The sequence below is a fragment of the Medicago truncatula genome, chromosome 5, assembly GCF_003473485.1.
Source record: "Medicago truncatula cultivar Jemalong A17 chromosome 5, MtrunA17r5.0-ANR, whole genome shotgun sequence".
Lineage (NCBI taxonomy): Eukaryota > Viridiplantae > Streptophyta > Magnoliopsida > Fabales > Fabaceae > Medicago > Medicago truncatula.
The window spans coordinates 40978176-41266533 of NC_053046.1; the positions used below are offsets into that span (position 1 = coordinate 40978176).

Genomic DNA, 288358 nt, shown 5'->3' on the forward strand with positions numbered 1-288358 from the left:
AACCGGTTACCTGTCCCAAAACATTGTTTTAAGGCCCTCTATAAAGAGTGTAACCGGTTACCATGTATATACAACCGGTTGCATAAGCTAAAAATTCAATTTCTCAGCGAAAACAAATTAAGGCAATTACATACATTATATGCTACTCTTCACCAATGTATAGGACCACAATAGCATGTAACGTTATTGGGAAATTAGTTGCATTGTTGGACTCAGTCTAGAGCTTAAAATAATGGCAGTAAGAGCATCAATGATATAATCGCAGTAAGAACTTGAAAGTTAAAATCCAATTACATATATAAATAATATGAAAAGCAATTGATTACAAAATTTACAAGCTTTGTGTAACCACATGTACAATGTTATTTATTTACGAGAAACCCACAAAAACAAGTTAAACTTGTCAAGAAATAATGAATTAATGAAATATTCAAATACATGCATGTGACATTACTTATCATTCAGAAATGGCAGCCACAACAAAGATAGAAGAAGCAAACAGTGGAGACAAGAACAACAGCTTCAGCAACAGAGAGTATCCTAAAAACAACGGTATCCATGAATGTCGTTTGAAGATGATCAAGTCGTTTCCACCTAAACGCAGAGAATCTCCATGGCCAAATTTCTTTCTTCACTTTCTTCAACCATAACATGCTACTCTTCTTTCCCATCAAACGCTTTCTCAAACTACTCTTTCTAATATCTTTTGTTTGGTCTTCCATGGAATATTTGGATATATGAAATTGTTATGTGAGGTAGATACTCTTTTATAGGATTAGATTAGATTAAGAATATCAATAATGAGGTGGCTTTGGATGCTTCAGAGACAAGGATGTTATTGCTGTCTACCACTGGCTGGTCCCACCAATATGTTCCGTTGATCAACCGTCAAAAAAATACAATAAAAAATATATACTAATAACACTTTTACTTTTCTTATATGATCATTTTTTATTGTTGAATGTGTGAGTAGTTGTTATTATAGTTTCTAAATATGTTTAAATTGTAAACACATTTTTAAATGTCTTTTTAATTATCAAATATAATGTGTTTTTTTCTTAATCGTTTTAATGTTTATAGTGTTTTTCGTCAATCAGTTTAGTTTATAAATCTACAGACAAAGAGACACTTTGAAAATTTATCTACAATTATAGTGATAAAATCTCAAACAATTTCGAACTAAAATGGTGTTTCACTGCTTTTACTTTTATTAATGGAGCTTCCTTTTGTCATGTTTCTTAGCTGGTCCTTCCTTCCTACACTTAAACTTTGGTCCCCAATCATATATACAATTTTAAACGAATCTTATTTCCAATTTGAAAAGTATGTTTCTGTCTTTAGAAAACCGTGTTAAATATCTTTGAAATTTGTCTCCTAAAAAATATCTTCGAAATTTTATTTATTGAAAAACCTGAAATAGAATACCGAAAAGGGAAATATTAACTTGTACCCTTAGACACATCTTAAAAATTTCACTAATACAAATTATGTATCGAAAATTGCGTTAATTTATTGCTAAAAAAATTTAATATTAATTTTGTTCAATTAATACTTACAAGAATTTAATGTTTAACATGTGCCCTAAGACACAAGTTAATACGACCCTACTGAAAATAGTACTAACATTTGTTATTTTATTTTTTAAAAAATCCTTATAAATAAAAGTGAATTTTTTAGCTTGGAGCATTTTGAAAAAATAAATTTAGAATGTCTTCCTAATAATTAGACAACTAAAACCATGATACAATAATTTCATCATCGCTTAAGAAAGCTATCAACGATGATATAGTGTGTGTACGAACATGATTAAACTGTTTAAAACACTATGAAATATATATTAAACTGTTTAATAAAATAGAAAAGATCATTACCCGGCCAAGTGGTTTATGTTGTTTGAAAGCATAGAGGGGGTGCAACAATGAAGCCCGAATATACAAGATACGATACCGATACGGAAAAATTTCAAAAATCAAGATACGATACGGTCGGGATACGTTAATAAAAAAAATTATATGATTAAATGTACAATATAATTATAATAATTTTTTTAATATGCAAATATATTAACAAACACAAGAAACCACTCATATGTGCGTATCATATCAACATAAATATAAGTAATATTGACGATTAAGAGAGTGATGATTAGTCAATTACATATACAATATATCCCAAAAAGAGCACCATCAATGTTATACTATATCTAAAAGGAACATTGTTAGTTCTATAGTAATATAATGTTTTTTTTCATACTTTTTAAAGAAAAAACAGAAATCAAAATAATATAAAAAAATAAAATTTATATTATCCGATATGTATCGGGCAGGATACACAGGGGATACGATACATCTCTCATTTTGAATAAGCTATGTAAAAATACAAGAGAAATATGTAAAAAGAACAGGTGCAGGTCTCGAACTCACAACCTATGGGAGATTTTTAGACCACATTTCCACTGCGACAATGGAAAACTAATTGATATAGGATGCCTAATATAGTATATATTGAAAAACCAGGGGATGCCATGGCTCCAATGGATCTATATTAAGATCCGCCACTGGCTGAGAGGTGCTTCATCTGCATTACCAGCAAATTAATGTATATTGACGTACTTTTTGTAGGGGTGAGAACAAAACCAAAAAATCGAATCAAACTGTTGAACTGAACTGGACCAAAAAAAATAAAAAATAGAACCATTATTAACAGTTATGGAATTGAACTAAAATAGTTCGATTTAGTTCAAAACAGTTCGGTTCGGTTCGAAACAGTCACCTTGTTCAGAACAGTTTGACTTGGTATTACCTTCTAAAATTCGATTTTGTTTGGTATTTTTATATTTTTTCAATGGTACCAATAATAACAGTTCGGTTCGGTTTGAAACAGTTCAGTCAAGTTCGAAATGCAAACAGTTCGATTCGTTGAACAATTCAGTTCGGTTCAGTTTTCATCCTGAACAGATCCGAGCCATGCCAACCCCTACTCCTATGGGTTGGATTGAATGTTGCTCTCTTCGTCCAAAATTATAAGTTGTTTTGTCCATTTCACATGCATTAAGAAATATAATTAATTTTGTTGTGAAAAAAAGAAAGTATGAGTTGTTTTACAAAAGGAAAATGCTAACCGGCACTCTTGGGTCACTAGTTAAGAAAACAAGTATGGTAAGAATTTCTTGGAACTTAAGTACAAATATTTAAAAGTGCAAAAAAATATTGTTTTCAATGCAAAACATATCTTTTTTGTTTCTTTAACTAGTGTTCCGACTCCCAAGTGCACTAGTTAACATAACTGTGAGAGTTAACTTAAAATCAGGTTTCTGCATAATCGTGGCACGATGGCTGGGCAACGTGGCATGATGGAGGTTTCAGTTTTTGAGGCAAGGCACCGGAAAAATCATGGCACGATGGTGCGCTGGCAGCGAATAACAGAAACATATTTTTGGGTGCAGATTTGTTCCAAATTTTAAGCAAAACTTTTACTATAAATATAGACCTTGTATTAGAGTAAACTTGAAGATAAGGGGGGGGGGGGGGGGGGGGGGGGCGGTGAAACAAGGGTTTGTGTGGGTTGATTCACCTTGGGAAACACTATTAGGATTGAGTCTCTTGGTTACGGGAAGAGATTGTGGCTTTGGGTAGAATTAGGCGGGAGACTTATTCTTGTAACCCATTGATTTCTCTTTTATAATGATACTCATCGTATAGTGGATCGGAGGGCTGCTCTCTCCCCCAGACTAAGTCAATTTGGATCGAACTGGGTCAACAAATTCTTTTGTGTTCTTCTCGCCGTTGTTTTCTACTTTTGGCTTGTATTTATAACTTTCATACACTTTGTTTTGGTTGCTTGATTATCCCTTGCTCCACACATCAAATTGTTATTGGTGTGATTTTTCATCGAATTCGCAACAATAACCCATTATAAATTTATTCAATAAATGTTATTCAAAAGATAAATTAAAGAATTGAAAGAAGATAATGTAATAATTAGGTAAGGGGATAAAAGAAAAAACAACATTAATATTGTTGGAACAAAATGTATTTAACATTACCACCTTAATTTTTGATGATAACAAGGTATTAAAATGTCAATTGGATATACTAATAGTTGCAGGACCATAGACCCAAACTTATAAGTATGATATCCAAGTATTGGTTATGAAAGAACACAAGAGAGAAATAAAATTAGCAATGGAAGCTTATGTTGTAAGACAGAGTTTGAAGACCTTCAGAAGCTGACTGCCAGAGTCTGACGTCATCAAGAGTATGAAGACCATCAGAGTCTGAAGCCAAGAACAATTAGTTAAAGTTTGTTATTCTGAAGACACATAATTGCAGAAGGAATAAAAGGCTGGAGCAACGACTATTTCAGAGAAATTAGAAAGCATTGGATGCTTATTCACTTAAGAGCGCAGAAAAGGGACATAGTGCAATTGTACAACCACTACTCCACTCTTCATGTCTACAACAGTACAAGCTACAACTGTGTCTACGCTGGTTGTTCTCCAAACAAGGAATGAATTTCAAATTGTTCCCTCCTAAGACAATAACCAAATTAAGCAACAGATCATTGGTGATGATCAAGCTTCAACAACGACTCTTTTTGATGTGTTGGCAATCCTCAACGTATCTTTCACACCTCTATATAAAGGAGTGAAGACTTGAAGATTGTAAAAGAGACTCACCAACAATTTACAAGCACCAAAACTGTGCTGTAATTGTTGCACATCAAGTTTACTTAAATTTTTTTAACAACTTTCATATTTTAGAAATTATAGAGTCTTAAGAGTTTGTATTTGATTTGTATTGTGAACATCACTGATTGTATATCAAGTGTTCAACCTCAAATATTTTTTTGTGTAATTTTGTTATCTAAAAGTCTCTTGCTTTTGTGCTTGAGCATAGGAAATCTCTTGTTTGTGTGCTTGAGTATTTGGAAGTCTCTTGCTTGTGTGCTTGAACATTTGTAATCATATATTGATTTTAGTGAACTCTCCTTGGAAGTGCAAGGGGGACATGGCTACTTCTGAATTGTGGAAGGAACATGTATAATTGCTTTGTGTCTTTCTTCTCTCTCTCTACTTTATCTGCTACATTAGACTCTGAACTCTATCAGACTCTGAATATTGGACTTAGTTTAAAAAGAAGAAAAAACTAACACAATTCAACTCCCTTCTTGTGTTTTTCTCACCTTCAAATATTTCATTGATATTATAAAATGATATATAATTTGAGACATTTTTTTTTCTTCTTCAAAGCAACTTATAATTTGGGAAATAGGAATTTTTTTGGATGATTCTATAATAGCATAATTGTTTGTGAACGTGTGCTTCGTGATAATAATAGTGGCCAATGGTATATTGGTTTTGTCCATAACTTGGAAACATCTTGTGTCCTAACTCTTTTTTTTTTTTTTTTGTCAAATAGTCTAGTGGCTGAAGCTCACACATTTTAAATGTGGAGAAGTGGGGTGTCAGGGGTTCGAGCCCCTGCCCCTGCATAAATTATGCATTGTCCCTACCAACTGAGCTAAGCTCACGGGTAGGGATGGCAAAAAAATCCGCATCCGTGGATATCCGCGGATAAAATCCGCCACGGACACGGAGCGGATACCTTAATGGATATCCACGGATAAAATAAATGGATATTTTAACTACCCGCTAATTAATGGATACGGATGCGGATTTAATGGTATCTGCACCCGCGGATATCCGCACCCGCTATTAAACTGAGTGAATTACGTAAATATCCTTAATGCCTTTCAACTTCCTATAAAAAAAAAAGACAACTTCAGGAGCTAGGAAGTGAAAGTGATTGACATTGCTGAAGCTATAAGCTGTTTTTGTTGATGATGAATTTTATTTTATGTTTTGTTTAATCAAAGAATTTTATTTCTATTAAATGTAGTGAACTTTATTTATGTTTTTATTGAGTCAAGGATCTTTGTTGTTGTTATAATCTATCGATATTATGTTTTGCTAAAAAAAAAATGCATGTTATGAATTTTTGGTTTTAAATTTACCTTAAAAAATAAACAAATTTTTTTCTTATGAATGTTATCCATGGATATCCGTATAAATCCGTGGATACCTCAAAATCCATGGATTATCCGCTAAATGGATATCTGCATGGATATGGATAGGGTACGGATTTTATATTTATCTAACGGAGTGGACACGGATATCACACTATCCGCATCCATGGATATCCATTTACATCCCTACTCACGGGGACTGTGTCCTAACTCTTAATATCGCCTTATTTCTACTTTGGAAATAGCTTGAAACCGACGCATTCAACTATTTCTGGTTCAGTGTGACTCAAAAAAGTTGGTGTGGAAACGTTGTAACATCATATACAAATTTTAAGTATTGTTGACTGATTCTACAAAGCAACACTAATCTTTTTAGCATATTTTGTTCTCATTTATACGTTTTTCAAAATTTTTTATAGGATCACTTATTTTAAAATTTCTCCAAGTTAAGTACGTTTAACTATGAAGTTCTTATGAAATGGGATAACATAAATAAGAAGCATTTTGATATAGGTAGTATCAAGCAATTATTATCAGTCATCTTCCAACCATGTAGTCTTAAACATACACGATCTAAGGATTCCTTTCATTCCAATGTGAATTTGATTCGTTCATGTATCCTCTTTTTTTCTACGAGTGTCCAGGAGCCGCTGATTACCTTGCCTTGTGCAACAATGATCATTCCTCGCCCTCGTCACTGTTAGACATCACATGCCCACCCGCTTTCGTCTGTTCTTCCCTAAACCACATCGTAATGGGAGAGGTCTAAGGTCTACTATGATACCACTTGTATTATCCCAATGTTTTGTCCTCTCTCACACACTTTAAGGGGAACTTCACATAAGGTAATTCATCCCAAAACTGCTCCAAGTCAAGCACACTTAACTAAATGGGATATCAAATACAAGATGCATCTTGTTGATATAGGTAGTACCAAACGATTTTTAGAAAGTCTTCTTTTAACCATATAGTCTCATACTTGCACAAGACATGGCAAGTGGTGGGACCCCTTCCCAGACCCTACGTATGCGGGAGCTTTAGTGCACCGGGTTGCCATTTTAGTCTCATACTTACACACACTCAAGATCCTTCTCATTCTGATAAGAAATCGGTTCATTCATGTGTCTTCTTTTTGCCTATAAGTTGTCATGAGTTGTTCATTGCCATGTCTTGTGCATCAGTGATCATTCCCCACCGTCGTCATCGTTTGGCCTCACATAAATAGTTGTATATAGTAAAATAATGTTATTTTATTATTAAACCATTTTGAATCAAAAGAAGAAAAAAATATTTTTTGTAGTCTAGTCACGTTAGAACAATAATAAAGATTTTAATGATTCATGACCGATTACAGGATTTGGATGTTGATTGCATTTATTTTAAAATTGATTTGTTGTGTATGCCTTGCTTGGATTGAGAAAACATCACATGATTGAAAACTGCAATTTTGACCCTAAATTTTTGTCATGTTTAGGGAAATAATTTCCTCTCTAAATTTTTTGTCACTTTTGGTCCCTTATCTTTGAAAAAAATTACGATTATGATCATTTTTATAGGATACAAGACGGCTTCTCAACATAATTGGGAAAATTGGGGGTCAAAATTGCATTTTTTTGTTAAAAGGTCAAAATTAATACGATGACAATATAGAAGGCCAAAAGTGTGTTTAAGCCTTTGTTTTTCAATTCATACCCTTCAACTAAATTTGTTGGCTCAAAAAGAAAACCTGATTACGAACAAAAACAAATTGAGAAACTTCGTCTCTATCTTAATCTTAATAAAAATGATTTTTTTCCCCACAAAAGAAAAGTTTTTGCTTATGAATATGTACTAACATTTTATTCCATTATGCGAGTCTACGATCATCATATTGTATACATCTAATTTTTTGTAAAATGCTAAAATAAGTTTAATATTTTTAGATTAGATTTTTTTTTAAAGGTGGTAATATATCTTCAATTAAAAAAACTATTTTATAAAAAAAGCATGCTGATTAATATATGATGCATTCACACATTATGAACTCGTGATTTTCTAGACCAAGCTATTAAAAACACTAGTCTATAGTCGAACATGAATCATCTTTACTCGTTTGTCAACTATGTTACCCCATTTCAAATATATCGGCAATTTCCTCTCTAAAACAAAGTAAAATAGTTGATATGGATTTCCAAGGAAGTAATATTATATTTTATATATAGATCCATAATCCATTATGAAATACAAAACATAAAATTTTATTTCTCTGTGATCTTATAAAAAACAAAATGTAATGATTTAAGCATGTTGAACAGGTGCAAAGGCAGTGAGTTTCCTGAAATGCTTATATGCCTTCTCCAACACAATGGCTCCATACTTGTTAGAAGTTGAACCATTGTTAGCAGAAAGTGTGAGGCGGAAATTGATCCCATCATTCAAAGTATCAATTACACCATTGAGGAGTTTCTCGAACACCAGTTTTGCCTTAGTATTTTGCTTGTTGTACTCGATAACAGCAAAAGTTGTGATATTAATCACGTATGGATCATTGATGTTGACAGGGCTCGATTGGATTGGTCGTTTGGCTTGATTTGAGGCCAATGAGACAAACAAAACAACAAGGATAAGAAAAATGAATTGAAATCTCATGATGTTTGTGTTGTAATTGTTATATTCTTAACCTTCGCAGACAGATTATGTGGGATTGAGTAAGCCTTAGTCAGTTAGGTTGTTATATATATAGCACACAAAGTTATATCAAGTGTGCAGTTTTTTTTGTTAATAGTATAAATAAATATAATTAAATCAAATCTATTTTTTTACTCAACCTAAGTCAAACTATGATATACGGTATTAAATAAGATTACACTTAAATTTTTGACCAAAAAGTTTTTGACCAAAAAGAATACATATAAGTTGAATATTATTCATTAAATTATCAAAATGTATTATCTATTACTCTTTTTTTATCTATATTTGACTAAAATTGTTTTAAGTTGGTGATATTGTTGTTACTAGTGGAAATAATTACTCATTCCATTTCAAAATAAATGTTGTTTAAAGTTGTTACACACATATTAAGAAATTTAATAATGTTGTCTATAAACATGATCCTTTTACTAAAATAGCTTTGTTAACTATTGATGCATTTTCCATCATTATAAATTAATAATGTAAAGTACTTTGAAAGTAATGTATATAGGTACCTTTCGGTCATACTTTTTTTCGGTCTAAAAGCTACTTTAAAACAAAGCTAAAGCTGTTTGGTTTCTTTATTTTTTAGTTCTAAAGTTATTTTTAAGTTAAACGTTGTTTGGCAAAATATTGTACAAAACTTTGAATTTATTATTTTTTGGTTGTGTCCGGAGTTCGAACCCGCGACCTTGCATATATTTATACATTGCCTATATCAACTGAGCTAAGCTTCTGCATTCTAAAAAAAATACTTTTTTTTTCGAAGGTACTTTATTGATATTGTATTTGGTATAGCTTCTCCTTAAAATTGCAGAAAAGCTGAAAAGAAAAAAAAAAAATCGGTCCAAACGGTACCATAATAATAATTAAGGGGTACTATTGGGAAAAAGTAACTAATAGTGCATTGGAAACTGAAAGTGATATTCATTTTGAAACAATTTTTTTTTGACTAAAACGACACTTATTTTAAAACGGAGGGAGTATAATCGAGTCAAATCTATATTTTGACTCAATTAAGTCAAATATAATTTATTCTTTTGAATAAAAGTCAAATATATTATATCATATAAAATAAAATTACATATAATTTTTTTTTCTCAAGTAAACTAGCCGCTGTAATTCACACATTTTTTTTTTTTAGGTTTGTTAATTCACACATTTTAAATGTAGAGAAGTGGAGTGTCTGAAGTTCGAACTCTGGCCCCTGCCTACATATATTATGCAATGTCCATACCAATTGAGCTAAGCTCACGGGGACATTAATTTGAAGATTATCTATTCTTTTATATAGTTTTTTTGAGTAGATTTTTTTTTTGTTTGAAGTAGAATATTATATATTCTAAAAGTTAGTATTCTTATATTAATAAAAAATTATTAATTTTAAATTCAAATTCTTGAAATAATCACTTAAACAAAAAACTGAAAAACCATTTGAATATAATGTTTGGAATTAAGTTGGTGCTTAAAAAAAAATTGAGCAATGATAAATATAAATTGAAATATTTTATTTTTATTTCAAATATAAACATGCTGTTCTATATTTAGTTATATGAAATGTACTTTTTTTTTGTTTGTAAAATGCCAAAATGAGAATATATTTTTTAGATGAAACTGGTAGAGATGATGATAAATCTTCAATAAAAAAAATGTTTTATAAAAAAAAAGGCTAAATACCTCCTCAGATCCTTTAAGTTTCATGTTTGTTTCAGATAGATCCTTTAAGTTTCTAAGGTTTCAGATGGGTCCTTTAAGTTTGAAGTTTGTTTCGGATAGGTCCTTTAAGTTTCTAAGGTTTCAGATAGGTCCTTTAAGTTTCGAGTTTGTTTCAGATAGGTCCTTTCTATCAACTTCAGTTAAGCCAAAGTTGATTTGATAGAAAGGACCTATCTGAAAGAAACTCGAAACTTAAATGACCTATCTAAAACCTTAGAAACTTAAAGGACCTATCCGAAACAAACTCGAAACTTAAAGGACTTATCTGAAACAAACGTGAAACTTAAAGGACCTAGGGAGGTATTTGGCCTAAAAAAAATCATGATGATCACACACTGTGAACTCATGATCACATTACAACCATAATAAAGACCTTAGTGATTCATGACTGGTTACATGATTTGGATGTTGCTTAGATTTATTTTACAATTGATTTGTTGTGTATCCATTGCTTGGATTGAGAAAACATCACATGTTTGAGTGTATATAAACTTCCTAGAACGGGGCTATGTAATAAAGGTTCACAATTATGGGCAATATAGATTGGAAATTGCTCTTCTCCTATCCAAAATTGCTCACCGTGATGAAAATACTTTTCACAAGTCATGTAGACATTATACCCAATGTAACTTAAGTCATATTGATTTATAGTCGAATGATTCTTCTTTTTTACTGCAAATACATGAAGGCTTAATTTAATTCTCCAAGTGGCTCTCCCTTGTAATTAGAATGTTTCCGGTATAAGTCTGCCATCGAAATTAAGAATATAGGTAAAAATGTAATATAATTTGCAACAACCGTGAAATAGACAAAATAGTAGTACATGTAATATAGTTCAGATGTAAATTTTGGCTTCAGAAGTTAATGAAACACTCTTCACTTTTACGAGTCAGCAATACAAAGCATGAGAAAGAACTACTACTACACCAAGCAATGGAGAAGAATCGTACGACTATAGTAATAAATAAATCACATGAGTAAACCAACGTGAGTTAACTTAAGAAATTCTAAATTCAATGAATATTTTTTCCTTTTCAATTCATACCCTTCCAGTAAGTTTGTTGTTGCCTCACAAAATAAAACTTGATTACGAACAAAAACAAATTGAGAAACTTCGTCTCTATCTCAATCTTGATAAAAATGATTTTTTTTTTCCCCACAAAAGAAAAGTTTTTGCTTATGAATCCCAAACCCAATAAAGTACAAGTTTTAGGTCAATTTGAATTATACAATTCGAACAATTATGTGAGTCTACGATCATCATAATGTGTACATCTAATTTTTTATTCCATTATATGAGTCTCAAACTCTATAAAATACAAGTTTTAACATAGTCTAGGGTCAATTTGAATTATACAATTCGAACAATTCTGATATCTTTCAAATCATATGGTCCGAACCAGTTCAGATTATGGACGGTTGCTTGGTCAGTAAGACTGCCTCATTGAACATGTGTTTTTTGGGCTGGTCACTTTTACCCTCATTGATGGATTGTTACACTCTATGAACTCATTTGTCACAAATTTCCCCTACAAAATACTCACCCATCCTTCACAAATTCCCATTCCATCTCACATTCTCTTCTTCTCTTTTATAATTTTCTTCTACAATGTTCCACCGTTGGCCTTTCATACAAAAAGTCATCTAATCTTGTAGGGTTAGTATGAATGGTCAAATGGCAATGTCCCACTTTACAAATTGGCACCATCTGTCTAGATTTAAGTTGCTCATCGGAGTTTCCTTCTCGCACCAGATTAAGTTTTACCCTTCCTCTCCTTTCTTAGGATTCGAGAGGAAACAAACCTTACTCTACCCTCCTTTCCCCTCCATCTTCTTCCACTACATATTTAACTTTAGGTATCTAATAATTTATTGTATAAGACATTATGTTAATGTAAATGTACTATGAAATTATTGATCAATTAGTCAAATGTGTTAAATAACTGAGAATTAGTATTTTGTTTCTTTACATATATTGTATTTTTTTCATTTTCAATGTCATCTTAATAATATATGTCACAACTATTTTGAAAATTTGATTAATAATCTGGTCAAAACACGTTTGCATATGCAAATAAAATCTATAATAAAGATAGTGTAAATATTTTTACATATGATGTTTTTAATAAAAACATTATGTTAATGTTGATAATTTTAATTTATTATTTTTAAACATTTTACAATATTAACAATGTAATTCCTTCTTACATTGCACAAGTCTTTTATTAGTTGCTATTATTATCTTAACTCAATTATTATTTGGAATAGGAATTAGGGAATTATTTTGTATAACAAACAAGTGACACAAGCATTAGTGATGAATCTGTTTGGTATCGCCAACTATCCCTCAAATAGCAATGTACTTTGTTTGATTGCTGAGCACAGCATGTGTGGGATGAAATAACTTGAAACTAAAAATTGGTACAATTGATTACTATTTAGTATATCTAAAGGGAATATTGGTGTAAAAGGCTTGAAAACAATGAAGGCAAAGAGATAAAGTTTGGTTGAATGTGGTTACCACTTGGTGGGATGATGGCTCATTTGCCACAAACTTTTGCATCAAACACGGACGATGGAGGGTTGCCTTTATGTATAACCAACATCATAGGCCTGCCTGTGAGTGCTGATTGACAATACAACACGGTTGTAATATTTTTAAAGAGTTATGTTAATTTTACAAAGGAAATGAGGTACTGACACAAAAACCGAAATAATAAAGAGAGAAAATAAAAAGATAATTTGAGTATGAGAGAGTAAAGTTGTCATAAAAATTGTAAAAAATGGTTGTTCAAATATCATTTCTCATTTTTAAAGATCATTGCTATGAAAAAAATATCTTTCTAACGTTATCTCAAACAATTACTCTTTTATTAGATGTAATTTACGTGAGTAGATTATCAATAATTTCTAGTATTATATATACATGATAAAAACATTTGAATTTATAAAAAGAAATTAAAAAACAGCACAAAGACTAAGGATATAAAAAATGAACATGTAGGGTTATATAGGAAGGAAACAAGCTGCATGATCATATTGGGAAGCGGAAAACAGAGGAAAAGTACGTATCATAACAACTCTTCCTAAATTCAAAATAAAATAAAGGCTAAAATATGGTTTTGGTTTCCGTAAATATGTCTCTTTTTGATCTTAGTTCCTGTAAAAAAAATTTTATTGTTTTTGGTTCGTGCAAAATATTTTTTTTATCCCTAATGACAAGTGTGATTCGATTCTAGAATGAAAGAGACATAGATCATATGTTAAATGAAGGAGATGAAAAAGTTTGATGGTCTTAAGGTGAAAATGATAACTTGTTTTAAGAATAAATATGAATAAAAGAGAATTTTTCTTTGATAAAGATAAATTAGCCCCAATTTATCAAAGGATAATGTAGGAAAAATCCTCAAACAAAACGACTATTCTCAATTTTCACATTAAACAAAAAAGCATTCATATTTAGTTGTTTAAATATAATTAAATTTAACTATTTTATTTTACATCATTTTATGATATAATTTTGATATTTAATATATGGTTTCAAATATAATAAAATTTAACTATTTTATGTGATGGTATCATTTTTAGAAAACTCTTATAATTTAGACTTTATTTCTTAACTCTTTTATCATGTAACAAGTTTACATGAAGGATACGCGAAGGATAATTTAAAAGATACTATTACATTTTTTTATATTCATGTCCTTTTATTCATTTTTATTACAATATTAAAAATTAATTGTAATTAACAAAAAAAAAAAAAATTGTGTAAAGTTTAAAAAAAAAAATGCTTACAAACGAAATGAGAAGAATAAGGAATAATGTTAATTATATTCGGTGCCTAACTAACTAACACAAAAGACAACACAATACACAACACACAAATTTGAACCAAAAATGAGCAATATACATCGTTCATTGCATGTGGTTCTCTAACACTGCACACAAAACATTACATAAAGATAAGCCATGTTGATCATGTAACATTCAAGAAACATACTTCATATTAGAATGAGTACTTGAGTTTAAGAATATTGTAAACTGTATAGTAGTTTTACATTACATATATAATACAAAGAAAGGTTGAGATTAATGGCTGGTAATGAGTGGATTAATGGCTACCTTGAGGCTATACTATCCACCGGTGGTGGTGCTTCTACCACCGTTGAAGAGCAGCAAAGGGTGGCGGCTGCAGCGAGAGAAAGTGGTGATCATTTCAATCCAACAAAGTACTTTGTTGAAGAAGTAGTGAGTGCTGTTGATGAGTCTGATCTTCATCGTACATGGCTTAAGGTTGTTGCCACTCGTAATACAAGGGAACGTAGCTCAAGACTTGAGAACATGTGTTGGCGTATTTGGCATCTTGCTCGCAAGAAGAAGAAGGTTTTTATCATTCAATTATTATCAAACTTGATTGCCAATTTTCATTCATCAATATACATATATTAGTTGTTAGTATGTTATATTATTATTAACCAAAGTTTGAACTCTTAATTAGTCTTCTACATTTTTTGAGTGTTTCAGCTCAAACACTTGATTTGTTTGGTGAAACTAGTAGAGTACTAATGAGGCATACTTTGTAGGTGGAAGGAGAGGAACTTCAAAGGTTAGCATACAGAAGATGGGAAAGAGAGCAAGGACGAAGGGATGCAACAGAGGATTTGTCTGAAGAGTTGTCAGAGGGAGAAAAGGGAGATGGCATTGGGGAGATAATACAAATTGAGACTCAACAGAAAAAACTTCAGAGGCATGCTTCTAGCCTGGAAATATGGTCTGATGACAAAAAGGAAAAGAAACTTTATATTATCCTCTTAAGGTATACTTTATTCTTAGACTCGGATAAACAATTTAATTAAATGCTTAAAGTTATATCATAAGTGTTTATTGTACAAGCCCTTATGTATAAAATAAAGTCAAATTGTTTTCGTATAAGTTATATGCTATTTGCGATTGTTATCATGGCGAGCTTATGAAAATAAGCTGAAAACGATTTATGAACATGTTATAGGTCTGCTTTCATAAACTCCTTCAAAGAGTTTCGCGAGTGTTTATGTTAGTAGATAAGCTAGCTAGCTCAAATAAGTTAATCTATTCATACCTTATTATTATTAATTGATATCTTTCCTAATATTACTATTGTGAAAGCTATGATCATATGTATGTAAATGCAATGTTTGATCATGGCCTTGGCTTTTATACAGTTTGCATGGATTGGTACGAGGAGAAAACATGGAGCTTGGTAGAGATTCTGATACTGGTGGACAGGTACTTGATATTCATACATATGAACAAATTCTTTTGTCCCTCTCATTTAGTTAATAATAATCAATGTATTCTCACAGATTAAATATGTGGTAGAACTTGCTCGTGCACTTGCGAAAACGGCAGGGGTATATAGAGTAGATCTCTTCACGCGCCAAATATCATCTCCTGATATTGATTGGAGCTATGGAGAACCTACAGAAATGCTATCTGCAGGTCAAGAGGATAATGACGATGATGGTAGCACTGGAGAGAGCAGCGGTGCATATATCATAAGAATACCCTTTGGTCCACGCGATAAATATCTCGAGAAAGAACTTCTCTGGCCTCACATTCAAGAATTTGTAGATGGAGCCTTAGCTCACATTCTCAACATGTCAAAAGTATTGGGTGAACAAGTTGGCGGTGGACAACCTGTGTGGCCTTATGTGATTCATGGACACTATGCTGATGCTGGTGACAGTGCTGCTCTTCTTTCAGGTGCTTTGAATGTGCCAATGGTTCTCACTGGTCATTCACTTGGAAGAAACAAACTAGAACAACTTCTTAAGCAAGGGCGCCAATCTTGGGAGGATATCAATTCAACGTATAAGATAATGAGAAGGATAGAAGCAGAAGAGCTTTCCCTGGATGCTGCAGAACTTGTCATCACTAGTACAAGACAAGAAATTGATGAACAATGGGGACTTTATGATGGGTTTGATGTCAAGCTTGAAAAAGTTTTGCGTGCCCGTGATAGGCGTGGTGTCAATTGTCATGGTCGTTACATGCCCAGAATGGCGGTAAGAATGCAGTTTTTAGCATACTGAAGTTGAAGATCATTTAGTATTTGAGATTAATTTTGATTCACTATCAGTGTATAATTTTTTACACAGTCAACCATTCATAACATATCAATTAATTCAGAGTATTTTAGGTCTTCAAACTTAATATTGGAAAAAAGTAAAAATTGCATAGCATATATCAGTTATCTCTTTGATGGTTTTATGTGAACAATACCATGTCTTAAATGGAATTTCTGCAGGTTATCCCTCCTGGTATGGACTTTAGCAATGTGGTGATACAAGAAGATGGCCCTGAAGTTGATGGGGATCTCTCACAGCTTACTGGTGGTGCTGATGGATCTTCTTCACCAAAAGCTTTACCTTCAATTTGGTTAGAAGTGAGTAACTTATACAGTGATAATATTCGTTTAGTCATACATCTCTTAAAGGAAGGATATATAAGAATGTGATTATATATGCCTCAAGGTTTTGAGTGTAGATCAATATTTCTTAGGGGTCATCCTGGTCATTAGCTCGTTGTAGCCGATAACCAAAGAATTACTATGTCACGCAATAACCAAATATATTAAAAAAACTGAAATACTAATAGTACAAAGTTTGGAGGCATTACTTATATTTGCTCTTATTACACCTTAGTTAGTACTGTTATTAACTTGAAACTAATAACATTATGCAGGTGATGCGTTTCTTCACAAATCCTCACAAGCCTATGATATTAGCCTTATCAAGGCCAGATCCAAAGAAGAACATAACAACTCTATTAAAGGCTTTTGGAGAAAATCGTTCCTTAAGAAAACTAGCTAATCTTGTAAGTAACAACTTAACATAATTCAATTGCCACACTTGGTGGAAAATATGAGCAATTGTGAAATGACAAATATGTTTCTAAACAGACCCTTATAATGGGAAACAGAGATGACATAGAAGATATGTCTTCTGGGAGTGGCAATGTTCTCACAACTGTGTTGAAACTGATTGACAAGTATGACCTATATGGACATGTCGCATACCCTAAACATCATAGACAATCTGATGTACCTGAGATATATAGATTTGCTGCTAAAACAAAGGTATGTAGAATATATGTACAAAACACACTTCTTCTGCAGTCGTAATGATATAGCTAGCCAACTAACTAGTTTGATATTTTTCTCAGGGAGTTTTCATAAATCCTGCTTTAGTGGAACCTTTTGGTCTTACTTTAATTGAGGTAAGTCTTAACTAACTTACCACTTTGGTGACATATTCACATTTTAATGTTATAGTGTTATTAAATATGTGTTTAAACTCACTCAGGCAGCTGCACATGGACTGCCAATGGTGGCCACTAAAAATGGTGGACCGGTTGACATTAATCGGGTAATTGAAAAATTAACTTTATATATATCATACTGAGTTAAAATATGCATACTAGGAAGTTCCTATATTTTACAACATGTACTATTTTCTTAGTTGTAATCAAGACATTGGAAAAATAAATGACGTTGTGATTCTTTGTTATAATGTTAGGCCCTCAACAATGGTTTGCTTGTGGATCCTCATGATCATCAAGCAATTGCTGATGCATTACTCAAGCTTTTATCAGAGAAAAACCTATGGCATGAGTGCAGAAACAATGGTTGGAAGAATATACACCTTTTCTCGTGGCCGGAACATTGCCGAACTTATTTGACACGCGTGGATGCGTGTAGAATGAGGCATCCACAATGGCAAACTACTACTACTGAAGATGATGTAGATGTTGAAGAGTCTTTCAATGATTCACTTAAGGATGTTCAGGACATGTCACTTAGGCTTTCAATTGATGGTGAATTTGCTGCATCAAGCGGTGGCAGTAACGAAGACCAAGTGAAACGTGTCTTAAGCAAGATAAGGAAGCAAGATTCTGGTTCAAATCATGAGAACATGTTGCTTGATAATGTATCAAACAAATACCCTCTATTAAGGCGAAGGCGCAGGTTGATTGTTATAGCACTTGATTCCTATGACAGTAATGGAGATCCTGATAAGAAGTTGATTGAGATAGTTCAAAGGATAATTAAAGCTGTTCAATTAGACCCTCAAACTGCAAGAGTTTCGGGATTCGCTTTGCTGACCGCTATGACAATGCAAGAAACAACGGAATTTCTAGCCTCAGGAAATGTTCAAGTGACTGAATTTGATGCTATAGTTTGTAGCAGTGGGAGTGAAGTTTATTACCCTGGTGTTCACACAGAAGATGGGAAGCTTTTGCCTGATCAAGATTATGCAGTACATATAGATTATCGTTGGGGCGTTGAAGGTCTAAAGAATACAATTTGTAAACTTATGAATGCCTCTAATGGTGAAGAGACTAATGGAATAGCAACTAGTCCTCTTGAGGAAGATTTGAAGTCTAGTAACGCACATTGCATTTCATACAAAATAAATGATCCTAGCAAGGTAAGTGAAATTTACTAATACCTTCTCATACCGACACAGATTAAGTGCATGGTTGGTATTACGGTCCATTTGCCAAATCAAGGTGGCTCACCGTGATTCTGATAAACTCACCGTGAATCAAAACATGCTGTAACACTTAGAAATTGATTGAAATTGTTCTATAAATTGTTCGTTTTAGGCAAGGAAGGTTGATGACTTGAGGCAAAAGCTTCGGATGAGAGGTCTACGTTGCCATCCTATGTACTGCAGGGGGTCTTCTAGAATGCATGTTATTCCTCTTCTTGCATCTAGAGCTCAGGCACTCAGGTAATATTTAGTAATAAGCTATAATCATGTTTTATAAGAATCAAGTGCAAATATACTCTAAAGACCATAAAATTTCCATAGTATTCAGAATTTGACTGTTTATTATTTAAATGTGTTAGGTATTTTTTCGTCCGTTGGAGATTAAATGTTGCAAACATGTATGTCATCCTTGGAGAAACCGGGGACACCGATTACGAGGAAATGATTTCTGGGACTCACAAGACTATAATCATGAAGGGAGTGGTTTCAAAGGGTTCAGAAGAATTGCTTAGAGGTCCAGGAAGCTACCAAAGAGATGATGTTGTACCAAATGAGAGTCCTCTTGTTGCATGCATTAGTGAAACAACAGAGGAAAATATAGCCAATGCTTTGAAGCAACTTTCAAAATCTGGAGGAATATGAAATGCTTGTGTATAGTTATGTTAACTATCTGTTCTAAAAAAAAGTTATACATTTACTTTTCCAAGTATTGAATGTAATTAACTCATACAATTATGCATAAATTGAATTCAGTCAAAATGTTGATAGATACTGTTGTTTTCTTTGTTGCAGAATATTTATTTGTTAGAACATGAACAAAAGTTGGGTAGAATAGTAAGGAAGGTCATGTCAGAAACCCTTTCTTAAATGGATAATTTTTTGGGTGAAATATGTCAACTATTCGTTTTAGTCTCTCTAAAATTTTCCTTTAACTTTTAGTCTTTATAAAATTTTCAATCACTACTTTTGATCTCTATTTTTAAATCAATTTTTGTACTTTTTTTTAATGAAATTATGTAGAATTGTGTAGAATATTGTTAAAATCACTCCAAAAAAATTAGAATTTTTTAACAAAACATAAATTAAATATGAATTTTTAATGGTTAAGTGATGTTACCATCATATTTTGCAATGCTAATATGTTGCATCCCATGAGCCATAAAATTCAAAGAATTGCAATGAAATTAAGTGAGCTATTTGAGATGAAGTGGAAACCCTTGGAGGAAAAATGGGCAGCTGAGAGACAAAACAACAAAGAAGAAAAACCAATGGCAAAAGCAAATGAAAATGTCACAAAAGTTTGTAGATCAGTGTCATGTGGTGCAAGAAATAAAAGGAAGTTTGAATTCGATGTTATTAAAGAGAAGAAGTGTCCAAATCCTGCGGAAAATGCACATTTTGATGCAAAATTATCAACTAAGAAGGTTAATTTGTTTGGTTGCGATAATGTTAGCTTGAAAAGGAAGAAACAAAGGGAAGCTGCTAAATTGATGATACAAAGCATAAAACGAATGGTGTTGTTTATTGAAGAAATCTGTGGCGTTGGTTCTAAAGGATGAGATTATGGGAGTGACATTTTGAATGAGGATAAATATGAAGAAGGAGAAGTTATCATTCTCGATTAATTAGCTTTTTATTTTGCACTCTCCTTATCTTTAGGAATGACTGCAGCTAATTGTAATGCATGTATTTGTAATAAATTAATCGTCAAGATCGAATTATTATATGAAATTAGAATGCACTTACATGAAAATTATGATTATCGGATTCATCGAGATAATCAATCATCAAGATTGAATTATTATATGAAATTAGAACGCACTTACTTGAAAACCATGATTATCGGATTCGCCGAGATTTCGGACAAGAGTCTTCCTTTGCCTTTCACATACTCCGGAACTTACGGTTTTCGATGGGGCAAACCACTAATGAGCAGATAGTTAGAGTTATGTCAAAGTGGACCCAACCTCTATTTAATAAATTTGCTTCTAATGCAATCAACACAAGTACCTAGATCATCAAACTTTAAGAAAGATAGAATATTTACTTTGATTAATTTCTCAGGCATCATTTTCCAATAAATATGATCCAAGTGTTTATGCCATAAAGTAAAGAATATCTTTCTCAACATTAGACTTTATAGCAACAAAAATTTTGACAACGAAAGACGAAGCAAGGTTATGTGAAATCAAAGACAACTTATACAAACCATCAATAAAAGATCCAGGAAGTCATGAATCATCTACTAGAGACAATTTATATAGATGAACAAAGGATGAAGTAAGGTTATGTGAGTGCAACTCAAACTTAGTTTCATACCTCCAAGAGTAAAACTAAAACAAGGTTCATCCAACAAAGAAACACAAATAAGATTCATCCCAAATGAAGGTTACATGAAAGATATTTGGGTTAATGGTGTTTTACCACCTCTGTAATATATGTCATTTCTGGATTTACTCCTTGCAAAAAAATTTGATTTACCCCTTGTAAAAAAAAATTGTTTTGATTTACCCTTTAATAGGCCATTCAAAAACGAAAATTTCTGCAAAAAAATGAAAAAGGTTTTTGAATGCCCTATTAGGGGGTAAATCAAAACAATTTTTTTTACAGGGATAAATTAATTTTTTTACAGGGGATAAACCTGGAAATGACCTATATTACATGGGATAAAGCATTATTAACACAAGATATTTTTCAAAACAAGTTCAAAACTAAAATCTTAAATTATGTTTCATCTCCCACCGACTTAACGGTTACTCCTAGATTACAACATTGTCATATCGCACTTGCTAAAAGGTTATTTCAGTTCAGGCATGTTCTCTTAGAGACTACTTCAAATCTTCCTTCCACGTTTTTTTTTAATGTATCTAGACAACGGTAATGCTTGACTTGAAGGAAAAAAAAACGGTAAGTACTTGTTATCGTCAAAAATTTAATCATGTATTAAATTTAAAAATGTATTGTGTTTTTCTTGAGAGGAAAAAAAAAAAAGGAACTTCTACGGTACACTCACAAAGTGAGGTGTACCGGTACTCTTGCTTCATAATTTTATAAATTAACGATCATTTTTGTTAAATAAATAACTATTTATCAACATTTATATTTTATAGAATATCATTTCATAAGAAAAAATATCATTTCATTGTTTATAAGAATTTTAGTAATATTTTTACATATTATCGTAAAAAAATAATCAATGTTCTCAATTATGGGTGATAAAAATTCAAAAAATATTAATTTTAATTCGCTGACACTTTTGATGAATAAGATTTAGTTATTTAACTATTTAGTTATTTAATTCATAGAATTTTCCAAAATGTATTGTGTTGTGTTGTTATTGTAGGAAAGTCTCGATTTTTCCATCTAACCATCCATTTTTTCCGCTAAATGAGAATCCTACGGTGGGGATGCTTCGTGTTATTTTTCGCTAGAAAGTAGAAATAGTGGTGCTCATATAGAAAGTTGTAAGAGAGATTAAGTTGAGAGAAAAAAAAAAAAAAACAATGGGTTGTTATAATTAGGGATGGAGGGATAAAACCGTTTCTTTGGTATTTACGTTTTTTTTGAGGGAGTTATAATGAGTACAACACTAAATTTTTAGATCAAATTATTCGAGTTGATAGTAATTCTTCACTAAAAAATATTTACAAAAAATTATGATGATTAAAATTTGACGCATACACACAATGGAAACTCATGATTTGTCAGACAATTTGACAAACACTAGTTTATAATCGTGTATGATTAAAAAAAATCATGTATGATCGTCTTTTTCCATTTGCGCATTATATCTTACCTCATATAAAAAATATTAACAATCTCCTCTCTAAAATGCTCCAACACTAAAAACAAAAACAAAAATGCTCCAACACTCAAAAGTAAATAAATCCATATGAATAATTTAGAAAATCATAACCACAAAGAAGTTTAAACATAATTAAACTATGATATCATTTAGTTAGATCCAAAATCCATTATGATATATAAAACATTAACTTTTATTTATATATGGTCACATAATAAGCGGTAAATAGTAATTTAGGCATGAATAAGCACAAAGGATTTGAGGCTAAGTTCAAAGATTGGACTATAGAACACAACGGCTTCATAATTGTTAATAGTTGAACCATTTTTAGCGGAAATAGTGAGATGGTAGTCAGTCTCAAGACCAACTTTTTGGATATAACCATCGACTAATTTCTCGAATCTCAGTTTTGCCCCAGTAATTTGATTGTTGTGCTCGATAATAGCAAACCCAGCCATTTCGATCACACGTGGATCATTGATGTTGATGCGTCTCAAATTGTTTGGCGGTATAGCTTGATTCGTGGCAAATGAGGCAAAAAGAACAGCGAGAATAAGAACAAGGGATTGAAATCTCATGATGCTTGTATTGTAATTGTTATCTTTTCAAACTTCACAAATTGTGGTGGTGTGAGTAACCATAGCCACTTCGGTTGTAATATATAGCACACAAGATATATCAAGTTGGTGTTTCCTTTTGTATAAAAGAGGGTCAAAGACTTTAATATTTATAAATTATATTTATAAACATTTTGACTTCTCTATTATCTATTAAATAAATATTCCCCTAAAAAATCGTTAATAAATTTTGTTTGACTTCTTTATCATTTTTTATTTTATACAAAAGAGGATCAAAGACTTTAATATTTATAAATTATATTTATTAACATTTTGACTTCTCTGTTCTCTATTTAATAAATATTCCCCTAAAAAATCTTTAATAAATTTTGTTTGACTTCTTTATCATTTATTTTTTATTTATTTATGAAAATTATTCTTTTTGTGTAAATTGGTAAATATTTTCAACGAAAATAGTAATGATAAATATGTATATATCAATTTAATAGAAAGAGACCATATAAAATTATAAAATTCAAATCTAGAACAAAAATTCAAATCTAGAAAGCAAATAAGGCAGTTGTCGAAAAAAAGGGTGTGCTTGATAAAATGAAGCTATAAGCTAGCTTATAGCTGGTAATTGAAAAACTAGCTTATAGTTTATATGGATGATAGCTTAAAGCTTATGTTGAAAAGACTAATTGATTGGAATTAAAAATTTTGGTAAAATTAACTTTTATAATGATTGATAAATATAAAATGACATGAAAGTACACATATGTTTAATATTTTATAAATTATATTGATAAACATTTTGAACTAATATATTTATTTAATAATTTTAATTTAATTTAATTCGGATTATATTTAATAAATATTCCCCTAAAACTTTAGTAAATTTTGTTTGACTTCTTTATCATTTATTTTTTATTTGTTTATGGATAATTATTTCTTTTTGTGTAAATTGGTAAATATGTTCAAAGGAAAAAACAATAATGATAAATATGTATATATCAATTGGTAAATTGTTAATACTTTGGTTTACTATTAGAAAAACTCATTAATTATCCATTATACAATACAATATTTGAAAAAAAAAAATAGATAGACGAAATGATAATCACCACTTGAGAACTCACATATGCGGAGGAGTCACTATTTAAACCCCCGAATACAATATTCGGCCTAACAATTTAGGCCGCTTCAATACTTTAATTTTAAGCTTAATTGAATCTTTGGTCTATTATGCTTATTTTAAGGTTTCAAAGCTGCCTTTATGTTTCGAAAGTTTTAAGTTAATCCCTTATTTATTTTTTTTAAATATTGAAGTTGGTACAACACATTACTCATGTTGAAATAAGTAAGTTAGTCTCTTTCACCGCGTAATATCGAGTTTATTTAAAAAAAAATTACAAAAGTGTTTTAAATTGATTTTGTGAACAAGTTAAATTCAAGAATCAATGTTCTCAACCCACGTCTCTAAATGACCAAGTGACTAGCTAATTCCAATGTGATTACGTTTTGTACCAACTTAGGCTTTTAATAGATAAGGAACCAATTTAAAACTTTTAAAACATAAGAGACTATTGAAACCGAAAATAAACATGGACCAAACATACAATTAAATCTTAATTTATTATATTTAAAGGTTAATTGAGTAAATGGTCCACATTCCTTAAAAAAAGTAAATAATTGATATTTTTAATCATTACAAAAATATCACACTTTTTAATCTTTGTAAAATTTTTGGTCAACATTTTTACTTCCTGTAAAAGTTTCGATCAACATTTTTAATTGTTGTAAAAAATTTCCGTCAACATATTTTATTCTTAAAAATATCAAAAGAAAATGAGGTCACAGAGACTAAAATATACAATTTTTATTATAAGAACTAAAAACGAAATTCTGCATATTATAAACCATTTTCTTAATTAACTCTATATTTTAATTAAGATTTCAATTTGTTATTGATCATTTAAAAAAATAGGGTCAATGAGGAAAGTCTTTGATAAATATAACGTTGTTAATGGTCCCAAACTAAACTGTTGCCAGTTGCCAAAAAGTCAAGAAAGAGAATCAGACAGCATCTTCCTTGTACATAGTCCTATACCAACTAACAAAACCTGTCTATCTGTCTTTTCTTTTTTTGTTGTTATTGTGTTTTTCTTCTTCTGAAATTCTTTCTCCATCCAAAACTTGGTAAGGTGAAAAGGATCGTTGTAATCTATGACTGAGGATTGGAATTGCTTCACTGTTGACTTGATCATTCTCAATGTAGCTCTGGCTTGTGTTGATGGATTTATTGCCTTCATTGCATTTGCTCAGGTTTCAATCTTCATTTCTTTCACTTATCCTTTTTACCATTCAAGCATATTCATCAGTAAATTGCCAATTTTAATCCTGAAATTGCACTATCATATGGCAGGTCCTCAGGATTCACATGCGAAGTCGACAAATTGGTTGGACTCGCCAAAAAGTTAGTAGTATCGGATTTTTGTCTTTATTGATGCGAGTGTTTGAAGTACATTCTAACTTTCTGTGCTTTGGTCCTCAGAAATTTCTTTAATCTCTCCAATAAATAATGTTCCTTACTTTCATGAAACAGGGTCTCTGACTATAATAGCTACTACTATTTTTCAGGTACTTCATATCATGGTTGCTACTTCCAACTTAGGTAAGACTAAGATTCTCTTTTATATCACATTTGATGACAATTCAACTCATATTTCTGACTAATTTCTTTGCCAAAAGTTGAAATTTAGTTTTGTAAGCACTTCAATATGCTGTGTTTGCTAGCTTGCATTGCAATTCAATGTGTTATTCTGTTCGTTTAACTCTCCATATTTTTTAACATATTTTCCCCCTTGTATTCACAGGGTACTGTGTATATTTTGCAAGTACTGTTTTTGCTACTTGTAATGGGTGGTATTGCTGGTATGGTGTTTGCGGTTTTATTCTTATGGGTATGATTTATTCAATCATGAATGTATGTACATTCAAAATTCGTGTTTTCAAAGTCTCTTCGTTGAAACTTGTTTGTTTATTATGCACTCTGACTAATGGAATTTTGCTGCAGCCTCTCCCAAAGTCATGTTTTTAGCCGCATTTCTACTCCTGCTATCGTTCTGGTATGCCATAGCATCGATGAATTAAAACAAAATATCGTAATGCACATATCAGTTGTTAAATCTTGGTCACTGTACATGATTTAAGGCTCTCTTTCTAAAGTGAAACGATTATTCATATAGTGTATGTAAGCTTCTGCGGACAATAATTTTGTAGGGTCGACCATTGCCATCAGGAAAATGAAGAAGAATTGGACGACGAGGATAATGTCGAAAATAGGACCCAGCAGGCCTTGTTGGAAGGTATGAGGGAGCAACATGGTTTAGGTCCCATCAAAAGCAGCCGGAGATGTTGCTCAATCCAAGGCGTTCACATTGGTAGCCGACAAAAATATGTCGTAATGGTAGAGGGAATAGATCAACGAAATTTTGCCTTGTTAAGAATGAGTCTAATCACAAAATTCTTTGTATCCAAAAAATAAAAATATCTAAATTATTTATGTAAAGTGGATTTGATGCTTTTCTTCTTCCAGATTGTGGTTCTGATCTTTGCCGTGATGATGGCATTTGCTATACTGATCTGCGTTGGAAATGACACGAATCCAATAGATCCGTCAATTGTTGCTCGGGTATTGAATACTAATCCAAGCATTACCTAGATTTTTATCAGCGTTATCAATCACGAATTGTGAAAAATAGCGGCTTATTCAAATTCTGCTACACAACAATGCTATAGTGCTGTAATAGCCGTTATTAGACAATATTTTATACTTAACAATGTATTGTGGAATAATAGTGATCTGTTCAAATTCCGCTAAGCTATAGCTCTATAACCACTATTTAACAACACCGTTTTTTTTTTTTTTTTATCTCGTTGGAGATAAAAGGGTACTATTGGCACGTTAACATGTTCAAGTTGCAACTTATGTAGGTATATGAATCATTTCTTGCAGTAATGATAATTATATTGGCTGGAGCATTAGGCTGCTATGGTAAGCTACTATGTATTCTTTTTCTCCCGTTTATGACTAAGTATCTCTTAGTTTATAATCCTTTAAGTCAGTTATTTTCTTCTCCGTCAATCATTTTCCTCTTCAGGTCTCTTTCTATTCTTCAAATTAAGGAAAGTACGATCCGAGAATGCTTCATCGGAAATGTGGAAGGTTTCTTGCAAAACTCTAGATTGTTAACTGCATTTATGCTTACAAAAACAAATCATGAAATAAATGGAATTAAAGAAATCAATATTAATTGTTGAGAGATAAATCAAAAGACTCTAAATTACTCTATGATGCAATCAAGATATTTTTCATATATTCTAAAATGTTTGATGTATATATGTACTCCACTCCTATTGATAATAAAATTACTTAGAGTGTAGGTGTATAGTTTCCTTTTTGACCTTATTATGACGGATTTTCTGCGCATGCAGGTTATCAGTTTAGCAATTATTTCTATCGTATCTTTTTCATCAAGTGCATTAGTAGCTCTGAACACAGATATCCCTGTAAGTTTAGTTGCCTTTCAGTTTATTTTTTTCTGGTTTCACTAATAGTAAGTTTTTTTGTACTTATGCTGTTTTCATTTTGTGTCTATTGACAGCTTTTCTACCATTGGCATTTAAAGTTCATATATGGAGTTAAAGCTTTTGTGTACTTGATCATTTATTATTTTATAGGTAATTACTACTTAATTATTGAGAGTTCATTCTTTACATCTCTTCTGCTAATTTCCTTCATCAAAATGTGTTCCTTTTGAGATTTTGATTACCGATCATGGCAATTGGAAAATGACTTTTTTTGTTAAATTGTTAGGTTCTTCTCTGCCGTCAGCTTATTTGTTATGGATAATTAGAGAAATGCCGCCTCCAGGCATTGATAGTATACAGGAAGAACCAGGAGGAACATATACTTTCATCAGCCACGCCGACGAGGCATCTGGTTCAATTCATCCTTGGTCATGGACTGCTGATACAAGTTCAAAGAATCAGGTTCACTTTATTATTCACATTGCTTTGTTTAATATACTCATATAAATTTAAGTTCAAAATACACAGCTTTTTTTTAGGACTGCATGCTCAATCAATGCAATCTGTTATAACATGACCTCCAATCAATAAGTTAGTGTCTGTTTTTATTGGCTTATTTGAGCTTACCTACTATCTCAAGTATTTATGAGACTCATCGGGGAGCTTACGGAAACAGCATGACGTGTCATCAGCTGTTTTCAGCTTATGAAAACAACTTGTAGCTTATATGAAAGTAGTTTGACTTTATTTTATCTTTTGTTATATAAATAATCTGATACATAAGCCCTTCTATAACAAGCGCTTATGCTGTAAGCGCTTGATTAAGTTGTTTATCCAAACAGGGTTGGAGTAATGAACCTCTAGAATAATAAGTTGCCTATCATAATCATAATAATACATTGCAAATGTTGCAGATTACACGCAGCCATGTTGAAGATATCACATGACCTTTCTTTCATTGCAGATATCAAGAGCAAGTCCAATATGAGTGAACTCTGTGACTGTTTGAGCTTCTTATACTCCAGCTGATGAACAAATGTTCTAACGACGTGTCCCGAGTATATGATGAATTGTGATTCCGACAAGTGACAAGGCAATTGAAGTGTTTATTAGTTGGCTTCCTATAATCATTCAAGTGGAAATGTATGGATTAGATTTCTCCTGATATGTTTCAACATGCCATGGTATATATGTCAATATATATAGTATAGCTGCAATTTGTGCTCATTTAGTAAAAGCTCCTATGATGCTATGCATGACTACTACATTGTACATATATGAATGTAATCAAAGGTAATATGGTTGTAAATTGATAGTGATGAATTTGGGAGCACACTCAAGAGGTTTTTAGTTTGTTAGTGAAATGATACTTTCTTCATGTCCATGACTTAGCAACCATGCATCAAATATTATGTTTTGTGAATTCCCTGCATTAATTTAAAAAATTACCGGTTTCTCATCATCCTTTATTTGAGATTTAGGATTTTTTATTTTTAGTGATGATACAAAGTGGCATTTAATTTTTAATTAAAAGATACTATAATAATTGAAATTTGACATTATCAGTGAGATAGTTTTTTGAAGTTGTAGTAGAGTCTCACATTGTTAATGTTATCAGACTGTTGGGCGTATATACGTGGTTAGACACCTTCATATTTGAATTAGCTTTTCACATGAGATTAAATTCATTTAACATGGTATTAGAGTTGAGTTAAAGATGACAAAGCGTGTGAGGATGGCTAGCTTTTAGGATGAAATCCAAAAACATTTGAGTAAAAAAGAAGAGTTAATATTTTAGCTTTCAAAATACAAAAGAAACATTATATACTTGAGAATTAATAATAGATAATTTATAAAGTAGGTTTTAATCAAGTGATGTTTAATAGTTAGTATTTTGATTAAAGGTCAAATGTATCTAAAGGTCCTTTAAGTTTTGCGTTTTTTCTAAAATGGTCCTTTAAGTTTCAAAAGTCCCAAACAAGTCATTTAAGTTTCAAAAGTCCCAAACAAGTCCTTTTAGTTTTTGAATCGTTTCAAACAAGTACTTTTAGAGGATGATGGTGATGATTCAGATGATAGCAACAAAGAGCATTATCCACCATTTGTCATGCCTAAAAAGATGACTAATTTTAAGTGGGTGTTAGGAGGCAGATTTGGTACCAAAGATAAGTTCAAGGAAGCAATTACCAACTATGTCATCTACAATAGGACTTGTTTGAAACGATTCAAAAACTAAAAGAACTTGTTTGAGACTTTTGAAACTTAAATGACCACTTTGGGAAAAACGAAAAACTTAAAGACATTTAGATGCATTTGACCATGATTAAATAATACACACGTTTAGATAGGAAGTAATACATACATACATGATATTTTTGATTAAATATTTAATAAGTATACTTTTATGAAATGACATTGAATTTTGTTTTATAGAAATTAACATAGAATTTTGTTTATCTTAAGTTGTAGTGTATGTGTTTTTTTTTTTGAGAGAAAGCTGTAGTGTGTGTGTTTTTTTTTTGAAGGAAATGTTGTAGGGTATGTTATTATTTATATTTTTCATCAAGTGTATTTTTTACTCATGTAAAAGAAAATCAGGTGAATTTTATTTTCACCGTCACAAATACATCTCTTTTTAGGAAAGAACCTGAGTATAGGAAAGAATCTGAGTATTTCCAAAATAGAGGATATAAAATGCAATGTAAGCATGTTCTAATAAGGATATTTAGCTCTAAATCAACATCGAAATATCTGACTTTTCATATACAATGTTGGGTTACCTTTTAAATGGATGTCAAGGAAACACCAACTCTTCAAAAGACGTGCTGGTTTTTCTCTAAAAATAAAAAAGTCGTGCTGGTTTAAAAGGTAATTTACTCTAAATTAATGCATTATCCATTATGAAGAAAATATCAAAACATATATTTTAGAATAGGAAACATATATATAAACTAAGGGAGATGATAAAGGAAATTTTTTTTGAGAGAAGAGATGACAATGGAAATATATAATAGTATATAACGTATTTAAAAAAGTATGTATTAATATCTTATATATTCATTTCACCAAAAAAAAAGAATCTTATATATTCACTGATCGATCTTTCAAGGAATCTGTTAGGTAATAATGTGAGTTATTCCAAATATTGAGTCAACGTCAAATAGAGTCCTTAATTGTTCAATTTTTAAATTAATTACTCATTTTTTATTTGGTAGAAAGAGAGATTATAATAAGGTGAATCAAAAAATTATATAAAAAAAAATTAAAAACTAATACATTTTTTTTTTAAAGAAACCAATACAACTTATAGCTAGCAAAATTGCACACACTAAAAAAACCTTAAATTATACTTATGTTTGATAAGTAATGTTAAGGTCAATATTTTTACACATAATAATCTTATTAAATCAAAACTTAGTAAATTTAACCGCTAAAAGAAATGAAATTGTATCGCCAAACATAATAAATGCTAAATAGTTCACATATAAATATTAAATAATAAATCAACACGTAGTAAACTTAATCCCTAAAATTAATAACAAAAGATACACTTGTGAATCTTTGCAATTTTGATACATTCCAAGACTATGGTAAGACCACTCAAATATTAACAAACCAAAATGATTTTTTATTTTTTTTAAGATGTGAAACCATTTTGTGTTGAAATATTGAGTGTGGTGTGGATAGTAACCTCCTCAAATTTTCTTCAACCCTTAAATTTTGGTGTTATGTCCAAAAACTAAAGCCCAAATTGAATAAAAAAATAGCGAATGTAAAAAGTAAAGAAAAAAGTACCAAAGAGGGACAAGAATGAAGTAGTGTTTAGAGATTTACATGTGAATTTTCCTTTTCACAAACAAATAGGACAGTTTGGTCAGCAGACATGACATAAGCGGCAGCTAGATTTGGGGCTTACAGACACCTTCTCTTCTCTTCTCCTGTCTCTCTCTCTTGGATTAAGGTTCATCCTCTCTCTCTCTCTCTCTACTTTCTTCTTTTACATTGCATTCTTTTTTCTTCTTATTTTCAACTTTCTCATATTAACTTCATCACTGTTCATTCTTTATTTCATAGTTGCATTCCCCTTTACTCTCTCTCTCTCTCTCTCTCTCTCTCTCTCCCCGCCTTATTCTCCTCATGTCTTGTTCCTCTTCAAGACTTCAACTACAATACCCATCAACCATTTTACCATTTTGTCCTTTTCTCTTTTCCAAAACCTACTTTTTCAATAAAAATCAGGTTTTTATCTGGCATTTACTTTAAAGTTTTGTTTTTTAATATCTAACCCTGTGAGTTTTTTGTTTTTATGGCTCACTTTTTGTTAAGTGGGGTGTTACTGAAAATCTGGATTTTGTTGTAGGGTTTGTGTGTTGATGTGCCTGCTATGCACATTGAGTTTGTCAGGTCAAAAGGAAGTGTGAAACTTGTTGCTTCTTTGTTTGTTCGAGGTAGAAGATCAAGGAGGATAGCTACCTTGAATCAACACAAAGGTATATGCTTTGTCTTTTTGGATAATGGATAATAATGATTTCACTTTAATTTTTTCTTTGCTTGGATCATAAGTGATGCTTTTCCAGTTCCTTTTTCTTTTGGGTCAGAATTGTTGTGATGATTAATATTTACTTTTACTTTTGCAATGAATTGTGAATTTCCTATGTGTGCCTTTTTTATTGTTAAGTATTTCAAGTATTACATTTTTTTTTTTATATTTAAGATCAGATGAATGCTCCTTCTGATAATTTGATTGTTTATTGTATGTCATTGCCAATTAAGCTTGAAAATTGTCCCCGAAGGATTAGCTCAGTGGTTTGAGTTGGGAGATTGAGTGGATATCATGTATGAAGTCAAGGGTTTGATCCTTACTGCTAACATTTCCCTCTCCCTCTAACAAACTAACCGGTAACTACTAATATTTTCCCATCCAGAGACTAAAATTTCAAGCTTGAAATCTAAATCTTCAAATTTAGCTTTTAGAAAATTTTGTAGTTTGGAATTGTCTTGAATTATAGTAATGCAGCAATTAGTTATTGGTTCTCTTGCTGATTTTGGCTTATGTTATTGGGTTTGTTGCAAGAACTATTTTGTCGGATGTATATTAGAATGTTCAATCATGTGTGCCTCAAAGCCTTGAAAAAGGGGTGTGCTTAACTAGATTCTTGTACTCAGATAGGAATGCCTTGATTCTATCAGCTGAAGAACTTTGGAGGACGCAATTGTTTGACTTCTAGCAACGATTATGTCATCTAAGAATTCTTTGGATGTGGAATTGTCAAAGAAGACGTCATTTTTGGGTTTGAAAAGATGGGTTTTGATTGGGATAGGGGTTGGTGCATTTATAGTGCTGATTCTTGGTATATTGTCTATATGGGTGATGTTTCGGAGGAAGTCTAGGAGTAGGAGATCTCTGGATAAGTCCCAAATACCAGATGTGTCGAAAGATATCAATGTTGATAAGGTTGCGGTGCAGAGTTCTCATGTTCAACCTGGAAATGTGTTTGCTCCTAATGTTGATAATTCAGATAAGATATCGATTCACATGAGGACGGGCAAATTCAGCGATCCTGATAGCATTAGTCAGTGCAGCTCAGTTTATCATCACGAGAGAGGATTGAGTTCTCTGTCATGGGAAGACGGGAGCTCTGGAAATTTTAAGAAGCAGTCCACATTGTCATATGGAGGAGGGCCAACGACTGCCTCTCCTTTGATTGGATTGCCAGAATTTTCTCATCTTGGGTGGGGCCACTGGTTTACACTTAGAGATCTGGAACAAGCGACTAATCGTTTCTCAACTGAGAACATTCTCGGCGAGGGTGGATATGGAGTTGTTTACAAGGGCAGACTGATCAATGGAACTGAGGTTGCGGTGAAGAAACTTCTTAACAACTTGTAAGGATATTTCATATTATCATCGAAGTACCCTTTTAATGTTTTCCCATGTCATGTTTTGACACCTATGAAGCACATACAGTGACACTAACACATGTGTAGGTGTCAGACACTTGTAATAATTTGAGAATATGAAATAATTGAATGTAACCACATGTGTTGGTGCCAGACACATCGTAAATCAGAAGTGTCAGTGCTACATAGTGACATTAATCATAAACATTGGCTTCTTTTGAATCTTGTGTTTTTATTGTTATTTTCCATATTAAATTCATAGGGGACAAGCAGAGAGAGAGTTCAGGGTTGAAGTGGAGGCTATAGGCCATGTAAGACATAAACATCTTGTGCGCCTACTTGGATACTGCGTAGAAGGAGTTCACAGGTATTCCTTCGCCCATTTTATGTTATGGTTGTGCTGTTACAAGCTTTTGGGGTTTCTGAGTGTCATATTAATTATACTTTTCCAAATTTAAACTAAACCTTTTCTCTATGTCTTATTTCTACCTAATGAATGTACTTTCCAATTATTATTCAGGCTGCTGGTGTATGAATACGTGAACAATGGTAACTTAGAACAATGGTTGCATGGGGACAAGTACCAACTTGGGACACTTACCTGGGAGGCCCGAATGAAAGTTATACTTGGCACAGCCAAAGCGTAAGTTCTAATTTTTATTATTGCAAAACTTTTTCATGTTCCTTTATTGATTTAATTACTTTTAGTAATTTGTGCATATCAAAATGAATGGCAAGTTATTTTCTGTTTATGTTTCTTGATAATCTTATTTTACTGTTGTTGGTTGAAGGCTTGCTTACTTACATGAAGCGATAGAACCAAAAGTTATTCACCGAGATATAAAGTCGAGCAACATATTGATCGATACTGAGTTCAATGCAAAGGTTTCTGATTTCGGTTTAGCCAAACTTTTGGAATCAGGAGAAAGTTACATAACTACTAGAGTAATGGGAACATTCGGGTATGAACACTTAATTATCTCTTTCGTTATATCCTATTTATATTTAGGATATATACAATTAGGAACTTACTTCTGGTTTGGATTTCAGCTATGTAGCACCAGAATATGCCAACAGTGGTTTGTTAAATGAGAAGAGTGACATTTACAGCTTTGGTGTCCTCCTGCTGGAAGCGGTTACCGGAAGAGACCCTGTAGACTATGCGCGTCCTTCTAATGAGGTGTGTAATCCTTAGAACCTTGTCAGCTTGTTTATTCTTCACATGTCTGAACTCTGATGAGATTTTGTTGATCATAATGGCAGGTTAATCTTGTTGAATGGCTCAAGATGATGGTGGGGGCAAGGAGGGCCGAGGAAGTTGTGGACTCGAGGCTTGAAGTTAAACCATCTGCACGTGCTTTAAAGCGTTCTCTTCTGGTTGCACTCAGGTGTATTGATCCTGATGCAGAAAAGAGGCCCAAAATGAGTCAAGTTGTTAGGATGCTTGAAGCTGATGAATATCCATTTCGAGAGGTTTGCTTCGATACCTCGTGACTAGTTATTATCTCATAAATAATAAGTTTTGTTCACTTCACGACTTGATTGTTTAGTTTATCATATTTTCCAACCTGTTCACCTTGTCTGCATTTGGTAAATTTACCAAAAGCAAATAATGGCAAGTTGGTCCCCTTTTGTATGCATTTTGTGTGTGTGCTTAGATACGAAGCATTGAAGTATATGTAGTGACATAGAAAATGAGTCCTCATTGTTGTCAAAATACGAAAACATAAGCAAGATAACTGACTAATATAATCATTTTCAGGATCGAAGGAATAGAAAGAGCTCAACTACCAGCTTGGAAATTGAAACAGTCAAGGATATTTCTGGTCCATCGGATGCTGCAAAGGCGGAGCATTCTAAGAGCAATGTGCCGGAAACAACTCTAAGGATAGATTGACAACCACATACTTCGCCTGCATGTACAATTCTTGTTGTACTTATACCCATTCCAGTAACTAATTTATACCTTATATCTCCAAGTCTATGTATCCTTGAGAAATTTTGCTGCAACTGACAAGAGAATCAGACCAGAAAACCCATCTGGATAATGAATCATTTTTTTTTTTTTTTATTCAAAGTGACCAGACAGTGATAGTGTTGTACAGATTTCTGCTGAGTCTATCTTCTGCTTGCATGATTGTTCATTTTTTTTTTTTTTCATTTTTATATTGTGTTTATTTCAAAAAGAACTGGATCAAAAGATACCTTAATTAACATGAGATTATTCATGACAGATGCTCTGAACTCAATTTAGGAATGAAGGTATATATGTATATTTGTTTTATTGGCAAAATGAACTTTTATTAATAGAAATGAGAGAAGTACAAATAGTACTTGACTCACATAATTGAGATAAGTACATGCTGTACTCACCCCACCAAAGGGAAACAAATCGAAGTCTGAATCAGATCTGGATTTGGTGCTGTACAAAAGCACAAAGTTTCACGCAGTAATTAATCACACCCATTGATATCAGATCGGACGATCTAGATTATAACACTGTTTAATGATCTGGACTATTGATTAAGATCGGACGGTCCTTAACTGTTACAGCGTCCTGCTGTAACAGCAGAAAATCGAAGTCCGAATCAAAGTCACCTAATAGTCAAGGCAAAGTAAATGATTCAAATACCATTCATAATACAAACACGGTCCCCCTTTATTCCTAGCAAGGATCCTCGTCCAAGATGCGACTTTAATATTTTCTACTAAATCCTCTACCATGTGATTCTTGGAAGAGAAAGTTACACCATTCCTCATCTCACAAATCTTCCATAAAGTAGTATACCAAATGAGCATAAGACCTTTTCGATACTTTGTATTCCAAGAGGAGGTTGAAAAGCAATCTAGAAGACACATTATGTTACCGGACAAAATGACACCCGATCCAACCCAACGAAAGATATCATATCAAACCACCCCGCGAAATCACACCTACACGCTTGAAATTACTACCTGTGTGTGACACTTGCATTGCATTTGCATTCTTAGAAGTTAGAACTTTGTCAATTAGTGAATGGTCACTTACAAATTAAACACACTACGTTACATTTTCTAGTTAATGTTTATTGTTTGATAAAAATAGTGAAGATTTTGGTGCAAAACAGTATTTCTAATTTAAGATCACATCAAGCCTGAAAGTTAGGTAAGGATATATATGTATCCAAAAATCCAACCATAACTATATGGTCACACACGTATATGAATTGAAGTCCCCTGCTATTTTAGTTGATGCTGTCCCTTTTCAGTTTCATATTCTTGCAAGTTGTAGATCAGATCATATGCCACCTTATTTTAACCAAAATATTGATGCATGAAATGAAACCATAGCCATCAAGTCCTATCAGCATCTTTCAACGCAAAAGATCAATTTTATAGTCTTTTCAAACCATCATTCCTCTACACAAAGAAGATATTTATATTGGAGAATTTGAATTATCCTCTTTTTTTCTTTATAAGCATTTGAATTACCCTCTAAACTACATTACAGTCATAAAATTACTTCATCTGAACACAATATTGAATTATCTTCATAAAATTTGAGTGTTAATTCGAACTTGCAATACTCATCTTCTCTTCATTGGTGCATGTGAATATGGCTGCCATTCTCTTTGACCCAAAAAAATGAAAAAGAAAAACAATATTAATGTAAACTAAGATCACATCAAGCATGAAAAGTTAGGTGTAAATGCCCATCCACAAATCAAACTAAGAGTATGTATTGCACAAATTGTACACGCAAACACATACTACAAACTAAAGTGCCCAAAAATATACTTGTTGTCATTCTAAACAAAATATTCAATCAACCTTTCATCTACATATAGCAATATAGGTTCTTAAAAACTTTACCTTGATATGGATAAGTTGGTACAAGCTTACCATATCTAAGATAAATCACTAAATTAGAAAAATACTGAGGTATTATTATTAACCGATTAAATGTTCCATAAAATTAATGGTTCACAACGGCTTAAACAATAAGATGAGATATTATCACATTAGATTAGGGATCACCATAAAAGTGACTTGAAAATCGCATATTTACCTAATAATTTAGTGTATTCGAAAGAGATTTTTTTTTGAGGTAATGTAGCTTTATAGGGTAATTAAATTCTTCAATATAAATTTAACTTTTTGAAGAACAAATTTAAAGAATTGTGAACATAAATGAATTTTATGTAGTATTTTGTCAAAATTTAATTTATTTTTTTTGACATACCACATAAAAACTAAGAAGTTAAAACTCTATACAATGTGAATTTCAAAATAATCCTTATATTTTATTTTCGAAATCATACAAATTAGTTTCTATATGTTTCAGAAAATTATACATTAGTCTAGTCCCTAAGTAGTTTTTGAAAGTTTGCAAACTGGTCTTGATTTTTTTTAATTTTGTAAATTGGTCCCTATTTTCACATTTCAAAATTGGTTCCTATTATCATTTTGGTTCACTTTATATTACACATTTATACATTTCCACGAAACTAAAAAAATTATAAAAATAGCCCAACAAAGTGTACAGAATTTGAATTGCCTAAAATTTTATTTCATATAGAATTTCCGGCTAAGACATCGAAGTGCACCGACGCATTACTTAGAACTTAATTTAATTTCTTTAGAATTTTTTACCGTTGTTTAAGATTAAGTAATCTCCATCAGAGAATCTGTTGGACATACAAAGTGAATTCTCCCTTTTCGATCGAGTTTTCTCCATACACAAAAGCCAAATGATCAAACCTCCACAATCACCTGCTTAAGTGACCTTAATTAACCATACAGTTGAATTAATCCGTCGTTAATATATCATAACTCTCACTCACACTCCAGTTGAAAAAGCAATGATAGGTGGACACCTGGGATAGCCACACCGTACCATTGGTGTTGATTGATGGTGGTTGGCCAGTGATGGATAGCTTTGTCAGACCCCTTGTAGTTGGTGGTAGAGCTCCGAATGTCCTACGATGGTCGACGACAGAGCTTCGACTGTTCACGGTGGTTGATCACTCTTCCACCACCATTGGTATTATCAATTTATAAATAAATAAATTTTATTTTTATAAAAAGAATAAAATTATTGTTATATAAAAGAAAAAGATGGCGTGACAAATAGATGTCACCGTATATGGAGTGTGCACCAAAATTACCCTATGAAAGGTTTTGAATTATAACCACTCATAATAGAGGCTATGTACAAATGGATATGAATTGAAGTCCCTACAATATTAGTTGATTTCGTCCCTTTTTAGTTTCATACTCTTGCAAAGTTGCACCTCATATATACATACCACCTTCTAAACTAGTAAAATAATGATTCATGAAATGAAACCAGCAAGTCCTATCAATATATTTCCCTGCAAAATATCAACATAGTATGCTAATTCTCCCCTCACATTTACAACTTTGAAACTAAATATAGACTGATCAAATGGAAAAACATTGAAATTTTTCACCAAATTCACCAAGCTATATATATGGTTGAGAAATTAAGATCCAAGTGCATCATGCATACAAATCTAGGTATACAGACCAAGTTAAGGGAAGCTACTACTTACTATATAGAAACTTAATTTATGGATATACTACAGATTAAAATGGGAAACTTTATTACTTTAGTATATAAGTTCAAGGCTCTTGTTTTCCAGGAAATGATGATGGTAGTAAGTCTTGCAACAAACCATAGTCACGACGAAGTTGAAACTGCTGCTGGTGTTGTTGTTGTTGCTGTTGCTGATGAGGTTGTGGAAGATTTTGGTGGAAAATTTGTTGATCACTTTGGCTATAAGTTGGAAGAAACTGAGAAAAGAAATCTTGGTGTAATCTTTGCTCCAATCCCATTGAAGTACTGGAAGCAAAAAGAGATGGTGATGATGACAACAACATGGAGGAAGCATTACCCCTAAGTGTTGCTGGACAGTGATGGTTGTGTTGTCCTTCATATGTTGTCATCACAATTGATGGATCTTGGTATGATCTCTCCACCCTTTTCTTCACAATGCACTTCTGACTTGTGCATCTATAATAGCTCCTGCATCGTATACATATACATAAATAACATTAGTACTTTTAGACTTATGCGCATGAAATATGCAATAGTTTAGAGGTATATATCTTGTGAAATTAATGCCTGTCTCCCGAGAAGTCATTTGGTTGCAAGGTCTTTCCTACGTCCTGGAAGAACTCGGTTCGAGACTTGGGTGAGAGAGAAGAAGAGAGAAAGAAATCAAAATATCCTGTGACACTAATTTATGAATTAGTTATATTGTTGAATTTTTTTGTCGTGATCGTCGTATTTTCAACAGAAGGAGGAAACCTAGATGAAAGGTAATAAGTAAAGCATGACCAAAGATTTTTTAGTACTCGAACTTAAGTACCTTAAATGAGTAGTCATTTACTTAAAACTCATTAATCATTTGACTTCGTTATACTGTTGAATATATGTACATTTGTGTAATATGATCATATACATTGTCATTATTAAATATTTGAAAACAAAAACAAGTCTCAGAAATAGTGATTTGTATTTACAAAGGGTTGTAGAACTGTTTCAAAGTCTTAATTAGGCGAGGACGATCATACGAGTAGTTACATCAAATATGAGAAAAAATAAATATATAGAAAAATAATTTAAAGAATGTGTATGTTAGTATTAATGATTTTGACACTTAAGTTCCACAACCCTTCATCCTTTTATTTTAAAGGTTAAGTTCCACAACCCTTAATTTTGACAAAAAAATAAATAAATTTGAAAATTGGAAATAATTTAACCTTGGGTACGGACTATTCTTGACTGCTTTCTGTCCATATTTTCTCCATCTATATCCATCTTCAAGGTGATCAATCTCACTTTTAGTCAAGAATGCAAACCTTGGCTCTTTTACCTTTTTCTCTTTCTTTTTAGCCTTGTTCCTAAAATACACCAAACCATTAGACAAATTCACAACAATAGATACATAAATCTTGCATATAATAAAACTTGCCAAACTCATCATAAGAAATGTATGTACATTAGGGTTAAGTTCCTTTTCCACCATTTTAGTCATATATACACAAAAGTAACAAAACCTACATTCACACTACTGTCCTTAATATAGACAAGATTGACTAGATTCATTTCATAAGAGACACACTGAAAATGTCATAATTAGCTCTTGAAAATTAAATATAATTCCATTATAGTAATTCAATGAAAAATCAAAATTCTACCACAAAGTAAACAACAAAAAATCATGATTCCTAGCTACTCATGAATTAAAGGAAGAGAAAAAAAACTATATATATTTTGATGAAAAACCTTCTTACCCTCCATTGATCTATCAAAAAATCATGAAAAAAGAGGGACAAGAAAAACCTACTCTTTCTTAGACTTTTCATCATCTCCATCTTCACACCCTAATTTTGGCTGCTTATCTTTCTTGTTGGTTGAGTCTTCTTCTATCACAGCTTCATTAGATGAGGATGATTCTGAAGATTTTGGTGTCTCACTAATCCCTACTAGTGATGATAAATCTCCTGCACTAGATTTCTTTGTGTTGTTGTCATCAATGGAAGAAATCACTTCAGATGAAGAACAAGACAAGTCAAAGGCTTTTGATAGGGTGTTATAGTCCATGGAACCATGTAAGTAGTCACTGAAACTTGTACTATGAGAAGAAGGATCAAATCCTTGAAAGTTTTGAGAAAATGAAAAGTTAGAGTGATTGAGTTCATCATGATGGAAAGGATCATGATTCTCATTAGCCATGGAAGAGAGAAGAAAAGGTGAGTGAGGAGAGAAGGTTGAATTATGGACCAGAAATAAAGCTAACTTTTTTATGAGAATGAAATTTCAGCTATAAGACTTAATTTGATGGTTGCTTGTTATGAGAAAGAGAGCTTTTTTTAGTTTAGAACTTTGTTTTTCTTCTTGATTTTATATTCCTCCTACTTTTACACACTCCTCCTTTAATGTTTGTAGGTAATTCACCAGGGTTCTCCAACTTCCTATGGACAGTGTCTTTTTGATGTTTTTAGATTTTTAAAAATAATAATTTGTATGCGACTCTAGAGACTAATTTCTTTAAAATATATCTACTTTATATTAAAATGATGAATTGTATTGTTTGTGAAAACTTTTTATTAATCACATGTTTAAGAGACTTTGAATATTCACAACGCGTACATATTATAAAGGAAATAAAACTTTGTTTTGGTAAAAACTATTTTATTTTTCTTTAAAAAGTAAAAAAGAATAATTTGCTATATTGTGGCGTGATTTGTGATCTATTCTTAATTAAGCCAATTGGTTGAAAGACTTAATTAGCTGTTTAACTGATAGTGACTTCTCGTACAACTAATTAAAGTGTGCTCCTCGATATTAATTATTAATTTGACGATTTTGAATCTAATCAAAAAGAAAGAAAAATGACAAGTTGAGTGTAATGCATGCATAAAATGTTTTTGTTTGTTTGTTATTAATGCATGATGATAATTTTTTGATAAATTATTGATGCATGATAATTGATGTTAGGAAAGTAACCATTTTATAATTTTATTTTAAATAAGGCTATGTTTCTAGTTAAGAAAAATTGATTGAAAACCTCAAACTTGCATTATGTGATCATTTGAGCTCCACGTAATGGTTCGGTAGAATTTTAGGGTATGGTAGAGTTTATATATGGGGGTCCTTGAATATATAGACGTGACATACACAACATATATAATATTATACTAGATTATTAGATATAATTAATTAGATGATATTTTTTTATCATAATAAAAGGATAAAATACATTCATGTATGCATAAATAACTCATACTAAGATATTATTTTTTAGGAGAGAGAGAGCGTAGAGGGGTCGTAATCACGTTGTTAACAAGGGAGTGGGGTAAGTCAAGAATTTCGACTATACACACTTTGTTTTTATATATTTGGGAGGATTAGGCTTACACGTGTTAGACGAATGGCACCGGCATTTGACCAGTTGCATGGCACGTGCGAAGTATTTGTATGTATGCTTCTGTTCTACCACTCAATCAAAAGAAAAAAGTTCATGATATTATTTGTACCATTTATTAAAAATAGGTTATAGCCCTTACTTATAGGTTTTTTTCGACATACTTGGTTATAGGTTAAAACAGTCACGACTTCTTTTGCTTTGTGACATTGGTGCCATTGTATTTAGACCGTTAACACTATTTGCGTTCTCTTTAGACACTCTTTGTGTTAAATATAATGTCTTTTGCTTGTCCAAAAAAAGATAGAATGTCTTTTTAATAATATATATATATATGTATGTATATATATATATATATATATATATTCTATTTTGCTTTGTTAAAAAAACTTTAGTGGGGGAATATAACAAATTTGATGAACAATTTGACCTAAGTTTTATGTTTTTTCTTTCTTTCCGTAAACCGAAGTTTTATCTATTATATATTACTATTACTTAATGATTATTGGATATATGCATCTATTTTGTCACAAAAGAGAAAAAAAAAATGCATAATGCATCTACTTTTTTTAATAAATGGGTGTCATAAATATATCGGATATTGCTACAAAAGATATTATAGCTATAGTATTGTTTTGATCTGGGCAGCGTCCAACCAAATTGGAAAGTAGTGTTTCAAACTCGGCTCTACGGATAAAACATTACTCAATGACTTGTTGATTTTGCATCACCGTAAAATCCACATGGCCGGTAACGTCTACACCAGACTTTTCATACATTTTCCTATTAGTGATACGATTATGAGTGTGTGTATGCGCGCGCGTGTGAAGAGTTTTCTTTGTCCACATTAACCTCCTACTGACTTGAGCATTGAAGCATTTGTATATGTGTTAGCCTGTATTTTTAAAGTGGTTTTTTCGACAGGAAAAATGGTGGTCAAAGAAGAAACGTTGCAATCCCAAGTTAAAGGGTGATTCACTTTGAAAAGAATTTAATAAGGGATTCGACCAACATTTAAAGCTTAAAGGTTTCCAAGTCTGGTGGATCGACTAGAGGAATTCAAATCCTCATTGAAGAGGCAAGATCAAAGGTCCAGACACGTGGAAAATGAGTCAGGACCGTTGATTTGTTAGTTATTTTTCTTCTTATGTGTGTGTGTGTCTATATATATATATTGGTTTTTCATAGGAAAAAAGAGTCGCAAATCATTTATCAAAAGTTCTACAAACTCAAAGTACATGTATAGATAAACGAGTGCAGAATGTATGTAATAGTGATTTGCTGAACCACTTATTTATCAAAGCAATGCAATTTACTTTCTTTTAAAGTTTCGTTATCTTTTGTTTTTGAAATCTTTTTATACTTAGATTCTAAAACAACTTGTTGATTTCTGTCGAAAGACGGTTATCATCATCATTTTCATATCAAAATTCATCAACAATATGAACATTCATACATTTTCTTGAAAATACTTTGCACAACATGTCCAAAGATTTCTAATTTGATCCTACAAATAACTTTTAAAATTAATCTTCTTGTTTATAAAAACACCAATGCACAATATGTCAGCCCATCAAATACTTTAGGTCGTTATTCTACACTGCATTTTTTAATTAAGATGGTAAAAAACTTGACGTAGTAGTAATTAGTACAAAATTGATGATACCAAACAATTGAAAAAATTTATGTACTTGAAAGTTAGGTTGAGTATCGATAAATTAGCCAGGTATGGTTGCACTGAAGGGCGGTTGGGGTTGGGGGGCGCCATGCTTCTTTGTGGTGGCGTGACATGGAGGTGTTGAGGAGGGAGGAGTGGTTTCAGGATAGTGTCCAACGAGTGGTTGGTAATGGGAAAAATACTTTGTTTTGGACAGATGTCTGGGTTGGAGAAGTGTCGTTTCGAGTCAGGTACCCTAGATTATTTGACTTGTCTATGTATAAGGAGGACTCGGTGTTTGGGATGTGTCAGTTAGGTTGGGGGGAGGAGGGTCAGGCATGAAGTTGGAGGAGGGGGTTGTTTGCATGGGAAGAGGAGTTGGTGAGGGAGTTTATGTTATTACTTCATGGTGTGACTTTGCAGGTTGATAGAATTGACAGGTGGCTATGGACTTTGGAAACATCTCATGTCTTTTCCGTCCGTAGTGCTTATAATTTACTTACTTTTCAATCTTCGACTGTTTCTTGGGTGGCGGTGTCTTCACTTTGGAACAAAGATATCCCGTTGAAGGTCGTTTTGTTTGCTTGGCGTCTGTTTCGTGATAGGTTACCAACAAATGACAACCTTCTTCGTTGTGGAGTGATTCATAATGATGTTAGATTATGTGTTTCTGGTTGTGGTATTGAGGAGAACTTGGATCACTTATTTTTACATTGTAATAGTTTTGGTTCGATTTGGTTTTATATTTACAGGTGGATGGGTATGTCAACGGTAATCCCATTCTCTATTGGGGACCATTTCAATCAGTTCACTTCTGATGGTGGTGTTACAAAGGCTCGTCGATCAATTTTACAGGTTCTTTGGTATGCTACTACGTGGGAAATATGAAAAGAAAAAAATAATAGGTTGTTCAATGACAAAGAGTGCCCTATCCTACAGGTGGTTGATAAAATTAAGTCGACGTCGTTCATGTGGTTGAAGACGAAGTTTCCATCTCTTCCCTTTAACTATCATGGTTGGTGGCTTAGTCCCTTCACCATGTTGTGTATAGGTTAATTGTTAGTGGTTTTCTTAAGTTACTGTTTTTTGTTTTCCCTTGTAAATAATTGCTTCTGTGACTCTGGTGTCTTTCTCTGGCATACATTGTGCTAGGGAGGACCTTTTGATGTGGTAATATAATTCGTTTTAGCCTCTTAAAAAAAAAACTTCTAGATGAAATTTAAATTTATTTGAAAATAAATTAATATAAAATATAACATGGATAATGATAAATATATACTGAACTTGTAATAAAAAAAATATAGACTGAAACTCAACTAAAATCCATTGTTATGGGAGTGTCCATCGTAATTTTTTTTTTCCCTCCTACGACACCTATATGAAAGAATTTATGCTGTTTCTGATCACGCCTGTATACATGGCTATGTGTTGCTGAGTGGGATTTCACGTCACCTTCTTTTATTTTAGTTTTTTCCTTTCTTTGCTGCCCGAAGTTTGTGGCACGCATCTAGTTCCCTTTAGTGTGCCTTCACATTTTCACATCAAATCAAATTGGGGAAAAAAGAGACAGTCAACATTGCTTTGAAATTTTGAAGTATGTTCATTCTCATCCTTCATCTAAAAAAAAGTAGTGATATATGTACAACTATTTGTGATAACTTTGATGACAACTTTTATTTTCCCTCTTCTCATTGGTCCAAAACAATAGAGAGAGAGAGAGAAAAAGGAAGAAAGAGAATAAGAATATAATGTGAGTATGAGAGAGAAATTTGTCAAAAAGTTGTAATAAAGTGGTTGTACAAATATTATTTCTCTCTAAAAATACGTATGTTGCATTCCTTCCAAATAATCCAAACATCTAAAAGCCAAATAACATTTAGGAAACTTTGAACCTTATGCGAAAACCCCCCAAACTACTAAACTGATAAATATGTTCAAGAACCCCGTCATTATAAACGGCAGAAAAACCAACTGAAAATAAAATACCAAAGTCTGCCAGAAAAATCACAATTAACGAAAAGATGGTCGATATCCTCATTGACACCACAATTCGTCGTGCAACCTTGCTCAATAAATTATCCCCTGCCAGCAATCTAGTTGGGGGTTTATTTTGCCCTAATAAGCAAGGGGGACTAACTCGGCCCTAAATAAGTATAAAATATTATTCTTGGTTGTGGCCCCCAATAAGTATAAACTAAAAATGTGGAAGGGACTAATTTGGCCTAAATAAAAAATTTATGTCATATTTCTTTTCTTCTTACTTGACAATTGTACCCAACACATTATTGCTTTAACGCATATTTAATATTTTAAAATTTTGAGTGAAAATACAGTTTATCCATCTTTTATGATCATGAAGCATTGATCTCACAATACTCCTTGAAACTTTTCACGAAGTGATATATCAAGATACGAGTAATTAAGTGTCCCATTTTGGATAAATAATTGATGTTGAATGTTATATACATGAGAGATTTTATAAACCTAATGAATTGCTTCCTCCATCCCTATATGTAAGCATCATTTGTCTATAATAAAAAGTTGTTTAGATATAAGGACGGATGGAGTATAACATATTCAGTTAAAACGTTGTCCCCAATTCCAATTACGAGATAACCGACCAAAATCCAATATGATGATTCCTCGAGCCCCCCACATCCCAACAGAAGATTCTATCTGAACTTAATCAACAATTTATAACATAAGTGTTTCTCATATATATATATATATATATATAAATGTTTATTATAAGTTATTTTTATAACCAAAGATAAAATGAATTCAATCTGATAAATAAGATGTTTTCCTATACAAGTTTTTTAAAATTTTTATAACAAGCATTTTCGCTTAAGCTATATGATGTTTTCATGAAAAACTTCTTAAAATATGCCAAAAACAATTTACAAACACGTTGTAAGTCGTTTGTATAAGTTGTCATAAATAATAATTATGTCGATAAACTAAAATGTTGTACATAATAATCTGTCATAGATAGTCATATATCACAATTTTGAGAAGTTGGTAAACCAAAGACTTTTTGTATGGTGGGTACGAGCCGATCAGTGACTACCACCGATTAAACTATCATAACACATTCAAAAATGACCCTACAAAGCACAGAACTGAAAGATACGTTAATAAAAGGACAGTTTAATTTGATGGAAAGAAAAAGAAAAGATTTCATTTCATGAACCCGTACATACTCCATAATATTCGATCCTTTTCGCTATTCTTGGATGAGACAATCAATACAAATGAACGAAAATGTGACATAGAAAATTTGAAGAAAAAGCACCAATTTATTTTTTCTAGGGTTTGTAGTTTTTGAAAGTTCTGTTTCTCTTTTGGTCTATAAAAAAAGGTTTGAAATGATTTTTTGTTTAATTTCTCTCATTTCTTATAAAGTGATGCAACGTTGAATCATTGAAAAAGACCATTATAAAGGTGCCTAATTATTTTTTAAAAAACTTGTCTGTGAGTGTTTTTCTTGGGTGGTTAACATGAATAAGCCTTTTATATTATTTTTTTTAAAATATTTGTATTATTTCTCATCACCTTTTAGAGATTTTTTTTGTAGATTAAAAAGCATAAATGCTATTTTAAAAGATAAAATTGTTGATACATTTTTTATTTACGTATAGCACATATAGTCTAGTAGAGTATGGAGAGAGTATTTAAATGGCAAATAGGAAGGGCTAAGTGCTTATACCTTATGAAAATTAATAATTAATAAATATAAAATTGGTAAGAAAATTGGTGATATGATATGTTTTTGAATAACTTGTATATGATATGATGATGAAGAAAAATCAGCATAATTTTTTTCTATAAGAAGTTCTCTTAAAAACTTTATATGATCGTATTTTAGATCAAATATTACGTACAAGGACAAATATCATCAAATTGTAAAATAAGGAATCATTTTCAAAAATGGTGAAATTAGGGGATGAAAATGCAATTAAGGCATCAAAATTATATTATTCTACGGTGATATGTCTTCTTCAAAAAAAAAAAACTTTATATGTTTCTATGATCGAATACTCATTATTTATAATCAGATTCCAATTTCAAAGGTCTTTTACATTAGCCTCTATAGAAATGTTAGACAACAATGAAGCACATTCATTCACTAACTACTCTACCCCTAAAATAACCCTAAACTCCAATTCCAATCACACACATCTCTTTTCTCACCCAAACTAAACATTTTTTCCACCGAAATATATTTGTCAACCGTCAACCCATGCAAAACAAACTACTAAACCTATTGTTTTATTAAGCTCAAAAAAGGATTCATTCATTATATAGTATCAATATCATGTTGCTTCATTTACTTCAAAATAAATAAATTCTAATTGAAAAATGTGTTTCTTTTCCTACGATCAGTTGGAAAATGTTTGATACGTTGATATGCCATTTTTTTTTTTATAAATAGACGGAAACCATTTCTTTTAGTTATGGCTTATTAAAATATATAGTCTTGCATTATAATAATTTCTTTTACAAACTTGATCTCGTGTTGACGGAAAATATGAAAAGAAATGGAACGTAATTAAGCAAGATTACATGGGTTCATCATTACGACAAGCATGAAATTGTTGACGTGTTGTGTCCTTTGTGTTTGACTTTTGACTTGGTAAGAGTACCTCCAACTGAGTTTTCTTTCCATATCCTCCTTAATTACAAGAATTTAGGGCACCTCTAATATACAGCATAGTCCATCATGATTCATGAATAGCTTAAAGCAGATTTCAAAGTATTTTTAAAGAATCATACCTCAGTAAAGTGCAAAATGCAGCCTAGAATGACCAGTCTATTTAAATCAAGCATCATTATCATCCATGTTTAATTAAGTGGTAGAAAATTTTAAATTTTATTACAACAGAGGGTATAAAACAAAACCATCAAATCAAACATACTAAATAATTAAAATAATGAAATTTAAAAGTATTGTGACGTTAAATGATTGTATGATGAATATTTAATCAATCAAACAACTTTTTTTAACAAGACCAAATTAATGAATAATACAGTGTTCACTTTAAATATATCAGTAGTAAATAAGTTTTCAAAATATGGCATGTTATATATATGATTTATGAACCTATTTAACTACTCAATATTAATGTATTTTTACAAATATATTTATATTTAGTTCCCTTCAACGTTTAGTCGGTTCGAGCCTGTTATTTTTGGAGGAGGTATATTGTTCTATTACGAGAACAAACTTTTGGGGTTATACATATAATTCTTTTGAGTATTTATTAATAATTGTCAATAAATAATTTTTTTAAAATTTTGATAAGTAATATAGTTGATTGGTTAACAGTTTTTTAGATACAAGTTAATATTGGATAGGACAGAGGGAAACATGTCTTTCAAAAGGGGAAGCAGACTCCTATCTGTTTTAATTTGGTCATGTTAGGCAAATGACTTTTCTACAAACACTTTACATCATAAATAATGCAGTTCACCTACTCTACACAAAGTAGTACAATGAAATACGAATAATACCTTCAAATTTGTGTCAACAATAGTAGTAATTCGTGTGATATAATTTTTTGGTACAAAAATAGCTAGTTTTTCAGACCTTAACTAATAATTTTTCGTGTTCATTTTGGTTTGTGCATAACTATCACTTGATATATCGATCTAAGTTTAGATGAATTTACCATGAAAATTATATATTGGTTTTAGTTGGTTAAATATTTAGAGAAAATTGTTATTATTACTAATATTGATATTATTATTATTAGTCCTTTTTCAAGATTTTGTTGTCATATGAGATTCCTTTTTGACTCATTTGTTGGTAGATATTATTGGTAAGGCATAGGCTATACCTCCAAAAATTATGGACAATTTATCCAACAATCAATGAAAATTAACCACATGAATAAAAATTAGTTTGCGGATACTATTTTTAAATTAACTTATAAGACTAATTTTCATTGATTATTGGATAAATTACTCTTAATTCTTCAATGGTAGCATGAGCTTCATCAACAGTCACAATCAAATCAACTAGAAAACGTGAGAAAATCTTCAAAAAAAAGTGATCAACTTTGAAGATCGCAATGGATAAATGTACAAATCCCTATGTGGATCATAAATAACTTCTCTCATACCATATTATGAAACTAAGAAATGAATAGAAATGATTCTCATTATTTGATCATAGAGTACATTACAGCTTGTATATAATTCATGAAGGTGTAGGATAGTTATGATACATGTTCTATATTCTATACTAACTCTAAAACAGTTAGTTACAACTAACAGGTTATCTCTATAGAAGCAACTGTCTGTATTTGTTTCCAAGCCCCTTTGATATTTGGAATACTTTTTCCACATCTGAGAGTGGTTTTCCAAATCTGCAAGTTGGTCACACGTATCTTTGAATTTTCTAATTTACTACTAAGTACAATCTCCCCTTTGATAAGCCATAGAGGTTGTTTTTGAGTTAAGCCTCACCGTCTTCACTATTTGGCAACAGCTGATCGTTGAGTGCACTTCAAATTGAATTTTCTATTTAACACTCGTTGATCTTTGTTTGGATTGTTTGATTTGTTTCCGTTTGAATCAGTGACTTCATCAACCGATTTTTCAGAGCTCTAATCAATGATAGGAGTTGTGATTTTCACTACAAGAAATTTGCGGTGGATAGTTTGATTGAAACTAGGTTTGACCATTGGTGAAATGACAAAATGGAAAGTTTAGGTTCTGCTGATATCATAATGAAAATGAAATTGTGTTCAAAATAAAACAATGATGGTATACTGCAGACACCAAAAGAAAAAAATTAAATCGGGACAGAATTTTCGGTCGCAAAATAGTTCAAAATTCTGTCACAATTAATTCAAGCCTATTGTTGAAACTACAACAAATGCAATTATATTAAAAACAGAAAAGATCAAAGGAAAGGAATTCAAAATGGGGTTTACGTCCGAAATAGATTCATGATTATTAATATTAAATCAAAATACTCCATGTTTGATTAGGCCCTAGTTTCGAATCAAATCAAAATACTACTTGCATATACTGTAAGGTAACGATAATCATGATTGATAATATTAAAATGGAATGATGGTAAGCTAAAGTGGCATCGAAGTAAAATGTTTGTGAGCCAAAACGGCCAAGCAAATACATGAATCAAAATGGAGGGATTGCCCTCAAGGTTTTGTAGACCTTCTCATGACCTTCCAATTCAGTTTCGGCCTCCGGAATTTGATCAGCAATTTTCAACTTGACTTGATCAATAGCGAGGCGATGGAAAATTGATTTAACTTCTTTGTTAAGAGACGTGATCTTAGCTTTCTCTTGAGCTTCAATCTCAACAATTTTGGCTCTTTCCCCTTGTAGTTTTTCAAGCATGGCTTTAAGATCAGCAATCTGAGTATCAAGAGAGTTGAGTTCTGTTTGGTGGATGTCGAGGGAAGTCTTTGACAACAATATTTTTTGTCTTGTCGCCTTCAATTCCTCATTATCCTGGTCGGTGCTCTTCTTAATTGCGTATCGCTCTTTTTCCAATTTTTCGAGTTTCTCAAACATCCACTCAATTTTGTTGAGAAAGTTAACAACAACATGAACTTGTTTTAATTCGCGAGAATATAACATGTCAGCATTAGCTTCGATTTTATCCTTGACTACATTGAAGTTTACTTCACGAGCAAGACCTAGTTTAAATTTTACAACCAAGTCTTTTTTAAAGGCGATATCCCTCAATTCCTGAAGAAGTTGATCAGGGAGGTCAAGTTGCAGATATCTAAAGTCAATAATGGAAAGCCCTTCTGATATAACTTTGTCGATTGCACCAATAACATCCACATCTACCATATCATCAAGATCTAACAACTCATCCTCGTCTATCATATCATTAATTTCTTCGTCTATCATATCATTCATTTCTTCATCTGTAATGTTTTCGTTTTGTTCTTCCAATGATGCTTCATCTTCGGATTCTATATCTGAGGGACAAAAAGGAACCTAAACAAGGAAACAACATTCAGTTCAAGATAAGCCTAGAAACAGGATAAGAATAAATGGGTAGCTTTCATTTCGTATCGCATTTATTAAATCTCAAAAAGAAAATACCTGGCGATTGTACACATATTCCATGTATGAAAGAACATTAGGATAGCGGATATGTTTCTTAGTATCTATAGCAGAAGCTTTTTGAAAGCATATAATATCACCATTGTCTAACTGCATTCATAGAAAAAAATAAATCGATAAGAAAACCAATTAAAATGTTAATTTCTTAGTATGTGCCAACTGGGTATTTACTATACCTCGTTATCTTCAAATGTTAATTTCTTCTCAATAGGAAAACACTTGACTTTTGGTTCAAATCTAATTTCCTGCACAACAATAGGCACAATTTACTCAGTAAAGCTACATAATTAAAGTCACCTTTACATATCATTAGATTCAAAAACTGAAGATGCTGTTAGAAAAGGCCCTTTCTGTTCTGACAAGTCATATACGAATGATAAATTTTCATAGAACAAGATGCAAGGATGCACTACAAATTTAAATTTTTATGAAATTTGGCAGCAGGTAAATAATATTAGTAAGTCAGACAGACAAAGCAAACCAACCTCATAAAGTTCGATATCTTCATCAGGATCATAACCAGCCAATTTATTTAACTTTGTTAAGATTTCTGATGGTTTACCAGTACAGTCGACAAAGAGCCTTCCAGCATAACTGCCATAGAAGGGAAATACATTTGATGTCAACTAAAGTCCACCTTTTACCGCAACATATGTTAAAATCACAAAAGAAATTATTCAGTACCGTAGCTCCTCTCTTTCAGGATCATATAACTTGAAGAAAAGTAATATATCATCCTCTCCGATATAGGGTGGTGCAATGGGACATAAATCCTATATAATAATGAAGTTTGTCAAAAGGACTGTTTGAATGATGTTTCATGCTATCAAAATAGTATACAACTTCATAATATAAATGTTACCAGCCCACGCTCCACTTCCAGAAACAGTTTTAATTCGTCAACCTTGTGAAGCTCTCTCAATTGTCCAACTCCAACCTACAATTTGAATCAGAATGAGAAAAAAAATGAACAACTACAGATCATAGAGAAATTGGTATGCTGTGCAGACATGAATCGCAAAAAACTAAGCACCCTCGCAAGCATTTAGAGGAGAAAAAAACTGCGGGATCCAAAACAATCTGTATAAAAACCACTTGCAACTTGCATATACATTATAAAATTTAAAGAAATAAAAAGAAGGAAGTCAAAGATGGCCAAAAAACAGGTACCACAGATTGAACTAAGTATCAGCTTGATATAAATGACATGAGCAGATTCAACATGTAACATAAATGAGGGGTAAAAGTCATAAATTATGAAGCTTAAAGCAGATATATAAGCAACAATCAGAGATGAAAAAGTCATAAATTATGATGCTTAAAGCGGCTATATGAGCAAAACAATATTGAAAAGTTTCAAGCAATTTTGTGAATTTACAGATTGTGCTTCATCGATGTGTGTCAAAAGCCGAGATGGTCGACATGTATGGTTTTCACGCTTTTCCCATAACCAAAAGCGCTGGAATTGAGCTGGTATGCCAAACTCTTTAGCAACATTTTCCTACATATCACATAAAATCAATCAAACGTAAAAATCCAACTTACAAAAATAACAGATGGGTGCAATAATCATCACATAATTCATAAGTTATAATATAAATTACAAAACAAATGCATAAAAACCACAAGATTCGTGTGACGTATGTTGTTCTTCTTCCAACTAAAGCATTGTGATTTTTATATTTTAGTATTGTATTTAAAATAATTGTTTCCTATGACGATGCATCTAAAATAATGATTTTTTCTCTTAATCGGTTCACAAACTAAACTTTCCCAACTTGCATGCTTGTATGACGATATAAAATTCGTAACACTTGTGTTGGGCCTAATTCAACCCTACAAAACCAGTTTGTAAGGTGAGAGATGCATACCAACATATTTTTAAGCTATATCTAATGTGAGACTCTACACATACCCTTGCACTCAAGACTGGATTTTTGAGGCATGACCTACGTCGCCAGATACCAAATGACTCACCAGATCTTGGATTGACTATGATACCATCTTAGATTTTTATATTCGGTCTAAATCGTCTTTATAAAACTGAATTATAAGGTGGAGGATGTTTCCTACTTATAAACATATTTTTAGGCCATATCCCATCCAATATGAGACTCTCAACAAAAAGGTGGCACCACAAGTTAATGCACTTCAATCCTTACTATTTATTAGGCGTGCTCTATATAATCACATTAGGGTTTGTACTTCAATTCTCAATTAAAAAGATTAAGTCTTTCTCAAATTTCCAATGTAAGAGAGTAACCGATGATACGATACCTTGAAAACGTTAAACGACGCCTGCTTTTGAACACGGAAACTCCTCACTTTATCAAGGTCTACAAGATCAAAATATAAATCATTTCCAATTTGTTCTGCAAAGTCCTCATCTCGTACCACCTAGGAAGTATTATAATATCTTATCAAGTTATCAGTATAAATAAATATAAATATATAAATATAAATACAATCTGATTGAGCAATTAAGAGCATGTTTTTAAAGACACAAACAAAACAACATATCTAGGGAAGCAAGCATAGAACACCTTTATAATAGTGTACAAGTTATTTTCTGCCATTTCTGTAGTTTTGTGCGTTTTTCTCTGTTTCCTTCCTTCAACCTTTCCTTCCTTCAAACTCTCCTGCACAAGATCAGCCCAAGACATTTGTAGGCCTGAAGCGAATTTGAATTTAGGCCTTTTAAATATGTTGACAAAGAAACATAAAAATTAAAAATTTCAAACACTAAATATGAGTATCACTCACGGTCGACGTTTGAATATTGAACCGGAATATTAACACAAAAAAATTGCTACCTTTGAGATCAAATTGCAACATAAACTATAACTTGCAACAAAAAAATTGCTACCTTTGAGGGCCTAATGTGAGGAACTAACATATATAGTACAATAGAGATTTAAAATTAAGGGTCTTGTGAATTCGATTAAAACTCACACCAATATTTTGATGTCAGGAGCAAAATTAACAACGACCAATAACCAAAGTGATCAAACAAACACAAACAATAAAATAAGATAAAGGAGAAGAAGAATAATACCAAGATTAACATGGGAATTAATTTACTAGAAATATCTATTTGAAAACGGAAAACAAAGAGAAACAATGCATGCATGAATTAGTTTCCTTAATTACTCCGATAGAGTGATACCTTTGTTCTCAACCAGCTCTTGTTCCCAATGAGTGATTTCGGTTTTGAAAGACTCTCCTCTCTATTTATAGGCGTGCGTTTTTTGTTTTCAAAACTATATGAGCCTCAATCCAATATTTAATGAAACAGAAAGATATAATATGATTTTTTTAAACAAATTTGTCTATAATAATGTTATATTGTTAAAGTTATTAAAAATGATAAGAATTTATATTATATTTATTATATTATTGGTTAAAAATAAACCTAGTTTGTTACAATTTTTTTGAAGAACTCATTTGTTACAATATATATATATATATATATATATATATATATATATATATATATATTTAAATAGTTTGTTACAATTTAAAAGTCACAAAAACATCTATGTATTTAACTTTCATTAAAAAAATAATTTCTATATACTATATATAAAGAAAACTACCCCTTTCAACATTTTTGGGTTGGACTTTTCTTTCAAAAAATACTCTCAATTTTCAATAGAAATAACATATGTAACAAAAATGATATGAATATATATATATATTCCATTATCATTTAAAAAGTGTAACAAACTTATACTTACTTTTTTACTATCTCAATTATACCCTTAAACAAATTTTTCTATAATAAAGATTGTTGTTGGTGTCATTAAAAAAAAAGAGTTTATATTATATTTTTTTTGTTATATTTGTTGGAGTCATTGCAATAAATAATCATGATTAGTTTTATTTTGTTATAACTTGAAAGAAACAAACATTTATATTTTTTGTTTTAATCCAAATTAAAATTTCATAAAAAAAATACCATTAATAATTTTCAAACGTTAGCGTAATAAAAAAAATTAAAAGACAGACACATGAGTGTCCGTCTTTTCGCTAGTTAGTAATAATCAAAATTTCATATAAAATACACACTTTTTGAAATAAAATTTAACTGTTTATCCTCTCCCTCAATGTTCGCTAGTTAGTAATAATCAAGATTTTATATAAAATTTTGAAATAAAATTCAACTGTTTATCCTCTCCCTCAATGTCCGTCTTTTTGCTAATTAGTAATAATCAAGATTTTATATAAAATACACACATTTTAAAATAAAATCACTGTTAATCCTCTCCCTAAAAAAACAATGATTTATCCCCTAACACGTACTCCAGACTTTTCTTTTTTGAGGAAAACTATTTTCTTTTTTGGAAGGATCAAATTCCAAACTATATTAATCGTTTTTTTTTTTTTTTTTTTTATAAATAAACTATATTAATCGTTATCTTTCTAAAATATGTATCCAATCCAAATATGCTGGAGGGTCGCTCTTTTTTTTTTTGTTGGCGGAAACGATATGATTCTAAATAAAAGGCATTTAAACAAAAACAATGTTTTTCATTGTTTTGTTTTAGGAAAAAAATTGAACAAAAAACAACAAAAATCTCAACCAAATGATTGAACATTAACGAGGTTCACTAAAGCAAGGTAGACAAAATCGAGATCTTAGACAAGATCGGGGCAGGGTGACAGTATCGTGTGAATCGCAGAATCGTAACACGGATCGGAAGATCCTATCAAATTTATAGTATAGTGCTTATAGATTTAAGTTAGTAAGAAAACAACTTCAAATGATAAAAATTACTTAATAACAAAACATATTGGGAAGGTTTCACAAATTATTGCTTAGTGGTGTATCGGGAAGGTTTCCAATATAGTTATTAATCAATAAATATATGGTATAATAGGGAAAAAAAGATCTGTTTCATTCATGTGGCAGGTCAATAAAAAAAAAACGCATTTTTTGGGAAGATTTTCAAATACAATTAAATTAATAATTAATTGGTTTAATGGGCTAAGAAACAAACCTTTCATGTGACAGCTAAAAAAAAGCGTTTTTTTGGGTTTCTGAAGCTTTTATAACGTTTTTCGATGGGTCACGGATCCGACCCGCGTACCCAGAATTTCAAGAAGACGATCGGAAATGGCCGAAACGCACGAGACAGTCGTTTCCTCGCGTTTTCACGGCGATTCTGGCCGCGCCCACCAATTTCCGATTCCATACCCAATCAAGCACGCAGGTGGTACTCAAGATCGTAGACTCTTACGAGTCAGATCGCGATTTTGTCTACCATGCACTAAAGAACTAATCATTCGAGAAAGTCTTGAGGTATTCAATCAAGACTTCTCATCATTTAAAAAAAGTCTTGTGGTATTCAAAATCATTCAAATTTCGAAGGATTGTTTACTAAATTGGATTTTGATGGATTTTATGGGATTTTGTAGTGTAATTTTAACAAGAAAAAGTCTTTCATGAAAAGATGAGATTTCTTGAGATTGTTTTTGTTTTAAAAGTTACTATCTCTTTCTCCTCCCTTCTCTCTCTCTCTCTCTCTCTCTCTCTCTCTCTCCCTCCCTATTCTCTCCTTTCTTTCTTCGTTTCTCTATCTCTCCATTCTCTCTCTCTCTCTCTCTCTAATCTCTCATCCCCCCTCTCTCCCTCTCTCTATCTCATAAAAAAATAAAAAATTGTATTGAGAATATTATGATAGAGAGTATGTCGTAATCAATGTTCCGCAAATCGAGTGTTAACTCTCCGAGATTATCGAGTTTACATTTTTAGGTACAAAAATCGTGTTAACTCTGAGGTAAAATCGATTTTTGGTAAAATTGGAAGGTTTAACGAGTTTGACGGAGTTAACACTCGGTAAACTCGTGTAACTCGACCGATTTGTAATGGCTGACACAATATTTTTTTTTGAAAGATTTGTAAGTGCTGGCATAATTTTAAATATGTACAATTGAATTTTGTGGCAATAACATTTTTAACAAATAAAAAGTGTGTATTGAGAATAATGTGTTAGAGTGTTTTTTAGTCCTTTAAAATCTTATTAAATTCATAAAATTTGAAAATCAATAGTAAAAGAATTTTTTATTGGTTTTATTTTTCTTTATTCAAACGCTAGAATTTATTTGTTCATTATTTTTATCATTCACGCTTGTAAGTTTGTTCTTTTTCCCCTAAAATTCATTGAATCCTTTGAAATTTTAAAATCACATAAAATCCTTAAAAGTCTGTGTGATAAATCCTTTAAAATCTTGAGTGTATAAAGTCTTTTACATAAAAAGTCTTTTAAAATCTCACAGAATCAATACAATCTCACAGAGTCTTTTAAAATCTAAAAGACTTTTTATATTAAAATAGTCTTTTAAAATTCTAATCCAATACACCCCCCTTAGATAAAACAATTCATAGTCATAGCAAGACCATTTTCCTTTTAGGAAAGCAAGACCATTTCCTTAAAAATTGAAGAATTAACACAGAAAAATAAATAAATTTTAGGCCAAATATCTCCTCAGGTCCTTTAAATTTTACATTTGTATCGGATATGTCCTTTAAATTTCTAAAATTTTAGATTGATTCTTTAAATTATTAAAAGTTTACGCCGTTACCCTTTCAATCAACCTCATTGCAAATAAATTCTGCTTCAATGTCTATTCTCATTTTTTCTCAATTAAACTGCACACAAGTCACTATGTATGATATCAGTACTGAGAAAAACGCAATGTTTTATGTCACATTACGTACTTAACGGACATATCAGCTTTATTGTAACGGAGGTTGATCGAAAGGATAACAATGTAAGCTTTTAATAACTTAAAGGATCAATCTGAAACTTTAAAAACTTAAAGAATTTATCTGATACAAACTTAAAACTTAAAGGACCTAGGGAGGTACTTAGCCTAAATTTTAACTATGGTTTATCCTCTAACACGTACTCCAGACCTTTCTTTCCTGAGGAGAACTACGGTATTTTTTTAATCTCCTCTAAAAGTTAGTGAACAGTATTACTCAAAAACTCCACCCAATATATTTCTTTTATCAAGCAACAAAAACGCCACATGTATCTCAATTCTCACACATATTACCTAGGGATTAGATATGTAAGTAGCATATACTCTTCAATAAGTATCTCTTGACTCTTTAGGTTATGTCCATCAATTAGAGGATCTGAGAGTTAACTTAAAATTAGAATTCTGGAGAATCGTGTCATGATAGAGAAGTTTCGTGCCACGATTGTTGAAGCAAAATTCTGGAGCAATCACTGGAAAAATCGTGTCACGGTTGAATCGCATCGTGGCACGATGGTGCGATTGAAGATAAAAATAAAACGTATTTTTATTGAAGATTTGTTTCAGTTTTTTAAGGGATTACTTTCACTATAAATATAGACCTTGTATCAGAGCAAACTTTGAGATAGAGGGGCTGAAACAAGGGTTTAGAAAGGCAACAACAAAACTAGGGTTTGTATAGAGTTTGTCTCTTTGGAACAAACACTAGGTTTTGAGGGTTGATTCACCTTGGGAAACACTATTAGGATTGAGTCTCATGGTTACGGGAAGAGACTGGAACTTTGGGTAGAATTAGGCGGGAGACTTATTCTTGTAACCCATTGATATCTCTTTTGTAACGCTACTCATCATATAGTGGATCGGAGGGCTGCTCTCTCCCCCAGACTAGATCAATTTGGACCGAACTAGGTCAACAAATTCTTTTGTGTTCTCTCTTCCTTTTTCTCTCGCTGTTGTTTTTTACTTTTGGCTTGTGTTTATAATTGTTCCATACACTTTATTTTTGGTTGCTTAACTATCCCTTGCTCCACATATCAAGTTTATTATTGGTGTGATTTTTCATCGAATTCGCAACAGAGAGGACATTATTTAGGTGACATATTCTCTTCTTTTTATAATTTCAATATTTGAATATTCTTGTATTCTATGTAAAAGTGTACTATATTTTTTTTTAAGAAGTCAACATAAATATATTAACCAAACCGTCAAATCTTCTTTAACATAAGAAGTGTCCGAAAGATATCGATTAAGGGAAACTGCTCCCAAGCATGTAAAAGATTGAAGCTTAATCTTGGTAAGTAAATGTTGCAGATTTTCCTCCTTATAAGAGAAAATACGTTTGTTTCTTTCTTTCCAAATAATCCACACACATAAAAAGCCAAATGAGATACAAAATTGAACTAATATTCTTTGGGAATCCTCCTAAATGTCCAAATTAAATTAATATATAAGAAGTTAATTTCATAAAGATATCTGTAACTATTTCATAAGGGGTAATATTGTCATTTAAATAAAATATATATTTTATAAATCATAGTTAAAATTGAAATTGTTACCTAGTTAAACATAAAAAAGAGTAAATAACGATGTCTCTTTACATCAAATACATGAAAGAATAAGTGTTTATCAACAGCTCAAACAAAAATAATGATAAGTATTTATCATATCATTATCTTATCTTATTCTTTTCCAACTTCTTATCATAATGTGACCATATTATTTTATTCTTATCATATCTTATCTCTATCTTATAATGCACACAATAGAAATACAATGGGATTTACTTCCAAAATATATTTGACAATATTAAATAAAAATACTTCATATTTGATTAGGGCCCAGTTTTGTATCAAATCAAAATACTACTTGCATATACTATAAGGTACCAATAATCATGATTGATAGTATTAAAATGGAATGAAGGTAGGCTAAAATGGCATCGAAGTGAAACGTTTGTGACCAAAAAGGCCAAGTAAGTACATTAATCAAAATGGAGGCATTACCCTCATTATTTGGTAGACCTTCTCATGCCTTTCCAATTCAGTTTGTGCCTCCAGGATTTTATCTTCAACGCTCTTCAACTTGATTTGATCATCAGCGAGGCGATGGAAAATTGATTTAACTTCATTGTTAAAAGATGTGATCTTATCTTTCTCTTGATCTTGAATCTCAGCCATTTTAGCCCGGTCGCCTTGTAGTTTTTCAAGCTTGGCTTTGATATCAGCAATCCGAATGTCAAGAGACTTGAGTTGTGTTTGGTGGTCTGTGAGGCACGCCTTTGAGATCAAAAAATTTTGTCTTGCCTCCTTCAATGCTTCATTATTTTGGTCAGTGCTGTTCTTAGTCAAGTCTTGCAATTTTTTCAAATTTTTAAGTTGCTCAAACATCCTCGCAATGTTCTTGACAAGGTTAACAACAACACCGACTTGTTCTAGTTGGTGAGAAGAGAACATGTCAACATTAGCTTCAATTTTTTCCATGACTGTGTTGAAACTAACTTTAGGAGTGAGACCTTGTTTAAATTTTTCAACCAAGTCTTCTTTAAAAGCGATATCCCTCAATTCCATAAGAAGTTGCTCTTGGAAGTTGGGATCCAGCTTCGAGACTTCTTGTTTTTGAACAGAATGGTGAGATTTTAAGGAAAGAGTAATCCCTTCTGATAACACTCTGTCGATCGCACCAATGACATCCTCATCTATCATAGCATCAATTTCTTTCAAGTCTTTGCTGACAAATTTTAAAGTGTTGGCTTTGTTGGTACCTTCATCATAAGTGGTCTCTATATCCACTTTTGACTGTTGAGCTTCAGTATTTTTGACAACATTCCTTTCTTCAGCTATAATAATTTTGTTTTTCTCTTCCAATGATTCTTCATCTTTGGATTCTATGTCTGAGGATCGAAAAGGAGAAACCTGAACAAGGAAACAACATTCGTTCAAGATAAGCCTAGAAACATGATTAGAATAACTGGGTAGCTTTCATTTTGTATCGCATTTATTAAACCTCAAAAAGAAAATATATACCTGGCAATCAATAGCTTTCATTTTCAAGAATGAAGGCACGTCAGAAAGGTGGAAATATTTCCTAGTATCAATAGCATAAGCTTTCTGAAAGCATATAATATCACCATTTTCTAACTGCATTCATGGAAAAACAAATCAATAAGAAAACCAATGAAACAGTAACTTGGTGTGCATCAACTGGGTGTGTAATTACCTCACTTTCTTGAAATGTTGATTCCTTCTTAATAGGCAAACACATGACATTTGGTTTAAACTTTATTTCCTGCACAACAATAGGAAGAATTTACTCAGAAACGCTAAATAATTGAAGTCAACCGAAGATGCCATTAGAAAAGGCCCTTTTTGTTCTTGTTGGTCACATGCCAGAATGATAAATTTTCATAGAACACGATTCACTTTATTCGCCATTCATCATCACTCATCAGCAAGCATATGGTTTCTAAATATGCAAGGATACCTTGCAAATTTAAACTTTTATGAAGTTTTTCAGCAGAAAAATATAAAGTCAGACAACAAAAACCAACCTCATAAAGTTCAATCTCTTCATTAGGATCATAACCAGCCAATTTATTTAACCTTGCCAAGATATCTGATGGCTTATCCTTACAGTTCACAATAAGCCTTCCAACATAACTGCCAGCCACCAAAGGGAAATACATATGATGTCAACTATGGTCCACCTTTTACCTCAACATATGTTAAAATCAAACAAGAAATGATCCAGTACCTTAGCTTCTTCCTTTCAGGATTGTGTAACTTGAAGAAAAGTAATATATCATCCTCTCCGTTATAGAGTGGTGCAATGGGGCATAAATCCTATATAATAATGAAGTTTGTCAAAAAGGACTGTTTGAATGATGTTTCATGCTATCAAAATAGTATACAACTTCATAATATAAACGTCACCAGCTCATGCTCCACTTCCAGAAACAATTTTAATTTGTCATCCTCGTAAAGCTCTTTCAATTGGCCAACCTGCAATTGGAATCAGAATGAGAAAAAAATGAACTTCACATCATAGTGAAATTGGTATGCGACACAGACATGAATCACAAAAAATTAAGCACCCTCACAAGCATTAAGGGAAAAAAAACTATGGGATCCAAAAACAATCAATATAGAGAAAGGGCAGCCCGGTTTGATAAAGCTCCCGCATATGCAGGCAGGGTCCGAGAGGGGGGTCCCACAATTAAGTATCAGCTTGATATAGATGTCATGAGCAGATTCAACATTAAACATAAAACCCAACAACCAGAGATGAAAAAGTCATAAAATATGAAGCTTGAAGGGGATATATGAGCAAAACAATATTGAAAAACTTCAAGCAATCTCATGAACTTACAGATTTTGCTTCCTCGATGTATGTCAAAGGCCGATATGGTCGATATGTACCGTTTACACGCTTTTTCCAAATCCAAAAGCGCTGGAATTGAGCTAGTATGCCAAACTCTCTAGCAACCATGTTCTATATATCACATCACAAAATTCTTAAGTTATAATATAAATTACAAAACCAAAAGCATAAAAACCACAAGATTCATATGACGTATGTTTTTCTTCTTCCTACTAAAGCATTGTGATTTTTATATTTCAGAACTGTATTTAAAATAATTGTTTCCTATATGAGGATTCATCTAAAATAATGATTTTCTCTTAAGCAGTTCACAAACTAATTAACCAGCATGTCTTAAAGGCCATTGAATTCCCTTGCAAGAACATGAAATTAGAGTATGTAATTGGGGAGTGTTGTCATATGTATTTGGCACTAATTTGGATACAGTATTCTCAGTACATTAGTACTTGTATTTCAATCCTCAATTAACAAGATACGGTTTTTGTCTAATTTTCCAATGTAAGAGTGTAACTGATGATATGATACCTTGAAAACGTTAAATGACGTCTGCTTTTTAACACGGAAACTCCTCACTTTGTCAAGGTCTACGAGATCAAAATATATGTCATTTCCAATTTGTTCTGCAAGGTCTTCATCTCGTACCACCTTAGAAGTATTATATGTTATCAGTATAAATAAATAAAAATACAATCTGATTGAGCAATTAACAGCATGTTTCTAAAGACACAAACAAAACAAAATTCTAGGAAAGCAAGCTTGGAACACCTTTATCATAGTGTACAAGTGAGTCTCTGCCATTTCTTTAATTTGTGCTTTTTCTGTGTTCTTTTTTAACCTCTCCTGCATAAAAAACTCAACGTTAGAATTATTGTCTAAACTAAAATATATCTTAATCTCAACGTTAGAATATCAACACAAAAAACTCAATAAGTTTTGTTTAATGCTAACTAATTAAGCCTCTTCTCTCCCATCATCATCCGTGTATATCTCACACATGTATCTTTATAGATACATAAATATTCTAGATACGTATCAATGAATATCCTTAAAGTATTTGATATGCATGTATCCAATAAAATATATTTTAAAAAATAAAATATATAAATTCCATTACTTTTAGGATGCACATATCCGCTAGTATTCACAAGGTATTAGCATCTCCAATTTTGGAGTATTGGGCTTCATAGGTGGAAAACCTAATATGAGGGTTGAGTTGAAGCTCTTCGGACGAAGGAATAACAACTGACCACTAGCATTTGTCATTAAAAAAAGAAAAAACTAATAATATGCCTATATCAGTCTATCACATAGTGTGGCAATGCAACAAAACAATGAACAATTTGATTAGAGAGAAAAAGGAGAAGTGATACCGTTGTTCTCTGCCTCGCAACAGCTCTCGTTTTGAATGAGTGATCTTTGCGTTTTTTCAATTTTGAAAGTCTCTATATATAGTCGTATATTGTTGGGTTTAAAAACTATATGAGCCTCTCAATCCAACATTTAATGAAACAGAAAGATATATGTAGAGTAAGGGTGTTCTATAACAAACTATAAGGAGAGTAAGAAATATTTGGCTGAATTTTTCATTATATTAAACAAACATTTAAACAAATTTGTCTATAAAAATGTTATATCGAAGTTCTTAAAAAATATACAGCAACAATTTAAAAGTAAGGTTTGTTACAATTTAAAAGTCACAATCATCTATACATATAACTTTAATCATAATCAAAATCAATCAATAGTAAATATATAAGGTAAAGTATTTTAAGTCACTTCCACTTCGATATTTTTATTATTTTACTAACGTTCAGACGGTCACTCCGTGTTCGTCTGTCCATTTATTTTTATTTTGCTAACACATGTTAATTATAAACATAATTAACATGTGTTAGCACAATAAGATTTTTTATGAGTTTTGATTAAAAATATATGTATAGATATTTCCGAATTTTAAATAGCACTATAATTCAAAAAATTATCCTTAAAAAAATAGTAACAAACTATTTTTATCTTTTACTAATAATATAAAAAATATAATAAACATTCTTATCTTTTTCAAAAACACCAACAAATAACAATATAAATTTCTTAAAAGCAAATTTGTTTAAGGGTAAAATTGAAATAATTAAAAAACTATGCTCAAAACAATATGTACACCCTTTATATATTGTTATAGACACGTAATATTATAAATATAGATTATAGATATATTGTTATGGATGTAATTCATTATCTTTTTCTGCTTTGTTTCTTCCTTTTTTAAGAAAATCAGTTACACTGTTTTATTAAATCAGTTTGTTATTTTAATATTTTAAGAATGCTCAAACCATTCATCATCTTACTCCTTGAAATTCAATTACTCAGAGCGGTCTGAAGTAGCTTAAACCAAGTCTTGGTAGGTTTAAATGTAATGTAGATGATTCCTTTTCTTATGCTCTGAATCAAGTCGGCATTGGTATGTATATTCGCGATGATGAAGGTCATTATGTGCTAGCTAAAACCGAATGGATGACTCCGCTTCTTGATGTGGATTTGGGCAAGGCTTTAGGTTTATTATCAGCAATGTATTGGGTGCGTGATCTGCAGCTGGGTATTATGGATTTTGAGCTTGATTCCAATACTGTGGTAGATAGTCTTTGTGTAGTAAAAGTATCGTCTTTAATTATTATGCAGTGATCAATGACTAGTCGCTCATAGTTTAGGTTTATTCGGAGACAAGCCAAGGAAGTCGCTCATAATTTTGCTAGGGTGGCTTCGCGTCATGCTAGTTTCCATATTCATATTATGATTCAATCTTGTATCTCTACTATTATTATGAAAGAAATGCAATAAGTTTTTTCTTGTAAAAAAAAAAACTAATTTCTAATATTTTATGTAGCATAAATATCTCAACAAACTACTCATCATATTTTAAGATTTTATTTTAACATATTTTTTCAATAAACTTAATTATTAAATCATAATTCAAATTTAAATAATATTATATACTTATTTTGTTTTTCATATAAATGTTTCACTTCCATGATAACAATTTGATTTTAATTTTTTTCTATTTTGTTAAAAATTATTTTCTATTTAGCATTAATATCTCACCAAAATACGTATATTTTCTATTGATGAAGGAATAATACTTAAGTTGTGAACCGAGTATGCAGGGGTCGTACGTGGTCGAGATTATTGTACAAGACTTGTTTGTTAAAATTGTTTACGTACGGTACAACAGAGTTTATCGTTGTATCCGTGTAATACTAGAACGACTTAATTTTGACATGTTTATTTTATTGGTAATCTATTATGACCTGAGCATGTTATTGTAGTCGTCGCTTTGATATTTTGTAGTATCACAACAGGCACGGTTATGGGGCATAAGGAAATCCTTATGCACCCTGCATAAATCCAGAAATGGTTTCGGTGAGTTGTATTTCAAAACCATTAGATGTACTTAATGGTTTCCAGCATCCTGCATAAGGATTTTCAGCACCTTGCATAAAATTATGTCAAAACCATTTTGCTGTGGAAATGATTTATGTGAGTTGTACTCCAAAACCATTTCTGGATTTATGCAGGGTGCATAAGGATTTCCTTATGCACCATAACCGCACCCGTATCACAACAATCGCCGAATTGTGTGTTACATTAGCACTTTTGTGGTTGATTTGATGTGTTGACTTGTTTATTGGCATATGGCAAAACTAGGTATAAAGTGAAATATTTTGCGGATTTGTGGTTATGTTTTGCGGATTTGTGGTTATATATATATATATATATATAAATAGCGTCAATCAAATCGACTCTAATTAAAAGTTTGACAAGTTATGTTTTGAGATATTGATACTATGATAGATGAGGATGTTATTAGCGTCGGTCAAATAGCGTCGGATTTGTATTTATCTAGTTGACTTTTTGATAGTGGACTTATTAGCCTCAGCTGAATGAAGAGTCGGTTTTAACTCGGCCTATCTGACGTTAAATTAGCCTCGGATGTTAGAGGGTTGACGCTACCCAGTAGCTTCAACTTTTTTAGCCTACCTGCGCCGACGCTAAATCGGTTTTTGGCATGTTAGACTGGATTTTTGCGGACGCTAAAATGCTATTTTTTGGTAGTGGAAGCTGAGTGGTGGAAAAGTTTTATGGAACAGAAACTCCACATTTGCAACTATTGGCCGTTAAGATGTTGAGTATGACTGGCAATGCTTCAAGATGTTGGTGCCAGGGGCGGTTCTAAGGCCCGGCGACCCCGGGCACTCGCCCGAGCTCCGGGCCAATTTTTTTGCAATTTCTTGTGTAAATTCCTATGAATTTCTTATATAAACCCCTATAAATTGGGCAATTTCTTTAGATTTTTTATTATTTGCTTGCAATTTCTTATATACGCCCTAAAAATGTGTTGCAAATTTTTTTTTGCCCAGGCTTTACAATATTCCTGGCTCCGCCGCTGGTTGGTGCAAACACAACTCATTTAATTATTGGGTAATAAAAATAATTCTATATATATCACATAAGCCCCACAACAATTCAATATTCAAGTTATAAATCAATTGAAGTAAAATGTGGCAAACTACACTAATTGTAGATAGTGTTTCAATAGAACAAATCGATTTTCATCATAACAAATAGGAATTCAAAATGGGAATTACGTCCAAAATACTCCATGTTTGATAGGGCCTAGTATTGTATTAAATCAAAATACTACTTGCATATACTGTCAGGTATCGATAATTATACTTTTTTTTGACATAAATAATTATACTTGATAATATTAAATTGGAAAGATTAGTCAAACAAGGCCAAGCAAATACACAAATCAAAATGGAGGGATTGCCCTGAAGATTCTGTAGACCTTCTCATGACTTTCCAATTCAGTTTGCGCCTCCGGGATTTTATCTTCAACACTTTTCAATTTGATTTGATCATTAGCAAGGCGATGGAAAATTGATTTAACTTCTTTGTTAAAAGATGTGATCTTATCTTTCTCTTGATCTTCAATCTCATCAATTTTGGCTCTGTCACCTTGTAGTTTTTCAAGCTTGGCTTTAAGATCAGCAATTTGAGCATCAAGAGAGTTGCGTTGTGTTTGATGGTTTGTGAGGGAAGTCTTCGAGGTCAATATTTTTTGTCTTGTCTCCTTCAATGCTTCATTATCTTGGTCAGTGCTTTCCTTGGTTAAGGCTCGCTCTTTTTTCAAATTTTCGAGTTTCTCAAACACCTTCACAATGGTGTTGAGAAGGTTAACAACAACACCAACTTGTTCTAATTGACGAGACGTGAAAGCGTCAGCATTAGCATCAATTTTTTCCTTGACTGTATTGAAGTTAACTTTAGGAGAGATACCTTCTTTTAATTTTTCAACCAAGTCTTCTTTAAAGGCAATATCCCTCAATTCCTGAAGAAGTTGCTTAGGGAGGCTGGGATCCAGTTTTGCGACCTCTTCTTGTCCTTGAACAGAATGCTGAAATTGTAATGAAATGGTATTCCCTTCGGATAAAACTTTGTCGATTGCAGCAATAACATCCTCACCTATCATAGCATCAATATCTTTCAAGTCTAGGCTGATTTTTTGTGAAGAGCTGGCTTTGCTGGAACCTTCATTGTGAGTGGTCTCTATGTCCACTTTTTCCGGTTGACCTTTAGCGCTTTTGTCAACATTGGTTTGTTGCAGCAATGATATTCTCAACTCCTCAAGTATCATATCATTAATTTTTTCAAAGTCTATGCCGACGAATTTTGAATTGTTGGCTTTGCTGGTACCTTCATCATTAGTGGTCTCTAAGTCCACTTTTGACTGTTGAGCTTCATTTTTATCAACATTTGTTTCTTCGGCTAAACTGTTTTTGTTTTGCTCCTCCAATGATTCTTCATCTTTGGTTTCTTCAGCCGATGGAGAAAAAGGAAACTGAACAGGGAAAAATCTTTCAGTTCAAGTTAAGCCTAGAAAAAGGATAAGAATAAATGGGTACCTTTCATTTTTGCATCACATCGACTAAACTAATTGCCTTTAATTAAACATCAAAAAGGAAATACCTGGAGATTGTGCACATATTCCAAGTATGAACGCACATCAGGATAGCGGAAATGTTTCTCTTTATTCATTTTAGAAGCTTTCTGAAAGCATATAATATCACCATTTTCTAACTGCACTCACGGAAAATAAATCAATAAGAAAACCAATGATGCAGTAACTTAGTGTACAACTGGGTATGTGTTATACCTCACTTTCTTGAAATGTTAATTTCTTGTCGACAGGCTCACACATGACAGTTGGTTCAAACGTAATCTCCTGCACAACAATAGGCATGACTAACTCGTAACTCGACAAATTTGCTGTACAACAGATAAATAATAAATCAGACAAAACAAACCAACCTCATAAAGTTCAATCTCTTCATCAGGATCATAACCAGCCAATTTATTTAAGCTAGTTAAGATTTCTGATGGCTTATCAGTACAGTTCACAAAGAACCTTCCAGCATAACTGCCATAAAGGGAAATACATTTCGAATCAACTAAGGTCCACCGTTTACCAGAACATATGTTAAATCACACAATAAATTATTCAGTACCGTAGCTCCTCTTTTTCAGGATCATATAACTTGAAAAAAAGTAACATATCATCCTTTACCTTATGGAGAGGTTCAATGGGACACAAATCCTATATAATAATGCAGTTTGTCAATCATATATAGGATTTTACTTGAATGGTGTTTCGTGCTATCAAAATATAGTATACAACTTCATAATATAAATGTTACCGGTCCATGCTCCACTTCCAAAAACAATTTTAATTCTGCTTTGTGAACTTTGTTTACCACTTTCAGTTCTCCAACCTGCAATTTGAATCAGAATGAGAGAAAAAAATAAACAACTTCAGATCATAGATAAATTGGTGTGCTGCGTTACAAAGAAAAAACTATAGGATCCAAAACAATCAATATGAAAACCTCTTGCTAGTGCTACATATATATTATAAAGATATAAAAGAAGGTAGTCGAAATAGCGGGAAACAAAAAAAGAAAAGAAAAAATAAACAAAGCTAACATAGATGGAATTAACTGTTGTCTTGGCCCAAAAAATGAAATCTAAAGCAACCAGCCATGGAAATCATTATAATAGTAGATTGATATAACATCTCGTGAACAAATTCAACACAACATAAATGAGAGGGAAAGAAGCTGAGTTTTTTTTATACAAAACCAAAATTTGCCTAAAAGCCAACAATCCGAAATGAAAACGTCATCATCATATGAGAACTTTGAAGGGGTATATCAGCAAAATAATATTGATAAGCTTCAAGAGATCTTATGAATTTACAGGTCCTGCTTCCTCAATGCGTGTCAACGGACGAAATGGACGACATGTATCGTTTTCACGCTTTGCAAATACCCAAAAGCGCTGGAATTGAGCTGGTATGCAAAACTCTTTAGCAACCTCTTCCTACATATCACATATATTAGCAATAAAACAGAAAAATCAAACATACAAAAATAATACATCCGTTGAAAAATCATCACGAACCTCATAAATTATATTACAAATCATAAAATCAAGAGAATAAACACCGCAATTATTCATATGGCTATTGTTTCCACTTCCAACTAAAGCATCATGATTTTATATTTAAGTATTGATTTTAAAATAATTGTTTTCTATAAGGATGCATCTAAAATAATGATTTTCTCTATAGCAGTTCACAAACTAAACTTTCCCAACTTCAATGGTTCTTGTATCTGGATATAAAAATTCAAGATAGTACGAAAATTTTATGCACTTATTCAAAAGGTAATTGCCTAACTCTCCATCTAAAGTTTAAACCCAGTTTTTTTGTAGGGAACATGGTTTATTGGGCCTAACTATCGGTTACCTATCATATGACTAACCATAATCATCACTCAATGGATAATTGAAGTTGCAAAGATGTTATCAATTTAGGATAGAATATTCTCGGTGCGTATTTAGTCGTATCTGTCATTATTGCACATATCTGCTCCCGGTTTTTCTTTATTAAGATTTTTCTTAGGGGTGATTTATTAAGTTTTATTAGGCTTATTCTATATAATCACATTAGTGCTTGTACATCAATCCTCAATTGATAAGATTCAGATTTCCTCTTATTTTACAACGTAAGACTGTAACTGATGATGATACCTTGAAAATGTTAAATGACATCTGCTTTTGAACATGGAAAATCCTCACTTTGTCATAGTCTACGAGATCAAAATATATATACTTTCCAACCTGTTTTGCAAGGTCTTCATCTCGTACAACCTGAGAAGTATTTTTTATTATCAGTATAAATATAAATACAATCTGATTGAGCCGTTAACAGCATGTTTCTAAAGATACAAACAAAACAAATATCTAGGGAAGCAAGCTTAGATCACCTTTATAATAGTGTGGAGGTGAGTCTCTTCCTTTTCTTTATTTTTGTGCTTTTTTCCACTGAGTTCTTTCTTCAACCTCTCCTGCATAAACGCGTTGTATAAATCCAGTGCAAATATTTCAGAAGAAACCAACAGAAATAGTACAATAGTGATTGAATGTTACGGGCAAATGAAGCTTGGTTTGACTTTGGCTTGAAATACTCATAAGGTACTCATGAGAAACATATAAAAAATTACACTGTTTCGGACAAGAACAGTCATCGAGTTGATTGCAATAGCTGAGTATACATTTCCATAGATATATCAGGAAATAAATTAGTCCGCTGACTAAACATAGGAATATCTACTTACCATTATATGCTCAGCCGTGTCTTTCTCATCCACATTGCATGTTACTTCAACTTCAACTACAAGAGTATCATTCATAAGATACCCTCTACGAGGATCATGCAATTTACCGAGACGTATGAGGGAAGTGAAACCCCAATCCCTTTCTTGCTCATTGAATTGGTGCTGCGTGTCTACAAAGTCACAAAAATAATGCAGCTATGCCCAAAAATTATGTGCATTTTCAGTTTCTATTTTCTCTTTCATTTTGTTTGATGGTAAATGCTAAGGGTTGCCTTGAAAAGAGTTCAAAAAACGAAGTTAAAATTTCTAAGTTCTCAATGCATTAAATTGCATGCATTAGATACTTTTTGTTTATTTTAACCTTAACAAGATGCCGATACTTTTTGTTTATTTTAACCTTAACAAGATGCCGAAGGGTACTTATGGATCCTCTGCTTTTAGGGTGCAAAAGTCACCGTGACTCTCTCTCTCTCTCTCTCTATATATATATATATATATATATATATATTCAAACTGTAGGTGCTACCCCAACTCTCCCTCTAATGCTAACATTCCTTATCCTATCTCCTCTAGTATTAAAAGGGAAAGAATACATATACAAGTGGTAGCTTCAAGTTCAGTAGAAAAGTTTAATGGCGTAAAATTTGAATGAGCAAGGCGCATGGAAAGAAACTAGTTTAGCAAGGTTCTAAAGTTTATATCAACAACAGCAAAAGAATTTTCCCACAAGGTAAACAAATTATTGGTTAATCAGAAAACAACCCACCACAATCATGCAGGCTTCTCAGAGGAAGTTGTGGTGCAACTTGAATTTTTCAAGAATAAAATTTCTCTTTCAGTAAATGCAACAAACATCTTACAACATTCTTTGCTTTTAATTCCAGACTAAATAGGGTACCTCTTCTCACAGAGTACTTATTATTGATTTGATTAACTACTGTCAAGCTAAACTGTGCATAACTACTCCAACCATTGGGCAAATTAGCTGAATCTTGAACATCCAAATACATGGACAAATGGTCCGACACATTGTTCCCTTTTGGGAAAAGAAGTACACGCCTGCTCCGAGTAAGAAAAAAAAAAGAATTAGAAGTGAACACTTAAGATAAATACACATAGGAACTAATATAACAGCTACAACAAAATGACTTCCGCCACTAGATAGATAGAATCGACTATGTAGGTCAAGCAAAACCATTCACTTGTACTGAAATAGAAAGATGAACATTATGAATATATCGAGGGAATGTGTAAGCAGTAAGCACAATAATACCATTTGTAACCCCCAACTTCAAATACATCTGAATAGAGCTTTATTGTATTTATCGAAGAAAATCCCCCAATTCTCCATGTGAATCGAAACGGTGAAGGATGACTATCCACGGTGTTGGGAGTTTCAGGTTGAACAGCAACTAATGTTGGTCAATATATATAAATTAAAAGAGAAATTAAGTATCATTAACTGAAAAACTTGGAAAGGTAAAACAGATAAGCGTTGTCCTACAGATAAGGTATCATGCCTTGATTACCTCTATGTGTTATCTTTCTTTCATCTTTGCTACCGGCTTCCATCAATCAATCAATCCTGTAAGCAGTTATTAAAGTTTCAAATCAAACATCCGAATATATTTATCTCTATCTCTCTTGGCTTTTTATCTTCTATAACTTATTTTTTGACATCGTTTCCTTAAAAACTTCTATAGCAATTTGAGAACAGTGAAAAAAAAAGAAGAAGTGAGTGGTACCTTTGTTTGTTCCAAAGCAGCTCTTGTTCTGACTTCTGACTGTCTCGTCGCAGTCTCAGAGTTTTCCAATTTTCACAAACGAGTTTCTAATACACGAGTCAACAAAATCAATTACTTAGTAAAAAAAAAATTATTTTGTTAATGAAAAATAAATAAAAGGTAGAAATCAAATAGTTTAATTTAGTATATGTTTACATGCTATTTTTTCATAAATCAAGTTAAGGATGCGTTTGTTTTAACTTTAAAAAAATATAAAGATTTTCTTTATTGAAAAATCTATTTTTGTTTGTGATATCATTTATAAAATTATTTTTTAACTAGTTTACATATTACTTCGTTGTTATTGAAAAATCAATTTTTGTTTGTTAATTTGAAGGACTTTGTACTACTACTTTCTGTTTTTCAACATAGAAACTCCCCACTTTTCCAAGGTCTACGAGATCAAAACATATATCCTTTCCAATCTGTTCTGCCAGGTCTTCATCTCGTACTACCTAAGAAGTATTATATGTTATCAGTATTAACATAGATATAATCTGATTGGGAAGTTAACAGCATGTCTCTAAAGACAAACAAAATAAATTTCTCGGAAAGCCAGCTTACAACACCTTTATAAAAATGTAGAGGTGAGTCTCTGCCATTTCTTTATTTTTGTGCTTGAGTTCTTTCTTCAACCTGTCCTGCATAAATCAGTCGTTGTACAAATTCCAGTACTGATTTTCCGGAATAAAACAACAAAAATAGTACAGTAAAACTTAGGGGAAAATGAAACTTGGTTCGATTTTGGCATGAAATACTCATAAACAACTTTTCTTGAGAAACAAATCAAAAAAATTATTGGCCTGTTACTTAAAAAAACATAGTTTAGATCGCTAACATGCACATGTCTTTCTCGACCACGTTGCATGTTACATAAAAGGCCTGTCTGTTTACTTTCAAATATTAACATGGGAATTTTCTCTACTACAAATCTTTGAAAACAAAGTGAATAAAGGAAAAAAGGGGAAACCTGCACTGGAATTAGGAGAAAGTTGTGTTGTGTGCAGCAAAGGCAATGAATTTTAAAAAAAAAAAATCTAAGCACCCTTTAGGAGAAAAAACCATGAGGTCAAAAAAATTCCAAGTGAATAGGCAATTTGAAAAACTTTAAAAATCTCCCGAAATTGTCAGATGTTGGTCAATTTGCCCCTCTGTCAATTTCAATAGAGTCTGGTTTTTTGTTTCTTCGAAAAAACCACATGAGAAGTTGTTTCGAAAAGTTTTGAACTATGAAGCATGAACACCAAACACGAACACTAACACGCCAACACAGCCGATAATATGATAAAATCACATAATTCAATGTAAGTGTTGTGACCGTGTCGGACACGACACATGTCCAACACCGGAGCATGTATAGTCCGAGGAGTGTCGGTGTTTCATAGGTTTTGAAGGGTTTTGGATTAGGGCATCATCTTCTTACCCTAAATATCGTATTTCGAACAAAAAAACAAGGCATGCAGTTGTTTCCTTACCCTAAATATCACATATACAAATGACGATAGAGAAAGCAATAAGCAAGCAGTAGTAGTCGTACCTTCACAAGCGTCTCTCCGTTTTCCAATTTTGAATAACAAACTCGTGTGATGATGAGGTTGAATATATGGATTTTTTTTTTGGTCAATGAATATATGGGTTTAAATAGACCTATATCATGCTTAACTACACGCATATATTATATAAATCTAATATAAACTCATCTAAATCACATATATATCATATAAATATAATATATCTCATCTAAATAACTTCTAGACTCAATTAAATAATTAAATAATTCGAAACAGACGTTACAAGAGTTGATAAATCTATGTGGAGGCTAATAATACAAGTTAGAAAAGCTAATATTTTTAATTCTTGGCAAAAGTATTTTCTACTTTTTCTTTCTTTTCTGGAGAGAAGGGTGTTTGTGGAAATTGAGGGATTTTTATAGTGATGGTTTTGTGAGTTATGGTGTTTCATTAATTGATTTTTCTGGGGTTATAAATTTATGGTGATTAGATGAGTTTGAAATTTTGGTTACTAATGACAAACCGGAAAGGGATTTTGATTGTGTCTAAGTGCCCAAGCAGTAACTTGAGGAAGAAGAACAACACAAACTAAAGTAGAAAACAAAATTCGAACGGAAGATTTGACAAGACTACCACATCCTACAATTTACAAGTATATGGTCCACCATAAACTATGTTGGGCCATCATCACCCTTGCTTTCACCTATAAAAATAGTAACTTGCTATAGGAAGTCAAATATAGAGGTCCACCGATGGACCTTTAAATATGAGGACCATACTAGGGGCTCCCCTTAGAAACTAGTATCTAAAGATAATATTTTAAAATGAGTAGGTGATTTAAATTTTATGAAGTTGTTGAGATATTTTTGTTGTTAGATAAAAATATTTAATTTTATAAATGCATATTTTTGAAGGAATAAAATAAAATATTTTTAATTTAGATTAAGATTAAATAATTAAATTTATTATAAAATGTATGTTACAAAAATAGTATTTTGGACTGGACTTTGTTGGTCAATTTTACTCTCCACTCACTATTAAAATAACAAACTGATTTTAGAATCTAAAAATCTTTATATATAAAAGTTAACCCGTAAGCCAATTTTTAACCTAATTTTAACCTAGATTTTATGATGGCTTTTACGTTATTACCCTCGTGTTCAATTAAACCTGTTTAATCTTTATCTTTATTATATATTAACCCGTAAACTAATTTTTAACCTAATTATAACCTAGATTTCCGTGTTCAATTAAACCTGTTAATCTTTATATATAAAAGTTAACCCGTCAGCCAATTTTTAACCTAATTTTAACCTAGATTTTATGATGACTTTTACGTCATTACCCCCGTATTCAATTAAACCTGTTTAATTAAGAGATAAACTATAAAAATCGTTCCTCCTACTCCTATAACAATTTCCTCCTATTTTATTTCCAGCACAACAATAAACAGATAAACATAAAAAAAAAAAATCAATTTCCTCCTATTTTGTTTCCAACACAACAATTAACCCGTAAGCCAATTTTTAACCTAATTTTAACCTAGATTTTATGACGACTTTTACGTTATTACCCCCGTGTTCAATTAATCCTGTTTAATATTTATATATAAAAGTTAACCCATAAGCCAATTTTTAACCTAATTTTAACCTATGTTTTATGATGACTTTTACGTCATTACCCCCGTGTTCAATTAAACCTGTTTAATTAAGAGTTAAATTATAAAAATCGTTCCTCCTATTCCTATAACAATTTTCTCCTATTTTGTTTCCAACACAACAATAAATAGATAAACATAAAAACAAATCACTCTTATTAACAAATTCTTCCTATTATTTCCATATAATCAAAAATGTTATTTTCAAATGCTTCTTAAATCAAAAACAACATCTCACTGCTAAATCCAATCCAATCCTATTTTCGCTCCTAACAAATTCCTTTTTTCAAAAAAAAAAAAAAACCTCACAAATTCCTCTAAGTTTGTTGCACCTTTTCCAATTCGTGTGCATTAATTAAATGTTAGTGTTCCCATAAATGAAACAAATAAACAATTTATTGAGGGATTTAAGTGTCTTCTTTTATTTTGTTTCTTTATTTATGTGTGCACAACTCAAATATTACTTATCTTGAAGTAAAAATTATGTGCAGTTGCAGGTCCTCACAATGCAACAATTGCTAATGTTATTGGTGGGTGAGTAAGAGTTTAGTCTCTTCATTTGGTAAGGAGATTTTTTAAATATAACTTTCATTTGCAATATTTAAGATTATAACTCAGAAAATATACATTGATTTGATTTTCACTTTGTGAAAACTTCTAGCAGGTGGTGAAAAGTGATCATGCTATATTTTATAGAAATTATATAGACTTAACTGCAAGGAATTTGTTCCTGTCTTTTAGTTGGTTAACAATGTTTTTGTCCCGCATTTTGTTCTCTTAGATGTTACACTTTTTAGTTGTTAACATTTAATGTATTCTTTATACCTGTAAGTTCTTATCAATTGATGGAAATGTGACAACATAATATATTTAGTATATAAAACGTAGGACATGCTTCGACAGAGGGTATGAATATGAACCAGGCATTTAGCTGCATGTGTGAATGTTAACTATAACATAATATTTCATTGTTTTATATTCAGATAATATTTTTGAGATTTATTTCTCTTCATAATCCTCTTTAAGTAAAAATTATTGTCTACGCTCTTTTCTAAACTGCTTTGCTGATTTGTTGTTTTGTAGTCATAATAATATTTTTTATTAGAGGCTTTATGAATGGCAATACCAATTCTATATATAACACTTATCCGTAGAGCTGGTCTTCATGGACACACATGAGTTCTCATCATAGCCATACAAATAGAATGATCCCTTTGAAAAATTCTTGATATTGTGGAGGATATAATGCAAATTTAATTTTTTGTTGATTAGTTTAAAGAATTGTAAGCTAAATAAAACAATCCAAATATTGTTGTTAATTCTTCTTCTTTGCTCATTGTGTTTAGCATTTCATTGCAGGAAAACAATTTACATAGAATTCCTTAAGGTGCCTAAAGCAAATATAAAGGTCTTCTATTTTGTTTGTGGATTGAGATAATACAAAAGTTTCAGTTGTTTCTAAGCGTTATTGAAAGTTAAGGATATTTGATTTATTTTTTCAACTTATAAAAAACTGGTGTTTTTGTCTTATGAGGAAAGTCATGTGCATGGGCCTACTATTCAACTTATGGTGCTTTTGACACAAAAACAATACAACAAGAAGAATTGTGATTTTGAAGGCTAAAAATCTTTCTTTTGGGTCCTTTGAGAATAGTTGATTTTTGTTTTGAAGGTTTATTATTGTTATTTAGGTATGAGTGGTTTTCATGTAACATAGATTTTTGGAATCAAGTAGTGACCAATTTGTATAATGTCGATTCTATTTGCACTTGCAAATTTTTTAATTAAGTTTAGATGATTACAATGAAGAGAACCAATTGTAATTTTGATATGTGAAGGATTGGAAATAGAATTTTAGATCCCTGTCGTTGTCTAATTTTTATTTTTTAATATTCGTTCGTTTCAACTAAACGATTTCATGTCATCTCCTACTTTATTTTTTGAACTTGCGTAAGTAAAATATATAATACTCTTAATCTTTTATTTATTTTAGGATTTTTTTACCATTACTTATTCTTATATATTAATCGAAATGACCCGTGCGACGCACGGGTCTAAAGTCTAGTAGGACATAAAAGAAGGTTGGAGGGTGCAATAAGAAATGCTTAATATGATATTATGAGTGGCCCATTAAGTGGGCCAAACCCGCGATTAGAACTGAAAATTCTGGCCCTAAACAACAAATAAATCTTCTTATATATCTCTTATTCCTAAACAAAGCTTGGTTGCCCTAATTTTAACCTAATATTTTAACCTAATATTTTAGCAACTTTTCCCTCCTTCAAAACCTAACCATATTTCCTAATTCCCCTCCTCGAAACCCTAACCATGATTTCCTAACTTCACTCCCCCTAAAACCTATCTAATTGATTTCCATAAACCATATCTCCTAACTCCCCTCCTCCAAACCCTCACCAATATATTTAAATCCTTTCTCCTAAACCGAAATCTATTTCTAAAACCATACCTTTCTCTTAAACCGAAATTTCTTAATCAACATGGCTTCCAGAAACATTCAAACTTTGTTGTCATACCACTACCTCACTGGTAACCATATCTTCATTCCACTCTGGTTTAAACTAAATATATAGATTTTTGCTCTTATTCCTCGCTGTTTGAAAGTATAAATCATTCTTTCAATCCCTTTCAATCTTTTGTAGGTCCGTTGGTGAAAAACTCTTTTTCCGATCTTGACAAAGCAATCAACAAGCTCAGACTGAAATACAGATCATATATCGTTGAATATGACATTGATGTTGTATGTGTTTTTTGCGAAATATACCTATTCTTAATTATTTGCATTCTATTTTATCAATGTTTGTGATGTTTTTGTTTGTTATTTTTTTAGGGTGCAGTATGCTTGCCAAACATGTTTGGCGGTGATTTCGGAGATCAAATTGGGCGCTATGCAATATTGACTGATCCTAAGTCCAACAAGGTGTGAAGATCAGAGGGGATGCTCCGATGGTTGGGTCACATGATACCATCTACCTTGATGTTATTTACAATTAGTCCATGTTTAGATAAATTGTGCAAGACCTTTTCAATTTGAATTTTAAGTTTTAGTTTCTTAAAGTTTTGGAAGCATCTATTTTTTTTGTCTTTGAATTTAGCAAATGTCCCTTGAATTTCATAAATAATTTAGCCTTGCTTGCTTTGCTTTTTGATTTATATATTTGTGTTTGTTTTTGTGTTGCTGAATCAATTTAGTAGCATGGTTGTGTTACTGAAGCATTTTAGTAACATGGCTTTTAGTAACATTATTAGTAACAATTACTAGAATCAATTTAGTAGCATAGTTGTGTAACGTCTCCTCTTAACATTATTACTAACAATTACTAATCCAAATCTATAAAATATGTTTTGGATGGAAACAAACTAAAATCCTAATCCTAATTTCTCTCAATCAAGTAACTAAGAGATTTCATCCACATCTCTAAACTAACTTTTTGGTGGAAAGAAACTAAAATCCTTATTTCTCTCATTCAAATAATTAGGGAATTTCATCCACATCTCTAAAATATGTTTTGGGTGGAAACAAACTAAAATCCTAATCCTAATTTCTCTCATTCAAGTAACTAAGAGATTTCATCCACATCTCTAAACTAACTTTTTGGTGGAAAGAAACTAAAATCCTTATTTCTCTCATTCAAATAATTAGGGAATTTCATCCACATCTCTAAAATATGTTTTGGGTGGAAACAAACTAAAATCCTAATCCTAATTTCTCTCATTCAAGTAACTAAGAGATTTCATCCACATCTCTAAACTAAGTTTTTGGTAGAAACAAACTAAAATCCTTATTTCTCTCATTTAAATAATTAGGGGATTTCATCCACATCTTTAAAATATGTTTTGGGTGGAAACAAACTAAAAATCATAATTCCTCTCATTCAAGTAACTACTAAAGATTTCATCCACATCTCTAAAATATGTTTTGGATGGAAACAAACTAAAAATCCTAATTCCTCTCATTCAAGTAACTACTAAAGATTTCATCCACATCTCTAAAATATGTTTTGGGTGGAAACAAACTTAAATCCTAATCCTAATTTCTCTCATTCAAGTAACTAAGAGATTTCATCTACATCTCTAATCTAACTTTTTGGTGGAAACAAACTAAAATCCTTATTTCTCTCATTCAAATAAGTAGGGGATTTCATCCACATCTCTAAAATATGTTTTCGGTGGAAACAAACTAAAAATCCTAATTCTTCTCATTCAAGTAACTAAGAGATTTCATCCACATCTCTAAAGTAACTTTTTGGTGGAAACAAACGAAAATCCTTATTTCTCTCATTCAAATAAGTAGGGGATTTCATCCACATATCTAAAATATGTTTTGGGTGGAAACAAACTAAAAATCATAATTCATCTCATTCAAGTAACTATTACACATTTCATCCACATCTCTAAAATATGTTTTGGCGAATCAACTATGGTAATTCTTAAGTAAAAAAAAAATGTAAATTCTTAATTAAAACAAAGTGCCCCATCAACAATATTAATTTCATTTTATTCATATTAATCTTTATCCTAAAATGTTGGCCACTTCCTAATTTTGTTCCACTATTTTGTGCTTATCCTGATAACTAATACTCTTTATTGCTCAACCGACATATCCTACTCACACATATTCCACCTTTTTCCTATAAATATATCATAACCTATTAGCCAAACCATCTCAATCTAAATAAGCATCCTCTTTCTTGGAAAGGAAAAAACAAGCCAATGATGTCTGCCAAATACACTCCAATCTCAGCTGTTTCTGGAGGAAGAAAGAATCTCAAGATGTGTGTGCGAGTTGCTCACATTTGGTTGATTCGAGAGAAGAAGGTCCCCACTAGCATCATTTTCATGAACATGTTACTGGTCGATGAAAAGGTTTCTGCATGTTTGCACTCTTAACTTTAAAATTAAAGTAATGTCATTTTTGTTTTGTAGTTATGTAATTTAACCAGCTGTTTAATGTTGTTGTTGTCGTCAACAGGGTGGACGTATTCACGCCACAGCTAGAAAAGATTTGGTGGCAAAGTTCAGGTCCATGGTTCAAGAAGGGGGTACATATCAGCTTGAAAATGCAATTGTAGATTTTAATGAAAGTCCTTATAAGGTAACTTCACACAAACATAAGCTTAGTATGATGCACAATTCAACTTTTACCAAAGTACACTTGCCTGCTATCCCTATGAACGTTTTTGAGTTCAAGCCATTCAATGAAATTCTCTCTTCAACTGTCGAGGAAGTATCTACGGGTAGGACTTGAATTCTGAATGTGTGTTGTACATTATTTCTACCTATAAGCATTCGTTTAGGAATTTCATACATTTGTTTTTGCTTTTGTATACGTAATTTCAGATGTTATTGGTCATGTAATTGAAAGAGGTGATATAAGGGAAACTGAAAAGGACAGAAGGAAAAGCAGGGTTATTGATCTCACTTTAGAAGATCTTGAGTAAGATTTGTCTCTTTCTTTGTACCTGGTTGTAATATAATTTTAATATACCTTATGTTTCTGAATTGATATTTTGGTAATATTTTATTACAGAAACAACCGCTTGCATTGCTCTCTTTGGGGTGAACATGGCGACAAAATTGTGACCTTTTTTGGCAACCATGACAACGACACACCTACTATATTGATATTGCAGTTTTGCAAGACACGCGTGTATTTAGGTATGTCGTGTTTTAAGTTTTTGCTTTCTGCTGATATCAACAATGAAATGGGAAATTATGTTCACTTGCTGTTGATTTTTAAAAAAATTAGGTGCTATGGGAGTTGTTAATGCCTTTAATGGGACTAAGCTGATACTTAATGGCGATTTGCCTGATGTCGCTGCGTACATGACACGGTAACCATTTATATTTTCATATGCTTTAGAATAAAGACAAGTTTTTTTGGTCATAATTAAGTTGTCTGGAGGTCTCACCACTCTTCTATTAACATTGGTGCCATTTTATTAGAATGAAAAATGCATCAATACAGTTCACCCGAAGTGTCAGCCAAATTTCAACGAACAGCTCCGCGTCTTTATCAGATGACTTGCTCAACACTAACCGAATGACAATTGAAAGCATGATTGAGTCAACTGAGGTAGCTATCTATTTATTGAAATTTTTAGATGTCGTTTTGGATTCATCTTTGTTATTTTTCACATGGACAGTTGTACATTGCAATATCACAGGTTACTTCGAGGGGTGGTTTAAAGATATTGATTAATGACGACGACGGCGATGATACCGATGTTGCATCAAGTGTGGTCTACAGAGAAGTTTTCCGTAATGTGTAGGACTTTTTTGGGTACTATTCATTTTCTTACTTATTGAAAGTATTTGCATGTCAACGAACTTCAGTTATAGGAACTACGTACTAGAATTATGGAACAATAACAAAGTCTATGGTAATTGTCATTTTGCTTTGATTCACGACAATTTTTACATTCAAGCGAACTACAGTGTCTTATTTTTTCAGTGAGTATTAATTTTTTTAAATGACACGTGCGTTAGCACGGGTCAATGGTCTAGTTAAAGTTAATACTGAAGCATATTTTAGCCCTAATTTTAACCTAAACCTATTGCATAAATTTACTATTTTAACCCTGATGCTAAATTCTTTTGTTTAACCTTATTGAATTTTCCCCCTTCTCAATTTTCCGACACATCTTCTTATATATTTTCTTATATATCTTCTTATATAATAAACTTAACACTGAAGCATATTTTAGCCCTAATTTTAACCTAAATCTATTGCATAAATTTACTATTTTAACCCTGATGCTAAATTCTTTTGTTTAACCTTATTGAATTTTCCCCCTTCTCAATTTCTCGATACATCTTCTTATATATTAAAGTAGCCCTAATTTTAACCTAAACCTATTGCATAAATTTACTATTACTAGACTTTCCACCCGTGCTGCCGCACGGGTCATATACATTGTAGATGTAGTAGACAAAAACAAATCTCAATGCATATCAAAGAGAATAAAACATGTGGTCCCAAATATATACAGATGTTGGAATTCGAACCTCAGACACCACACTTATTCATCTTAAAAATATTAATTTTTATCAATCGTGTCTTACTTCATTCTTTTGTTAAAATTATATGTCAATGTTATATTATTGGTATGTTACTTCATCTTTTTTTTTTTTTTTTTTGACAAAATGTTACTTCATTATTTTGTAAAAATTATATGTTAATGTTATATTATGTACCTAAAAATAGCTCATTCTTAACCTCAACATGTAAAATGTTTTATTTAAATAATTTTCCTTTTATCGAATATTTGACATTTAGCGTAAATGATATCATTTAACTGTTTGTTGAAATGTTTCTTCCACCTGTTTGTAATATTAACAAAAAAAAATGTTGCTATAATCTTTCAAAACCCTTTTATTCCAATATGGCGATTTGTTTTGTTGAAGAAATAGGGCGATTTGTTTTGAAGAAATAGGGGAAATAAAGCGATGCCGAATTGCTTTGTTCATGAAAATAGGAGATTAGGTGTGAGCATTAGGGTTGTTCATGAAAATAGGAGATTAGGTGTGAGCATTAGGGTTAAAACAGTAAAATTATCCAATAGGGTTTAGGTTAAAATTAGGGCTTACGGGTTAACTTTAATATATAAGAAGATATATAAGAAGATAAGAAGATATATATATAAGAAGGGAATTTAGCATCAGGGTTAAAATAGTAAATTTATGCAATAGGTTTAGATTAAAATTAGGGCTAAAATATGCTTATGTGTTAACTTTAATATATAAGAAGATTTATGCAATAGGTTTAGATTAAGATTAGGGCTAAAATATGCTTCTGTGTTAACTTTAATATATAAGAAGATGTATCGAGAAATTGAGAAGGGGGAAAATTCAATAAGGTTAAACAAAGGAATTTAGCATCAGGGTTAAAATAGTAAATTTATGCAATAGGTTTAGATTAAAATTAGGTCTAAAATATGCTTCTGTGTTAACTTTAATATATAAGAAGATGTATCGAGAAATTGAGAAGGGGGAAAATTCAATAAGGTTAAACAAAGGAATTTAGCATGAGGGTTAAAATAGTAAATTTCTGCAATAGGTTTAGGTTAAAATTAGGGCTAAAATATGCTTCTGTGTTAACTTTAATATATAAGAAGATGTATCAAGAAATTGAGAAGGGGGAAAATTCATTAAGGTTAAACAAAGGAATTTAGCATCAGGGTTAAAATAGTAAATTTATGCAATAGATTTAGGTTAAAATTAGGGCTAAAATATGCTTCAGTATTAACTTTAATATATAAGAAGATATATAAGAAGATGTATCGGGAAATTGAGAAGGGGGAAAATTCAATAAGGTTAAACAAAGGAATTTAGCATCAGGGTTAAAATAGTAAATTTATGCAATAGGTTTAGGTTAAAATTAGGGCTAAAATATGCTTCAGTGTTAACTTTAATATATAAGAAGATATATAAGAAGATGTATCGGGAAATTGAGAAGGGGGAAAATTCAATAAGGTTAAACAAAGGAATTTAGCATCAGGGTTAAAATAGTAAATTTATGCAATAGGTTTAAGTTAAAATTAGGGCTAAAATATGCTTCAGTGTTAACTTTATATATTTTCCCCCTTCTCAATTTCCCGATACATCTTCTTATATATCTTCTTATATATTAAAGTTAACACTGAAGCATATTTTAACCCTAATTTCAACCTAAACCTATTGCATAAATTTACTATTTGAACCCTGATGCTGAATTCCTTTGTTTAACCTTATTTGAAACTCAAGAAATGAATTGATAGAAGTAGTCAAGGATTGTGTGTAGTGCTGCTAAATTTGAGAGTTTGTATGGCTAAAATATGTAGTTTATACCTTGAGAGTAAGAAACAGAAAAATTGTACTTGATATAAATAAATTTAGTGAGGCTCAATCATTTTTCTTTATCTTATGATCAATAATAGTCTTTTTTCTTAAATATCTTAGTATGTATTTTGTTTGGTTGTAACTAAAGTATTTGTTTTGATTCAAATTATTATTATCATGTCATTGAATTTGAGTGTATTTGTTTTGATTCAAATTATTATTATCATGTCATTGAACATGAGTTTTTATTATGTTGTTTATTGTTTATTCTTTACGTAATTTTCGCCTATAAATAATAATATTTGGTTTTTCGACTTCTTTTGTCATTTCATCATCTTATTCTATTCACGGGAGATCTATAATAATGAGAGACAATATTATATAATGTAATGTTCATTTTTTTGAAATCGTTAACAAATGTTTTTCATCTCATAAAACCCGTGCGGCGCACGGGTTAGTAATCTAGTAGATAGAAAAGTGAGTGACTTCGGCTGGCGTATTGCAATTGCAAAGAAATTAGGTCAAAGAGTGGAGAAGATGGAGGAAGGGTGGTGGCGTTCTGTTGTTGTGAATGTTCGTCAACAACATGTTTGTCAGCTGCGTACTTTCTTTCATTTGGAGCAGATCAGCGTTTTGAACAATTTTGGTACCGTTCGTAAAGCTAAGAGAATCAAATACGACATTGATGAAGGTTTTTCTTTCTGTTTCCGTTTAACATCTTATGCTTGGGATTTTGTGGAACTTATTGAGAAAATACTTCCTGTGTCAAGTTTGATTGGGATATGATTCTTCCTGAAAGTGAAATATACCTTTTTCGTGTTAAAATCGTCCCCATTTGCTGCGGGGATTTGATCTTTCTGCCTCCTAACGTTGTTGCTTCTTTGGGTCCAAATATTGTCATATGCACTAGGGTTGCCAAAACATTTACTTTGCTTGATCCATTTACCTTGACCCACTGTTTCTTAGATGCTCATCAGTACTGGAAAGCACCATTCACACATTCATTCAATAGGACTCAGTTAGTCGAATATGTTGTTCTCGATATTGTCCTCCTCCAGGACAATCAAGATGAAGAAGAAGAAGAAGAGGTGGTGGAGGAGAACAAGAAGGAGAAGGATGCTGCTGCTGCTGCTGCCGCCAAAAAATATCGTTTAGCTGATGCTGTGGTTGCTCGTGTGAAAGATACTGGAAATAATGACACAACTTTTCAAATCAGGACTCATCTTGGTCGTATTTTAAAACCCGGTGACCATGCTCTTGGTTATGACCTGTCTGGAGGAGTAGGAGAAGGAGGAGCTGACACCAACACCAATAACAACCTTCCTGCTGCCATTTTGATCAGCAAGATTAGTTATGCCGAAGTGAATGGTAGAGTTGTTGCTGTCAAGGATAAGTGGGAATCTGATTATCAACTCTTCTTCAATGATCTACAACAAAACACTAAACTCATCTTCAGCGTAAGAGCAGCCTACCGAGATCAAACCAAAAGCTACACATATGATGGGCCCTTCAGAATCCCCCCTACCAGACCTTTTTTTCCATTGGAGGACTTGCTTGACGGATGATCTAGTTACTAGCTTAAACAAAAATCACTTTTGTTGATGTTTTTTTGTTCCAATAATAACAACAACAATCAAGGAAGATGCTTTTCATTTATTAGGTTCTTTCTATTTCTATTTGCAATTTCTGTTTAATGTTTATGTTTATTCCAATGACAAGAACAAGTGCTTTTCACTTAGGTTGCTGCAGTTTGCAATTTCTGTTTGATATTTATGTTTATTCCGATCACAAGAATATGTTCCGTGTGTTGATCTTGCTTCCCAAAACATGTCTGTCAATATATTCGGCATAAAAAGTTACTTTCACCATTTCACCTCACCCTACCATTTACTTTCCTGTCTTCCATATGTTGCACTAGAAATCTTACAGCAACTTACAACATGAGCTTGAAAATTATTGTCTTAAACCCCTTCACAATCTCAGGTTTAAATCTCAAAGCCTTAGGGATGTAGATTTTGCAGCAAAACTGGTTTATACAACTCTTGCATTCAAACATGGCTAGTTTCGCTTCTCTTCACTTGGAATTAGTAGACTAGAGTGGCACCCAAGCTATATTAAAGTGTGATATTTGCATCTTCACCATGCTTCTGTAAAAGTCTATGCAGAAAACTCTTCCCTAGGCAGCTTGGCGCCAATGTGATCGTATATCTCTCCAATACTGGTTTTTGACCTTCATTATGCGGTTAACAATTACGCAACTAATGTGCATTCATTGGTTTGATTTTCTTGTATGTAAGTCTCAGTTTTATAAACCTAAAACAGTTGGTATGGTATTATATTTTTTTCTGCGTTCATCTGGGTGTTTGACTCAAATATTTTGTGGATTTGTTATATGATTGTAGATATAGTTTATTCAGAGCAAGCCATCTATTGGACATTTGGACTCTGGTTCTGATTAATCCATTATGTTAGTAATAAGAAAAACTAGCAACCCATTTATTAGGAGATTTCCAACTACATAAATAGTTGAAAATATATTGTGGCTGGTTGGTATTTGGGGCTTATTCTTACTGGAAACTTTGCTCAAGGCTAAGTTATCGAAAAAACAAGATCCCTTCCTTTATATTTAGAATGTAGTTTTGGTTAACAATGCTTATCAAGGCTGGGTTCATACACGTCATAGTATGTCCACAAAATCCAGTCAGTGGAGCTCAGGGTAACAAATCGGGTTCCATGCCATGGTTTCGTTACATTAACACCCTTACGTGAGTCATATCTGATTTAAGGTGTTGTTTAAACATGCTGGGAAATTTTTGTTGTGTGAAAAAATATTTTACTGAAAAGTACTATGAAATTAAATCCCATTTATGAGAAAACAAAAATGTGACACCTCTAGTTTGAGATAGGGATAGGGAAAGGGAAGTACAAACATGCCAAGTTTGAGAGGCATTTTTAATTTTATTGATTGTGTAATGAGAAAACAAAATTCTTTTAAAGATAAGGTACCAAATCGAAAACAACAAATAAGTTAGGGGACTAATTATGTAATTAAGCCTACAAGATACTATAATAAAAGTAAAATCAATATTAAACAGTCAATTTACTCATTGATTTAATCCCAAAGCTATTAAAAACCTCCGAACTATTCTCACATCTAACTATTTAGTCCCTCAGCTAACAGAATATTGTTGTTTTTCATAATAGTTAAGGCATTAAATTGACGTATCTTCCATAGGTTAAGAACTTTTTAGTTGATTAGAAAAGTTCGGAAAATAAATTGATGAAAGAAAGATAGTTTGAAGACTAGCAAAGTGACTGTATTCATAAAAGAAATACCATGAGATAAAAAGAGACTTGGTTTAAATTAATCGGTAACTAGTATAGTGACCCGTGCCAGCACGGGAAAATAAAAAAAAATTTTGATCATATATATAGATTTTATATTATTCTAAACATTGCATATAACGATAAAAATATATGGATTATTATACTTGTACTAATTATTTGTAGTATAAGATGCACTCATTGTTAAAATTAGCATATGTAATTTTTTTGCAAAAATACGTCGACGTACTGTGTAATAATATTTGTTGACAAAATGTATTTTATTAATCATAAAAACTAAAAAATATGTATTTTTTTATATAATAGTTATTGTCACATGCATACACGTAGTCGGTAAATGCAAACGTTTAATTTTTTACGGGTGTGTATAAATATAGTTTGGGCTACAGAAACGCCGATTGTTATTTGTTTTTAATTTTTACAAAACAAATGGTCTAATGTAAATATTGTATTTTAGGGTAACAACGATGTAAAAAAAAAACAGGTTCCGCGGATTGTTAAACCTGAAAAGTGCATGAATTAATAGTCAATGTCAGGAGGATCTGCTTATAAAGAAATTGCATGTCTATAATGACCAGTACGCCTTACAAAGAAATTAAAAATAAAACGACTTCCAAACAATAGGCAACTTTAGTTTTCTAAATTATAGCAACAACAATTCTAAAACATAACCAATGATCATACTTTTTGAAAAACTTCACGATACACAACATTTGTGGTCTCCTTACAAACATTATTATTTTCATCCAGGATGAGCAACTTCAGACCTTTTCTTGAAGTTACTCGAGAGATAGCGACATAAAGTTGTCCATGCGTGAACACAGGCTTATGAAGATAAACCCCCACTCGAGATAAAGATTGACCCTGGCTTTTATTTATTGTCATTGCAAAACAAAGCGTCAATGGAAATTGTCTGCGCCTGAATTTGAAGGGTAGTTCTTGATCACTCGGAATAAGATTCATCCTGGGAATGAATACCCTGGTACCTGCCCTTTTTCCTGTAATTACGGTAGCAGCTATCGTGCTCTTCCCTAGATGTGTAACTGTCAGCCTAGTACCATTACACAGTCCATTGGCCTGATCGATGTTTCTCATCAGCATAACTGGACATCCCACCTTTAATTTCAACATGTGATTTGGAATTCCAGAGCTCTTAATACCATTAAGAAATTCCGATGTGAACCACTCGCTTTGGACATCATAATTGTCACCCGATCTACAAACAGAATCAGAGCTTAAATACTCTTTCTCTTCACTTGGAATCAACGACATCATAAATTCGTTAACATGCTCAACTGAATCAAGCGTTGGTGCGAGTATTCCCCTTTCTTGGCAAAATAGCTGGGCACCAAGGTTATCATTCAGATCGGGATACACAAAGTCTATAAGTGACATCAACGGATTTGTTGTGTCCGATATCAGCAAATCTTTAGGAATATCTACCTTCATTTCACCATTCTCATCCGAAGCGTCGTTGCCGTCTCCAATTGAGAGTATCCACTTGCCAAAATTAGCAATTTCTTCATGCTCTGCATGTACCGAAGCTGCACCCAATCTCATATTAACAGTAAGCCTCAACATATTACAATAAGCCAATATCTTTGACGAATTGACTGAGGCATCAACAATATCCGGCCTCGTTCCTCCTAGGACAACAGGCAATATCTGCCTGAAATCACCACGTAAAACTACTGTCATTCCACCAAAAGGTTTAAGCGCGTTTAGGGGATCATTCTTGGACATGCAATGATCGGTCAGCTGCCTCAAAACACCATCGGTGCATCATTGGAGCCTCATCCCAAATTATCAGCTTTGCAGCACGCACCAGGTCTGCCTTAGGACTATCCTTTTCCATCGTAAGCGATGATGCCTCATTAATCTCAATAAGGACTATCAGCGTCGAGTGCGCGGTTCTTCCACCTGGTAATAGAAGAGCCGCTATACCGCTGGATGCAGTATTCAATACAATTAACTCATTCGATCTAACAGCAGCCGACAATGTTTTCCATATAAAGGTTTTTCAAGTACCACCGTAACCATATAAGAAAAAGAAACCACCGTCGTCAGAACCAACGAACTCCATGATCTTGTCAAGCACACATCTTTGTTCATCAGTCAGCATCAGTAACATATCAGCGTGTGTCTTTTCCAGTTCATCTTAGTTGTAACTTAGCTCATCAACGATAAGCTTATTTGTGAAAGTTGGCATGTCAGCTGCGTTTGACCTGGGCATAGAGAACATCACACAAAAAAATATATTATGCATCAACCAGATACTATAATAAAAGTAAAATCAATATTAAACGGTCAATTTACTCATTGATTTAATCCCAAGGCTATTAAAAACCTCCGAACTATTCTCACATCTAACTATTTAGTCCCTCAGCTAACAGAATATTGTTGTTTTTCATAATAGTTAAGGCATTAAATTGACGTATCTTCCATAGGTTAAGAACTTTTTAGTTGATTAGAAAAGTTCGGAAAATAAATTGATGAAAGAAAGATAGTTTGAAGACTAGCAAAGTGACTGTATTCATAAAAGAAATACCATGAGATAAAAAGAGACTTGGTTTAAATTAAGGGAGTTTCTACGGAGAAGTCAGAAAAATGACTTTTTCGGTGAAGTCGTTTGAATGGACCAATCAGATTTCAAGTGATGACACGTCAGATACCATGCATTATGTTACAGTGCAGGCGGTTTACAGTACCGTAAGTAGAATGAAAACTTTATTTCATGATCTTAATGGTTAGATTTACTTAGTCTCTATGTTATTGTGGTATACTGTCTACACATAATTAGTATCAATTCTCTCTCCTCTTTATTTCCCTTTATTTATTTATTCATATTCTCTTTTTCAGATTTTTATTAAATTAACATCTTCATCTTTCCTTCACCATATTCATCTTTCATTTATCATCTTCATCAATCATCTTCATAAAAGAAAGAAAAAAACTAGAAAAAAAATGAAATTATATTTCGATAAAAACACTTCTAATTTCAATTTCTCATTATTTACATCACAAATCATCATAAAAGATTCAATTTCTCAAACCTTCAAAAAAAAAAACTACATGAAATAAATCTAAACTGTCTAAGTGAAAGTAACTACATAAGATTAATTTCTTCAGTATATCTTCCTCTTTCATCTTCTTCCATTGAAGATGAACAAATTCTTCCATTCAAGAAGAACAAAGCCAGCAATCGAAAAAAGAGAACCGTCACAATTAACTAGAAAAATTAACCAATTACTAGCATCATATTTGAAAAGATTCCAATCCATCAAATAAATGTAGCAAAAACAAAATTCATGGAAGGTGCAAATAAATCAAAGTCCATAACATTAATCAAAACATCAAAACAAAATAAAAACCCAGCAAATATGATGCAAACGTAAAAAAAAAAATTGATTCAACTTCATTTCAGTATATAGTGTAAACGTAAAAAAGAATATGAATAAATTGATTGCGGTTCATTGGTAATAACGTTGTACTTGTACCATAAGGCCCCCTGTTCGTTCCATATATTGATATTGATTAAACTCACTTTTTAACTTTTTTAATCTGCGTTTTTCTTTTTAAGCAAAACAAAAATAAAAGCAACAATGGTGGACGTTCATGAAAGAATAATCAAAATTAATTAGTTAGGATCTAAAACAATAAATAAATAAATAAATTGGAATAAATGTGTTGTTGAAATAGAAGGAAGAAAAAGTCAAAAAGAGAAAGGAAATAATAAATATAGTGTGAAAATCAACACAATAATACTAGTGAGGTGTTTAATCTGATAGTTCAAAAAATCTAATAAAACTAGTCTACGGTGGAACATATCGAGCAGATGCACATCACATACTATGCAACAATCAGCACACATGACATGTGGCACATTATTATTGAATTTAGGGTAACTTCACCGAAAAAGTCAATTGAACAACTTCACCATAGAATTTCCCTTAAATTAATCGGTAATAAATCTGATCTCTGATTCCATTTAAAAAGGATTCACGCTTTTAATGATCAAATAATATGTTCATTGGAAGAAAAAATAATTGAACTTACACAAGAAGATAATTGAACTTTAAACTTTTATCAGTATCAAAAAATGCCACCTTTCCTTTAAATGACCATAATATGTTCATTGGTCTACACGATAAATTTCCGATATGATTACACAATTCTTTTTTTTTTTTTGGTCAAGTAGTCTAGTGGCTAGAGCTCACACAATTTAATTGTGGAGAAGTGGAGTGTCCGGGGTTCGAACCCCAGCTCCTACATATAATATGCAATATCCCTACCAACTGAGCTATGCTCACGGGGATAAAATTCTAGCTCAACGAATCTAACATCATAGGATTGGAACACACTTCATACTATCTAAGATTCTCACAATACAATGTGAGACATAAGAAAATTATTACAACATCAAGCCTTTATTTAAAACCTTTATTTAGATGTAAGTGGTGCACTTATGCTTGATGTATTGAAGTACATAGCCTCATATATTTGAATAGGGAGTTGATATCTTGACTCAACAAAATATAAAAGTGGGTTAATAGTGTTTTTCATCCCTGTAATATATGTCATTTCCGATTTTCGCCCCTATAAAATTTTCGGTTTGATTTGCACCCTCGTAAAATTTTTATTTTCCGGAAAACACCCTTAATAGGCCATTCAAAAACCAAAATTTCTTGAAAAAAAATTCTGAAAATGGCCTATTAGTGGTGTTTTCTGGAAAATAAAATTTTTACGAGGGTGCAAATCAAACCGAAAATTTTATAGGGGCCAAAACCGAAAATGACATATATTGCAGGGGTGAAAAACACTATTAACCCTATAAATGTAGATTCATAGACTCAACAAAAACATAAATAAAGTTCATTACGTTTAATAAAAATAAAATTCGTGTAATAACTAATAACACCCACAATATCAAAGCTTATGGCTTAGAAAGATAAAAAGTATTAATGTTGTTTGTGTAATTTACTCTATATAATAGCGGGTACGGATACCCGCGGGTGTAGATACCATGAAATCTGCATCTGTATCCATTAATTAGCAGGTAGTTGAAATATTCGTTTATTTTATCCATGTATATCCATTAAGATATCCATTCTGTGTTCGTGGCGGATTTTATCCACAAATATTCACGGATGCAAAATTCCATCCATATACGGAACATGTAACGAGGATATACATATCCGCCTAAAACCCACACTCAAACCCGTCCTAAACGTAGAAAATCAATTTATTCTCTCTTTTATATAAATAGAAACTCGAAATCTAAATCATTTCAATCATATAGTCAGAATCTTCGTCTTCATCTCAATACTGGATAATGTATTACAAAATTGTGCTTAAGATTTAAAATACTTTTTTTTTTATTAAAAAAAATTATACATTACGAGGATGGAGATAAGGCGGATATACCCGACGTCAAAGAGATGATGAAATTCGATTTCTCATCATCCTTAAATTGGATAGAATAAGACATAAATATATAAATACCAAGGTAAATCTCATTCCCATCTCATTGTCATGCACAATCATTTTGGAATGGCTTAGAGCAACTTTGATCGAAAGTTGAAAGATCAATTTTCCACTACAAGCAGCCCATCATTTGAGCAAAACGCCAGCTCAGCGTCCAAACATGTCCCTCTGGGCGCATATCCATCACCGCCCAAAACTCTGTCCTCCAACTCCACCACTTCTACACACCCAGCCTTTTGATCCGCGCCACGTGTTAGCTGTTAATTGGCCCATTAACACCTCATTCTCCTTTTGTTAGAGAGGTGACAAAAGGTTACTCTTCCCCTTCCCTTTTTTTCCTTCTGGTTTCAACGGTTGACCTAGTACTATGCCCTGGAATCTATCGCATAGCCTGTACGGAGTATTCTGTGCCATCACTGTCAAACTTCTTCATTCATCGGATTAAGCTTAGGCCCTCTCATACATCGCATAATCCATTTCCATCAATAAGTGCTTTTATTTTTTATTTTTTAGTAGAAGTTTGATTGGTTGTTTGATATAAGAGAAAGTAGAAAGAAATATAAGAGAAAAATATACTACTATTTTTTTAAAAGACAAAAATATCCTTGACTAACAACAACATATAATTTATCATTAATTAATTTATTAGTCAATGTAATTTAATCTATCATCTAACTGTAATTTTTCCTCAAAAATACTAATATTTTTATATTAGCTCAACATAGATATCTATATAAAAAAACATTGTATTTTTGTTAGAGAATAAACAAAAAGCACAATATTAAAGATGAAAATTTGGTGCAGTATTCTCTTCATGTGTGTCTTTACACTAACATGAGTCATATTTATAGGACACAAATGATCAAGTGAATGAACAAAGCAATTAAGGATCACCAACATTATTGAGGGTTATATGAAAATTTTGTGTTTTTATTCAACTGTTGTTTTTATAATTTAAAAATATAACTTATCAATTATCTTAATTTTCGCTCTTACTTATTCTTTTTTGATACAACTGAAAAATTGATTTTTTTTAAACAAACTTTGTTTTTTATTGTCTGCAAATTTAAACTTTCATGAAACAAATTTAAACTTCCATGATTAGAAAAATAAAATTAAATAAAACTTTCACGAGACAAAATTTTGTTACCTATAATAATGATTTCATAGAGTGAAAATTTATTTTAAAAAAAATATACGAATTTATTTGTTGATTAAAATGAGTGTATGATAGGAGAAAAAGCTTAAAATATTAACTAACTTTCTTAAATTAAGTGTATTATTTTAAAACGATACTTAAAAAGAAATGAAAATGAAAAGAAGATTATTAAAGAACGTTGGATTTATGTTTGGAAATAAAAAGGTTGGATTTAAAATCCATCCAAATAAAGTGTTACAACACAATAAAATAGTAAAAGATACTCCATTGCAATATAGTCAAAGTTTCAATTTGTGTTGGTATATTATGTTAGTAGCTCATAATTTTAATTCTAATTTCATATTTAAGCATAAATCACATAAGTTATTATAACTTTTTAGTTAAAATCAAAATATATTTCAAATGCTATGAATTACGGGTACTTCTTGAATTAGACGTATTTTGATATTTGACATACATTAACGACCTATGTTTTTTTACATTAATATTGTAATAACAAAAAAAGATTAATACTGACAATTCTTTATTCAATAAGTAAATACTCATTTTAGAAAGTTTGGTCGTATAAACTTTTAAAAATTATATTTGTTGATGTTGTCAAAAAAAAAAATTATATTAGTTGATAAAAGAAAAAAGAAAACATATGAGCTCACTTAAAATAAAAGTAGAAGGGTAAAATGGACATTATCCCTACCCTAACAGAAATATTGCCAGGTGATCATGCAGGGCAAAATTGTGAATACAGAATATAAAACCATGCATCAAAGCATTCAGTATCGCTTGCTAGCAGCCGCTACAACATAAATGGAAGATAAAGAAAAAGCCATTGCTAGGTATTTTTCTATTTTATTTTATTTCTTTTATTCAATGCATTTGTTTGTTGTTCTTGTTTTAGTTTGAAAAAATTTAATTTTTTTTTATATTTCTTATGTTCAATGCATTTTTTTGTTGTTCTTGTTTTAGTTTGAAAAAGATTTAATTTTTTTTTTATTTCTTATGTTCAATGCATTTGTTTGTTGTTCTTGTTTTAGTTTGAAAAAGATTTAATTTTTTTTATTTCTTATGTTCAATGCATTTTTTTGTTATTCTTGTTTTAGTTTGAAAAAGATTTAATTTTTTACAAACTTGAAAGGCTTAGTGTATTTCAAAAAGTTGTTTTTTTGTAAGTTTGAGAAAGAGCTTAGCTTTTGTTCTTGCTACTACTACGTTTTTTATCAATCTGAGAAATAATAGCTTAGATTGTGTTATTGCTTTGATTGTAAGTTTAAAAAAGAGTTTATTAACTTTTGTGTTTTGCTACTACGTACTACCTTTTTTTATAAATCTGAGAAAAATAATAGGTTAGATTGTGTTATTGCTTTGATTATAAGTTGAGAAATAGATTAGCTTGTGTTCTTGCTTGCTACTACTATTCTTTTTGCTTTAATTATACTACTAAGTTCTTTCTTGCTTTAATTTTTTGCAGTTGTTTTTTTATTTATTTTTAAAACCTCTATTTTTGGGTTTTTGGATGGAATGGGTCAATTTGACCCTGATTTGGCACAAACCCGGAATCCGACTCAGTGTCTTCAAGAAGTCGCATTAAAACATAAGTCCGACCTTGATGTTCACTTTGTAGACGAAACATTCTTATTAAGTGAACATCAAGGTCGGACTTATGTTTTAATGCGATTTCTTCCAAATATCTTGTTGATGAAGGAGGTCATGGGGCTCCATGAAAATACTATCATCCACATATATAATGTTCTTTGAATTAAAAATTGCAGTATAATATTTATTAATAAAACTAAGCAATGAATATATTGTATTTGTATGTAGATGTACTTTTGGAACTGTTGAGCGAGTGATGTTGTCGGAAAACTAATATGAAAGGGAGCATTACAGGTATCTCTAGAACTAGTTAAATAAACAATATTTTAGTGAGATTTTATGTTGTTGATTTTTTTTTACTGAAGTGTGATTTTATGTTGTTGATGATTCAATGAATGTTCCGGTGTCGGATATAAGAACTAATGAAAAAGAATTATGTAATATGATTGATAATTTCTCATTAGGTACTCTTGTACAAAATAACAAAACCCAATTGAAGTGAGTTAGACTAACAACTTTTCTATAATCCACTAATTAGGTGAGAGTAAATAATGTATGACACGTAAATACAACAACAACAAAGGGGGTGAGAATATATATCATAATATTGGAATACATGAGTAATATATAAATAGGCATAACATCATTGGTCATCATTTACAACATATTCACAATCCTTTGTTAAATTATACATTTTTATTCGCACATCATCATTATCATAACTCATCAATTTCAAAACATTAAAGAAATCCACGTAACCTTCGTAATACAACAACATTAATACATCGACATGTATATTAGGAAATTCAATTCATTCCTAAGACCTATATGCACGCTGGTACCGTTTTCTAATCAACATTTGTATGTAAGAGTTGTGTTACCGAACATACATACATCATAATCAACATTTGTATCTATGTTTAGTAACATGTATCTATGTTTAGTAACACAACTCTGACATACAAATGTTGATTATGATGTATGTATGTTAGATGAGTCATTCTTACCGACGTTAGATGAGTCTTCTATACATGTTTGTACACACAAATTGTTAATTTACCGTTTGTCATTCTTGTTATGTACACACAAACTTTATTAATTTACCGACGACGTTAGATGAGTCTTTTATACATGTTTGTACAATCTTTTTATTGCACTAACCCATGTAAATTAAGGATAATAATTTTTTTGGATATTGATTAAAATTATATATAGATGTTTGTGACATTCAAACTCTTATTGTTTTCAACAATACCAACAATAGTACCGTGCAACACTTATAAAAAAATATCTTACAATAATATTGTACAATACTTTACGATAAGATTATACGTCTTATAAACTTATAACATTGTTTCATGTGTCAATTATTACTCATTAGATAAGTAATAATTAATTTTACAATAAGATTGTACAATATTATTTCATAAAAAAAAAAAAAAAAAAAAAAAAAAAACATCATTGACATTAAAGTAAGAAGAATCATCATTGACATTAAATTATTATAATTTCATTTTAAAATGATAAATAAGCTTCAATTTCATAAAACACAAAAACATAAATTAGTTTCAAGCTCATAAATTAGAAGTTATTATAGGCATGTTTTTCTTCTTTGTTTTTATTTACAAACTAACCTATATTATGGTTTTTCTGGATTGTTTAATGTCTATAACATATTTATAAAATATAATGAGGGTAAATTAATAAATTTTGTGTGTACATAACAAGAAAACACAAAATAGAAATGTACATAACAAAAGATCAACTTGATTTTTCTTTTCTCTTTCATTTGTTTTTATTTTTTAATATAGCATTATTACAATACATAGAGGAGGCAACAGTTGCACGGAAGGTTGTTTGCTGGTGATGCATGGTTATATTTTGAAATCCCAATTTGTGTTAGGTTAAGTCTAATGTCTAATTTACCTTTTCATTTTTATTTTATGTGTTCTTGTTTTATTTTTTCTTTTATCAATGAATATTTTGTTTATTTTCTTTTTTAAAAGTTTTTATGACTAAACTTTCTAAAATAGGTATTTACGTATTAAATAAAGGACCGTCAATATTATCATTTTTTGTTATTACAATATTAATGTAAAAAACATAGGTCATTGATGCGTGTCTGATATTAAAATACACCTAATTCAAAGAGCACACATAAAATATTTAAATTTATTTTTCTCATTCTATCTAAGAGACAAGAAATTTTTTTTGGACATTCTTTGAAAAAAAGGACATGAGATATCTCTAAATTTATTTTTTGTCATGCACAAGCACATAATAGATAATAATACGAGAATGTTTTTGATAAAACTAACCTAGTTGTGAGATGCTTCGACCACTATTGTATATTGAATAAACCAAAGTTTGTTATTCAAAATGGCAAGTATGGCAAACTCAGGATCCTACAAAGAATCGACCAAAAATTGAAAGTTCAGAAATTTTTCTTTAATTACTTTTTGAGTTTGACCATTGGAATGGGGTGAATAGGTCCCTGCCTAGCACATGAGTTTTTTGATGTTTTACCGATTTATATGTAGCGCTTGTGTGTTTTCTCATGGACATAATGTGTGTTCCAATCTAAATCAATCATCAAAGATCAATACATTCCTAAACTTCTTGTAATTCAACAGCGGAAACGATGAGTGGTTCAAGGCAAATCGAAGAACATGCTCTAAATACCATGTTAACAATATAGATAATTAGGAAGAATAACACACAAAAACAACAACTTAACATTTTAAAAGATTACCACAAAATATATATAAAATCTAATGACTTTAAACAAGATTACCATAAAATATATATAAAATCTAATGACTTTAAACTAACATGTCCAATAGCATAGCTCAATAACTTTATTATTTAACAAATGCAATCAACATGACCACCATGTGCGACGACAACACTCATGTGGTGTATTATTTTTTATTTTTTAACAATCTAAAACCTTAAATTAATTATATATTTATTTTTTGAAATTATTTGGTTTCGGTACACGTCATTTCCGCATAAGTTTTTACTGCAGGGATCAACATGTGCTTGGTATGCCCTCCACTGACTGGCACATGTCAACTCAATTCCACGTCAATCCTTAAAAGCCAACATCATGTCGTTTCAATTCAATTTTATAATGTATATACACTCTCATGTCACTATTATAAATAAACAATCACTTTTTAAGTTCATTGAATAATTGATGTATCTATCAGTAAATCTGTAGTAATTTTTTGCTTATAATAATGACCGAAATGTGTATATACAACACATATGCAAGTGTTTTCCTATGGATTGTTTGGACCCCATATTTTCTTTTTCTCCTAATACTTGCAAGGGTGCTTAGATTTTTTATTTATTTATTTATTTAAGGTTCATTATCTTTGGTGCACACCAGACCACTTTCTATATGATCCGAAGTTCCTTTTTTTCTTCACATTATTCTGATATAAATTGTAGGTTGGAATTTAGTGATAGAAATTTCAAGGCCGCCATGGCACAATTCAAATTGTTTTTGGATTTTGAGGGTTGATTTTTGGGGAAAAGAAATTGTTATCGGATGGTTGAAGTGAATGCATTAAGTGGTAATTACTACATCCGTTCCTTTTTAATTGTCACTTTTTAACATTTTACACAAACCAAAATAATCAATAAGTGTTACTACTTTTGATACAATTGTTTTTACTTTTACTATAATGACCTTATTAATTTAATATTTCATTTCATATGTTTCTCTCTCCGCAATAAATATTTAAGGGTAATATTGGTAAAACAATATTTAATGTTGCATTGAACTTTAAAAGTGACAGTTAAATAGGAACAAAGTTGAAGAAGACTGAGTTGGAATTTTTTGGTTACAAAGTTGGAATTGAAAAAGAAAGAAAACTCGAGTCTATTTTAATAAATATTGTTTTTGGAAATACGAAGAGAAGAAAAATGAGAGTTTTTTTATTATTGAAAAAACCGAAAGATTTTATGATTTGGGCGGCGGTGTTGTATTATATAACAACTTCACTGACTAAGGTTTACTCAATCCAACAAACTCTGTGAAGCTTAAAAAGATATTAATCACAATACAAGTACCATGAGATTTCAATCCATTATTCTTATTCTCTTTATTTTATTTTCCTCATTGGCCACAAATCAAGCACTAGGTATTTCTACCCGCGTCAACATCAATGATCCACATGTGATCGATACTGGTAATTTTGCTGTTACCGAGCACAACAAGTAAAATAATGAGACAAAATTGATTTTTGAGAAAGTTATCAATGGTGTAATTGATATTATGAACAATGAGACGAAATACCGTCTCACCCTTTCCGCTAACAATGGTTCAACTTCTAACAATTATGGAGCCATTGTGTTGGAGAAACCATTGGAGCACTTGAGGAACCTCACTGCTTTTTTGCACTTATTTCTCATGTTTAAATTATCAAATGTTGTTTTTTATATAATCATATAGAAATAAAACTAATTATGTTTTGTATTTCATAAAAGGATTGTGGATCTAAAATATAAGATATGATTGTTTAATTATGTTTAAACTTTTCCGTGTGGCTATAACTTTTGGATAGTTAATACTCCCTCCGTCCCTAAATAAGTGATCTAGTTGACTCTGACATACATACCAATGCATATGTTTTATCTTTGATATCTTCAATTCTCTACTAAAAAAAATTATAAAAATTTAATATTTTAAAAATACTCATCGAGACGAATCCAACAACATCTTATATGATATTATTTATCTTTGTGAATTAGTAGAAAAGTATGGTCAAAGTATGTCAAGTCAATAATGTATATTGTCAACTGGGTCATTTATTAAGGGACGGAGGGAGTAGTAGTTATTTTGGCTCCACTTTCATGAACGTCGAAACCTAATCTCATAAGTTGCATGATTAAGAATAAGTGTCATACACATTGTCTTGTTGCACTGTAAGACTACTCTTAATTATTTGTTTACCTATCCATGTTTTTAGATGAACATCAATCTAATTCATGCATGATACTTAATTTCTCTTTATTTTTATAATGATGAACATCAATTGTTGCTCCACCTTCATTCAAGGATCCTTCTGCACTTCGATTGAAAAGAATCTAATTTTATAATATTTGTCACCATGTTAATTTTCTCAAGAATCTAATCATACCTAAAACATACCCTCATTTCATGAAAAGAGAACAATTGTACGAACTACGTACGTAGTATCATCAGCAGCAGTCCAACAACATTTTGAGTATCAATTCAAACATTGTACGTTTTATGCAGTATATGCAACTGACATGATTTACCACTCAAGCTCCGGAAAAATGATTTTAGTTCAAATGAGTTGAATGTGAAATTGTTTATATTTTGGTTCATTTAGGTAAAAGTAGGTAGAACAATAAATATTTGTATAAAAATCATATTTGGAGTCAAATACCATAAATCCTTGTTTTAAATTAGAATGAATTTTTGAGGCAAAATCAATTTTACTCAACACATATAAACACGTAACAAAAAAAAAAAAACACATATAAATATGTCAAAATAAAATTCTACACACCTCAGAATTAATTTAGGCTCCCCCAATAATGAAACCAAACATACATTATACTCCCTCCGTCCCAAATTGTATGATGTTTTGGACATTTCACACATATTAAGAAATGTAATTAATATTGTGTGGGAAAGAGATATTATGAGTTGTTTTACAAAATTATCCTTAATAAATGATATGAGAAAGATAAATGAAAGAATTGAAAAAAGAAAGAGTAATAAATAGTTAAGGATATAATAGAAAAAATAACAGTAATGTTTCATTGATATTCTAAAGTGACATACAATTTGGGACAAATATTTTTTCTAAAGTAAATTGTAATTTGGGACGGAGGGAGTATAAGTTAGGATCCTTTTGATTTAAAGGACAATTTTATTGGTAGAGAAATAAATACATACTCCCATGTCCTTAATTATAGCTTCATTTATTTGTCCTTAAATATGAAACTATTTTAAAAAATTTAAATAAATTTGTCTTTTTTTTTTTCTTTTCTTTCTTTCTTCAAATATATGCATTACCATGAGCATATCAAATGGAAACCTCTTATCTAGTTTTTAAGTAAGTATTATATGTATACATCACTCATTTATAATCTTTATATATCAATACCTAATAAGCATGTAACCCCTTCAATGGGAAGCACTTGTAAATATTTACAAAATGGATCCCATCAATAAGTTATATTTTTCCCTAAAAAAAGTTATATTTTTGTCTACCAATAACTAAGCTTTAGTAGTCTTAATATTTTTATATTCATTCCACAATTAATTTGTTATTCATATCTGTTCCATAATTGATCTATTTAATTTATAATATAGATCAAATACATACGCATTTTCTATATGCTCATTCACATGATTCTATTTTACGTGGCAATCAATATAGGAATAAAAATGTTTGACATCACTACAATGACAATAAAACTTCGAACAGTTGCAAACAGTCAAATAAAACAGTTCAAAAATGATCCCAGACCCAGACATCACTAGGCACTAACTTCATGAACTGAGTCGGGGATAGCTGCCCCTAGGAAGGCAGCAACAATAGTAAAACAAATTTTCACATGTTTTCCACATTTCATACACTCTTAAACCATTTTCCAAAAATATATCATATATACATTCATAAAAAGGAAAGGGTGTTACAATCGTAAAACCAAGAAGAAAACTTTTTGAGGCGGTGACTTAATTTGAATATGAGTTTTCAGGAAAGAACATTCAAAGTAGAAAATGTGTTTTCTAGAATAAATGTGTTTATCAAATTAAGTGTGTTTTGTAGAAAACTTCTTCTCCTTGTACAGAATTACGGGACTCTAAGGAAAGAGTAATCCCTTCTGATAAAACTCTGTCGATTGCAGCAATGACATCCTCATCTATCATAGCATCAATTTCTTCCAAGTCTATGCTGAATAATTGTCACAAATAATGGCTTGATGCCTTTCTCATTGTTATTCCTTGTGTATATATAGAGGTTACAAGGCTATACATATAATTACACTAAATAATTACAATTATTGGAAACAAATCAATTTCTGATTTATCTAATAAATATAATAAGGAGAACAAGTCAACTCCTTATTCACAGTAATAATAAAGTGTTGAATTTGCTGGTATCTTCAACATGAGCGGTCTATATTCACTTTTAACTGCTTAGCTTCGGTGTTTTTGTCGACATTCGTTTCTTTGGCCATAATGTTTTCGTTTTGCTCTTCAAATGATTCTTCATCTTTGGATTCTGTGTTTGATGGAAACAAAGGAACCTGAACAAGGAATCAAGTTCTATTCAAGATAAGCCTAAAATAAGGATAAGAATAAATGGGTAGCTTTCGTTTTTGAATCACATTAGACTAAACAAATTGACTTCAATTAAACCGCAAAAGGAAAATACCAGGGTATTGTGCACATATTCCAAGTATGAAGGCACATCAGGATAGAGGATATGTTTCACAATATCAATAGCAGAAGCTTTTTGATGGCATATAATATCACCATTTTCTAACTGCATTCATGGAAAAATGAATCAATAAGAAACTCAATGATATAGACTTAGTGACCATCAACTGGATATGTACTATACCTCACTTTCTTGAAATGTTAATTTCTGGTAAACAGGCTCACACATGACATTTGGTTCAAACTTAATTTCCTGCACAACAATAGGCACGATTAACTCACCAATGCTACATAATTAAAGGGACCAGTAGAGATCAGAAGGTTCAAAATCTTAAGATGCCATTAGAAAATGCCCTTTCTCTTATTGTAAGTCATATACAAGAATGCTTAGTTACTGAACAACTGAAACCATGACTACTTGACCCGTGCTTAATAACGAAGCATATGGCTTATGAACTTGCAAGGACACACTACAAATTTAAATTTTTATGAAGTTGCACAACAGATAAATAAAAAATCAGGCAAGAAATACCAACCTCATAAAGTTCAATCTCTTCATCAGGATCAAAACCAGCCAAATTATTTAAACTTGTTAAGATTTCTGATGGTTTACCGGTACAGTTCACAAAGAGCCTTCCAACATAACTGCCATCAAATGGAAATACATTTGATATCAACTAAGGTCCATCTTGTCCACCTTTACCCCAAAATATGTTAAAATCACACAAGAAATTACTAAGTACCATAGCTCCTCTTTTTCAGGATCATATAACTTAAAAAAAAAAGTAATATATCATCACTTGTCTTCTTCAGTAGTGCAATGGGACGTAAATCCTAAATAATAATGTACTTTGTCAATATGACTACGCTTGATTGATGTTTTATATGCTATTGAAATAGTATACAACTTCATAATGCAAATGTTACCAGCCCACACTCCACTTCCAAAAACAATTCCAATTCTACCATGTCATCATAGTCAACGTCTCTAAATTTTCCAACCTACGGTTTGATTCAAAATGAAAAAATACGAAAAACTTCAGATAATGTACTGCGCAGACAATGAATCTTCAAAACAGTAAGCAGTTGCAAGCATTACAAGAAAAAAACTATGAGATCCAAAACACTCCATACGAAAACCATGTGAATATGTTGCATATGCATCATAAAATTTAAAGAAACAAAAGGAAGGTAGTCAAAGATGGAAAAAGAAAAAAAAATATAAAAAAGCCGACACAGATAAAGAATTAAGTGTTGATATAAAATTTCATGAACAGATCAACATAAAACATAAATGAGGGGAAAAAGAAACTTTAAAAAAAAAAAAAAACTAATATTGCCTAAAAGCCAAAAACCAAAAACGAAAAAGTCATAAAATAAGAAGCTTGAAGGGAGTATGTGAGCAAATAAATATTGAAAGGCTTCATAGATCTGATGAATTTACAGGTCCTGCTTCCTCAATGTTTGTCAAAGGCCGAGAAGGTCGACATGTATGGTTTTGACGCTTTTCCCATAACCAAAAGCGCTGGAATTGAGCTGGTATGCCAAACGCAACAGCAACCTCTTCCTACGTCACATTAGAAATCAAACTTACAAAAATAACACATCTGTAGAAAAATTATTACGAACTTCATAAAATATTATATTATAAATGACAAAATCAAAAGCATAAAAACCACATATTATTCATATGACGAATACTTTTTTTCTTCTTTCAACTAAAGCATCATGCTTTTAATATTTAGCAGCACACAAACTAAACTTTCCCAACTTCCATCACTCGTGTATTTCTTCTTCCAGGATATTGCAAGCTGGGAATGATTGGCACCCAGTGACCTGCTTGAGTGGAGTGTTGTAAATATGTAATTGGTACCAATTTAGGATTTAGTATTCTCAGTGCTTATTTAGTTGAATCTGTGATTATTATGACAGATCTGGTTCTTGTTTTTCTTGATTATGATTTATTAGGCTTAGTCAATATAATCACATTAGTGCTTGTACTTCAATTATCAATTAACAAGATTCCGTTTTCTCTAATTTTCGGTAGTCATAGTGTAATTGATGATGATACCTTTAAATCGTTAAATGATTTCTGCCTTTGAACATAGAAAATCCCCACTTTGTCATGGTCTACAAGATCAAAATATATATCCTTTCCAATCTGTTTTGCAAGGTCTTCGTCTCGTACCACCTAAGAAGTATCGAACAATTAATAGCATGTTTCTAACGAGCAATACTAATTTCTAGGGAAGGAATCTTAGAACACCTTTATAAAAGCATAGAGGTTAGCCACCGTTGTTTCTTTATTTTTGTGCTCTTTTACTTCCCGGTCTTTCTTCAACCTCTCCTGCATAATCCCGTTGTCCGAATTCAGTGCAGATTTTCCAGAATAAACCAACAGAAAAAGTACAATAGAAATGGCAAGTTAGTGGCAAACGGAGCTTGGTTTAATATTGGCTTGAAATACTAATAAGTTATCATGAGAATCAAATAAAAAAAAAGTATTGGTTTAGGCAGAGTTCAAATTTGGTGAAGAAAAAATATGACATAGTTTCGGTCAAGAACAGCCATCCAGTTGATTAGCTGAATATGGTGTACTATCTTCATTCTATCATAAAATAAGTCAGCCTTATGAATTTGTTTGGATGTTAAACTTAAAATAGGTTTCTACCTGGCTTGATTTATTTTGGGCCCTAAAGTACATAAGAATATCTACTTACCCATAAATGTTCAGCAGTGTCTTTCTCATCCACATTGCATAGTACTTCAACTTCAACTACAAGAGTATCATTCAGAAGATACCCTCTTGAAGGATCAAACAATACACCATGAGGTATGAACTTTACGAAACCCTGATCCCTTTGTAGTTTATTGAATTGGAGTTGCGTGACTACATAGTGCAAACAAAGTTACCAAAATAACACAGCTATGCCCAAAAATTATGTGCATTTCCACATTCCTTTTCCTCTTTCATTTTGTTCTCGGAGAAAAAAGCAACGCAACATAGCTTTATCAAGTGTAAAATTCTATTTCACAATGAAGGATTTCAGAGAATAGGAGTATTGCATTCTCATGGATTGAAAAGACGGTTACAAGGATTAAATATAGGAAGTAGCCTCTCAGCCACTGTTACCCTAGGAACTAGAAAAGGAAACTAATCAATGAGAAAAGTGGTAACATAACTATTAACTACCAAAACTGGACTGCACTTGTGTGACATAATGGCGTGACATTGGCCAATTCAATTGTGACACGTTGCAATACAATTTTTTTAAACATAAAAAGATGTGAGAGATAGAGAGAGAATAGTTGAATTGGCTTATGTGTCACAAATGGATTGGCCAAAGTCATGTGACATTCCCGCCTTAATGGTACAGAAGTGGTGTCCACCAAATCCCTTTTATTTTATGAAAAAATAATACTAAACAAACCATATTAATACGCCAGATTCCAATAGAGTAAATAAAGCAAACATATGTCATGTAAGCACAACTCAGTTGGTAGCTGCAACGATAATAATATGCAGGGGTCGGGGTTCGAGTCTCGGATTCCCAACTTCTCCACACTTAAAGTGTGTTTGTCCGGCCAGTAGGCTACTTGAGAAAAAAAAAAAAAAACTTACAAATTACAATACTCTTGTCTTAAGACATTGTCCTTTTCAACATACATGCATGGTAGTTCGTTTGTAACAACTGCAAGTAACAAACTGAATAAGGTACCTTTTGTCAAATTGTACTCATCCTTGATTTGATTAACTACTCTAAAACTAAACTGTACACATCTGCTCCAACCATCGGGCAAACTAGCCGAATCTGCAGTGCACAGAGACATGTGCAAATAATCCATCACGTTGTTCCCTTCTTGGAAAAAAAGTACACGCCTGCTCAGAGTGAAAATAAAAAACATCATAAGGAATTGACAAAGATAAATACACAGGAACTAAAATAACAACTACAACAAAATCACTTCCTACAATAGATAGAGCCGGTTATTACATAATATATCATGTCTACAAAAATAGAAAGATGAACATCATGAGTTGATTCGGGGAATGTGTAAGCAAAATACCATTTATAGCCACCAACTTCAAATACATCTGAATAGATCTCTCTCGCATTTTTCTGAGAAAATCTGTCAATTGTCCATTTGAATCGTTTTGGCAAAGAATCCACAGTGTTGGCAGTTTCAGGTTGAGCAGCATCTAATGTTTATCAGTTTAAATTAAAAGAGAAATTAAGTATCCTGCCATGAATTAGCTGAAAACTTGGAGAGGTAAAAACAATTAAGAGTCGTCCTACAGTGCAGCAAGACAATGTGCATGATATTAATGCTTAGTCATGCAGTTTAGGAGAATATATTTCGAAGTTCAAGAACCTAATCGGAGTATCTGTCACTGTAATGAGTTTGTGAACCTGATTCGTATACCAAAATAAACCTATATAATTGTATTCTCAATCGTTCACTATATTCGTGTATTGTAAGCCTTTGAGTTACATATTACCAGTATAAAATAATATAATGCACATTGTCTCGCTGCACTGTAGAACGACTCTTAATTGACACTACCAGTATCAACATATTGTCTCAAGGAACATTGACAATAATTATATGAAAATTTGAAAATGGACTATCTAGTTCAAATAGGTTGACATAGTTATAAAAAGAATTTGATTTTTAAGCACTTCCGTTAAGTTGCGGATTAAGATCCTCTCCATTTATGTGTTTCTCCATTTCTTCAATTTGGAGAGATAAAGACACATAAAATCTTAAAAAAAGTAAAATATAATTAATGATGGTGGAATCCATTTAGTGGTAGGACCCACCATCTATTTCTTGTGTTTATCTCTCTCCAACTTGTAAAACTCCATTTATTTTGTCAAATGGAGAGGAACTTCACCCACTTGTTGCCGTTTGAAAACAAACCCACTTTGTTTACTACTTTCAAAGATTAACAAAGGAATTTTCTCTATTGCACTACAAATCTTTGAAATTGATAACAAAGTAGCATTTTTTTTAAAAATAAATAAAAAGGAAATCAGAAAATGAAAAAAAATGGGAAATGTTCATAAACTATCTCAAAGAAACTATAAAAATAAGCTGAGATGAGCTTATGAACATGTAATAAGCTATCTTCATAAGTTAAAATAAGCCAATCTTAAATCAGTTGATTAGATTAACGGAAACAGCAAAGGAGAGAGTAAGTACCTTTGTCCTCTGCTTCTGACTCTGTTTGGGTTCAACGATCATATGCTCCAGCTCCTCCCTGTTTTATAAGTTTTTTTTTTTTTTCCTTCCCTGTGAACCTTTATTTAAATAAGTTTCATCTATAATTTTCATTTTCACATTTATTTTTGTTTTGAGTAAGGTAGTTTTTACCTGCAGTGTGAGTTTCATACTTTAAAAATGAATCTTGCATAAAGTAATAATACAAATATGAGTTGCATTCAATAAATAAATGTTAGAGAAAATAGTAGAAAAAAGTATTGTGTTCTGGACACTCCTCATATTTTTTTAGTAAAAATAAAAAGTTTCATAAATATTTTAAAAAATATAAGTATGAGTGAGTTGTGGCTAGGTGTTCGTGTTACGATTTAAATCAATTTTGATAAAAAAAAAAAAATTATTTAAAAGTGAAATTACATATAGATTAGTTTGGTTTAGATAACTCAATTAAAAAGATTAAAAGTGAATAACTATAGTTCCTAAGAAGATTCGTGAGGGAAAATAAAAACAATTTTTTTTTTACAAGATAAAAACAATTATTATTCCATGAGAAAAATAAACGAGGACAAGTTACTATTGTCTTTGCCCTCTTCACTCTAATATTGACGCTTTCAATGACGGGGAAGCTATGTTTGGAGTTCATGATAGCAGTTTACAATCCTACATGCTTAGCAGACAGTTTGATTCAAACTGATTTTCAGTCTGTTGATGATAATTGTCTTTCTTAGGAGCAGCTTGCTTAGTAATAACTGTTATATATCTTGTTTGTTGGAAAGAGGCTGCTGCACTTGAAACCCGAAATGTTTAATGATCATGCATGTAAAACTCAAAGCGTATGGGGTTGCCACACTAACCTTTAGGTTCGATTCGCCCCCACCAATAAATGTATATTGGATGCAATAGGAATGACCGGCGAATCCCCTTCAGGATACTATGAGTTCCTTGACGTGTATTGCACAACCACACCAAGCGTATCTCCTAACAGTATTTTACAGATTTATGGTTCCAGCAATTCACTCATGCATTAGAGAATTGATGGATGATTTAGAATAATAGAATGGTGAAGAATTATGTTGTTAATGTAACAAAATTCTGTCCAAATTGTGTGTAGTTGTGTGGTTTTTGTTTTTTCAACTAATGCCAAAATGTCAAGCATTTATAGTGCATTATATGACTCTTCACATGAGAGAAAGCACCTATTTAACTTGAATCAATGCCATGATTCATTAAGCACTATTTTGCCAAAGGTTATAACCATATATACTTGAATCAATGTCATGGTTCATTATTAATAATAAATAATAATGTTCCAATGTATATGAATGGTTCCCATGAAGAGTTACAACTTTTGGTTCTAAAGTGATTCAATTATTTTGGAAATCACCAACAATCCCCCACCATTTTCAAAATACTAAATCACATAAATCCGGAAATTCCATGCCTTCAAATAATGGTATCTCGCGATTTGAACCATTACTTAGTAAGTTAAGTTTTCGCTCATTCCCAAATAGTATGGTAGGCAAGCTTTGAACCAACTATCCATTAGAACAAGTGTGCATAACTTACACATAGAATCTCGGTACCATTGATAAAGAGACTTGTAAGATGACACATTAAGAAGGCCTTGTGTCATATATCCCTTTTCATGAGAATTTAAGAGTCAATCCCTTGAACTCCGTGAAGCGGCCAAACTTCATTCTCACATAGGTAGACTATATCGGGAATGCCCCATAAGTATGCATTCCAGCAAATATATGCTATATGTCCATTAAGAGGAAAACTTCATCATACCTTTTTTCTTCTTATGGTCCAAGTACTTTTACCTTTGGGATCTATCTATTGTCAAGTACTACAATTACTCTAATAGTGTGCTTTCACCATTGAACCCAAGACTTGATGCTACTCAAGTGTGGGTTGAGTTTCCACTATTGGTAATCAATTAGATATGGGCTTGAGTCCCATCCCCAATGATGTCTTCAACACCATATCCTTTGTCAGACCTTTCGTCAAAGGATCTGCAAGATTCTTCTCTGTTCTTACGAACATGATGGAAATTATTCCATTAGAAATCAAGTCTCTTACATAGCTATGTCTTAAACCAATATGCCTTGATTTCCCATTATAAACTTGGCTATAAGCTTTTGATAGTGTGGATTGATTATCACAATGTATGGATACTGGCGCCATTGGCTTTTGCCAAACTGGTATGTCATACAATAAATTTCTTAGCCATTCTGCCTCTTTACTCCCTGCAGCCAATGCAATAAATTCTGCAGCCATGGTGGAGTCGACAATGCATGTTTGTTTCTTTGAACCCCAAGAAACTGCACCTCCACCAAGGTTAAAGATCCATCCACTTGTGGAAGCATGATCTTCAACATACGTTACCCAACTAGCATCTGTGTATCCTTCCAAAACAGAAGGGTCTCCACTATATGTTAAACAATAATTCATTGTTCCCTTTAAGTATTTTAATACTCTTTTCACAGCGTGCCAGTGTTCTTTACTTGGATTGCTAGTATACCGACTTAACCTTCCAACAGCATATGCTATGTCAGGTCTAGTACAAGTCATAGCATACATCAAGCATCCGATTACTTTAGAATATTCAAGTTGTGCCACAGGACAACCTTTGTTTGGTTGCAAACTGACAGTTTGGTCAAATGGGGTAGAGATCGGTTTACAATCTAAATGATTGAATTTCTGAAGCACCTTTTCTATGTAATGAGATTGGGATAAACCAATATGGTTACCATCTCTTATGATTTTAATTCCTAAAATCACATCAGCTTCTCCTAAATCTTTCATATCAAAATTGTTGGATAAGAAAGCTTTAGTTTCTTCAACCTCATTTATACTTGTACCAAAGATCAACATGTCATCTACATATAAGCAAATCATGACACCTTTTCCATTTTGGAATTTACTGTAAATACACTTGTCAGATTCATTTATGATGTATCCGTTGGCTAACACAACTTGGTCAAACTTTTGGTGCCATTGTTTGGGTGCTTGTTTCAACCCATATAAAGACTTAGTTAATTTACACACTTTATCTTCTTGACCTTTGATCACAAACCCTTCCGGTTGTTTCATATATATCTCTTCATCCAACTCTCCATTTAGGAAAGAAGTTTTAACATCCATTTGATGGATTACAAACTTATGGATGGATGCCAGTGCAATTAGCATTCTGATTGATGCAATTCTTGCAACAGGTGCATATGTATCAAAATAATCAATGCCTTCTTTTTGCGTAAACCCTTTAGCAACTAGTCTAGCCTTGAATTTATCAATGGTACCATCCACTTTCATTTTCCTTTTAAAGATCCATTTACAGCCTATCGGTTTGGATCTGGGTGGGAGATCTACCACTTTCCAAGTTTTATTACCCATAATTGAATCCATTTCTTCTTGAATAGCTTCTTTCCAAAAAGCTGAATCTTGAGATTTTATAGCCTCTTCATATGTTATCGGATCACTCTCAAGGTTAAAGCAAATTGGTCCATAACTATTTATGGATTTACCTGTTCCTTCTACAAGAAACATGAAGAAATCAGATCCAAAATCTTTCTCTTTCCGGATCCTCTTACTTCTTCTAAGTTCTGAACCATCCAATGTATCTATATCAGATTCATTGTTTTCTAAATTTTGAACATTAGAATGAACAATATCCTTGGGATAAGAAATTGAGTTAAATCTATCTTCTTGAAAAATTGCATCTCTTGACTCAATTACTGTATTAACAGAATATGAGTCATTCGATTCAATAGTCAAGAATCTGTATGCTTTGCTATTTTTTGCATAGCCTAAAAATACACATTCAATTCCTCTTTCACCCAATTTCTTTCTTTTTGGTTCAGGCACTTTCACAATTGCTCTACAACCCCAAACTTTCAAATAATTAAGAGTAAGCTTTCTTTGTTTTCAAAGTTCATATGGGGTTATTTTGTTCCTTTTGTTTGGAACCCTATTGAGGATGTAACATGCTGTTAGCATTGCTTCACCCCAATATCCTTTAGATAATCCAGAATAGGACAACATGGCATTAACCATTTCTACCAAAGTTCTATTCTTCCTTTCTGCTATTCCATTTTGTTGTGGGGTGTATGGTGCAGTTACTTGATGCACAATACCAGTGGATTCAAAATAACTCGGATGATAGAACTCTCCTCCCCTATCACTTCTAAAGCATTTAATGAAAGTTTCATGTTGAAGTTCTACTTGTGCTTTAAATATTTTGAATTTATCTAAAACTTCATCTTTTGAATGCATTAAATAAACATAACAAAATCGAGTGCAATCATCAATGAAAGTAACAAAATACTTTTTACCACCAATGGTGGGCCAACCATGTAAATCACATGCATCTGAATGAATTAAATCTAGCACCCTAGAACTTCTTTTAACATTTTTAAAAGGTTGTCTTGTAATTTTAGTCAACATGCAAGTAGTACATGAATCAAATTTTTTATCAAAATTAGGAATTAGATTTGATTTCATCATATCCTCCAATTTTCTAAAATTAACATGTCCCAATCGCATATGCCATAAATCACAAGACTCAACAATATAAGCAGAAATCATATTATTATTATTATTAATATTTGCAACATTACATTTGAACATATTCTCACACAAATATCCCTTTCCTACAAACACACCCCCCTTTGAGAGGATAAATTTATCTCCCTCAAATACAGATTTGAACCCATTCTTATTAAGTAATGGTACAGAAATCAAGTTCTTCCTAACTTCAGGAACATAAAATACATCTTTAAGAGTAAGTGTTTTTCCAGAAGTGAATTCAATCTCTATGGTCCCTTTTCCTTGGACTTGCACAGTTGAATCATTTCCCATGTACAAAACACTCACATCTTTATTGATGGTCTTGAACATTTTCTTGTTTTTGCACACATGGCGAGTAGCACCAGAGTCTATCCACCATGAATCAACATCTTCAATCATGTTGATTTCAGAAATGACCGCAACAAAATCATCATTTGTTGCCCTTGAATTCTTTTCTTTGTTCTTCTTTTTAAAGAATCTGCATTCATTCTTGAAGTGTCCTTCTTTCCCACAAAAGTAACATTCACCTTTCCTTTTCTTTTTGTTGTTATTACCATTGTGGTTATGATGAAACTTATCATTTTCATGATTTCTCTTTTTGGAAGATTTGCTTGAATTTCCTTCTTCCATAACATGAACCTTCTCTTGAGTAACATGATTCTTAATACCTTCTTGTTTTCGGTATTCTTCTTCTAAACGAAGGTGATTGCCAAGTTGCTCAAGAGAAATGTCTTCCTTCTTATGTTTCATGGTTCGTTTGAAATCTTTTCAAGAAGGAGGAAGTTTGTCAATTATGGATGATACAATAATTGTTTCATCCATATTCATGTTATGTTGTTTGTAGTTGTTAAGAATATGTTCAATCTCATATAATTGTTCCATAACAGACTTATTATCTACCATTTTGTAATTATTAAAATGAGAGACAAGGAATTTCTTACTTGTTGCATCTTCACGCATGTATCTGGTTTCCAATTTGTCCCATAAGTCTTTTGCAGAAGGGCTGCTCTGGTAGATATCGAACAAAGAGTCAGACATACCATTCAAGATGAGTCCTAAGCAGATGTAATCATCGTTGTTCCATTTCTGTCTGTCTCTTGTCTCAGCAACGGTTTCATCATCCTTCTCCTCAGGCCTTGCCATGTTCAGAACGTATGCCACTTTCAATGTTGTAAGAAGAAACTTCATCTTCTTTTGCCAGCGGATGAAATTTCCCCCATCAAACTTTTCCAACTTAACAAAGTCAGAAGTCATTTCTTTCAATGAAGCAGCCATAGAAATCGAACCTAAAGATTGTTATATATCTTGTTTGTTGGGAAGAGGCTGCTGCACTTGAAACCTGAAATGTTTAATGATCATGCATGTAAAACTCAAAGCGTATGGGGTTGCCACACTAACCTTTAGGTTCGATTCGCCCCCACCAATAAATGTATATTGGATGCAATAGGAATGACCGGCGAATCCCCTTCAGGATACTATGAGTTCCTTGACGTGTATTGCACAACCACACCAAGCGTATCTCCTAACAGTATTTTACAGATTTATGGTTCCAGCAATTCACTCATGCATTAGAGAATTGATGGATGATTTAGAATAATAGAATGGTGAAGAATTATGTTGTTAATGTAACAAAATTCTGTCCAAATTGTGTGTAGTTGTGTGATTTTTGTTTTTTCAACTAATGCCCAAATGTCAAGCATTTATAGTGCATTATATGACTCTTCACATGAGAGAAAGCACCTATTTAACTTGAATCAATGCCATGATTCATTAAGCACCCTTTTGCCAAAGGTTATAACCATATATACTTGAATCAATGTCATGGTTCATTATTAATAATAAATAATAATGTTCCAATGTATATGAATGGTTTACACGAAGAGTTACAACTTTTGGTTCTAAAGTGATTCCATTATTTTGGAAATCACCAACAATAACAACCTGACAAATGTGCAAAGTCTTATGGCTATGGCATTAACAAACTATCTCATTCTTCTCTAACCAGTGACAAAAAGTCTATATGCATGCATAGTTTTAGAGTCAATCTCTACTGAAGTGGCACTTAAGAGTGTCTCTCTCTATCCTCCAGAAGTTTTAGGTGACGAGTTTGATGATGAACCTGATGACGGTCACGAGGCTGGTGAGGATACGGAATATCCCATGTTGTATTGCTCTACTGACAACTTTCCTACTTTACTGAAAGAGGATTATCCCTTATATGATTAAATTATAATGTGATATATTTATTACTCGCATTCCCATTTAAGTAAAGATTAACCAACATTTTAATTGCCCGGTACACATACGAACATTGTCATGAATGAAAGCAAAGTGATATACCTCCAACCCTTTTTTAGTGAACTGAAAATTGGTGCCAAGTGTTCATAATATTAAAGTAGAAAGCTATAAGGCTAAATTGGCGTCGAAGTAAAATGTTATGGCCAAAAAGGCAAAGCAACAACATAAATCAAAATGCGATCCTATCTTTCTCTTGAATTTGATCTTCAACACTTTCCAATTTGATTTGATCATCAGAGAGGCGATGGAAAATTGATTTAACTTCTTTGTTCAAAGATGCGATCCTATCTTTCTCTTGATCTTGAATCTTAACGATGATTGTCACCTTGTAGTTTTTCAAGCTTGGCATTAAGATCAGCAATCTGAGCATCAAGAAAGTTTAGTTGGTTTTGAAGCGTTGGCTTTGCTGGTACCTTCGTAATGCGAGGCCTCAGCTGTTATGTTTTCGTTTTGCTCTTCCGATGAATCTTCATCTTCAGAATCCTCTTCCGATGAATCTTCATCTTCAAATTCTATGCCTGGGTGACAAAAAGGAACCTGAACAAGGAAAAAACATTCAGATCAAGATACGCCTAGAAACATGATAAGAATCAATGGGTAGCTTTCATTTTTGTATCACATTTGACGAAACAAATTGTTTTTAACTAAACCACAAACAGAAAATACCTGGCGATTGTGCACATATTCGAAGGATGAAGCCACATAAGGATAACGCTTGTGCACATATTCCAAGTATGAACACACATCACGAAAGGGGATTTGTTTCACAATATCCATAGATGAGTCTTTCTGAAAGCATATAATATCACCATTTTCTAACTGCATTCATGGAAATACAAATCAATAAGATAACCTGTTGTACAGTAACTTAGTGGGTGCCAACTGGATGTCTACTATACCTCGCTTTCTTGAAATGTTAATTTCATGTCAACAGGCAGACACTTGACATTTGGTTCAAACACTTCCTGCAATACAATGGGCACAATTAACTCAGTAACGCCATTAGAAAATGTCCTTTCCCTTCTGGTATGTCATGAAAGAATGATAAATTTTAATAGAACTTAATAATGAGCAAATTTCGTTACTAAACAACTGAAATCATGACTGCTTGACCCGAACTTAATAACAAAGCTTATCGCTTCTGAACATAATTTTTTTACTAAGCATATGCCTTCTGAACTTCAATAATAAATCAGACAACACAAACCAACCTCGTATAGTTCAATCTCTTCATCAGGATCATAACCAGCCAATTTATTTAACTTTGTTAAGATTTGTGATGGCTTATCAGTACAGTTTACAAGGAGCCTTCCAACATAACTGCCATCAAAGGGAAATACATTTGATGTCAACTAAGGTCCATCTTTTACCCCAACATATGTTAAAAATCACACAAGAAAATTACTCAGTACCGTAGCTCCATTCTTTCAGGATCATATAACTTGAAAAAAAGTAATATATCATCCTTTCTCTTCTTGAGTGGTGCAATGGGGCGTAAATCCTAAATAATAATGTAGTTTGTCAACAGGACTATGCTTGAATGATGTTTCATGCTATCAAAATAGTATACAAATTCATAATATAAACGTTACCGGCCCACGCTCCACTTCCAAAAACAATTCTAATTCTGCTATGTGAATACCAAATACGTCTCTAAATTGCCCGACCTGCAATTTGATTCAAAATGTAGAAGAGAAAGAGAAAAAAAAAAAAACAAAAAACTTCAGATGGTGTGCTGAGAAGACAATGAATCTCCAATTCGAAAAGAAAAAAAAACTATAAGATCCAAAATAGTCCATACGAAAAATCACTCGCATATGTTGCATATTAAAAGAAATAAAAGGAAGGTAGACAAAGATGGAAAATGAAGATAAACAAAGCTAACACATGTAGAATTAACTGTTAGTCTGGCCCAAAAACTAAAATCCAATGCAAGGTTGTTAAAATTGTGAGTTAAATGTAAGTCTAGGTATCAATTTCGAGTACACTCGGCTGTAAACTTGTACCTGCAGTGAACTTGATAAACTCGCAGGAAATTTTGAGGAGGTAAACTTGTACGAGTTTACAAGTTGAGTTTAAGAGTCCATTTCATATAGGCAAAACAAGTTTGCCTAAATTCTCAATTTTGACAACCTTATGAAAATGCAATCATCAGTCATGGCAAACATTATATTAGCAGTTTGATATAAAATGTCATGAATAGATTCAACATAAAACAGAAATGTGGGGGAAAAGAAGCTCCAAGTTTTTTTTATTTTTTATTTTAAAAACTAACATTTTCCTAAAAGCAAACAATCAGAAATGAAAAGGTCACAGAATAAGAAGCTTGAAGGGGGTATATGAGCAAAATAATATTCAAAAAAGCTTCATAGATCTCATAAATTTACAGGTGCTGCTTCCTCAATGTATGTCAATGGCCGAAATGGACGATATGTATGGTTTAGACGCTTTGCCCATAGCCAAAAGCGCTGGAATCGAGCCGGTATGCCGAACTCTTTGGCAACCTCTTCCTACATATCACATATTAGCAATCAGACAGAAAAATCAAACTTACAAAAATAACACATCTGTTGAATAATCATCAGAAACTTCATAAACAATTATTACATTATAAATTACAACATCAAAAGCATAAAAACCACAGATTATTCATATGACGACTTTTTTCTCCTTCCAACTAAAGCATCATGTTTTAATATTTTAGTACTTTGGAGAGTGCTCCTCTAATGGTCTCAGGTTCGATTGGTGCCAATTATTAGGAAAGATCTGATTCTTGTTTTTCTTGATTACGAGTTATTCAGCTTAGTCAATATAATCACATTAGTGCTTGTACTTCAATCATCAATTAACAAGATTCCGTTTTCTCTAATTTTCCCGTTGTAATAGTGTAATTGATGATGATACCTTGAAAACGTTAAATGATGTCTGCTTTTGAACACAGAAACTCCTCACTTTCCCATGGTCTACAAGATTAAAATATATATCCTTTCCAATCTGTTCTGCAAGGTCTTCATCTCGTATCACCTAAGAAGTATTATGTGTTATCAGTATATATAAATATAAATACAATATGATTGAGCAATTAACAGCATGTTTCTAAAGACAAACAATACTAATTTATAGTGAAGCAAGCTTAGAACACCTTTATAATAGTGTAGAGTTGAGCATCTTCCTTTTCTTTATTTTTGAGTTTTTTTACTTCCCAGTCTTTCTTCAACCTCTCCTGCATAATTCCGTTCTACAAATTCAGTGCAATTAGAGCTTGGTTTAATTTAGGCCCTAAATTACATAAGAATATCTACTTACCCTTAAATGCGCAGCAGTGTCTTTCTCATCCTCACTGTATGTTACTTCAATTTCAACTACAAGAGTATCATTCACTAGATACCCTCTTGAAGGATCAAACAATATACCAAGAGGTATGACGTTCTTGTGACCCCAATCACTTATTAGTTTAGTGAATTTGTGCTTCGCAACTACATAGTGCAAACAAAGTTACCAAAATAACACAGCTATGCCCAAAAATTATGTGCATTTCCACATTTGGTCTGAATTTCAACATACATGCATGGTAGTTCGTTTGTAACAACTGTAAAGAACAAATTGAATATGGCACCTTTTGTCACAGAGTACTTATACTCGATTTGATTAACTACTTTCAAAGTAAACTCTACATATGAGCTCCAACCGTCGGGCAGACTAGCTGAATCTGCAGTACACAGATAGATGGACAAATAGTCCGTATTGTTCCCTCTTGGGTGAATTATTGCACGCCTGCTCAGAGTGAAAATAAAAAACATGAGAAGGAACTAAAATAACAAGTACAACAAAATCACTTCCCGGAATAGATAGAGCCGACTATTACATGATATAGCATGTCTACTAAAATAGAAAGACGAACAACATGAATTGATTCAGGGAATGTGTAAGCACAATACCATTTATAGCCCCCAGCTTCAAATACATCTGAATAGAGTACTGTCGCTCTCACACGAGAAAATCTTTCAGTTCTCCATGTATAAGATTGAATACCTGGAGCTGTAAGAGAAGTTCTCCTCTCATATTTGCTACCTCCCATCTAGCCTGTGAATAGAACCCAATAACACCGTTTATTAAGCACTTACCACTTACAGTTTGAAATCAGATTGTTTCAAGAACAATGACATTATTTATATCAAATAGATAGGTTGACATAGTTATAAAAATTTACTCAAGATTCACATTCAATAACTAGTAAAAAATCATAAATCATCAGTTCATAACTATGTTACTTGTTCTGTAAACAATGAGGGAGGGAGTACCTTTGTCCTCTACTTGTTAGCTAGCACCACTTGTTCTCACTAACTTATGCTTGAATCATCATATACCCAAGCTGTTACCTTTATATAACTTTTTCATGTTCACATAGTAAAAGTATCAATTTGAATATGTTTTAATTTTAAAAAAATAAACAGTGAATATAACTTAGTTGGCAAGTGTTTTTAAAAGCCAGACTTTAAACCTCGGATCCCTCATTTATTTATCTTTAAAGAGTGAATTTTTAATTAATAAATTACTCCTTCCGTCTCAAATTATATGACGTTTTGGCACTTTACACGTATTAAGAAATGTAATTAATTTTGTGTGGAAAAGAGATATTACGAGTTGTTTAGGTTAAGTATAGCGAGACGGATTAACATCTATAAGTAACGTAACATAATAGGTTAAGTATAGCGAGATGGGTTAACATTTATAAGTAAGAGATTATGTTAAGTATAGCGAGACGGGTTAACGGTTATTCCTTTCCAAAAAAAACAGCTTATAATTAGGATCATAATTTTATTTTACTTTAGATAAACATTAAATGCAAAAGCGTGGAGAGAAAAATTAGGTTAAAATTAGAGATGACATTTTGCATAAATTAAATCTAGGGTTAATATAGTAAAGTCATGCGAAAAAATTAGGTTAAATCTAGGGATAATATTGCGTCACGGATTAACATTTAAAAATAAGAGACCATAAATTAAATCTACGGTTAATATAGTAAAGTCACGCGAAAAATTTAGGTTAAATTGGGTTAATATTGCGTCACAGGTTAACTTTTAGAAATAAGAGATAGGGGACGACTTCCTTTTGTTTGTAATACAAAACATTTTTTTTTTTGTTTTTCATAAAAAATAGGGTAATTAGTCCGCGTGAGCTTAACTCAATTGGTAAGGACAATGCATAATATATGCAAGGTCCGGGTTCGAACCCCGACCACCAAAAATAAATTTAAAAAAATAGGGTAATTAGTTTAGTTTAGGTTTCATAAAAAAATAGGGGCCGGTTTTCTTTTGTTTTTAATAAAAAAATAGGTCTGTTTTGTTTTTCATAAAAAATAGGGTAATTAGTTTAGTTTAGGTTTCATAAAAAAATAGGGGTTGATTTTCTTTTGTTTTTAATAAAAAAATAGATTTATTTTGTTTTTCATAAAAAAGGGGATCAATTTTCTTTTGTTTTTAATAAAAAATATGTTTGTTTTGTTTTTCATAAAAAGGGGATGATTTTATTTTGTTTTTAATAAAAAATAGGTTCGTTTTGTTTTTAATAAAAGGAAATAATATGAGTGATCTGCTGTTTTTCTGTGATGGATAAGAATAGGAGGATTTGTTTATTTGGTTAGTAAAATTAAGAAAAAAAATTAGGAGCGATTTGTTCATTTTGATTTCCCTACCAATTAACATTAGCATTTTGATTAAATTAAATAGGGTTAATATAGTAAATTTAAGCAAATAAGTTATGTTAAATCTAGGGCAAGTTCGGATTAACTTAAGGAATAAGAGATTTATCGAAGATTTATAGGGGTCAATTTTGCCCTAAATCAGCCCTCCTAATTGTTTTTCCTTCTTTCTACTTGAATAAGTGATTTCCACATATTTTCAGTCTTTGTGCGGTATGTTTTTTATTTCCTGTCATAGTGCGGTGTTTATTTTATTCAGGTTGAAAGATTAGCTTTGAGCAAGTGCATATCCAATCAATAACTTTGACGTCGTCAACGTTGAAGATTCGGAGACATGTGTATTCTAGAGACTTGAATATATGTACTTTGTCGTTTTATGCTATTAACATGGATGTTGTCAGTTTGTTTGCGTGACTTTAGATTTGTATTGTATCGATGTACTCTCTATCAATTTGATTGAATGAATGTCATTTGTTTTTTTTAAAAAGAAATTGAATGTATTTATCATTTCTTCAATAAAAGAATATTTTATCATTTAAAACGCTATAAAAACATGATAAAATAATAGATACAAATTTAACATAACATATAATAAAAGGAAATGTTAACATATAGCATTAGGGTATATTAAAAATAGAAATTAAGTATTGAAATTGTGCCATTTTATTTCTTGTAATCGTGAAATGACAATTAGTTTAACATGTGTTTTTACGACACATGTTAATGATTTTAGGTATTGTAAATATTTATTGAGAGAAAACAATTTTCAAAGTTTTAGAAATAAAATAGCACAACTATTGATACATTATTTCTATCTTTGATATACTAGCATGTGCAATAAGGATAAATGTTACTTCCCTCCGTTTCTAAATATAAGTAAATTTTACTTTTTAGATTCATTTAATTATTGATGTATGTAATCCATATTATAAACCACATACATTATTAATTGAATGAACCTAAAAAGTAAAATTTGCTTATATTTAGAAACGGATGGAGTAACATTTTGCTTGATAAAAGTAAGGTTAGTTGTGTTCACAAGTTCTAGCTCGACTGGTAAAATACCGAAATTATTAGGCCAGACGTTTTGATCGGGGTTCGAACGTCGACGCCTCCACTTGTGTGTGTGAGTTTATAATGACTTTATCATTTCGTCTATATACCAACAAACAAAAAAAGTAAGGTTAGTTGTCTATATGAGATCAGCTCAATCATTAGAGATAATGCATGTGATATGTATGAGCCGAAGTTTAAACTTCAAACACTTCACTTATTTACATTTAAGAGATAAACTTATAGCCATTACATATTTAAATATTAGTTTATCTTGTAATCATAATTCAATTAGCAAAATGTTATAGCATGCAATGATTAAAGTTTGAACTTCAAATTATGTAATTATTTATTTTAAGATGTGGATTAGTGGTCAATAAAGTTATACTTAAAAAAAAAGTTAGTTTTGTGGCAAGTTTAACATTTGTCCCTTTAGTAATTTTTGGCTGATTATTTTAATATTTCAATCAATAGTAACATTTCTGTTTTTCTTAAAGAAAAAAATAAATAGATTATTTTTTATTTTGTCAAGTAGTTTAATAATTAGAATTCACTTTTTAAAATAAATAAGTGGGGTGTACGTGATTCGAATATCAGTCCCTACATATGATAATGCATTGTCCATGTCAACCGAGATATGCTCGCCGGACAAAGAAATCAATTTATTTCTTTATTTTTTGGAAGTTGCGCTCCTGTGAATTCAATGTCCAGTGTATTGAAAGGGCAAAACAAAACAAAGAAACCACGCCACTTCAAGAATCGAAGCAACTATTCGATTTTGCGGGCACAGATTCGTTCAATCACACGCCCACATATAAACATTTTTAGAGGACCCCCCACGTATATAATACTAGGCATCTCTAAAAATAAAAAAAAAAGCTAGGCATTGACATCATGAAATGACAATTTACATATTATAAGCTTAATCCCCCTGTTTTCACAATTTTATAAAATTGGTTCCTTTATTTTCAAACTCGACACTTTTTGTCCCTCGATCAAATATTTTATCTAAAATACGGTTATATAACATGTTTTAAATAAAGTATTTTTTTTGCATCTTTAAATCATATACCGCGACATTTAAAACATATTACATCATTTTTTTTTAGTTAAAAAATATTATGGATGAACCAAAATTGTCAAATTTGAAAATAGGGCATCAATTTTGCATAGTAATGAAAGCAAGGAACCAAAACTGCAATTAATTCAACATTATAAGAGCGCAAATTTAGTTTGACCATGTGAGTATAGTTCAACTGACATATAGTATAATGCAAAATACAGATGTTAAAATTCAAAATCCGAATTTTATATTTATCCACTTTATAAATTTTTTAAATAAATCATTTTTGTCATTTTTAAGTGTTTGTTTATGATTTTCTAAAAAAGAATGTTATTAACAATATAATTTGTTGACTTTAAGCATATATTATGCATTGTTCTTACCAACTGAGTTAAACTCACGTGGACAAAAATAAAGAGGTAGCACATGAATAAGTCAATTTTTTTATAATAAATCATTTTTATGTTAGTAGACAAACTAAAATAATTTCAGATCTGTTATCTCTAAAATCTCTAGATTTTTTAACACAAATGATGCATTTGTTTTAGCTTAGAAAAAGATTCTATAATAAAAAAAAAATCTAGAAGTTTTTTAAAAAAAATATGAAGTTTTTTTGAAGGAAAGAAAAATGATTTTAACTAATTCATGGGTTATCTCTCTCTCTCTCTCTTTTTTTTGATAAAAAAGATAAGATTTTGGAAAAAGTTAACCTTAATAGCTTTTTATTTTAGAGTAAACAATAACTTTTTTTATAAAACATTTTTTTTAAAGAATCATAAACAAGAGAAATGACGGGGACACTCTATTGTTAACATTTATTGGATGAAATTCTATGGGTGTGTTTGGTTTGCAATCAGTAAGTACTGGACAGAACAGTACAAGATAGAACAGTACAACACAAGGTAGAACAACACAGGACAAATATTTTATAGTATTGAGTAATTTTATGTTTTATACGATTTTTGGGGGACAAAATGTTATTTTGGTATTTTAGACAACTTGTACGTGAGACAAAAAGTTGTGCTGTGGTTTGGTGAGGGACAAAAATATGAGTTTTTGTCCTGTCCCTTGCCTCCAGTTTGTCTTGTATCTGAAACAGTTTTACAAATCAAACACTGGACAACTAGAGTTGTCTTGTCCTGTCCTTCATTTTTTAGCAAATCAAACGCACCCCATGAATTTTAGTGGAGTTTTATGACATCATCTACTAAAAAAAACAATATTTATGATTTATTTAATACATATATTGTCTTGGATGAAAATAAAAAGGTAACACATCCCACATCATCCAAGTTTGAGCTCCAAAGTTGTCGAAAATGATTAACATTTTGAAATTTTAGATACCAAAATAACATAATTTCTTTAAAAATAAATATATTTGTGAGTCAAAAATACAATTGAACATTTTTTATTATCTACATCGAACATTGTAAGTTAGCATTCATGACTAAAAATGACTTTGATTTATTCAAATAATTTGATTTTTCTATCAATTTTTTTTTTGTCAAGTAGCCTAGTGGCTAGAGCTCACACAATTTAATTGTGGAGTGTCCGGGGTTCGAACCCCGGCTCCTGCATATAATATGCAATATCCCTACCAACTAAGCTAAGCTCACGGGGATATTTTTCTATCAAATTTATTCGAACATAAATCATTTTTATTTTAACTTAATTTTAATTAAAATCAATTCTATATAATCAATTTATTCAAAATATTTTTTTACAGAACCAAACTAAGAAAAAACAAGGTAAAACTATTTTGATTGTCTTTCAATTTAATTTCAAATAAAATTTTTATTTTTTTTGATATATTTTTTGCATCATGTTTTATTTATTTGACTCATGTTTTAAAATCTACACAAATATATTAAGAAAAAGATAAATAACAAAATTGTTATTTTTAATGTAAAAGAAGATGTGAGTTATCTATCTATCTTCCCAAGGAAGAGAAGTTGTGAAGTGAGGGGATGATACCGAACTGTGTTAGAGTAACAACAGCCACAACCATGGCTGTTCCTTCATTCATGGCAATACGAAGAAGACCCATATGCTTCTTATGTTGCGCTTCTTCTTCAACCATCATCAATACAGAGCAATTACGTTCTCAACTTGATCATCTTCATGCTGAAGCAGATACCACCAGAACCAAGGGTAGGTACCTATTATTCATTCACATATACGAATACAATTTATTTTTATTTAATCTTTTGTTATAGAATTAGCTTATACATAAGCACTTATCGTTTAGAGTCTTAAAATTACTTGTCACTTTCCATGTTAATTTCAATTTATAAAGGTTCATAAGGAGAAATGAATTCAAGAAACAATCAAAATTAAATATTGAATAGATTCTAAAAGCTGCATTCTTTTCTCCAGCTATAAAAAGCAAAACATGACGTTTAATTATTTAGTATCAGGAATAGTATAAATTTGCCTACAAATAAGCACTAGTCAGATTGTGAGAGTTTATGGAAACAAGCTTATGACATGTCCATAAGCTCTCCAGTTTAAGTTATGAACAACTTATAACTTATACGAGAAATAAATTATACAATGTTTTGCATTGTATATCCAAACAGGGCCTAGTCTCTTCAATAGGTTAACAAACATTAGCTACATGAAACATGAATTGCGTGGCACTGTTTACTCTTTTGCTTTATGAACCTACATCTATGGTTTTAAATTTATTTGACCTTTGATAGAGACCACCTTAGTGAAGAAATGCTATGTTGTTGTTTTTGACCTTTGCTAGAGGCTGACATGTCCAAACTTAAGATAAAATGTTTATTTAAAAGATATTAAAACTCATGTGCGGTGGTTAAATACAGCAAATAATGCTAGATTGAGGCTCCTAAGATTATCAGAATCGGCAGAGAAGCTTAAAAAACAAGCAGCTATAAGCATGCAAAAGGGGGATGAAAATTATGCAAGGGATATGCTTGTACAAAGGAAAAAGGTGTTGCAGGCTTTGGAGAAGTCTAAAAACCGCATTGAATTGCTTGACGAGCTTTCCACAAAGCTAAGTGAGGTAAAGTGAAATTATCAATAAGTACTATCAGAGTATCATGTTTACTGTTATATTTTTCATTACCATCATTGTGACAATGATATCATCATGATAATAAATTTTAGTATGTTGAGGAAGAACAACAGTGTTAGTTAGTGTGAGTTAGTTCAAAGAAACCTATTTTGTTTTCAGGTAATATCTTTGAAAGAAAGTCAGCTAGTTGGAAATGTCACTATGAACATGGAAGACACAACAGAAGATGCTTCAAGTCCCGTTCGAATCGTTGCTCCAAAGGAGGAAGTTCTAAAAGATTCTCCCAAGGATGATTCTGACCTTAATATGATGAAATTCGGCGATATTCAAGATATGCAAATTTCTTCGGAAAGTCAAGAGAATCCACCGGATGATACGGAGACAGAGAATCTTCTGAGATCCCTTAAGACCGCCACTGGAAATGAAAACAACATACCCAACAGCTTGTCGGAAATATCCTCGTACAAGGATTTCATGGAACATATAGATCAAAAGCTCCATGAGATTGAAACTGAACTAGTTGCTTTTTTGAATTTCTCAGTTTTAGTATTGGATAGTGAGGAGAGACCAAAGAATTCCAGGTGGCAACAAACAATGGAACTCCTTGAGAGCATCCATGGCATTAGACAGAGGTACAACATTTCAGTTCTACCAAACAATAAATCAGACCGTTTCATTTGAAGATTTAAATATGAAAACTAATTTTGATTAGGTGTTTCTTAGTTGTTTTGATTTTAGATAATTTTTAAGAGTATTCATATAAGAGGCGGAAAGTAACGCATGACTTTTCTCAAATTTTCTAACTCGCAGAATCAGAAGTGCCAAGGAAGCTAAAGTGACGATCTGATCAATTTTGCTTTGCTCAACTAAGCTTCTGCTGCCAGGTGAAAACTAACTTGAGTCATAAAATAATCTGCCACATTTTTCTTGTACCCCACAATTACTTTATGTGGGAACAGGAAAAACACATATGAGATGCTTATTGTTAGTTGAGTACAATGCAAACAAGTGTATATGTATTGATTTACTCCTAGTGGCCCAGTCCTTCAAATAGCGTGGCTTTATTAGAGTTTGTAAATATGGCTTCCGAGTTTCACATATGTTTGCTTCTTGCAATGCCATAAATTCCAATCACGTTTTTGAATTGACATAATCAATTTATACTTGATACAAAGATTTGGCATACTCGATACCTTACGTTGTCATGAGCTTCTGCAACTAGGGATGAAATTCCTTTTTTTTTCCAGGCTATTGTGAATTGTGTCAACACCAGCCATAATAATTGTTAAGAGTTGACTCATTTATTCTTGTTGACTGACTAAATAACTTGTTTCGGTGTGATTGCCATCAATTTAGCTGTTGAATTTGTAATTCCATTATGGGGATGCATCCTAAAATCCTAAATTTGTCTACTTTAATTGTTATGAAAACTGGAAAAGGTGCAAATGTCACTGCAATAGCTCTAGACTGGTTACCAAAATATTGCCTTCATAGAATGAGATGAATGTATTCATATTGTCAATAGACTACATAAATATATCATTATCACGAAACGGTAACAATATTGTGAACTAAGGTACTTATTCTGACAGCACATGTTAGTGTGGAAACAAGGTATGTTAACTCGGGTCCCTTATGAATAAAATGATTGAATTGTTATAAGCTCAGTAACCTAATAAGTTCTAAAACAATAGAAATATTATGTATCCGGAAAAACTATCAAATTTTGACCATCTGGATGTGTGCTGTTCAGATGTGCATTTGTATGGGGGGGTTTTAAGTAGCAAGGGCGGAGGAAAAGTACCGCTTAAAGTATTAGATGTAGCATTTGTTAGAACCTAGTTTATGGGCTATACTACTCTCACTAATTCACTTTTTGACAGACCCACAATGTCCAAGATATGGCTTTGCGACCTTCACAAGGGAAGGAATAGATGAAATAAACCATTAAGTAGATTTTTGATTCATGTTGATAGGAATTTTCTCCCTTTCTTGTTAGTCTTTGAGATAACTTAATATATGTAAGACAGTTTAATTCAAAATTTATTCAGAAAAGTACTACAAGGATCTAAATTTGGTGTATACTTATTACATTTAGGTATGACATCACATCAGCACACCAATAGAATCAGCATTACAAATAAAATGACACCTTTTCAGTTTTCAAGTACCGGTGGAAGTGAAGGCTGGTGTTTCTATTCACTGAACATCCATGTTTATGTGCATAGGAAGATGACAGTAAATGAGTGGTTCTTCCAGACACGGCACTAATAACATCCAAGAGGCTGTTACCAATACAAGATCATGAAAATAAGCATACAATATCTGATTAAGAGATTAATTGAAGAGGCCTGGCTTTAGTGGTATGTCACATATCCTCATAAAAATATGGGAGGAGTTTGATTCAACATAGGATACTTCCCTTTGACTTAAAAAAGAATAGAAGATGATCCATATTAAGGTTGACTTTATGACTTCATGATAGGATCACAGGTTTTAGTTGCTGGCCATAGTCCTGAATAGTGGTGGTTTTTGCAGTACTAGTCTACACTTTTAGAAGAGGTAGTTGAATTAGACAGTTTCCATGAGGTCAGCTAGAGCTATCTTGCCATACATGCCATGGTCCAAGGAATCAAATTGCTTGCTAATCTGCATAATGTCCATCTCAGTAATCTTTCCCATTTGCTTAAGCTTGTATATGACAAAGTCAGACTTACTGCACAAAAGTAAAAGGTGAACAAAAATGAAACTGATATTTGTGATAAAACTTGGAAAAATTACGAACAAGTATTAGCTGCTTAAAATGTGTTTTCTGTCTTTGTTGGAAAAATTGGCATAATGCTCTTCAAGAATTTCTTAAAAGGTAATCAGGATCGATGTTCTTGTACTAGAGTGAAACTATCTTCTCTTTCAATGGTTTATTCAAGGCTAAGAAGTGAATGAATATTACAACTCGGTATTCTCCATTGATTATAAATTTCTGCATCAGCTTTGCATGCGATTTAGGCTAGCTGTTAATAATCTCTTCCTCTTTTGAATCTGTTTTGCAACATTTGCATTGTCATTTTCTCAAATCAGAACTTCAATTTTTATGATGCAAAATATATAGTCGAATACATTGTAAAAAAGACATTAGAATAATGATGATATGCTTCCTGAGATTCATGTTTTAGCTGTAGATGGTTCAAAGTTTCTAAGGTTATTTATTGTTTTGGTTAATGCTGACAGAAATTCAGATCTCAATTTTGATACCCTGTAATTCATTCATATATACAAGTGAAAAAGTACAAGGATAGATTTTATATAATGTTACCAACATTGAGGCATACCTGATAGATCCATCATTATCAAGATCTGCAGCTGCTAAATCTGATAAGGTTATCTTCTTCTGAAGAACCATTTTTGCCATTTTGCGGCTTCTCTTTTGCATGCTGTAATCGGTGAGGTATATAAACGCCCTTGAAACTGAAAATGTGCTAACTAAAAGCCACAAAATTGCGAAACATCTTCCAGTTAAAGTTCTGAATGAATAATCTCCATAACCAACCGTTGTAACAGAAGTAATGGAGAGATAAAAACTGTCAGCCCAATTCAGATTCTCTACAAAGTGTGCTGTAACTGTTCCAATAGCAATGCAGACAATAACAACAACCAAAGCAACACAAACTTTGGTTCTTATCCTCATTCTTCCTTTCTTTTCATCAACCATGTAAGTCCTCAAAATTTTCTTATATTTATCCCCACCCATCATGCTCAATAAGAATGCCTCATGTGTATCACAAATATGTACAACTAACTCATTAAGCATAAAACCGATTAATCCAAAACCAACCAAAATGAAACCACATGTAAACATCTTTGTAAATATAGTATCAGGAACAATATCTCCATATCCAATAGTGCATAGAGTTACCACTGTAAAGTACACAGCATCAACAGGCCTGAATGTGGTAGTACCCTTGAAACTTCCACTAATCATATACACTGTAACCCCAATAGCCACATACAAGAAAACAATAATGAAACATAGCCTAACTATTATTGAGTTCTGTGCAGGTCCATGATCAGATGGCTCATGAAAATCTACTCCCATGTTGGTGAATAATACTGATGGAGCAGAGCGAGAGCGATGAATAATCTTCGCTTTCTTGATGCTCAAGTTGGCTATGAGGTTAATAAAAGAAGGTTTCCTCGCTTCATTGATGATAAGAGGTGAATTTGATTGAGACAGTGATGGAGGAGCAAGATCAAGGACATATTGATCCTTGAGTAATGGTTTACTTATTGAATGTGTTTCTCCATTACTGGAGAGAAGGCTGAGGAGAGGCTCCTGCATTGTGCATGGATTAGATGTGAGTGGGAGATTAATGGTATCAAACTATAGTACCATATATTCATTCAACTACAAGTCAAACTTGGGGAAAGGTGGTTAACTGTGTGTAGTATGGCTCTGAAGAAAAAGACTTCAAGCATAACTGTTGCTAATTTCCTTGCTGCCAACTGCTTTAATTATTAGGTTTATTTAATAAATCATAATATAGTATATACTAATATAAGATATTTTAACAAAATTTCATTTCTAATGCATAGGTTTATTCAATGCCTCAACTATAATTTATACTCCCTCCGTCCCGCAATAGATGATCCATTTGAAAATTTGTAATTTTGACCAAATTTACTTTGACCATATTATTTTACCTAATATACAAAGATAAATAATATCATATAAGATGTCGTTAGATTCGTCTCGATATGTATTTTTAAAATATCAAATTTTTATAATTTTTTCCAACATATTATTCAAGATATTTAAACTCAAAATTATGCATTGACATACGTAATAGGGTTAACTTTGTCATGTATTATTGGACGAGGGAGCAACGTCTAACTTTCATATGGCTACCGTTTATATATTGCTTTTTCCCCAACTACGTGGAACGAGAACCCCTTTATGCTATAAGTCAAAGTAGCTAAAATTGTCAGATAAGAGAAATACTAGAGCTTGCATGGTCTTTTGTACATAGTACACACTCTTCAATTCACTTTTTATAATTGGTCAATTTTAAAATAATAAAAAAAACCTCAAATTTGCCTCGTAAATTATTACCACTTTTAAATAGTGTGCCGACTCAATATAATAAGAGGCATAAAGGTATTTTTTTAATGAGGCCTTTAAAAAAAAGTTAACACAATAATAGTAAAAATAAAACATTAAAAAAAGATTCTTGAGTCCAAAATTTAAACCCCTGACCAAGAGTATTTTAGGTCTTTTCAATAACCAAATAAGTTGTGCAAATCTATATGATATATTGTCATATTATATATTTATAATGAAACTAATTTTTTTAGGCCTTTTTTTTATAAAAAATAAAAAAGAAAAATAAATTGAGGTCAAAAACCTTACTTGACATTGCTTTTTAAATGTCCACTTTGATAAACGATCTATGGTGGATCGACGCTTAAAAATTATTTGAATTATCAACTATGATCATTGTCCCCTCTTAAAAGTAGAAGTTCTCGATCTTTATTCTCGTGGATGAAATGATGATTCAATCCGTGTTTGCTCAACAAAAATAAAGAGACATAAATGAGTTGAATTTTGAGTCATCAATCTTCATTTTCTCTCTCTCTTTTAAACTGATACATCATATCAGTGTGAGTCTCTACTTTCAGCTGATACGATAAGGCATTGTTTTAGGTAAGGCAGTGTGAGTCTCTACTTTCACTGTAAGTTTTATGTAATTTTTCACGATTGTAAGTTTTGGGTAATTTTTCACTGTTGAAAGTTTTAGGTAACTTTTCGTGGTCCGCTACTCCGCGGGAGAAATTGTCCTTTTAAAAACAAGTATTGAGTTGTTAAAAAATAGGCCACGCATGAAGAGTGTTAAAAAAATGAATTGTAAACTTTTCTCATCTTAAAAAACATGGATGTGGTGTACACTAAGACCCTGAGCCATGGGAAGCTGAAGTTGTACCATAAAGACAGTTACATTGCATCAGTACTTCTATGCTGATGTTGTAATGCAATTTATGGGCTGAGTAAGACTTCCAAAGGAAAAGGTAAGATTTCTCATTAATTTCATCTAAATTATCTACCCTCTTTTCAAAAATATCAATAAAGGTTAATAGAATTTTACATCTTAAGGCTACCATGCTGTCATTTCTTTTCCAATTTTTTCGAGTTGGACAAGATAGTCCCTTCAATGACAAACTCGTTAATTGACATAAAAAGAAAAAAAGGCATAGTAGATTCATTCATGATCATTTTCATATAACCAAAGCGAAAATTTATTTCTCAAACAAAAATTTCATGAGATAATAAACCACTTTCTCGAATCGTCTTTAGAATAATCAATTTTACATCTCAACAGTAACTGGCGTTACCTAATAACCAGTAAAGATAGCCAAACATCGTATGTATAAGCCGTAAAATTTAGAGGCCGAGGAAGAACCATACAACTGCACTACAAACATCTATCGATTGAACAATTTTGAAAACATGAAGCGACGACTTGCACCATTTGGTGGCCTAACTGATGCAGCTTGTGGAACATCTTTATGAGGCACCGTTTTCCGTACTTGCGCATGAGTTTCTGCTTCGTGTTGGAACATCTTAACCAACTCTTGAAGCTCTAGTTTTCTCCCTGCAACATTTTCTTCAATGATTGGTTTTTTTAGCCCAAGATAAAGCAATCCAATTCCAATTAGCACTGCTCCTAACACAACTAAGACAACAGAGAAAAGAACAAACGCATAAGGAGTTGCTTCAGATCCAGGTATTCCATCCACATTTATGCCAAATAGTCCGGTAACGATGGAAAGGACAAGACCGCAGCCCCCAAACACTCCCAAGTTATGTGTAACTGTGAGGCTTCTGTCCTAAAATAAGAAGCAGCTTACAGTCAAATTTTGGTTTAATTTCTTTTCCTAGTTGGAAGCAAAAAAGCAGATACCGGCCCGAGTGTGACTGCGAAATAAATCTTTTGCACTTATACTGGTAAGTAAAGTAACTGTATTCAGCTAACGAAAATCAGATAAATGAATTCAATAAAACATTTGTAGCTAACTATTGAAAAGATTAAATTTCAGTGGTTGGAAGAGATTACAAAACCTGCAACCATGCACGGACCGCGCTTTGCATTACATCTTGGATTGTGAACAGGCGACCTCGAACTGCTTCTTGCTCGTCAATCATTTGCCTTGTACCCTTCATTACTCCAGACAGCAATGATCTTGTTACATTTCCTCTCAACTGTTGAAGAAGTTCAAACACAATTTCCTCTCGTGCATGGAGTGACCATTTCACTCTTATAACCTACTAGGTCATACGAGAGAGAAAGGAACAAGTGAAAAATTCCAATGTACACAATTAACATAATTACTATGGACCAAAAATAATCGAAAATTCAGATATATAATGAACACTTTGAAGTTACTTACTACAGCAGTGCAATCAGTTAATTAATGTGATATGTAAAGTTCTACTCTATACAATATTCTTATATATTTAACAAGATACTTATTATGGTGACAAGAGAAGTACCAACCAACTAAATGAAAAGAAATAAGACATTGAAAAGACTAAACCAACCACATTCAAAATAGCTGAGAAATTCATGATATAGCCCCTTGGCTTCCAATTATGTTTTGATTTTATTTTTGTTATATTATTCATAACAATCCTTTTCTTTTCTTTCATAATTTTTGCAGCATATTATGCCAACAAAAATTTATTATTAAAGAAAAAAAAATTAGCAAAATAAATAGATCGAGAAGATGCACGAGGCAGGAAGTTGAATAATTTCTTAAATTTCAATACAACAGTATGAACCAAGGACTCGCAAGCATGCTGTTAGCCAAAACAAAAACAAAGAACATATTGCTACGACCAAATAAATTTTTTGTCCAGCATTAATAACACCAATACAATTTGTAAAACTAAATTAGAAGTTTATGGAAGATGCTCAACCAGTACAGTATTGGTCATTCTGCGGTCTGAAAACTTACCTGGGTTGATAATCTTCTTATTTCCTGGTTCAATATTATAGTGAGCAGATGCAAATCCTCATGATTCCTCCTAAGAAGAAGGAAAAGAACATTGTATATCCAAATTATTAAAAAAATGGATAAAATGACCACCTATGCTACACAGAAGTTTTTATGTTTAATGGTCCAAAGCACATGCAATCACCTGTTCATAAACATCAATTCAATTTCATCAGCAGCCCCAAAGATGTGTTTACGAAACAACCTGTGATATCATATGCATTAATAACAAATAGAAAGATGGCAGTGCATATTAAAAAGTGATCCAAACTAAGTATGATTTAAGAACACAATAGAATGTTACAAATTAATTATTTACAAAGATTGAAACTTCAATCACATCAAAAAAACTGATTAATATAGCCAATTAAATATCAGCATCAAAAATTTTAAGAAAACGAAATCAATAAGTCCGGTAAAATATTTTATAAATATAGAGAAAAAAAGGAAAAGCTAGAATGATTTCAGTCTAAAATCTAAATACTACAAATTGAGATAAGTTCAACAAGTCCACAAACTACTACTGGAGCTAAAGCCACACTGCCTATTACCCAGTCTGATACCCAAATACACAGCATTAATGAGGAAAATTATAACTTTATGGAGTTCGTTCCAAGAACGAAAATACAGCCTTGTGAAGGAAGAATAAAAGAGGGGGAGGGATTCTAAATATCTACATTTAATTTCCTTCTTTCACAGATCAACATGTCATGGGGGTCAAAGACAAACATGTTTAATTCACATAACTGACTTCACCTGGTGGTAAAAGACTTATGTTGTTTTCGTAGTTGAAGTAAAAATAATTAAGAATGGACGAGATTATTTTTGAGGTTGCTTGCAGTATTCGTAGTCTATGTTTGGGTGAGTGTTTGATAAACGTGATGTTGAATCAACTTGATTTTATAAAATTGAGTTTGAAGTGATTTATGCTACATGGTTGATATCATATGCTACATAACAATGTTTCTTTTAAGAATGTCTACTCTGAACTGTCAACTAGGAATAGGAATAGTCAACTGCAAACCTCAGGTCGTAACACTCTCAGAATCAAAGTTGACCTAAAGGCTAAAGCATATTCTGAATTTCACTTCTTCATTTGATCACAACGTTATCCACCAAACCAGATTCCTATAACCTCTTCCTTAAACAACGCTGAACCGGTAGATACTGCAATTCCATATATTCTTTCAAATTTGACAATATTCTTATGTTAGAATATCATTAAGAAAAATAAACTTTTCATTCCTTCATTCTGTGTATACTACAAATCTATAATCACATCCAGCTATCAATTGACCCTAGAAATAGTATATCTGCATATAGAAGATTTAATATAAAAAATTGCAACCCTTCACCTTAATAAAATGTCTTGTCAAAAAGCAACACTCTCAATAATGTAGTTGAGGTGCAATTTTAATTACTCCATTTAAGACTATATTTATCTTTCATATGAAAATCATACCAATGTAAAATACCAGTAGAAAAGGTAAAGGTAATTACGTAAGTACTTAACTAAAAGCAAAGATTAATCATACAAATTGCAAAAACCAACAAAAGATTTTCTAAGTTGGTAACCAGATGTAAAGAATATCAACCTATCATCCCATCGTGCAAGACGACAAGCTAGGTGTGCTACAACCTCATGAATGCTGCGTGGAATGTTAGCTCCTCCACCAGCCAGAAGTTCCTGTAAAACACAGTTGAAGGTAACTAAGGATAAAAATAAAAATAAAAAATAATGTTTTTGGCAAAATTATTGTCCGAGTAACTTGAACCTGAACTTCTAAAATGCCTAACACATTGATATTTGATGCAGATCCCTTAACATGCAACACTGTCACCATAAAGTTCTGTGCCTGCCATGCTCGTAATACAATGGGAATGTCATCTTCCTCGATAAATGGATCACCTGCAGACTGCCCTAGAAGTTCAAACAGTAATCCACCAGCAACTCGAACAGGAACCTGTCAATCAAAAACTTATTTTCAAACTTGAATCCCATCGCAACTGTACACTGAATCATTGATTTTACTGAAAGAAACATAGCAACCAAGAAGGTGTCAAAAAGGGCCCAAGAAACCAAGAGATGCATCTAAGGACACATTGACAAATATGCCTGCTACCGTGGTGGAATGGGCTCAAACGTGCGACCAGAGTGAAGCTCCAAAATTTAGCTTCATAATATCACGACGACAAAATTGACTTTGTGACATGAGAATATTAGCATTGACGCGGAACCAAACGAATGTAAAATGGTAATAGCAAATTGGAATTCTTTTAAAATAAAAATTTGTGAATTTCAATCTCATGTATAACTACTAACTAGTTTATTTACCTCATAAAAAAGGTGTTTCATTCGATCGCTTATTAACCTGCTTTCATCATGCAAAGCAATGCTAATAGCAGGATGTAACCACTGAGAACTAGCAAGCCATGTAGTAACATATGGATGAGAAGCATCCAAATGACACCACCAGATTGGACCCACTGGCCTTTCCCAGTAAGGAGTTGCTACATCTGCAACCGGAAGATCGCTTTCATCATCAGCGAAATCATGTGGGTGTGATGCCCAGCTAGCATCACTATGCACAGCTTGGACAAGTTCAGAAACTCTGGCCCAACCAATTGGTTTCCAGTAACTTCTTGGAAGACCCTCTTTACCAAAACAGTTATTGCTATCGAAATCATCGAGATCTAACCCTCCAGATGATTCGTCGACCGGCAAAGGTAATTCATGAAAGCCACTTCTACTAGGACTTCTTTTCAAATGATTAATTTGATTGCCTTGAAAACCCTTCTTCTGGGCAACTTCTTTAACTGCTGCTGAGGGATGAGTCTTCCGTGACCCGCGGATGAACTCAAAAGCACAAATAAGCCCATCAGTCCAAAATTCCCTAGTCTGCAAGTTATCCTTGGTGGAGCAATGGACTTTATGATTCCCTTGCTCCTTGGCTTCATTGCCAAATGAAGCTGAATAATCTTCATTGGTACCTTGCCGATCATACTCAAGCAGAGGAACCAAAGCCTCGACTACCATTGATGCAACAATCAGAAATCGTTGAAAAATATGTCTGAATTCTGATCACTTTTAAATGGGACTACTTAAAATGCCACAAAATCACTGAAACATCACAAACAATAAATGCATAGCTATAGTAAGTATTCATTACACACGACACAACAGAACAAGCCTAATCAAGTAGAAAAATAGAAAATGAGAAATAATTTTTTAACAACCAATTTCAGACAACTTTCGCTTTTGCAAGAACTATTTTATGTGGTTAAAAAGTTTAAATATATGGCTAATTACATTTAGGTGGTGTTAAAACTCATTAACAATCAATGTAACTTCGTTAGGCACGAAATTACTGAAGTTATATCGATGGTTAATGAGTTTCAACACCACCTGATATATCTGATTATAATTAACAATATATTTCAACTGAAAGACACAACATAACAAAATATTCCAATCCAAATAAAACACATTATTTTGATCTCAGTCACTCATTATTGAATTTGAGTAAATAATAATGAAGAATGTAATGATAGCATTGATTAAATAAATAAGAAACCGAAATGATTTGTTTAGAGAGAATGAATGAATGATAATAAGTCATAAGATTGAAGGTTTACCTTTGAAATTGGATTGGAAACTGGAAGAGACATGAACAAGAAATGAGAAAACGGAGAATTCATAGCTTGGATAATGAGGAGCGAAAAAGACGAAGAGAACCGCAACGGAATAACGGTGCCGCGCACTCTAAATCCTTCCTATCAAATCTACGTGATGTCAAACTAATATAGTAGTAATACTAATATGTTCTGCCGCTTAATAAACCACACTGTGCCAAAATTCGTGGGATCACGTGAATTTTAACCATTTAAAAGGATGTAATAAATAAAACATGTGTTGTTAGCATTTTTATAGTTAATAATAATAATATGGTTTTTTTTAGATTACCTTTGAAGAATGGTGGGTAATTTACCCACCAACCAATGAAAATGAGCAATTTGTTGGTGGGGTCAAGATAGTTCATGGATACCACTTAAAAATGTGCTTATGTGGCTAATGTGTATTGGTTGAGGTAAATTACCAACCATTCTTCCATGGGTACTCTAGTTGTCACCTAATAATATTGATGAAAATATATTCAGATGATTTTTTTTTTAATTCTAATACTCCCTCCGTCCCAAATTGTATGTCGCTTTGGAAAAAAAATTGTCCCAAATTATATGTCGCTTTACAATACCAATGAAATATTAATGTTATTTTTCCTATTATATCCTTGACTATTAATTACTCTCTCTTCTTTCAATTATTTCATTTATCTTTCTCATACCATTTATTAAGGATAATTTTGTAAAATAACTCATAATTTCTCTTCCCCACACAATATTAATTATATTTCTTAATACGTGTGAAATGATCAAAACGTCATACATTTTACGACGGAGGGAGTATATTGCAAACGCAACTATAAAGATTAATATCTTAATCTTGTAGACATAAATAGATAGCGAACTCTCCATAGAGTTTTAACGATATTACATGTTCAAGTTTGATTCAAATCCAGATTAAGTTTATCCAATAGCACGTAGTTAGATGAGGAGAAAGTGGTTGCAAGATTTGGACAAAACATTTAGGCACGCACGAAAAAACTAGACAAAAGTAAATAAGTAAATAATTAAATCAAGTACTTCTTTCGATCTTAAATATAAACAACGTTTCAATTTTTAATTTCATTGAATAAATAATGTATATGGTCTATAATAACCACATATATCATTCATTCAATGGGGATGTATCAAGTGAGAGGACATCTTATTGTGAGAGATGAGAGGGTTAAATCATAACCCTTTGATCAATCTTTATTCTTCTCCTTTCATCCTCTAATTCAATCATTAAAAGTTAGAAGGGTTATGATTGATCCAAGGGTTATGATTTAACCCTCTTATCTCTCACAATAAAAACACTCTCATTTAATATGCCCTCTATTCAATGAACCCAAAAAGGAAAAGGTTGTTTATAATTAAGGATCGGATGAAGTATAACTTTACTTGTGTGTTAACAAAGAGGATAAAATACTTAGAATTTTGAGGACCGAGTGTGCCTCCTAAAGAAGTAAGAGAAGAACAATAGAGTTTGTTAATTCATTGATAAAATCTCATAAATGAAGTGCAATGCTTGAAAAGAAAAAGAAGATCTTCTAGGTGACATAACTGCCTAACAGCTAAGATCAATGACTCAACCTTAGCCTTATAGAACTAATTCCCTAGTAACTTATAAACCATGTGATCATTCAGTACAGCAGGGAGCTTGATAGTGCGATTGGGCATGTTGTAGATTGGACTTGCCTCAATAACTTGTTCTTTCTAGGTGTCTTATGTAGTAGTAGGGTGCACGTAACAATACATTCCCCATAAAGAACAACCTTGTCCTTAAGGTTATGGGTAGAGGAAAAGGTTCTCCAATCTTCCTAAGATGTATCATCCGAAGACAATTTGTGCCATTCAACCAACACTTGAGAACGAGTGACTCTATTAGCAACTACTTTCCTTGAGTCTAAGTTGGTCAAAGGTGGTACGAGAGGGTGATTTTCCAATGACTCAGGTGGTAAGATATCATGCGTAATTGGTGAGTTCCCATGGTGAGGTTCGAGGAGAGAACAATGAAACACATCGTTGATTTTTGAATATGAAGGGAGCTCCAATTTGTAAGCCACGAGACCAATTTGTATGTGCGAGACTAAGTCTTAGCCAAATTTTTATAAAGCAATGATAAAATTTCTTTCCGTGAACCGAACATATCGTCACAAGCATTGACAAGAGAAGATCCCTCGATGTAGGAAGGAATGGTAGGTGATGGTTTATCAAACAATACCTGAAAATGGGGTGATTCTCGCATAAGTGTGATGAGAGGTGTTCTAACGTAGTTCTACCCTATGTAGAAAATGAAACCAATGAGAAGGACATTCGTGGGCAAAAGATCTCAAGTATTGTTTGACGATTCTATTAGTAACCTTTATTTGTCTATCAGTTTGGGGATAATACGAAGAACTGATACCAACATTGTTCCGCTCAATTTGAGCAACGCGACCAAAAACGACAAATGAATATCGTGTCACGATACAATGCTATGCTCTTGGGAAGACCATGTATCGTGCACACAATGTTAACAAAGAATGCCACAACCTTGTAAGTTGTGAAGTGTGATGGTAGAGTGTATATGCTTTTGGAAAAGCGATCGACTACCACCACTAAGATGATTGTGTACGCATTGGAAGATGGCAGTCCCGTGATGAAATCTAATGAAATATCCTCCCAAACATTGGCTGGAATGGAATAGGAAGGGGCTATAGAAGACCAACGGGGCTTGGTGTCGTACTTGGTATGTTGACAAATCACACAATTCTTGATAAAACTTTGAATGTCTCTGTGCATGTATTCCTTAAAAAAAATCACAATTCATTAGGATATTGTAAAAATAATGATCCAAACCCAGAGATTAACATTTTAGAAAAAACAAAATAGTAAAAAAGTATTGGTGGCATGAAGTTTTCTTATTCACGTTAAAATATTTAAATATAAAAATGGCATGTCGTTAAGTAATTAAGTTTTTAAAATAAAAAATAATTAACTTTTTAGGGGAAAAATACATGTTGAATATCATGCTGAACAAAATTATACGATACTGCCACTAAATGTTTTATTTATTACGCTAACGCGTGTAAATTATAGAAAATATTTTTTTTATGAAATTTTAATTTTGGTTAAAATTATATGTATTGCTACGAAGCTCGGATACTTCAAAACAGAGACGTACTTGTATCGGATATCGATATTCCACGGATACTCGCGGATACGTATTCACGAAGTATCATAATTAATTATTTTAATTTAAAAAAAAATATTTTATCGGATACATATAAAATACTCTACATATACACAAAGATACTTATAAGATACTTATAGATATGTATGCTAGAAAAGATGAAAGATAAAAAAGTGAGACAATGTTGTAAAAATTCATTAGAGATATGGTTCAATTTTAGATATACATCATTAGAGTTGTTTCTCGATAAACCACTTAAATTTATACTTTTAGTGGATGAAGGTAATCTGAGAGATGTGATCCAATTAATCAACATCAGATAAAATTTGTGTTGTGTTCTTTTAATGATGTTTCTCTCAATATTCCAACATATGAAAATATAATATGGTTTATAAGAATACTTTACGTTTTTTTATTTTATTTTGATCGCAAGTGTTATTTTTAAGAAATTGTGACTTTTATAATAATATAATAATAGGGAGTAATCAATGTTTATTTCCTTCAAGTTTTTTCACTCATATGAGTTTTAGTATAAAAAGTTTGTCAACGTATCTTAGCTGTATCGTATCCTAAATTTTAAAAAAATTCACGTATCCGCGTACTCGTATCATATCGTACCCGCACCCGTATTCGTACCCGGGCTTCATAGATGTATTGATATTTGTGACATCTATACACAATATATAAAGAAAATAGGCCATAATAGGCAGATTTTTTTCTTTTTTCGATTATACTCTTAAGCAAATTTGACTATAAAAATGTTTATATTATATGTGTAATATTTTTTTAGGTGGATTCTAAGGTGAGGGTTCAATTAAGTCCCTCACCATGGAGCACTAGAAAAACACCATTAAATTTAATGAATGGTTAAGATTTGTTAAACATAAAAATGAGAATATCTATATCTTCCCACACATAATCCTACCGTTCTATCTTTTCCATTTCCATCCTTTCCAATTCACCATGCATATTTAGAAGATGTTTGCTGAAAATCAAATGTAATCCGTGATGATAATTAGGGTCAAATATATAGACATTGGCCACACCATGGTGAAATTGAATGAAAACGATGGTGCTTTTTTATTGTGTTTAGAGGTTTAAATTTTCATTTCCGTTAGACCGTTGTCATATGATTAGTGACCATTTTCCACGTTGTTAACGAGTTCAGATCTGCTCCAGTACCTTTATGCTCCAGTTTCCTAGTTCGCTGCCTAGATGTTTGACACGTGCCAAAACAAAATCCAACGGCTGAGAATAAACTTTGAAAAACAGTAATTGTTAAAAAGAAAAACATGAAACACGCTCACGTTTCCTCTGCTCTCTTCTCCATCCCAACCGATTCTTAAATTTTTTTCCAACTCTTGACTATTCTCAATGTTATGATACAGTGTTGAAAGAATTGAATCCAATCACATTTCATTCTCTTCCCAAATTGCCATTCCATTGTCCTCCTTTGGTTTGAATGCTGAAATTGGTGTTTTTAAAATCTATTGCTGAAATTTGTGCTCTTTTGATAACCTGAGCAATAGCTGAAATTTGTGCTCTTTTGATAACCTGAGCAATAAGGTGGGAGGAGTGGAGAGCACTAACGGCAGTGCGACGGAGATGTTACAGAGTAGCGTTTGGGCTGTTGTATAAAATATAGTCCTTTGTTTTTCCTTCTCTCAGTTAAATGGTTTGGGCAAATTGAAAACCTTGTTTGGTTCTGATTTCCAAGGAGGACGATGTTGTAAGACAGAGAGACGGCGCGGCGAAGTGAAGGTTCTTCTAGTGCTGGGTTTGACGGATGTGGAAGGTGCAGACGATGATAAACGCGTAAGGGAGAAGATGTTCAAAGCATAGAGGGAAGAACGTGGGGGAGTAATGATATTGATTTTAATCTGAACCGTTTAAATGTTTTTTGCCATCTGTCACACATCAGTTAAGCTAACTGGGAAACTGGACAAAATGCTAACTGGAGCAGATCCGAACTCGTTGTTGACGGTTGATAATTGCGAGTTAATTGATTGATTCGATGAAAATTAATGGATATTTATTTGGTCTCACCCAGAAAACAAAACCAAACACTATGCATATTCTCAAGTTGGAGAAGATAGACATGGACATGATTATGTGTGGAAAGCTGTGTATGTTCTTGTCCATAATTATGTTCTAGCAAATTCTAACAAAAATTGGTGTATTCAAGGAAAATCCATCAACAAAAGCACATGATTGTATAAATAATCATATGATCGACAATTGAATTTCTTCTCACTATACTTTCTTTTTATTATATTCCTAATTTCCACAAAATCCTTTTTGTTGAGATTACGAATTTAAAGATTGAAGGAATAGAATAAAGGGAAGAAAGGGAGGAAAAAGATAAGTGTGATCCGGTGTGTATACTGTATAATAAGATATATGAATTTAGTTAATCTAATGGCTCTTATTGTTATTCATGGTGGTCCACCGGTGAGGGACTTAACTGAACCCTCACCCTAGAATCCACCATATTTTTAAAGATATTATATTTATTATATTGGTGGTATCATTGATAAATATAAGTATAGTTTGTTAATTACGATATGAAAGTGCAATATATATTATCTATACATATAATTTTAATCAAAATCAAAATTTCATAAAAACCAGCATTTATAATTTATAAGCATTAAGAAGATTGGGCAAACGGACATGTAGTGCTTATGTTAACACTAGTTTAAATAGTAACAATCGTTTTTCAAAAAACAATATAGTTACAATCGTTTTCTAGCAATATAATAAATGTAATACAAATTCTTATCTTTTTCAATAACATAGCATTCTTAAAACCATATTTATTTAATGATATAGCTGGAATAATGAAAAATCCAATAAAAAAAATCATGTATTTTTTTTTTTGAAGAAGCTAAAATAAAATTTATTAAAAACGTAAAGAATTCCATCTAGCACAAGGAATGCTAAGCTAGGATATACAGATAAAAAGTGTGTCGTATATACACGAAACACTATAACAGACATCCATACATCAAATGCAAATTTCTAAAAACAAACCAAAAACAACCTCCATTGAGGGCCCTCGAAACCAATAAAAACTAAAACCACAAAACCACAAGTCTAACCGCCCTCCAAAATAACCATCAAACCTACAAAAACCTGTGCAACCGCACCTTGCTTCTCTTATGCAGCTCAATGCATTTAAGCCCAGGTAAAATCACCACCTAGAAAACACATAGCTCAATTCTTGAAACTACCTAAAAAAAAATCATATATTCTCTTTATATATTGTTCCAAATATCGATATAGTAATCTTCGTGAGTTTAACTCAGCTGATAGGACAATACATAATATATGCAAGGTCCGAAGTTTAAACCCCGATTACAAAAAAAAAAAATATCGATCCTGTAATGACTAATTTTTTACATTAAATCAAAAATATTTGAGCACACATAGATAAATAAAAAATTAAACCAAAAAATAGTTTAATCAAATCATTTAATATCATTTCTCTTTTTTTGACATGCCATTTTTTATATTTAATTATTTGAATGTGAATAACAAAACTTCATTTTTATATATTTATTATAAGGGAACTTCTACGGTACACCTCACAAATTGAGGTGTACCGGTACTCCTGCTTCAAATATTTACAATTTAACGATTATTTTATGAAATAAAGAGTTATTTATCAATATTTATGTTTTATAAGACATCATTTTATAAGAATAAACATCATTTCATTATTTATTCCTTCAAAAAAAAAATCATTTCATTATTTATAAGAATCATATTAAATTTTTAACATTTTTTCATAAAAAATAATATATATTCTTTGTTATATGTAACAAAAATTCAAAAAATGTAAAATTTTATTTCGTCGACACTTTCGGTAACTAAGATCTAATTATTGTAATTGTTAATGATAGAAAACAATTCTTTTTCTTCAAAAGAACAACTCGTTTCAATATAAATTTGATAATTTGGTGTACCGGTACACTCAAATTTTTGAATGCACCATAAAATTTGCCTTATTATAATCTGTTAGAAATCATTGAATAGATTAGATATAAATTGATGTTTGTCACTTCAAATTGTAACAACAATATTTATTATATTTATTTAGTATATATGAAATAATAATAAAAAATCAGCTCAAAATTTTTTATTTCTTTTTATATATTGTTATAGATAAAGATTGCGACATAACTTGTTTTGAACTCCTTTCATATTGATTAAACATTTATTTCTATCTCATATTTATTAAGTTTATTTGGACTTTACTTATTTTTAAGCCAAACTCGTAAACAAAATCAAATGAAATCAAATAATTGAGTTTAAATAGTTAATGAACTTTACAAGAATGAATTGTTGAGATTGATTTGATTCATAGATGAAATAATTCTTTACCATAAAATTTTTACCTCACGATTGAACTTCGGATTACCAAATCCTTTTTTTCATGAAAACCGAAAGGTTAACGCCAAAACAACAAAAACCAAATGAAGTATTTATGCAAGAAAATTGTTTTTTTGACATTGAATACTTCCTATTGACACAAGTAAATGACCAAATTACCTCCACGGTAGTTAACTGCCTCTGGCATATGCGCCGGCAGTTAACTGCCGCTGACTCCTCCAGAGGCAGTATTATGATTTTACGTGTTTCGGTCAAAAAATCAAAATAAATCGAAAATTATTCAGAGTTCTACGAAACTTTACAAACATTTTTGTACATTTTCTTCCTATTATACCCTCATTTTAATCCACCAATAAATTCCTATTTTTTTCACACACTTGATCTTTCCAATAAATTTAATATTTTATTTTTCTCTCATAACAAACTATTGTCCGTTATTAACTTTTTCTCCAACAAAATTTAGTTATCCAAATAGATAGCATTAATTAGTTTTATTAAAAAAATATAAGAGTTATTGACAAAAGGTATAATTGATAAATTGTACTTTTAAAATATTAAAAAGACAGTTAAATAGAAATGAAACTATAAAACGTTAAACAGGAACGGAGAGAGAGTATTTAAGAAACAAACTACCAAATCCTAAAATCAAAAAAAAAAAAAAAAAAAAAAAAAAAAATCAATTCAACAAAAAAACTAATGAATCCTATAGTCTATAGATATTCTAGTTAAGATATTTTATTTTGAATTATGTAACAAACTCGGCATAATATTCTGAATCAAAAAGATAAATACAACTTTAAACAAACCTAAGCTGTTACACACTCTGCTATATTCCAGCAAATCCTTCTCCATAAACCACTCTAAACTCTCTATAAAATACAAAGAGCAAGTCAACCTAGGATTACGAAAGCGACTTCATTAACAATCGCAAAATCAAAACCAAACACTCTGATACAACCACACTCTTCACTCATCTTCATCGTAACATGGCTCCAGAACCTCATCGACGTGACGTCGAAACCTCCGATGAACAACTTGATGAGATTTCCATTGAAAAAGGGTTTGAAGGAAAATCTGTTCCTTCGTGGCAGAAACAGGTTACTGTTAGGGCAATAGTCGTGAGTATCATGCTATCAGTGATGTTCACTTTCATTGTGATGAAGCTGAATCTCACTACTGGGATTATTCCCTCTTTGAATGTTTCGGCTGGGTTGTTAGGGTTCTTCTTTGTCAAGACATGGACCAAGTTGCTTGAGAAAGCGGGTTGGCTTAATCAACCTTTTACCAGGCAGGAGAATACTGTTATTCAAACTTGTGTTGTTGCTGCTAGTGGAATTGCATTCAGTGGTAATTATTTTAATCTACTTGCCCCTTTATGTGTTAAAGTTTTGATTTTTTGTAAAAAGATTTGATTTTTATGTTTGATTTGTGAATTGAATTGAATTGGGGTTACTGGATTGATATGGGTTTCTGGTTTTTTCGATTTGTTGCATTGCTTTGCATGTGTTTTATTGTTTAGTGTTTCATGGGTGGGTGGGTGGGTCCCACTGTCAATAAGATAGTGACCATAACAAAATCTTCTGTTTGTGTTGGTGGTCCCCTTCACCCTTCTTGTTGCTGCTAGTTGAAAAGTATATATTTTTTAATTTAATTTAATTTAATTAGTACTAGTTAATATATTTTTAATGGTATCTATGTTTCTTTGATTCCATCAAGTTTTTTTATAATTTTAAAGCCTGATTGGATACACAACTTAATTAAGTGTTAAAGCATGGTAAGTGATTATGTATAAGTTATTTTTAAAGATAAAGCTATAAGCTGTTTCGATAAGAAAATTTAAAATAAAGTCAAACTATTTTCAATTAAGCTATAAGTTGTCAAAAATAATTTCACATAGTGCTTATATCAATTACAGATTAAGCTTTAAGCTGTTTCTATAAGAAAATTTAAAATAAAGTCAAACTATTTTCAATTAAGCTATAAGCTGTCATAAATAATCTCACAGCTGATATAGTGCTTATATCAATAGATAAGAGTCAAATAAGTCTATCTAAACAGATCTTAACTGAAGGAATGCTGACTGCAAAAAGTCCTTTTCTTAAGTTATCCTAATCATAATTGCTTAAGAATTAGTAATTTAAACATGACATCTAATACTATATAAACATATATGTTAGTAATACCATAGAGTTTGAATATTTTGAAGTTTTTTGTCATGCCAACTTGCTCTTTTACCCTTGAGAAATGTTTTGTTAACTAAAACTTACGATCTAGTAGTACTACCTCAGTGGACTTTCATAATTTTTAAGTTGCAATTACTTCAATTCGATTCAATGTGGATTTTCATTGGAATGAGTGGAACCTCAATTTCTATTTCGACTCTGAGTTGGATAAATGTTTTATGCTCTAATAGTTAATTGCAGTTCTGATACAATGACCTCATTTGTTGTTGACAAATCTTTTACTTATTTGCTTGTGTAGGTGGGTTTGGTAGCTACTTGTTTGGAATGAGTCCAACTATTGCAAAACAAATTCCAGAAGCTGGCACTGCCAATGATGTTAAGAGTCTTGGTTTAGGATGGATGATTGCATTTCTATTTGTTGTCAGCTTTCTTGGTCTCTTTTCAGTGGTTCCACTCCGAAAGGTACACTAACTCGTTGCATCAACTAATCAAACAATGTATTGTATCTTTTCTATGAATAACAGTATTTTAAAAATCGAATCAGATGGTTCAACTAGTTGAACCCTGAACCAGCAACATCTACAGTTTGATTGCGGTTTCGTCCTGGTTCAATCAATTAAAAACAATTGAACATGACTTGGAAACCTCCCTGCTGTGATGTTTGAATCAATTTTTAAAACATGGGATGACTCCAAGTTCTTTGGTTATTGCATGTTGAATTGACATTTAGTTTTAATGTTCCTTGTTGCAGATTATGATTGTTGACTTCAAATTGACATATCCAAGTGGTACCGCAACAGCTCATCTTATCAACAGTTTCCATACATCAGAAGGTGCCAAACTAGCAAAGAAGCAAGTAAAAGCACTGGGAAAGTTCTTCTCCTTCAGCTTCTTGTGGGGTTTCTTCCAATGGTTTTTCGCTGCTGGTGATTCTTGTGGATTTACAAACTTTCCCACATTTGGTCTAGAAGCCTATCAAAGGAAGTAAGTGACCCGCCTTTATTTTATTAATGATAGAATTAAAAAAGGAATTAACAAAGGATGCATTTGGATTATAAACTATACAGTATAAAAGCAACCGAAACCTCTATGTTCTCAATTATGGTGATAGGATGATGAGTTAGCAACTTTTTAGAAAATATTGCTGTTATAAAATAGATTAATATGTGTTTTAGTTCCTTTTCTTTTATTTAACATTTATTATTTATTTATGTACATAACAGGTTCTACTTTGATTTTTCTGCTACCTATGTGGGGGTTGGGATGATATGTCCATATATAATCAATATTTCGCTGTTGATTGGTGGAGTTCTTTCTTGGGGTGTCATGTGGCCTCTCATTGGTGCTAAAAAAGGAGATTGGTTCCCTGCCGATCTCAAAGAAAGCAGCTTACATGGTCTTCAAGGTTACAGGGTATGTTGTCTTTCTACATTTCAATTTTTTATTTATTTAAATTGTAGGCGAAAATCTACTATTTTGACAAATACTCCACTTTTGTAAGTATAATTTGAAATTGATATGGAAAAATAGTAGTTTCTCATTGGATATCATCGTAAAACATAGTTAATTAGATTGAAACAAGTACAAAACTGGAATTTGGACATTTTCTGATGCAATAGATTTTTTCGATGTGACTGGTTGGTAATGTATTCTTTTGGTATTTTTCTAATTGTATTCTCTTTAAACTACAGGTTTTCATAGGCATAGCAATGATTCTTGGTGATGGTCTATACAACTTTGTGAAAGTTCTTGGCACAACTCTTATAGGTTTGTATAAACAATTGAAGAAAAAAGACAAAGGAGCACAGTCTGAGGATCCAAATGCTCCTCTCCCACCTACACTTTCATTCGATGACAAGCGCAGAACGGAGATGTTCCTCAAAGATCAAATCCCCTCCTGGTTTGCTATCGCAGGCTATGTCATAATTGCAATAATCTCAATCATTACCATCCCCCACATTTTCCACCAGCTAAAGTGGTATCACATCATTTGTATTTACATCATTGCACCCGCACTAGCCTTTTGCAATGCCTATGGTTGTGGACTAACAGATTGGTCCCTTGCATCGACCTATGGAAAATTAGCCATCTTCATTATCGGTGCTTGGGCGGGTCCAGCCAACGGCGGTATCCTAGCCAGTTTAGCAGCATGTGGTGTCATGATGAACATTGTTTCAACAGCTTCTGATCTGATGCAAGACTTCAAAACAGGTTACATGACACTGGCTTCGCCGAAATCCATGTTTGTGAGCCAAGTTATTGGAACTGCTATCGGCTGTGTTGTATCGCCTTGTGTTTTCTGGCTATTCTACCATGCTTTTGGTACTCTTGGTCAACCTGGTTCAGCATACCCTGCGCCTTATGCACTTGTTTATCGAAACATAGCAATACTAGGTGTGGATGGATTCTCAGCTCTGCCGAAAAACTGCCTCGTACTTTGCATCATATTTTTCACCGGTGCCATAATTATTAATTTTGTTCGTGACTTGGTTGGAAAGAAATACGCCAAGTATATTCCTGTTCCTATGGCTATGGCGATACCATTTTACATTGGAAGCTACTTTGCTATTGATATGTGTGTTGGAAGCTTGATATTGTTTATTTGGCAGAAGCTTGATAGGGCCAAGGCTGATGCATTCGCATCAGCTGTTGCTTCTGGTCTGATTTGCGGAGATGGAATTTGGTCACTTCCTAGCTCTTTTCTTGCTCTTGCTGGAGTGCAGCCACCTATTTGTATGAAATTCTTGTCTAGAGCAGCAAATGCTAAGGTTGATGGCTTCTTAGAATCTTAAAGTTGACCTGTTGGATCTCAGACACAACAATGGAAAACAATTCACAACCTACTGTACATACAACAGCTCAAAGGCAACCAGTTAACGCCATTTCACAACCATCTGCTGCACAGAAAAAACAAGCTTCAACCAACTCCAAATCACAAACAATTGTAAGGTGCAACCAAGTCACAAGCATATGCATCTGCTCAACCATCAGTGGACACAGACAAAAGTCAGAAACTTGAAGACCTTTATGGAGTTTTAAGGCTATTGTTATTTTGATTATTTGAAATGATGTAATTTGATGATTTGGTGTCATTTTGATGAATGTTTATGCAATTGAAAACCTATTCTTTTATACCTTTTTATGAATGCTTATGTTAATGAGAACCTATGGTTATATATACCTTTTGAATTGATCTTAACCTTTTGAGTAATGATTACTTCCTTCGTCTTAAATTATAAATCGTTTTTGCTCATTTTGCACGTATTAAAAAATGTAATTTATTTTGAATGAGAAAAATATATTGAGTTGTGTTACAAAGTCTTTCTTATGAGAAAGAGAAAAATAAATTAAAGAATTGAAAGGAAAGAGTAATAAGTAAGAGTAAAGTAGAAAAAATATATTGAGTTGTTTTACAAAGTTGTTTTTAATTGACATTGTAAAGTGGCTTACTCCCTCCGCCTCAATTATAAAATTTATATAAAAAAAAAAAAAAAAAAACATTTTTCCCTAAATTTTAAGCAAAGAACTTAGTTTGACCAATTTAATTGTTCCAAAAATACCCTTATTTTGTTTAGTTATGTTTTCCAAAACACCTCATTTACCATAAAATTGTTTACCACTATGATTCTTAATATGATATTGAGAATCGAACTTGGTTTTGGCAAGATCATGGCACTATTTCTTTGCCACCAAAGCAAGAGCCAAAAACATGTCATAAATTGGTAGAATATACAGTAGTATATATTCTAGAAGCTTTTAACGCTTTAGAGTATATATTGCATGCTTTTATTTTTTATTTTTTATTTTTTGGGGTGAGGGACCAATTAAGTCCCTCATCGGTGTACCACTTTATTCCACCGTCAGATTAAACAAGCCTACGTGATCTAATTTTTTACCACCATATTTGATCCAAATTATTTCTCCCTCTACCAGTTGATCTCGCTATCCAGTTTCCATTGCCCGCACTTTTTCTTCTCTCACTGTTATGTTTATGAATGCTTGCACACAATAACCCTTCAAATAATCAGTTTACACCCTTGTTTTATATGTTTTCAAAGCTTGTCAATATCATTCATTACTGCTCCCTGAGTTGTAAGACGAATTTACAGTCATAAGTCCAAAGAGGATATCAATAACACAAAGCCCTCAATAAATTTGACCATTGAAGCACCTTGTGAATAAAATCGATGTCAAGAGAGAAATGGAAAAGGAATCATATGCGGATATTATGTAGTATTTAAATTGTAAACAAACTGTAATTAAATTGGGATATAGTTTTGATAAAAATGGTAGCTTTACCCCTCAAAATTGCTAAACACCCTAAGCTGAAGAAACTTCAATATCAAACCTGCACAATATTAAATCAAAGTACGAGTTAAAATTTATTGTGAAGTTAAGGATTGTGCAATTATGGGTTTGTTAATTTTTTTTTGTTTTGAGTTGTTAATGATTTTGGTTTTCATCAGGGCATGAAAGGGAACGTGAACACAGAGAAGAGAAGACATGACATGGAGCAAAGATCCAGTGTGGTAATAAGTAATGAAATCTTGTAGACGTATTTAATCTAACGGTGAAATTAAGTGGTTCACTGGTGAGTCCCTCACCCTAAAATCCACCATTTTTTGCTGTTGAATGTATTTCCCTTTTTTTTTAACGGAAAAGTTGAATAATTTTATAGATGATAGATATGAGTACAAATGATACTATACCCACCGGATATGAAATAAAACAAACTAAACAATTGCCCTATATATTCGTATAATCAAAAAAATTGACAAACCACCCGTAAAAAAGATATTGAAATCCCTTTTTTTATGTATGAACCATTGTTAAGAGTTATTTTTACTTGAATCTATCACCTGCTCAACTTTGGGAAATACATAGCAGGAATTAAGGTCATTATACGCCCTCCAAATGCTCCACACTGTAGCGTGTCAAATTAGAAGCATCCCCCTTAGCTTTTTTCTTTTGACTAAGATAGAAGCAACAACTTTCTAGCAAGAAAAAAGGTCCCTCGACAAGACCATATACACTCATAATTATGAAGAATCAATGTTTTATGCGCTTATAAAAATAGCTATTTGTTTTGGTAACAAGTGGCAATATTATAATTTCATACTTGAAATATATGGTAACATACTAAGAAAAAAGTACTACACTAAAACTTTTGTCTTCTATAAGTATTATTAATGTTTTTATTTTTTATTTATATATTATAATAATTTTTTACACCCCCTAACCTAGGGTCCTGGATCCGCCACTGGTTCCATCTTCCAAGGATTAGTCATACGAATACTCCTCTGCACTAAGTTACTAACGTTCATTGGACATCGGTTTATTAATTATTTTGTTTTGATTTTCAATATGTGCTATACAAGAGTTGCTCCCTTCTTAAAAAAAAAAAAAACTGAGAGAGAGAGTTGCTACGTAACATAAATCAAGTATAGTGATATTTTTTAAGAAGCAAAATTATAGTGATATTTTTTAAGAAGCAAAACTAGTCTATCAAAATTGACACCGAAGAATCAAATCATGTATAGTGATTAATCGCTTGAATCCAAATATCCATAAGAATTTAACATATAGTCTTTTCCGTCTCCTCATACCCCTTCCTCATATCGCTTATCAACTAAATATTTTATTTAAATTTTTAATTTACTTTTAAGATTTATCTAGCATAAATATCTCAACAAACTACTCTTTATATTTTAAATTTTTTCTGATCATCAATAATATCAATCGAGTCTATTTCCTTTTCTTTATTTTTGAAAAATCGATAGTCTATCTTTTGTTTTGTAATTATTCTCAACAAACAATTCATTATATTTTAAAATTTTCTATCATCAATAGTATCAGTCAATAATATATTAACCGGATCCCGTCAATAATATATTCTTATTCTGTATTTATGAAAGTTAGTGACTATAGAAAAAAAACAATTTTATCTCATCTTTATCATTTGACGCATCAGCCTACTTTTACTCTTTTGTAACAAAAGTTCCAATCTAGAGGAGATATAGCAAATAAATATCAGAAGATTGAAGTGTTTTTGTAACCAATTTTTTTTATATAATTTTATCAAATCCCTAACCTTTTTAATTTTCCAAATACAAATTTTGAAAAAATCCATCAATCTGAACAAGAAACTCAATCTGGGCAAGAGAAATTCGAATATGGACAAGAAACTCAAAATCGTGTCTGATTCGAATCTTACAATAGAAATTCGAATTAAAATCGTTCCCCTCAACACCTTTCTTTGATTTTGATACGTAAATTTAATAAATTTAGGGATTTAAAAAATTGGGAGTCTTTGAATAATTCTTTTCCATCTGATTTTGTATTTCTGGTTTAGAATTGGGTTTGAAGAAAGAAGAAAATGTCATTGTTATTGTTGTGAGAGAAGATGGATAACAACGTTTGATTGAGAGAAATGGAGAAAAAAGAAGAACAGAGAAAGAAGGGAGAATAGGGACGAGAGAGAGAGAGAGAGAGAGAAGAGAGGAAGGAGGAAATGTTGTTGTTATTGTTGTGGTATTGTTCTTGTTGAACAATCTGATTGCGTTGTTGTTGAACAAAGTTTGGTTGTTTATTTTGAAATTTTGTTCTTGTTAATTCTCTAAAATGGATTAATGATGATGATTAAGAATAAAAATAGGTTGATTTTTCCATAATTTTTTCTTCTTCCATGTTTATGTTTGGGATGATGAAAATGAGAGGAGAAAGAGATAAAGATTATATAATCTGAAAATTCCAATTAAAATATGAAAATTATATAATATGGAAATTCTATTTCATTTTATTTGGCAAAATCTTAATTTCAGAATTTTTCAAAAAAATTTAATATAGAAAAAATTCAAAAAAATTTATAAAATATTTTTTGAAATTAACAAAATTAGAAAAAAAAATTCGGATATGGATCCTCTGCAGCGGCAGGACGTGCTGCTGTTGTGATTTTGTGTGTAAGGAGAGAGAAATCATAAATAAAAAGGGAAGAAGTAATGATGAGAGAGAGAGAAATCATGTGAGAGATAGGAACATAAAAGGGCAGCAGGGAGTGCAGGAGAGAAAGTGCTGCAGGTGATCCAATTTCCAAAAATTCATATATTTTTATAAAAGAATAAATTCTGAAATTTAATTTTCAAAAAAAAAAAATAGATAACATTATTTTTTCGATTTTTTTTTATTTCCAAAAAAAATCTGGAAAATTTTCTTATTTTTTTAAGCATTAAGGTAGTTTAGGTATTTCACATCTTTAGTATTATTTTTTATAAAAAAATTATTACGTGTGCCACATGACACATCATCTCATTTATACAGTCAGATGACCTTAGAGGGTAAACCAAAGAATCTTTATTTTATAAGGGGAATTTCCAAAAAAAAATTCATAGGAGGCAAACCAAAAGACCCCCAAATAGCAGGAGTAAAAGTCTATCAACCCTTGTTTCTAGGTGGCATTTAGGGTGGGTGAGGGAAAGAGTTTTCCACTATGGAAAAGTTTTTTTATACCATTAGATTAGAGAGGAGTACTGATTTTATCATGGGTTGTGCACACTATATCATTTTCCTCTTTCATGTTTTTTGAACAAAATTTTCCTCTTTCATGTTGTCTTCAACCTCATCAATATTTACATTTTTAATCTGGAAATTTACATTCATAAGTGGAGAAATTTACAATCAACTTATATTGAATGTTCAATCGAGTCTCTCTTGAACCTTTCATTAAGAATTCATTCTTAGATCAACAATTCTTAGATCCTTTTCTATTTATATTGTTCTGGATTTTTTTTTAAAATAAAACCTCAAAAAATTGATAGTTTACTCAACACATTGTTCGTGGGTTTTGTTTCTCTGCAATGTTATGAATATACTTCAAATTAACCAAGTTTATTTTTAATAAAAAAAAAACCCAGAAATTTATAACCCTTCTTCTTCTCTCTTATTTTTTCTATCTTTGAAACCCATACCTAGTTGATGCGGCTAAGGAGCACGTAATAAGAAGATTCAGAGCACGGAATTGAAAAGTCATCGATGAACCATAAAGAATTTGAAAACAGAAAAGCACATGTTGAGAAAAAAAATTGCAGTAGAGACATAAGATGTTTTGGGCTTTTGACAAATTTCGTTTAAAATCACCGTCGACTGAGCTTTTGCATCTAAAATTCCAGATCTCTGAAAAAAATCAATACCATGGAGGTTGAAGGACAATGTGAGAGAGAAAGAGAAAAAAATATTGTATAGATAGACCATGATAAAATTAACACACCTCTTTAATCTAATGGCTAAAAATAACTTTCCCATGTTGGGAAACTCTTTCCCCCGCCCACCCTAAATGCCACCTTGTTTCTAATATCTAAGACATGGTGCCATTTAATTTGGGAAAGGAGAGTTCTTTCCCACCATGGGAAAGTTGATCATGTCCATTAGATTAAATGAGGAACATATTCATATCATACTCTCTCAACCACTAGATTATTTTTTTATACTATCTTTCACACTCTCTCTTTCATCTCCCCACACACCCATGTGAAAGATAATATAAAAAAATAATCTAGTGGTTGAGAGAGTATGATAGGAATATGTTCCTCATTTAATCTAATGGACATGATCAATTTTCCCATGGTGGGACATAACTCTCCTTTCCCAAATTAAATGGCACCAGCTTGGTTTATACTTTATATCTAACTAAGCTGAACTAAAAGGGCAATCTTCCTGTTCAACCAAAGAGAAATCCGCGGGCTGTTTTTTGAAATTGATAAGTTATGATTGTTTTTTCAATTGATATTCACTTACCAATTTTTTTTTTGTTTATTTGCAATGTAGTCGACCTGACCGAATTGTCGCCATAGCTGAGAGGTTTGGAATGGATCCATGGGCTGTACTGGACAATGTAATTTTCCTTTGTTTCATAACCTGATTGTGAATATTTTGGTGCTGACTGCTTACCAGTTTCTGTATGTGAATGCACAAGATTTATCTATGCTCGTGCCTACACTTATGAACATCAGCATAACCTTCTTCTTGGTTTGGCTGCTAAAATGGCTGAAGAACCATTCAGACTTCTGGTGAGATGTTACTCATAGAGTAGTATAGAGTTGCCTTCCGTTGCAATATCGTGTGATGTGGGGAGTTGATTGAATATATTTTTTGCAGATTGTGGATTCTGTGATTGCTCTGTTTCAGGAAGAGATGAGAGCTTGCTGAGTGCCAGGTCTGTGAATTAGTCATGAACATGCACTAACAGATTTTTAATCCCTTTATGTTAGCTTTTACTGAAATGAAAAGTTTCTTTGCAGCAAAAATTGGCACAGATGCTTTCTCGATTGATCAAGATAGCTGAGGAATTTAACGTTGCTGTTTATATGACAAATCAGGGTAAACTCACTCCTAACTCCAACCTGATTATTGATTTTGTTCATAGCTTTTGTTTTTAGCTGTGGCTTTTACAGTAAGACTTGATGCGCATTTCTTATCTGACGATACTGAGTTTTGGTTGCAGTCATAGCTGATCCTGGAGGTGGTATCTTCATTACTGATCGAAGAAACCAGCAGGGGGGCATGTGCTAGCTCATGCGGCCACCATAAGGCTAATGTTCAGGAAGGGGAAAGGTGAACAGCGCGTTTACAAATTGTTTGATGCCCCAAACCTGCCAGAGGCTGAAGCAATATCCTTTATCAGACTTTCCCCCCTTAAAATAATCTATTCACTGAATGATTTGGAGAATTCTAAGGTATCATAATTCATGAGATTGTAACCAGTTGCATGAAGTTCAACTAATTAAGCTATTTTTCTAGGCTACTAACTGTCCTACTTCTTTGGTATATTGGTGTGGGAAATGCATATACATATAACACTGTTGACTACTTTGATTTTATTCTCTTCTGTATTTAGAATATCATTTACTGAAGTTTATATTTCTGGCATGTATCTGATGTATTTTCACATGACACAAGCTCAAATGCATGCACAACTGCAAACATTTACTTCGTATGAAGAATTCATGTATTTTTCATTATGCTGTTCTAGGTATTTTTGGGATTACGTAGAAAGGAAACAACTTGAATGGTCTGTGTCAAGTGAATGGTCTCCAAATGGGTGCTATTTCATGACAGCAACCACAACACCGAGGCTTCAAGTTGATAATGGGTATGATCTACTCATTGCCTGAAAATATTCAATCGTTTATCTTTATCCATGGGCACTCTGATTTTGTTGTTAAAATATGTATTAGATTTAAATTATGTTGAGCAAATATCTCTTGATTATGTTTGTTGATTTTTCTCCCTGTAACCAAGGGATTTAGCTTTAGATTTGATTGCAATTACTTGGTTATATATAACTTGGCTGAGAGTAATTTCGCTGAAGCAATTCAAATCATCTCATTCAACAATTATGAAAAGTGATTAATTTGATGACATTTATGAGGTGATAGATGAATCAGAAAACATGCTATGGGAGAATATTTTGCTGATGGTCATATAATTTCATCCACTAAGAAAGCATTTTTCGTTTTATTTTGCTCTTTTTCCATTGAAGGATCAAGATGTTTCACTATAACGGGTCATTGTACTTCAAGCAGATGTTTGACAAGTTATACCAGGTCAGTAGTATCTCGAACTCTTGCTGATTATTGTTTTTGTATATCCTTTCCGCAGATGTCAATGGATATGGTGTGAGTAGATTGAACTCTGGTTTTGTTGGTGCTTTAATTTCGCTAATCACTTCATTTTTGGCAGCATCTATATTTATGCTGCAGTACATTATGTATGTAATGACAATAATTGTTATGCTATCTTTTATGCCATGCTTTAGACCATGCATCACAAATATTCGGATTATGCGACCTTCGTTCTCAAATTTATGAAAAATGGCAATGTTCTGTAATTTGAACATCTCTCCGTTAGAGCAAATTTTTAAAAAGTACGTAATTCAAATGAGAATAAATCATCGATTGTATAAACTTTGTTGTGATGGTTAACATCAGAAACCATAGCTTGCAACATATTTGGGAAAGACTAAAAGTTTGGATATATCTGATAATGTGACATGGATGTGTCTATTATTTTAGTGATATATTGATGTGAAAGCTAGCATCTAACTTAACTATTTTTTTTTTTCATTCGCAGAGTTATTCTTTTTCATTTGTGGTGATCCTTATTCATTCGTTGGTGATGGCCATTGTTCTCAACTTCACCATGTTCTTGTGCACTATTGTTAATTCTGCTTTAACTACAATGATTGTGGGTGTTCTTAAAGGAGTCGGTTCTAAGGTAAGCTAGGAGTGATCCTGTGTTTGCCATAGAATTTTCTGTCACTAGAACCTAATATTGATACATAGGCATAATCCTTCCATCTTTTGTTTGTATTTTATGTGACTTATTACATTAAACAATAAATACAAACACTAATCCACCACCTTAAATCTCCAAAACAAGTACAAATTGGTCCCCTACACCACACACTTTGTTATTATATTGTCTCAATGAATAGCTTAATCAGCATTAATAATAAACTATTAGTATATACAATGCAGAAAAAAAAAAAACATGATAACATTGGTGATGCATGATTACACTCTCAACTGAGATAGTATTAGAAATTTTAAATTCTGTGACTAAATTGGTTTTTATAATCAATTAAATATATTCTCATGCTTCCTTGCTTTATAATTATTTACCATAAACATTTTAGTTAGTGTTGTTTAGTTAGAGTCCACAGAGATACTCTTAGTTTTGATGAGTATTCATGATTATAATGTCTTTTTCTATGTTCTAATTAGTGTCTAACACGTGTTCATTATTCCAATTTATTGGAGAGCTTCCCCTTTTTAGTAATTAAACTTCGTAATACGTAGAACTGATTTTTCCTTATTGAAATTAACTACTTAATTATCCATTGGATTTGAATTTTTAGATATAAAAAAGAACTGTGGATGGAACTATACTGGAAGAAGCATATGAATTGAGAAGAAAGTTTGCACTCACTCATCACAGGTGAATTGTTTCTATAACATCCTTTTTCTTTTTTTCTTTTTTTTTTTTTTTTGAGCAACATCACATCCTTTTTCTTATTTTAATTTGTGATTCTTATGAGTTATTAACTTCTGACATTATAGTGAAAAATTTGCATGAAAGCATTGCCTATCTATTTGGTTATAATTATCAAAACTTTAATGGAATTATGTTTGACTTGAAAAGTTGACTGATGTTGATTTTGCTTCTTTATAAAGGCAGTGCATGATTATTGAGGTTTAGATAATTGATGACACAAAACTTTCTACCTGTAGCATCAGGGAAAATTTACATAAAAGCATAGCAAGTATTTTAACTTTTGCATTATAGTGGAAAATTTACAGAAAAGCATTGCAAGTATTCTATCTATTTTGTTATAATCATCAAAACTTGAATGGAAGGTTAATGAGATTTTATAGCTGGTCTGCTCCGTTGTTTTTTTTTGTGTCAGTCTTTGGTTGTCCTGCTTATATGCACTGGTGTTTTTGCAGTGGTTAGGATGGTTTATGCGTCTCGGAAATTGGAATTGGATCAAACTGCTTGAGTGTTGTCCGATACACAACAGTTAGTGAAATACTTCTCTGCAATCGCGGTGTAGTAGAATCTACATATATTAAGACTTTTGCTGGTATCTTGAGATGTTTAGGGTCTAATTATTCAAGTATATGATGTAATGTTAATTGGCTTGAATAATTTTAGTTGTTGTTGAATTTATAGAATTAAATGATGGTCCTTATTTAGTGCTGTAACATTTTAGGATTGACTTAGTACACTTAGATTTTATATTGGTAAATTGGTTTCATTTGTCTTATTCAAACATGTATTAATGATTTTCAAAAAAATGTATTCAACCCGTGCTTCGCACGGGTTTATAACTAGTTTGTGAAAAAAAAAATTGTTTTGATCTCCTTTCATATCGATTAAATGTTTATTTGTATTTCATATATAATATAAATTGAATAATTTTATCGGACTTTACTTTTTTTTCTTTTCAGAACTCCAAATTACCAGAGCTCACTTCTCCTTAAAATCAAAACGTTAATTTGGTTTAGATTCTTTCATAAATAAAGATATTTGGTTGAGTTCACTTCATTGGAGGATTCTCTCCTCAACCTTGTTGTCTTTGGTTCAAGGCTTTTTTATAATTTTTTAATAATAGTATCTAATAGATACTCTCAGTTGGTAGGGACATGCATTGTTATACGCAGGGGTCAGGGTTCAAACTCTGGATACCCCACTTATTCACCTTGAAAAAGGTGAATTCAATGGCTACCTGACAAAAAAAAAAAAAAAAAAAAAAAGATATTCAACCACTCCAACAAAGATCTCCTAACAAAATGTTTAAATGGGTCTCACCAATAACTATTTACCATTTACATTTCAACAAAAACAACTTACCAATAATTATTTTATTAAAAATTGGTGTGGGGTCTACTTAAGAATGAAATCTTAAGTGCAACCTAGAGTCTTAAGAGACCCAAAAAAAAAAAAAAATCCTCAATAGGGGTACCTAAACCTCACCATTGGGGATGATCTAAGTAGACGAGATTTTGTTGAGATTATCTGTGCTAGTCGCCACATAAGACAACTACGTTGGTGATTTGTTTTTTGTGTTTATCTATACCATATGTAAAAAAATAATAATATCTTTCAGTTTTTTTGGGATGATTTTTTCTCTTTTAAAAAATATCTTCAATTTTCAATACAAATAACATAGGTAACAAATAGATAAGAATAATTTTAAATATTAAAATAAAAGTGTAACAAACATAAATGTCCAGTTTTTTCTTTGTCATTAAAAATGTAACAAACTAGATGAATGTATTTATACTTATTTTTTCATAATTCAAATTATACCCTTAAACATCCATAAGTCTTAGCTCAAATGAAAAATGCCGAAATTGTTAAGCCATGACTGGGGTGCGAACCCCGGTACTTCCACTTGTGTGTGTGAGTTTATAATGACTTTGCCACTTCGTCTATCTACCAAAAAAAATATTATACCCTTAAACAATTTTTTTTATAATAAAATTGTTGCTGGTGTCATTAAAAATGGAATTTAGATTTTTTTTTTGACAAGTTATATATATATTTTTTGTTATATTGTATTATTGTCGTTGAAATAGATAATCATGGTTAGTTTGATCAAAATCAAAATTTGTTAAAGAAACACCGTTCATAATTTTCAAATGTTAGCGCAATAAAAAGAGCGGAAAGACAGACACGTGAATTCCCATATTTTCGCCGGTTCACATAAAAAAACTAATGAATCCTACAAATAACCTAATAAGTATTCAAATTTAAATCCTAAGATATAATTGTTTTTTTAAAATTATGTAAGAAACTTCGTATAATATTCTCAATCAGATCTTTTATTGTAAATTATGTAACAAACTTGGCATAATATCCTAAATCAAAAAGATAAGAGCCTTTATACATAAGTAAATTCTTAGGCGTAACACACTCTAAACTCTTAGTACACAAATTAAAACAAACTTAAGCGTAACAGACTCTGCTATATTCCAGTAAATTCTTCTCCGTAAACCAAACCACTCTAAACTCTCGAAACCCCTTTACTATAAATAGACACAGCATGTCAACCTAGTAGTCACGAAAGCGACTTCATTAACAATCGCAAAACAAAAACCAAACACTCAACACAACCACACTTTTCACTCATCATCTTCATCGTAACATGGCTTCAGAACCTCATCGACGTGACGTCGAAACCTCCGATGAACAACTTGATGAGATTTCCATTGAAAAAGGGTTTGAAGGAAAATCTGTTCCTTCGTGGCAGAAACAGGTTACGGCTAGGGCAATAGTCGTGAGTATCATGCTATCAGTGATGTTCACTTTCATTGTGATGAAGCTGAATCTCACTACTGGGATTATTCCCTCTTTGAATGTTTCGGCTGGGTTGTTAGGGTTCTTCTTTGTCAAGACATGGACCAAGTTGCTTGAGAAAGCGGGTTGGCTTAATCAACCTTTTACCAGGCAGGAGAATACTGTTATTCAAACTTGTGTTGTTGCTGCTAGTGGAATTGCATTCAGTGGTAATTATTTTAATCTACTTGCCCCTTTATGTGTTAAAGTTTTGATTTTTTGTAAAAAGATTTGATTTTTATGTTTGATTTGTGAATTGAATTGAATTGGGGTTACTGGATTGATATGGGTTTCTGGTTTTTTCGATTTGTTGCATTGCTTTGCATGTGTTTTATTGTTTAGTGTTTCATGGGTGGGTGGGTGGGTCCCACTGTCAATAAGATAGTGACCATAACAAAATCTTCTGTTTGTGTTGGTGGTCCCCTTCACCCTTCCTGTTGCTAGTTGAAAAGTATATATTTTTTAATTTAATTTAATTTAATTAGGAGTCAATGTATTTAAAGGATAAGTCAATTTGAAGCATGATCGGATAAACTACTTAATTAAGTGTTTATAGCATGATAAGTGATTATGTATAAGTTATTTTAAAGATTATACTATAAGCTGTTTGTATAAGAAAATTTAAAATAAAGTCAAACTATTTTCAATTTAACTATAAGCTGTCATAAATAATCTCACAACTGATATAGTGCTTATATCAATTAAAGATTAAACTATAAGCTGTTTCTATAAGAAAATTTAAAATAAAGTCAAACTATTTTCAATTAAGCTATAAGCTGTTTCTGTAAGCTGTCATAATAATCTCACAACTGGTATAGTGCTTATATCAATAGATAAGAATCAAATAAGTCTTTCTAAACAGATCTTAACTGCAGGAATGTTGACTGCAAAAAGTTCTTTTCTTAAGCTATCATAATCATAATTGTTTAAAACTTAGTGATTTAAACTTGACAGGTAATACTATATAAACATATATGCTAGTAATACGATAGAGTTTGAGTGTTTTGAAGTTTTTTGTCATGCCAACTTGCTCTTTTACCCATCTTGACAAATGTTTACTTATGTGCTAGTAGTACTACCTCAGTGGACTTCCATAATTTTTAAGTTGCAGTTACTTCAATTCGATTCATTGTGGATTTTCATTGGAATGAGTGGAACCGTAATTTCTAATTGAACTCTGAGTTGGATTAATGTTTAATACTCTAATAGTTAATTGCAGTTCTGATAGAATGACCTTATTTGTTGTTGACAAATCTTTTTCTTATTTGCTGTGTAGGTGGGTTTGGTAGCTACTTGTTTGGAATGAGTCCAACTATTGCAAAACAAATTCCAGAAGCTGGCACTGCCAATGATGTTAAGAGTCTTGGTTTAGGATGGATGATTGCATTTCTATTTGTTGTCAGCTTTCTTGGTCTCTTTTCAGTGGTTCCACTCCGAAAGGTACACTAACTCGTTGCATCAACTAACTAATCAAACAAAGTATTGTATCTTTTCTATGAATAACAGTATTTTAAAAATCGAATCAGATGGTTCAACTAGTTGAACCCTGAACCAGCAACATCTACAGTTTGATTGCGGTTTCGTCCTGGTTCAATCAATTAAAAACAATTGAACATGACTTGGAAACCTCACTGCTGTGATGTTTGAATCAATTTTGAAAACATTGGAATAAATCCAAGTTCTTTGATTATTGCATGTTGAATTGACATATTAATGTTCCTTGTTGCAGATTATGATTGTTGACTTCAAATTGACATATCCAAGTGGTACCGCAACAGCTCATCTTATCAACAGTTTCCATACATCAGAAGGTGCCAAACTAGCAAAGAAGCAAGTAAAAGCACTGGGAAAGTTCTTCTCCTTCAGCTTCTTGTGGGGTTTCTTCCAATGGTTTTTCGCTGCTGGTGATTCTTGTGGATTTACAAACTTTCCCACATTTGGTCTAGAAGCCTATCAAAGGAAGTAAGTGACCCGCCTTTATTTTATTAATGATAGAATTAAAAAAGGAATTAACAAAGGATGCATTTGGATTATAAACTATACAGTATAAAAGCAACCGAAACCTCTATGTTCTCAATTATGGTGATAGGATGATGAGTTAGCAACTTTTTAGAAAATATTGCTGTTATAAAATAGATTAATATGTGTTTTAGTTCCTTTTCTTTTATTTAACATTTATTATTTATTTATGTACATAACAGGTTCTACTTTGATTTTTCTGCTACCTATGTGGGGGTTGGGATGATATGTCCATATATAATCAATATTTCGCTGTTGATTGGTGGAGTTCTTTCTTGGGGTGTCATGTGGCCTCTTATTGGTGCTAAAAAAGGAGACTGGTTCCCTGCTGATCTCAAAGAAAGCAGCTTACATGGTCTTCAAGGTTACAGAGTATGTTGTCTTTCTACATTTCAATTTTTTATTTATTTAAATTGTAGGCGAAAATCTACTATTTTGACAAATACTCCACTTTTGTAAGTATATTTTGAAATTGATATGGAAAAATAGTAGTTTCTCATTGGATATCATCGTAAAACATAGTTAATTGGATTGAAACAAGTACAAAACTGAAATTTGGAGATTTTCTGATGCAATAGATTTTTTCGATGTGACTGGTTGGTAATGTATTCTTTTGGTATTTTTCTAACTGTATTCTCTTTAAACTACAGGTTTTCATAGGCATAGCAATGATTCTTGGTGATGGTCTATACCACTTTGTGAAAGTTCTTGGCACAACTCTTATAGGTTTGTATAAACAATTGAAGAAAAAAGACAAAGGAGCACAGTCTGAGGATCCAAATGCTCCTCTCCCACCTACACTTTCATTCGATGACAAGCGCAGAACGGAGATGTTCCTCAAAGATCAAATCCCCTCATGGTTTGCTATCGCAGGCTATGTCATAATTGCAATAATCTCAATCATTACCATTCCCCACATTTTCCACCAGCTAAAGTGGTATCACATCATTTGCATTTACATCATTGCACCCGCACTAGCCTTTTGCAATGCCTATGGTTGTGGGCTAACAGATTGGTCCCTTGCATCGACCTATGGAAAATTAGCCATCTTCATTATCGGTGCTTGGGCGGGTCCAGCCAACGGCGGTATCCTAGCCAGTTTAGCAGCATGTGGTGTCATGATGAACATTGTTTCAACAGCTTCTGATCTGATGCAAGACTTCAAAACAGGTTACATGACACTGGCTTCGCCGAAATCCATGTTTGTGAGCCAAGTTATTGGAACTGCTATCGGCTGTGTTGTATCGCCTTGTGTTTTCTGGCTATTCTACCATGCTTTTGGTACTCTTGGTCAACCTGGTTCAGCATACCCTGCACCTTATGCACTCGTTTATCGAAACATTGCAATACTTGGTGTGGATGGATTCTCAGCTCTGCCGAAAAACTGCCTCGTACTTTGCATCATATTTTTCATCGCTGCGATAATTATTAATTTTGTTCACGACTTGGTTGGAAAGAAATACGCCAAGTATATTCCTGTTCCTATGGCTATGGCGATACCATTTTACATTGGAAGCTACTTTGCTATTGATATGTGTGTTGGAAGCTTGATATTGTTTATTTGGCAGAAGCTTGATAGGGCCAAGGCTGATGCATTTGCATCAGCTGTTGCTTCTGGTCTGATTTGCGGAGATGGAATTTGGTCACTTCCTAGCTCTTTTCTTGCTCTTGCTGGAGTGCAGCCACCTATTTGTATGAAATTCTTGTCTAGAGCAGCAAATGCTAAGGTTGATGGCTTCTTAGAATCTTAAAGTTGACCTGTTGGATCTCAGACACAACAATGGAAAACAATTCACAACCTACTGTACATACAACAGCTCAAAGGCAACCAGTTAACGCCATTTCACAACCATCTGCTGCACAGAAAAAACAAGCTTCAACCAACTCCAAATCACAAACAATTGCAATGTGCAACCAAGTCACAAGCATATGCATCTGCTCAACCATCAGTGGACACAGACAAAAGTCAGAAACTTGAAGACCTTTATGGAGTTTTAAGGCTATTGTTATTTTGATTATTTGAAATGATGTAATTTGATGATTTGGTGTCATTTTGATGAACGTTTATGCAATTGAAAACCTATTCTTTTATACCTTTTGATGAATGTTTATGTTAATGAGAACCTATGGTTATATATACCTTTTGAATTGATCTTAATCTTTTGAGTAATGATTACTTCCTTCGTCTCAAATTATAAGTCGTTTTGCTCATTTTGCACGTATTAAGAAATTAATTGATTTTGAATGAGAAAAATATATTGAGTTGCTTTGCAAAGTTGTTCTTAATAAATGGTAGAGAAAAATAAATTAAAGAATGGAAAGAAAATAGTGATAAATAATTAAGATTTAAGAGTATAATAGTTTGACATTAATATTTCCTTAAAAAAAAAATAGGATGACATTAATGTTAATCGTAAAGCGACTTACTTCCTCTGTTTCAATTATAAAAAATTATATAAAAAAAAAAAAAAACAATTTTCCCTAAATTTTAAGCAAAGAACTTAATTTTGACCAATTTATTTTTGTTCCAAAAATACCCTGATTTTGTTGAGTTATGTTTTCCAAAACACCTCAGTTACCATAAAATGTTTACTACTGGTTCCATCTTCCAAGGATTAGTTATACAAATACTCCTCTGCACTAATGTTCATTGGCCATAGGCTTATTGTTTGTTTTTTTTTTTTTTTTTTTTTTACACGTTTATATTGTTTTGGTTTTCAATGTGTGCCATACAATACAAGAGTTGCTCCCTTCTTTAAAAATAAAAAAATAAAAAAAGAGTTGCTCCATAACATAAATCAAGTATAGTGATTTTTCTTTAAGAAACAAATTAGTCTATCAAAATTGGCGCCGAAGAATAATCATGTATAGTGATTAATCGCTTGAATCTAAATATCCACAAAGATTTTACATATGTTCTTTTCTGTCTCCCCATACCCCTTCCTCAAACTGTTAACTATATTGTCCTTCTCTACGCCTTCTCCACCTTTTCCTCACTAGATATCTTTAATGCAGGTTATGATACACTTGGAAGTTGGAACAAGTATCTGTACAATATGAGTAAGATAGTGTAGGTAGGTAGGTAATAATGGAATGAAAATAGTAATAATTATATACACCATGAGATATCTGCTGGGGAGGTAATTGATATGAGGCAAAGTTAGTAAGAGTTAGGAAGAATAATGCAAAAAACAGCAAATTATGGTGTGGTTGGTATAACTTAACTCCATCCTAAAATTGTGATCATTCTTTTGGGCTCTTATAATATTTATTCTAATAATGCAACTATTTAAACCTTCAATATTGTAACAGGAGAGAGCGATTTACTCTTTCTTACTGCTCCTTTAACCAAAAACTATCTTATGTTTGGTGAAATGGAACACAAGCAAGAACAAGACAATGGTAACCAAAATAATAATATGTCTGGTAATGGTATTGATGTTACCCTAATGTCTCCTAAAATTCCAAAATCAGTTTCACCAGTTTCTTCTGCAGCTGAGGGGGAAACCTTAAAGCGGCCTCGTGGTCGGCCAGCTGGATCAAAAAACAAGCCTAAGCCACCTATTATTGTCACCAGAGATAGTGCTAATGCACTGAAAGCTCATGCTATGGAAGTAAGCTCCGGGTGTGATGTGAATGAGAGTTTGTTGAACTTTGCAAGGAGAAAGCAGCGTGGTCTTTGTATACTTAATGGCACCGGTTGTGTCACGAATGTAACGCTGCGCCAACCAGCTTCTTCTGGTGCCATTGTGACCCTTCATGGTCGATTCGAGATTCTCTCATTGTTGGGCTCAATTCTTCCGCCACCTGCACCACCAGGAATCACTGGTCTTACAATTTATTTAGCGGGTGCTCAAGGACAAGTTGTTGGAGGTGCTGTAGTTGGTGCTTTGATTGCTTCAGGACCTGTTGTGATCATGGCTGCATCATTCATGCATGCTACTTTCGATCGTCTGCCACTGGAAGACGATGAACTTGCTGCTGCAATGCAGAATCAGCATTACCAAAATGGACGCGCGGCACAACATCATCTCGATATCTCTGACTTATATGCAATGCCGCAAAACCTCCTCATGAATGGTGCAATGCCACCTGAGATATACTCTTGGGCACCGGGTCGAAACTTGTCAAAAACCTGAAACTTAGTTTACTATTAGTAGTTGTATCACATCCACAAAATACACTATAGGATAGCTATAATGTTACCAGATTCTTGTACAAGCAAGGGTATAAGAAGGTTGACATTGCTAAACAAGATCATATGCCTATGCTTATTCTGTTTTATTCTGTTGTATTACTATTATCAATTGATTTAACAAATTAATAAGTGCTATGATTTTTACAATTTAAGGCCTACTTTTCTTAGTTAGATATCATATATGGAGCATTTGGTGTTAAAACTAACAAAGCAAAACATGCATGCAGCACAGAATCTGAGATTCCTTCTCTAGGCCTATTGGTAAGCATTCATATGCTAAAGCAATGAGCAAAATATAAAACACCATTTATACGTAAGCAAAAACCTAATTTAAATTCCATTAAAATATACTCTTTCAAATAACAAGATGAACTTTCTTTTTCTACGTAAATCTATAAATTACAGTAAATCCAAATGCTTCTAAGTAACTATATGAACAAGCGAAATGGATATTTAGATGGTGTGACTCTAATCTATTGTAAATCATCTCTATATTAAAGCTATTACTTCTTTATACAGATTAATGACAAAACTTCACAAGTTCATCATTTTACGGATAATCAATCTTGAAATGCAAAACTGGAGTCATTCAATAAATGGTAGATCTCTTGAGTTTTAGGATGCAGCCTTCCCCCAGCTATAAACTCATGAACCTCTCCATATAATTCAATTGAACTACAACCCGGTTCTTTTTCTGTCAAGTTTTCCTTCATTAAAAGCCTTTGCTCTATTGCCTCTTCAAATTTGTTGGACGCGGCATGAACATTAGACATAAGTACGTAACCACTAGCATCACTTGGATTTAACTCATAAACCCTTTGCGCAGCTCGTCTCGCAATCTGTACATTCCTATGCTTCCTACAAGATGAAAGCAAAGATCCCCATATAATGGCATCTGGCTTTAAAGGCATGCCCTTTATGAGTTCTTCTGCTTCTTCTAGGAGTCCAGCTTGACCCAGTACATCAACAATACAAGTATAGTGTTTTATTGATGGTTCAATTTCATACTTATTCATCATCAATTCAAAATAGTCCCTTGCTTTATTAATTGCTCCTAAATGTTTACAAGCAGTTAAAACACCAATAAAACTTACAGAATCTGGCTTTAACAATTTCGAAGATTCAAGCTTAGAGAAGAACTCAAAAGCTTCTCTTTCATGACCATTCATGGCTAGCCCAATTATAATAGAGTTCCAACATGACAATCCTCTTCTAGGGCATGTCTCAAAAACTTCAACAGCATTTTCAACAGACCCACACTTACAATACATGTCAATTATTGCTGTAACAACAATAACATTCAACTCAAAATGATTCCTTTTTATATAATCATGAACCCATTTCCCATGTTGAAGTGCTCCTAAATGAGCACAAGCATTTAACAAACTCACCATTGTAAACTCACTTACTTCAAACCCTTCAACTTGCATCTTATTGAAAAGCTCTAACGCCTCCATTAATTTCCCATTCCTAACATATCCACTAATCATAGAATTCCAACTAACTGAAGTTCTTGTAATCATATCATCAAACAAATTCCTAGATTCATCAATCTCACCACATTTAGCATAACCCATAATCATTGAATTAATAGCTACAACATCATGATCATAAAGTTCCAATTTTTTTCCATCAAAAACTCTTCTAGCTTCACTCATTAATCCACCATTAGCATACATATAAATAATAGTATTACAAATAAATTGATCATTTTGAAGACCTAATTTCACAACCCTACCATGAAGCTGAGCTCCATAATGGGCATGACCCAGTTGAGCATAGGCTTTGAAAACAGAAGGGTAAGTCAAATATTGAGGTTGAATTTGCGAATACAACATATCAACAAAAAGTGATATAGCAAATTGTGGTGTTGAGGATCTAGAAAAAGCTCTGATAATTGTGTTCCAAGAATAAAGATTTGGGTTTGGCATTCTGACAAACAGTTTGTAGGCATAGTTGATGTTGCCAGATGGTGAGGCACAGAAGGTGAGTGCACGTGTGGAAGCAATTGGGTTGAGGGTAAGGCCAGTTTTGATGATGTGAGGGTAGATTTGGTGGAAGTGGTTGATGGTGGTGCAGTGGTTTTGGAGCATGGTGAGACATGGGTGGTTGGAGATGAATTTGGATATGGAAGGTGGTTGTTGTGGTGGTGGTGATTGAGAAAGTGCAGAACAAGAAAGAGTTAACATTGTTTCTGGATAATGGAAAATTGGACTATTGTTTAGTTTATAATTTCAAACCGTGCGAATATTATAATGTTTTTATCAACTCAACTATATTTATAAAATCAGTTCAATTTAATTATTAAAAAGTTAATTAAGTTTTTAGTTTCTATAAATATTCACGGTTAGTCCCTACAAAATAAAATCACACTTTTTAATTAATACATTTTCCTTAAGCATTTTAGAGACAAAAAATGATTATAATTTTTTTTGATAGGGGCTAAAATGTTGATGGAAAAATTTTATAAAGACTAAAAATGCTGATGGAAAATTTTATAAAGACTACAATGTACAATTTTATTTTGTATTGAATAAAAACAAAATTTTGAATATTTATAAAGATCATTTACTTAATTAATCCATTATTAAATTATGAAAATATAGAATTAGACAATTAGTCTCTGCATCAAATAAAAGATATAGAATTAGTTTTAGATATATATAAAATATGTCAATTTAGTTTATGATATTAAAACGTTAAACCCTCCGTTTTAAAAAAAAAAATCACTATCACAAAAAAAAAAAAAATTGTCATTAAAAATATTTATGCAATATATTTTTTACTCACATGTCTATGTATTGAATTTCATTCTATTTAAATAATCAACTAATTACAATTAAAAAGTGTTTTAGTAAAAAAAATATATGTTTACTCAACTAAACCTATTCTACCATTAGATTGTTGAGATAAAGAAAAAATTAGAGAGAAAATGAATTGTTGAATGTGTGGAGGAAAATAAAATAAAATATATACATATATTAGTGCTCTTTAAGTATGAAACTAATTTTCCTTCAAAAAGAAAAGTATGAAACTGATTTCACCATCAAAATAAACTAATTTAATCATTTACTACTTAAGAACCTCCTACAATGTAGCATGTGGTTGGTCCACCGATAATTAATACTAACTCACAAAATTAGCCGTAATTAAAAAATTTCAGTAATGATATATGAGAGTTTAAAGAGTGGTGTCCTCGTGACCTTAGTACGGTAGGACAATGCATAATATATGTAAGGTTCGGGGTTCAAACTCTGACCACCATAAAAAAAAAAGTGATAATCAGTCAAGTGTAGCAAGATAAGAATAATGTTTTTTTTTTTTTCCATTGATTTTCTCTATTAGAGTTAATTTTAATTGTGCTATCCAGTTTGGATTTAAATTTTGATTTGCTACATTGTGAAATAATAGTCTATTTCATTTGACACGATCTTGATGAATGAAAGTCTCATTTCATTATAATGAAAAGTAGGGAAGGGAAAAGACTAGGTCGTGCTAGGTTTTACAAAGCCTAAGTCTGGCATGTCAAATTTTTTAAGGCTCGGGTCTTGCATGCAGTCTGTCATATGCTTACTTTTTAGACTCAAGTATGATCTTCTGAAATAATCTACTAGTATGTTTAAAAGACTATATCATATGAACATCTTTAAATAAGTAATATAATCTAAGTTTAAATAGACTAACGAACTAATAAATCAACTAGATTAAACTCTTTTGATAATCATGGCAATGTATTGTATCATATTTCAATTGTAGTTTTATAATAACATATTTAAATATGCGAAAATTTAATGTATACTTATAAGCTTGAATTGCTAAAAAAGTTAATAAATTTATATTTTAATTCAAAGTACAAAATATAACATAATAATAAATAATATTATTCGTGATTACTTAAATAAATTGGTCTAATAGGTCTAAAAAGCTTTTCGAATGATCTGTGACATGATTTTTTAAGCTAAATAGACTTCTAAAAAAATTTAACCCTACTCTATTTAAAAAAAAAAAAAAAAGTTTAGCCTATCATAGACTAAATCAGAGACCCTTGTAGATCGATCTCGCTTATTTCCGTCCCTAATGAAAAGAAGAAGAAGAAAACAAGAAACATTTCCTATTAGGAAGAAAAATTAAGATGTGATTCAGTTAGTGTAAAGTGCATATTGGGATGGTAGCATAGAGCTTTCAAATGTTACCTTTTAGGCTTGGTCTTTTTGCGTTGTTACAATTAGGCCATTGTTCTAATCTTTCAATAAGTCAAACAAAATTTGGTTTCTATTTCTAACCTTATGCCTGATGCCGAGGAACAGAGACAATCTACTCTACTCACATGAAGGCGAAATTTCCAAATTATAACGACAAATAAAAGATAACCATAAAGATTTCAATAAGTGTTCTAGTAGTATTGTTTTTTAGTCTTGGATGTCAATTATTGGTTGTCATAAATTTGGCCTCTTGTTTATCCTTTTGTTAACCTAACTACACTATTTTTCATGTTACAACTAGTCAGCTAAATTAATTTAACCTTAACTTAAGATCCTCCCAACTAAGTAACACTAGTCAATTAGTTTAGTTGAAGAAAGTTTGACTTATTATCTACTGATGAAGAAAAAGTGACATAAGACATGAGCTGGGATGCAACATCATGAGCACCGTTCTTTGCAACAGACATGGAGTCAGTTAAAGTGAAAATTTTCAACAAGAAAAAATATGATAATAGTACAATGTAATTAGCACTTTTGCTTCTGTGTGCCCAGAAGTCACAGTCATGTAACAGCTCAATTATATCACGCCTTCATTAAAAACCAATAATATATCAACTATTTAGTATGTACACCCATGTATGAACATAAGTACATAACTAATGTAAAACTTAGACACAAGAAAAAGAATACAAATAGAAACAATTTTTTAATAGAAGATCTTTTATAAGAGAAGATTGGTGAGTGTGAGTAAGAATAAAAAAATGACAATTACTTTTCCACCATCGAAGTTTTTGTACGTCCTATTCAGATTTTAAAATTCGAAATATTTTAATATGTTTTTAGAGATTTTTATAGAGTGTTTAAAAAGACGCGCGAGAAATTTAGGGTCTATTTGAATAGTGAGAGGAAAGAAAGTAAAAGGAAAAATTGATTAAAGAATGAAAGTGAATAGAAGTAAAGGGAAAGGAAGATAATTTTTAGGTTGTTTGGAATAAGTGAAAAGAAAGAAAGATGTATATCTAATAAATGACATAAATATCCTTATGATAAAATGAATTATGATTTTATTATTTATTTAATATAATATATTCATATTTACATATTAGAAAATAAAAATTGATATGTTAATATATACATGAAAATGAATATTTAATGGTAGATATGTCATATAAAGTTTCTCCTTCAAAAAAAAATGTCATATAAAGTTTAATAGGTATAGCCTACTATTTAACATATATAATTTTCTCAACAAAAAAAAACATATATAATATTATTCATGTTGATTTAAAGAGTTATTTGTGTCATTTCAAACAAAATTGGTCTCTTCTCCACCTTTCCATCCAATCCAACAAGGAAAGGTTTTAGCTGTGGGTCCCAGTCCAAAACATTCTTTCCTCTCCTCTCTTGGTGGTTCCAAATTGTGGAAAGTGGATCCATCCACTCACTTTCTTTCCCTCTTTCAATCTTTCCATTGAACCAAACACTGCCTTAGGGTGTGTTTAGATAGAGGGTTTAGGAGGGGAGAGTTTACTTTTTATTTTTAAATTATGAACATTATGAAAAACAATCATATAATAATTCAATCACGTTTAATTTATTTAAAAAAAATATGTTATATAATCCGTAATTTAAAAATAAAAAATAAATATTCCCCTCTCAAACCCTCAATTCAATTAAGAAGCACTCTAGAGAAATAAGAAAAGTGTAACATCAGCAGCACCATGGTTACAATCATAACTTAATAGCCCACAAACCCAACCTATATTCTTCCTTTACTTTCTTCTCACCTTTCTTCCCCACCTTTTCTTTCCCTTCTTTTTGCTCCTTCACCCTCCAACTTTCTTCTGCACCACCACCTCATCTTTGTCTATGAGGCCCACAAACACACTCTACCACCACCAATATATATACTTTTAGTTGATCTTGAATCATTATACCACACAACATTCAACAAAAAGCAAGAGAAGAGAAGGAGAAAGTGTTACAAAAGAAGTAGAACAATAAAATTAAAGATGAAAAGGAGTGTATATCACTATGCAATTTTTCTCCTACTAATTCAAATCCTTTGCTCAGGTGATTTTTTTCTTCACTTCTTCTATGGTTTTTGGTCTATATCTCCTTCTGATATGGGTTACAAAGTTGCTTCTGGTTTAATATATTATTCACTGTCCTTGTATCTCACATTTTCTTCTGTTTTCAATTGTTTCTGTTTGTATTCATTATTATTATTATTATTATCATCTGCATGGATTATTTTGGACTCTTTTGAATTCTTAAACAACAATATGCTTTTCCTTATAGGATTCAATTGCTTTATACTTTTAGTGATTATTTAGTTCAACTAGCATGGTTATATATTTATGTTGGACTAATTGGATGCAATGCACTTATTGGTTCATTAACTGAGCTTTTTTGGTGTCCATAAATTCATTTCTTCTTTTTATGGAAAATAAACAAATTCCTTAATTGCAACAAAATGTTTGTCTCTTCTATTATTGTTTAGTCACACACATTATGATAGAGACATTAGAACAAATTATTTTGATTATCATCTTTCTATAGTTTCACATTGGGCAGTTGAATCCAACCTTATCTCCAGTACTTCCACATGCAGTTTCTTGAAAACATACAAGGGTCCAACTGCTTTGACTGTTATATAGGGGTCTCAGTACAGAGGATACCCCACATGTCTCTATTGTCCAATCTAGAACTAGAAGATGCTCGCTGTATACAAAACTTTTGACATTTGAAACAATAGAGATTAGTGAGTGAGGTCCAAAGGCCTAATATAATAATATGGTTAATTGTGATCAATGAATTTCAGCATCTTCTTAGATTCATTAACCATGCTAAACATAATTAACCAAAGATTGAAACTACATTAGCTGTCCATTTTTATGGCACTTAAGGCTTAAATCAATATATTTGGTATCTCTTATCACATGTCTTAGAAACAGAACAGACAAAGTAATTCAATTATATGATTTCAAATTCAGGTTCAAGTAGGACAGAAAAGGAAGCACAAAGAGAAGTTAATGTACTAAAAAGACATGAAGTGAAACAAGAATTTATTACTCACACAATTTCTACTGTCCAAAAGGATATTACCACTCCAATTACTACCATTCCAACAATTACAACACCTGATCCATTTCTCAATCCTAATTCCAATCCAGACACAGTTTCTCCAACTTCAACACTTCCATATACCAATCCAACCACAGTGAATTCTTTTCCAATCTCCTCAGGTTCAAGTTGGTGTGTTGCAAGTCCAAGTGCATCACAAATTGGTTTACAAGTTGCATTGGACTATGCTTGTGGATATGGTGGCACTGATTGTTCAGCAATTCAACCTGGTGGAAGCTGTTACAATCCAAATTCTATTCATGATCTTGCTTCTTACGCCTTTAATAAGTATTATCATAAGAATCCTGTTCCAAATAGCTGCAATTTTGGTGGAACTGCTGTTATCACTAGCACTAATCCAAGTAAGGCTTTTCCTATCATAATTTCCATTGCAACTTTTTCAATAGTGTTAATGTCATCCTTATATTAAATTCAAAAGCATATATGTTGTTAATTAGATTGAGAATGACAGAAAATATAAGTTTAAGTTTGGCATAGAGCCTGTTGGATTGAATTGTTTAAGCTTATTTAACGGTATAACCAAGTGTGAGACCGTTTGAAATAGCGTGATGTGTACATGAACTATTTTCAGTTTGCTTTCATAAACTCTCGATGATAACTTATGAAAATGGTTTATAACTTTCGATGACTTATTTTTTTTTATTATAAAAATAGCTCATAGATACGCACTTATATGATAATCGTTTATACAATCAACACTTAATTACTGTATGATTTTGTCTAAAAAGTATACTTCTAAGATAGAAAAAAATTATGTTTTTTTCAAAGTGACCTTTATAAATAAAATAAAAAATCAAAGTAATTTTGGGGATGGGAAAATAAGCTTCCATATATGGACAAAAAAAAATGAGCTAGGAAAAGTAGTAGAACTCTAATGTGTATCAAATAGATACAAAGCCTTTGGTTGGTAACAAGACATGTGATTGTTGGGTTCAATATATTGAATAGACTAATAGAAAAGAAACCTTTATTTGTATCTTTCAATAGACTTTGTGGTTTGAGATGTAGGAAGCTACTAAAGTGCTACCTGATACAAAAGTCAAACTTTTTCATTTCTTTTTCTACACTGTTGGTAGCAGCATCTCAATTCTCACAAAAGTCCCCCATTTTTGTCACAAATGTCTTGGAAGTACTACAGTTCATTTCATTGCATTTATTTTCCTCCATAAATCATGCATAAATAACTAATATAATCCTTGGATAACAACATATTTATGCCTTTTTTTTATCAAATATATTTATCTTTTAAAGCAGAGATAAATAAGTCGGGTCTAGTAAGTGTAGCTACCAGGGACATTATGTGTAGGAGCTGAGGTTTGAACTCTGGATTTCCCACTTCTCCACACATAATGTGTGCGAATTTAGCCTAGTGGCTACTTGACCAAAATAAAAAATAAAATAAAAAAGTCGGGTCTGGTAATTGTTTTTTATCTTAACCCTCCGGTTTTGATAATCATAAATTCATCCGAAAAGTAAATAAAAAAAGATCAAGATTGTTTCAGTTTGGATTAAGATTTGAACTCATTTGGCTAACTTTATTTTCTTAAAAACAAGGTTTTATACAAGGATGAAATTATTCAATTCATTCTACTTTTTTCTACTTTTGGTTGTTGAGAACTTTGATGATCGTATTAACTTGTTTAAATTTTGTAGGCACGGGAACATGTCAATATCCATCTACAAGGTGAATATCTTCCATACATATATACTTGTAATTTCATTCATTTTCCTTTGCCACACAAATGGAAGTTCTGAAAAATTATGATACTATTAACTAAAATTGCAGTACAAGTTCATCAATCTTGAACACGACAAACTCAAGTGGTGCCAACGTCTTTGGTTCAGTGCCAGTGCCCACCAATCCATCTCCCTCTGCTGCCCCTGGCACATTTAATAGCTTTGCTGATTTTTGTGTCATTCTTTGGATTATATCATTTCTGGAAAATAATTTTTCCATAATCATCAATTTTGAAAAATATGGATATGAGATTGAGAGCTACATTTTGCTGATTTAACGCATTTTTAGGGAGACAACAGTACGGACAGGACATGCATATACATAGTATTAAAGATTGTGTTTTTTGTGTTTTCTTCAAGCGACAAACACCACTTAAAACTTGCACACAACTATGAGTTATCACATTCGAACTCGCATAAAAGTGTTTAATCTTTCAATATCGACATTTTGTGTTTCAACCAAGCCTAAAAACATCGGACTGTCCCGTTTTAGCCAATATTTTTGCATGAGGTATGGTCTATTGGACGAAGTCAAAGTTTAAAGCTCAAATAGTGATCATTGAGTTTTGATTCGCTGCAATCAATCAGGGGGTTTGCATTCAGGCATTTGAGACAACAATGGCGGTCCGATCAAATGTGTGAATATGAAATCTCATGACTACGTCGATCCAATTATAGGGAACCTGAATTTATCATCTTACCATGCTCCAAAATGTAAACACAAAAAACAAATACTCATGAGTTTTGTGCAATGTGGTTTTTAGCTAGGAAACAATTATGCTTAGAAACAATGAGGTCGAATAATATGAGCCTCACAAATTCTCAACACAACCCGGCGTGACACAAATTTCCTAACTGTAACAAGGTAGGCTTTTGAACCTTCAAATCAAACCCCTAAAGTCTGGCTGGAACTACCTACCCCATTTAACAAAAACACACCTTCGTTCAGTTTACTCAATAGTAGACATCTCAGCAAATTTTGAGAGTTCTGTCGTCGGTTAGTAGTGAGTAAACTTTCTTTATTGGAGAATTTCTTGAACACACAACACAAGATGAATTCTTTTCCTTGAACCAAATTTTCTTCATACGCAAGAGTTAGAAGTCAAACCTGTAACTATTTATTTTATATAAATAAAAAATAAAACATGTTTACTTCTATAAAAAATAAAAAAAAAATTGTTTATGAATAATATTAAAGAAGACTAATGGGACCCCTTACTTTTAGTGTTTATAACTCGCTTTCATTAGGTGGTTTTGTACCGTCTGGTAAGTCTTTTCAAAGCAGAATGGGCCTCAAATATTAACTGAACTCAATCATACTTGTTCCTTTATTTAAAGTGCTATTACTTTTCACACCTAAACACCAGTTTGAATGTAAATATTAATTTTGCATTAATTTTTTTTAGAAGAAATAAATGTTCAAATAAACCACGTTTTATTATTTAATATGAAATTACCATAAGAATATACTCTTTTCCTCCATTATCCACAAAAAAGAATATACTTTTTGCAAGAGCTTTAACATTTTTCTTATATTATGAATTATTCACCATTTACCAAACATACAGCTTACAGGCTTTAGTGGAAAGGAAAACTTTAAATAATTATATTTTATCTTTTCTTATACTACCTCCGTCCCTAATTATAAGACTCTTTTGAAAAAATAATTTGTCCCTTTTTATAAGATCCCTTTGATATTTTCAAGTACATTAATTATTTCTTTACCAACATACCCTTAATTATTTTGCATCTTTTTCTTTAATCAACAATAAATATTATATTGAAAACATAAATTAACTCTCTCTCTTAAGGATAAAATTGTAAAAACAATAGTAATTGTATACAAATTTAATACTACAACTCACTTTCTTAATCTCCGCAATTTTGGCAAAAGGCTTATATATTTAAGAACGGAGGTAGTATTTAGTTTTGGAGGGAGCACATCATTCTTTTACAAGGAAAATAAAAAATATGAGGATCAGTACATGATGTAATAATGGCATAATAAACTTGAGAATTGTCGTTGTACTGTAATATGACTATATTAATAAGATTATATGAGCAATCGTTTGAACCCCGAACAAAAAAAAAAATCGTCTCTAGTAACAATGGTTTTGCTCCAACAAACAAGCCAAACTCGTCTCTTAAACAAAGCCAATTCCTACCATGATATAATTTATTTATTTTTAGGTGAATTTCCACCATGGTGTGATGAGTGGAAAAAGAAGCATCCATATTGCCTTTTATATACCCTTGATGAGAGCATATTCACCTAATTTGATCAACAAAAGTCCGATCTAAAACCCCTGCCACTACCAGAAAATCTAGAAAACTTCTACTCTTCATTTGTTTCTTCCTAGATAGATAGGTTACTAGTCTTTGATTAATTTTTTAAGGACATTTACTATTTACAACAGTAATGTATTATTAATGAAGAAAAAAAAAAGGAGTTCTTTGATTAATTTTTTAATGGCATTTGTCATCTATAATTAATAAATTCTATAAACATTTTGGCGAATTTTCATATAGCTTTGGTATATATGAAAAGGAGTTCTGGAAATGAGAATAAATACTTATTTTAGAGTCTTTAATTTAAGACACAAATAATATCAATTTGATAGTAAAAAAGCTACTGGTATCATAATAATTAAATGGAAATTCTTACATGTGCCTTTAATGCATTTGTTAATGCACTAAAAATAGACTTACTTATCATTTCTAGGGTTATTAACAATTTGTTTTTACTTTTTAGAGTACAACTTAGCCTTACTCATCATAATTAAAACATAAACAAAAATGTTTAAGATAGCGATAAAACTTATATATTGAAACGCCACGCACCAGAAGTGCGAAAAGAAAAAACCTCTGCGTACTGTTACTAAACCAGCAGCATCAAAGGGTTAGTACAGAAAATCCACTACCCCGTTTTTTCTGGATAGCATGAGATATGATTGGTTCAACAATTGTTTGCGAGAAGTTCGTGATAAAAAGCATCGGGACAAATAGCATTCAAAATAGGAGTAGTAGGAGTTTGTCCCACTATACTTTTGTACAACATATTTATTCTGTCTGCAGTTACAGATTTACTACTGCAGTTTATGTTTAGACATTTTTTGCCCTCAAATAAATGTATGCTCTATATTGTGGTTGTCATTCAGTTGTCTTAAAACTAGAATCCATGAAAGACAATGGCTTCCTTAATTCCTCAAATTAAAGTTAATCTTAATTTTTGTGGGAAGATACATATCGACATATACATGAAATTGACACAACTATTTCTATTATCTTAATATTAAATTATAAAATTAATTCGTCTAATAACTACAAATTAATTGATTGTATAAACATTTGATACGTTTAGACTTCATTTTAAATTTGTAATTTTAAACTTCTCAACAATTAGTTTGAGTGTGTATTTGTGATATAGATGTGCTTTTTCACACTTTGACTGATTAGAGATTCACAAAAATCACGTTCAACAAGCATTGGGACGCAAGAAAACCTCCTTTAACCTAAAGCATATGTTTAGTGTGTCTTTAGAACAAAAAATTATAATATTAGTAGAAAATATTTACTTGACCACAAGTATTTAAACACAGTCAGTTACTCATACTCTTGAAAAAAGATAGAAATAGAAAAGAATAAAATAATGTGTATTTTCAAATAACTAAATGATAAACATTTTCTTGCATGTGCACTCAAATTGTGTGTCCACATCCACATGCTTGTGATCATGTAAGATATTCTCAATATTAACGTAGGAAACAAATCACTCTGCATTGTTAACTTGTAAAATATTGTTTGCAACGTCAATTGTTAAAGCATAATTAAATTGTTATTTTTCACCACAATTAGAATCTTATCTCTAGTGTGTGCCGCAAAGTATTATCATGGCTTATTTTCTTTTGATTTGTTATGAAACTAATCTTTAAGTCGGCAATGAAACATCTAGATTTTATTTTTACTAAGGATGAACTATCTATATAATAGGCGAGAATTAAACTCAAATTCTTTTTAGAGCAAGAGTCATGTTGTCAACTCTCCCATCACATATTGAATTATTCAATACTCCCTTCGTTTTCTATATTATGTCACTTTGCCACTTTCACACATATGTAAAAATAATCTAGTTAATTTTTGTACCAAAAAAAAAAAAAAAAAAAATAATCTAGTTAATTTTGCATAGAAAAGAGAAGTTATGAATGATTTTGCTAAATTATCCTTCATTGATTAAATGAGAAAAATAAATAGGAAGAATTGAAAAAAGAACTAAAGTTGTGTATAGAAAAAAATATTAATATTTCATAAGTATAATATAACTCAATTTAATTCAAATTTCAGTGTTCAGCTCTTGAATATATGTTCCTTAGAAAGAAAGAAAAAAAATCTTGAATGTCTTTAGCATAAAAAGATAATCTACTAAACTAGTCAAACGATGATATCTCATATCTGATCAATGAGTCCAAAATATGTAAGTTGTTCGTTGTAGTTCCCAGAGAAATGACACATGGGCATGTAAATTTATTAGTCTACCAAAAACACTTCATGTGAATGCTACAGTTACATGTACATATTTATTTCACCAACGCTGGATGCTATGTTAATGCCAAAACTTTTCACCAAATGTATGGCACAGGTGATCATGATCAACAATTCAATTTCACAGGGGAATAATAAGTGAAGTGAACCATATATCCTTCAATCTTATCATATAAAATTTTCATGTTTATCTCGTTTTCATAGAATTTGATAAGACTGAGTAAAAAAATAGAATTAGATAAGATAAATGTTACCAGAGTCTTGCTTCATTATAATACTAGATGATATTACTGGATAAGGCTATAGAAAAAAGTAAAATATAGTAATTGAATAGTATTTAATTTCCTCAACTACAAATACTAGTAGCACATCAAACTAGACCGTTAAACGGATACATTTGATTAGTTGTTCCATTAACCAGCGACTAACAGAAAACTTGTGTCATAAATGAGACAAGGACGGAAATGTTCATTTATATTTTATCCTTTTCCTTAAAAACAAAACTATTGTATGAGTATCAATTAAATAAAAGTAAGGTAAAATGTTTTCATTATGGTCTATACTTGCTTGAGTTTTTGATGCATTTGCTTTTGATTAGGTAATGGTCTTTGGTTTTATTTTGTAAATCTTTTTCAATTTTTGGCACATCTTGTTTATATATATTGTTGGCTTTTTCAAAAAAAAAAAAAATTATATTTCTTTAATTAATGTTTACTTGACAAAGTTATATACCGACAATGAAAATTCATGATAAAATAGCACTCCCACAAATTGAAACAGTCTAGGTTATTTACATAAATAATACCCATGGACTCATTATTTCCTTGATTCAATAAGATTAATGTGTCTACCTACCTATCAACATCACACATACAAAATGTAGTATTATGTGGAGTAGATTTTTCATTTTCATACATTCAAATCCTCACTTTTATGAAATACTATGGCTCTTAAAACTTAAAAAAAGGACTTAAGAAAATGTATGATTATGTGTACAACCACAGCAATTTAGAGCAATAAATAAATGCATCCGAAAAGGTCAATTTTTTAAAAATGTGTACACATCGAAAATGAAATTTTCTAAAAAGTGTATATACTTTTAAAAATGATACAAATCTTCATAACCTTTTAGGTGTGCATATTAGGTAATTAGGACAACTTTTGTTTTTTGTGGAATATTGCAAATAAAATTGGTACTTTCTCCACATCTAAAATGTTTCAAAACAGTACGAGGTCTCGAGTTATGGTTCAACTTATGAAAATTGCGATAAAACAACCGTTGAACTGATCAAATAACCGAATTAAACCATCACGTTCAATTTTTAAAACAATAAACATTCATGTGAGCACTACGAGTAGAAATACATTGTACACTAATATCCAAGACACTTTCATTCCTTCAATGTCACAACTCATAAATGTCATATCAAACAAGAACAAGCAAGACAACAAATTAATTTGGAAACCAAAAATAAATAAAATGAAGTATAAAATAAAATAAAAAAACAGGATGGACTAACTTCATAAGCATATACATATATAGGATGATCATCAATAGCATTTTTTCAAATTACTAACTTGTTGAACAATCCCTTCATTCCCTGCAAGCATCATATACTTATCCCTCCTAGTAAAATTTGTACACTCAAACCTCAAAGCATCACCCAATTGTTTCTGTATATAATTAGCCACTTCAACACTTGACTTTCCTCCAGCACATGTAAGTTCTTTAGGTACCTTCCCAAGAATTTGAATATGATAACTTGGCTTAGGATTCATCAAGAAAAAAATAGGATCCAAACACTTCAATCCGCTTGCTGTGGTCCCATAAAACATGCTGACATGAGTATTCATTGCCACAGGCACTATCTCATTAGCCAACTCAGCAAACAATGAACTAAACCTTAACAAATATGGTTCTCTACATGTTGTTCCTTCAGGACAAACAACTAAATCACCTTCTCTTAGTAACTTTTGCATTGTTTCACCATCTTGTTTTCTGTCTCTTGTTAATCTCACTGTTTTTATTGGTGCTATGAACTCAGAAACTTTGCTTAAACTATATGTTACTGCAGTTAATGGCTTTGCTAATGATGTGCTTAAGAAAACAGGATCCAACAATGTCCTATGTGTGCATACAAACAAAACACCTTTGTTTGGTTTTGTTTTTTTAGGGATAGTGCCTTTGATTTTTAGATCTATGCCACTCCAAACTCCTAATTCAAGTGCTAATTTGTAAGGAAGGAAAATACCAAGAAGTATTCTATAAATTGCTAAAATAATTCCAATTGGTAGCCACATGAACATGTAGAGTGTTGCTAATGGTGTTGGCAAGAATGCTAATCTTCCATCATGAAATATTAATGGCTTTGGATATTTGTCCCTTGGCATGATTGAATTTGGACTATTCTTGTTTTCTTCATTGTTTACCACATAAGCTTCCTGTCATAATCATGGAGAGGTGGAATTAGACATAACATATCAACTTAATTAAAACATGTGTACTAAATTAATTATGTTCTATATGGAATTAGATTTGTACTATGTTTATGTTGTACTAATAAAATTAAAATTCCAAATGAGGAAATAATAATGTTTTTTCGTTCATTGAAATCGAACTCAATAAGTTTACATCACCCACACATTTTATGCATCAACTACTTGCGTTAGACCCGGTAGTTAAAAAATAATAATGTACATCAGAAAATACACAAAAAAGTTTTATAGATATCTTTGCCAACCCTTTAAAAAAAAATTGTTTAAAACTTACCTTGCAAGTGGATATGAAAAGATGATGATGTAAACTTGAAGTTCCAATTCCAATATCAGGTTTTCTATCACCAAAATACTCCTTAAGTGCTCTATGCTTAACAAGTAAGCCAGAACTAGTGAGAAAACCAGTGAAGTAGCAACCAAAAGTGTGTAACTCTGTGCCTAAAACATCACCGACACTCAAATACTCTTTCAAAAATCCTTCTACCATAACTCTAGGCACACTTGTGATAACAACTTTAGACCCAGCTGAAGCAAGAATCTCATAAACTTGAAGATTAAGATTCTCTAAATAAAACTTTGGTAAAACAGCCCTTGAAACATTTTCCATGTCCTTTATTCCTAAACCACAAAAGGTTATAAAAGTCATAATCTTTAGTTTTAACTCATGATCACAAATCAAGAGTAAAGGACAAGACATAAGCAAGAAAAATGCTCTAAAAATGCTGCCACCTTCAAAAGCAACAAGCATGAAATAAGGAAAAAATGAATGAGACCTTAATAGGACTCTATGAATGTCACAAACAATTGTTTGTGACATTCTACCTTGTAAATCACATTTTGTTATACTAGGAAAAGAACAAGGTTGATGAGGTGGTTTAGATGAAAGATAAGCTAAATTAAAACCATAACTTTTCATTTTTCTTGCAGCTCTATAGTATGAATTTGCAAGTAGTTGGTACAAAACCAAATCTACAAGCCTTAGAAGAACCATTGGAAACATCATGATAAATATTTCAAAAAAAAAAAAAAAAAAAAAAAAAAAAAAAAAACTATTTTGTTGTTGATTTTTGAGAAAGCAAAAAGTAAATAGAAAGATTAAGGATAGGAATTGGAAATGTGTGTGTCTGTCTGTGGTGAAGAGCAAAGTGTACAGATAGTAATATTTATAGAGTCATTAAAGGAGTGATTGTAGCATTTGGTTAACCACACAGTTGGCATTAACTTCACCTAGCACATTTTTATTTAGATTTTCCATTTTTTGGTATTAGAACTTGAAAAAATTTGTTTTATGCTAATGCTTCCAACATGTTGCCAGATAGTAATAATGTTTGATAGAGTAGGTAGGTTAAAATGTTGGTGACCGCCTTAGGCTTTGAGAGTCTTGGTAATATTTTTTTGAAAAATGAAAAAAATAGTTAGAGCAAGCACACACTGTACTACCAATTTTAAATGACATAGTGTATAGTTATGTGTATGGATATGCTTATTTTGAAATTTAAGAGTTATTCGACTTATTTTGGATCTTTTTCAGCTTAATTAAAGTTATAAATTTGAATTTAATTTTAAAAATATAACAACTTTAAAGCTTTTCAAAGACAGTTTTGTTGTTCAACATATTTTCATACGATTTGAGATATTAGTAATTGCATCTCCGCATGAATGATAAAAGCCTAATTTCATAAACAAATTCTCTAGTTCTATTTTCTCTTGCCGTTGTGTCCATATGAGCCAATAGAAAGTTAGATCACCCACATCATTGGATAAATTGACTTTTCAATAAACCATTTTTATACTCATCTTTTGGTCAAAGTGCTCCTTCCTTTTGTCCTTGACTTTTACTGTTGCTTTATTGAAGACTGTCACATGTTTGACTTTGGTTTGTTTACTCTGTTTACATATTCCCTAGGTTGTTATTGTTCCTATTGATGATCATACTTGAAGTTGATCGGTTAATAGTTAGATGATTTTAATTGCTTAGGGGGAGGTAATTAATCACAAACTTCTATGTAAGAAGACATATTAAAAAAATTATTTTAAAAAAATCGTATATAATTTTTTGAAGATTAAAAATTGTTCTTTTAAACATAATTTTTAAGATAAAATTTTAAATTTAATTTATTAACATTCGTTAACATTTTTATTTTGTATATCATTGAGTTTGGGTCCCCCTATATCAACTCTAGAGTAGAACAACTATGAAAACGGTTAGATCTGCTCTTAAAAAATAGCCAAGTCCAAAGGAGGGAATAGTTCTAGTGATTCCCAGAGTTGTTGCACCGTACAGTTGTTATATGAGATTCAAATATCATCTACACGTAATTGCGGGAACATGAAATTTAATTCATTTATTTATTTGACAAAAGATATTTGATTTATTATAACTTTTAATTGTTTCAATTAAGTGTGATCTGATTGTCATCTTTTCACCTACACCATATACTTCTAAACTCTGGTACACATACATAGTAGTACACATGATAAGAACTTCTATCTGATTTTACAAATTAAACAAGTTAGTTATATGTCACTTCTATTTAAATAAAATGAAACCATAGTTATGACATTAATATTGTGGTAATTGTGTTTAAAAAATGAGAAGCATATGTCCAAGTAGTATTTATTATTGTAGTAGGTTAGGCAGAGTAAACTTGATTAAAATTTAATGACATGATTGTGGTAGTTATGGTACACGTTAAACCTTCCATAATCTTAAGCACCAGAAACTATTTTTCCTCTGTTCTGTTTGTTTGTGTGACGGTTAGTAGAACAATTCATGTCATCTTCATTTGGTGGTTCGGTGAACACTTAATCATTTGATATGTCTGTTCAAATGCACAATGTTTGCATGGATACGTTAAGAAAGATTCACGAATCTATGGTTTTCTTTTTTCTTCTCTTACGCTTTCTCTTGCGTGAGTGCATAAATAAAGATACACTTTTTCTAAGGCAAATTCTATGATACATCTAATATTTTGAGTGTACTGCTCCATCAAAGCATCAAATTAATAAGTAAATTAGTTGTTTTTTGAAGAAAAAATAATTATTTTCTATCACTTGCAATTATAATAATTAAATCTTATTTACCAAAAACGTCGATGAAATAAAATTTACTTTTTTGAATTTTTATTGCTCACAATGAAGAATATTGATTTTTTTTACGAGAAAATGTTAAAAATTTAATATAATTCTTATAAACAATGAAACGGTGTTTTTTCTCATGAGATGATGTCTTCTAATATAATTCTTATAAAATGATCATTAATTTATAAATTTATGAAGCAGAAGTATCGGTACACCTCAATTTGTGAGGTGTACCGTAGAAGTTCCCTTTTTGTTAAATTAAATTGAAATATACAAAAAACTGTAAATTACAAATAATAGTTATCCTAGTTGTTGAATGTCGGAGACTTGAGCATGGATCTCTCGATTTCTCAAAATAAATGGAATATATCATTTAAAAAGTGATAAACACAAAAGATATATAGTGGATCCCGTCATCATTAATTATTTTATATTTTTGTAAAAAAAAATTGTGTTTTTATCTCTTCAAATAAAAGAAATAGAAAGGACCCTAAAATCTGTGGGGATTTGGGGTCATCAAGTAATTCAAAATCCACGGGTATAGTAGGATAAGTGATTGATAATTCAGGATGTGTGAGTGTTGTAAACTCCGAAATATGAAGTAAGATTCAAATTGATAAAAGAAATCTAATACTTCAAGTATTAAAACAAAAAAAAAATGATTCAAGTATTAAAATTATATGCGTTTCGGTTCAGTTCGAACTACTCATTTAAATAATATGATTTGATTAAATTAAACGAGACTAAGATTAAATTATGTTTCGATTGATTAAATTTACAATTATAAAAAAAAATCTAATAATATTATACTAAAAATCCACATAAAAGTAAGGGGTTTGGTGGAAATTATAACATAAAATAAACGAAAAAATTCATATTACGCAATAACAATGATCGATTATATTTTAAAACATAATAAAAATTATATTTTATAAAATTTAGAAATATTTTTAATAAAACCAAATACCAACAAATAACATATCAAACCCCTCATACCAGACCTCGTGAGCTTAGCTCAGTTGGTATGGATAATGCATAAAATATGCAAGGTCCGGAGTTCAAACCCCGACCACCACCAAAAAACAAATAACATATCAATTAATTCATTACCTCATACTAGTTAAAAAATAGTTCTATAATTAAAATATGTGGTATGATTTAATTTTAAAAGAAAAAAATTAACTGAAATTTATTCCACTCCGGATAGTTTTCAAAGAAGGAGATACATATATACTCAATAATATTTCGCTTTTATGCATTTTTTTATTCGTGTAGCTCGATTTATGGTTGAATCGTATAAGTTTAAAAAATAATTTATATGTTCTAAATATAATTTATATGTTCTAAAAATTTAAAGTCTTAGTCTAACCTATTATCGATCATCTATAGATTTGATTGCTTAACATATTTACCGTTAAAATCAATTTAAAAATAAAAAGCTCAAATTTCTAGCTTAAATAGAATAAATTTTTTAGGCAAAATAAATTCTATTTGAGAACAATGAGCAGATGGAAGGACAAAAGGCAAAGCATAAAAAACTTTATGCATGATGAACCTATCAAATTTATAAAGATCATGCTAAGAAGTGGTATTTGTTAGTTTTGTTTTTGGATTTTTAAACTGTTATATTTGAATTTTCAAATTCATTTTTTAAAGAAAAAAAACTATCGAAGTTGTTACTATCAAAGTCAATATTTATAGCTAATAATGTACATTTTGATTTTATTGATTTTCAACATATTCTTTTGTTTTGTCAAAAAAAAAAAAAATTGTGTTTGTTTAGTTGCATGAAACATTCAAGTGCTTTAGTAATGAAAAAAAGATCGACGGTCTAGAGACCGTAGAAGAAAGGTGGTTCACAAATGTCATTGTTGACACTAGATTGACAAACCTCGCCACTAGATTGGCTTCAACATTTTATCCAATAAAAGTGACATGTAGGGATGGGAGTAGGCTAGGTCGAGTTAGGCTTTGCAAGGCCTAAGTCCGATCTGTCAAATTTTTTTGAGCCCTAAGCCTGACTTGTAGCCTCTCATAAGTTTACTTTTTAGGCATGAGTCTGGCATTCTGAAAGCCTGATACGGCCTGCTAACCTGTTTAAAAGCCTATTTCATATGAACATATTTAAATAAGCAATGTGATCGAAGTTTAAATAGACTAGTGAACTAATATATCAATTAGATAAAAACTCGCTTTATATAATCAACATGAGTTTTTAAATAATTTAACTAAATATTGTATCATATTTTAATTCTAGTTTATAATAATACGTTGAAATATCAAAAAAAAAAATAATAATAATAATATATACTAATAAACTTAAATTACTGTAAAAGTTAACAAATTTCTATTTTATTTTAAAGTATAAAATATAATATAATAATCAATAATATTATTAAATTTACTTAAATAGGCCAGTTAATAAGCCTAAGAAGCTTTTTGAATGGTCTACGGCCTGACCTTTTAAGTTAAATAGGCTTCTAAAAAAGCCCAAACTTTCTCTATTTAAGAAAAAAGTTTGGCCTGATCTGACCTGTCGTAGGCTAGGTCGTAGGCCCTTGTAGGTCGGCCTGGCCTATTCCTATCTCTAGTGACATTTACGTTGATGTGGCATACATAAAGTACTTGAAGGATATGCACATGATTAATGATTGTAAATGGGGGAATGTTTACCTAATTACCTTGTTAAAAATATATAACATCATTTCATCCACTCTGATGTTGTTTGTATATTTGATGAAGGCATGGATCTTGTAGCATTTTCGTGGTAAGTGGCTAGGAATATGATAAATTAGATACGATGGGAGGATCCTCGTGCTAGTTGTTCTAACTAGGAGGGGTATGTATGCCACATACATCCTTACATGCCAATTGGTTCTATTTAGGATGGATCAAACGCGATGCTCGTTAGATGGTATGTTATCCTCCCCAGTTTAGATACATGCAAACTATCTCTCTCGATCGAGGAATCCAATTGTATCCATTCTATAGTAAACTTGGAGCACGCTAGCTCAATATTTAGATCACATGTTAGGAGAAGAGGACCGAGAGGTAGTTGTGCCATGAACCCATCCATATTGACCCTTGCAGATGCAACGAGAGAAGATCATAGAGGTCTACCAACATACTTGATCCCACGATCGGGCGTATTAGAGACTTGGCATCTTGTCGGGTTGTATAGGATGACACTCATGTTTAAGATGTTACGAAGCTACTGGCCCCTTCCAGTACTAGACACTCTAGTTCTAAGAAATTTGTAAAAAAATCATGGTGTACATGGTGACTGGTGAGTCTAATGAAGAAAGCATGTCATCTTGCAAGAGTTTTACTAGCTTGGCTCATTCATGAACCTTTAGTGTTAAATTTATGTCTAATATTTGTATTTAAATTTGATTTTTTTTTTTCTTGCTAGTATGAATCATGATGTTATTTGATATGAATCATGTTATCTGAATGCCTATTTTAATATGATTTCAAAAGGAAGAAATTCCATACGTCTAGATACTACAATCCAAACAAATACCGTTTATTTAGATTACAAAATCCAAGCATGAGTAGTTTTGAAATTTTGAAAGCATGGGGTGAGAAGAAAATCACTTATTATCTAGCTCCAAAAAGAAAACTACTCAACTTTGCTACCGGCATTATAACCTAGAATGGAATAGAAGAATCTACCGGAATAATTTTATATTTTGGATTTTTTAAGTGGCCAAATTGTTGGAACATATTAATTTCCCAAAAATTGATATGTCCAAAATTTTAATATTCCAGATTTTTTTAAATTTAAATTTTCGTAAATGAATTAGTCATTGTTGAAAAATTACTTTACTTGATATATTTTGAAACTTGAAAGGGTATTTAAATTACTTTTATGGGTTTTGGGTGGTGGGGTGGGAGATACTTGTACGTATGAGTAGTAGATTCTTCAAATGAAGAATAAGCAAAGACCCAATGTGGCCCATCAAGAACATGTAAGTCCAAAGAATAAACAAAGGAAACCAAATGAACTCCTTGTGACTAACTACACAGAAAATTGCTCTTTACACTTCAGCAATTGCTCTTCCGAACCTCAAAATGATGTTATTATCACCAACAATAGTTAACTGCAGTTGGTTCAGCTGCACTTAAGTGCAGCTCCACGTCATCCTTAAAGACCTGACTTGTTTCATGGTTGTAAAACAATTTATGAAGAATATCATAAGTTGTTTTCATAAATTCTTTCAAATGGTTTCACAAAAATGATATCAGTATTGGTAAATCTAGAATTTGATTGGAAGTAAGTAAAATTTGTTCAAATAAATAATAAATAAGGCTTAGTCTATTTTCTTTTTGAAGGGATTTGTGTAATCTATATGCACCTTTAAATCTACATATGCACCATTTAATTTTTAATTGTTTATTGTTACATCGATGACCCGTTGAAATTTTTTTTTGTCAAGTACTCTCGTTGAAGTTATAGTAAATATGTATTTCATTAGCCATTATTAACACTATTAATTTACACTATAAACTGACTAAGAAACATATATATACGACGAGAGTGGTTGTTGATTGAGATGGATTAAATTTCCATATTAGAGGTTAGACAACCATTCATGCAACCAAAATACATATATAGGTTTTTCTCAAAAATAAAAATACATATATAGGTGGTTAATACGTTTAGTTGATTATGCTTGCTTAGTCCAAATTTTTTAAAAGACTTGCTAACATGTTTTCCTAAGGCATTATTATTTATTTTCTTGACATTGAAAAATTTATTATTTTATCTACTCAAAAGAGAAATTTTAAGCTTTTAAAGAATTTAATATACGAGTTTCAAGAAATTATTTAGTAAAAAAGTCTTCATGAGTCCAATAGCGTAAACATGAAGCACGCTTTAAATCAAGCATGTGCAATGTAGCGTAAGCATGTGTGTTAATAATGTTTCCATGTCATTTTTTTTATGCAAGCAAAGTTAGCATTTTACTACGAGGTTTTACTTAATGACACTTACACCCCCTCTAATTTGAAAAAAAAACATTTACCTCCCCTCATGCTTACTCTGTTAGTCACCACCGTTACCAAACTTCTATGCTTCCTTCCATGGCACCTCTAAAATTGACACTCATTCTCAGGTTCCTTACAAGAAATCGAAGAAAAATCCATCATATTTCCTCAAATCAAAGCATGGCAACATGAGATAAAAATAAAAAAAAATAAAAAAAAAGAGTATTTTTAAATTGGTAGATACATAAATCAAATTGTCAAAACAAAATAAATCAATTAGTACCTCCGTCCTTAATTATAAGACCCTTTTAAGAATTTTTTTGTCTCTTTTTATAAGACTCATTTTCTATTTCCAACTACATTAATTATTTCTTTACATACATACCTCTCTATTTATTATACATCTTTTTCTTCAATCAGCAATAAATAGAATGTTGAAAACATAAGCCAACCCTCTTTCTTAAAGGATAAAATTGTAAAAACAATAGTAATTACAAACATATTTAATACAAATATCCGCTATCTTAATTCTCGTTATTTTTTCAAAAGGTCCTTATAATTAGGGACGGAGCAGTTGAATAAAGATTACCATCGAGTGATTTATATTTGCTGTCATTTGCTATAGTTATATTTTTTGAGTCTGATTTTCTTTCAAAATTATAGGTTCATCATTTTAATTGGTTGATCTGCATATTTACAAAATTCAATTAATAAACAAATTCAAATTAAAATTCATGTTGGATTGAACTTGATACAAGACCTAGACCATGATGAATAGGAGAAAACAGAATTTAAAGTGCAACCTGGTTAAACAAAAATCAACGTGGAAGAGTTCATGGTAGTAGTAGGAAAGTAACAGAGTTAACGGTGATTAAACGGTGTTAAAGTGGAAGGGTGGTGTTTGTCAATTTGATAAAAAAAATAAGGGAGGTTTGTGTTTAGTTTAAAACTAAAGGGGGTGTTTATGCTATTTAACTAAACCTGAAGGGAGAGGTTAATGCAATTTACCCATTATTTATAATATGAACCAAGTACATAAATAAATAATAATTTGTGATAATGAAATGTGCAATGCAATTATGAATGACATTTTCTTAATCGGACTTGAACCATGCTATTTTAACTCATAAATTTCTTTAACTGCTCAAAACTAAAGAACATTGTGGATGATTGTGGGTATACATCACAAGTTAAGCATGGGAATGTCTCAATTTTTGGTATTGATGTTTTGCTAGCCTACAATTATATAAATACATGCTAAATCAATAAATTTATGATAGAAATTTAAGATGAATGACATTGGAGGTACCACATGACATTGGAGGTACCACTTTTGTGTTAGACATAAAGAGGTTTGTAGATTTTCTTAAACCATCTATAAGTTATAACAAACAATATAAAGAATCCACTTAGGTTGATTTAGTGGTGTTAACATGAGATCTTGATGTGTGTTTCTCTTTAAGGTCTTTGATTCAAGGGTTAATTAAGTTTTTAGTCCCTATAAATATTCACAGTTTTGTTTTTAGTCTCTACAAAATAAAATCACACTTTTTAGTCTCTGTGACATTTTCCTTAAGCATTTTAGGGACCAAAATGTTGATGAAATTTTTTGACAGGGACTAAAAATACTGACGGAAAATTTTATAGGGACTAAAAACACTAACGGAAAATTTTATAGGGACTAAAAAGTGTGATTTATTTTTATAGGGACTAAAAACAAAACTGCATATATTTATAGGGACCAAAAACTTAATTAATCTTTAATTCAATTCTTTCCGATGCCAATTTGTGTGAACTACTTTGATTTCTTAAAAAAAAATTGAGTTGTGAGGGCAACATATATATAATTTTATAGTAATAAATATGTATATATTTTATTATTTATAATATAAATATACATCATGATTGTTCAACACAATTTTTTATATTTTATATACATTGAATGATTTTTTCATTTTTCAATCTCTTCATATAATTAGTTAAATAAATAATTATTTATTCATTTCAATGTTCTATGCAATTGTGCGTTCGATTCTTGATAATATTAATAGTGAAGAAAAATATATTAATGAATACACAACAAGTTTTCTTGTCTACTCTAACTTTATAGAAATATGACTATGTATATATGATATTACCATTTTAATTTATTTTAAAGTAAATTCAAATGTTAAACAAATTTTTCCTAAAGGATATTGGTACTCAACCAAAACTCTAAAGTATCTAAGGATTTACCCAAAAGAAAATCTAAAAAATCATCAAATGGAAAAGATTTCTTAGGCTAGGGGAAGTTCAGTGTATTCTCTGTCTATACACATCTAAATATTGTGGAAGGAGGGAAAAAGAGAGAATGAAGGGAAGGAGACGATCCAAATCTTTTTTACCAACAGAAAGGCAATGCTCACATATTTGGAGATATAGTAGTTTAGAGATTATCTTGCACTATGGCTATGATTTTATAAGATGTCAATAACATCACACCATGGGATCAATATGACCAAAATATTATGTTATTTGATCTCAAAAAATAAATGGTATTGAAATACCACACAACAACAATAAGAGTTTTATAAAATCTACCAACACAAAAGTTCAAGTTTTTGAAGAAAAAAAGCTTAAAATGAACTGATTTAAATTTTTTAGGGTTAATAGTGTTTTTCACCCCTGTAATATAGGTCATTTCCGATTTTCGCCCTTATAAAATTTTCGGTTTGATTTCTGTCCTTGTAAATTTTTTTTTTTCCGAAATACCCCCCTCCTCCCTCCAACTCAGCAAATCAGCCTATGAGGGAGGAGGGGGGTATTCCGGAAAAAAAAAAAAAATTACAAGGACAGAAATCAAACCGAAAATTTAATAAGGACGAAAACCGGAAATGGCCTATATTACAGGGGTGAAAAACACTATTAACCCAATTTTTTATAAAGCATATACAGGAAAATTGGTCTTCTCAAACGAAGCTATGCTCGGAGAAGTACGAGCAATGCTAGAGAGGTTATTGCACTGAGATTATGGATTTATGGGAAGCAAAGTTCAAGGTCTCAATTAGGAAGTTAGTTAACTTATTAACCCTATAACTAAAAGATGGGGTAGGAAATTAGTTCCCGTTTGTTTTTATTCTTATGAGACACCATTAACTCCTAAATATCCCAATTTCCTAGAGGGTGCCTACATATATGCTAATATGACATTGGAAAGTATATGATAACTTCTAAGCAAGGTTAGCCTATTGTCTCTCGAAGGAAGAAACAAACAAACATAACCCTAAACCATCTTCCTAAGGGTCGTGGAAGGAAATTTGGAAAGTCCATATCCCTAGCCGTGTGAAGATTTTTTTTTTTGGAGATTGGCGAGATTTATATCCTTTCTACCTATAATTTGAGTCTTGCCACATGCATGCAAAAATGGCTCTTAAAGTTAATATGACTAAGTGTGTGTTTGGTATACCGGCGGTGAGAATTGATTTTGATAGAATTGAGTTTGAGAGAATTGATTTTGGTTAAAAGTGAGTTTGAGGTGAATTGATTTATGTTTGGATACACTTATTTAAAAGTGATTCTTATGAGTTGATGTTGTTTGGATGATTTAAATCAAAATTTCTTTTAAAGTGTAAATTACAAAAAGGGTCTTGACATATATAAAATCATAATTATATATAAGTATATACTATGAAATAAAATCATACACCCTATTCATTTTTGTAACAAAAAAATAACACACCCTCTTTTATGTGAGCGTATTGCTTATGTGAAATAATCAACTCAATTGTTTTGTGATCTGTAAAACACTAACATTCCAACCCAATGGTAGAAACAAAAAAAAAATTGAAGAATTAAAAAAAAAAAAAAAAATCAAACCCATTCTCCATTTTTCCAGAAATTCGATAGCTTCATACTGCAATCAAATAAACGCAGTTTGGGTGTGTAAACAGATTTGTGTTTATTTTCAATTTATTTTCACACAAATCTTCTTCCCCTTGTTCCATTGAAATTTATTTTCAATTTCTAATCTCCATTTTTCCTCAAATTATAATCGATTACAGGGTGTGTAAACATATCTGTGTTGATGTTGATTATTGAGTTCTGGTAGGGGTGATTGGAGAAGATGGTATGGGTAATTTGGTAAATAAACTAGCCATTGAAAAGTTGAATCTTGAACTCACTTTTGATTGCCGCAGAAGCTCAGATTTGTAGCTTCAAACCAAACCGAGTTTGAGCACTTGCCGTACAATCTACAGAATCACGTTTGAATTTATCCAAACATTATAGGAACCGCCGAACTCGCGTTTGGAGATGAAAACGTGGGTTTGGGGCGTGAAAACGCTTTGCCAAACAGGCACTAAGTGGTCGAAAAAAATTGGCCTCTTTATACATACAAATTGGTAGGGCTTCAATCCCTCGCTAAATTGGAGCAGAAAATTCCATACCTTTTTTTGTTTGTTTTGAAAAGGCCATATTAAATCATACAATCTAAGCATCAGGACTCAAATATAAAAAAGATACGTAGATCAACACATTACAAATAAATCCCCACAACAACGACACTACCAAATAAAAAAGAAACTCAAAAGTAAATACCAAGTAAAACCACACAAACATTTGAGCAGTTCAATGCTTTATTAATAGTAATCATCATAAGATAAATCCCTAACTTTGATTTTAACCCACGACCATATCAAAAGTTTAACCATGTTGAAAAGATGACCTTTTAAGCGATCATGACGACCAAATACCATAAAATTTTGACGCTTCTAAATTACCACATATAAACCAACCAAATTAAAAGACGACGTTTCTTCAAAGTTTTTCTATGTGATACCAAACCTATAAATTGAACCATGTGGCAACAGTTGATGCATGTTTGCCAATGTACAACTACTTTTTAACCAAGACAAAACATTAAATCATAGCTTATAAAAAACATGACACTTGATAAACAAATGTTTTTGGATATTTCATGCATGTGACATCCTCCCGTACACAAAGGGGATGCTATGTTCTAAACCCCTCAACGATTCAAATTATCTTAAGTTGAAAGACAACATTTAATAATTTTTAAACAAACAATAATAACTTTGATGGAACATAATTGTTCCAATTAACATTTTACAATGACAAATATGTTATTTAATATAATATTAAAAATCAACACACAAGCTTTTTTGATTGTGAACACTCCATCAGAATTAAGGTTTCATTTCCATAAGTCTCCAAATTATCCAGCAAGAAAACATTAGATAACAAAGTCCTACACTCATCCTGTTCCTCCCAAACAAATAAATTTCTCCAACTCCATCCTCCTTCCTCTACACCACATAAAAAAGATTTTAGTTCAAACTCAATTTTAAAGATGGTACGTGAAGAAGTTTTTAAAAAAAAAGAAGAGGAAGTAAACCGACATAGAAATTAAAATGACTTTTAAGTGAATAAGACGACCATCCATAGAAAAGTTACAACATTTTTAAGAAGACAATCTATCTTTAATTACATGATTCTAAAAAGACAGTTACAAGGATTGTCATTTATTAAAAATCCCTAATAATTAAAGAGTTTTTTTATCATGTGTAAATGTGCACATGTTAAAAGTTTAAATAATAAGTTTGTCTTGAAACTTGTGCATTTTCTATTAAATATAACTTTTTTTATTAGATAATTGTTGTTTTTCAATAAATAGTTGCTATTTTTAGTTACATCAACATGTGTAATATTGTACTCCCTCCGTCCTAAATTGTATGACATTTTGGGCATTTCACACGTATTAAGAAATATAATTAATATTGTGTGGGAAATATATATTATGAGTTGTTTTACAAAATTGTCCTTAATAAATGATATGAAAAGATAAATGAAAGAATTGAAAGAAAAAAGAATAATAATAGTTAATGATATAATAGGAAAAATAACATTAATGTTTCATTGATATTGTAAAGTGACATACAATTTGGAACAAATATTTTTTCTAAAGTGACATACAATTTGAGATGAAGTATATATTAGACAAGCCCTTAATTAAAATGCAACAAACCCATTTTATAATTCAATACCAAGGGTCTGTTTGGATTGACTTATTGTAAAATTTATGCAAATTAACTTATACAAATAAATAAACATTAATGTATTATTTATATGTTTGTTAAGGTAATTTATGAAAAAACATCTTAAGAATATACAATTTTTATTAGTAAAATCTTATGAATTAAGATAAAAATTTAATTATTTACATAAGCTCAATCCAAACAGGTACTAAGACCGCCTCATTTAACCACTAGTTTTTTTTATAAAAAAATCAAATATTTTTTATAATAAAACCGATTTTGTTATTGATTTCTTTATATCAATTAAATCCTTATACTGTAACCAAAAAAAAAATTAAATCCTTATACTATAAGAACCTAATTAAGTACTCGATCAAACTATAGAATGAAAGTCAATCAATTATGGACAAGATTTGCTTTATTTATTTGTTTGTCGTTTTTCCTTTAGAATATAAATTGACAAAAAACCCCTACCCTTTCACAAAATAAAATAACACATACATTATTATATAATAAGAATTTCATATCAAAATATCAACTTTAAAGAAAAAAAATAGAATCTCATAGTCATATCAGTATCTAACAAACAATGATTCTGATTCCTTAAAAAGCTCTCAAAATCTTTCAGAATTCGGTATCCGTACTTGTTTACCTCATAATCTGTAACATTAACAAACGTGCTTTTTAACATAAGCTAGTTTGGTAGGAAGGATTACGAGTAAGCTTTTGTCACAAGGTTGGAGCTTTGTCCATTCAAAATCGTGGGTTGTGACTCTCTCTGCAGTTTGGTGCGGTTGGTGTTGGAATTCTAACAAGGGTGCATGTGGGGTTATCTTTGGATCCTTTGTTCCTTGAAGGGTTTACTTTGGTAACCTTTGATTGTGATTGTTTCAGGTTGTTGAGAAATTGTGCCTCATCATCTTTGACTTAACAAGACTATTTTTTCTGTTGGAGATTTTGTTGTTTTAGGTGTTATTGTTGCAAAAGAAATGCAGAAAGAAAAGGTATAATTTTTGTTCAATTAATGTTTATAATTTCCATTTCCAAACCCTATAAAAAAAATCATTGCTTTTGCAGAGTTCTTTTCTCATATGAGTGAATTATGAAGTTAGTAAGGTACCCTTTTGTGAAAAAAGTTAAATTTAACTATATTGGTGATAATTGGTAAACAAAAAAAACATTGGTGATAATAAAAATGTTGTTTTTGTTTTTGTTGGTGGTCTTACTTTTTGTTGTTGAAGGTTGTTTCCTAGAATTTTCATTCAATCTTATGAGTGAGTTGGTTTTGTTTATTGTCACGTGATATAATTTTGTGTCCCACGTTTTTGTCACTTATGAAAGATGATAACAGCAAGATTGACAAGATCTTATTTTTTCAGCATATTTTTATGGGTCTTGGATACTATCATTTGATGAATTTTGCACGCTTCTTCTTTTGACTTGTTAGGTGGCATTATTTCTTAGGGTTGTTTATCTTCATCTCAATCTACTCTTGTACTTTTTTCCTTTCTCTTTCTTTTTCTTTCTACTTCTTCTGAGTTGTACTTTAGAAGCATTAAGTTTGGTACATCCTACATGGTTGACTATTTCAAAACATATTTTGAATTGTTGAATTAGAAGGAACTGTGAATTGGATGGAGAAGGTAAACTAGTTTTGGTCTTGAAATGAGGATTGGTTTGTCACTTTGTCTTATGAATTTTGATATATTTAATGTTTAATGGCCTTTTTAAATGCTAAAACTTCTCCAATTAGATGGTGACAATGTCTCTTATGTTTGTAATTTTGTTAATATCCCTTGATAATATGGAAAGAAAACTTATTAACTATTTTAAGTTCTTTCTGTCTATTGTGAAATTTTGTTTTCCATTTAGTGATTTAGCTTGATTTATCTACATTCTAAGAGAATCGAATTTAGGGTTTTTTTATTTTGGGTTTTGATAATCACTAGTTCTTTCTTACAGAAATCAATGGAGATGGAATTTTTCTCGGAATATGGTGATGCCAATCGGTATAAAATTCAAGAAGTAATCGGGAAAGGTAGTTACGGTACTGTTTGTTCGGCTGTCGACACTCATACTGGTGAGAAGGTTGCAATAAAAAAGGTGCATGGTATCTTTGAGCATATATCCGACGCTGCACGTATTCTTCGTGAGATAAAGTTGCTCAGACTTCTTCGACATCCTGATATTGTTGAAATTAAGCACATTATGTTGCCTCCTTCTATCAAGGACTTCAAAGATATTTATGTTGTTTTTGAGCTCTTGGAGTCTGATCTGCATCAAGTCATTAAAGCCAATGCCGACTTAACAAAAGAACACTATCAGTTTTTTCTTTACCAGTTGCTTCGAGCATTGAAGTATATTCACACCGGTATTTTTCAATATCTAGTTGTCACTCATTCACAATTATTTTCTCTTAATGCACATTTTTTAACAGAAAATGTTAAGTAATTAGTTGTTAGTAACGTTAATGGGAGGATTCATTTGTCACCTTATCTCTTCAACACCCATGTTCCTCTGCCAGAGCCACCAAACCATCTTATCACTCCATCTGAATGCATATGGTGTTACTAACGGTTGCATGCTATGTTAAGATGCTTTAATAGATCGTAATTGAATTTGAAATTGCATCATTTCTCCACATTTCTTTTTACGAAAATGTTAAGAGAATTTTGTATATTATCTTCTCTAACTATGCATTCCCTTTTCTTTTTTTTAACTTCTTAAATTTGCATTGTACTTTTTTGGGTTTTGCCAAAATATTTCACCAGTTCAGTTTTTCTTTTGTATTCTAATTTGTTTACCATCACAAGTTTTCTTGCATTGATGTCAATATCATTCATCTAATACTTATTACAGCAAATGTCTATCATCGAGACTTGAAGCCAAAGAATATACTGGCCAATGCAAACTGTAAACTTAAAATCTGTGATTTTGGGTTAGCTAGAGTTGCTTTCAGCGACACTCCGACAACTGTATTTTGGACGGTATTCCATTCAAATATTATCATCCTATCTTTTTTCCAGCTATGTGTGTGAATCATAGCAAAAGCCTTGGTAAATTAGGTGCTGATGTTTTCTTGCTTATTGAATATGCTTCGATAGGATTATGTTGCTACAAGGTGGTATAGAGCACCAGAGCTCTGTGGATCATTTTACTCAAAGGTATGGTTTTTTCAAGATTCTTTCATAAATCATATAACTTTGAAGTGGGTTGAAACCAATGTTCTAAAAACCAGACCGGAGATCGAACCAGTGAGAGATTTCTGTCATGGTTCAATATTGGTTCTTTCGGTTCAACCATGGTTGAACGGATGAACCGACCACGGTTCAACCCCAGTTCAACCCAGCTCAACCAGTCTAAGGTATAACAGGAATCAAACAAACAGGTGAACCGGCCTTCGCCCGGTTCAACCGTGGTTAAGTCCGGTTTTTAAAACATTGGTGGGGCCTAATATGCATACCATACCCTAATACTTGATCATTAGCTTCATGTGGTGAAATTGCATATCGATCCACAGTACATGCTTTCTGTCATCTTTCCCATCAACATGCATGACCTGTTTTGCTGATTATTAATCCACTAGTTATATTTATTTCTGCTGGATTTGTGTACTAATAAGCTAACACTAAGTTTTTGATTGTAGTATACTCCGGCAATTGATATTTGGAGTATAGGTTGCATCTTTGCCGAAGTATTAATTGGGAAACCACTTTTTCCTGGAAAAAGTGTTGTCCATCAGTTGGATCTGATCACAGATCTGCTTGGGACCCCCTCAATGGATAGTATATCTCGGGTAATTTCTTTTTCTTCTCTAGAGAGAATGTTAACTGTATTGCTTATGCTTTTTCTGGTGGTGACAATCTTCGAATTGTAATGCAGGTACGCAATGATAAAGCAAGGAGATACCTAACCAGTATGAGGAAAAAGCAACCTGTACCATTTGCACAAAAATTTCCTAATGCAGATCCTTTATCACTACGACTACTGGAAAGGTTGCTCGCCTTTGATCCAAAAGACCGGCCTACTGCTGAAGAGGTTTGTTTTTCGTGCTTTTTGGATAAGTGTAGTATTAAACAGTTATTTTAGTCATATAATTTACTTCTCAGTATTTTCTAAATAGTGGTGCTATAGCGTAGTGTAGTTTTAACAAACCACTATTGTTCAACAATATGCAATATAGTACAAAGTGTTGTCAAATATTTGCTATTGCAGTGCTATAGGCCATAGCTCTATAGCATAACAGAGTTTGAACAAGCCACTATTTTCTGCAATCTGTGGTTGACAACACTGTAACTGCTTCTTGAGCTTAATAGCTTAGGATTTCCTTTGGACAGTAGAAGGTATAATGTTAATATAGTTAGAGTTAGTTAATATTAGTTTGTTAGCTACATTATTTAGAGTTAATTGGTCAATTAGTTCATGTAGTCAAAGTCTATAAATAAGACCTACTGTGTACTCAAATTACCATCTTTTGATCAATATAATTTTCTATGAATTTTACTCTGAGTTATAAAGCTCTTTTTCTCTTAATACTTCAATATTCTAAAAGCCGAGAGCAAGTAGATTGATACACAAATATTTTAATGCATTGTTCATTAATTTAAATGAATTGGTGTTTTCAGGCATTAGCTCATCCTTACTTCGAGGGACTTGCAAAAATTGAAAGGGAACCATCCTGCCAGCCCATTAGACAAATGGAGTTTGAATTTGAAAAGAAAAGAGTAACAAAGGGAGAAATTCGAGATTTAATTTTCCATGAGATTCTGGAGTATCATCCTCAACTAAATGGAACTGAGAGAACTAATTTTCTTTATCCAAGGTTTTTTGGTTTATTTTCAACTACTTGTCTTTTTTTCAAAAGTATTTTTTATTCGTGTGTCCACCCTCTTACTCTCTCCTAACATGTCATCGGTCATGTTCTTTTTAGTGCTGTTGATCAATTCGGAAAGCAGTTCGCTCATCTTGAGGAAACTGGTGATAAAAGTGATCCAGTTGTGCCACTTGATCGAAAACATGCATCACTTCCCAGGTAGTTTATTAATGCGTGTCTAATTGGATTTCACTTGCCATTTGTTGTAATCTATGACAAAATTTTGATGATATATCACGTATTTATTTTTATTTTATTTTTAATGGCAAATGTTAGTAATTAGCTGTTAGATTAATACTGCTCCGTTCGGGTTTGAACCCAGGACCTCAAACTCCTTATCCCTTAGGAGAAATAATTCTAAATTCAAGTCATAAATCATTGACAAAAGTAAGTGGTTCAAGATGAGATTTAGGTCCTAAACAGATACACACTAGGGTTTGGGTTCAGTCTTGTATCACATTGAGATACAAATCACATGTATTGTAAGATATTGATAACCATGTTACAGGGTACTCCTATCATCTTATCATTATGTTTTAGACAGGAATGGTATTCTATGACGAATGCTAAATATACTCAATTGAGATGCATTAAAATTATGCCTATGCAAAAAGAAACTGTCAGAGACAGCTGACTGCTGTGATGCAAAATAGTTATGATTTAATCTATTGAATGTTTCTACATAGGAGAATAAAGTGTCAAAGTCGTGCTCGTTGAGCTGTTATTTTACATAGATGCCAATATGCATATTCCCAAGGTTAAATTACATAAAATATCAACTGCAGTGTGTATAAGTATAACATGCATGAGTACATACATGTTTAAAGAACAAGGGTCTGTACCATGGTAATTGGTAAACTAGTTTAAGTCATTTCTCAACCATCTTATTTAGCTGCTCTTTCAATGTCTCGACACGGCCTGAGATGAAATCAACTAAAATATGGCTGCATTTGCTTCTATGTGTTGTATATAACTGTTTCAATTCACAGGGATCATAATTAGATTATATTTTAGGATTGTGCTGATTTAATTATTTTCGTTTCTTTTTTCAATTATTGACAGATCAACAATTGTACATTCAAATATGACACCCCAAAAAGAGCAGTCAAATATTGCTTCCAGCAAAAACCGGCAAATATCTGAGGAATATAATACTAATTATGCGGAATCCAGCGGCCTTCGGGGACTGCAAGTAGTTCCACTGGGTATGTGATCATCATCTTCATCATAGTTTGTTTTGATTTTTGTGCATTATCAATAACCAGTACTTTTAACACCTCTCTTTTTAGAAACACCTGGTAAAGTTGTTAGGCCAGTTGTTAAATATGAGCATGGGAGTATTGTCAGTGATTCATATGATTCCAGGACATCTATGAGAGGTTATCTTCTTCCTTCTCAATCTACCCCCTACATATTAATGTCAAATAAATATCTAGGGAAAAAGTGTATACAACTGCCTTAAACTTTATGATTTTTAGAAAATAGGCACGATTAACTTTTACTTCAGCTTAAGAATCGTATGAAGATAGTCTTATAATGGAGCAATTTTTATGTATGAGAGTGGTGATAACGAATGAGAACAAAGACAACAAAGTGAAACTGGTGAAATACTGAGATGGTTTTTTTTCTTCCACTTCATAAATTATCACATGTTCAATTTAATATTAAAGAACAACATAGCAAATTAGCAATAAAGGTATGTTCACCGGTGAGAAATTACCCCAAGTTAACATAAAAATCTATTGCGACAACCATAAGAGTTTAGGGATTACTTGAGATTAAGTGAAAGTTGAAGGTTTCTATTTATAAAAAGCATGAAGGTTAAGGCAGCTGTAAATTATTTTTCCAAATATAGCTCAGTGGATCCGAAATTCTTGTACTAAGGAGAAATACACATTGTTGGATTAAAGATCGGATGATTCGTATTCTGACTTCAACAGATCTTTAAAATACAACTCGGAATAGGAGTCGTTCAATCATCAGCCAATAATTGAAGTATATGACTACGTGATGGAAGAGAATTTAATTCTTAGCTCGGCCAACAGACGAAGCTGACAAGTGTGTCTTTACAGGCAAAACTTACCCATCAATGTTGAATCAAGGCCGAACAAGCATCAGATTTAACCATAAGTATTGATACCAACACAAACGAAGAAAGGGCGAGCAAATATAGAAGATGATCGAATGACCATCGGCATTGGAACAAACTAGATGCAGTCTAAGGGTCAATGTTAATGGTAAGATTAATGGTGCCTGCCCCACTGCTCATGGAAAGGATGGAACTGTTCATGACAAGAATGTTTTCTTGTGAATAGTTTGGCCAGATGAGATATTCCTGTGGAGGAAAAAAAACAAAGGCTCTTTGTAGTGGAGAAGTGCTTCCCCTTAAAGAGCCAGCTTTTTCTTGTCATATAATGTAAAGCTTTGGTTACAGCTATCAGTAAACTGTAGGTTTAAATTCAATTCAGTCTTCTTTTAATTTGGATTCTATGCAGTGTGAATCGTGTGATTGCACACAATCATCCGCATCTGAATCATCCGATCTTGATTAGATGGTCCCGATGTGGTTGACTACGTGCAATCAGGGAGTTGTGACTGCACATAACCCAGCTCCCATTTCACCCTGGCTTTGACATTGAGATGATTAATCACTTTTAACCAAAAAAAAGTTTATTGTTTATGGTGATTGTAATCTTTAGTCATGGCAACTTTTTATTTTTATTTGAAATAATTTGAACTTCATAGCTGATTAAGTTCAGCTATCTACTCCAAACGAGTATCATCTCATATATGAAAATGTTTCTTTGATAAAGTTCCCACTACCCAACAAAAAAATCATTATTATTTTATTTAGAAGAAACAAAAAGGAGTCGGCATATTATATGAGGTGTTACCTAATTATTTTAAATTTCTCATTCCATTTTTCAAAATCAGATTGATGCAAAATTTTATTGTTTTATGCATAAAAGAGTTTTTGCTTTATTAATCATAGTTTTCTAATTGTGTTTTGAGAAGGTCTATTCAAAGAAATATATTATTACTCACAAGTTTCTCCAACAATTTGATTACATTTGAAATTTTCCCATTGGTCCAAGTCCTTCAAATATTTACTCACTAACATAGAATAATAATGTGCATTTAATTAGGTTTTTAGTGTTGACCAAGAATGTTCTAATGAGAATGATTATTTTATACGAGAGAATGGTGAGAATGATTATCAACCATTAGATTGAAAATAGAAGGCTTAGATTAAAAGGATCCAATAAAGGATAACGTGGACATCAGAAGTTATTCATGGATTTGTTAACCTTTGCAAATAACTATTCCATCGATTAATCTTCCTTGAACTTCTTCGTCATATGGTGCTTGAAATTCACTTGATTATCCATTGAAGATTAATAAGCTTACCAACGATATTGGCAATATAATTAATTTCAATTGCAAAAGAATTTATTTCAATTAATTAGACATGGGGTTTTACTGCAGAATTTATGAATGAATCGGAGAAGATGAGAAGGTGAATGACTATCTTAAATAAATCTTATATAATATTTTAGGGTGGAGAAGAAAAATGAAGAATCAATCTTCGGTGGGGGAGAAGAAGTCCTCATTGTGGAAGAAGATGAAAAGGGAAATGACTTTATGAGTTGATATAATAAGGTGTTGTACATATGTGCCTTTTTAATCTCAACCATTTATTTTTATTTCAATGGTTGATCATCATTCTCATATAAGATAGTCATTTTCATAATATACATCCTCTATATATATATATATATAAGAAAGGGGTTTGCTAGAACACACCCACTAGTTTTTATGTGGGAGTGTTTTAGCAAAGCTACACCTTAAGGTATTGATCAAATATGACATCACCTAATTTCACAAGATTTTGAAAATGTGAATGATCATGTATATGTGAATGATCATGTATGATGTATCCATCCTCAATCTCAATGAGGGCCGCGTCATTGAATCACATCTAGATTCTCTGATGTCACGGAATCACATATCTTATGTATGCGCGCGTATAATTTAAACGACAGATAAAAAATCAGATAATTCAAGTTTTAATTTTGATAAGTCAAGTTCAAAATCAAACGCCAAAGCACGATTTATCAAGTTTTGATTCAACGATTTAGATTGACTACTGCGCGATTGTATAACGTGGTTGTATAAAAGAATCGAGAATCCAAATCGGAGCTACATTGGCCTTACCATGCGGTGGATTGATGTCACTTGCGTGGCCTTAAGTAAACTCAAGCCACCACATACATAGTACAAGATAATATCATCTTCTTTGTAGAGGGTGGCTTCCAAATTGTCACAAGGTTGCAATTAAGTGCTTTTCCTTTTAAATACACTTCTCATTTTAATGGAATTAAATTCATCACTATGGAAAGTATTATGCAAAGAAACACTAGTCCTACCACGTTATGAGTTTATAGGAAATTATGCTGTGTATACCCAGGCCGGCCTACTATTGCAGCTAACATAATAAAAAAAAGGTATATAGCTTAAAAACTCACATGATGCTTGGCTAGCTCTAACATGTATTGTTTTCTTATTAGCATTAATTCAAAATATTTACACTTTTTTTATGAAGAAAAAAAAACATTTACCATTAACCTAACATGTTAAGAAAATCAAAGAATAATATAGTAATGTTGAAACACTTTTTTGTCATAATCATATGATTAGTAGGACAAAGTTCGGTCAAAAAGTAAGTAAAATCGGACAACTTTAAACAAAGTGTTTTTCGACAGATTTCACCTTAACTAAAGTTTATTAACACATTCAACCAAATTAACCACTTGGTCAATGATGAAACATAGTTGAGATTGAGATATAATGCATTTGAATAAGGTTGTTTGATGATATGTTTTTGGCATTTACTGCAGATGCAAGCACCATAGCTGCAAACTGCAGACAGCGGGGCTCACAGATTAAAAGACTTTGGTCAGTTCATGTGCTGAACATTAAGTTAAACAGGTTGGGAAATAATACTCTTTCCTTCATCTACACGGACAAGTGTGAATATTCTTCACCTGCTAGTTGCATGCTTTTGTTTTTCAATTTTTTTATATTGTTACATACCTATGAAGCACGGACACTCCTCAGATAAGACGTGTCTCGGTGTCAGGCACATGTCGCGTACGACACTGAATTATGTGATTTTTTCAAATTATTAAGAGTGTCGACATGTCAGTGTCCGTGTCGTACCCAATATCCGTATCCGTGCTTTATAGTTACAGACAATTACAAATGCCCTCTTTTCTTATTTGAACATATTGTCACACTAGTTACATATAATTTTATTTAATGAAAGGTAACTACTACTAATTCAATGTTGAGTTGTCATCAATTACTTTGTGATTAAGCAAGTTATTCAATATTAACAACCATAATTAAAAGTGTTAATTTTGTTGTTTATCTACTCATATATGGTGGGACAAAAAAATAGAAAATGTCATTATGCATGAGTGGAGGCCTACCATGTGAGATTTTCAAAAAAATTTGTATGATATCTTGATATGTCCAAACAATAGAAAGGATGAAAAGATGAAGATGAAAACAAGGTCTGCTCTAAAATGTGAAGACGCACTACACACTCAGGTAGGATGTCCACACATTTGCAATAAGATTAGATCTTTGATATATTGGAATTATATATATGTATAAGCTCTTTCTTCAATTATAAGAGTATATAAATAAAGGTCCCATAGTATAGTATGATAGTATAAGAATTTGATCCAATTTCGTACAAGAAATGTTGGTACGGATCCCAATTAGCATCAGAAAAAAGAAAAAAGTATTTATTACTCTATTTTAAAGGGAAATGTTAATAAGTGTCCTTAAGACACTTGTTAAGAAGTTTAAGGAAGAAATTTTATATTGAAATTGATGCATTCGTTAACAATTATTTCTAATTTAGAATCCTTTAACGAATGCCCTTAACATCAAGGACACTCGTTAACAAAATCCTATTTTAAAATAGTGTATTGGGAAAACTGAATGGTGTATGAATAAAATAAAAAGGGAGTGGGAGTGTATGTGTGATGTAGTGTGTGAATGTGACAAAAACAAAGGGATCCGAGTGGGACTGAGCACATGGAGTCCCATATGCCCAACACAACAAAATCTCTCTATACAATCCCAATGACCCAATCCGCCGATTGGTTTCCTTCTTGGAAACACCACCACCTTCCTTCTCTGATTATCCACCACACTCTTCAAGGGCCACCATCACTAAATGTGGGAGATCAAAGCTGCTCATTCCAATCTCTAGCAAATTTGTTTAGTGGAGTAGCAATCACAAACATCATTATGTTGTTAATGTTTGCACTGCATCTAATAATCATACATTTTGATCCTAAACATCCTTAAAAAAAATTACTCCATGGTTATTGTTTCGGACTGCTCCAAAGTCCAATCATAAACCATAAAGGTTTAATAAGACGGTTATTTCGTAGTTGGACTACCAATGCCAACATGAGGCCGCGAGATAGAGGAAATATAATTTGGAGTTAATTTGGGCCCTCTTATCATGGCCATACTCACGCGGTTATTTAGACAATGTATCGGAAAAGGCGCAATGCCTATATGATAGCTTTAACCGTCTGTAAAAGGAGTTGTCTGTCATAAAAAAAGATACATGTATACCCTCATTCTAAAAACACAAAATCAAAACTCCTTAAGTTTATGATTAACTTGAACGCAGAAATGTCTTTGCAAATACATCACCACACCTTTAGTGATGAAATCGCATTTCATCACACAATACTTTGTCATCACTCTCGTAGACATAGCAACTATAATAAGAGAGTTTGATGGATCTCTTGAATGATGTTTGCAGATCTCATATGTTAAGGGGAAATATTCGTAATTGTTTTCAAGTGATTTGATAAAGTAGACGATATGAATGGTTGTGGTTTGTTAATACCGTAAAACATTTTAAACCATTCATTTATGAAAATTAACTTTTATGTATACTATGACTATTTGCAAAAAAGTAGTCAATAACGTATGACTTAATTTGATAATTAATAATGAATAAACTATTAGATTACATTTGAAGTAACATAAGAAAAATGTCATATGAACTGTAAAAACATGTTATTGCTACTATTAATATGAGTATTAACAATTGGATTGAGTCTAATAGAATGAGTTAGACTATTAACAATATAATGAATCAATACTTTAGTGACTGGATGAGGTGTTCAAATTTAATGTTTAATTGTTTCAAATATGATCAACCCTAACAAGGAAAGATATAAAAAACCAAAATGTGAGAATGTTTATTGCAATACTAATTTTTTTATCTATGAAAAGATTTTCATTCAAGACTATTAAAGACTTTCATTTATTATATCGAATTTTTACAGGAAAATACTATTATCGATTCTATATATTAAATCCTCTAATAAATTACATTACCATAGTCATGACTCATGATGCTTTTGTTTTCACTTTTATAACTATGTGAGTAACATATATTTATGAATTTATAAATGACAGTTATAAATGAGACCGCAACTTCCCTCCCTATTCAAAAAACCAACTTGTCCTAAATTAGTTATGCAAAGTGTATTTGATTTCCTTAAATTCCTAACTTGTTAATTTGATATGGGTAGGGTTTGACATGATTGTAGCATTTTTGCATGATTAATTTGGCCTAAAAGGGTTAGGGAGGGTTTTGTGGGGCTCAAGATGGGGTCACTAGAAAGTAAATACGTGGCATTCATGCGAAGGATAGTGATGCATATCATGGAGATACTAAGTTATTTTTTTCTTTGACAAAATTATATAGCTAAGCTAGCACATTACATAATTAAAATAAATATGAATGAAAGAGAAGAAGAGAGTGGAGGAGCACATGGGTGGGTGTTAGGTTCAAGGAATTCATGTGAGCACATGTGCTTTCTCCCTTTTGTTTTGTGTTTTGTGGGACCATTTTTTATGCCCTCACATCTCAACTCCACAACAGCTCATAAATCAGTAGTACTACTCCTAACGGGGTTATATTTTTCAGTCAGATTTTTTAGACTTTATATTATCGTACTTTCACTTTAATTTATTTACCTCTTCATGTATCTATCCACCATTCTACATGCGCGTTTGCTTCTCATCTATCCATAAACCTACATTTGATTCAATCTTATTCTTACTAGCTAAGGTTCCTTACAAACCTATTGATCATAAATATTTATGGATCAGTTTGCATGTATTTAAATGACCATAAATATCTAATGTGTGCTATAAGTATATAAGCTAACGTAGTCGGTGATTGTTTGCCTCTCATTTGATTTTGATTGATTAGAGACTAATCTCTAAAGTGGAGGATATCATCTCATTTACACATAAAATTCATATATGTCTCACCATATAGGAAATTGAAATTCACGTGGGTCACTTAATCTTTTTGGAATGAAATGTAATCCACATACTATAAAGTAATGAAATCTACATTAATTACGGTCATTAAGAAAATATTGATTGGATAGTTGGAAGTTGTACATTGTGCTAGTATGATTTTAGTAGATTCTTTGTTATTGAAGACTCACGAATTTGACATAGTGAAGTGATCTGATCTATCAAATATATGAACAAAATAATTAATAATTCATAGTTGACATGAGTCTTTTAATCTTAATTTGATGATATGATGGTTAAGACCAAGGGCTACCTGATTTCGTGAATGTGAATTCAAATTATTATTATTATCATCATCACTTGTTACAATTTTTATGTACTCCCTCCGTCCCTAAATATAAGATCCTTTTGCTAAAATCACGGAAATTAAGAAAGCGGATATTTGTATTAAAGTTGTTTGTAATCACTATTGTTTTTACAATTTTATCCTTAAGAGAGAGAGTTAGTTTATGTTTTCCATATGCTACTTATTGCTGATTGAAGAAAAAGATATATAATAAATAGGGGCATGTATGTAAAGAAATAATTAATGTAGTTGGAAATAACAAAGGGGTCTTATAAAAAGGGACAAAAAAAATTCTCAAAAGGGTCTTATAATTAGGGACGGAGGGAGTATATAAAAGACTAGTATTTTCACGACTTCGATCTTTTGATCAACTATAAGACTAATAGTCGATTTAAGATTAACTAGTTTGTTCGAAGCATAAGTCCAAAGTGGGAATCCAATTCAAAAAATTAGTTTATAAAGTGGAATATATTGTTTGATAAATGTAATTTTACATTCCTTCCACAAACTAAAAGTGTGTTGCTAATCTATTTCATGAATGTAAAACTCGCACTCGATCATATTCAAGATTGAACATTTAAAACATAATAGTAGAAACATAAATAAACCCTAATACCATATTTAAATTTGAATTTTGTCTAACCCAACCCCTTCAAAATCAATTTGTAATATATATTAAAAATAAGATGAAGACAATCTACTCCTTATAAATGCAATGTGAAACTCTTGCTATACAGTAACATCTTTTTTGACAGCATACATATAACAGCATCTAATATAGCTGTTGTCAACAAAACAAAGACCTAGGTAGCTAGTTTTCTAAGCATGTGCTTCAATTGAACTTTGATTATTAATATTATTATTATTACATGAAAACAAAAAAGAAAATTTTTACAAAGCAAAGGTGAAAAAAGTGAAGACGCTCTTTGTTGTGGAGCGTGAAAGTTAAAGCCCATAAATATATGATATCACACAAACACATAACTTGAATTAATCCAAAAAAAACTTGGGTGTTTCTTCTTTGTAATATTGTGTATATTGTGAGTCCAAAACCAGTGGGACCAGCTTCGTTGGCATTGACATTTCTAGACCTCAACAATAATTTAACATCTTCCTCTTCTTCCCTCACCCTTCAATATAGCATTAGCACCCTCATTCATATCATATAACTCTCAACATTCATTCATAATTAACCCTCACTCACAATAATATTATTATTACTCCTAAGTAACGTTACTAATATATTATATTATATTATATATATACATATAATCCATGGAAGAAGAAAACATGGAAGAAGAGAGAAACAGAATCATACCAACATTTATCAACAAAAACATGAACACTACTACTACTCAAGGTGTTCAAAAGTCTCTGCATGTTTTACGGCGAAGCCGAAGACGGTGCACAGAAGGTGGTGGTGGCAGCAAGGAAAAGATGTTGATAAAAGAAGTTGCTATGAATGATTGTGCTGTTGAGGAGAAAGAAAAGGAAGAAAAAGAAGATGAAGAAGAAGGTAGTGATGATAGAGAAGAAGTAGAGAGAAAGATTCATGCATTGCAGAGGATTGTACCTAATGGTGAGTCTTTTGGTGTGGACAAGCTTTTTGATGAAACTGCTGGCTATATTGTTGCTTTACAGTATCAAGTCAAAGCATTGAAAGCTCTTACTGGTTTCTTTGAAAAGTTGGAGAAGGACAAGACTAAACTTGGAGGTTGATAGATATAAATCATTTCTTCATCAATTTCAACATCTTCAATCATCAATCCATCATATCAATATGGAATGAATTCCTTAGGTTAGAGAGGTTCTTTTGTTTTTTTTTTCTTTGTTAATTTTTTCATAGACTCATTAGTTTTATTTAGATTTTTTTTAATTTTATTTTTGGGTTATTTTGTTGTACTTTTGGTTAATTGGGATCAAGAAAAATATTTCCCATTTCTTAGATTTTTTTATTTCAAGTTTAAATCCTTTTTTTGAAGTTTTAATTTTATTTGACATGTTTTTGTGACTTTATATTGATGTTTCTTGATAGTTTATTATCATCTTGTTTCTAGGCAAAAAAGAGGTTTGAGTAGGTAACATGGTATTGCATCACACAAATGTAGTTACGAGATTTAGGAAATTTTTATAGGAATCAATTTTCTGATCTTTGGAGTGAAGTTAGAATGGGTGAAAGTTCATGGTATTATTATGATGTGTCCTCTGTTGTTGCTGATGTATAATGTGGGCTTTGGTGGAGTTTTTTCATATTGGTCTGGTGGTGGGCCAGCCAATTGGATCCAAAAATCTGGATTGAGATCAGACAGACACATTTTCAAAAGTAACATGGCACATAAATTACTCACACATGTTGTCATTGGTCCCTTTCTCTTTATTTTTTGTTGGTGAAAACTTTGTTTTGGTGGTGATTTTGGAATAGGAGTTGTTTGACTTTTTGGCTGTTAGCCACTACCAACACAATAACTTGGACTTGGGATGTTAATTACTCAAAAGAGAAAAAAATAGAAGAGATTGCAACCATCTTGAAGGGGAATTGATTCTCTCATTTTCCATTTTGGTCATTTTGAATCTCAACCTTTGTTCATGAGAGATAGATATATTAGATAATGGAGATTAAAAACATGACCCCTCATGTTTTTTTTCTTTTCAAAATGAAAGGATCCCCACCCATCTTGAAGAATTATGAAGTTTACATGATTTCTTGTCTTTTGATTTTCCATAATTTAATTCAATGATCCCACATTGAAATTATGACAAAATCATTTTATCCATCCATGAATGATCGATGACTACTATCTTACATTGTGAATATTTTTCAGATTTGGATTCTTTAAAGTAAAAAACTTTGCATTTGTTTGCATTTAGGTCAAAATTTAAGGTAGTTTTGGTTTCACAACATAACACAAAAGCACATACACACCAAACACACTCTCTTGATGAAGTTTTGCTTAAATGAGTATTGTTCTCGTTGTGGGACTAAGCGTGTGTTTGGTTTAGCAATGCGTTTGCCATTTATGCAGTGAAAAACCATGTTGACACAAAAGCTTGGTTTTCAAAATTGGCGATAAGTTGCAAATAATGAGAAGAGCCGCAGACATAGCAAGAGTGCATAAATAAATTCTCTGCGGACACAGTCACATACTAAGGATGAATAGCATATAGACAACCTATTTAGCTATAACAAAGCTATGCCACATTTGTGATCCGAGGAGAAGTAAAACTAAAAAATAAAGCAAAGAGGTACGAAAAGAATTAAAAGGTGCAAGTAAATTTAGGACACAAGATCCGAATGAATCATTTCATTAAATATATAAGATAGAATAGAATGATAGAACCCAGCTAAGGTAGGTCTGAGCAATGTAATAGTACAACAGTCACTATACTGTTATTATGGAGAAATGGAGATTAGATAGCCAATACAAACACCCTGGCTATCCTATTTCAGCACACTTTGCGGAAACCCATATCCATTACAGTTACAGCTTGCAATCATGCTAGCTAGCTGGAACAGTGCCAGTAAGTGTCACTCACACACTCTCCATTAATTTTGGAGTATCATATCATATCTCGTAATGTATCAACAAGCCTCACTAGTCACACAACTCATAAATACACACTATGCATTAGTAGGACTATTCAAAAATAAATCTAAAGCCTACACAGAATAGTTAAACAGTACTGTAACCAGCAGTTTATGAATTGAACTAGTTTGGTTTAGTTTAGTTGGTGAATTATTTCTCACAATTCAATTTTATTTTTAGGGTAATATTCATTTTAATTAGTTTTTGAATGTGTAACCAGTAACTACAATAGTCATATCGAAATTTCAAAATAGTATATAATTGTGCAATTTGTTGGATTTTGTGAGAAGTAAAATTTCGGATTCGAACGTGGATCAGTACATTTCCTTTGTGTGTTTTTAGAGTATACGGTGGCAGGTAGATCAATATAACAAAATAGATAAAAATATTCAACTTGAATTATTTTAAGAGACCTAATTTCTTTGAGTTACCTGTGAAAAAATACTCTTGAAGTCTTAATTTTTTTTGGACCAAGAAAAATAAGTGAACTTTTTTTCCACCTCTAGCATACCTTTTTTTTTTCTTTTCAAAATTTGAATGCATTTGTTCCAATTTTAAAATCCAAATCGTATTTTTTATTTTCGGATGATAGAATCTCAAGGTTGTGTTTCTACCACTTAGAAAAGGAAAGAAAATAAGTCACAATTATTTTAACCACGGTTCAACCACGATTAAATGTTTTTTCATGATTTTTAAACATTTGGATTTTAAAATTTGGATATATATATATATATATATATAAAATCCAACTTACACATTCAACTTTTAAAATTGGGATGGGAAAAATGCACATATGATTGGGAGGAATAAATGTAATAGCTTAAACTAAAAATCAACCAATTATTTCATATCATAATTCAACGGTGACTATTTTAGATATAATATGTCTTTCATGCAGATGTCACATAACAGAATTATATTGTGTGATTACTTCTCTTATAAGTTCATTTTCTCTTATACCTTAAAATAAATGTATATGCATATCTGCTTAAAATTATGTTATTTTCTATGAATTCTGCTCATTACCTAAACATTATCGCTCATTCTCAAAGTAAATGTCTAAAATGCCCCTGCGCATGTTAACATGCGTAGCGTGACTTAAGTTGCGCTGGTTATAAAAGGAACGTAACTTAAGTCACGCTACTTGCTGTTATTAGCCCAGGCAAAACCTCATTCTGCATCATTTTCAAACACAACACACACAAATCTCAATTTTCTCTCAAATTATCCAACTCCAAAATTCCTTCAACTTCAAATCATACGACACTCCAACAACAAGAACAAGTAAGCTTTCACTTAAATTATGTTGGTATGATAGATTTTTTCACTTAATCTAGAATTTTTTAGGTTTATTGTTAAATTTTTTTTTTTTTTTTTGCAAGAGATGATAGAATGTTACATGCAAATGACTTATAGTGCTTAATTGTTATGATGTTTAGATACTATGTTAGATTTTTTACACTTAGATTTAGGGTTTGTTTAATTTTTTATTTTTTTTGCAAGATATGACCCAATGTTACATGCAAATGAGTAATATTGCTTAATTATTTAGATGTTTGCATGTTTATGTTGTAGTTATCATTTTTAGGATCTATGTATAATTTTCACTCCAAGTGTTTGATAAAATGTTGGAATGAGTTTTTCATTGATTGTGTTTAATTTCTTATTGTGTAGATTTGAAGCAATGGCTGGGTGGATCGACGTTCATGCAGAATTCAACGGCGGAGAACCTCAAAGGTTGAAGGTTCGGTGTCTTGATGTAACGTTAAGAGGTCTCAAGGATCAAATGAATGAATTCAACCAAGGAGTCAACCCTAGAGACGCAAGGAGGGTGGAATACGTTCGGTATAAACGTCCAACGCTCGACGAGGGGAGAGTATCATTCACTTGGGTGGAGTTAAAGAACGACGAAAACGTGACGAGCATGTTTTGGGAGCACAACATGTTACAGTGGATCGATATGTGGGTAACGTTGTTGAGATCAACTGAAGACATCATCAACAGCTTGATTCCACAAGAAGATCGTCATTAGTTAGGGTAAGGTGTGTAACGCCCTAGTTGTTTATTTAATTAATTTGAATTATGTGGAGTATATATATTTTTATATATGATGTTTGGTGATTTATGCGGTGTATTTTTATATATATTTTTATATATATATATTTATATTTATATATGTGATTTTTGAGTGTTTATGTGGTGTATTATTTTATTATATAGTTTATTTAATAATAATTATTTTGGAGTTTGGGGAGTTATTTAATATTTATTAAAGTTAATGGGGAGTTAAGTGAAAATATAGGGAGTTAAGTAATGGGAAGTTAGGAAAAGAAAGAATCAGAAACTGTTTTACGTGAAACCAAGCCAAGGGAGAGGAAACCAGGAACAAGAGAGAAGAACCAAGGGAATCCATTTTTGCTGTGCATTTTCATTCTGAACTAAGGTAAGGGTGGGGTTTACTTCAGTATTGTAGCTATTAAAGTCTGATTTTGAGTTTGACAGGTTTTGGTGAGGAATTGGAATTTTGGGGTTTTATGATAGAATGAGGCTTTTGAAGTTGTAAACATGATTTTGATGTTAGAATTAGTTTCTGGTTGCATAGAACACTTAATTATGTATCTGTAAACTGATTTTGGGAGTGATTGGAAGAAAAATGGGATTTTTGGGTAAAACCAGTTTTCTGCCCGTACAGAAGTTCATCGCTCGCCTCGCGAGTAGCTGTGCTCGCCATGTCGAGTGAGCAACTTCATAGCTCGCCTCGCGAGCAGTCCAACTCGCCATGGCGAGTAGCCCATAATAAAACTTGATTTTTGAAAAGTTGTTATAAGATGTTTTGGGGATGGTTTATGGTACCTAGATGATATTAATGATGAATGGTGAAAGTTTTAGGTTCAAAAGATGAATAGGGAACTTATAATTTGGATTTGAGTGAGAAAATGGCATTTTTCCCGAGAGCACCTGATTTTCACTCGCCTCGAGTTCGCCTTGAACTCGCCATGGCGAGCTAGTGTTTTTGTGAACTCGCCATGGCGAGCAGATGTGCTCGCGAGGCGAGTTGCACAGTTTCTGAGTGTTGACTTGCTTGCATGATTAGTAGTGGTTGGTGTTGTTGTATCTGAGCATGGTTGTATATAATTATACATTATTTTGGTTGATTGGATTGCTGGATTGATGAATACTGATGATGATTTAAATGTATGTTAATTATTGAATCATACATGTTGTTTAAGTGGAGTCACATGGAGTTGCATTGCATGGTCAGTTGTATGTAGATATACACAAGTAGGTTCATTGCATATGCATAAAACAGCGGTGAGGGCTTCGGTCCTGGAGTACTAGTTGCTCAACAGCGGTGAGGGCTTCGGTCCTGATGAATGCTTTAACCATTCAAAAGCGGTGAGGGCTTCGGTCCTGTTTGGTACCACATGCATATTGCATTTCATTAAGAAGTCTAAGATGGTGTCTTAGCAGTGGTCATGTCATTTGCATGAGTCTTGGTTGATGATTTCAGTTATTATCTGATGGATGATGTTGGTGTTGAATATGCATTTGTATATATATTCATTGTGATCATGGTGTATTGTTGATGTTGTTGCTGCTTGTGACTTATACATATATATGTTTACAAGATAAAGTATTGTTGATTAGGATGTTAGATTCAATTGATGATTTTAATATCTATAATTATTGTTGTGAATCTCACCCCTTCTGCTTGAAAATGTTGCCCTTCCTATGGGTAACTTGCAGGTGATCCTGAGTAGTAGGTGGTGGCTCAAAGTCGTGTCTAGGGCTCTGATACGTGGGATAGGATTTATCGTTTTTATCATTGTTGTTTTTCCTTTCCATGTATCAAATTTTGGAACTTATGGTGTGGAGCCTTTTGTTGTCTTTGAACTATGATGTTGAATTATGTTAAGGCCTTTAATGCCTTAGTCTATTGTTGGATGTTCATGAGGTTATGGATTTTGAAAACTATTCCGCTGCTATGTTTTCATATATAATAAGTTGATTTGATAAAATAGTTTTATTTTCTATTTAAGAATTTTGAAATGACGTGTAGCATGCCCGTGGTGGAACTACTCTGATGTATATTTGCTATTTAATTGCTTTTGGGTAACGGGGTGTTACAAGGTGCATTCCAACTACAACAATTGTCTTACCTCTGAAATGGGGTAATTCAAACTTGTCAAACGGCCATAACTCAAGCATTTCGCCCAACGTTCATGTTTTTCCTTTGAAAAGATTAAATTCTTGTTATGCTGGTTTAGATGAAGGTATTAAGTGTCAAAGAATGAACATCATTTCGTTGGCACTTGAATACCATCGTATAAAGCAAGCCTAACAAAAATTTATTCTTTTCAAAGGAAAAACATGAATGCGGGCGAAATGCTTGAGTCCTGTTGTTTGGCAAGTTTGAATTTACCCCATTCAAAGGTAAGACAATTGTTGTAGTTGGAATGCACATTCCAACTACAACAATTGTCTTACTTTGGATGGGGCAATTCAAACTTGTTAATTGGCAGGACTCCAACATTCGATAAGCCTCTTGAATGCTGGTATTCAAGTGTCAAGGAATGCACCTCATTCTTTTGACACTTGAATACCGTCATTCAAGATGTTGATCGAATATTGGAGTCCTACTGCTTAGCAAGTTTGAATTTGCCCAATTTAGGGGCAAGACAATTGTTGTAGTTGGAAGGTGCATGTAATGTAATGTTATTGTTGACAACATGTCGTTTATGTAATGTAACGAAACCTTAATTAGACTTTTTATTCGAATTCACACTGTCGCAATTTTTATTTGAAATCACGCTGAATTTATTCTAATTTATTTATTGACTTTACTCGAATTTTTAATTCAGTACGCATGCAATCAATCATAAAATAAATGTAACAATTAACAAAAATAAAGAAACAAAAATAATAGATATAAAATATCATTTTATTAATATAATTCTTATTACATTTACAATGGGGTAAAACTAAATCTGCGAAAAAATAAAAATCACCAGAAAACCTACCTCCTTGGCGTAAAACTAAAAGAAAACTGACCTCCCTGTGGTAAAACTAAAAGAAAACCACCAGAAAACCTAGCTTCCTGGGGTAAAACTAAGGGGGGTGTATTGGATTAGGATTTTAAAAGACTATTTTAATAAAAAAAAGTCTTTAAGATTTTAAAAGACAGTGTGAGATTGTATTGATTTTGTGAGATTTTAAAAGACTTTTTATGTAAAAGACTTTATACACTCAAGATTTTAAAGGATTTATCATACAGACTTTTAAGGATTTCAAAGGATTTTATGTGATTTTAAAATTTCAAAGGATTCAATGAATTTTAGGGGAAAAAGAACAAACTTACAAGCGTAAATGATAAAAATAATGAACAAATAAATTCCAGCGTTTGAATAAAGAAAAATAAAATCAATAAAAAATTCTTTTACTATTGATTTTCAAATTTTAAGAATTTTATAAGATTTTAAGGGACTAAAAAACACTCTAACACATTATTCTCAATACACATTTTTTATTTGTTAAAAATGTTATTCCCACAAAATTCAATTGTACATATTTAAAATTATGCCAGTACTTACAAATGTTTAAAAAAAAATATTGTGTCAGCCATTACAAATCGGTCGAGTTAATTACACGAGTTTACCGAGTGTTAACTCAGTCAATCTTGTTAAACCTTCCAATTTTACCAGAAACCGATTTTACCTCAGAGTTAACACGATTTTTATACTTAAAAATGTAAACTCGGTAATCTCGGAGAGTTAACACTCGATTTGCGGAACATTAATTACGACATACCCTCTATCATAATATTCTCAATACAATTTTTTATTTTTTTATGAGATATAGTGAGGGAGAGAGGGGGGATGAGAGATGAGAGAGAGAGAGAGAGAGAGAGAATGGAGAGGTAGAGAAACGAAGAGAGAAAAGAGAGAATAGGGAGGGGGAGAGAGAGAGAGAGAGAGAGAGAGAGAGAGATAGTAACTTTAAAAACAAAAACAATCTCAAGAAATCTCATCTTTTCATGAAAGACTTTTTCTTGTTAAAATTACACTACAAAATCCATTAAAATCCAATTGATTAAACAATCCTTCGAAATTTGAATGATTTTGAATAACACAAGATTTTTTTTAAATGATGAAAAGTCTTGATTGAATACCTCAAGACTTTTTTAAAATGACAAAGAGTCTTGATTGAATACCACAAGACTTTTTTTAAATTGCAAAAAGTCTTGATTGAATATCACAAGACTTTTTCATAATTAAAAATCTTTTAAAATCCCAGAATCCTAATCCAATACATCCCCCTAAATCTGCACATTTAGTTTTACCCAATCTGGTTGTTTTTCCATGAAAGCTGCTCACTACTTATCTTTTCCCCAGCATTCCCACTACTTATCATTCTTTCTCTTTTTACACCAAAATAAAGAAGGAAAGGAAGAAGATTCATGGGGGGGAGTGAGGAGGAGAGTGAGAATGTGAGTTGGTGTGAGGAAACGGGAAAGTTTAGAGGTGTATTTATAGAGGGGATTGTAACATATGTTATATCTACCATAAATAAGGTCAAAAAACATGTTAAATCTTAACAAAAACGTGTAAAAAATATTAAAATGCAATGAACAAAGTCAAAAAAACGTTTGTTCTTGAGGCCAAGATTAATACTAGCGTGAGTTAACTCACGCCCAGGTTAACACTCGTGTGAGTTAACTCACATCAGTTTGGCCGGTGGTCAAGAACACATTTTATGAACTTTGGTCGATTATTCAACACTTTTATTGAGTTTTACACGTATTTTTTTTTACTGTTATTTGACTGAATTTAGTGCATATGAAACCTATGCACTAAATAATTTTCAATTAGGCCTTTATTCTTATTTTTTGGTTACATTTAGTCCTTTATTCTAAATTATTTTATTAACTTTATTCTAAATTATTTTATTTACTTTATTCTAAATAATTTTATTTACTTTATTCTAATTTATTTTATTAACTTTATTCTATATTATTTTGTTTACATTAATCTAAATTATTTTGTTTACATTAATCTAAATTATTTCATTTACTATATTCAAATTATTCGATTTACTTTATTCTAATTTATTTATGCACTTAAAATAAATATTGATTCGATATTATTCATTAAATAAATACAAATATAAATAAAAGTGTCATACCCCAATTTTTGACTTAAGGTCCCACTGACACATGTCACTTGACTCTGATCGATCTCTGATTTTTCAGTGAAAAATGCGGCAGGGAGGTATTTTAAAATACCTCATTTTTGATTCCGAGTCGGGCCCTCTTTTCTCTCTTTATTTTCTTTTTATTTCATTATTTAATTTCCATCTTTTATTAATTTTAATTTTAAGGTTAGTTACTATTTTTATATTTAATAATTTTTATTTTTCATTTTTTAATTTTATTTTTCTTTACATAATTTAGTTTAATTTGTTTTTATTTTATTTTCGTATTAGATTTATTTTATTTTTATTTTATTTCTTTTTAATTAATTAGTGTTAAAAAAAATAAAGTGTCAATAGGTCCAAAAATAAAATGTCCAAGGTCTAAAAAAAATTTAAGTCAAGTGTCAACTGTAACATTCCTTTTTCAAAATTCACCATAATTGTCCATCATTTCCATTAAACAAATTTTCCTTTTTTCATCAACCTCCTCACCTATAAATAGAGCCCTCATTCCACACAATTTCACACACCAAAAGTTATCTTGAGTTGTCAAATAACTTTTCTCTCTTCTCCCTATTTAGCTTGTGTTGACGAGCTATTATTTTCTTCTCCCTCTTTTTTCTGTCCCTTCGGAATAAGTCCCTTCAGAAAAGTCCATTCGGAATTTAGTCCCTTCGGAATTTTGTCCCTTCGGTAATTTTTGTCCCTTCGGTTGTCCATTTCTTTTATTTTCTTGCATTTTATTTCTTTTTAGCATTTTATTTTATTCTATTTAGCATTTTAATTATTTTTATTTATTTTCCAGCAATTAGAATGTATTTAGGTCCAATGTAAATATAAATAAAAAAGTGTGTGGGTGTGTGTGTCCTTTTATTTCTTTACCGCTTTAGATATATCCAAAAATGCAAAAAAATTAGATTAGAGATTTTGTGGTGATCCAACGTCACTACAAAAATCCACGCGCTTTTATTTTTATTGCTCTGTTAGTTTAATTTTCATTTAATATTCCAAAAATAACAAAAACATGCAAATAATCAAAATCACAAAAATATTTTCATAATAAACCTTGATTCTAAAATCAAGTGATCCTTTTTTATTTTATTTTTCTTAAGCAAACTTTCAATCAATTTAATCATACCTTGAGTCCATTTTCTTTTAAATTAAAAAATACAAACCAAATCTTATTTGCCACTTGACTTTTCTTTTAAAACCTGTTTCAAAACTAATAAAAATCACAAAATCAATCAAACGTCAATTTCTACCCCGAACTACGAGGTTTTGATCCCTTACGGGTACGTATGCAAAGGACACTCGTCCTTCCAAATCATAAAAAATTTAAATAAAGAATGTTTCTTTTTCTTTTAATCACTACTTTTTAATTCCTTCTTTTAAGTAAAAAAACAAGCAAGTTAAAGCACGAAAAATAAATAAAATCAAGAGGTCCTCGTATATTACTACGAATATTTAGGGTGCTAATACCTTCCCTAAATATAACCAACCCCCGAACCCTAAATCTTTCAATATGGGGTGTTTTCAACTTTTTCCCCTTTTTTTCTTAAAAATTAAATGTTCAGTCGTGAAATAAATTAGTGAGTCAAAAACTAATCAAATAGCCTTGATCTCCGAAAAATGACGCGACAAAAAGTAAATGAACTAAATTATATTTATTCATTAAATACAAAATTGGAATATAAAAGCAAATATAAAATAAAAAGGAATGAACTAAATTGATGCATATAACAATATCTCATTTTATTAATAATTCATACAATACAATAATTCTTACAATAATTTATTCAAATTCACTACTTATTTTCTCCTTCTTTGGGATAAAAAGTGAACAATCTTCATGGGGTAAAATAGTGAGCAGCCTTCATCGGGAAAATACATCATCAACCCTTGGGCTAAATTTAAATTTGATTTTTTTTATACCCCAAGAAGAATCTTTTTACCCACGGTAAAAAGTTTATGGAGTAAAAAAAAGCAAATTTAAACTTATCCCAAGGGTCGATCACTTCCTCATGTCGGCTTCTCACTATTTTACCCCGACGAATATTGATCACCTTTGCCCCCAAAGAGAATATTGAAAAAGAAAGAAAGAAGAGAAATAGAGGGAGAGAGTGAGGAGGGGGAGAAAGTGATATGGTGTGAGGAATTAGGGAAGTATGGAGGGGTATTTATAGGTGGGAATGGTAGTATAGGTTGTAAACACCATTAATGTGGTCAAAAAACGTGTAAAATAATGTTAAAAACGTGTGGATTGAATGTTGAAAAACTGACCACAGACCAAAAAACGTTTGTTCTTCAGTTCTGCACCGGCCAACTGACGCGAGTTAACTCACACTCATAATACACTAGCGCAAGTTAAGTCACGCTACGTGACTTAACTTAGGTAAAAAAATACACTAGCGAATTTTAAGTCACGTAATGTGACTCAACATAGGTAAAAAATACACTAGCACATGTTAACCTGCGTAAGGACATTTTAGACATTTATTTTGGGAATGAGTGATACTCTTTGGGTAATAATGAGCAGAATTCATTTTCTATCATCTTTTTATGATCATATGCAATCTACCGGATTTTGTATGTCTTAGGTACCCATCATATCGTGGATCAAATATATGGCCCAGAAGCACATTACCAGAAATTGAATTGGGGATATTTCCCAAAGCCTAAATTGATTTTGCATTTGCAATGTTTGTTTTTCTACCGAATTCGGAATTTGCCCATGCCCACAACACCTTTCAAATTTTAAAATCCAAAAAAGAAAATTTTTAGAAGGAACAAAAAGAGGGGTGCGCGAGAGGCGAAAGATGGAAAAACAATATCTTTTAAATCCCCACAAGAAAACATCACACCACATGTCTATAGAGGCTCTGTTCGATAAAAACAGTAGATAACTGATAGTTTATAGTTTAAAGCGGATGACTGATAACTTATGACTGATTTATCTATCTCTCTCTTTCTCCTTTTTCATTGTGTGGTGAATTCTTCATTCTCCTCAATCATCTACTAACTTGAGCATTAGTACATGCGAGTACCTAGCATCAAACTACTTACACGACCATCATTGAGGTATAATTCAGATCGTAATCAAAATACTTGAAGAATATAGATGTAACCAATTAAGAAGAATCTTATTATTTTAGAATTATGCTCTCCACCCAGCACAAAACACTCGCGCCCTGCAGTGTTGTCGAAAATACCCATGCGTTAGTTAACTAACGCAAGTGTAAAACTATGCGTTAGTTAACTAATGCTGCGTTACTTAAGTAACGCGTGAGTTAACTCACGCTAGTTTTCTTTCTCATTTTCCTTCTTGAAATTAATAGCTACATGATGCATGATGGTGGAGAGAGGTTGAGCACAAGATGCATGTTGCCACGTTAACAGTACAAGTCGCTATAAGTTTTATAGTAAGAAATATGACTTTGCATTAAAAATTTAGAACTTATTATGATTCTTAAAATCACTTTGGAATATTATAATAGCAGGTCAAGATGCATGATGGTGGATAGAGGTAGAGCACAACATGCATGTTGCCACGTTAACGGTAGAAGTCACTTACGTCTAAATTGTACTAATTCATAAAATAAAATTTTAGTGTTCACCTCTCTCAATTTTGGTGCTCATTGCTCAATATAGGTGAAAACAAAACTAGCGTGAGTTAACTAGCGCATGGGCATTTTGGACATGACTGCAAGGCGCGAGTATTTTGTGCTAGATGGAGAGCAGGATTCATTATCATCGCAGGAAAAAACCATATATATGAAGATTCAATGTGAAAGTATGTCATCGTATGGATCCCCATTTTCAAGTAGAGATTGATGTCCCTAATCATGACCAACTTTAACATCTTATGGAATTGATGTGTTCACAACAATAGTTATACCAGCCATTGTTCTTTTAAGTTGAATTCATGCACAATCCAATTGAAATCGTGATCGGGAGAATCAAACTTTCAAATTTATAAGTGTTGATTCATAACATATGTAATTTTGGATTAGTCGCCGTATTTTTTATTATTATCCTTTTTATATTAAACATTAATTGATTAATGATAATAGTTAATTTTATTTTGGTAAAAAAAAAAATATAACTTTTGAATGAATTCTCAAAATGGTCTTTTAAGACCGGTATTAACCAGTTCCCTTTGCTTTACAGAAATTTCAAAATGGTTCTTCATATTACACAAAGTTGATCAAGTTAGTCATTATATCAATCTTAGTCATTGCATTTCATGGTTTTTATATAAAACAGTACAAAATAATATATAGGTATAGATATATTACATAAACAAAAATAATATATTTTTGTATATATAAAAAACTAGTCACACCTTATTCTAGGTGGTATTTTTTCTGGTTTAATATCCGGTCACACATATTTTTCTTTAGCAACAAAAAAAAATTACTTTTTTTAAAGATACTTTTTTTTAAAGATGATTGGACATTAAAATAGGAGTTATATTGTTCTCAATATATCTGTTGCACTTTATAGAAAAATACGTTTGACCAGCTCAAAAAGGAATATTTACAGTTGAGGTTAAGTAAATTTTCCTTCAACTTTTAGTTCCTATAAAATTTTCAATCACTATTTTTGATCCTTATTTTTAAGTAAATTTTTGTATTTTTTTAATGAAATTATGCAAAAATTTATGGAATATTATAAAAATCACTCAAAAAAAAAAATTAGAATTTTAAAAAAAATACGAATTCTACATATGAATTTACTTTAAACCATAAACGAGAGACCAAAAGTAAAGATCGAAAATTTTATAGGAACTAAAAGTTGAAGGAAAATTTTAAAAAGATTAAAACGAAAAATTAATATATTTATAGAGACTAAAAACATATTTAACCCAGTTGTGATCATTAGCAACAAAAAATATTGTCATTCTAATTACAAATTAATATATATTTACACAAAATCAAAACGGTAGACAAAAAAGGAAAAACCCATCAACCCATACCATACCCGATCGAAAACGACACCACCATTCACATTTCGAATCTGAACCGTTACCTTTTTTCTGAAAAAGCATAAATAAAAAGAAACTCTAATTTTTCAATTTCATCATAAACAAAAAAAAGAAAAGTTAAAGTGAAAAAACATTTTCATTTTTCACAAAACCCTAATCCATCGCATTTCTACACCTTTCATAAATCTAAGGTTATCTTTTCTCTATCACACTTTCCCGGAAAATTCACTCAGAAAATTCTCAACTCCATTTTCTCGCTTCACTCTTACGGTTTCTCTCTTCATTTCACTCTTCACTCGCTCTTACTTTTGCATTTCAATTTATTCACTAATTCTTCATTTTATTTTTTGCAATTTCTTTCATAGATTTCGATTTGTTGATTTTTGCGATTTTTAACAGATTTTGTTTTTTGCGATCTTTTTGTATTTTTTTTTTTGCAGAATTAACAATGGCGGATGACGGTGTTTCAAACGGTGTTGTTGATGATCAGTATGAGGATCAATCGGTGACGAAGATCTCGGCGTTGGAGAAGGAGAGAGATGAATTGGTGCAAGAGAATAACGAGAAGAAGGAGGAAATCAAGAAGTTGACGCTGGAGATGGAAGAACTGAGGAGTAAGGGTGAGGAGATGAGGGAGAAGATTGAAGAGATGCGTGATGTGGTTGAGAAGTCTCAGGATTCGGCGAAGGCGGCTGAGGTTATCGCGGCTAGGGCGGCGGATCTTGAGACGCAGATTGCGAGGATGCAGCATGATATGATCACAGATATGAGTGCTGGGGAGGAGATGAAGAAGGAGGCTGAGGGTTTGAAGGAGGTTTTGAAGGACAAGGAGGGTAGGGTCGAGGAGTTGGTGAAGGAAGTGGAAGGGTTGAAGAAGGTGAAAGCGGAGAGTGAGGCGAGGGTGAAGGATTTGGAGAAAAGAATTGGTGTACTTGAGATGAAGGAAATTGAGGAGAGGAATAAGAGGATTAGGGTTGAGGAGGAACTGAGGGATACAATTGGTGAGAAGGATAGGGAAATTGATGGTTTTAGAAACAAGGTTGAGGAATTGGAAAAGGTTGGTGCTGAGAAGAAAGATGAGGCTGGGGATTGGTTGAATGAGAAACTGAGTTATGAGAAGGCACTTAGAGAATCTGAGGAGAAAGCAAAGGGTTTTGAATCACAAATTGTTCAATTGCTTGAGGAAGTTGGGGAGTCTGGGAAGATGATCAAGTCACTGAATGAAAAAGCTGCTGAGATTGTCGGTAGAGAGATAAATGGGATACATGGTGAAGAGAAGGATTTTAAGTTGCAGTGGCCGATTGTAGCAGCGGGAGCAGGAACTACGGTAGCAGTTTTTGGTGCAGCTGCGTTGATCTATGTGTACTGCGCCAAACGGAGGTGATTTTTCTGTGATGTGGGAATACGAATGGGAGGGTGTAGAGGTTAGATTACAAGTCTTTTTACTCACAAATATGCTTCAATTTTGTTAGTCATGAAATAATGATGCTTCTATGGCTTTTGTTTTTGAAGCCTTTTTGATATATGTCAAAGTTGGCATACTGGTTTGGTTGTTGGTTGCTTGTTGAGGATTAAAACTATTGTGTGTTAAGAGCAATGCTCTGATTAACTGCAGTTACTAGGTTTATGCTGTAGTGATTACAAGTCTATTATAGTTGCTTAATAGAATGTAAAATTGAAATTGATGTCTTTGTTTATAGCTTGTTTGGAATTTGGATTCACATTTATTCCCCACGTCCCGTTGTTGTGCGTCTAAGAAATTTCTAAAGCTGCAATTTTGAGCTTTGCATTAATAGTGCGTTTACCAGCCTTTTTTAACGTGGTTCCAAACAGCCACTTAGTTTAATTTAATCCTTACCTGTTTGTGTTGTGGAGGTTAACAACAGCACTGTTGGCTGTTCAAGGAGGCTGACTTGTTAGCTCCTGTATTTCATATTCTCTGTGTTGTCCTTGATATTACTTCTTGTCAAGTTGTTCAATTTCTTTGCAATTAGTCATCCGATGGTGAATTTCACTGAATTTATTTGTTTAGATGTAGAATATAGAAAATCTAGTCTGTGAATCATATATGATGGTTATATACTATGATAGTATGCGTATTGAATAGAACACTGAGCCAAACCATGTTAATTGGAAGTCGTCTTTATTTCTTATTTCTTGTTGTTTATATATAGTTGTTTGTGATCTTTGGGCCATTTTGTAGCTACTGTAGGAAAGTGCTCAGACGAAGATGTTTTACTTCTAGTAGAGGGTCACATAGTTTCATAATGAATAGAAAATCAATTTAGAAAGACAGTAAAATCTTAGTTGCTTTTGAGCAATTGTTGTGAGTGCTGTGTTTACTGCAGCATATACTCGCTGAAGAATAATTTTTGGCCTTCGCTTAACGAACTTGCTTGAAGCGTCCACAAGTCTAGTTGGATTGTGTTATAGGAAAAATGAACATTGACCTGAGGTTAAATAGAGTGGATTAATTTGGTATCTTTTCTAAATTTTACCTCATCACTACTTAATTTTGTCCCTCTACCCCAATTCGGTGTTAACTAATTTTGCCCGTAACACTTGCGAAAAACCACTATAATTCTTGACACTTTCTAAAATTGGAAGTGCTCCGGCACTTCCTAAAATTGGAAGTGCCAGAAATGAATATTCATTTTTGGCACTATTATTTAAATGAATATTCAGTTTTTTTTTTGAAAGAAATGAATGTCCAGTTTTGGCACTTTAAATTTTGAACTGAAGCATTCATTAACTTGTTGGTTTGATAGAGGTTGGTTGGGTCCAGTGTTGTTCAATCAGGCCTGATCTAAATTGATGAATAGTTGCTCTTTAGGCACCTCAAAATCATGTCATAACTTTCGATCGGCCATTTTTGGGTCAAATCTGATTGAGTCAATTATTTGATTGGCTTTTTTTAGCAAGGTGAGCAATTTTGATTGAGTTGGGTTAGGTCTAGTGTTGTCAACCAATATTCTTTAAATAGGTTGGGTTAGTTCAAACCATGATCACTCGTAGGTTTGCAATATTGTCTGCTAATTTTTTAGTTCTTTGTTGTAGTTGAGTAGTTTTTCTTTTACAATGTGGTCTATTTTGTTGATTTTAAGATCACTGCCAGACCCGTTGATAAAATGGGAGCCAAAACTTTAGAATACATTTTTGTTGTTTTTTTTTTTTTTTTTTTTAAGAAACCAAAACCAGCTCCATCAAAATTAATTGGCATATTAGAGAACATTGAACCTGAGGCCTTGAGAGTAGCACACTCCAAGGTCCGAAGGCAACACTATTAGGCCAATTAATTTTGATGGGGCTGGTTTGGTTACTTAAAATATATATATATATATATATGCTGTTACTATTCTAGGCCACCAGTTGACGATGTTGTTGAGCCAGAACTCAATTAACGTAATGCGATTCTGGATTGTTGGGATGATCAACACACAATTTGAATTTTTTATTTGTTTTGTGAAGTATGAATATGTACTACTTGGTCTTTTTATTGGACGGTTGGAATTTCATAACTGTATGTAATTTCAATTTGAACTCGATTTTTTACGGCATGGCATGTAGGCCTAACTCTATCTTTATGGCAAAATGCATGAAACTCACTCATTTTCTCCTCCTATAAAGTGGAGCGATAATTCATTTGTGCATGGATATAACAACAAATAAGTCCATAAAAATATCATAATTAGGAGAAAAATAAAGAAACATGCAAGATGTTTGTTACTTCGTATAATGCCGGATGTAATGTGCAACTGAAATAGTTTTGGACTAAATAACCCGTGGTTTATTGAAGTTTACAATATGAAAACTGGAATTTGGTAGGGTACTATCTCACCACTTTGAAACCAAATCAAAGCAGTAAAGCCTACAAGAAAACGCAAAAGAACATGCCTCACAATATGAGGCTCAAAATCAACGTGTAAAAGCAAGTTGACTGCTTTAATAGGGTGCCCTCGCAGCATGAGAACTGCTGCATTGCCTCGATATACCTTTGCTCATGGGCCAACCTCCTGCAAGCTCCCAACTATTTGAACCAAAAAAATAATAATCACAAGTTAGAAAATATTAAAGTCACCACTCGAGCTTAATTTAGCTTTGTTTTCTACAATTTCTCAAGACAGATTAGATTATGCAGGCAACGTATTGTAAATAGGCAATTTAGTTCATGAAATTGTAACTATCGGTTAAATTATATAAATAATTACAAATTTTGTTCCGAAGATTTTAACTCGATCAAAATAGTTCATCCATTAAATTCAGTCCCTGGCCAACATCATGTTGCAAGTTTAATGAAATGTGAAAATTCAAGGACACGGATCTTAGAGAAGTCACGGATCCTAGAGAAGTCATAGTGAAGTGTGGTCTATATGGACTACCACATCTTTATTGAACATGCCGTGCCATGTTGCCTATCAATTTAATTTAACTTCGATTGACATGTTGCAATTTCAACAGCAAAATTGCCAATTCCTAAAAGCCAAGGATGAATTTAACCAATGGTTATAATTTTAGGGACAAAATTGTATACTTATTTGCTCTTTATTATTGTAATCTATTTGCTCCTTAATCCAAGAAATAAGATTAACCTCATGTAGTATATCATATACAATTTACAGTTCAAACAGTCTAATCTTGAACTTAGGGGGAAATATGTGATAAATGATGAGATGTTTAACTTTTAGGTAGAGAAGATCCAACAAGTTTGGTTCACAAGTTTTTCTTATTATCTCAACATTTAGATATTTGACTAGACTTTAGGCTTTTGATTCTCTAAGAGCATCTGTTAGTATGTTACTGTAAACAAATATCCTAAGACTATTGATTTGTCTGTGTTCACTTCAGATTTTCGAACCTCTGAAGTGACCACCATTCTACTTCAGTCAAAAGTATAAGCTGAAAACCAACAATTTTGACCATATTGACATAAAGTGCATTGTTAATTATACTTTAGTTTGTTTAAAGAGATGCTTTTAATAGTAATATGAGTGTAATTGTTACAGCTAATCATTAATCAAGTACTTAAAGTCATATTTTGCAGCATGTGGAATCAAAGCATATTAGACACTGAGTAAGAAATCAATCACTGAAAATTATTATTAATTAAAACATGCAGATTAAAACATGTTAATATTTGTGAAAATAAAATCCTTAACTAAGGTTTTACTCACCTTGATTTATCTATCACCATGCCTCAGAATTTCAAAGAGTCCACAACAATTCTTCCAAGAGGTGTGTTGCCTTTGAGTCACAGCAAAAATGCTCTGTCACAAAAGAAAGAAGAAGGACCAATATATATCTTAAAACTTTATGACAGTTAACACTTACTAAGCACAATCTAAAATGTCTATGGAAAAATAGTTCAAAAATCATAAAAATAAAATGTCTATAAAAAATAATGAAAATATTAGTTACCCCTTGATTTTCGATGCCTCTAGATTCTTCAATCATGTCTTGCTCATTGACACTATTGCTTTCAGAATCATGAACATTTGAAGATTGTTGAAGTGACTCCTTAGCACTTTTATAGGATGATGATTCTTGAACATCTAACTGTTCCTCAACTTTCTCATGTGTAGATGTCACCAATGACTCCTCAATTCCCTTTGGAGGAACAACCTTTGCATCCCCATCATCAATTCCCTTACCACTTGTCTCCAAAGCAACTTCCCTTGAAATTGAAACCACATCAGTTGAAGGCAAAACATTCTCCTCTTCAGCTACTGTCATGTCCTTATCTGTTTCAACCACTTCAGTTACCTTAAATCCTTCATTATTGTCTTTTGAAGTAGCTAATTCAGTTTGTGCCACCCCATGATCTTCAATGGATTTGCAATCTTCTTCTCCTTTCTCATCCTTCAATTCCACTTCTAGAGTTTCTGAGGCCATTTTATTCTCAACTTGATTAACTTCTATTGTGTCACTTGATTCATTGGGTGAAGACACATTAAGACTATTATCAAGAGATTCAAAATCTGTTTCAGAAGCATCTTCTGTCTGTTCCACCACCTTGCATGACTCAACATGTTCATCAATATCAACAACATCTTCGGTATCACCGATAAACTTGGCTTTTCCATCACAATCATCATCAGCAGATACTTCAACAGCTACCCCCTTATCTTCACTTGATGATTCTTCTTCAACCTTTTGTGTTTCATGCAATGTTCCATTGAAATTTCCTTCCATTTTGCTATGATTTTCAGATAAAAATGTACCTGCAGATAAAAAAAACACTTCAACTACAACAGAGTTATATACCATATGTGGAAAAGATCTATTTTTTGCTTACCAATTTGTTATTGAAAGAAAAACAAAGAAAACATGAGGGTTTGAAAAGAAAGCAACAGTTATTGAAAACATAGGATACCATACAAGGATGTAGTAAACTAAACACAAAAAAACAAAGAAACAACAAAAAGAGGTTGGGAAAGGTAGATGGCAGAGAGAGTGATGACTACCTTGGGTTTGTAGCTGAACAGTAGGTGAAGAATGTTGGTTGGACAGAGTCAAAGGTTTGGTTTTGTTCTTGGCTTGTTTTGTTTTTTTTCTTGAAGGTACAGGCATGGTTACTGACTGGTTGATGCTTTGTTTTGTGAAGAGAATGGTGGATAAATAAACAAATAAAGGAGAATGGTTATATGCTGTGTTTTGTGGTTGGTTTCCTTTATTCTTTCAATGTTCCTGATTATATGGTACATAAAACTATAAACAATAAACAAAGTGCTTTTTATTTTTAATTTGAAATACTTGTGGAGGGAACTCAAGTGATGCGTTACAGATAGATTGATACAGAAAGTGGCCCTAAAATATGTGAATGTGTACATCAAATATTTATGCATTATTAATTTTGGTTTGAGTTAATATTATAGGAAGCATAGCATTTTCCTATTTATTATTTATTACCAACTAGGGATATAAGGTTGGTTTTGTGGTTGGAATGTGAGAATTAAGGAATTAGAGTGATAAAGAGGTCGATGATTCAATCTCCAACTTGAACGTAATGTTGACAATACCGACATTTAACGTTTCAACAAAAAAAAGAAAAGTAAAATACACTTTCCTCCCTTCAAAGATGCTTGAATTGCATTCCTCTCTCCTCTTATGTTAAAATATACACTTTCATCCCTTGAAAAGAAAAAATTATACTCCCCTCCCCTAGAAGATGCTTGAATTACAACCCCATCCCTTAATAATTAAATATGCACTACACTTTAATCTATTTGAACTTAAATAAATATTTTTACGATATATACTAATTTTGAACCACCATTTAAGAAAAATAAATTCATTTCTTTAGAATTTAAATTTCAATGATAATTAAATTTAAATATTTTGATATTAATTTTATATTTTAGAGTAAACTATATTCATGAAATTGTGAATTAAAAATAGCGAAAAATATGTATTCAAATTTTGATTATGTTAAAATAGACCCACAATACTATTTTTTTTCGAAGTGTGTTAGATTATTATTATTTTTGCTAAATTATTAAAAATTAAAAAAAAATTATTAAGGGATTAAAGTGTAGATTTGAACATAAGAAGGGAGGGAAATGTAATTCAAGCTTCTCTTAGGAGAGGGGAGTGAAATATTTTCTAATATATTTTGAATAAGAGGGGAGGGAAGTGTATATTTTAACACAAGAGGGGAGAGGAATGTAATTTTAGCATCTTTGAGGGAAGGGGAGTGTAATTTACTAAAAAAAAATATTGACAATTTTCGTAATTCATTTGACTTGGTCTATAATGTCATATATTTTAAGACAAAGGTAATATTTTTTATAATGACTATATATTTGAGTAAAATAATCACATTTATAGTTTTTGTATTTTTTTTTACAAAAAATAACATTTATAGTTTTTTTTTTTTTTTTGTGGTGATCGGAGTTCAAACCCCGAATTTTACATATATTATGCATTGTCCATGCCAACTGAGTTAAGCTCACGAGAACAAATAACATTTATAGTTTATTAACATTATTTGGAGTTATATGGAGTTTTGATCTCTCTCTATTTTCCCTCATTCAAGAATTTGAGTAAAATGATTTTCACTTAACAACTAATTACAACTTTATCAAAATATACATTAATAATATATATATATTATAGTGGTAAATATGTTTTTGGTCCCTATAAAATGGAAATCTTCTAAGCTTAGTCTTTACTTAATTTTTATTGTTTTTTAATCCTTAAAAAAATTTCTCTCATAATTTCTAAAACCAAATTTGTCTAGTTAAACTTAAACTCTTAAATTTTTAAATTCTTTTTTTACGGTTATGTTTATAAAATTATAAAAAGTTTATTTACTAAAATTTAGCAGTTTTTAAAATGGGATGTATCGAATATGAATTTTTTTAAACATCAAAAGTTCAAGATAAAGGTAATGAAATTTTGAACTTGAAAATCATATTTTGAACTCGTTTTTCACAGAGGCTTTTCCCCCAAATTCACATAGAAAAAACAACATTTTGCTATTTGTTCATGGAACCGCACACGCCCGGTGTGTGGGTTGGCGCGCCTTGCGCATGATAGTGAAACCGAGAGCAATGTTTCAAATGCCTCACACGTGACTTCAACCAGAGTGTTTTTTTTTTCTTTTTCTTTCTGAATTGGTCTTGGGGCTTGAGATATAATTTCCCTAACTTATAATGTCATAAGAGGCAACTTGAACCTTTATTCATTGTCTTCCACTTTTTTATGAGGTGTCTTGCTTTGCCAAATTACATGCTTTTACAATACAATACTTCAAAAACACCTATGAATTGTTTGGTTTAAGGGAAGAACTAGAATTATATGACTTTTTTTTTTTTTTTGAGAGCATGAATTATATGACTTGATATGAAAACATTATAAAATGCCCCTAAAATCATGAGCAACAACTCTAAAACTCATTTTATTGATTCAAATCATTACTAAAATGATTGAAAAATATGCTAAAAATTACATAAGATGATATGTCATCGACCGCTATAGTGTTCACACCTCTTTACCTTGCCATATATTTCTCCCTGATTTTCTCTAAGTTCCTTTTTGAATATCAATCGCTTAAAGAAAGAGAATAATAGTTGAGGACTATATCAACCGACACCTTAGCTAATAACTAACCCATACTTTTTATTTAAATACTTTTTGAATGTATGAAAAAACTAACTGTGTAGGTACGATATTTTAACTCGATAAGAAAAATAAATAAGTAAAAAACTAACATAATAAGTGTGTTTATATTTTGTGTGCAGAAGATAGAAGGTATTGATTATTTAAGGCTAAAATATGGTTTTAGTCCCTGTAAATATGTCTCGTTTTGGTTTTAATCCCTGTAAAAAAAAATTGTTTTTCGTCCCTGTAAAATTTTTTGTTTTTGAAAATAGTCCCTAACTCCACTTTTGTGATGATTGATATACGTGACACATTATAACTGAACCAATTTTGTAGTTTTTATCCCTGCAAAATATTTTGTTTTTAAAAAAGATCCCTGCAAAAATTTTTGTTTTTGAAAATAGTCCCTCCAGAGACTATTTTCAAAAACAAAAAATTTTGAGGGACCAAAAACAATTTTTTTTTACAGGGACTAAAACCAAAACGAGGCATATTTGCAGGGACTAAAACCATATTTTAGCCATTATTTAATTGCAAATCTTCTTTTAAAGAAGATTACCGGTATCTAAATACTTCTTCCGGTCTAAATTATATAACGTTTTGAATATGTATTAAGAAATATGATTAATTTTACACGGAAAAAATATTATGAGTTGTTTTATAAAATTGTCCTTAATAAATAGTATGAGAAAGATAAATTAAACAACAATAGAAAAATAAAATTAATGCTTCACTGAAAAAGTGGATTACCGATCGAGAAGATTAAATAATAAATTAATTTTGCTGTAGAGATACATGTATCAACTTTTTCCCCTTCATGGGTATGAAATGAGTCTCCAATAAATGAATACATATTTCTCCCTCACAAAAAAATAATAAAAAATTTACTTCACAATATATATTAGGGCCACAACACTGAGAAGATGAAACATGTTAATCTTCAAGAGCCATGCGACGGGGGGACTTGCGGCGGCATTCATTTGGAAGACCATTAGCATAACGTCTAACATCATGACAATAATCATAAACAAGCCATTTTGAATAAATCTGATTAAGCTTCTTCCTTGAGTCAATACTAAGACCTCTATTTGTTCCACCATTGAAACCAACACAATTATTAGATTGACTTGGAACGCAAGCATTGGCATTGAAGTTGCTAAACCAAGCTGTGAATGGACCCTTTGACCAATCAACCTTCATTGTTCCTCCTTGTGTTGCCCATGCTTCTCCATTCCATAGTGTTGTATATAACCTCATTGGTTGATTTGTTGGGAATGGAACACCACTGCCTTGTTTGTTACGTGACACTCTTATGGGTTGGTTGTCTACCAATATCCTGCACACACATGATTTAGATATATTGTTTTGATACTAGTTTTTTTATTATCAGCTTTCAAATTTAAATCGTCTGATCTTGATCCAACAAACTTACATTATGCGTTGAGGATTCCAATCAATAGAATAGGTGTGAAAGTTTTGTGTGGGATCAAACCAAAGATAGTACTGCATCTCACGACCCCCAACACCATTGGCATAAATATTGGTTTGGAGAATATATGGTTGACCAGTCACGTTGCCCAAAAACTCTATATCAATTTCATCATGGTGATCTCCTTCAGAACTTAGCTGCATATATACATAAGAAATTAATCGGACATACAATAAGTGAAAGCCCTTATATTATGCTATGCATTCATGCACATAAGCATAATAATAGTTTCAAATTGTGGTGCACAATCACATTTACGTAGTCAACACGTCGGTGATCATTGGATAAGATCAGACAATCAAAATTTCAATCATGGTATTTTCAAAGTTTAAAAATTCAAACCATGCATGTAAAAAAAACATTTTCTGCTTCCATTCTGCATTCTCCAATATCGATCCAATGGCTAACGATGTGTCAACCGGATGAATGCGTAAATTTGTAATTGTGGCAATTCCAAATTTGCGGTATAACAGTTTTAGAGGTATCCAAAACGATATCATAACCATAATTTCAGCTACATCATCCACATTTTACCTCAATATAAAGGTTTGCAGTATATCGTAAACCACAATTTGAAACCATTATAAATATTATTAAACTTTTGCATGCATATACGAGGGTTATGGAACAAAATGCATACATAATATGCAGTGACAATGCCTGCAGAGTTCCCTGGCACAAGTTTGATTTGCATGTCAAATCTACCAAACAAATACGCATTCTTGGATCCAAATCCAGAACCGGAATATTTATCCATTTGGAGTGACGCAACATTACCACCAGTTTGTATGTTAGCCCTAAAATCTCCAAAGAGATAGTTAAAATCGGTATTGAAATTTCCACCAAATGCAATTGTGCAAAAGGATAAGCCTAGACAAAGCAAGAGAAAAACATAGTTATTAGCATATGAAGCCATAATAAGTTTTTCTCTTGCTTTGTCCCCTAAGTTTTGAAGAGGGATATTTAAATTGAAATATAAATTGAAGTTTAAATAAACAGATATTGCTATAATTAGTGTAAAAAGAAGTGGATTCAGATCAATATAGTTGCCTAATTAGGCTGTGGCATGGCTTAATCTTAGTGTCACATATCCAAATTTAGATGTCAAGACACATACAATAGAAAAAAGGTTTTAAATAACAATGAGTTTTGATGGCAAAAGGTTTTTTATGGGCTTTGCATCATTGTGTGGATGTGTCTTGACTTTCAAATTTGGAAACAAGTTAGTAGCCCAAAATAGGTCAATATTATACGAATCAAAATACTCGCACCATGCAGATATGCCCAAAATGCCCCTGCGCTAGTTTACTAGCACAAGTGTAAACTAGTGCACAAGTTAAGTAACGTTGCGCAAGTTAAGTGGCGTAAAGTGGCTACTTTTTTATTTATTTATTCTAAAATATTTTATTTACTTTATTCTAAATTATTTGGTCACTTTATTCTAAATTATTTGTTCACTTTATTCTAAATTATTTATTTGCTATATTCTAATTTATTTATGCACTTAAAATAAATTCGATTTTATTCTAATTCAATTTTTATTCGAATTTATTTATTCATCAAATACAAAATTAGAAAATAAATTCGATTTTATTTATCCAATATTTATTTATTCAATACATAATCATAAACATAAAATAAATGCAAAAATAAATACAAATAAAAAACAAAATTAATAAGTATAACTCTCATTTTATTAATATCATTCAAACATTACAATAATTAATACATATATTTTACCCTCTTCGGTATATACCAGTAGCTCTTGGGGAAAATAGTGATTCGTCCTGTTGGGGAAAACGACATCAAGATCCCTTGAATTAAATTTAAATTTGGTTCCTCTTATACACCCATGATGATTCTTTTTATCCACGATAAAAAGATTTTTGGAGTAAAAGGAAGCAAACCTAATTTTACCTCAATGGATGATTGTTGGAACAAAATGTGTTTTATAATAAACCTTAATGAGTTTTGATGATAACAAGGTATTAAAAATTGTCAATTGGATATTGCTAATATTTGTTCAAGTGTACAGGACCATAAACAAAGTTGATCAATTTAATAAGTCTTGGAAGAACAAAAGAGAGCAAAGGAATCAACAAGAAGAGAAACCTAGAAGCATCTGAAGAAATCTGCCTCTGAAGTTGAAAGTGCGTCTGAAGCCAGAATACATCTGATGACGTCATCAGAAGCAAATCTATCAGAAGCAAGATCTTCAGAAGCCAATTGTTCAGAAGCTATATAAACACCAGAAACTGAAGTTGATCAGGAGATTCAATCTGAAGTTTCAAACAGCTGTCTATTGGATTCAACCTCGTCTAAGAAAGCGAAAGACTAAAGGGAAGGTGCCAACGTTCGTTTGAAAAGCATTTGGTGCTTGTCCTTCTTTGAGAGTTGACAAAGTAGTGTACAACCACTACCTCCACGACTCTGCTTGTGTCTACGCTACAAGACAAGATAACAGCTCTGCTTGCAGAAATGTTCCTTCAAGATAGGAATGGATTTGAACGTGATCCTTCATAGGACAACATCCAAATCAGGCAAAAGATCATTGGTATTTGATCAAGGTTTCTCAACGACTCTTTTGACGTGCTTAAAGATCTCAACGTCTCTTTACACACATCTATATAAAGGAGTGAAGACTTGAAGATCAGTAGAGACAATACAACAAGTTAAAAGCGCCCAAACTCTGCCAAATTTGTTTCATACAAAAGCACTTTGAATTTCTGTGTTCATTTGATAAATCTTAGAAATTCTTAAGTCTAGAGAGTCATTCATTTGCATTGTATTGTGAACACCACTAATTGTATATCAAGTGTTCAAACTCAAACAATTTTCTGTGTAATTCTGTTTGAATAGAAGTCTCTTGCTTTAGTGCTTGAGCATAGGAAGTCTCTTGCCTGCGTGCTTGAGCATTTGTGAAGTCTCATACTAGGTGTAGTATTGAGCAGTTGTAATCTGTGTGATTATTACTTAGTGGAAATCTCCTTGGAAGTGCAAGGGGGACTGGACTACTTCCGGTTTGTGGAAGGAACCAGTATAATTGCTTGTGTCTCTCTTTCTTTTCTCTACTCTATTTTTACTCCGCTGCGTATCCGATTCTGAACAATACATCAGAAGCAATTTAATTGCATCTGAAGTATTATCACATCAGAAGCACTCTTAAACAGCTTCTAAAGTGATATCAGAAGAAGATTCATTTTTTTTTAGAAAAAGAAAACACAATTCAACCCCCCTTCTTGTGTTTTTCTCACCTTCAATGATGTCTTTTTCCCAATCCAACGGACCATTACTTCCCCCAAAAGCCACTGGTATTTACCTAAAGGGGTATAAAGAGCCTAGAGACTATAGAAGCAAAAAAGAAGAAGAGAAAGAGGGGGGGAGAGTGGGAGGAGATAATGTGAGGAAAAGATGAAGTATGTGATGGTATTTATAGGTGGTTTAAGGTAGCATTTCACTTAATGAGGTCTAAAAACGTGAGAAAAACTAAAAAAAAAAAGTGTAAAACCAATAAAAAGCATTGACCACCGTCCAAAAAACATTTGTTCTTCAGTTTTTTACCACCGACCAACTTGCGCGAGTTAACTCGCGTAGAGGCTCAGTGGTGCGTGACTTAAGTCTCGCAGTAATTGTAAGGTGCATGAGTTAAGTCACGATGCGTGACTTAACTCATGCAGGGTTATATTTGAAAAAGATTTTGGACGCGAGTGTTTTGTGCAGGGAAAGAGCAGAATTCATATTATACTTGAAATAGATATGCTATCATTGAAAGGCTTCTTGGCATGTGGCAGCTTTGTCATGTTCTTTGACTCAAATTCTTTCTTTTCTCTACATATTTTTGACAAACTTTCTTTTCTCTACATAAACAATAAAAGTATATGAGAAAATGAGAAAAATTGACTAAATATATTAATTTTTTTTTTTGTGGGGGCCTCCGAACCTTACATATATTATACATTGTCCATACGAATTGAGCTAAGCTCACGAAGACTAAATTTATTAATATTTTTTTTATTTAAATAGGATCCACTTTATTTTATTTTTCTTAATAGTTTATTTATTTATTTATTTTTATAAAAAATTTGTCAATTTTTTTCCTTCTCTTTTCGCTGATTAAATTCATTTGTATTAGTATCTTCATGTGTTTAGATAGAATATATCCCCATTCTTGATCAAAAAAGAAATTTATCCCTTGCCTAAAGTCATCATTATTCCAATTTAATTTAACTCATGGCCAAACTCTAATTATTAGAAACGCTGAGCTGAACAATACACTAATAGTTTCCTGCTATAAATATTAAATTTTATTAATAGACTAATAGATAGATAGATAGATAGAAGCTCTTGGTGCAATATCAACCTTGACTTAATCTATCCTCGTAAGTTTAACTCAGTTGGTATAGAAATTGCATAATATATATAAGGTCCGGGGTTCGAACCCAGTTACCATAAAAAAAAACCTTGACCTAATTTGTAACAAAACAAAAATAGACACTAATATATATATATATATGTGTGTGAAGAGAATAACACCAATATCTTTCTTAAAAAAACATCAATATCTATTTTGAAATTGGAGCAAAATGCCATAGTAAAATGATATTTTTACGATATTCATTTTAAATATATAATATCACAATAAGTATAGTCATTCACTTTATATATAATATGTATAAAGAATCAATTTGGTCCATAACAATTTATTTGTGGCTCAATTTAGTCATGACAAAAATAATATCGTCCTTGACGTTTTTATACAAGGAACAAATAAGTCATTAGCATTTATGTTGAAATATTTAAAAAAAAAAAAAAAACATTTTATGATGAACTAAATTGGACCAGAGACTTATATTTGTGGGATAACAAATATATGTCTTTCCCGACGTTGTGGAGGAAATGGATGGAAGAGTATATTGGGACGGCAACAACTTCTATTTTGGTTAATGGTAGTTCGATTGACGAGTTTCCGCTAGAGAGAGGACTGAGACAAGATGCTCATCTTTCCTCTTTTTTTTTTTTTTTTTTTATTGGCAGCGGAAGGTTTGCATGTTATGATGAAAACCATGGTGGAATCTAATATTTTTACTGGATATCGGGTTGGGATGCACCCTCCTACAATTATTTCTCTCCTTCAATTTGTTGATGATACATTGCTATTGGGTGTTAAAAGTTGGGCTAATGTTAGGCTATGCACATTGTTCTTATTAATTTTTAAGAAATGTCGGGATTTGAAGTTTAATTTTCATAAAAGTATGCTGGATGGAATTAACATTAATGACTCTTGATTGAATGATCCGACATCAATTCTAAAAATTAGAAATTGGTACTTGGGTCTCCCAATGGGTGGTAACGCGTGACAGTTTGTATTTTCGGAACTGGTGTTGTTATGTATTAAAGTTGGATTGTCCGGTTGGAAAAGTTGAAATTTATCTTTTGGTGGTCGCTTGATTCTCCTTAAGTTTATCCTATCATATTTGCATGTCTATTTTATTTCCTTCTTCAATGCTCCCTCATGTATAATCTCCTCTATTGAATCTCTTTTGAATATATTTTTTGGGGTGGGGGTGAGGATCATAGGAAAATTACTTGAGTTGATCAGGAGTCTATTTGTTTGCGAAAGGAGTATGGTGGGTTGGGGGGTTAGAAGGATGAGTGAGTTTAATATTTAACTTCTAGGCAAATGGTATTAGAGGATGTTAGTGGATAGATGAGGATTGTGGTTCATAGTGTTTTCAGCTCGTTACAAAGAGGAGGGAGGGAGGATGAAAGAAGGGAGTCAGTATGGGTCATCTTGGTGGAAGGAGGTGGCGAGAATTCGTGACGACGTAGGTGTTGAGGGGGAAAGTTGGTTCGAGGAGAATTTAAGGGAAAAGGTTGGTGATGAGGTTGATACTTTTTTCTGGATGGGCCCGTGGTTAAGGGCGACACCCTTGTATGAGCGGTTTGGTAAACTCTTTGAGTTGTCTGTCCATAGGTGGAGCACAGTGGGAGACATGTTTTCTTAGGGTGGGGTGAGGGGGGTTGGGCTTGGAATGGCGACATCGGTTGTTGGCGTAGGAGGAGGAGCTGGTAGGAGAGTGTAGGGCTTTACTCCATGATATTACTTTGTAGGTAAATACTCTAGATCAGTGGCTTTGACAACTTGACTCAAGTGGAGGGTACATTGTTCATAGGGTGTATGAGATGCTCACTAGTCATGAGACACATAGTTTGACTGCAGTTTCAGAACTTATTTGACATAAAGATGTTCCTTTGAAGTTTTCTATTTTTGCTTGGCGACTTCTCTGCAATAGGTTGTCAACTAAAGACAATTTGATGATACGTGACATTCTCCCTTACGTTTAACAATTATGTGTTTGTGGTTGTGGAAACAACTCGTTACTTGTTTCTATCTTGCATTATATTTGGTTCTCTTTGGGACCTTGTTTGTAATTGGACAGGCTTCTCTTCGGTTGTCTCTCAACATATTTCAGATCATTTTGTTCAGTTCGCTTTCTCAACAGGTGGTTATAAAGTTCATCGTTCATTTTTGCAGCTTATTTGGCTATCTTGCATTTGGGTGTTATGGAATGAAAGAAATAACAAGGTATTCAAAAACAAAACAAAAAAAAAAAAATCAATTCCTCAGCTCGTGGATGTAGTAAAATTGCTTTCTTTTTTGTGGCCGAAAGCAAAGTATGCTAATTTGCTTTAGGTTACCATAGTTGGTGGCTTTGCTTTCTTTAGGTTATCATAGTTATGCTTTATCTCATTTTCGAACCGGTATTCTTGGAATCTTTGGTGTTTCTCTCTGACACTTCGATCTTGTGCTGGTGTGTTTCCTCTTCTAGTGTTAATATATCTCATTTTTGTTTGTTAAAAAAACAAATTGAGTTTTATTTTCTATCTATAAAAAAAATTGAGTTTTTATTTTTTGTTTTTCTTAATAAAAACCAAGTAGTTATTGTGCACTGACGCTGCCTAGCTGCCAATTGCTGGCACACCAGACCATCTTAACTTCCTTCACTACCGACACAATTTTTTTTTGATCCAAGACACAATATTTAAAACACTGCCAAGATTTAAAAACCTGCCAAATTCTTAAAGTACTGCATATTATATAGTCAAAAAACAGTATCAGAAATTTAGTAGCTTAAATTGTGCACTGCATATAGCCAACTCAACTCTTCCTCCTCGGACCCCATGTGTGCAACACTAACTGCAGAGGGAAAATGACAGGACCAACACATTTACTATTAGACTTTAATTATTTGACTTATATCATAAATAACTAGTATTTAATAAGAGTTGGGTTTTGTAGTGTTTTGAAAAGCCAAGTTATAGTTTATTTTGAAAAAAAATAAAAATAAGAAGCCAAGTTTAAATCTTAATATTTGAGATTTTAATTTTTTTTAAGGAATGATGGGATAGATGATAATATAATATTCCAATGAACATTTGAATCAATTATAGAAACATATTTATAATGTCTATTCTCCGTAAATGTAGGTCAATTAATAAGATATTGTATAATATATATATAAACCGGTATTCGAACTCCAAACATCATATTTTTACTAGAATATTTGATAAAAAGAAAAAAAAACATTTAATAATGTCTTTAATTTAAAAATAAAAAATAAGCTTCCCACTCCATTTTCCTCCAAAACTTAACTTCCAAACATAGCCTATGGATTTGAAACAATTTATAATGTTTTGATAGGTTATTTTCATCTAATTTTACTAATATGACGTGATATAATTAACTAGTAGAAGCTTGAGTTTCTTAATTATCAGGTTAGGAGTTCAATTTCTAACAATTGTGCATGGAAAAATACTAGAGTTGTGTTATTTTGAGAGATTAGTGTCTCTAGATCTGCATGAGTGAATAACTTGATTTACAAAATATTCTTCATTTTTCTGTAAGTTGTTTTTAGTCTAATTAGGCAGAGTTAAATTTTTAATGAAAATTTATCCTTTTCATTTCTCATTCTTAAGTATTTTAATGGATCCAAATATTCAATTGAGTTGATATCAATAAAAAAATAGGCTAAAATATGGTTTTGATCCCTGCAAATATGCCTCGTTTTGATTTTAATCCGTGTAATTTTTTTGTTTTTGTTTTTGGTCCCTGCAAATATGCCTCATTTTCATTTTGGTCCCTGGCTCCACTTTTGTGATGATTTGCACACGTGGCACATGATGACTGAACCTATTTATTAGAGAAATAGTCCATGCAAAATCTTTTGATTTTGAAAAGGTCCCTGCAAAATATTTTTGTTTTTGAAAATAGTCCCTAGGGATTATTTTCAAAAACAAAATATTTTGCAGGGACCAAAAACAACAAATTTTTTTTACAGGGATTAAAACCAAAACAAGGCATATTTGCAGGGACCAAAATCATATTTTAGCCAAAAATATATGATCAATTCAATTTCTCTCTGTTACTTTTTTATGCATAAAGCATATAACATAGCAACTTTTCAAATTAGTGACATTGGTGTGGGAAGTGTGAAATGAGTTAAAAGACCACAATGTTTGAAAAATGGAGATCGCAAACCTTTAAGTTTTAAGTTAAAATATAATGTTTCTTTCAAAAAAAAAAAGTTGAAATATAATGTTCAACTCACCTGCGTAATTGCTTTTGGCTTAATGTGAATAACCTTCATGCTCCCCTCACGACCTAACAAACATTTACTTATATTTTCACTCAAAATTGTAGTAACGAAGCTTGTCGTTTGTTTTGAAAACCGAAGAGAAACTATCAGAGACGAACCTAGGTGTAACCGCTTATCACTACATAAAAACCAAATTCTCCGTCCTTCCTCCCAATGATAAATAAATGAGAAATGATATTTGAACAACTATTTTTTGATAATTTTTGTGACAAAAAAAAATACAAAAAATTAACTTAAAATAGAGAACAAAAGTTATGATTGAAAATTTTATATAGACTAATAATTGAAGAAAATTTTTAAAAAGACTAAAACGAAAAGTTGATATATTTATAGAGAGAAAAAAACCCTAATAATAACATCAACAATAACTCACTTGCAAAGTTCCTGTTGTTCAGTAAAACTCACTTGCACGGTTGTCATGCTATTGGTAAAATAAAACAGCGCCTGACGTCTTTGTTTTTTATAGGATATGTTCACTTTACTTCTCACTTTATTTAAGATATTATTTATTTATTAAGTTAAAAAAAAAATATACCAATGGTGTTGGGAGACTATACTCTCATAAGATAGCATGTTTGAGTCTATGTAAATATAACTTAATTGATAGGATAATGCATTCTAGTATGTATTTATGAGTACTTGTTTTTACAAATTACATTTTGTACAAATATTTATTGTAGAATTTAAGCAATGCTATCCTGAAACAATTTTTCCTGAACTATACTCGACATTAACGGTCTAAATATTTGATTTCACACCACAAAAACTTTCAGTAGTTAAGAAGAGAAATTATTTGTAATTGTAGAACTATCTATATTCAAAATTATATGCATGCTACTCATTAGATATTGGCAATTACAGAGACTTTGTCTCATAATATATGCAAGTCCAGGGTTTAAATCCCGACCATAAAAAAAAATAAAAATTGACAATTAAATATGAGCGAATAGTCCTTCATATATAATGACCTGAGTGAGTGAATGATGGTAAATGTATCTCATATACTCTTTCTCCAATCTCTTTTATAATTTTTTTTTTTTATAGATTCATTCAATAAATGATTTATCAAATCCTTAACATAAACTAAATACATAATATATTAAATAAATCTAAAAGGAGAAATTTATCTTACAATAGAGACCAGGGTTTACATCAAGATATACCGTCAAATACTCTCTATAATTTTCATATGTAATTCATTGTTGTTTTCTATACTCCCCGAACTCTGTAATAGCATTACTCTCTCCCATATGAAAAATTTTGATCTACTTTTTTATTTTTATTTTTTGGAATGGCAAACAAACAATATATTGATAGCGGAAGGAAAAACACAAAGGATACTAAGTCAAGGACGATAAAGTAGTACAAGGCCTACCCAACCCGTCAACAAAATAAAAAAAACCCATTCTATCAATGTCATTCGTTAAGAAATTTTAAAATTTCCAAAAAAATATTTTTATGTTTAGTTTCTAAACTTGTGCCTCAGAGATATAAGTTAGTATTTTTCTTTGTAAATAAATGATATATTTTCGTTTTCTAAACACCCTAACATCAATAAATGATCAATTAAAATTGGTGTATTTGATTCAAATTTTTAACTAGATACATTAACTATCATTGAACCAATTTTTCTTATAGACGGTTTACGTCCTTGCTGCCTGGTGCCTATCACAATTTTTTATGTCAACCATTTAATTTAGCAATTTTCTTGAAAATGGTACTACCGACATCTTTTCTTCTGTTTTTGTGACTTCAACGGGTGTTATTCCCGTAACATTCTTTTTCCCAATACTCCTTCCGTCCCAATTGTATGAAATTTGTTCTAAATTGTATGTCGCTTTACAATATCAATGCAACTTTAATGTTACTTTTTCTATTATAACCTTAACTATTTATTACTCTCTCTTATTTCAATTCTTTCATTTATTTTTCCCATATTATTTATTAAGGACAATTTTGTAAAACAACTCATAATATCTCTTTTCCACACAATATTTAATTGCATTTTTTAATATGTGTGAAATGCCCAAAACGTCATACAATTTGGGACGGAGGGAGTATTATCTTTTGCAAGAATCTTTACTTTCCAACAAAAATTGGTTTTTCTTTTTTGTACAAGAGAGAAAATTAGTGGGATGCTGCTCATGTGCTTCATTTTAATTTATTTTAATACTTGATCCTTGTCCAAGTAACATGTGCTAAGTATCGCATAGCATAATAAAACAGAAAAATTAATATTTATCTTATCTTCTTAATAATAATAATAAATAATAATGGCAATGTGCTCAAAGAGTACAATTATTATTTGTGGTAAAACAAATTTGTCTTGGTCTTATTAAATATGCTTAGGGGAAATTCTAATGGGCATTCCAAGGGAAGGGAAGGGTAGAGGATCCATTGTTACTGTTTCATCTGGATGTAGTAAGGACCACTCATATTGTGTCACAACATAATGCACAAGTATAAGAATATTTAGTTTGGCTAATTGGTACCCTGCACACACTCTTGGCCCTCCTCCAAAGGGAACAAATGCATATTGTGCTATTCCCTCCTCAAACCTACTTGGCTTGAAACTTGTAGGATCCTTAAAATACTCTTCATTGTAATGTGTCCCATATGTTGTCCATAACACCTGAAAAGGGTCACAAAATCCCAGCTTGAGAAATATAGAAATATACGTAGATCAATTTATTTGAAATATCAGACACTTCAATTTTCTACATTTAAAATGCGCGAGCTTCAACCACTAAGCTGCTTAACAAAAAAAAAAAACATTATTATACAGTTTTATGTTTTTTTTCTTTTTTTACGTTTAAAAAGCATTATTCTTAATTTAACTTGTGTAAGAAGAAAGAAAAAACCTAGTATTCACCTTCCATCCTTTAGGTATAGTGAATCCTTCATATTCAATATCAGTAATTGCCTTTCTGAAAGAACCAAATATTGGTGGGAACAGTCTCATGCTTTCTCTAGCAACTTGCCATGTATACTTCATCTTCTTTATGTCTTCTACATTTAGACTCTCACCCCTTCTTTTGTCATTCATTATATCAACATGTTCTGCATAAAATTAAGCACTTTTACATTATCGTTATCATATCTTTACGTTGTTGATGCATATGAATTAAATTGATTATGATATTACCTTGTAGAACTTTACCATAGCAATGAGGATGTTGAGCCAGCATCTTGAATGTCATAGCAACAGCAAAAGAAGTAGTATCATGAGCTGCAAAAACTAGCAAAACCACATTATCTATAATCTCTTTTTCAGTAATCTCCCCTTGGATCATTCCATATACCAATTTAGACATTAACATTCTATCTTCCTCTCTTTTCAACTTTCCTTCTTCAATTTCCTTTCTCTTCTCTCTCACCACTTTCACTATCATCTTTTCTATCTCCTTTCTAGCTTTCATTGCTCTCCAAAATTTAGAACCTGGAAACTTAATTGCTGGTGAGAAAACTCCTTCCAACACTCTCTCAAAAGTATCTACCATACCTGGTTCCACATTGATCCCTAACAAACACTCGAAAACAATGCTAAATGTAAGAACTTTCGTCGAGCGGTAGAGACTAATCTCTTCTTGACCTTGCCAGTTTTTAGATAAATACAATTTAACAAAGTTGCATAACTTTGGAACTAATGTTTCTAGTCCAGCATAGCCAAAACTAGTGCCGATAACGCCTCGTAGGAAGCGGTGTCTTTCGCCGTCTTTCTCCATGATAGAGTCCTTTCCCATGAGATGAACTGAGGAAGAAGGCCAAGAGCTTTTTACCAGCTTGAACTCATTGGACAAAATAAACTTATTTGCCTCAGCTCCATTTACTATCACAGTTGGTGACCCTATGATCCTTGTTTTGAAGATCTTTCCGTGTTTCGTGATTCGAGGATGAACAAAATCTTCATACAATTTGTTTCTCCTTTGAGCATTGAAGAATTCCATGGTCTCTCCTATCAATGGAAATCCCATTTCACCTGGTGGAAGCTTTCTTTTGTCTTTGTTATTTTGTTGCTTGTGCCTCAAGAAATTGAAAGAGAACAGAGCAAACAGGGGAAACAAAACACATGAAAGAATATAGATAATATCTTTAGACATTTTAGGATAAAGGGCTTTGAAAATTTTGAAACTTTTTTGTATTGTTTTTATAAAATTTGCTTTGAGGTTCTAGCATGTTGGTTCACATATTTATAGGATTCCTTTGATCTGTGGAAGAAAATGAATGATGTCAAGTTGACTTGAATAATATTATAATTTATAACAATGTTAATCATTCTTTTAAGTCAAATCCTAATAGCTAACAATTTTCTTGTTTGAAAGCTTGTGGTCTAGTCAAATCAACAAAAAAATAATCAAAAATGAATTTGGATTCCATATATGAATAATGAAACATAGTTTTACACGATAGTCAATCTCGATTATTGATTTGAGACCGAACATCTCAAATTACACATTACTAAAAACTACTTTTAAATTATCTCAATCGTTGATTTAGGTCGGACGGTTGAAATTATTAACTAAATGACACATTTATTGCAGGGAATATGGTATCATTAAAATTAAAACAAAACAAGTTCATTAGAGGTTGTGAAAAGAATACTAAGTTGGATATTCCTGACGGTTATAGATTCATTGTCCAAAAAGAATGACACGTAATCATAGTTATGTGCATGAGAAATACACGAGGAAATAAAAATTGATTCATCTCTCAATGGTCAACGTTGGAAGCTTATGTAGTCATCAAAAAATCCCTAAAAATCTGGTGAAGTATAATTATTGTGTATGACATTGGATCTTGTTACATTATACAGCATGATGATTTTGCTCATAATTGCAGCAATATGAGTAAATATTGGTACAGAATCACCGTCTTTGAATAACAACTTTACAATATCTATGTAAAGTAATTAGAAGGGTAGGCTGAACACTAATGTGAACATGTTGGAGATAATGTTGTTTTGAAACCGCCTAGAATCAATTTACAGAGAATGGTATTGTTGTCATGTTATCAAGCTGTATTTTGTGGGTTCATTTCTAGTTAAAGAATGTTTAACATGGAAGGTTCATTATTATTAAATATTATTTGGGCCATGCTAATCAATTGTTTAAGGATATTGTTTAAAGAACTTTAAAAAGAGAAATTATTTTTTAGAAATGCAAGTATTTTAACTTGTCAAAATCGTAATTACATGCATTTCTATGGAACAATTATCCATTTTGATTACATTGATTTAATCTATATTATTATTACTTCATATGTTTAAAAAATAATCGATAATTTTCCTACTATAATTTTAATTTTTTAATATATTTTAGCAAATATATTATTTTAACGTGTTTTTGTAATATTAATATTAATAAAAAAATTATATTCTTAAAAAAAGTAAATAAATAAAATATATTTTGCATTTTGTATATTCAAAAAATAGATCCAAATTAAACCGCATATATTTGGATAGGATCAATTCAGATATTTTTAAATTAGTCATCCAAACCGAACCGCATGTGATTTTTATTTTGGATCGGATGACATTTTGCCTCAAAATCGATTCAAACCGCACCGCGAACACCCCTGGCCTAAGGTACTCTTTAATAAAAAGTTAGAATTTAAGGTCTTTTAACTAGTACATCGGAGGAACTAATTAACATTTTCCATTTTAAAAAAAAAGTCATACTAACTTGTGTCGTAAGGGCACATGTTAAGGAACCCAAAAAGAGCAATTTTGTGTTGGAAAACATACAATTTTAATTTTTAAGAAGTTGAATGCACGATTTTATATATATATATTTGTAGATAGACGAAATGGCAAAGCCATTATAAACTCACACACACAAGTGGAGGTACTAGGATTCGAACCCTGGTCATGGCATCCGACCTAACAATTTCGGCATTTTGCCAGCTGAGCTAGAACTTCTGGATGATGCTTATATTTCAATAATAAGTTCTTTCACATATGTGCCTAAATTTGTGCACCATACACAATTTTTTCTTGGGCCATTAGATTAAATGAAATATGCATTATTATCATAGTCTCTTAGTATCATATCTCCCTCACTTTCTCTCTCCACCTCTTCCTCCTCTCTCTTCTCCCTCTACTCTAACACTAGTTTTCACATTCAACATAAACAAGAACATATGATTTTTTTTTTGAATCGGCAAAATTTATTAGCCAAGAAGGTGGAAGAACCACCAAAACTTGGAACACAAAGAGATAAAATAGAAAGGTGTTGTATATATGTTGAACACCTCAATGGTGGCACACCAAAACAAGAACATATGATTGTTCATCTTCTTTGCCATTATTTTCATCTTCACAAAATTAATTGCAAATCCAAAAAATTATGAATGAAAAACTCATAAAATAAAAACAAGAAATTTTAAAAAATTCAAAAACCATATTAATCTTTGATCAAATTAATCAAATAATTACAAAAGATGCTTCTTGCCACCATTACCATATCCTTCATTTTCATTTACCTCATTTTTAACCAAAGTGAAACTCTCAGGTCTCAAGCATTTCCTCGGTACTGGACTTAATGAATTGAATATCAAAGTGGAAGATGATTTTTAATTGAAAAATCAATGTTGCATCTTTCCCTTTTGTTTTTGTTTTGGATCTGTTTCTTTTGATGTCGTGTGCGAAAGAGGATTTTTAAGGGTTGTTTCTTTGTGTGGTTGTTTGCTTGTATTCTTGTTGTTGGGTTTCCAGTTTGCCTTGAGGTTTGCTAGCTTTTAATAATTTATGTTAAAAACAAAAAACAAGGGATAGGAAGGTTGAAGATGAAGTAAATGTTCCTCTTTAATCTAGTGGCTAAAAGTAATTTTCTCTAACTTGTGCATAGTGCATAAATTTAACAATTTGTGCACTCTAAATACCACTCATGTGCTTTTGAGGATACAAATTAGCATTTGCCTTCAAAAAAATGAATTGCACTTAAAACAATGATTAGATAGTATGTTTCTAGCACAAGTAGAATTTCATTCTTGACATTTTGTCAACTCTTTTCGTAAATAAAAAAAAAAAATGAACAACTCCTCCACTCTATCACAACCCATTGCTTATTAGATTATGGTAACTACTCCAAGGCATTCCATGTGGCCATGAGAGTGGTAAGGCATGGCAACCTTAATAGAAATATCGTTTTTTTTTTTTTTTTGAAGGAATAATAGAAACATCGCTAGCATGTCCACCTGTAGTTCATTGATCTTGTTATAAATATCATATTTGGAATATTTTTGTTTTAAATATTTTGTCACTTTTTTTGTATGAATGGGTATCAACATAACATTTTTGAAACAATATTTGTGCAACAATTATAGTATATTTTTGAGACAATTCTCTCTTATTTTTGTCTCAAAAGAAGAGGAAAGAAGATGTTATCTCAAAAAGGTTGTACAAATGTTATTTTTTAATATTTTTAGTCGGGTAAAACTACAATTGATGAAAATTATCTAAGAACAAGGCTTTTTTAAAATTAATATTTTTTTTTAGATGCAAAATCCTTTATTAAATTATAATGATCGATTTTATTTAACATTTATTTTTTAATAGATAATGTCAATCCATTTAACATTTGTTGAGACATAGTCGAATTTAGATAAATGCCAACCCTAATAGATATATTACTTTTGTTAATACAGTAATCGGATAAGACCTGACAACTGTCTTAATGGTTGAGACATGATCAAAGTTGGTCTTTTAATTAATGGAGAATGCTAGATTTTAGGTTTGATTCTTCCAATGTTAATTTAGATATGCTAGTTTAACTTCTTAAATATTTTTTATCACGACTCCTCTGCATCAATTTGATGATGGTGATGTCATTCAGTGCTTCAATGGCTTTCACACTTAAAATACGATGACATTGATGTCATTCTCGGTGATGGCAACATTACATTTGAATGTTAATGTGGTGATGACATTACATTTGAATCGTAATTAGAGTGTCTCATGATGAGAATGTAGGTCTTCAAATCTCTATTGGGTCAGATCTTAAACAACGCATACGAAAACAAGATCACAGTACAATTGTCTATAATACCTACTTTAGGGTTAGTTGTGATACTTTTATGCAATTTATTAAAAAAGAAAATACGACCTTGCATTGTTTTTTTTATTTTTTTTTATTTTAGAGTAAATTATACTACTACAAATGAGTTGGCTCTATCGAAACTGTGAACCAATAATAATAAAGAAGTAAACTAACACTCTTGATTAATAAAATTTATATAAATATTTAAAAAAAATTGTCACAAATTATATATCGCTTTACGATACTACCAACTAAACATTAGTCTTACTTTTTCTATTATATTATTGACTATTTATTACTCTCTTATTTTGGTTCTTTAATTTGTTTTTCTCCTATAATTTATTAAAGAGAATTTTGTAAAACAATTCAATATTCTTTTTAATATAAAATTAATTATATTTTTTAATACGTGTGAAATGTCTAAATCGATATATAATTTGAAACAGAGAGGGTATTTCTCAAGAGAATATTTCAATTTTAATTTCTTTTACGAGTGCCTAAGGACCAGCATTTAGCATTTCCGTAAAAATATTTATAGTTAGGACCAAACCGATGCTTGATTAATCCTAAAATTCTAGTCTTGAAAGGAAAAATAAATTGCTGGGCATTCATATTAATTACTCTCCAACACTTTAGTGCAACCTCACCTACCATCAGCAAATGTCACGAATTAGAAGTAATTCACTCACACTTGTAGCACCCACGTAAAAACACGGTTTTGTACTAAAAAAAGCGTGTGTGAAAGTGAAGGGAAACAAACTCTTTGCAGTTGCTTGTTATGGCGGGAAATCAGAGAGCTACAAGGTGAAACGTGTAACTTATAAGATAAGATACTTTACCATTCCTTAATTGGTCTAGTAGTAAAATATAGGTCTCGGATCCTGAGGCTTCGAGTTTGAATCATGCTAATACTTTTATAAGTGTTCTGTGAACCTTAAAACATTTCATGTATTTGAATTATTTTTTTCTTCATCAATTAACAAATGACATTGGTTGAGATCTCGTCAACTTAATCAAATGTCACATATTCAAATTTAACTATGAAAATGCAACAACGTTAAATATCTTAAAAGATGAATTAGTTGTCAATTATTGTTATCTCTCTACTTGCATAATAGTTTATGCATGTCATGAGCTATTTTCAGCTTATTTGCAAAAGCTCTTCAAGACAACCTATGAAAATATCTTTTAACTTTTACGAAAATAATATAACTTTATTTTATCTTTTGTTATAGAAACAACTTATACATAAGCACTTATCATATTATAAGTTTTTTTTCTTTGAAATATTTTTTACATCCATTTACGACAATGCACATAGTGGAAGTTTTGCGCTCACGAAATGGGAGCAAAACAACCAATAGAGCATGTATAGTTACTTAGCATAATATAAGTTGTGAATCAAGTTGTTTATCCAAATAAGGTCCATCTCTCGCCCTAGCCACATTCCTCGCCCAAAAATGTGGCTAGATTAGATCATATTTCTTTACCAACCAAGCTTTACAAGCTCAATTTAAGTCATACATCTAACCATTGTATGTGAGTTAGGTTTTTTTTACCCTCTATATTGACTCATTCATACCGCGAGGAGCAATTGGAAAATAAGCATACATCATTCTAAGTTCTAAATAGCAGTACTATTTGCGTGTATGCTAGTAATGCATCATTTAATAACCAGCATTGGGACCATATTATGAATACTTCCCATCACCAAAAAAAAAAAAAAAAAAAAAAACACCAAATAATATATTTAACGACCAACATTGGGACCATCTTGAATACTTCCTTCTTTGGAATGGAATCTAAAAGCAACAAAATGAGAAAATAAAGTTGTTAGGAAATTCATTCATAAATCATATATAATACACTAATATAAATAACCCTTATTTCACAGGTTTCATATTAGACTATAAGCCCTCATATATCTATTTATTTATGAAAAGCAAAGGTATATCATATATTGATTCATCAACAACAACAGTTTCTGAATTATAGATAGATAAATTAGATAAATTTTTCTTGGAGTATGTCTCCATCACTCCTCATAAATGTTGGGGTACAGTAGATTGATTTCACAGTCAAGTCTTTGATATTTTTTGTTCACGTGGATTCCAACATTTTATTGGAGGAGAAAGTAATGTGCTACACTAACTTAGTTTCCAGAATAAATCAAAACACCTTGATTAAGTGTAACCTTAATTAAGAGTAACCCTTCAGAACAAATAGTGACCAATCAACTAATAATGGTTATATGATCAACAAGAAAACAAGGTTTAAGTTTTAGAGTAAGTGTACTGACACATACTCAACTCAATTTCATGTCAAGTGTATTTTTAACTATTTTACAAAACTCATGCATTATTTCAGAAAGTAAATGTAAATAGAAGTAAATGCACCCTGCAAAACTTCAACTAACCCACACACTCTTCCACCTGCTTATATTTACTTCACTCAGTGAACCATTTTATAACCACTCTTCACTCACTTCTCCAAACCACTTCCAAATCCTCCCTCCCTTTCTTTTTCTCTCCAAGCAACTATGGAGAAGAAAAGAAGCAACAATGCTTCTCTTACCATGTTCACAATGTTGGTTGCATTGGTTTCTCAAAACCTTGTTATTGTTCCTGTAATAGCCAACACTCAAGCAGGAAGTTCTCCCTCAGATTTATCTACTGAACTATGTAATTCTCTAACTTAGCTATCTGTTTTACTTTTCTTATTTATGCAAAATAGTGGATATATTTATTAATGATATGATTTTGGACTTTACTTGAAAGCTACACAGTAGTAGGTCATTTCTTTTTAAAATTTAAGTATCAAAATCAACATCTCATAAAGAAGCTATTTTGCATTTTTTTTTTTATATTATACTTACTTTGATTTGTACCCCTCATGTTGTGTAATACATTGATTTTGAATTGTTGAAGGTTCACATAGTCCACCATCTCACCACTCTGGAGGTGGTTGTGGTAGCAGTGGCACTCCACCCTCTAGTGGGTCTTCACCTTCTCACGGTCACGGTCACGGTCATAGTCATCATGGCCATGGCCATGGTCATGGATCATCATCACCCCCTTCAGGCAGTGGAAGTTACAATCCAACTCCATCACCACCGTCAGGTGGTGGAAGTTACAGTCCAACCCCATCAACTCCTACACCATCACCACCCTCAGATGGTGGTGGAAGTTCTGATCCAACCCCATCAACTCCCCCAAATTGTGATCCAACCCCATCACCCGGTGGTGACGGAAGTTACAGTCCAACCCCGTCAACTCCCACCCCATCACCACCATCAGATGGTGGTGGAAGTTACAATCCAACACCATCAACTCCAACCCCGTCACCACCATCAGGTAGTGGAAGTTACACTCCGACCCCGTCAACTCCTACCCCATCACCACCCTCAGATGGTGGCGGAAGTTCTGATCCAACCCCATCACCAGGTGGTGATGGAAGTTACAATCCAACACCGTCATCTCCCCCGTCCGGTGGAAGTTATGATCCAACCCCATCACCACCCACTGATGGAAGTTACACTCCAACTCCATCGACACCCCCAGCTAGCGACTGTCCACCCTCAGACCCTACAAGCCCGACAACACCCTCGGCCCCAACACCATCAACACCGTCAAACCCTCCCTCAGGAGATGGAGGGTACTATAACTCACCACCACAAGATCCTACAAGCCCAACAACACCCTCAACTCCAACAACGCCATCAAACCCACCATCAGGAGGCTACGACTCACCACCATCAGACCCTATAACCCCAACAACACCATCAAACCCTCCATCAGGAGGCTACGACTCACCACCATCAGACCCTATAACCCCAACAACACCATCAAACCCTCCATCAGGAGGCTACGACTCACCACCATCAGACCCTATAACCCCAACAACACCATCAAACCCTCCATCAGGAGGGTACTATAACTCACCACCACAAGACCCTATAACCCCTACAACACCATCAAACCCTCCGTCAGGAGGCTACGACTCACCACCAGCAGACCCTTTAACCCCAACAACACCATCAAACCCACCATCAGGAGGCTACGACTCACCACCATCAGACCCTATAACCCCAATAACACCATCAAACCCCCCATCAGGAGGGTACTACAACTCACCACCACAAGACCCTATAACCCCAACAACACCATCAAACCCTTTAACCCCAACAACACCATCAAACCCTCCATCAGGAGGGTACTACAACTCACCACCAACTTATGGAAGTGGTAGCCCCCCGATCGATCCTGGCACCCCATTGACCCCCACTTTCCCCACACCACCTTTCCTTCCTGCACCATCTCCCACTGGTACTGGTACATGCAAGTAAGTTCCTTCTACTATGTTGCACTGTAATGTAAAGGCTAAGTCCTTGAAAATATAAAACTTTTTTACTTTTAGCCCCTGATAAAAACTGTATTTTTGAATTCTTGCAAATATTGTTTTATTTTAGTCCATGTAAAATTTATTCATGTTGAAATTAGTCCCCGTAATATGTATGTAATTTTCATTTTAGTCCTTATTTAGTCCATATCGATTTTGAAAATATAAATCATGTACAAAAGGTAGTTTATACAGGGACCAACAACATATTTAAACCTCATGATGTAAATTATCAAAATATACTGCAAGGCTTTTAACTGTTAAATAACATTTTTGAACTTTTTTCCTCAAATCTGCAGCTACTGGAATACTCACCCACAACTCATCTGGGGATTACTAGGCTGGTGGGGAACCTTAGGCAATGTTTTTGGTGTGCATAGTCTGCCAGGACTCGGTGCAAGTCTCAGCATTCCACAAGCACTTTCCAACACAAGAACTGATGCACTCGGAGCACTTTACAGAGAAGGTGCAGCTTCTTATCTTAACTCCCTGGTGAACAACAAGTTCCCTTACACAACTGATCAAGTCAGAGACAGATTTGTAGCATCACTCAGCTCAAATAAGGCTGCAGCAACACAAGCACGTCTTTTCCAGATGGCCAATGAGGGGAAAATTAAGCCTAGAGCATGATCTAATTAGTTTGGTTTATGTATAAGTTTATTGAGTTTGCTTCCGTATATTATATTTAAGACTTCTGCTAAGGCTGTTTTGCATTAGGTACTTACTTATCATGTGTTAATTTACCCTATGATGGATTCAGTGTACTGTACAACTTCATGTTAATTAGCATTTATATATGGTTCCTAAGTTTTGAATAAAGTTAATATTTTGCTGCTATGGTAATTCAAGATCTTCATTCATAAGATTCAAGTATAAAGCCTTATTTTATATGAAACAAGGTTAAATTCTTAGTAAGAAAACCTTCTTTACCCTGCTGAAAATATAATCCATTAAACAAAAGTTGAGGATTACTCAAAGTATATAGCAGAAACGTTCACCACTAAAGGTGTGGGCATCACTTTCTCATTAAAGTCTGCATAGTCTTTCAAAATAAATTGGTTCTCTATAAAGAGCAACCAAGAAAAGCAGCCCTAGTCTAGAAAAGTTGATTGTTCATGCAAACATGAACTGCATTCAAGTTATATATGCACGATTGGGGGAGTCATGCAAATATGTGCAGAGTCTTAAGTCTACATTAATTGAAAAGGTGTCTAGCATTGTTTCTTAGTGAAATGCAAGGCAATTTCCATTTTCTGTTGTTGTTGTTGGTGTGTGTGTGTACAGAAAGACAACACATGGACCATCCAAGATGCTGCCAAGAGTGCCCTTATATGAAATGGGACTATTGTGCTATACAGTGGCAACAGAAGGGTTGAAGGGCCATGTGATGCACAATTAATGTCATTTTAAGTGCCTTAACAGGAAGTGTACAAGGCTGTCCTTTTGATTCAGAACAATTAAAATGGTAGGTAAACCCTATAAATAGAGGGTAGTCTTCACAAGTAATGTAATAAGAATCATTGTGTTTTATTTATAAGAAAAAACATGTTTTCAGCTAACCAAACTTTCTAAATTTAAGATATTAGCTAAGAGATACAAGGGACCTCTACTAACTGCCATTGACTGTTTCAATGCACTTACTTTAGATCACAATAAGTTTGTTTGCTGCATTATATATTCACTGGTGCAGTTGTATAGATTGAATATTAAACAAAACATGGAATCAACATTTTTTGTGATTAATAACTTAACAGCGGTTGAGAAACAATACTATAAATCAATCTGTAGAAAAATATTATTGATAAGCATTATATATGTAGGTATAACCTTAAAATAATCATCCCTGCATGTAGAAACATCATTCATGTATGATTCAGTTTATTAAAATAAGCAAAACTGAAGCCAGCTAAATGAATCAATTCATTTTCTGAAAAAGAAATGAATCTAAATTGACCCAAAACTTTAATTTTACTCAACATTGAAATGTGCACATAAATGTGAAGTTCCAAATGTTTTTAAATGCTTCTGATGACAAACGTGAAATATAAAGTCATCCATCCATATGTGGGCCTGTAAGTAATTTGGAAAAGTAAATTAAAAAATACTTACTCCTAAACTTTTAATACACACTCACACAAAGACACATGCACTACAAGTTCATGTATAATGGCTATATTTAGAGAGTTGTAAGTCATATAAATGAACTCGCTGTGTTAAATAATTGATGAATCAATTTGGGAAGGAAACTTTAATGCATGTGGAAGAAGCTATTGACACTTTATTTCATGTTATGGGAGCTTAAAGGCTGAGTTTGGATTTATTTTATAGTGAATGGTATATAATGAAATGGATGAATTGGAATTAAGTTATCATATCATTGTTTGGATGTTTAATGACAGAAGGGAAGAAACTGAAAAAGAAAAGTTTTCATTCATTGTTCTAGAGGAAGTAAATGGAATTACAAAGAATTTCAAGTTCATTGTTCCCATAAGAATACTATTCAGGTAGTCGAGCATGCCTATCATAGTCAACAGTGTGTTAGGATCATAATTTCACAGCCATATTACAAAAGAATATTTTGAAACACAAATCCACCAGTGTATCCAAATTTAAAAGATTAACCAAGTCCAACGATTATTGCGTCAGATCTCAAAAGAAAAGGAAAAAGTAGCCGTAAGATCTCAATTCTAACAAAATTTATGATAACATTCAGAAGGCCACTTGCCAATGCACATATGGTTTTGGCACAAAAGATCAGAAGCATACCTTTTCAATTGATAACTTCTGGCAGTATTACATAGTTGAGAAATTCTATCTCTTGAGAATGGATAAAAGGAGAGGCCTTCGCTCTCTTCGAATACAAGTGGTTTCAATGACATAAATCTCCCATTTGGCTATATTTTTTTTTTTTTTTTTACAATTAGACAGAAATTAAAACACCAGAGAGCATTGTAAGTTCTAATCAGCCAATATGAGATTCAAACCATTTAAAAATTTGGTCGGAATGCACACTCGTCATCTCATGGTAAGAAAATGCAAGGTTTAGCTCCTCCTGGATATGAGGGATCAAATGTTTATCAATCAAGAGATTTTTCCTCTCGTCAAGAATATTTTGCCATTTCATTTTCCGACCGTCTTTCCTCATATATCCCTTTTCATCAATAAAGCCCTTTTCCTTAAATATTTCAAATAAATTTCTAGAAAGAGTTTGATCAATACCAGGAATCCTATCAGCTAAAGTATCTGGCGACAACGGAAACTCCATACATTCAACAACACCAGCATCAATGCCTTTATCCTTCAAAACCATAACATATTCATCGATTTTCTGCTGTCGATAAAGATCTTTAGGCATGTGAACAAAAAGTGTAGGAGGGTAATCCTCATTAATATCAATTTCATCAAACATCCCTTCAGCAATCATAAGCACAATACTATTAAACTTCTTAGAAGATGCAAGCAAAGATACAAAATATCCTCCGGACGAAGCACCTAAAGCCACAAGAGGAAGTTTTTCAAGCTTCCTCTTACCAATCCACCACTCTAGAATATCTTTAACAACCAAAAGTTCTTTACCAAAACTCCAACATCTATTTGCACTTGAAATTGTAATAACAGCAAAACCTTGAGCAAGACCATGAAGTACAAGCAACCTTTCTTCAGGCAAACCAATACAATTAGGACATTCAATTGATTTGTCCCAAAAGTTAATGGCTTTTCCATTACATCCATGAGCAAGAAAAAGAACACCTTTAGGTGATTCAGGTATTTGCCATATCAAATCTGTTCCATTCCTAAACTCTCTTGTTGGATGAAATTTCACCAAAGAATCAAAACTATTCCATATTTGTTTATGAGATTCATAAGCTAAACTTGGTTTAACTTTTACTTTTACATCACCATCATTATCATTAACATTATCAAATATAAAAAAGAGAATCACTAACATTAGCATCAATATAAAAGACATGACAAGTACTTGAATCCTGCAATTGTGAGCACTACTCCTTTGCTTTGATTTGTATCCATGATTCAACATGGTGAAAAAAGGGTTTGCGGCAAAGAGGGTAAAGATCAAATTTTTATCAAAATTTGGTGAAAATAGATTAGTAAACTATAAAGGGTTGGTGGAACATAATGAATAGCATCATTGAAATCAAAGAGAGATTAGGTAAAATATACTCACATGGATGAATTTGATGCTTAATTACAGAGGCAACGAACAATAAGCAAATTGGATTGGATTAAGCACCGAAACTGCGTGCTTCTAAGTTTAAGGTTTGCGGTTACAGGGTTGGATTTGATGTCATGTGTTTCGAAGAGTTTAATGGAGATAGACTCACATAACCACCTATGCAAATAAAATTATTTGGACACATAGACAACAATACAAAAAATTAAATGATAATGAAATTAGTCACATCATTTTTTATTTTTTATTTTTTTACAAAATCATTTAATATTTTTAAAATGTAAAATATTTATGCGAGCGTGCTTAAATTTTTTAAATTTAAGTTTGGGCTTTGCCCTATTTCGTATCCTAAAAAAAATATTTCGAGTTTAATGTCATGTGTTTTTTTTGTTAACCTCACCAAACCATAATTACTATTCGTCCATGAAGTAAATATATTCTGACAAATAATTTTTACACTCCTTACTCATAATTATTTTGTGTAGACTCATTAATCTCTTAGATAAATTGTTTTGTTATTATGTGTTTGTTTTACCTTTATAAAAGTAGATTTTGTGTTAGAAAAATTTAGTGATTTTGCTGAGAGATTTAAAAAAAATGAAGTTATTTGTATTTAGGGTTGATAATGAATTAAACCAACTCGATAATAGTTTGAAATTCGATTCGACAATTATCTCGTTGAATTTGGTTCATGAACCAAATAAGTTAAATTTGAGATGAAAATTAAGTTCGTTAAATAAATGAGCTGACTCGATAATTATATATATATATATTATAGATTGCGTGTGTTGGTTAGTAAAAATTAGTAAAGTACAAGCTTAATTTTTTTTTTGGTATCCGGGGTTTTGAACCTGGGACATTGCATATATTATGCATTGTCCTTACCAACTGAGTTAAGCTCACAAGGACAAATACAAGCTTAAATAACTAAACACATATTTTTTCAAAAATAAAATAAGGGAAATGCTAACTGGTGCCCCCAGGGTAGGGATGTAAATGGATATCCATGGATGCGGATAGTGTGATATCCGTTTCCACTCCGTTAGATAAATATGAAATTCGTACCCTATCCATATCCATGCGGATATCCATTTAGCGGATAATCCATGGATTTTGAGGTATCCACGGATTTATACGGATATCCATGGATAACATTCATAAGAAAAAAATTTGTTTATTTTTTTAGATAAATTTAAAACCAAAAATTCATAACATGCATTTTTTTTTAGCAAAACATAATATCTTATAACAACAACAAAAATCCTTGACTCAATAAAAACATAAATAAAGTTCACTACATTTAATAGAAATAAAATTCTTTGATTAAATAAAACATAAAATAAAATTCATCATCAACAAAAACAGCTTATAGCTTCAGCAATAAGGATATTTACGTAATTCACTCAGTTTAATAGCGGGTGCGGATACCATTAAATCCGCATCCGTATCCATTAATTAGCGGGTAGTTAAAATATCTATTTATTTTATCCGTAGATATCCATTAAGGTATCCGCTCCGTGTCCGTGGCGGATTTTATCCGCGGATATCCACGGATGCGGATTTTTTTGCCATCCCTACCCCAGGGCACCGATTAAGGATATGAAAAAGGAAATTATATAGTAGTTAGTGCATTGAAATAGTATAATTAATTTATAATAAAATCAAAAGCAGTTTTCTTTTATAGTAATATTTCCCTTTTATGATGTGTTTAACCAGTGACCTCGAGGCACCGGTTAGCAGGACCCATAAAATAAAAAAATAATTAAACACATGCGTGTACTAAAATTAGTCCCAGATCGGGAGTTTGAAAACAATAGACTGGAGAAGTAGATATAAAATAAAATGAGAAGGGCGCTGCTTTGCATGGACTAAGCTACTGCGCTACAGTACTACAGTTGTTTTAGTTTTATTGTTTATAATAAAGTAATACTATTTTCTTTATTAAAAGAGTTGTGTTTTATTTAGTTCAATTTTTGTTTTTTTTTAATAAATTAAAAGGTCAAAGCTATATATTTTGACACAAAAAAAATGAGTTGAACCTAATGAGTTGAACCGAGTGGTTCGTGAACTTGAAACAAGCCGAACTCGAGTTAAAAAAAAGGTTTTGTATCGAACTCGAATTGAGTTTCAAGCTGAACCAATTTTTATCGAGTCGACTATTTGTACTACAATGTTATATTCATTGCAAACTTACAAAAGACTTTAAAGCCAATTATTACATATTGAAAATGGTTCTATACAGAGTCGTCGTAAAATATATAGTAGGCATAATATATCGTTTGATCTCTTAACTTATTTTTGGTTTTCATTTTGATCCCTTAACTATTAAGTGTTTCAAATTGGTCTCATAACTCTTCTGCCGTTTACCATTTTGGTCATCTCCGTTAGTTTTTAATCTTAAATGTCTAAGGTGAACCAACTTTATAAGTAGTCCACCATAGACCTTATTAAATCTTTTATTTTTAACTGTTTGATCTTTTTTTTAAAATGGAGACCGTTGGATCATAGAGGAATCTATTGTAGCTTGTAATTAACCAGAAACAACTAATTTTTTTCTCCATCTTCTTTCCTATGTTCTTCTTCATCCCCAATAAAAACTCTCATTCATCTTTATTCATCTCTTAAACCCAGAATTCCAAAAATCAAAATAAAAATTCAAAAATAAAAAAACTCAAATACACGCAAACGAAGAGGAAGGCGATAGATACACAAATTTTCTCTTCTCTTCCATCAATTAAAAAAACTTTCTCTCGTCTCCATGGTTGTGGGAATGACCTTGTTGTCTCCCTGGTTATTTCACAATAATGATGGATCTTAAGAAATTTTTATATGATTGAATGATATGTATCAATTGATTTCTCGTTCTCTAACCTCATTCTCTACCTTTAGATTTCTCTCAACTTGTTCACACGTTCCACTTGCTTAATTAAATTTCTTTTCTCTTTTACTTACATTTAATTATATTCACAATTCCTACCTAGTTTCTGCTAAATACCGTAGAATCTCAAAATGCATATTCAAATATTTAGGAATTCGATGAATGAATAATTCGATAGCTTATGTATTAATTATTTTTGATTTATTTCTTTTACAATTTTGCTAGTTTATTAAGAATTGATTTTAATTTGAATTTTGTTTGATCTGGGTTTTTATTTATGGGTTTTCCAACATATAATTTTTTTAGTTTTATTTATGAGATTGGTGAAGATGGAAGTTAGAATAAGGGATTGATGAAGATTTTGATGTTGAGGTTGTTGTTGTTATAGAAAACATTGTAGTTAATGGAATTGTTGTTGAAATTGAGGGAGTAAGTGAAGAGAAGAAAATATAAATTTTTATTGGTTGTGAGAAGAATTACAGATATGGAGTGAGGGAGAAATAATTTCTTAAATGATTTTGTCTTATTATTTCTTGATTTGTGTTGCTAGAATTTGATGATTTTTAATTTTAGAAAATTCAATAGAAATAATTATATGTTGTGAGTTCATTGTATATGTGTGCGCTTTCTAAATCCAGCTCTTGATCATCAATCTTAAATGACACGTGAACAAGGGTTAACGGTTTTTGAAAAAAAAAATTAACGGAGATCACCAAAATGATAAACGGCAGAAGAGTTATTGGACCAATTTAAAACACTTAATAGTTAGGGGATCAAAATGAAAACCAAAAATAAGTTAAGGGACCAAATTATATATTAAGCTTATATAGTATGCAGGATTACTAATAAATTGAACAAATAACTTACGAGAATGAAATTATAGGAAGCCTCACAATCCACCAACATTATTCCGGCGAAGATTCTAACTGTATAGACCGGAAGTATTCTTCATCATAACTGTATAGACCGGAACTTCAAGTAATTAAATCAAAAATCTCATTTTTCATTTTTTTTCCTCTGGTTTTTTCAAAATTTTCCTGAGAGCAGAGAAAGAAAGTATTTGAATACAAACCGAAAAAGTCTTTTTAACTTTTCAGGTGTACTAAATTTTCACGAAAAACATACATACAATTATCTGGTTTGTATAATTTTTTTGAAAAACTTATATAAAGCTTTTTATGTTTGTATAATATTTTTGGAAAACTTATGTAAGGTTTTTCCCTTTTCTTAAGAAAATTCAAATCGAAAAAGTATACGTATATAGTAAGTTTCCCAGAAATTTTATTTGAACCAAATTGAAATGAAATTTTTCAGAAAAACTTTTACCTATCAAATAATTCATGTGAGGTGAATTCATGCTAAATGCAGAAAGGTTGAAAGTAAATGACAAATGAATATGTAAAATATTAAATGACAAATATATAGATATACAAACTTTTCTCTTCCTTAAAAAAAAAAGAAGTTAAATTTCTCTTAAAGAGTCTCCACTCAGATATGTTTAGGCTGCTTTGGCCCAAATTCCCTAACCTTTTTCTCAAACTTTCTTTTTGATAAAAATAATGTTTTCAAAATATTTTAACCATTACTTTTTAAAATATATATACAATATAACTAAAAAAAAAGGATCTAGGAGACATTGAAGGGCCTAAGAAGAACTACTAATTAATAGAATACCGGGTTCGATTTTCAGGGGGAACAACACTTGGCCAGTGCGCATGAGCCGGATTAATCGTCCACCATTGATGGGTTGGAAACCGGTGCGAAAACCAAAAAAAAAAAAACTACTAATTAATAATCGTAGTCATCAATTTAAGATAGATCAGTTTATATTCATAGTACATCTTTACTAAATCATATTTAAATAATTTTCACAACTCGAATGATCAAAATTAATAATTGATGCACAGAATTTCTACATGGGATCAAAATCTTAAGTTGGTTTGGTCAGTAGATATATGGAAATTTTACACTATATATACTACATCTATATCTTCATTCCTATAAATTATCAAAAATTCCAATTTTACCTTTTTTATCCTTTAACATTTTACATGTTTATCTTTCATCCTGAATTACTACAAATTATTAAAAATTCCTACAAATGATCAAAATCCTAAGTTGCTTATTCACCAAAAAAAAAAAAAAAATCCTAAGTTGCTTTGCCTTTAAATTACTCTAATATTTGATTCAAAATCTTTCAAAAAATACAATCTAAAATGAATTTAAACTTATCGAACTATATAATCTGAAATGTATTGAACCCTCCATCATACTACTAGGTTTTAACAACAATGGCGGTCATAATATTTACACATTTCAGATTATATGATTCGAAAAGGTAAAATATGTGATCACAAATCAAACCATAAGACTATACATATGATAATCCAAATCGTGAAAAATATTTGAAACAAAATATTTGGTGGCCAAGTCTTACACGCATATTAAAATCATAAAAAGTCATACAAAATACACAAAACCATAAACCCTACGGAGGAATGAGGAAAGATTTTGAGTGTTACTTATACATAGGCATGTTTTAGGTTATATAATTTGAAACATTTTTTTTTTTTTTGAATTATATAATCTAAATCGAAGAAAAATTTGAAGTTTGAAGGGCGCGTAAGAAAGACAAAGTATGAAAAAATGAATTATGATTAATTAGTGATATTTTCAATCATACTTTTGTTATTCTTACTTGACTATATTTGGCAATAGTTTTAGTGAACTAAAAAAGCGATGTGCGTTCGAGCTTTAAAAAGACACTACAAAGGGTCATTAGGTAACACATGAATTAGTAAAAGCATGGGAAAAAAAGGATGCAAATGTGATGGAATGGAAGTGAAGTCAATTGTTTGATGATGGTGCTTGTTGAAAAACAAGGCCAGGCTGTTGGGACCATGCAATGTTTTTTGGCATGTGGTGGTGAGTCACAACAAGCACGTCAACATATTCTTAATTTGACGGGGCCATAACTATATCATTTTATTTGACACCTGGTTTGAAATTGAATCGATTGCTATTGTTATTAATTAAAGTAATCTTATCCATGCTCATGGTGTTCATATGTATAAAATATTCAAATTTAGAAAGGAAATTTATGAGAAGAAAGGATCGAATCTTCGAGGAAATAATTCAAGAGTTGGAATATGTAACAAACATTTCACTGGTGACCATGTTTTTACCTGCTCTGTGTGGATTTTTTTCATGCGTACTAAACAACATTTTTCGAAAAAATTACGCCAAAAAATAGACAAGTAGGCTCCATATATACTTGTTTGCATGCATGCTTAACATTTATGCCACGAAAACTTAAATCAATCGAAAAAGGGAAGGCATATTATGATATTTTAACTCTGATATATAAGTTCAAAACCACGTTAAAATTCCTAACTTTTGGCATCTTATGTTATCCCTCTTAGAGAAAAGAAAACTTTTGGGTCTTCCCACAAATCAAACATTCCTTGCTTGGTTCATTTACCTTAATATATATATCTATCTACCATATATATCCACAATACAACATTCCTTCAAAAAATCCACAATACAACATTGATTCCATCATCTTTTGCTCCAAACCTTTCCAAAACTTCATTAATCTCTCCACCTGGAAAAATCATCATGGGTGTCCTCGGAGCAATACTAAGACATTTGGACACAACAATAGGGTAATAAATTAATCATCTCTCTCCGGTTACTGATTCTAAATTATTTTCATTCTAGTCTTCCACTTTTCTACAATTATCTAGATGAAGGAATACTATTATATATAATATTCCTTCAAAATATTGCATGTACAAAATTCTCTCTTTTGCAAAAATATATTCATGAAGATAGGTTTTCTAGCTAGACTTCAAAACACATGGGACAAACCCTAAATTTAGGTTCTTGATTTTATGTGTTTCCTCTTGATAACATCCTACTTTTTTGTGTACCAGGCCCGGAGTAATGCTTCTTTATCCTTTGTAAGTAATGTCACGTATAGCAAGTTTCATTTTATTATAACTAATATTCAATGACTAATCATTTTATTATAACTAATATGTAATGTTTAACTTCAAATATGATAGATATGCATCAATGAGGGCAATTGAAAGTCCTTCAACCTTAGATGACCAACAGTGGCTAACATATTGGGTTTTATATTCTTTCATAACTCTCTTCGAGCTTTCAACTTACAAGGTCCTATATTGGTAGGTTCAGCAATTTTCATGACAAATTCATCTATATATACATTATACACAACAATTTGAGAATATTTATTTGGCTTAATAAACAATATCAATAGGTTTCCCATTTGGCCATACATGAAGCTTGTGTTCTGCATATGGTTGGTACTGCCAATGTTCAATGGAGCAGCTTACATATATGAGAATTATGCAAGGACATACGTCAAGAAATTTGGCAACTATGGAAGTTATAATTATCCTGAGGAGTACAAGAAGGTCCTTCATATGATGACTTTCGATGCAAGAAAAGCAGTTGAACGTTATATCGATAGATTTGGCCCAGATGCATTTGAGAGAGTGATTAGAGCAGTATGTTACAAACAACTATTAGCCAAAGTTATAAATATTTATTTACTTATTATAAAAATTCATCTTTTACTATTTTTTTCATAATCTATTTTCACTTTATATTCAGGCTGAGAAAGAAGCAAAGAAGCATTGAGTGAGTGTCAATTTAACCAAGTTGGCATGGGAAGAAGAATGTAAACACGTTATATTCAGTTCTTCATTCTGTCAATATATTCTAGCATGTAGAAAACTGATTGAGTTTCAGAATTAATTATTATAGTTAAACGAGAGCAATCTTATTTTCTATGATTAATATGTTTTTTTATGTACATCCCTTGGATTAATTAAGAATAAATAGCGTTCAATTTGATTAACTAAGATAGAACCAAAAAAATTTACACAGTAACTGTAAGTACGTACTAACATAAAAATATGATCTAATAATAAGTGTCATAATTTATTTTAGTTTTTCAACATTTTGATAAATGGATTATAAAGTGGACCAAAACTTGAAAATCACTCTAAATTAATACCAACAATGACCCATGTCATCTTTTAAAGGTGGAAGCTCATTGTCATCCCTTTTCTCATGAATGAGATTGTGACTTACATCAATTCGAGGACAACAAAGGAAAATTAATGAGATGAGTTTTTATACACTCACATTAATTTTTCTTTTCTTTTTTAGAATTGTGTACCAATATATCAGATCATTGTCTCCCTCATAAAAATGAGGAGGAGTGTGAGCTTTTACTTCCGATAGGTATCATGAATCGTCGTTGTTTGGGGGTGGGTGATTCATTGAAGTTTAGGTACCATACATTTTGCCTTTTATTTAACGAATCAACATATATATTATCAACTTCAATCCTTTCTATCAGAAAAACTTCTATCCTTATATCTTATGTTCACTTACTAAGAATATTCTTTATATTAGACGATAAGAGTGTAGATTATCAACAACAACAAAAAATGATTAGTTTGTCAACACATGTATTAATTAATAAAACAAATAATAACAAGTCCTTGATCCATTGTTTAAGGAATAAAAAAGACCACTTTTGTATAAAAAATTATGCATTTATTACTTGAACAAGTGTTTGGCTTATACTCCTTAGGGCACTAATTAGCATAAACTAAAAATTAATGATGACAATGGAAGACTAGAAGTATATATGGCTAAAATATAACTGAATGAGGGCCAACTGCAACACTTTGCCTGCCAACTTTTTTGTTAGACTTGATAAAATTTTATGCTTACTTCGTGATACATTATGAATCAAGTATGAAAGAATATCTGGCACTAAATCAATTAAAGAGATTGGTTTACTTTCATATATTTAAAACCATTAAAAAGGCTTAATTCAAACCATATCACAACTTAATTAGTGTGTATCTTTTTTTGACAATGAAAGTGTGTGTATCTATCATAGCATATATTGTTCTCATAACAGCGTAACCAAATTCTTTTTGAGAGCTTTGTAAACATATGATTATCTCTCCCTCAAAAAAAAAATAAAAAAATTATTATCTTCTCATTTATATGGTGGCTTCAGTGGTACCCAATAGCTTATTAAATTAATTTATAAAGACAGAAGTTCAAGATTTATTGAATAGGTTTAGCAATCTTATGTATTTATGAGAGATGTGTTATATACCCTTATTCAAGATTTTTGTAAAGTCATTGAACAGATGCGAGTACCTGACTCAAAAATAGATATCAAAAGCATCATCTTTGATGATAAAATTCTGTAAAGAGCAAAAAACATCAAAACTGAGTTGGATGATCAAAAGCTTGGATGGAATTAGTTCAATTTTCCGCCGGTTTCAGCAACCTGGCAATATTGATACACGGACAAACTTATTTATTATGTTCACAAATGCATATATACTATAAAAGGAAAAAACCAGATATGATAAAATGATATGACTTACGCCTAAAATCAGTATACTTTAGTCTATTATCTCTGAATTTCTAGATTCCTATCAAAGTCAGTAGTCACAAATGAGAGCATGGCAAAATGGATCACTCTTTATCTATCTTGATCCATATTTCAAGAGGATTTTAGAATGTGCTTAGCTCTTTTAGGACCAAGTCGGACAGGACTAGATCTTATCGTGCCGTTCGGTTTAAAAGAATCAACAGCAGGATAACTTGTAGGATTTAGATTTTGTGCCACATTCTGGCAACACCTACTTCTCGCAATCTCCACTTGTGGATCAAGTACCACTGCTCTTTTGTTACATTGCAATTCTACATTTGAGTTTTCTCGAGTCAACTTTGGCATGCGACTCATGTTTTCTCTCACTTCTATATTGGATACCTTGATAGGTTTTCTGGAATCATCAAGATTATCTGCAGGTCTCTTCCTGATATTTGTGCATGGATGATGATGGTCTTTGACAACCATACCATCCAACATTACTCTGTCAACGGCCTTATTTATGTTTCTAAAAACATTATTCATGGTAGTGTGTGTAACTGAAGCTTGTGGAGATTGAACAATTGATGCTGGACAAAGAGGGGTCGTCTTCATGGGACCCCGAGAAATCAAAGGATTAGAAGAGTAGAGAACTTTTGTTGAATGATTAGGAGATGGCGTGATAAAATTATTTCCCCATCGATTTTGTGGAAAACTTTGATTAGCTACGCCAGAAAATTGCTGAGAATATGTCCCGCTTAGCATGTCATCTGTTGAGCTTGACAACCAAACTATATCACTTCTATAAGGCCCCTGACTCCAATATGTTTTGGCCTGTTCATTGGCAGCAGGCTGCAAGAAAGGAAATCCAAAGGCTGATTTTGTAACATGAGGATTTTTGTTCCTGCCATTTAGCTCACCGTTTCTTGAACATGTCGGCTGATTAAAATTGCAAGGAGTGGGTAATACCTGTGGCCGAGAGCATAGTACTGATGGTTTAGAACCAGCTATAAACTGCTCTGAAGAGTCATTGGGTGTCCCATTATATACTGTATATGAGGTGGATTCCTGAGCAATAGAATTGAAATAAGAACCAGCATTTCTGCCGACTCCGAGACTTCCATTTTGAGAAACATGATTACTTTGCATATCAGTAAACTGTTGAGGAAATCCCTGAGTGCTTTGTAATCCATGAGTACTTTGAATTTTCTCAGACTGCAATACACTATCGGTTGATATTTGTAAAGAGGAACCAGATACCCAATCCGGCTTGGAACATCTTTGCAGTAAAGAATTTTCTAAAGCAGTATATTCAGCATAATGCCTTCTTTTGGATTCCTCGTCGCTCCAGACAACTCCTGTAAATTGTTGTGGCTCTTGGCTGCTTCTAGCAATCGGAACATCTTTACCCATCAATCTCATTGTTGGTTGGCTGGAACTTGGTGAGATATGATCTGAACCTTCTTTCAGTGAAACCATCCCATTTCTGTTATGATTCTGCACTCTTTCACGTTGGTTCTGTTCAACACACGAATTATGTTTAAGGAACTCTGAATGTAGTGGCTGCACATGGTGACTGGAACACATTTCAGAATTAGGTGGATGGATATCTTCTGTTTGACTGCATAACTCGGTCACAGCTAACCTGGGTGGATAATTAGGTAATGAATTTGGACCATCTTTTCCTAATGTCTTCTGACCAAAATGCCTCTCATTAATGCTTAAATTTTCCTGGCTACTTTGACAGAGAATATTATTACTAGACAAGCCACTTAAAGAATCTCCTAATGGACTTGATGTCTCCAGCTGGTTCGTGCCAACATTTCCATTTGAACTGAAATTGATCTTGTCCATTCCAACATTTCCATTTGAACTGAAATTGATCAGCTCACCATGAGAATTGAGTGGCAACCCGAAAAAGTTGGGATCCAAACAGCTATTTCTTATGCATCCTTGTCCCCAGCTTGAAAAAGGGTATGATTTATCAATCATATCTTCAGGAAACATATTATCCAACTGTTTATCATCCAAGGTCTGGTTACTATTACCATTATCTCCATAATAGGACGATGAAGGTGATGGAGATTCAGGTTTTTCATTTACTTTGCCATATGGAGCAGAATAAGATGATGAAGGCTCCAGGAGTGTCTTTGTACTTGCATTTTTGTTCACAATGTCAACCTGAAAAGTAGGATCCTCCGAATAGTCAATGAACTTTCCACCGAAACTGAAATCTCCAGATTCACTCACTTGTATATTTTTAGCACACATTTGCCCTTCTTGGACTGCCGAAAGAGGTTTAGAAAAATTAACTGTAGTTATGTTGCCTCCATCAAGAAGCTGTGAATTATTATCGTCATAAACTGCCATCTTGGTTAATAATTCAGACTTCTGTTCTAACTGATTTGCTTTTTCTTGATTGATACATGGCTTCAAGAAATTTAGTCCCATGACTTGTTTCAGAGTACAAGAAAACTGTTTGCTTTCAGTTATTGGGCAAACCTCCTCTCTCTTGTCCACTTCTATATTAAGGGCAATTTGGTCATAATTTTTGTTTGCCTCAAAACTTGAACATTCTTCATCAGTTCCAGAGGACTGCTCCTTTGCAAATGAAGTGGCCAGTGCATCTGAAGATGTGCTAAACATGGTTTCATCAAATGAGTATCTCTTTTCCGGACCAACTATTTCATCTTTATATGAGAATTTGACATGTCTGTCGGAGGTTAGCACTTGATCATATTCATCGCTTTCTTCAGTACCATCTTGAATTTTACATGCATTTGATATCTTTCCAGAAACATGTTTTAAATGGTTCCTAAAAATGCCCCGAACAGGAGAATCTGCTTTTTGCCACTTTCCAACTGAGTTATAGTTTTTAACCTGTGGCTTTTTTTCTACTGATAAGCCATTTAAACCCAATTTCTTTCTATGGACAGAAGGTTCAATGTCTTGTAGTGCACCCATTTCATCACCAATTGTATCTCTCAGTTTTCTGCAACTATTTACATCAGTTTGCACCTCGCGCTTGTTAGCACTTTCCTGAGATAAACAAGATTAAAAAGTTATTGATGCTCTATTAAACATAATCTCAATAAGTTGAATAAGCTTTAGGCCATACAAGATACTCATGACTTATTTAAATATAAAGGCATTTCACTGTATTATCTCCAATCACATATAAAGTACAAATGTAACACCACTGGTTTTATAGCAGCCTTTTTCTGGTGGGCTTTTCGGCAAGAAAGGGGAATAGAAACCGCCAAAAGTTTAATGCAAAAGGTAAATGGTGAACAAAAAAGGGGGAGTGAAAGAGGAATAAAGTAAATAAAATTATTAATATAAAACAGTGTGTGCGGTGATACTGAAAATCTGTTCCACTAACTGTCCATGGGAAGCAGGAAAAAATCTTATGTTCTTTCAACAATTCCAAACTGCATATAGCTCGACAATTATGTGACTTTGTCTACACAATGTCCAGTTTCCAGTTAACTTGACGTCCAAAGATGAATGTCCTTAGCAGTTTCCATAAAATATTAGTTATTATATAACTCTTATTTTGTACATCAAAAAGTTCTCTGCAAAATATTAAGGCAACTACATTTATGCTTGTATCTTGTAAAGATAATCAATTCCACATGGAAATTTTCAAAGAAAAACATTTTTCTCCACCTTTAATGATCAAATCACAATCTGAACTTCTGCATAAAAAAATTCTTTGATATTCATTGGGGAGTTATTTTACAATTTCAATCACTACAATGTGGAAAAGACTTGGTGACATTCTTGACCAAAAAAAAAAAAAGACTTGGTGACATTTTATTAAAATTTAATTGGTGTTTTAAGTGCCAGTTCATACAGAAAAAAAGGCAATAACTTATCCATTTTAAAATACGCTATTAAAAAGATCAATTACAAAGCATGTGTCTGGATGAATTTCTCCATGGGTTTCTTGAAGCTACTAATTGCATTCGAGAGTTTGTAAAACGTGCAGCAATACACTGTGGTTCTTGAACTCACCAAACACATGCTGAGTAAAGAACTAAATTACGTCCTTCAAGACTTCAAGACAAAACTCTCGAATTTGGCCATTTTAGTATTTTATATTCAGAAGAGGAGAACCTAAAAATCTATATTAAATAAATAAATGCATGGATCATATGCTTGCATCAACGAAAAACACATTTAACAATAAAAGCTAATAAATTATTTTATTAATATATACCAAAAAGTGCTTTTAGTTCATAAGGTTATACTTGATTACTTATACGAACTTAAATATTTTCTTATAAATGTTTTTGTTAAAAATTATATGCGTGAATGGAAGCTTTGCACTTTTCGAATAACCATTAAACTAGACTTCGGTACATATATGATATGAAACTGCATATACCAGCTAGCTAGTAGAATGCATGAGAAGTTCAACTCAATCATATTTGTAGGCTACTTCCATAAAAATATATATATTATAGGCAGTAATGCATAATAAAAATTATTAATACAATGCTCCCTAAAAAAAAAAAAAAACTACTAAAGCTTCAACTAATAATAATAGTAACCACATATACCTAAGTTGATTTTACGTAATAAATAGATAAAAAAAAACCCAAAATAGATATAAAAAAACTTTAACAATTTCATCCAAAATTCATTTTGAAAATTAAAAAATAAAATTCCGACAACAAAACTTTGTACTTAACGCTTATGTACTTTTTTTCTTCTTTTTATGTTGACAAATACTGTACTTGTTATTTTTTGAAGTATCACTTCTGTGTACTTCATCCCCAGTTATAAATATCAAACTACTACATTTACTCGTAAGGAATTGCATATACCAGCAAGTAGACTCCATGATAGCTGTAATTCAAAATCTTATTTATAGCGCATAATAAAATCTATTAAAAAAAATTGGGTTTAAAAATCTTTAAAAATTTACTTATTACAGAAACTGCATATCCCAAAAATTCATTTTACTATATAAATGGAGTAAAATAATCTCAAACAATTTGGTACAAATATTATTTTAAAATTTTTTAGTCGTTATTCAAAGTCTGTGCTTAAAAGATTATGCACAATAAGTATATGTAAGTACGTAGATACGACTGTACGAGAAAATGTTTTCAGTTCATTACCTTATGTCTACTTTATAATTGTAAGTACGTAGATACACTTGTACGAGAAATGTTTTCAGCTTTGGTTCCTAGTAGTAGTTACTCTTTGTTTTTTTTTTTTTTTTTTTCTTTTTTCTATCAAGTGCCTAGAATTCACTTTTTTCAACGTGAATAAGTGGGGGTGTGCAGGGTTCGAATCCCGGCATGTTCCTGCTAAATGAGCTATGCTCAAGGGGATTAGATACTCTTTGTTATTACGGTAAAATAACAAAAAATTGTAAATGACTACCATATGTATTTATTCACAATTTTACTTAAAATATTCTCCCCTATTTGTCATTATTTTTTTGACAAAAAAATATACTCTTCTATTAAACATACCGTACTTTTATTAAAAAAAATGGAAAATACCAATTTTTACGAAAATAATGAATTTATAATTTCACCATGTTAAAATCATTTTTTTTTTCACAAGACCATGTTGTTAAAATCATTGTTAATTATATATCTTATTTCTTTTTATGAAAGGAAAATCAAGAAAAATGAGTGGATCCTTTAAAATGACCAGAAGTGTTCAAAGAAGGTTAAAAAAATCTACAAAGCCTACTAATTTAAATCAAATGAAAAAAGTATTTGCACATTAAGTAATACTCATGTATATATGAATTTTAGTGAAAGTGGAGAGGAGAAGAATGTCACCTACATTTTTTTACTCAGAGAATGAGAAGTACATGAATTAAGATAATACTTGAAATGTTTTTTGGTAATCATTTTTTTTTTTACCTTTATAGAATGAGTTCGATTTCGGAATGAAACAATTTTTATACTAGAATTTGCTTATCTTTCGACCGAACTCCGGATTATTATGTCTCATTCTCCCAAGAACCGGAGAATTAACGCCAAAAAAAATATAATGCACACTTCTGAAATTGACAAATAATAACCTCTTTTTTTTTGTTTGGTAAAAGACAAAAAAAAAAACTCTAAAAAATTGTATTACATGTTCCATATATCCCATTCAAAATTTTGTAGCTTCTGTCGAATCTCAATGCTGAAATTTCAGTGTACTTCAGTTTTATAAAAGATTGATAGGCAATATAATAAAAATAATGTTTTTTGATAAATGGAAAAAATAAAAATTATGATTATAGAATCAATTGTCCGAGGACCTTGTCGGAAAATGAATTTGCTACTAGATTAGTAAACGTTAAGACTAGAAACAATACCCTACAGAAGTTGTTGCTTCAAATCAGTCAAGTTTTTTAACTTACATGTTTAGTAAGATTACATACATGTATTTGTGCAACCATGGATGGCCTACATTTAACAACTTCCACTTCCAACAAATTTCACCAAGCATAACCATGAATGAAACTATTTTAGGCCTTCTCTTTCAATGTCTTTATATACTTGTCTTAAATATTTCAGATTGTTTTCTGATAGACATTTTAAGTTTAACCTTTAATTCTTGACCATTTCATCAAGTAATTCTCCCCACAGACCAAAACTTTAACAATATGATCAAGTATATATATGATATATCTATTAGACTATCACGTAACAGAGGGTCCAAAACCATCCCCCTACTTCACTTATGTGCCACTATGCATAAAACACGTCAGAAGATACACTCATGCGATAATGATCTATAGTATCCCTCCCAAGTCAGAGTATATTTTTTGTATGATGTTACATTATGTACATCTGGAAATGCATATTGCATATATATATATGCAAATATTCAACATTCCAAATCACTATATACACTTCTGACAGGCCAATAAATGATCTATAAAATTATGGACCTCCACTTACATATATCCCAAAATATATGCAGCTGCTCATAAACCTCATCTCCTACGTTCGAAAAACTCTAGGCAAAGGAGACAAAGAACATGCCAATCTACCCATGGCCCATATGAAAATTCTCCCAAATTATTAGTTAATAGTGATGGGGGTGAGAAAAAAGCTCTTATACATGATTAGGCTCAGCTCTTCCTACCTTGTAATCCCAGAGTGGCCCCTCGTAGCTAGGGTACTCTTACTCAATCTACTGATTATACACACACCCTACAGCTGGAGCATCATCCCCTTCACTGACTTATGAATTTCCTTCCACACATGAAGGAATTTGTGTTATCTTAATTTTTAACTTCCCTTTCCTAACTTTTAATTACTGTATTTCGCTCAACTAGTACTATTTAATTACTAATCAGCTTTTTTAGCAGTAATTTTATGCAAAAAAAAAAAAAGCAACACATAGAATTGGGAAAACTTTAATCACACAGCAAATAACATGAATTAGTAAAAACACTACATGTATCGGGTGATATTTTATGTATAAATTCCATCAATTTTACCCTCATTAACCATGAATTGACTTCAGATAATGGAAACAAAAATCATATAGCAAAAAGATTAACTTATATTTCATGAGACATAAACTACGTACCTTCTTCCGAGTGAACTCACTGTTGAAGATGTTCATCTTTTTCTTCTTTTTCATGTTCATCTTCTTCTTCGTCTTCACCTCATTGTTCAACAACACACCACTATCACAGTACTTTACCATCTTCTTTATCGTCATCGTCTTCTTCTTAGTCTTCTTCATCTTTTTATTTTTGCTGTTTTTGTTCAAACTCTTCTTGTTCTTGGTTATCGAAACAAAAGTAGCAGCAGCATCAGAAGCACTAGATTCCTCGCCGGAATAATCAGAGAATTTATCTTCATCTTCTTCAACCTCAACAGTCTTACTCTTTATGTTGTTGAATTCAATCGGCGGCACAACGTTGAGAATCTCAGCAATAGAACGCTTCTTCGGCGCTTTAGGTTTAGATTTGAAACCAGTCCTCGCCGTCTGACGCCGTTCATCTCTAACAGCCTTCCCTAAACAACTATCAATATGAGCGTTCACCGCCGTCACAGTAGCAGCGTTGAAATCTTTACAAACAGGACAAATCATCTCCAATTTCTCCTCCTCAATTGACAATTTCTCCGATTCTTTCGCCGATTCACCACCTCCTGGTTTAGATCTCAACGCCTCAAGCCGTTGAGAGAGCCACCTGAACTTCCTAACAGTAATCGAAACTTCATCTTCTTGAACGACATCCTCCTCTTCAGGTGGTAACTGCAACAATTTCATCACACTCTCGTTTTGAATAGCTTCTTTTTCCTTCTCCTGATGATGTTGCTGATCTATATATCTATCTTTATCCTCCACCTTGAAAATCTCAGCTATAGAACGCTTCTTGGGCGATTTTGATTTTGACTTAAACGACTTTAACGCTTTGGATTTGGAATTGATGATCCTCATATGACGACGCTCTACTCTAACCGACTCAGCAAGACAACCGTCGATGTGAGCGTTTACTGCTGTAAGAGTAGCAGCGTTGAATTCACGACAAACCGGACAAATCATCTCTACTTTTTCATCATCTTCAGCACGAACAGGATGATCAGATTTGGATGATTGAATTGTAGAAAATTGTTGTTGAGCTGAAGATTGATGATTTTGATTGGATCTGCTAGGGCAGGGAGACATAGGAGGAAGCCAAGAGTGAAGTTGGTCGCGCGTGAGATGAGGGTTAGAAGTGGAAGTGAATGGCCAGCATTTGAATACATCAATAGACCTCATCTTAGAAGTGTACTCTCTGAATCAAATCAAATCAAATCAAAATGAGTTGAGTTATATTAAGTAAGTTAAAGATCCATTATGAAATGAAACATAAAATAAATAAATGAAGTATTATGATATACCTTATTGAGAATCCATCAAACCTAGAATCCATGATATAATCTCAGCAGCAGTAGTAGTAGTAATAAGAAGAGAGGGAGAAGGAGTTAAGAATGTGGAAGAGGAGAGAGAAACATGAGATAGAAAGAAAGGGTAACGTTATTTGTGCTGCTTGGTGGTGAGAAGAGAAGAGAAGAAAAGAAAAGAAAAAAAAAAAGGGAAGAGAGAGTGTGTGTGGGTTTAGCTGTGTCTGTTTGCTTTTCCCTAATTTATGACTGAAAGGGACGTATGAGAGAGAGAAAGAGGGCTCTAGAGTCACGACAGAAGCATAATAAGAACGGAAAGAACTGGCGAAAGTGAAACAATGCTATATATATTTAAAAGTTTTCAGGAATCGTATTTTAACAAGTAATAACCATAAAAATACATTACTTCTAAGGAAAAATTGTATAAAAATACATATAAAATAAATGCTGATTTGATTTTAAAATTGAAAAAAATAATATTATTAGATTAACAATGGTATAAAATGTATGTGGACTGTGGTGTCCGATAATTTTTTAATGTTAAAATAACTTTTCTCAAATTTAAAGATTATTTGTGGTGAAAAAAGTTTAATTTGGTGAACTTATTATTACTCACTTCTATTTTTGTCATTTTTACACATTAATAAATATATTTAATTTTGTATTAAAACGAAAAAATTATAAATTATTTTATAAAATTATTTCTCATTATAATGATATAAGAAAGAGAGATTAAAAAAATTATTGAAGATAGAGTAATATTTTTTTTTAAAATAAAGATAATGAAAGTAGCACTACCAAATATCATTAAACCAAAACAAGAAAAGAAAAAAAAAGTCAAATGCATCTAAAGGTTATTTACGTTTTTCATTTTTTTTAAAGTGGTCCTTTAAGTTTCAAAAGTCTCAAACAAGTCGTTTAAGTTTCAAAAGTCCCAAACAAGTTCTTTTAATTTTTGAATCGTTTCAAACAAGTCCTTTTACAGGATGATGGTGATGATTCAGATGATAGCAACAAAGAGCATTATCCACCATTTGTCATGCCTAAAAAGATGACTAATTTTAAGTGGGTGTTAGGAGCCAGATTTAGTACCAAAGATGAGTTCAATGAAGCAATTACCAACTATGTTATCTACAATAGGACTTGTTTGAAACAATTCAAAAACAAAAAGGATTTGTTTGAGACTTTTGAAACTTAAAGGACCACTTTAAGAAAAATGAAAAATTTAAAGAATCTTTAGATGCATTTGACAAAAAAACAGAGAAACTAGGTCAAGACCTTCTCACAAATACTTGAACCTATAGTTAGGTAAGTATAGTATGTTCCTAATATAATCTTATTTAGTACCATCAAGAGGAAAGGAGATCCAGACAAGAGAATATAGAGTTAAATCAATGTTAGGTAAACTATTAGCAAAAGTTTTTCCATCTCTATAAATATGAGTCATAAAAAAAAAATAAAAAAATTATTGGTTCTATCTATATAGTTAATCCACTTGTTTCTTAAGTGTCAAGGGACCATATTATTATGAAACTTAATTTGAAGCATCACTAATTGAGAGTCTGTTTTTAGTCATAAATTATTTCAGTCTTTTGAGACAATTCTCTCTATAGCAATCATAGAAGCACTGATTTCGACAATAAAAGCAGGTTCAATATTTAATCTCTTGTTAAAGCAACCAAGAGAGTTACCATTTGAGTCCCTGAAAATGCCTTATTAAGAAGCGTTTGGAGGTTTTTTTTTTTTTACCACTGCTTCATTTCTTTAACCTTTATCCAGTTGACAAGAGGAGGGATCCAAAGATCTTCTTTGATCAAGGGGCGTCCCGGGGAGATGAATATCGATCTTCAGTGGTTTAAGAATCACAAACTCTTGCATATTGCTAGAGGTTGTCTGATTTGTATAATCCCCTATTAATGAGATATGAGCAATGGTTTTATTTATGGCAAACTTCCATTTCACATGTTTGTTTCGAAACCTAGATTGATAAACCAAACGATGTTTAAGATATGCAAGCTTGTACGACAACTTTACATTGAGAAGTCCAACGTCTCTCACAAAGAGACCAAATATCATCAAATGAGATGAATTGTATAGCAAAGTTAAGAGTAGAGGTCAACCAAAACCACGATTAATATTGTATTGGTAATAAAATGTAAATGGTATGACAGAAATGAAAACATTAATATTTTAAGATGTGTGATTATCGTTGCGGGCTATTTATAATTTGCTAAAAAAAATTAAGAATCAAAGTGAGAAAAAAATATAACTTGGATGTGTTGTTTGGGCGGTGGCAGAATCAATACGAGGAAAAAAAAATTCATGAAACAATATAAGTCATAAATTCAAACATTAGTTCAAGTAAAGACTACAAAATTCAATAAAAAAAATACAAAATTGAAAGAAGAAAAAAAACACTTTAAACTCGAGAGGAGACTATCATATGAATCGAGTTATCGACTATAACATAGCCGTATGGCCCTGCCAAACAAATTAGCCATAGTAAATGACATAAATATAGTAAATTTTGATGATTATTTTTATTAAATTACTCTTCTTTAACCATATATAAAAGAGAATTGTCGAAAATTAACTAAGTTGATAAGAAGTTAACTCGTCTTAGATTTAACTTCTACTATCGATAAGAGGACTACCTTAATTTAATAAGTTCTCTTTTAACATTTGATAAGTCTCAAATCTTACCCTGATTTTTATGAGTCCTCCAATGTTAACTTAACTAAACTTTTTTCCATAAAAAAAAGGAGAATTCAAAAGAGAATATAAAATATGTTAAATTATCTTAACTAAAATGATTTATATTATAGAACAGGCGAAGTAATTGATTTTGCTAATGAGCCCTTTTCTGCAGAAAAAAATCTAGAAAAACCTCCAATCGAAAATGAGAGATGGGTTCTTCAATCTATTTCGAGGAGTCATTCCTTATATTTTATTTTTTTGAAAAAACAATGTATAGGAGAAATTAAATGAAGCAAAAAATCTATTTTTTTTTTTTTTTTTGGTGTCTGAGGTTTGAAACCCAAACCTTGCATATATTTATGCATATTATTTTTATCAACTGAGCTAAACTCACGAGATTCTAATATTGTCTTATAACACAATACTAAGAAATTAAGGATTTTTTTTTAACTTAAACTAAATCAAAAGGAAGGTCAGATCCCTACAATTTGCTTCTTAAAATACAATAGGAACACTATCCTGCTGATGAGTAGGAGAAAATCAAGAAATCTCTCCTTCAAGGAAGAAAGGGATCATGCATGTAGCAAGTATTATTAGTGGAACCCACTTTCCATGCTTCAAAGTCTAAGAGGGTAATTTTTGTGTCGTCACAGTCACAAAATTAAATTATTTAAAATACATAAAAATACATGTTAATTAATTATTTTTATAATAGTTAAAAAAATTGTCCTTTTATTTTATCTCTATTTGTGTGTTTCATAATTAAAATTACTTATCGTGACCACATAATATTTATCGAGGCAAATACCCCATCTTATGAGAGTCATTAGTATCAATATATTAATTTTACATAACACTTCAAAGAGGGTTTGCCGAGCAATTTAGAAATGGGTCATATTAGAGGGGTAAGTTAAGAAATTAAAAAAGAAATTAAATAATAAATGTACAAGTTAAAAAGATAAAATTTAAATCTTTTAAAATTAAAAATATACAATTCTAACATTTTAGTTTTATTTTTAATTTTTTATCTTATATCTTTAATGCACAAGTTAACATTTTCCTTTGTAAACAATTTGGTTGTGGCCTCTTTCTTATATTACTAAATTGATGCAGGTGATCCATAAAAGCAGTAGAATTGGAAATTAACAATATCTAGAGGTGTGGGGAAAATAAATTGTTGTGGTCTTTCAACAATTCAGAGTACTGGTAGTAACAACTTACAAGTTACAACTCCAAATCCTTTCAAAAAAAAGGAAAAGTTACAACTCCAAAGAAAGTGGTACATTCAATTCATAGTTTAGCAGCCAATGGTAGTAACAAAGAGATTCCAAG

General features: G+C 31.8%; 29 protein-coding genes, 1 long non-coding RNA gene and 2 pseudogenes across 50 annotated transcripts; 15 read left to right on the top strand and 17 right to left on the bottom strand.

Moving 5' to 3' along the window:
• Positions 1-233: 233 nt before the first annotated feature.
• On the bottom strand, positions 234-790 carry LOC11426759 (uncharacterized). Its single transcript, XM_003617367.4, has one exon. It carries the CDS (start codon positions 720-722, stop codon positions 462-464), a length of 261 nt encoding a protein of 86 aa, XP_003617415.1. The 5' UTR covers positions 723-790; the 3' UTR covers positions 234-461.
• A 7514-nt stretch (positions 791-8304) lies between these two features.
• LOC11426760 (cysteine proteinase inhibitor 5) lies at positions 8305-8655 on the bottom strand. The gene has a single exon (XM_003617369.1). It carries the CDS (start codon positions 8653-8655, stop codon positions 8305-8307), a length of 351 nt encoding a protein of 116 aa, XP_003617417.1.
• Positions 8656-14297: 5642 nt separating this feature from the next.
• On the top strand, positions 14298-19716 carry LOC11436613 (probable sucrose-phosphate synthase 2). Its single transcript, XM_003617370.3, has 12 exons — positions 14298-14796; positions 14997-15229; positions 15615-15678; positions 15756-16457; positions 16700-16837; positions 17137-17268; positions 17354-17530; positions 17617-17670; positions 17757-17819; positions 17970-18881; positions 19060-19187; positions 19307-19716. Exons 1-12 carry the CDS (start codon positions 14506-14508, stop codon positions 19587-19589), a joined length of 3177 nt encoding a protein of 1058 aa, XP_003617418.1. The 5' UTR covers positions 14298-14505; the 3' UTR covers positions 19590-19716.
• A 5647-nt stretch (positions 19717-25363) lies between these two features.
• LOC11437051 (tobamovirus multiplication protein 1) lies at positions 25364-29325 on the top strand. Of its 3 annotated transcripts, none has more exons than XM_003617373.4 (13): positions 25364-25634; positions 25735-25785; positions 25950-25983; positions 26186-26272; positions 26386-26437; positions 26592-26778; positions 26908-27003; positions 27306-27366; positions 27473-27537; positions 27807-27881; positions 27977-28052; positions 28189-28364; positions 28817-29325. In XM_003617373.4, exons 1-13 carry the CDS (start codon positions 25536-25538, stop codon positions 28847-28849), a joined length of 1092 nt encoding a protein of 363 aa, XP_003617421.2. In that variant the 5' UTR covers positions 25364-25535; the 3' UTR covers positions 28850-29325. The 3 variants fall into 3 exon arrangements, with proteins under 3 accessions (XP_003617421.2, XP_024638981.1, XP_024638982.1); XM_024783213.2 differs by having other exon boundaries at positions 28867-29325; XM_024783214.2 differs by having other exon boundaries at positions 25550-25634; positions 25915-25983.
• Positions 29326-31726: 2401 nt separating this feature from the next.
• Positions 31727-35956, top strand: LOC11435435 (probable receptor-like protein kinase At2g42960). 4 transcript variants are annotated; one of them, XM_024784207.2, is made up of 9 exons: positions 31727-31863; positions 32263-32392; positions 32977-33788; positions 34066-34170; positions 34324-34446; positions 34595-34765; positions 34854-34983; positions 35067-35276; positions 35566-35956. In XM_024784207.2, exons 3-9 carry the CDS (start codon positions 33139-33141, stop codon positions 35698-35700), a joined length of 1524 nt encoding a protein of 507 aa, XP_024639975.1. In that variant the 5' UTR covers positions 31727-31863; positions 32263-32392; positions 32977-33138; the 3' UTR covers positions 35701-35956. The 4 variants fall into 4 exon arrangements, with proteins under 4 accessions (XP_024639975.1, XP_024639971.1, XP_024639973.1 ...); XM_024784203.2 differs by having other exon boundaries at positions 33069-33788; XM_024784205.2 differs by having other exon boundaries at positions 33073-33788.
• Positions 35957-39028: 3072 nt separating this feature from the next.
• On the bottom strand, positions 39029-41786 carry LOC11431500 (WRKY transcription factor 71). The gene is made up of 3 exons (XM_003617375.4): positions 41159-41786; positions 40572-40712; positions 39029-39831 (listed from the first exon to the last, which is right to left on the bottom strand). The coding sequence occupies exons 1-3, from the start codon at positions 41545-41547 to the stop codon at positions 39429-39431; spliced, it is 933 nt and encodes a 310-aa protein (XP_003617423.1). The 5' UTR covers positions 41548-41786; the 3' UTR covers positions 39029-39428.
• A 9759-nt stretch (positions 41787-51545) lies between these two features.
• Positions 51546-55171, bottom strand: LOC11431954 (ubiquitin carboxyl-terminal hydrolase 13). Its single transcript, XM_024785032.1, has 7 exons — positions 55052-55171; positions 54786-54905; positions 53887-54009; positions 53371-53445; positions 52685-52753; positions 52488-52598; positions 51546-52379 (listed from the first exon to the last, which is right to left on the bottom strand). The coding sequence occupies exons 1-7, from the start codon at positions 55169-55171 to the stop codon at positions 51546-51548; spliced, it is 1452 nt and encodes a 483-aa protein (XP_024640800.1).
• A 6087-nt stretch (positions 55172-61258) lies between these two features.
• LOC11423348 (uncharacterized) lies at positions 61259-64448 on the bottom strand. The gene is made up of 9 exons (XM_003617378.1): positions 64416-64448; positions 64176-64295; positions 63639-63761; positions 63203-63271; positions 63024-63112; positions 62821-62929; positions 62490-62558; positions 62297-62410; positions 61259-62185 (listed from the first exon to the last, which is right to left on the bottom strand). The coding sequence occupies exons 1-9, from the start codon at positions 64446-64448 to the stop codon at positions 61259-61261; spliced, it is 1653 nt and encodes a 550-aa protein (XP_003617426.1).
• A 3920-nt stretch (positions 64449-68368) lies between these two features.
• On the bottom strand, positions 68369-121708 carry LOC11437052 (ubiquitin carboxyl-terminal hydrolase 12). 3 transcript variants are annotated; one of them, XM_024784308.2, is made up of 13 exons: positions 121574-121708; positions 121211-121355; positions 120889-121046; positions 120579-120748; positions 120415-120510; positions 120177-120296; positions 119660-119782; positions 118865-118939; positions 118685-118773; positions 118484-118592; positions 118172-118237; positions 69675-69785; positions 68369-69546 (listed from the first exon to the last, which is right to left on the bottom strand). In XM_024784308.2, exons 2-13 carry the CDS (start codon positions 121348-121350, stop codon positions 68458-68460), a joined length of 2346 nt encoding a protein of 781 aa, XP_024640076.1. In that variant the 5' UTR covers positions 121351-121355; positions 121574-121708; the 3' UTR covers positions 68369-68457. The 3 variants fall into 3 exon arrangements, with proteins under 3 accessions (XP_024640076.1, XP_024640077.1, XP_013454372.1); XM_024784309.2 differs by having other exon boundaries at positions 68375-69546; positions 120415-120495; XM_013598918.3 differs by lacking the exons at positions 68369-69546; positions 69675-69785 and adding exons at positions 117197-117809; positions 117939-118091.
• On the bottom strand, positions 69814-72606 carry LOC11433009 (ubiquitin carboxyl-terminal hydrolase 12). The gene is made up of 8 exons (XM_039834475.1): positions 72383-72606; positions 72032-72112; positions 71796-71915; positions 70962-71084; positions 70403-70477; positions 70214-70302; positions 70017-70125; positions 69814-69930 (listed from the first exon to the last, which is right to left on the bottom strand). Exons 1-8 carry the CDS (start codon positions 72455-72457, stop codon positions 69856-69858), a joined length of 747 nt encoding a protein of 248 aa, XP_039690409.1. The 5' UTR covers positions 72458-72606; the 3' UTR covers positions 69814-69855.
• Positions 86674-88040, top strand: LOC11426761 (60S ribosomal export protein NMD3-like; annotated as a pseudogene).
• Positions 104703-110564, bottom strand: LOC11436049 (ubiquitin carboxyl-terminal hydrolase 12-like; annotated as a pseudogene).
• A 5272-nt stretch (positions 121709-126980) lies between the features above and the next one.
• LOC11425307 (uncharacterized) lies at positions 126981-132740 on the top strand. 4 transcript variants are annotated; one of them, XR_005646302.1, is made up of 6 exons: positions 126981-127240; positions 127918-128117; positions 128289-128761; positions 128940-129013; positions 130228-130862; positions 132186-132700. XR_005646302.1 is itself a non-coding variant. In XM_024785244.2 (5 exons), exons 1-4 carry the CDS (start codon positions 127057-127059, stop codon positions 128974-128976), a joined length of 894 nt encoding a protein of 297 aa, XP_024641012.1. In that variant the 5' UTR covers positions 126981-127056; the 3' UTR covers positions 128977-129013; positions 132186-132740. The 4 variants fall into 4 exon arrangements, 3 of the variants coding, with proteins under 3 accessions (XP_024641012.1, XP_003617436.2, XP_039690338.1); XM_024785244.2 differs by lacking the exon at positions 130228-130862 and having other exon boundaries at positions 132186-132740; XM_003617388.4 differs by lacking the exon at positions 132186-132700 and having other exon boundaries at positions 130228-131288.
• LOC25494949 (two-pore potassium channel 3) lies at positions 130199-132465 on the bottom strand. Its single transcript, XM_013598919.2, has 2 exons — positions 131459-132465; positions 130199-130845 (listed from the first exon to the last, which is right to left on the bottom strand). Exons 1-2 carry the CDS (start codon positions 132463-132465, stop codon positions 130701-130703), a joined length of 1152 nt encoding a protein of 383 aa, XP_013454373.1. The 3' UTR covers positions 130199-130700.
• Positions 132741-134401: 1661 nt separating the features above from the next.
• Positions 134402-139987, bottom strand: LOC11437053 (uncharacterized). Of its 2 annotated transcripts, none has more exons than XM_003617389.4 (8): positions 139812-139986; positions 138511-139296; positions 137951-138139; positions 137771-137862; positions 136321-136380; positions 136137-136206; positions 135241-135444; positions 134402-135008 (listed from the first exon to the last, which is right to left on the bottom strand). In XM_003617389.4, the coding sequence occupies exons 2-8, from the start codon at positions 139210-139212 to the stop codon at positions 134604-134606; spliced, it is 1722 nt and encodes a 573-aa protein (XP_003617437.2). In that variant the 5' UTR covers positions 139213-139296; positions 139812-139986; the 3' UTR covers positions 134402-134603. The 2 variants fall into 2 exon arrangements, with proteins under 2 accessions (XP_003617437.2, XP_024639205.1); XM_024783437.2 differs by having other exon boundaries at positions 134834-135003; positions 139812-139987.
• An 8208-nt stretch (positions 139988-148195) lies between these two features.
• On the top strand, positions 148196-152720 carry LOC11431502 (probable metal-nicotianamine transporter YSL7). Its single transcript, XM_003617391.4, has 5 exons — positions 148196-148752; positions 149887-150050; positions 150340-150572; positions 150812-151001; positions 151280-152720. Exons 1-5 carry the CDS (start codon positions 148392-148394, stop codon positions 152378-152380), a joined length of 2049 nt encoding a protein of 682 aa, XP_003617439.2. The 5' UTR covers positions 148196-148391; the 3' UTR covers positions 152381-152720.
• Positions 152721-158747: 6027 nt separating this feature from the next.
• On the top strand, positions 158748-160247 carry LOC120580725 (uncharacterized). 2 transcript variants are annotated; one of them, XR_005646457.1, is made up of 5 exons: positions 158748-158796; positions 158882-158960; positions 159085-159316; positions 159613-159732; positions 160123-160247. It is a non-coding gene; the product is annotated as an uncharacterized lncRNA (long non-coding RNA). The 2 variants fall into 2 exon arrangements; XR_005646456.1 differs by lacking the exon at positions 158748-158796 and having other exon boundaries at positions 158803-158960.
• Positions 160248-164099: 3852 nt separating this feature from the next.
• Positions 164100-168639, top strand: LOC120580732 (probable metal-nicotianamine transporter YSL7). Of its 3 annotated transcripts, none has more exons than XM_039834871.1 (5): positions 164100-164653; positions 165760-165923; positions 166213-166445; positions 166685-166874; positions 167153-168639. In XM_039834871.1, exons 1-5 carry the CDS (start codon positions 164293-164295, stop codon positions 168251-168253), a joined length of 2049 nt encoding a protein of 682 aa, XP_039690805.1. In that variant the 5' UTR covers positions 164100-164292; the 3' UTR covers positions 168254-168639. The 3 variants fall into 3 exon arrangements, with proteins under 3 accessions (XP_039690805.1, XP_039690807.1, XP_039690806.1); XM_039834873.1 differs by lacking the exon at positions 164100-164653 and adding an exon at positions 165301-165437; XM_039834872.1 differs by lacking the exon at positions 164100-164653 and adding an exon at positions 165505-165642.
• Positions 168640-169593: 954 nt separating this feature from the next.
• Positions 169594-170847, top strand: LOC11431956 (AT-hook motif nuclear-localized protein 16). Its single transcript, XM_003617395.3, has one exon. It carries the CDS (start codon positions 169865-169867, stop codon positions 170639-170641), a length of 777 nt encoding a protein of 258 aa, XP_003617443.2. The 5' UTR covers positions 169594-169864; the 3' UTR covers positions 170642-170847.
• Positions 170848-171006: 159 nt separating this feature from the next.
• On the bottom strand, positions 171007-172934 carry LOC11425849 (pentatricopeptide repeat-containing protein At2g42920, chloroplastic). Its single transcript, XM_003617396.4, has one exon. It carries the CDS (start codon positions 172887-172889, stop codon positions 171261-171263), a length of 1629 nt encoding a protein of 542 aa, XP_003617444.1. The 5' UTR covers positions 172890-172934; the 3' UTR covers positions 171007-171260.
• Positions 172935-176592: 3658 nt separating this feature from the next.
• On the top strand, positions 176593-180230 carry LOC11423358 (PLASMODESMATA CALLOSE-BINDING PROTEIN 5). The gene is made up of 4 exons (XM_003617397.4): positions 176593-176975; positions 177899-178390; positions 179703-179733; positions 179836-180230. Exons 1-4 carry the CDS (start codon positions 176915-176917, stop codon positions 180062-180064), a joined length of 813 nt encoding a protein of 270 aa, XP_003617445.1. The 5' UTR covers positions 176593-176914; the 3' UTR covers positions 180065-180230.
• A 5464-nt stretch (positions 180231-185694) lies between these two features.
• On the bottom strand, positions 185695-187960 carry LOC11425850 (glycerol-3-phosphate acyltransferase 1). The gene is made up of 2 exons (XM_003617398.3): positions 187096-187960; positions 185695-186767 (listed from the first exon to the last, which is right to left on the bottom strand). The coding sequence occupies exons 1-2, from the start codon at positions 187822-187824 to the stop codon at positions 185877-185879; spliced, it is 1620 nt and encodes a 539-aa protein (XP_003617446.1). The 5' UTR covers positions 187825-187960; the 3' UTR covers positions 185695-185876.
• Positions 187961-201441: 13481 nt separating this feature from the next.
• Positions 201442-208494, top strand: LOC11433523 (mitogen-activated protein kinase 10). 3 transcript variants are annotated; one of them, XM_013598925.3, is made up of 11 exons: positions 201442-201927; positions 202886-203294; positions 203783-203910; positions 204028-204087; positions 204570-204719; positions 204806-204961; positions 205549-205745; positions 205854-205955; positions 206859-207001; positions 207086-207175; positions 207737-208494. In XM_013598925.3, exons 1-11 carry the CDS (start codon positions 201913-201915, stop codon positions 207742-207744), a joined length of 1458 nt encoding a protein of 485 aa, XP_013454379.1. In that variant the 5' UTR covers positions 201442-201912; the 3' UTR covers positions 207745-208494. The 3 variants fall into 3 exon arrangements, with proteins under 3 accessions (XP_013454379.1, XP_013454377.1, XP_003617448.1); XM_013598923.3 differs by having other exon boundaries at positions 207869-208494; XM_003617400.4 differs by lacking the exon at positions 201442-201927 and adding an exon at positions 202397-202566 and having other exon boundaries at positions 207869-208494.
• Positions 208495-215516: 7022 nt separating this feature from the next.
• LOC11429968 (transcription factor PAR1) lies at positions 215517-216664 on the top strand. The gene has a single exon (XM_003617401.4). The coding sequence runs from the start codon at positions 215791-215793 to the stop codon at positions 216232-216234; it is 444 nt and encodes a 147-aa protein (XP_003617449.2). The 5' UTR covers positions 215517-215790; the 3' UTR covers positions 216235-216664.
• Positions 216665-230373: 13709 nt separating this feature from the next.
• On the top strand, positions 230374-231999 carry LOC11429969 (peroxisomal and mitochondrial division factor 2). Its single transcript, XM_024783949.2, has 2 exons — positions 230374-230544; positions 230715-231999. Exon 2 carries the CDS (start codon positions 230723-230725, stop codon positions 231656-231658), a length of 936 nt encoding a protein of 311 aa, XP_024639717.1. The 5' UTR covers positions 230374-230544; positions 230715-230722; the 3' UTR covers positions 231659-231999.
• Positions 232000-233962: 1963 nt separating this feature from the next.
• LOC11428830 (uncharacterized) lies at positions 233963-236968 on the bottom strand. 4 transcript variants are annotated; one of them, XM_013598927.3, is made up of 4 exons: positions 236736-236968; positions 235690-236510; positions 235446-235538; positions 233963-234301 (listed from the first exon to the last, which is right to left on the bottom strand). In XM_013598927.3, exons 1-3 carry the CDS (start codon positions 236839-236841, stop codon positions 235452-235454), a joined length of 1014 nt encoding a protein of 337 aa, XP_013454381.1. In that variant the 5' UTR covers positions 236842-236968; the 3' UTR covers positions 233963-234301; positions 235446-235451. The 4 variants fall into 4 exon arrangements, with proteins under 4 accessions (XP_013454381.1, XP_013454380.1, XP_003617452.2 ...); XM_013598926.3 differs by having other exon boundaries at positions 235690-236516; XM_003617404.4 differs by having other exon boundaries at positions 235690-236492; positions 236736-236967.
• Positions 236969-240306: 3338 nt separating this feature from the next.
• LOC11436621 (xyloglucan endotransglucosylase/hydrolase 2) lies at positions 240307-241778 on the bottom strand. Its single transcript, XM_003617405.2, has 3 exons — positions 241503-241778; positions 240806-240999; positions 240307-240709 (listed from the first exon to the last, which is right to left on the bottom strand). Exons 1-3 carry the CDS (start codon positions 241776-241778, stop codon positions 240307-240309), a joined length of 873 nt encoding a protein of 290 aa, XP_003617453.1.
• A 10049-nt stretch (positions 241779-251827) lies between these two features.
• LOC11436622 (taxadiene 5-alpha hydroxylase) lies at positions 251828-253660 on the bottom strand. The gene is made up of 3 exons (XM_003617407.4): positions 252665-253660; positions 252392-252579; positions 251828-252151 (listed from the first exon to the last, which is right to left on the bottom strand). The coding sequence occupies exons 1-3, from the start codon at positions 253617-253619 to the stop codon at positions 251855-251857; spliced, it is 1440 nt and encodes a 479-aa protein (XP_003617455.1). The 5' UTR covers positions 253620-253660; the 3' UTR covers positions 251828-251854.
• A 6353-nt stretch (positions 253661-260013) lies between these two features.
• Positions 260014-262796, top strand: LOC112421991 (vegetative cell wall protein gp1). The gene is made up of 3 exons (XM_024784583.1): positions 260014-260236; positions 260483-261896; positions 262253-262796. The coding sequence occupies exons 1-3, from the start codon at positions 260095-260097 to the stop codon at positions 262581-262583; spliced, it is 1887 nt and encodes a 628-aa protein (XP_024640351.1). The 5' UTR covers positions 260014-260094; the 3' UTR covers positions 262584-262796.
• A 1568-nt stretch (positions 262797-264364) lies between these two features.
• Positions 264365-266313, bottom strand: LOC11435444 (uncharacterized). Its single transcript, XM_003617409.4, has one exon. It carries the CDS (start codon positions 265990-265992, stop codon positions 264916-264918), a length of 1077 nt encoding a protein of 358 aa, XP_003617457.1. The 5' UTR covers positions 265993-266313; the 3' UTR covers positions 264365-264915.
• Positions 266314-272530: 6217 nt separating this feature from the next.
• On the top strand, positions 272531-273914 carry LOC11431516 (HVA22-like protein f). Its single transcript, XM_003617410.4, has 5 exons — positions 272531-272691; positions 272962-272988; positions 273094-273216; positions 273312-273561; positions 273668-273914. Exons 1-5 carry the CDS (start codon positions 272645-272647, stop codon positions 273692-273694), a joined length of 474 nt encoding a protein of 157 aa, XP_003617458.1. The 5' UTR covers positions 272531-272644; the 3' UTR covers positions 273695-273914.
• Positions 273915-275175: 1261 nt separating this feature from the next.
• Positions 275176-284587, bottom strand: LOC11435445 (uncharacterized). 2 transcript variants are annotated; one of them, XR_003012086.2, is made up of 4 exons: positions 284327-284587; positions 283023-284220; positions 275476-278501; positions 275176-275375 (listed from the first exon to the last, which is right to left on the bottom strand). XR_003012086.2 is itself a non-coding variant. In XM_003617411.4 (3 exons), exons 1-3 carry the CDS (start codon positions 284356-284358, stop codon positions 275595-275597), a joined length of 4137 nt encoding a protein of 1378 aa, XP_003617459.1. In that variant the 5' UTR covers positions 284359-284587; the 3' UTR covers positions 275316-275594. The 2 variants fall into 2 exon arrangements, 1 of the variants encoding a protein (XP_003617459.1); XM_003617411.4 differs by having other exon boundaries at positions 275316-278501.
• Positions 284588-288358: the final 3771 nt, after the last annotated feature.

Bases quoted from the DNA above. Each gene is read 5' to 3' on its own strand.
- LOC11426759 (XM_003617367.4), bottom strand. From the start codon at position 722: ATGGAAGACCAAACAAAAGATATTAGAAAGAGTAGTTTGAGAAAGCGT.
- LOC11426760 (XM_003617369.1), bottom strand. From the start codon at position 8,655: ATGAGATTTCAATTCATTTTTCTTATCCTTGTTGTTTTGTTTGTCTCA.
- LOC11436613 (XM_003617370.3), top strand. From the start codon at position 14,506: ATGGCTGGTAATGAGTGGATTAATGGCTACCTTGAGGCTATACTATCC. The intron at 17,269-17,353 runs GTAAGTAACAAC...GTTTCTAAACAG, and splicing joins TAAGAAAACTAGCTAATCTT to ACCCTTATAATGGGAAACAG. The intron at 17,531-17,616 runs GTATGTAGAATA...TATTTTTCTCAG, and splicing joins GATTTGCTGCTAAAACAAAG to GGAGTTTTCATAAATCCTGC.
- LOC11437051 (XM_003617373.4), top strand. From the start codon at position 25,536: ATGACTGAGGATTGGAATTGCTTCACTGTTGACTTGATCATTCTCAAT. The intron at 25,635-25,734 runs GTTTCAATCTTC...ATCATATGGCAG, and splicing joins CCTTCATTGCATTTGCTCAG to GTCCTCAGGATTCACATGCG. The intron at 28,365-28,816 runs GTTCACTTTATT...CAAATGTTGCAG, and splicing joins ATACAAGTTCAAAGAATCAG to ATTACACGCAGCCATGTTGA.
- LOC11435435 (XM_024784207.2), top strand. From the start codon at position 33,139: ATGTCATCTAAGAATTCTTTGGATGTGGAATTGTCAAAGAAGACGTCA. The intron at 34,447-34,594 runs GTAAGTTCTAAT...TGTTGGTTGAAG, and splicing joins ATACTTGGCACAGCCAAAGC to GCTTGCTTACTTACATGAAG. The intron at 35,277-35,565 runs GTTTGCTTCGAT...AATCATTTTCAG, and splicing joins ATGAATATCCATTTCGAGAG to GATCGAAGGAATAGAAAGAG.
- LOC11431500 (XM_003617375.4), bottom strand. From the start codon at position 41,547: ATGGCTAATGAGAATCATGATCCTTTCCATCATGATGAACTCAATCAC. The intron at 40,713-41,158 runs GTAGGTTTTTCT...GGTGTATTTTAG, and splicing joins GATGAAAAGTCTAAGAAAGA to GAACAAGGCTAAAAAGAAAG. The intron at 39,832-40,571 runs GTTAAATTATTT...TATACGATGCAG, and splicing joins AAGAATAGTCCGTACCCAAG to GAGCTATTATAGATGCACAA.
- LOC11431954 (XM_024785032.1), bottom strand. From the start codon at position 55,171: ATGTCTTGGGCTGATCTTGTGCAGGAGAGTTTGAAGGAAGGAAAGGTT. The intron at 52,599-52,684 runs GTATAGTAAATA...CTATGAATGCAG, and splicing joins TAACATTTGAAGATAACGAG to TTAGACAATGGTGATATTAT. The intron at 52,380-52,487 runs GTATTTTCTTTT...TTCCTTGTTTAG, and splicing joins AATATGTGTACAATCGCCAG to GTTCCTTTTTGTCCCTCAGA.
- LOC11423348 (XM_003617378.1), bottom strand. From the start codon at position 64,448: ATGGCAGAGACTCACTTGTACACTATGATAAAG. The intron at 62,930-63,023 runs GTACTGGATCAT...GGTGGCTGGCAG, and splicing joins CCTGAAAGGAAGAAGCTAAG to TTATGTTGGAAGGCTTATTG. The intron at 62,559-62,820 runs GTTGGTTTTTGT...ATTGTTGTGCAG, and splicing joins AAGAGATTGAACTTTATGAG to GAAATAAAGTTTAAACCAAA.
- LOC11433009 (XM_039834475.1), bottom strand. From the start codon at position 72,457: ATGAATGATACTCTTGTAGTTGAAGTTGAAGTAACATGCAATGTGGAT. The intron at 70,478-70,961 runs GTAAATTCATAA...TTCAAATTGCAG, and splicing joins GCATTGAGGAAGCAGGACCT to GTTGGAGAACTGAAAGTGGT. The intron at 70,126-70,213 runs GTACTGAATAAT...CCTTTATGGCAG, and splicing joins CCTGAAAAAGAGGAGCTACG to TTATGCTGGAAGGTTCTTTG.
- LOC11437052 (XM_024784308.2), bottom strand. From the start codon at position 121,350: ATGGGAGGTAGCAAATATGAGAGGAGAACTTCTCTTACAGCTCCAGGT. The intron at 120,749-120,888 runs GTGCCATATTCA...TGCACTATGTAG, and splicing joins TAAGTACTCTGTGACAAAAG to TTGCGAAGCACAAATTCACT. The intron at 118,774-118,864 runs GTAACGTTTATA...ATTATTATTTAG, and splicing joins TGGAAGTGGAGCGTGGGCCG to GATTTACGCCCCATTGCACC.
- LOC11425307 (XM_024785244.2), top strand. From the start codon at position 127,057: ATGATACCGAACTGTGTTAGAGTAACAACAGCCACAACCATGGCTGTT. The intron at 127,241-127,917 runs GTAGGTACCTAT...GGTTAAATACAG, and splicing joins AGATACCACCAGAACCAAGG to CAAATAATGCTAGATTGAGG. The intron at 128,762-128,939 runs GTACAACATTTC...TCTAACTCGCAG, and splicing joins ATCCATGGCATTAGACAGAG to AATCAGAAGTGCCAAGGAAG.
- LOC25494949 (XM_013598919.2), bottom strand. From the start codon at position 132,465: ATGCAGGAGCCTCTCCTCAGCCTTCTCTCCAGTAATGGAGAAACACAT. The intron at 130,846-131,458 runs GTATGCCTCAAT...ACTTTTGTGCAG, and splicing joins GATAATGATGGATCTATCAG to TAAGTCTGACTTTGTCATAT.
- LOC11437053 (XM_003617389.4), bottom strand. From the start codon at position 139,212: ATGGTAGTCGAGGCTTTGGTTCCTCTGCTTGAGTATGATCGGCAAGGT. The intron at 136,207-136,320 runs GTGATTGCATGT...CCTTCTTCTTAG, and splicing joins GAATTGATGTTTATGAACAG to GAGGAATCATGAGGATTTGC. The intron at 135,445-136,136 runs GTAAGTTTTCAG...ATGACCTAGTAG, and splicing joins TAAGAAGATTATCAACCCAG to GTTATAAGAGTGAAATGGTC.
- LOC11431502 (XM_003617391.4), top strand. From the start codon at position 148,392: ATGGCTCCAGAACCTCATCGACGTGACGTCGAAACCTCCGATGAACAA. The intron at 150,573-150,811 runs GTAAGTGACCCG...TGTACATAACAG, and splicing joins CTAGAAGCCTATCAAAGGAA to GTTCTACTTTGATTTTTCTG. The intron at 151,002-151,279 runs GTATGTTGTCTT...TTTAAACTACAG, and splicing joins ATGGTCTTCAAGGTTACAGG to GTTTTCATAGGCATAGCAAT.
- LOC120580732 (XM_039834871.1), top strand. From the start codon at position 164,293: ATGGCTTCAGAACCTCATCGACGTGACGTCGAAACCTCCGATGAACAA. The intron at 164,654-165,759 runs GTAATTATTTTA...TTTGCTGTGTAG, and splicing joins TAGTGGAATTGCATTCAGTG to GTGGGTTTGGTAGCTACTTG. The intron at 166,875-167,152 runs GTATGTTGTCTT...TTTAAACTACAG, and splicing joins ATGGTCTTCAAGGTTACAGA to GTTTTCATAGGCATAGCAAT.
- LOC11431956 (XM_003617395.3), top strand. From the start codon at position 169,865: ATGTTTGGTGAAATGGAACACAAGCAAGAACAAGACAATGGTAACCAA.
- LOC11425849 (XM_003617396.4), bottom strand. From the start codon at position 172,889: ATGTTAACTCTTTCTTGTTCTGCACTTTCTCAATCACCACCACCACAA.
- LOC11423358 (XM_003617397.4), top strand. From the start codon at position 176,915: ATGAAAAGGAGTGTATATCACTATGCAATTTTTCTCCTACTAATTCAA. The intron at 176,976-177,898 runs GTGATTTTTTTC...TTTCAAATTCAG, and splicing joins AATTCAAATCCTTTGCTCAG to GTTCAAGTAGGACAGAAAAG. The intron at 178,391-179,702 runs GTAAGGCTTTTC...TAAATTTTGTAG, and splicing joins TATCACTAGCACTAATCCAA to GCACGGGAACATGTCAATAT.
- LOC11425850 (XM_003617398.3), bottom strand. From the start codon at position 187,824: ATGATGTTTCCAATGGTTCTTCTAAGGCTTGTAGATTTGGTTTTGTAC. The intron at 186,768-187,095 runs GTAAGTTTTAAA...TGATTATGACAG, and splicing joins TTTTCATATCCACTTGCAAG to GAAGCTTATGTGGTAAACAA.
- LOC11433523 (XM_013598923.3), top strand. The intron at 203,911-204,027 runs GTATTCCATTCA...ATGCTTCGATAG, and splicing joins CGACAACTGTATTTTGGACG to GATTATGTTGCTACAAGGTG. The intron at 205,746-205,853 runs GTTTTTTGGTTT...TGTTCTTTTTAG, and splicing joins ACTAATTTTCTTTATCCAAG to TGCTGTTGATCAATTCGGAA.
- LOC11429968 (XM_003617401.4), top strand. From the start codon at position 215,791: ATGGAAGAAGAAAACATGGAAGAAGAGAGAAACAGAATCATACCAACA.
- LOC11429969 (XM_024783949.2), top strand. From the start codon at position 230,723: ATGGCGGATGACGGTGTTTCAAACGGTGTTGTTGATGATCAGTATGAG.
- LOC11428830 (XM_013598926.3), bottom strand. From the start codon at position 236,841: ATGCCTGTACCTTCAAGAAAAAAAACAAAACAAGCCAAGAACAAAACC. The intron at 236,517-236,735 runs GTAGTCATCACT...ACTCTGTTGTAG, and splicing joins TGTTCAGCTACAAACCCAAG to TTGAAGTGTTTTTTTTATCT. The intron at 235,539-235,689 runs GTAACTAATATT...CTTTTGTGACAG, and splicing joins GAGGCATCGAAAATCAAGGG to AGCATTTTTGCTGTGACTCA.
- LOC11436621 (XM_003617405.2), bottom strand. From the start codon at position 241,778: ATGGCTTCATATGCTAATAACTATGTTTTTCTCTTGCTTTGTCTAGGC. The intron at 241,000-241,502 runs GTATGCATTTTG...GTATATATGCAG, and splicing joins GCATTGTCACTGCATATTAT to CTAAGTTCTGAAGGAGATCA. The intron at 240,710-240,805 runs GTAAGTTTGTTG...ATGTGTGTGCAG, and splicing joins TGGAATCCTCAACGCATAAT to GATATTGGTAGACAACCAAC.
- LOC11436622 (XM_003617407.4), bottom strand. From the start codon at position 253,619: ATGTCTAAAGATATTATCTATATTCTTTCATGTGTTTTGTTTCCCCTG. The intron at 252,580-252,664 runs GTAATATCATAA...AATTTTATGCAG, and splicing joins CTATGGTAAAGTTCTACAAG to AACATGTTGATATAATGAAT. The intron at 252,152-252,391 runs GTGAATACTAGG...GACCCTTTTCAG, and splicing joins CTATACCTAAAGGATGGAAG to GTGTTATGGACAACATATGG.
- LOC112421991 (XM_024784583.1), top strand. From the start codon at position 260,095: ATGGAGAAGAAAAGAAGCAACAATGCTTCTCTTACCATGTTCACAATG. The intron at 260,237-260,482 runs GTAATTCTCTAA...GAATTGTTGAAG, and splicing joins AGATTTATCTACTGAACTAT to GTTCACATAGTCCACCATCT. The intron at 261,897-262,252 runs GTAAGTTCCTTC...TCAAATCTGCAG, and splicing joins ACTGGTACTGGTACATGCAA to CTACTGGAATACTCACCCAC.
- LOC11435444 (XM_003617409.4), bottom strand. From the start codon at position 265,992: ATGTTGAATCATGGATACAAATCAAAGCAAAGGAGTAGTGCTCACAAT.
- LOC11431516 (XM_003617410.4), top strand. From the start codon at position 272,645: ATGGGTGTCCTCGGAGCAATACTAAGACATTTGGACACAACAATAGG. The intron at 272,989-273,093 runs GTAAGTAATGTC...CAAATATGATAG, and splicing joins GTAATGCTTCTTTATCCTTT to ATATGCATCAATGAGGGCAA. The intron at 273,217-273,311 runs GTAGGTTCAGCA...CAATATCAATAG, and splicing joins ACTTACAAGGTCCTATATTG to GTTTCCCATTTGGCCATACA.
- LOC11435445 (XM_003617411.4), bottom strand. From the start codon at position 284,358: ATGGATTCTAGGTTTGATGGATTCTCAATAAG. The intron at 284,221-284,326 runs GTATATCATAAT...GATTTGATTCAG, and splicing joins TTTGATGGATTCTCAATAAG to AGAGTACACTTCTAAGATGA. The intron at 278,502-283,022 runs GTACGTAGTTTA...TGTTTATCTCAG, and splicing joins GTGAGTTCACTCGGAAGAAG to GAAAGTGCTAACAAGCGCGA.